The sequence below is a fragment of the Caretta caretta genome, chromosome 9, assembly GCF_965140235.1.
Source record: "Caretta caretta isolate rCarCar2 chromosome 9, rCarCar1.hap1, whole genome shotgun sequence".
Taxonomy (NCBI): Eukaryota; Metazoa; Chordata; order Testudines; family Cheloniidae; genus Caretta; species Caretta caretta.
In genome coordinates, this window is record NC_134214.1 from 53,507,184 (window position 1) to 53,766,529 (window position 259,346).

Genomic DNA, 259,346 nt, shown 5'->3' on the forward strand with positions numbered 1-259,346 from the left:
GGGGCTCTGCTGCTGGCCCCCCCATGCTCTGGTCCCCTGCATCCCAGGCTGCCAGCCTGCTGGCTTGGGGGGGATGGATGGACGGACAGGGGTAAGGCAAGGGGGCTGGCTTTCAGCACCCCCAGTATTCAAAGTGTTCCCATGCCACTGACAGCCCTTAGCATCTTTGAAAACTGTTTTCTGGTCCCAATCAACCTTCAGTCTTCTTTTCTCAAGACTAAACATGCCCAGGTTTTTTTTAACCTTCCCTCATAGGGCAGGTTTTCTAAACCTTTGATCACTTTTGTTGCCCTCCTCTGGGGTCTCTCCAGTTTGTACCATGTGTAAGATTTTGCTTTTATGGTCTAGCTTGTGATACCCTTACTCGTATTCAGTTCTTTACACCATGAGTAGACCTTCTGAACACAATGCGAGGAAGGGCAGCACAACTTGGCTCTGTTAGGAAATAGCAAAGTCTATTGGAATATGTCTGCTACTATTCACTTCCATTGTTAAGTATATTCACCTCTGCCTCCCTGGTGTCCCTTTTGTATTCCTTTTCCAGGAACACTCATGCAGTCACATGTTACTGGCATGTGCAATCGCAGAAGGCAAATTTCAGAATCTCCCCTGGTTGTATTTATGGAAACCAAATTTCAGATTCACACATGCAGCTATTTACACAAGCAGTGCCTGTGAGCTCAGCTAATCGGGGAACAGGCAGCAAGATCATGTGACTTACTTGACCAATCACACCCAGCACATGTGGCAATTAAAACAATGGTTGGTTAACTTTCAAACCCGCTCATGGACACTCCATGAGGAGAACAAGAGAGTGGATCCATCCCTTCTTGTGAATAACTCACTCAGTTGTAGGCAAGCGTCCGTAAGTTACGAACCGAATTCTATGGAAGTTGCATGACTGAGTCCGCTAGCTTCCATTGAAAATCTCAATCATGATGTCTATACCAGGCATGGCCAAACCCGTGTTCCTGAGCCACATGTGGCTTTTTTACAGTTAAAGTGCGGCTCACAGAGCCCCTCCCCTCCCATTTTCCACCTACCAGATGGGGTGGGGTGGGGGGAAGCTTGGGGCTTCTGCCCTGCGGTGGGGTGGTGGGGCTAGGGGATTCTGCTTTGCGAGGAGGGGAGTCTTGGGGCTTTAGGCCTGCCGAGGGGGGGCATCGGGGCAGAAAGCCCTGCACCCTGGCAGGCACAGCCCCATGGGGCAGATTGTGTGCATCTTGCGGCTCTCGAACTTCTGAAAATTATCGCATGCTAGCTCTGGATCCTGCATACATGTAACCTTTGCCCAGCTCCCTACATCCCCACAAGTCCCAGCCTTGAGACAAATGACCTCTGCCCACTGCACACATATTTTTTCTCCAGTAAATTAGTTCACATGGAAAATGAGTCAGTCCCCTCTTGACTGAGCAATGATATGTGGGTCACCCTGGGCCGAATCAGACATTCCTAATAGCTGGGAGTTATTAGTCAGCCCCTGCTGAGGTGGAGAGATCAGTTATAGAACTATCTCCACCTCATCGTCCCCATTTTCATTGATATGAAACAGGTTCCACCCCATGTGCCTAGGATGGCAAAGGCTGGCTCTGCTGTGTCTGATACATAACTAGGTACCGGCAGCTTGGCCTTGCTACCTAACTAACTGCAGTGGTGCTGCTTACTTAGCATTAATGTCAATATTCGCCTCGCCCTCATTCAGCTTCGTCATTAGCTGCTGCTGAATGTTTGACTCCCAATGCATGTCTGAATTAGTATGGAGAATTGCAGGAAGTAACATACTTCCCACCCCCACCCACTTGTGGGAAACTGAAAAGTAATATTCAAAACTATTTCTCAGAGGCACAGGCCACCATTGGATAGCTAGATTAGCTGGATAGCTCTTATATTTAAAACATATGTGGCAATAGCCATTCAAATGCTGGCAAATGTAGCCCAGGTTATGTTTAGTTCATTCTATGCTAAACACACAGTGGCCCACATCCTGAGCTGATGTAAATAGGGATAGCGTTGTTGAAATCAAGGGAGCTGTGCTGATGTACACTCGCTGAGAATCTGACGCGCTGTTCTTATATACATTTGTGATAAATGAAGGTGGGGAGGGGTAGCTTCCTTTTATGGACACCCAGCCAGCCAGTAGCTATAAAATCCCTCTTAGTAGCTGTTCTCTAATCGCTCTACCTGTAAAGGGTTAAAAAGTCTCACTGCCATGCATAGGTAAAAGGAAGGGAGTGGGCATCTGGCCAAAAGAGCCAATGGGAAGGCTAAAACTTTTAAAAATTGAAACAAGACTCCCCTTCTGTCTGTCTGTTGTTGTTCTCATAACAGGGAGCAGTTATGCTGTGAGAAGCTTGGGCCAGATATGAAAAATCATCAGTGTCATACCTAGAAACTACTCATCTAAAATGCCAGATATGTAAGTAGATCAGGAAATGTCTAGGAAGATGCAATTAGGTTTATCCCTTTTATTTTGTTAGGGTTGTGGATTCCTCTGTGCTAACTCCAGGTGCTTTTGTTTTGCTTGTTCCAGCTTGTTTAAGCTGGACCTCAAGAAAGCTATTCTTGGTGCTTAATCCTTGTAGTTTTTTCTTTTTTTTTTTTAAATCTAGCAAAAGCCTAAGTTCCCAGATGTATTTTCTTCTTTTTTTTTATTAATAAAATTTACCTTTTTTAAGAAGAGAATTGGATTTTTGTGTCTTAAGAGGTTTGTGCATGTTGTTGAATTAGCTGGTGGCAACAGCTAATTTCCTTTTTTTTTAATCTTTCTCAGCTCTTCCCCAGAGGGGGAGTGAAAGGGCTTGAGGGTACCGCACAGGAAGGAATTCCCAAGTGCGCCTTCCTGGGCTCTCAAAGGGGTTCTGCACTTGGGTGGTAGCAGCATCTACCCATCCAAGGTCAGAGAGAAGCTTATAACCTTGGGAGTTTAATACAAGCCTGGAGTGGCAAGTATTAATTTTTAGAATCCTTGCAGGCCCCCACCTTCTGCACTCAAAGTGCCAGAGTGGGGAATTAGCCTTGACAGCATTTTTCCTTATTACATTTAAAAAATGGGGAATCAGCCTTGACAATATTGGGCCTAATTCGTTCCTTGTGTCATTCCACTGTCTGCAGTGGAGTTCCATCAGGCATGGGTTTGGCCCATTAGGTTTTATTATTTATATAGTCCCAGATATATAGAATGTGCGATCTCTCTCTCTCTCTCAGAAATGGTTTAATATATTTTTCATAACATGTTCTCTATGCAGTGCTGTTTTTATAAGTACCAGTCTCAGTGTCTTCTGCTCTTCCTGTCTCCTGGAGAATGGGAAGCAAACTCCTCCACACCTGGTGCCAGGTTGGCAAACTGGAGCTGGGCTGTGATAATACTGTCAGGATTCTCTGCTCTTTTCTTTCTATTTTTTCAAGAGATGTTCTGAGAGGCTGGGTAGAGGTTCATCCCTTGGTTGTTTAACCCCTGGAAAATTGTGGGAATATTTTAAATGCTCTGGTAGCCATTGAGCAATATAAACTGCTGCCTCATTTTCTGTGGCCCCACCTAGTCCAGGGGGAAGATGAGCCAGTTTTACTTGGGTATTTTCACAGATGTGGAGGCTCATCTTGAAGGAACAGTTCAGACAGACATTTCTCAGCTATTTTTAGAGACCCTCTGGCTCTTCCCAAAGGTACCAAACCTCCCTCCTCATGCTGTAGAGGAGTCTGACACTTTCAGAGAATCGGCTGAACATTTTCCAACAGAGAGGATTTGGTCAAAAATGACATTTTTCTATGGGGAAAAAAATGTTCTTGACCAAATGTGTTGATTTTCTGAAAAGTTTTGTTTTCAAAAGTTTTTCGCTTTAAAAAAAAATCATTTCAAAATTGTGGTTTTTCTTCCTACTTGCTTTACAACTCTTTTCCAACTAACAAAAGTTGGAAATGGGCTAGAAAGCAGGGGGAGGGGGAAGTAGATTTTGCAAGTTGGAAAACAGTATGGAAGTGTTGGAAAGTGGAGGGGAAAGCTGCTTTTTCACACCTTTTCACTGTTTTAGCTACACATTGAGCAAGTGTGAAATGTGGGGCTTTCCTCACACTTTCCAACTGGCAAAAGCTGAGCAACAGTCCAAAAGTATGGGAAGTGGAGGGAGAAACTATGTGAAATTTCCCACTGGAAATCAAACTATTTAAATTGAAAAATGTTAGAGATTCTGTAGGGAAAATAATCCCATTGATCACCCAGCTCTGCTCATAATGCTCCAGGTATGTGAAACTCAGAGAGAAAGAGATGAATAACCCAAGGGACGAGGAAGGGGGAAATACTGGGGAAGTGAGGAGCATAGAAAGGAGTTGCAGGGGAAAGGAAGAGAGAGCCAGGCCAGGAAGAAAGAATGAGGAAAAGAAAGAAGAGACATGGCAAGAAGCCTTCTTGCAGCTCACTAACCTCCTTAGAGCTGTCTGCTCGAGGCTTTTGCATCCTTGCTACAAATGACAGAAATTGCATCAAAGAAAAAATATGGTACTGACTGACGTTTGGGAAGCTGAATCTAATGTGGGGCAATTCAAGCCCAAGAAATCCCTTATGGAACCCAGAGTGAGTGAATGAGGTCAGGATGCAGACATGTTGCCTTAGTAAATCACCCTTTGAGTGGAATTGAAGGCTGGAGGAGGGAAGCCAAATGAAGTGTGTACTTGTGTGTCCATCTACAGACCCTTTGGTCACTCCCAAGAGGCAGCATTGCATAGCAGTCTAAGCGTAGGACTCAATCCATACTATATGTGGCCTCTAAAAGTCAATTATTCATCCTGTACTTGTGTTCACACTGATAATGTTGAAGTAGAATGGGCCTGATTCTGATTTGATTTATCCTGGTGTCACTCAGGAGTGAATCCACAGAGCTAATGGAATCACCAGGGTAGAACATCAGTTACGCCTTAAAAAGGCCCCATATGTTTATTTCTAAGGAGCCACATGGTAATTTCTCTTTTACCATTTAGGCCTTAATTCAGGAAAGCGCTCATCACTCGTCACAATGGCACTTGAGCATGTCCTTAACTTTAAGCACATGCTCAAGGACTGTCCTGAATAGGGATACTTTCCTGAACTAGGCCCTGAAGTTTGAGCTCCTTGCTCACTATTAATTTCAGAAACATCAAGGTTTTAATTTCTCTGGGGGTTATGAAAGGATTCAAAGAGAAAGAGAGAGAACTATACTTTAATCTGAAACATTAATTGCAACTATAATTGAAGAAAAATCAATTGTAAGGGTTACAAATCATTACAGGATTTTTTTTTCAATTCACACTTCCTCAAAATTTTTCATTCCCAATTAATTTCACAGAAGCCAGAAGTAAACACTGACTCCTAGGGGACAAAACCAAAGCCATGTAGTGAAAGCTGTTCTCCAGCTCTGCCCCAAACCTGGAGTAGCTGATATGATAAGTAGTGAAATAATCGATGCAAAGATGTCCTGGGAGGAGTCACCAGGGTTTACAGACCCAGCAAAACATTTTTTGTAGCAATTGAGCCTGATCACTGAAGGATGCTGTTTAAGCTGCTGCTCTTAGGTTATGATACAGTGACGACTGCAGCCATATGCATGTTAAACATGGTGTGTACCATTGGCAGGGGTGCCAAGTCATCAGTGTTAGGCATCCTAATGGAGGAGTGAGGAAAAGCAGCACTGGCCACCCCACTGCCCATTCAGGTTGGGGCCCACATGCCCTCCCCCCTACCCATGACAGAGGGTCCATGGTGCCCAACCTGAGTGACGCTGCGATCCTGAGCACCAAGTTGCAATGCCACTTGCTCAATATCGGGCTTGCCACCCCATCATGATGCAGGAGCCGTGGGGCCAAACCTGAGCAGTGCTGCCACTCCTCACCACTGCTGTGGGGCCAGCTCCTGCACTAGTGCTCCCCCCATGGGGCCTGCTCGGCCTTGCCCGCTTCTAGCAGCTCATGTGCCCTCTGCCTGCAGGACTCGCACACGACACCCTCAAGAGCCATGGAGAGTGCCCGCATGGGGGAGCCAGCCAGGCCAGGGGTGGCTGGGAACCCTGGGGCATACTCTTGAAATAATTCCTCGGGGTGCCCTTTTTAGATCCTCACACTTTGTTCAGACCACAGGAGCCATTAGCAATAGGAGGTGATGTTCCAATTTAAACTGTCAGCATTACGCTTCAGAGTGAACTGTACCCTGGCTGCACAGATCTCTCAGAGCAATTTTCTCAGGCTGTCTCAGGGAAAAAATACTGCATGCATTCATGCTTGGGAGATGATTTTTTCCCTCAGTTAAAAGGGATAAAGCCTGACTAGGATTTTTTAAAATGGAAACTTAAACTCTGCAGAAACAAATGTGTCTGCCGGAAAAATGCTAATAATGCACATTCCTGTGAACAGCGTAACACTGTACCATCCCTGACTCCTTTCCTGAAAATAGTCTGGTTTAGCTTCCTGCCAGAAAACTCCCCCAACAGACCCAAAAGGAAAACCTTCCTTATGTAGAAATCTGGTTCTCTGCATGTGTATCACTGCACTAGGTCACCTCATTGTAGATATGAGAGAGCCAAATTCAGAATAGTTTAAAGTTTGATGCCTTTAGTCCAACCCAACCCACCAGCTGTAGACATGCTGTGGCAACAACAGCCAGGAACTGCCTAGGGTGACCATATTTCCCCAAAGAGAAAACAAGACACCACCTCAGGGCTAGCCAAAGGCCACCCTTTCCCCACCATGTGGAAAGGGCCTGTGCCGCTTGCGCCCCCCACCCCAGCCCATGCCATTCACCCCCCTGGCCCATGCCACTGCTCCCCGCCTCCCTGCGCCAGGCTGACCTGTGCTGCTTACCCCCCTTGGCCCATGCGCTGTCAGCCTGAGCTGCCCACCAACTCACCTGTGCAGGTCTGGCCTAGCCCGAGCCGTTCACCCGAGCCCTCCCTCCCCTCACACAGGGCTGGCGTTGTCCACTGCACATTGCTCCGTGCCCCACTAGAGGTCGCACCCCACTTTTTTTGGCAAAACTGGCCATTTGTCAAGAGCACACAGGACAAATGCCCAGTTTTGCCAAAAAAGTTGGGACGGCTGGGACAGGGCTTAAGAAAGGGATGGGCCTGGCCAAAACGGGTTGTATGGTCACCCTAGAACTGCTTCCCCTCTATTCTTCCTGAAATGCTTAAATATCTAAGCTAAGAACAATAACTAGGCTTGGCAGAATTTAGTTTTAATTTTTGTATAATATCAATGTTTATTTTTAGATTTGTATCAATTTAAATGTTCACAGGTGCCAAAATTATGGGGTTTAAGCATTTTTTAAAATTTTTATCAATTTATATTTTCACAGTTGTGGGAAATTATGGGGGAGTCAGGCAATAAGGGGGTTAGACAATCATTATTTGTTGACAGGAGACACAGAGATTCAAAAAGTTAAAGGTTTATAACCATTAAAACACAAATTGTCAACATCACATGTCAAAATATATAAAGTAAATATCCTTAAATCAAACCCTAATATGTGCTCAGGCTTCATTTTTGTTATTTTGCCTATCAGTACATTTCAATGATTATTGATGGACATGTTTTTGTTGGTTTGTGTGTGCAGGGTGAAATCTATGTTTACTGACACTAACCAGTAAAAGTCAAATCCATCCAAGCCTAACAATAACTAAATATCCCCTGCTGAGAACAAAGGTGTTAGGGCTAATGGCCGACTGTTACAAACTTGTATCATCAGAGAACAAGAATTTCAGGGAATTTTATCTGATGTAAAAGCCCCTCCTATAATAAATGCCCAGGCTACAGAGACAAAAAGAGGGATGTATCCAGAAAAATTACTAACTAACTAGCTAGTAGCAATTACAACAAAGGATGAATAATCATGAATGAACCATGGCAGGAGCCACAAAATAATGATAGCAGCATCAAGTTGTCAAATATGTATACAGAAAGCTAAGATCCCGCCTAAGCAAAGAGAAATAAGATACTTCTGAACAGACTACACATACTAAGATATATTGAAAAAAATAGAATCTAGAGGCTGGGAGAGTTGAGGAACTTGTGAGCGGGTTCTGTAAGAGGAATAGGCCAAGGCCTGTACCTATGGGCCCAAGGAGAAGAGATCTGGTTTTAGAGGGCTTGTTAATCTAGCAGAGTAGGGCATAACGAGACCCAGTAGCTGGAATTTGAAGTTGGAAAAGTTCAGACGGGTAATATGATGCAGCTTTTTAACTGTGAGGATAATGTGGGTGAAAGGTCATTCCGTTGAATAGCAGATTTTGATATTTGAAAAACTGGTTTTGTCCTGATTCAGAAAGAAAATCAACAGTTTCAAAATTCTCTACAATGGGGAATGGTGCCCTGGCTCCAGGGCAGTCTGCCTGTTGGGCATGCCTGGAACTGCGACCCTGGGCACCCAGGGGTCCGCAACTCAGAGGCAATCCAGCAGGCAGGCTCCTGAGGAGCTGGGTGGGTGAGCTGGTAGGAAACGAGGCAGGTTTGGAGTGAAAACCTGGCCACATTGCTGGGTCGCATTTCGGAGAGATGAGAGTTGGAGAAATGGGTACTTTTCACTTACTGAAAAGTCTTTTAACGTTTTTGGGGGAACATCGTATGTTTTATGAATTTGTCTTCAGTGAGGTCTAGTGTCTGTGGTTATATTTTGGGTGGCTGGATGATGCGGTATGGAGAAAATAACTATGGCCCTGATCCAGCAAAGCACTTACACGCATACTTAATTTTGAGTTTGTGAATAGTTCCATTGAAGCCCGAGGGTCTACTCATGTGCCTAAAGTTAAGCATGTGCTTAAGTGCTTTGCAGCTCAGAGCCTATGTCTGAGCCTGCGCACAGTCTAAAGGGTCTTTATAAAATCCTCATGGCCCTGGCTATTTTAAATTGTATCCATTGGATTCCAGTGTAATCTGCTGTGAGATTGAAGGCAGTAACCCAGCTGCTGATTAAATCCCACAGACACATGACACGTCTCTGGAATTGCAGGAACCCAGTTTTGATAGCGTCTCAGTTTCCAGCTGATCACGAATTTGGTGGCTCCTGAGCTGCGGTTCCTGACAGAGTCCTGCATTTCTGAAAAGAGTGTGTGCCACAATCTGGCTGTTTCTTCTCGTCTGTTGGATTTGTATTTAGCTACAAGTACGACAAGTATGTAGCTGTTGTCGCTTTGTGGAGTTCAAGTGCACACCCAAAATGAGCATCATCCTGCCATTAAAACGCTTAAGAATTGGAAGACATTCGCCATGTATGGGTTTTTTTGTAGCTATCCTACTATGGTTGTCACTTACATGAGGCAGAGAGGCGAGCAGTCACACTGAGCACTTCTGATTTCTCCCAAATCAAGAACTGCAGGCTTTTTGAAGGGCATGGATGCAAGGGACTGAGCCAGAAGGGGAATGCTAGGGTTCCTGACCTCAGGGAGTAGTTCCAGGGGCTGAAGGGAAGAGAGGAATTTCCTCTCTTACAGTCTCAAATAGAAATGTACTTTGGCAGGAGGCCTCTCCCAGAATCACTTTCAGGAGAGCCAAGAAAAAGGCTGTATGAGGAGGGAGAGACAATAACACTAATTGAATGTTAACAATGATAGTGCACCATAGCCAATGCCTAGTGGTTCCTAGTGGTGTTAAAAGACCAGGTACCCTAGGGCCTGGACCCCTTCCTGAAGGTGCTGGGAAGTTTCTTGAGGCTTGGGAGACCCACCAGGGGAACATAATGATGGATCCCTTTTCCCACAAGGAGCGTGAAGTTCCATGCAGCTGCAAAAGCGCAGTAGCTGATATCAGAGGATGTCTTTCAGCTGCTACCTATTCTCCCTTCTAGGTGAGAGGTGTCATTAGGCCACGGGCTCAGGAATGGACGTTGCTGCTGAATGGACACAGCAGAGCAAGCCCAGCAGAATGGGCAGCCCTGGCCTGGGAAGACCTTACTGCTGACAGAGATCTAAGGGCTCTGTGTGTCTCTCAAACTTTGGCAACCCTTATGGAGTTTATGTCCATAAAGTCTCCATGAATTGAACATAAGTGCATTTGAGACTAGTAGCCCAGAGCATTTGTGGGGTGTGCTTCTCAAGCCACTAGGCTGACAAATTCCCTCCATATCAAGAACGGAGCCGTTTTCAATGAGTGTTTCACAGCTGCATTTTAAGGCCAAACTCTAGCCCTGGAAACTTGCACGCAGCTCTCACATCTTAGCGTATGTGCAACGTGCCGCAGGTGACACATGACCAGGATTCATCACCCAATTTGGTCTGCTGTTTGGATCATTAGCTTCCCCAGGCTGGGTACTGCCGGGGAGAGCGACATGAACGCTGATCCATGCCCCGCAGCTCCCACTGGAATCCATGGAGGTATCATGGATGCATTTGAAGGCAGAAACTGCTTTTTAGAGCAAACACAAAATGAAGATGTTGGCAATACATTAAAAAGCACAGACCATTACTAAGGCCCCAGTCCAACAAAGCAATTAAGCACATGGTTATTTTTAAGCTTGTGTATGGTTCCAGTGACTTCCTGGCTTTATAACTGGTGACTGTATGAATCAACCATGGATTTGTTACCCTATGCACAGTAGCCTCGGTGCTTACCCTGCAAATCTCCTAGATGAGGTCAGATCTGAGGCTCGCAGTCCTTGCAGACTAGCATCAGACAGAATGTGTGTTAATGAGATCTTGGAACCACGGAATAGTTTGAGATTAGCTGTGGGACTACTCATGTGCTCCAAGTTAAGCATGTGCTTAGGTACTCTGTTGGACCAGGGCCTCAACCCTGAATGACATACAAATAATGAAAACCTCTCAAAACCAGGTACTGATTTAAACAACTCCAGCTCTTCTGTGGGCCGTCCAGTGCTATGCTCACACACCCCATCAGGTCATCCAGCAGCATTGCTGCCTGCTGCAATACAATACTGTGCAGAGCCAACCACCTCCAGCCATCTGAGAACGGATTACACATGGGTCAAATATTCCCGGAGGAAACCGTGTAAAAAGTAAGAGACAAACAAGACTACAACTCGGGGCCAAATCATGCTTCCCTTCCTCATGTGAGTTTCAGTGGGACTGCTCACATGGGTAGGGTTTATCTTTACTTTGGGCTCCACTTTCTGCATTTAACGTGCAACAGCAAAGCCTAGATACTTATCTCAGAACCCACAATGCTTCCTCCTTCACAGACCCCATTTGCCAACATCCCTTTTATACAGCACTTCACGTTTTTTCTTCTTAGTAAAACAACACAGATCTCTGTATTCTGGCCCTGATTCAGGAAAGCATCCCTATGCAGGACAGCACATGCTAAATCCATGGATTTACAGAAATTAAGCATGTGCTCAAAGCTAAGCACATGCCCCGGTGCTTTCCTGACTTGGGGCCTATATCCTCTGAGCCAGAACTGATACAGGTAAGCCTGATACCTCTCAGCTTTTCCCTTCCTTTTACTTTTCATGTTTTGCTAGCATTACAGATACCTTTACCTCTGGTTTCCAACGTTCAGAGATTTTTAAGGCCAGAAAGGACTATTGGATTATTAGGGCTGACTTCAAATGTCACTATTGTTATTAACTCTACTTCAAAATAAAAATAGTACTTTTCAATGTGTAATAACTGCTGAAGTCACAGGTCAGTGTGAAACTTTGATCCTATGTCAGTTAAAGGGAACGCTGGCCAGGAAAGCACTGCCCAGACCTTACTAAGGGCTGGATCTTACACTTATTGAAGTCAATGGCAATGCCACGTCCATTGATGTTAATTGTACAGAGTCAGGGCCAAAGACAGTGAACTGAAAACTTCTCAGGCAAATATGTTAAGATAGCTAAGGTTTGAAATTCAGCTCAATCAATTGAAAACATTATTATCAGCATGTCATGGTCATTAAAAAAACATTTGAAAGTAAGAGAATTCAGAGTTAGGATTCCTAAAAGAACTTCATCTCTGATCTTCAATGCCTGTCCACTGAATATGGATATCTGGATTTCATAAATATTACCACAACATTAGAAACCTGGCATGTTATAGACCAGTGGAAGAGTTCTGATTGGTTTGGATGGGCATTGGAATGGGCTCCAAAGCATGTGAGAAGCCTCGTAGAAGCCCAGCTGGTTGGGAAATGCCAATTGTTTTTTGTAGGACATTTCAAAAATAATTCTTTGCCCTTTAATTTCCCAGGGAGATAGTCAGTTTCTTGACCAAAAAAATCAAAACCTGACAACTTTTCTGTCTTTAAAAACCAAAAAGTGATTTTTTTTTCTAAATGGATATTTTCATGGAACATTTTGTTTCTTTCCAAATTTGTCCTTTTTTTTTTTTTGACAAAAAGCCCATTTAAAAAAATCAGTTTTTAAAAACTTAATTTTTTATCAGGATTGCCCCTTTTTCTCCATTATTTCCTTTTATTTCCTCCCTTTTCCATGGTAAAAAGGAAAATGGGGAGAAAAAATAAGAAAAAGGGACAAAAAATATGAAAAATTATTTGTTTTTTTTTCTTTTCTTTTTTTTTTCTTTTTTTTTGGTCAAAAAAGTGACAAATTTGAAAAGGAACAGCTTTTGGAAACAGGATATTTTCTGATGAAACAACATTTCAAATGGATCATTTTTTGGCCAGCTCTATACAGAATTCAGTGAAACTCCTCCATGTGCTTAAAGTTAAGCTCATTCTTAAGAGTTTGGACTACAGAGTAAAATGTAATACAGTCTACACACATGCCACAGTGTGATAAGGGGACCGTGCCCTTCTGACGTCTGCAGTCAATCAGTGTAGCGTGGATGGGGCAGGGATGTATATATGGGAAATTTCTGGAGAATCATGTTGCTGGGGAAGCCACTGGACCACAGAGCAAGGTTCCTTGAGGTAACGAATCCACCACAACATGTCCTTATGGTGTGTGTAGGTGAAGAGATCAGCTGCTAGGAGAACAAACTTGAGGTAGGAATTGTGGTGGCTGGTCACTGTTGTGTAGGAAGAGATGGGTAAAAAGAACAGGTCGGAAGGGGGTGCATGGGAGATTTGAATGAAAATTTTTGAGATACACTTTGAACCCCAGTGATCAGTTTACATTTTCAAGCCTGGCTTTGCACAAAAATGTCTAGAATCTGATTTTTCTAAAGAAAGAAAGATCAGATAAGTGTAAATCTCTAGAAGGTTAACTGCCTAAGTCTATATATTCTGCCAGGACAGGATGAACTAGTTTTTCAAAGGTTCATTGCAAAGAACTCTAAAATTAACCAAAGTTAATTAACTAAACTAAAAATATGCAAAGTTCACATTTAGGACAGCTGACTAAAACAAACCTGGAATTTTCAGCCAAAGATACTTGTGACATGGTGTTCCAAAATAAAATTCTAAGACTTTTCCAAAAGCAAAAGCCCCTCATATTTCACACTCTCCTGTCTCCAAGGGAACTTGATAATTCATACCAAACTTTACAAAACAAATTGTCCTCTGGACAGAGAAACGTTTTTCAAAGGTTCATTGCAGAGAACTCTAAAATTAACCAAAGTTAATTAACTAAACTAAAAATATGCAAAGTTCACATTTAGGACAGCTGACTAAAACAAACCTGGAATTTTCAGCCAAAGATACTTGTGACATGGTGTTCCAAAATAAAATTCTAAGACTTTTCCAAAAGCAAAAGGCCCTCATATTTCACACTCTCCTATCTCCAAGGGAACTTGGATAATTCATACCAAACTTTATGTAACCCTTCTGCCTGTCAGAGTTGGCAGCAACAAGGGCCGGGTTCAGTATCTAGGGGTTCCATTCCAATAACACAATGCAAAACCAGCTCAAGCCCCCACCCAGTGACCTGGGACAAATATATACCACCCCCGCTGGGCGCCTCCAAGAGGCAATACTTCCCCTCTCGCAAGCACAGAGTCTGAGTGTAGCAAAAAACGTTTTAATAACAGAGAGAAACAATGTGGCATTATGTTGGGGAAACACCACCAACAGGATTCATAACACAACCCACGAGCAAAACCCACACCAAGCAAATTGGGGCATGTCCTTTCCCTTTGGTTCTTGAGTCCAGCAACCCAAAATCACCCAAAGTCCCAAAAGTCCAACGACCCAAAAGTCTCTGTCCTTGGTCAGGGCAGCCCCAGAGTTCAAAAGTTTATCTGCAGAGTTTTACCTCCCAACCTGGGTGGAGATTGGGGGAGGGGGGTGTTAAGGGGCACCTTACATGGTCCAACACTGATGGCCCCACCTCTCCATGGGGCTCCGCTCCGCCAGCCGCTCTGCTCGCCGCCCTGCAAACTGAACTGCTCTTCTCCGCTCTCTGTCCCGCAAACTGCTCTGCTCCACCAGCCACTCCGCTCACTGTCCCGCAAACTGTTCCGCCAACCGCTCCACTCACCATGCTGCAAATGGCTCTACCATATAGCTTCAGGCTCCCCCACTACTTAACACAACACTCAGTGATTTCAGCTCTTTTGTGATTTCAGCTTGTAGTAGGGGAGCCACAGTGCTGGTGCACCATTAGCCCAAAGTGAATTCAGCTCAGCAGCCTGTAACTAGACTCCTAATAGAATCAAAATTAGCTCTGATATTCCACAGTGGAAAGAGGAGGAAGTGCAATTAGCATGTAAGGCCCTCACCAGGAGGCCCATGCCACCAGGCATTAATACCTGTTCCCAGCCTCTCTCCATTCACAGAGTTTTGGAACCCATGTCCCTTGCCTAGTGAGTGCTACTTAGTTGATGGCAAGTCCCTCCATCATAACAAAAGGCCAAGTACAGTTCCACTGTCCTTGATTCCCATAATCAGGGTAATAACAATTTATTCTTCCTGCCCCAATAACGGAGACACTGGGGATCCCACAGCAGCCAAAGTGACCATTTGGGCAGCTATGGCCTCATTCTAGGCGGGGTGGGTGTGCTAATGCAAATGAGATCAGTTCTTTTCCACAACTTGCCACACCTTACCACCAGATGTCAGGGTGGAGCTCATCCTGACTCTGCTTACATTTACAAAACAAATTGTCCTCTGGACAAAGAAATGCCTGAGAAATTCCAGGCAAAAAACCCAACTTCTTGAGTAAGCTCAGGGGTGAAGTAAGTCTCACACTTATATGACGGTCAGGCGGTTATAGCCTTAATAATGGAGTCTGTGGTATGGCTCCATGCTATGCATGAATTGTCCAGTCTGAAAGGGACAGAGAGCATCCAGGATGGGATTCGAATGAACGTGACTGTGTATTCTGAGACCAGGAGAAAGGGAATAGTTGTTGCAGTTATGTCTATTATTTAAAAAGTTTTTTAATCTAAAGAACATTTCATTAAAAATATGTTAAAACAACACTAGGCTCGAGTCATCAAGCATTAGGGCAGGTCAAGACATTCCAGATGAAACATTTTCCAGTCTGAAAGTGGGCTTTTTCAAAAATGAAATTTTCTGCCGGGAAAGATTGATTTTGGCTGAAATTTCCATTATGAAAATTGCAACATTTCATTTTGTCTTGTCAAACTAAACAGATCTTTTTAAGCCAGTTGACTTTAATCTCTAAGATGCAGATGCTCTGGGGGGGCCCTTAAATTCTGAAGGTTACATGCTGCAGACACTTCTGGAGCCACCAGCCTAGCATTAGTTGGGCATATCGCTGAGCAGTAGCTCATTGTATCTTTTGTTGCTAGCAGGCATGTGCTTCCCAGAGCTTTCTGAGCCAAAGCCTGATCTCAGTTACACTGATATAAATGCAGAATAACTCCACTTCAGTGGAATCCCACTTCAGCTTCAGTGCTGTTACCCTAGATGACACAGGTATTGCAGGGATGCAATGAGGGTAAAAAAAATATCCATTTTATCCTTAAATAAGGAACATGCTTTTAACTGGGGGTCAGTTAACAGGGGTCAGTTAGCTGGAAATAGAAATTATGACTGAAAACATTGTTGAGGTTTTCACAGTGTCATAGATTCCAATGCCAGAAGGGACCATTATGATCCTCTAGTCTGACCTGTCTAACACAGGCCATAGAACTTCCCCACAATAATTCCTAGAGCAGAGCTTTTAGAAAAACACCCCATCTTGATTTTAAAAACTGTCAGTGATGGAGGATCTACCATGACCCTTGATAAATTGTTCCAATGGTTAATTATTCTCACTGCTTAAAATTTATGCCTTATTTCCAGTCTGAATTTGTCTAGCTTCAACTTCCAGCCATTGGATCATCTTATACCTTTCTCTGCTAGACTGAAGAGCCCATCATTAAATATTTGTTCCCCATATGGGTATTTATAGACTTTAATCAAATTACCCCTTAACTTTCTCTTTGCTGAGCTAAATAGACTGAGCTCCTTGCATCAGTCACTATAAGGCATGCTGACAAGCTCCACTCTGGACTTGACATCCAATAAAGAAGGGAGGGCAAGCTCTTCAACCTCAGTCACCTCCAGTCCAAGAAGAAGATCACCCAGAAGAAGATATTAAAAAAATATTCACTGTTTTCTCTGAAAAAACTAAAGTATCCACCAACAGACTCCGATCACCAGGATCCTGCTCCCATAAGGCAGATCAATAAAGAGATCCTGGAGAATGTCAAGCATTTTCTTTACCATCAGCAGCTATTTGTCACAGAAAGCTGACATTGACGAGGAAATTCAACATCACCTTCAGTGCACCAATGCAGTTTTCAGATGCTTGAGAAAACGTGTCTTCAAAGATTGTGACATCAAGAATCAAACCAAGCTTCTTGTGTACCCAGCTGTTGTTGTTCCTGTTCTCTTGTATGGTGCAAAACCTGGGTCACGTACAGTAGCACCTCAAGATTCTTGAATGATACCATCAACGGTGCCTCTGTGAGATCTTCCAAAACAAGTGGGATGACTGATGCAACAACATCAGTGTTCTGTCCCAAGCCAAAACCTCTAGCATTGAAGCTACAATCACGCACCACCAACTTTGTTGGGCTAGTCATGTTCTTTGAATGCCAGAAAATTGAGTCCAGTAGCAGGTCATGTTCTCACAGCTGAGCCATGGCCCAACGGAAGAGAGGCAGGCAAAAAAAAGCACTTCAAAGTCATCCTCAAAACCAACATGAAGAAATGCAATATTGACATAAACTCATGGGAAACCCAAGCCCTCAACCAATCAAAATGGAAAGAGACCTTGTGGAAGGATCTCAGAATTTTGAGATCCAATGGAGAAATGGGAAAGGAGGACAAACGTGCCACAGCCCAATTGAACAATCCAGATCTGCCACTTCCAGTGGGAAATGTCTACCCCATCTGTGACAAGATCTGCAAATTCTGGATCAGTCTCATTAACCACCTGTAGATCCACCAGCGATAACTGGCTATCATTTTATGGAAGACAATCATCCTTGAATTCAGGGATCGCCAGCAATAAGGCAGGTTTTCTAATTCTCATAGTTCTTCTCGCCAATTTATCAACATCTTTCTTGAATACTGGGCACCAGAACTGGACACAGTATTCCAGCAGTGGTTGCACCAGTAACAAAAACAGAGGTAAAACTACCTCCCTACTCCTCCTCAAGATTCCCCTGTGTTTGCATCCCAGGATTACATTAACACTATTGGCCACAGCTTCCCACTGGGAGCTCATGTTCAGCTGATGTTCCACCATGACTCCCAAATCTTTTTCAGAGTCACTGCTTCCCAGGATAGAGTCCCCATCCTGTAAGTATGGTCTACATTCTTTGTTCCTAGCTATATAGACATTTACATGATTAGCTGCCTGCATTTGTTTTTTTTTCTTCTTAGCAGTGTATAAATATGGGTAGTCTGTTGGTTTCTGATTCTCCTGTCTCTCTATTTTCCATATGGAAGTTGTTGGCCTGATGGATTCTGTTGTGAATGATTTGTACAAGCATGATTGTTTCTGGAAAAAGCAGGGCTGTTTTTTTCAAGAAAACCCCCGCCAGGAATTGCCCAAAATACGATCTAGTTGCACAAGAGAATCGTGGGTGCTAGTTTGTTGTGCAGCTGAATATTTTGGACATTTTCTCATTCTATACACTTATAGGAGGGACACTTCTTTGGGCAGGATGGTTGAACAAAAACAAATAGTGGTAGTTGTCTAAAGCAGTTGTCTGATGCACCAGCGTGGACGCTGTAGATGTGCAGGAGAAGTGTCCACCTTTTAAATTTGTATATGTGTGTAAAAACTGGGGAATGAATAAGGAGGTGCACATGTAGATACTCATGCACAGACCGGACATACAAGGCATTTCAGAGGAAAATATGTACATCAGTCCAACTTCCTGCCAAATCCAAAAGAAGGAAGAGCTGAGATTCCAGGCAGACATTTGTCATTTTCAAAGGAAAGCTGTGTGTACAACTTCTGCTCAGCACAGTCCAGTTTAGACAGATCAGTGCATTCATTTAGTAATTTGTTTGCTTGATGGGTGAAAGCTTGGGTTCACTGAAGTCAATGGCAAAACTGTATAAAGATGACAGCAGGAAAGCCTCTGTTCAATTCTTGTAGCTCCGAAAATGCCCTGAGATCTTTAGGATTTGAAGCATGAGGAGCCTTAAAAACAGTAATTGCACGAGCAAAGTAGGAGATTTTCAAAGGCATAAAAGTCAAGGAGGCACGCAACTCCTCTCTGTGATCTTGAAGATCTCCCTGAAAATGAAAACTGACTTAAGCAAAGATGCTCGGCCTGGGAATTAGCTCCTCTTTGGTTACATCATAACGCGTCACAGTTTCAATGCTACCTTTCTAAAGGGAACTAAATGTCTCTTCTGCAGGACAGATTATGTTGCAGTAGAAATATTGTTTTATTTGCATGTGGTATCTTGTCTTAAACCATTAGGAAACGCTGCTGTGCCCTCTTTTAATCAGAGGCCAGATGGTGAGATCCTTACTCCAGGTGAGTACTACCTTACTTCTCCAATAGTCCCACTGATTTCAGGGAGACTCCTTGGGTATCACTGTTGACATCACAATGAACTCTGTGACGTTTATTTTCATTGGACTGTATTTTATTCCTCTCTCTGGATTTTGTAGCGAAACTCAAACTTGATTCTCCAGCTGGCTGTGTATAGGTAGACCCACCCCAGTGACTTCCATGGGGCGCTGCGTGGGTGCCAGGATTGCATCATTTGCAGGATTGGGCCCTCGAGTATAATTATTCTTCTTGGAGGAAAGTTGAGTGTTGACTCTCTAGCTCCAGGAATTACATGGGACGTGTGCCAACACCACCATCTGCACATTTCAAAAGTGTTTCAGGGATCGCAGATCAGTGGACAGTCCCTTTGTTTACTATTAAATGGTAGGTGGAAAACGAAATGGGAAATCCACCTAACATAGTACATGTTGGCAGGACCCGTTGGAGCAAGTCATTGGACTGATGCCTTTGAAGCTATTCAGCTGGATCCCATTAGTCTGTTGGTCCAAAAACCACAGAGGTAATGCATTGCAAGGGCTCTGAAGTTGTGTCAGTTCAGACTCTATTCCAATTCGCCAGAGTGCATTTAAAAACTAAGGGTGGTGACAAAGAGTTACACATTCCTAAGTCCGAGATGGGTGTCAGGGACAAACCCACAAACAGACGATGCAGAATGTGTGTATCAGATTTAACGGAAAGTGACACATGCTGGAAAATCTTCCCACCCACATTTTTATAGCCTTAAAGTGCAATATTTATTTATTATTCCTTTTGCGTAAGATTCAGTATGAAGAAATACCATGCTGATGAGCGCCTAGTCTTGTGATCCCATGGCATGCACAAGAAGAACAGTGGCCAATGCTCTGCAGTCAATGCCGTATTGTGCAGAGTAAATGTGGGTATGACACTAGCATCAGTGTCCAGTGTACAGAGCTACTCACATGCACGGTTAGGAATGGCCAGATTGTGCATGCTACTTTCTGGAAACTACATTAATTTCCCCTTGAACATTATTGGCTATCCTGGAGCTCTTGGCATTCCTTACAACCCATCTAAAGTTTGGAAGTCCATTGCCATGGCAACCAAAACATATTATTTTTGCCAGCTGTCAAAAAATGTTGATTTTTTTTTTCTTTTTTGAAAAAAAGAAGAAACCAAGAGAGGAAATTCTAAGAAAGTGAAATAATCTGGAAAAATAGCAGGCAGCTTCCTTCCCCCTGCTTCTGCTGCAACTTTCTCCTAACAAACATTGGTTGGGGGAAGACAGGAAACCTTTGAATGGGGTTAGAAGGAGCTTGTCTACAAGGGGCAAGTGACCAGAACAGCTCTTGCAGAATATGCTCACAAAGGGCCCCAATTATTCTGGAACAGAGTTACCACCTGGGGATCTATTCCACAATAGCTCTTCTGGTCAATTTTCCTGTGTGGACAATCTCTTAGTTAAACCCATACCTGTTGCTTCAATTCAGCACACCAAGAAGGATCTGACTTCTGGAACTCTATCTTCTCTCACTCCGTTTGTTGCATAATTTTGTGCATCTGTCTAGGTATTCCCTATAACTCTGACCATCTTTGTTTCTCCTCCCACTTGGCTTTATTTTGATCCCTTTAGAAACCTGAAACTGATGTTTTCCCCTGTTGTACATTGGCACCCACAAGTGTTTGTCATTTTAGGGTCACTTCAGGGACTGAGATGTGTGCATAGAATTTTTCCTTGGTAAGAAGGTCTTAAAGAATTGGTTTTGGAGGGGAGGAAGGTGCAGTGTACATCTAATATTGTGCTGACTTTGGGCTCAATTGCTTGAGTGGTGTCTCAGCCTGGTGTTGGCCTGAGGCACGGGGGACATTTCACCCATTACTTAGATTGGCAGCCCCTTGGGGCAGGGACTGTCTTTTTGGTTCTGTGTTTGTACAGCGCCTAATGCAATGGCATACTGGTCCATAACGAAGGCTCCTAGGCAAATAATACAGAATAATTGTGAATACTTATTTTACAACCGAGGGCAATGTATGAGTTTGCTAGCCTGGGGAAAAACAATATCAGCTCTGAACTACCTAGTGTTCATGGAGAAACACCACATCCCTTGGCTGGGCTCCTGCTTCCATGGAGTGGGTTTTGCTGCCCCTGGAGACAGGGCAGATGGCTCTAGCCCCTACAGAAACACCATAGCTCTCCAATGACTCTTCAGGCACCTGGCAGCAGCCTGTCAGGTCCCCAAACATGGGTTGCTCTTTACCTATTTAAACTCAACACTGGCTAATGGCTTTTTAGCTGAAGAAGCTCTTGGATCCCCATGGGGATGACTCAGGGAGTATCTGTCGTCCGGCTGAGCCCTCATCTCCCCAGGACAGAGCTTGGGCAAGAGTGGGAGGTGCAGGGCCCTCACCTACCCAGGCCATGGTTTAATCAATGAAGACCTGGTGCACCAGAATCTCCCGTCTCTATTATTCTGCACTGCACATATTTTCCCCACCAAAGCCTCAGTTCTTTGTAGCTGACTAGGAAATGCTACTAATACAATGCAAGGGCCACTGCAACCTATGGGAAGAGAGTAACCCCTGCCAGCCCTCCCATGCCCTTGTTTCTTGTACAGAGGCAACCAGAGCAAGAAGTGTTGCCCACTGTCATGATTTGATTCGGAGTCTTGCAAGAAATGGTGCTTTTCTTAAAGCTCCAGCTCTTGGAGTCAGGTGATTGCATCAGAAGTTCAGCCTTCATTTAAAAAAAAGTTAATTTCTAGCCTTCGTGACTGTGAGGGAAAGCATGAAAATGTGAACTTGAAAGGCTTGAAATCTCATTCTTTTTTTAACCAGTCTCACGTTTATGGGGGCCCAGCACTTGGGGTTGTCACTTCTGGGTAAGCTGCTGACTAGTCATATCCCAAGGTTTTGCTATTTTGATGTTGCTCACTTTTTCAGCTGTCGCTGAAAGCTGAATGTAAGTGGTGCTGCCCTTCTTTGTCTCCTGTACATGGCAGTTACCAGCAGCATTGCAGTGCAGATTGCAAACTGGTGACAGATCCTTGACCCTTGCCCACCCGCCAGAGTGATAAAACCAACCGACAGACACCTGGGTGGATCAGAGAGAAGTGCCAATCTTTATGTTGCCAAACCAGGCAGGTAGGGGAGAGGAATGGAGAACCTGGGACTGCGCTGCTGAAGCTGAGCTTAGGGAATGCAGGAGTCAGAAAAGGGCCTTTGGGATGTCTGTGCTGTCCTGCAGGGTACTGAGAAGGGGTCTCCCTGGTTCTAGAGAGCACCTGGACTCCATTCCGCAAAGGCATGGGGATAGTGAGCTGTCAGCATGACATCACTACCTCTCAGATGCTGAATCAGGAGGCTGATGGGACAGAAAACATGCTTTCTGGTAAAGAAATCAAACTCCCCAGATTTCCATTGCTATCCAGAGGCAAAGAACTCCATGGAGCAGGTGAGAAGGAAAGCCTTTAGCATCCAATCCAGGATCCTCTTCTGACACCAGAGCCTCCCCTCTGCCAAGTGATAGCAGATGTCTGGAGCCTTGTAGGTCAGCGTCCCAGGGAGGAGAAATGAATTTATTCTAAGCATCACTTACTTTATCTGCACATGCACACCAGTCATGGAAGAGCAGGGGTCTTCTGGGAATTTGAGCCCAGTGCCAAAGCATGGATCCTAGGGAGCAATTCTGCCTCGAGAGCTGACTCTGGTCAGAGTCCAAGGCAGACAGAAAACTCTCCTGCTGCTTCTGTACCCCCCTGTCTCCTGAAATGCCCCTACAAAAAATTACCACCACTGTCACATCTTCCCAATTATCAAAACGTGTTCTCACACTGTGATAAATGAAGGTGGGTGGGGGGTAGCTTCCTTTTCTGGACCCCCAGCCAGCCAGTTAGCTATAAAATCTTTGTTAGTAGCTGTTCTCTACTTGCTTTACCTGTAAAGGGTTAAAAAAGTCCACAGGTAAGGGAAGGGAGTGGGCACCTGACCAAAAGAGCCAATGGGAAGTCTAGAACTTTTTTAAATTGGAAAAAAACCTTTCCCTTTGTGTCTGTGGTTGTTCTCCTGGGAAGAAGGGAACAGGGCCGTAGTTATGCTGTGAGAAGGTGAAGGCCAAGTGTGAAAATCATCAGAATCATACCTAGAAATTGCTTATTTGGAAATCCAGATATTTAAGTAGATCAGAAATGTCTAGAAAGACGTGATTAGGTTTATTTCTTTTATTTTGTAAGGCTTGTGAACTCCTCTGTGCTAACCCCAAAAGCTTTTGTTTTGCTTGTAACCTTTAAGCTGGATCTCAAGAAGGTTATCCTTGATGTTTCATTTTGTAAGTGGGATTTTTTTAAAATCTAGTAAAAGCCTAAGAGTCAGATGTATTTTCTTTCTTTTTGTTTTTAATAAAATTTACCCTTTTTTAAGAACAGGATTTGGATTTTTGCATCTTAAGAGGTTTGTGCACAGTTTTTTTTTAATTAGCTGGTGACAACAGATGATTTTGTTGTTTCCTTTCTCAGCTCTTCCCCGGAGGGGGGTGAAAGGGCTTGAGGATACCTTACAGGAAGGAATTCCCAAGTGCATCTTCCTGGGTTTCAAGCTGTTTTGCATTGGGTGGTGGCACCATCTATCTAAGAAAAAGCACCCGGAAAATTATGTGTAACAGCACTGCCTGGTGCTGCCTGCCATTATAGTATAACCTAGAGTGCTCACCCCCTGTTTTCACCCAGTCAGAAGGGTCTGAACATTTTCCTTTTGGGCTGAAACTCACACACATGGCTCAGGCCAGGGGTGTTCTTTTCTGGAGAGTCTGGGGCCAATTCCTTTAGCATGGGTGAGTTTGGAGCGGATGGGCTCATTCTGGAGCCCGTTCGTTTCCTTTCTTTGTGACAGACCCAAGGCAGAGCAGTTTGGGTAATGGCTCTTCTTTCCCAACGGCTCTATTGTAGGTGTTAGCACTAGGTTCGCTCCTGTCATCCTCCTGCTCCAGGGGAATGGGAGGCCTTGGGCCGCCTGGGCTGGGAGCTCTCTAGCAGGCAGATGGTTCTCACTCTCTGTCTCTGTCACAAGATGGCACTGGCCTTTTAAGAAAGAAGAGGCCAGAGCACCTGTGATTCATCAGCTGCTTCCCAGTTGGGCTTTAGGAGAGGGCACCTGGGCCCTAAAAGGGGCATCCTGACAACAGACTGTGTCAGCCAAGGGAAGGGTAGGTAAGAACTGCCTAGGAGTGAGAAATCAGCAGGTGAGAGCTGCTAGGAGGTCCCCGAAGGAAGCTGCAGGTGGTCCCTGGGGGAAGAATGAAGGCAGGAGAACAGCAAGAGTGGTTTGCCAGCTGAGCACCCCCAGCCAGAGGGCTGCAGGCTGGGAGGAGAGAGGGATGTATTCCCCGCAGAGTGGTTGGGGGGTTCCTGCTGGGAAGAGCTGGGCTGGCAGATGGACATGAGAGGATCTACTAAGAGACCAGGTGTGGCAGAAATGTGGCATGCGGGGCATCGGGGGGGCCTAGATGTCCTGTGATTTGAAGGGCTACATGCACTGTGGATGATAACTGGGTTGTTTTGGGCGTTTTGTTATGGACTTTTTGCACTCTGCTTTTGTAATAAACCAGCCCCAAGGAGGGGATTACTGAGGTAAGTAAGCAAGTGTGGAATTACTGGGGCCTCTGAAAGAGGGAAACTGAGGCACATGTGACTGTTCTGCCACAGCCTTCCACAGGAGGGCACCCCTGGCAAGGCCACTCTATCACAGTCTCCATCTCCGCTGGCCCAATGGGTGGAGTGGAATGAAGGTCCTGCAGTTTGGCTGACAGAGTGCGGGCACCAGCTCAGTCAGAAAAGGCTTTGATTGGAGGCAGGCTGGGTTTTTATGAGCAGCCTGGAATGAAGGCATGTGGCAGCGTTCTGTAATGCAGGTTTGCACCACTGCAAGCTCTGTCTTTTTAGTTGGTGTCTGTACAGCACCTAGCACAATGGGGTCTGGCCCATGAGGGGGTGCCTAGTGCTGCTGTGGAAAGAAATAACAAGACAGTGTTTGTTTGCTTGCTAATTCCTAGGCTGCTCCTGGGTGCAGCGAAAGCAGCTGGAATCCAAAGCGGTGAAGGGTCCTGTCTAGGAACCTGAACAGACGAGCTGGAAAGAGCCACTATTGCTTGTGCCTGGCAAGCTTTTCCTTTTGGGAGCAGCCTTGCCACAGCTGCCCTTGCTTTGCTCCCTCACCCCAGCTAACGGCCATGCTGTTCTTGATGCTGTCTGGGTGGGACCTCCCAGGTGCGGGGCACAGTGCAGCTACCTGCTTGCTAAGGCGCATGAGTTGCCAGTTAGTGGAGCTAAAGGTGTTGCTTTAACCTATAAAATCTTGGTGGTTTGGGATCAAGTGGTTGGAGGGTGCCCCCCACCTCCCCGGTCCTGGTGTGACATCGTGGCAGGTGCAAAGAGCAGAGGCACATGAGCCACTGGGTTTAATGGCCAGGAGCTGTTGGCAAGATGCTGTCCATGAGGGGGCCCTTCTCTGCCCACACCTGGATTGGAAAAGGCTGCCTTGTCTCCTGGGCATTGGGGATGGAGGGAGAGGGCACTACTGAGGAAGGTCACACTTGGTGATGGGGTGACGAGAGGCCAGTGGCATGGGAGCGATTATTATTTGCAGATGGACTTGGAGGAGAGGGTCGAGCTGAATAAGGGTTGTAAAGTGCGGAGGCTGATTCAGGCCTTTTGCTTATTCCCATTGGCTAAGGGGGATGCAAAGAGAGAAGACGATTCCCTCTGGCCCCTTTGCAAGAGCCGGAGCAGAGTCAGAGATTCCAAGGCCAGAAGGGGCCATTGTGATCACCTAGTCTGACCCCCTGTATAGCACAGGCTGGAGAATGGCCCCAGAATAATTTACAGAGCAGATCTATAGGAATCAGTCTTGATTTAAAATGGTCACTGATGGAGAATCCACCATGACCCTCGGTAAATTGTTCTAATGGTTAATCACTCTCACTGTTAAAAAATTGCTTCTTATTTCCAATCCAAATTTATCTAGCTGCAACTTCCAGCCATTGGATTGTGTTATACTCTTTTCTGCTAGTCTGACAAGCCCGGTATTAAATATTTGTTCCACGTGTAGGTGCTTATAGACTGAGATCAAGTCACTCCTTAACCTTCTCTTGGTTAAACTAAACAGACTGAGCTCCTGGAGTCTATCACTACAAGGCAGGATTTCTAATCCTTTAATTGTTCTTCTGACTCTTCTCTGACCCTCTCCAGTTTACCATCATCCTTCTTGAACGGTGGGCACCAGAACTGGGCACAGGATTCCAGCAGCAGTCACACCAGTGCCAACTATACAGGTAAAATAACCTTTTTGCTCCTACTCGAGATTCCCCTGTTTATGCATCCCAGGATCGTGTTAGCCCTTTTGACCACAGCTCACATTGGGAGCTCATGTTCAGCCGATTCTCCATCACAACCCACAAATCTTTTTCCGAGTCACTGCTTCCCAGGATAGAGTCCCCCAACATGTAAGTTTGGCCTACATTCTTTGTTCCTAGCTCTGTACATTTATATGAGCTGTATTAAAATGCATATTGTTCACTTGTACCCATTTTACCAAGCAATGCAAATCGCTCTGACTCAGTGACCTTTCCTCTTCATTATATACCACTCCTCCAATCTTTGCATCATCTGCAAACTTAATCAGGGATGATTTTATGTCTTCATCCTGGTTATTGAGAACAATGTTAAATAGTGTAGGGCCAAGAACCCAGCCCTGCTGGACTTCACTGGAAACGCACCCACTTGCTTTTCGACCCCAGCGGTGGGAGAAAAAAGTAGCCACTCTAGGGCTGTGTTTCCCAAACATTGTCATTAGAGTGGGACATTTTTTCCTCAGAAATTGTTTTTCCAACTAAAAATGGCTTTTCGTGGGCAATAGTGGGTGCAAATCTCTGGCCGGTGTTCCACAGGAGGTTGTGCAGACAATATGATCACAGGGGTCCCTCTTCCCTTAAAATCTATTAATTAGGATGAACAAACCTCCAAACTTTCCCATGCTGATTTTACACCTCCCCTTTTGCCGTCTACATGAACTGGTTAAAAACAGGGTGAATATAAATATTATTGAATGTGATGGGTGCAGCTGTTTGATTACAATGTGTATCTCTCCTCTCATTTCCTCTCCCTGAGTGTAGGACTTTACACTGATCAGTGCTCAATCTCTTCTCATTGCCTTCTACACTCACTCTAATCTTTCCTGGTCACTTGACCAGTGGGTTCTGTCCCTTGAATATGCCCTCTCCAACTTTGGCATCTTCTGCAAATTTGATCACAATTTAAGTTTACACCAAAGTAACAGCCAATGAAGATAGCCACGAATCAACTGCACAGGGTGTCAACTGGTGCTTGTTTCCTGGGGAGTCAGTAAAAGAATATCTGGAAACCCTAGGAAAGTCCTGGACTGGGCTTCAACTAGCAGCAATTGTCAGGTCTTGAATACTGATCTAGACTATATGAAAGTGATCCATAGTCCAAAGTCTGAGAACCACTGCTGTATTAACATGTGATCCATGACATGCAAGACTTTGATGCCCACTGCTATGGCGTTCAATCTGAATATCAGGAAATACGCCCCAAACCCTATACTAAGTGTGGAATGAGTTTAAATCTCAAATACATGGGGCTTGCTTCTCCTCTCTGTTATGCTAGTTTAACAGCACTGACATTAATGGATTACCACTGGTATAGAATTGGTGTAATGGAGTGGTGAATCTGGTCAGGGATCTTTTTGCCCTAAATATGCTGTAGCATCAGAACCACCTGGTGGTGAAGTTTTGCTCTTTTAGGTTATGAAATCATATGATCCTGTCTGAGCAAATGGTTAGCCAGTGAATAATTCTCTAGTGTCAGTTTCCAAAAGCTATTCAGCAGCTATGAATGCATTAATGCAAAATTATTTTGATTCCCAAGCCCCGTCTCAACAAATTGGTGTGGTTTGGTAATCCAAGTTGTCTGGAATATGTATATAAAAATACTGGCCTGCCTTCCGATGGATGTGTTACAGGGATGGGGTAATTATTGAATGTTGGCACAGTGCCCTTGCAAAGGTATGCTACTATCTATGAGCTAAGTATTGGGGATGAGCTGAGGGTCTGCATTTGGCTCTGAATTTGGTTTAAACGAGGGTTCAAATGCCAAACCAACGCAAGACTTTGGCTGCGTAGAACCTTCATCATGAGACCTTTATCCCTGACTTGCCAGTTGCATGTCTCCATGTGGCACTCATTGGACTAGACAGCTGTGGTTCCCAAACTGTGGTCTCTGCTCCACAGAACTCTTGCTGCTCTACCGAGAGCTGGCTGATCATGTGCTGCCGACTTTTCTCCTCTGCACATCCAGCTGCTACATTGCATTAAAAGAAACAAAAACCCACTAATTTTTTTCCCAGTATTACAGTTCCATGAAAGCAATGGCTGTGGTTGCAATGGAGACATTATGTAACCATGGATGGAAGGGGAGGTAGTCAGGAAACCACCAATAGAAAGAGAGGTGGTTCCTGAGACAATCTCTCTGTTAAGATGAGCTCCATGCTACGAGATAGTTGAGAGCCCCTGTCCCTGGGGAAGCATCTCGCAGATGCTTGGTGAGTACTATACTAATACCTGAATTAAAGCAGGCATCTCTCTGAAGGTTTACAGCATTGTTTGGATTCTGACTGCCCATTTCCAGTGTAGTGAGGGTGAATGAACTCATGTGCCTGTCATTTGGAGTGAACAGTCTGTCCACATTCTTGAGCTTCGAACTGGAATGTCAGCTCCTGTCCCGCTGCCAGCGGCTGCATTCCTCCAAAAGGCTGCTCCCAAGAATGCCAGCCCAGAGCATTTTTAGGGAGAAGGCCAGGGTGTCACCTGGTTTTGGGATGGAGAACCAATTAAACCCTCAGGAGTGGTTTATTAACATATTTGTGTTTTCCTCCCATGCCTGGAAGTGGACTCATGGTTACTGTGTGTGTATATGTGTCTGTGTTTAATAAACACCGCTCGCCAGTGAGGGCAAATTGTTGGAATTCTCTCCTCCACTAGATCACCCCTCTTCTGCTCCCCTCCAAACCCCAAGGACACATCGTCTATAGCTTGGAATTCTCTCATCAATCCCTCTGGCACCATCGCATATTTCAGAAGGAAAATCAACCGTGAATCAATTAACAAAAGCCCCAAGCAGCAAAAAGATAAAAATTGGAAGGAGGAGAAGAAAAATAACAGGAGGAAAAGAAATAGAGAGGGTGAGAAAAAGGAGCAGCAAGTCTAAAATGTATCAGATAACCTTAAGAAACCAGTAACTGAGGAGTTCTTTCCTTTTTAAAAAATAGGGTCTTACACAGCACAACCATTACTCATTATTTTTATTATGTATTATTTGTACTGTGATAACAGCTACATAAGAACAGCCATATTGGGTCAGACCAATGGTCCATCTAACTCAGTATCCTGTCTTCTGACAGTGGCTAGTGCCAGATGCTTCAGAGGGAATGAACAGAACAGGGTAATTAACAAATGATCCATCCCTCTGTTGTTCAGTCCCAGCTTCTGAAATGTTGGGACACCCGGAGCATGGGGTTGCATCCCTGACCATCTTGGCTAATAGCCATTGATGGACCTATCCTCCAAGAGATGGATCCCAATCATAGACATGAGATCCAAATCATAGATCAGGGCCTCACTGTGCTAAGAGCTTACAGACACATCATAAAAAAGACACTCTGTCCCCAGGAACTTATAATCAAAACATGTGTCAGGACACTGGATGGACATCTATCTATTTCCCAGCGACACAGCAAGGGCTGCTTTGTTATAACAATGTGTAGGGTCACTGGACCCATTGTTACTTTCAGACTATTAGACTATCCTGTTTTCAGATATAAATGCCTCCCAGGGTACCTCCAACAAGGTTTGGTGACGAGGTCAGAAGATCTCACACTGTTCCTAGTATGAAGCACATCTTAAGAAACAGTCATCACCTTCCATTCAGGATTGTGCAGACCACCTCCCCTGCCACTGGGGTTCCAGTAACATCCCTTTGGCTACTATAGAGATTTCATATGTGAAAAACCAATATCAGGGTAGTAGTTAGTGTATTTGTAGTTTCTCTTAATTAGAGCTGGTCGAAACTTAGGATTTCCAGTTTGCAGGAAATTTCCATAGTTCAAAATTTGGTTTCGTTCTGATCCACATAGTCCCAGACATCTGGAAGGGTGGGGGGGGCCCCGACCCCAGGAGAGTCCGCATTGTGGGGATGCTTCAGAATGATGGATCCTGGAAGCCAGGCTGCTCAGCATCCTGCTAGGAGACCAAGTCAGTTTCCAACAGAACCCTGCCTGTGATTTGACAAATGTTTGCTGAACCCTCATGCACCAACTCTGCTGGGCTGGACATTGTGGTACGGACATTGTGGTACGGATGCCTCACAAAATAAGTCCTCTAGTCTCAGCTCACCCATGGTCAGAGATCCTGTGGTGGTCAGAGGAAATGCTACAAAGATAAAGTGAAAGCGAATCTCAAGAAAACTGATGTGGACATCGCAAGCTGGGAGGAGCAAGCCACCAACCAACCCCAATGGTGCCCCATCCTCCATCAGGCAGTGGTCCATTTTGAGGAGAAGCACCTTGCCTTCAGAGCTGAAAAGAGAGAGAGAAGGAAGGAAAAAGAATAAACTTTCTCCCAGCTGGCCTGCCAGGAAATGTCTGTAACTACTGCAGGCAGATCTGTGGTTCCAGGATCGGACTCCTGAGTCATCTCAGGACCCATATGTAAATCCGTGGTAGAGATCATCCTCGAATTTTGAGGGATCGCCGATGATGATACTGAACACAAGATGTTTTCATGGAATGGTTCAAGTTCGACAAACTGGCATTTTCTGATCAAACTGAGCCGTTCCTAACCAGTTCTTCTCTTTATCTGATCTAGCAGCTGGAAACAAGGAGAGTCAGCACCATGTGAGCATCCAGCACTTTGCAGACCACAGGTAAGTGTCCCGGGCACCATTGGTGGTGCATGGCCCACAATCCGAGAATCCCTGATCTCAGGCTATGTCTACACTTAAAATGCTACAGCAGCACAGCTGTAGTAGCGCTTCAGTGTGGGTGCCTACTGCGGAGAAAGGAGGGGTTCTCCCATTGCTGGAGTTAATACATCACCTGAAGAGGCGATAGCTAGGTTGATGGAAGAATTCTTTTGTCAAATGTGCTGTCTACACGGGACTTAGGTCAGCTTTGCTATGTCGCTTCATGATGTGGCTCTTTCACACCCCTGAACAACATATCTGGTCAATCTAATCAAAGTTATATCAAAGTGCCTTCAAGAGACGAAGACCATTCTCCTCCATGCGTCTGTTCTTTGAAGATGCTTATTTATAAACTTACATATTTGCAGCCAGCAAGTATTTCCAAACAAGTTAGCCCCTTTTTCTTTTCTCAGACTATGCATCAATGGATTTCAATTTTTTTTTCTTTACCAGTCCGTTGATTTGAAATCACTCAATGGATGCTTTATGTGAACAGATTTTGATGGGTGGATTGCTGGCAAACCATTGTTTTCAGTATTTGCTATTCATAACTCTTTTTGTGGGCAAAATCCATCTCTCTGCACAGAGGCAGCATTAGACTTAGGCAGCACTTAAGTCAGCGTAAAGCTGAACTAATTTAAGCATGGCTTAACTGATCCACATTAGGGGTGTGCGTTGGGCTAACCAGATCAATGTTAAGTTGTTTGAGTGACACCAATGCAATGTTTCTCATATTGGTGAGCCCTTTGCCCTGTCGAGAGATGCTAGAAAATTCTGGACCTGAAGCAATCTCTGTTATATCAGGGGTTTCCCCTTCCCTGTTGTTAATTATAAAACAGGGAGGAGTGGAATCAGTTGGCCAGAGTTTCCATTTAGAGCCAGATGGGAAATGATGGGGTCAGTTTATTAAATCTTTGTGACTTATGTGGGCACTGGCTAACCAGATAAGTATCCCTGGGAGAGATGCACTCAGATTAATGAATGGCTTTCCCAGATAAAGCTGAGGCTGTGCCACTTAAAACACTGTGGAGATTTAATTTAATCCCTAGGTACACGGGAAAACACACCCCATAATGCAAAGTCCTGCAACAGACTTCTCCAGAATTAATGGGTCGCCAGGTATATACATGGTCCTCTGCTTGCCAAGACTGTAATTCCTACACCAGGTACATCAAATACTTGGCTGCCTGACTCTCATTCACCCCAGTGTGGACCATGTAATGTCAACATTAACCATTGCCTTGCTGATTGTTTTCTCAGATGGATTGAGGAAGGGTATGGAGATGAAGCCCTCAGGGGAGGGGGAGACTGGGGATTTGCTGCAGCCAGTGAAAGCCTCACACATACATCCCAGGACAGAATATCACTCAAAAGCAATGGCACCACAGGAGGAATTCCTCTTAGAGTTTCAGGCCTGTGATTCCTCCCACATAACTGCATGCCAGCGGTGGATTACTTGATCCTTCCCCAGTCAGGAGTTATCGAATAAGCTCCTTCAGCCCTCCCTTTCAGATACACTGCTTTGGAAGGACCCACCAGTGTCACTGATAAACTAGAGCAGACGGCACAATTCTCAACATATGCCCTCACCCTCTTATCCTGGCACCTTCCATGGAAATAATTCCTCTGCAGGTTGGTTTTTCCCTTTCAAAATGTGGGAACAAAATGATACACTAGTTCATGCTACCATTCGCGTGGCTCTTTCAGGACACCCTTCTATTCTTAGATTTTATTGTCCCGTTTTCCTATGGACAAATGTACATGGCACATCTACCACTAATAAAATATTGGTAGAAAATACCTAATTCAGCCATAATGTAAGCCAAGTTCAAACATGCCCCTTGCCTTTGATGGGCATTGGATCAGGTCCTTAATGTGGCTACATGCCATTTGGTTCCTCACTCACTACCCAAACTGCCATCTATCCAAATCATACAGAGGAGTGTATGATATCTTAGGTGCACATGAAGCAAATAGATCCACTGACATTCTTTAGAGTGAAATGCCAGCTCTGAAAATATTCAGTAGGGTCTGAGAGAGATGGACAAACCAATGCTAACTTCAGGCTCTGCTTGCAGCATCTTCTCTTGAATCTTGGGGGACACTGACATCTAGTGGCACCAAAGCAAGACACTGTCCTGTTCTTTCATTCCTACCTTGCCATTAGGCACTCTGCCAGGGAAGGTTGAGAGCAGATTAGCTGGGATCACTTCCACAGCCAGTACTTCCACGCTGTTCTCTGTAGTGTCTCCTGCTGGATAGATCCAGCTTTAGAATAATATTTTATATTCATTCTCATTCTTGGAGTTGAGGGACTGGAGGTTCTGAGGGTTTGGTAAAGCTATTCCGAGTTGCAGGTGGGCTGAAAATGGTGGGGGGGGGGGGGGGGGAGGGGGAAGAAAATCTGTAAAAACAAAGAAAAAAAAAGAAAAGAAAAAAAGCTTATAATTTTTTGTGCTGGTCAAAATATTTCATGAAATTTTTTTATTCCAGTTGATATTGGGGCCTAACTTTTTCCATTTTGAAAATAAAAATATTCATAAATATGAACAAGGCAGCTTATTCACATTCCATTTTCATTAGACAATTCAATTTCAAAAATGTATTTCAAAGCAGAAAACAATAAGGAATAAATGTCATTTCTAAATAACCCCCACCCCAAAAGAACTCCCCCCCCCCCAAAATATGGCCCAACTTCATTGAGAGCATCTCATGTTCAGGGTGGTGTCCCCACTGGCAAAAATGTGATGTATGATTAAACACTGGTGCCCACTGGTGGTATCAATGGTAAAAGCTGTAGTGTAGCTGGGCCATAGGCATTGTTAGCACCGAGTCCTTTAACCCTGCTCCAAGCATGATCGAGACAACATGGTGGTAAAAGCATGGATGTCTTGTCTCTACTAGTGCTCCCATCATTGCTATCATCGGTGGAACTACACCAGATGTGACCTGTAGATCACACTCTTATCAGTGGACACAGGACTAATGGGCAGGAGCACAAGTAGGACAGTACCCTCCAGTATGCAGTACCGGCACGAGATTTTTAGCGGGTACGGGGTACTGGAAAGACTTGGGGCTATCCCCCCTCCCCTCTGTGGTGGGGCTCCACTCTGCTCCTTGAAGGAGCAAAACAGGTTAGTGAGGACATTCATTCTTTAAATGGCTTTAACAGCACAATACATATGCTAACAAATTTAAACAAAGGCTTTGTTTAAGTTTGTTAGCATATGTATTGTGCTGTGAGGTTGGTCAGGAGTCCTCCAGAGGGGAGGGGTGGCTGGGATGGAAGGTGTTTAAACCGTGTTTTTAATCTGTTTCTCCCCATTGTTCTGAATTATCCATGACATCCATATTGCATCACATCAAGTCCAAATCATTAAAGGAATCCCTCTGCTTGCACTGACCAGAGGATGTTTGGAATCTGATGTCAGCCCAATTCTGCATCAGGAATCAGATGTTGTCCCCAGTGTACGTAAAATTCCTCTTTGAAGCCAAACTAGTCTAACGTGCATTTTGTTAACTGGAACTGGAGCAGCAAAACAAAGAAAACAAATGCCTCATTTTCCAGCTTTGTGGGTGAGAGAATTATAAGTGAAGATTATAATGCTGGACACTGACGGCCTTAAACCAGCTGCCTCAGGAATCTGCCAAGAACTTTGCTGAAAATATGTTCCTCATTTTAGCAATGAAGCTAAGACTTATCACACATCTGCCCACCTTTATTCAAATGAAGCTCCTTCTGATCTGACAGCTCAGGCATTGTCAGTTTCATCTAGAACAATTTACAAAATTGGAACCTAATCCTATAAACCCTTAATCATTTGATCAATCCCACTGAAGACAATTGAACTATTTGCATGACTATGGACCACTTTTGTGGACTGGTAAGAGTTTCAGGAGTCTGTTCCTATAAATGACAGGTTTCAGAGTAACAGCCGTGTTAGTCTGTCTTTGCAAAAAGAAAAGGAGTACTTGTGGCACCTTAGAGACTAGCCAATTTATTTGAGCATGAGCTTTCGTGAGCTACAGCTCACTTCATCGGATGAGTTTCCACGGTATGCATCCGATGAAGTGAGCTGTAGCTCACGAAAGCTCATGCTCAAATAAACTGGTTAGTCTCTAAGGTGCCACAAGTACTCCTTTTCTTGTTCCTATAAAGGAAGTTGAATCCCCCATTGAAATGCAATGTTTGGGTACAATACCATAAAGCAGTTTAGGATACAGTTCTACTTAAAATTGGTCTTTTAATAAGTCATACATATGCTGAAATGGCTCCTCACCCAACTCCCATATTCCATATAAACAGACTGAATACTGTATATTTGGAGGGAAAGTGAGTAGTTAAGCATGTTGATGTTTGTATATTCAAAGGGGGGTGTTGAAGGGGACGGGAAGAGCGTGGGGGCCCTGGGTTGGGATCGGTGTGGGGAGGAGTCACATGAAGGATCATGGGGGGAGGTCACTTGCCCCCTCTTGTGTCCCTCCCATGAGTGCAGTACCAGCAAGAAATGATTTCTACTTGCACCACTGCTAAAAGGCAGAACTCTTTCTTGAATCCAGACTAAAAGTCCGTAAGTAGCCACAGCGCATTGTACGGCTTCAGAACACAGTCATTAAAAAGACACCATTGTAGGCTGGTCTGTGGGCTTGTAACAGGGTGGCTTGTGCCATGAGCTGGAGAGCCTTGGGCTGAGCTCCTTCCCTCTGCCTCCTACCCCCGAGAGATCAGAACAGCAGGAGGCTGCAATGAAGTGGGGGATGCTCAGGGAGAGCAGAGGCTTGGAGTGAGACAGCTCCAGCAGAGTCCTTGAATTTGGGACTCAGGGTACATCTACACTGCAAAAAACCCCGTGGTAGTGAGTCTCAGAGCCCAGGTCAACTGATGGCCTCATGGGGCTTGCACTACAGGGCTAAAACTAGCAGGGTCGATGACTAGAGCCCTGCAAAGCTGCAGATATCCACAGAGCATGGTTGTGGATTGGATGTGGATACAAGTTTTGTACCCATGCAGAGCTCTATCGATGTCCCCGCTTGGACTGGAGCCTGGCTCTGAGACCTGGAGAGGGGGGTGAAGCTCAGAGCCCAAGTGGGGACTTCAACAGGGCTATGTTTAGCTCCTCATTGTGAGCCCCGCGATGCCGAACCAGTCGATCTGGGCCCTGAGACTCACTGGGGCGGCAGGAGGGGGAGGAGTCAGCACCCCTGTACCCTGTAAGACTCCAGCCAGGAAGTGGGGAAACCAAGGAATGGGGAAACTGTAGTCTGGCCTTAGGCCAGGAGAAGGCACACAGGAGGCAGCTGCCCACGTTACAGGGCTAGGAGTTATGCTCCTTTGGCTGATGGCTGGTGGGCTCAGTCCAAATCCAGAGAACAGATGTCCAGAACCCACAGTCACAACTGCCACATTCTAATGCAGTCTTAGGCCAAGAACTGAATGAGCCCTGGAGACTGACGGACCCCCTCTCCTTCCTTTTGTGCTAGCTCTTGCAAATTGGGATACATAGAGAGAGAGAAACTGCACAGAGCCATGCGCCCCCAGCTCCAGGCCCTCATGCTACCTCTCCCTGAACCCCTGAAACCATGCCCCTTCCATGGTCTCCTATCCTTTGCTCCACTTTGCTATGCCACCTCCTCTAATGCTCAATCCCTGGACCAAAGCACTCTTACCAGCACAGCCTCTGGACCCGATAAAAAGGCTGCAATGCATAGGACAGAGTACTCTATGCTGTGGGGCCAGATCCAAAGCTCTCTGAAGCCAGAAGGTGTCGTTCCCGTGATGTCAATGGACTTTGGCTCAGCCCCTTACATCTTCTGGGCTCAATTGGTGAAAGTGCTTAGCTGCCTTTTAGGCACGGAAATATGTGGCCAGGGTTCCAAAGCACCCGCTGGGTGCGAAACACTTGAAAACTGAGCCTGGTATGAGTTAAAACGAAAGCTATTTCTGATTTGATGATGCATCTATGAATTCAGATGTTCTCATCGCTACAAACATTAGCTGGATGTTTAGAGTGCTCAAAAAATAGATAGCATCATCCATGATTTCCCATGTTCTAGTGTGACAGTGATCATTTCCAGCTGCAGGTAGCTCTGTGCTATTCATCAGTAGGTGTTTTCTTAATGTCTGGTTTCATTCTGAATAAGGAAACTTTTTTAAAAATGGAGTGCATCTGTTCCCTTCTGTGAAAACAGCTTTAAACCTCTTCAAACTAGGGACTAATGACCAGTGCTTAATTTGTAATGAAAGAGGTGCCAGGGCTCAAGCAATTAGGTGCAGGGGATTGTAGTGAGGTGGAGTAGCCCCCCACTGAGTCAGAGGTGAGGAACTACTCTCTGAACCCAGGACATGCTGACCCCTCCTACCAGCAGTCAGGAGGTGGGACAAGAAGTAAAAGGGCGGGCCCTGGGGCTCAGTTAGCTGCTAGAGGAGACAGATGTCTCCTGCCGGCTCCCAGGCTGGCAGACTGTAGCAGAACTCTGCTGAGCTGAGGATGTCTCCTGCCGGCTCCCAGGCTGGCAGACTGTAGCAGAACTCTGCCGAGCTGAGGATGTCTCCTGCCGGCTCCCAGGCTGGCAGACTGTAGCAGAACTCTGCCGAGCTGAGGATGTCTCCTGCCGGCTCCCAGGCTGGCAGACTGTAGCAGAACTCTGCCGAGCTGAGGGCGTCTCCTGCCGGCTCCCAGGCTGGCAGACTGTAGCAGAACTCTGCCGAGCTGAGGGTGTCTCCTGCCGGCTCCCAGGCTGGCAGACTGTAGCAGAACTCTGCCGAGCTGAGGGCGTCTCCTGCCGGCTCCCAGGCTGGCAGACTGTAGCAGAACTCTGCCGAGCTGAGGGTGTCTCCTGCCGGCTCCCAGGCTGGCAGACTGTAGCAGAACTCTGCCGAGCTGAGGGCGTCTCCTGCCGGCTCCCAGGCTGGCAGACTGTAGCAGAACTCTGCCGAGCTGAGGGTGTCTCCTGCCGGCTCCCAGGCTGGCAGACTGTAGCAGAACTCTGCCGAGCTGAGGGCTGGCCAGAGCTGTTGGAGCAACACGCTGACTCAGGCACTGAGGAGTCGCTGGGACTGCCACTGGCCGCCTATCCCAAGGAAACAGAGGCCCACCACAGATCCAGGTACACCCTGAGGAGAGGAAGTGGCCCAGTGACCCCAGTCTGGCTGCATTGTTGCCAGAGACCGGGTCAGTCTATTGTAGCTAGATTCCCTGCTGACCCAGTGGCAGAACATTCCACCTCTGTCAGAGTCCTGGGTTGGGACCTGGTGGAGTTGGGTGGGCCTGGGTCCCCCCTGTCACGGTGGCAGTCTCCCCTCTCTAGGCCAAGAGGCCTGCAGTTGTCGGCCATCTGCCAAAACTAGGAAGCCCAACTCTTGTGCAGCCCTGCCCTGATTGAGGGCCTGGGCTCAAAGACTCATTTGCAGCTCTGCTTGGACTGCAGGTTGGAGCCATCATCTGTGTAGTGCTCTGCTAATTTCCTGACTGTGAGTGATGCCCAGTGATGTAGTTAGGTACAGTGGCCTCCCACTGACCCAGAGGGGGAGGGACCACTGCTAACCCACTATAGGGCTCAAGCAATTTTTTTACATTCAGAAGTGATGCGGCAAGCCCAGAGGTGCTAGGGCTATGAACTGCCAAGCCTGAAAGTGCTAGGGATTAGCCCTGGCACAAATTAAGGACTGCGAGTGACCCTCTGTAGCAGGGTGGTCACCCCATTCCAGCCCTGAAGGGGTTAAAAGCAGCCCTGGAGAGGGCTGCAGCAAGGAAAGGGATTAAGAACAGCTGGGGGAAGCTGACTGTGTAGCTGACCACAGCTGTGGCCAGCTCAATCAGGCCACAGCTGGCCCTATAAGAGGGCTGTGGGCCAGAAGCTGGAGGAGTCTCATTCTAGCCCTAGAGTGGGAAGTGCTACCTCCCTGAGAGTGAGGTACCTTAAGTGGAGCAGTGCTGGGGAAGGGCAAAGGGAGTTTGGGAGCTCCAGCCTGGTAAAACCCCAGGCTGCAGGTCTTGGTAAAGGCCCAAAAAGTACTGGGGCTGCAGAAGGACAGCCTGAGGATAGGCAGAGGCACCTGGTCTAACCCCCTTGCCTGCGATGAGTGGCTATGACAGACTGTAGTCTGCCCTAGTGAGTGGGAGCTAGATAATGACTGACAGTAGCCACTGAGGCAAGGTGGCTTTAGAGGGTTGGGGGCTCCCCTGGGAGCAGAGACCTAGAGCATGGTGGGGTACTGCTGCGGCAGCACTTCAAGGTAAAGGGCACTGGGGTCTGGGAGGGACACAGATGCCAGCGGCAGGTGAGACACCGGCCTGCAGAGGGCGCTCCAATCCTGGAAATGAGCTAATTCCCAGATGACCCGCAGGAGGCGCTGCACCCGTGAGTCTTCTCATTGCTACATCCTTGTATAGCACAAAAAGGTGTTTCCAGGACTGAAGCTATACAACAGGAGGAGTTTTTAGCATATGATATTAGATGCCAAAAAGAACTAGGAAAATTTTGAAACCCTCCTAGCTGTAATATTGCTTTATGGATTTCACCCAAATTTATGAGGAAAAAAAATTCCCTGTAGAATTTCAGGAGGACTACTTTGGTTTTAGTGAATTTAGAGGGAGATGAAAAATTGGGCTCATCACAGAAAATTAGCTTCTAATGCAGGAGTGCTGGAACAATTTATATGGTGGGGGTGCTGAGAGCCATTGAACCAAACTGTAAACCTTGTATATAATGGAACCCCCCCCCCCTTCAAGCCTGGAGGTGCTGCAGCACCCCCCCACACACACACACCCCTAGTTCCAGAACCTATGTTCTAATGTAACTCTGGACAGACTAGTGCTACATTCCAGGGACATGTCCTATAGGAGTAGGGCAGTGGTATTATCTCTGTATACAGCACTGGTGACACCGTTACTGGATGCTGTATCCAGTTCTGGAGTCCACACTTCAAAAAGGATGTTGAAAACCTGGAAAATGTTCCAAAAGAACCACAAAAATGACTGACATTCGGGAAAACTGTCCTTACAGGGAAAGATTTACAAAGTTCTATCTACTTAGCTTATGTAAGAGAAGGTGAAGAGGTGACTGGTTCCAGTCAATAAATAAGAAGAGGGTTTTTGCTAGCAGTGAGTTCTTTAATATAGTAGAGAAAGACATAACAAAATCCAATGGCTAGAAGCTGAACCTAGATAAATTCTGGGTAGAAATAAGGCTCAAATTTGTAATACTGAGGGCAGTTAACCATTGGAACAAACTACATAGGATGTCTTGTGGATGTGGTGAAAAAATCTCTTAGAAAGAGATCCAATCTGGATTTTAAGACTTTGTCTTTGTTGGTCCTGCTTTGAGCAGGGGGTTGGACTAGATGACCTCCTGAGGTCTCTTCCAACCCTAATATTCTATGATTCTAAGTGATGAAGAATCCACCACTTCCTTTGGTAAGTTGGTCCTATGGTTAATTACCTTCACTGTTAAAAACAGTCTACCTTGAATATGCTCTAGCTCAACCCACAAGTTATGGGTTAATGCAGGAATTATTGGGTGAAATTCAATGGAGGTCAGACTAGCTGATCATAATCCCTTCTGGCCTTAAAAATCCATGACTCTGTGGATCTATAAAGTCTTGGAAGACACACACAGAGTAGCTGTGGGCAAAACAAGATTTGTTTTTTTTTCAGTAAGTCTTCTGACAATGACACCCGTTTAGCAAAGCCAATAACAGAGCCAGCCTCTTTAAACTGAAGTATATGCAGGCATAATAGAGCTGGTCAAAAGGTATTTTATTTTCCATGGAAAAAAACTGATTTAAATAAAGAGAACTTTTCTTTTGTGGGCATAGAAAGATTTCAGTATCTTCCGGGTGAGGCGGGGGTGTGTGTGAGAGAGAAACATGGGCAAAAATTCTATTTAGTCAAACAGCCACCTTTTAGTTTTTTTTTTAAAAAAAAAAAGCACTGACAAAGTTTTCAAGCAGCTCGAGGGAGTAAAGCAGAGATAATCAATAGGTGGACCGTGGACCAAATGTGGACCGCTAGATGCTTTTGAATGGACTCTGAAATCTTTTTATTATTATCATTGTTGTTTTTTGTATTTTCTCTGGAGTCTGGACCTTGACAAAAAATAATTGACTAACCCTGGAGTAAGGGTTTAGGCTCAACTCTTCCCTTTATTTCAGTGATACTCCAACCTCAATGCTTCAGGAGCAAATTAGCAATCAACTTCACCCAAAAGAGCTACAGTACAGTGAATTCATTGTTTCATTTACTACACTACTATACATTATATTTAAACAGTATGACAGGAGAAATATTTAGTTTTTATATATCTATTATTCCCACAGCAAATAAGTTAATAACTTAGCACAAGTTGATAACTTGTTTAATGACATAGTAAAAGCATCCTGATTGGTTAATAACTTAGACTGGGTAATTAAATCACAGTATTTTAATACCATGTGTAGCAAAGAGCTGCAGGAGACACGTTAAAGGGCCACTTGAGGCTCATGAGCCTCAATCTGAGGGTCTCACAGCTCTATTTCCTCTTCCTAAGGAGCCCCAGCAGACTTCTCCCCCTGCTGGAGTTCATTAGAAAATCTTCTTAAAGGCAGGAGAGTCAGGTTAGGGTCTCAGAATCAGGGCTGGCTCTAAGTTTTTTGCTGCCCCAAGTTCTGAGACCGCAACTGGCCAAAAAAAAAGATGGCCGGAATGCCGCCCCTGGAATTGGGCTGCCCCAAGCATGTGCTTGCTTTGCTGGTGCCTAGAGCCGGTCCTGCTCAGAATGTAGAAAACGGAGACCTTACTGGGGCTGTGGTGAGAACGGGAGTGATGGTTAGATGTAAGTAACTATAGGAGTCATGGAGTTCAGACGAGCACAATATTTTCCCAGATACTACAGCTCAATATCTTTCACTTCTCTTTTAAGACTCTTGTATGAATAGATGTTGCATCTTCTGCTAACATTTAATTACCACTTTCTAAAAGCAGGTGGCAACGGAGTAAAGTTATATATTTTCTAAGGCTGTCAATCTCGGTTAACACGCTATTAAATCAGAAAAATTAATCGTAATTAAAAAAATTAATTGTGATTAATCATACTTATAACAATAGAATACCAATTGAAATGTATTAAATTTATGGATGTTTTTCTACATTATCAATATTGATTTTAATTACAGCACAGAATACAAAGTGCACAGTGCTCACTTTATATTTTTGATTACAAATATATGCACTGAAAAATGATAAAAGAGCATTTTTCAATTCACCTCATACAAGTACTGAAGTGCAGTCTCTTTATGGTGAAATTGTACCTTACAAATGCAGAATTTTTTGGGGGGGGAGGGTTACATAACTGCACTCAAACAAAACAGTGTAAAACTTTAGAGCCTTCAAGTCCACTCAGTCCTATTTCTTAGTCTGCCAATTGCTAAGACAGATAAGTTTGTTTACATTGACAGGAGATACTGCTGCCTGCTTCTTATTTACAACCTGAAAGTGGGAACAGGTGTTCACATGGCACTGTTGTAGCTGGCATTGCAAGGTATTTACATGCCAGACATGCAAAACAGTCATATGCCCCTTCCATGCTTTGGCCACCATTGCAGAGATCATGCATTATTTTTTTAACAAGCATCATCAACATGGAAGCATCAATTAAATTTGTGACTGTACTCCTTGGGGGGGGGGGGGGGAGAATTGTATGTCTCCTGGTCTGTTTTACCCGCATTCTACATATATTTCATGTTATAGCAGTGTCGGATAATGACCTAGCACATGTTCATTTTAAGAACACTTTCACAGCAGATTTGACAAAACACAAAGAAGGTACCAATGTGAGATTTCTAAAAATAGCTACAGCATTCGACCCAACGTTTAAGAATCTGAAGTGCCGTCCAAAATCTGAGAGGGATGAGGTGTGGAGTAGGCTTTTAGAAGTCTTAAAAGAGCAACACTCTGATGCAGAAACTACAGAACCCAAACAAGAAAATAAATGTTCTGCTGGTGGCATCTGACTCGGATGATGAAAATGAACATGCATCAGTCCACACTGCTTTGGATTGTTATCAGGCAGAACCCATGATCAGCATGGAAGTGCATCCTCTGGAATGGTGGCCGAAGCGTGGAAGGGGCAGATGAATGTTTAGCATACCTGGCATGTAAATACCTTGCAATGCTGGCTACAACAGTGCCACTTGAACACCTGTTCTCACTTTCAGGTGACACCGTAAACAAGAAGCAGGTAGCATTACCTCCTGCAAATTGTAACCAACCTTGTTTAAGTGATTGGCTGACCAAGTAGTGGGACTGAGGGGACTTTGTTTTGTTTTTGAATGTAGTTTTTTTTGTACATAATTATACATTTGTAAGATCAACTTTCATGATAAAGAGATTGCACTGCAGTACTTGTACGAAGTGAATTAAAAAAGTTTGTTTTTTACAATGCACTGTATATTTTGCATTGTTATAATTCAGATCAATATTTGAAAATGTAGTAAACATCCAAAAATATTTGAAATAAATGGTATTCCATTGTTTAACAGTGCAATTAAATTTTTTAATCACTTGATAGTCCTAATATTTTCCAATTAATGCAATACTTGAGTTCTTTTAATGGACTAACTATAAAAATCAGGCTTGTGGTGATTCTTACAAGCTCCCTTTTTATTTTTCGTTCAACAAAAGGTATCACCGGAAAAGGAATCAGAGCTCTGAGTTCAGCAACAGAAAAACAATTAGACACACCTAGAAATTAACAACTAGATCAGGTTAATAGACAGGAGTTCTGTTTTTCCAAGAGCCTGATCAACATTAGGAATGCTGTGTACCTGGAGCTCCTGGAAGTATCCACAGTGCGAAGCTGACCAAAGGGTATTTCACACAAAAATGTCTGTGCATCCTCAAGCAGTTCCAAAACACTGTCACCTTTACACTACAGGCTGTTAAATACAACAGGGTCTGCTTTTCTGCCTCAGCAATGGCCCTCAGTGGTGGAGGTAGAGTATAGACTGGAAGTAGTGCAGGCACCATGTGGATTCTAAGATATGGTGGGGTGGTCCAGGGATTTTGACTCCCCCTCCCACAATTCCCCTGGCCTCTCAGAGGTATACACTGATCATCTGCAAAAATCCCCCCTGAATGCTGCGAGCTTGTGAGCAATGTAAGGCATCTGGGAATCCTTACCCACCCTATAATGCGCTCCCATTCATGCAGCACAGTGACACGTGGCTCAAAGGTGGTGTGGCTTACGCTGCTAGGAGTGCAGCCTGGCTGAATTTCTTCTGAAGTGCTAGCAGGAATAAAAACCAACAGTAAAAATAATAAAGGAGTAAAAAGTAGTAAACCTCAATTCACAGCTGCCCCGTATGTTGTGTGGTCATTTACCCCTGCACAATGACTGTAAGCTGCTGCCAAAGTAGCATGGTAGTATCTTATACTGTGATGGGGTATATACCCTGGTTTTAACTGGCATTAAAGGGTTAACTGGAGCTGGAATACTCAATTACTACCCCTGGTTGCACCTGCCAGGCCCAACTGAAGATGAAGCCTGGGTGGAGGGAAGATGAGGCAGCCCAGCTGAGAAGGGAAATGCAGGCAAAGAAGGAAGAGCTCTGCAGTCCTTCCCTGGTAGCTGGGGAGTGGTGGAAAGGCCTATAGAGAGGTGAGCCCAGGGAGGGGCTGTAGGAAGGCTAATGTATGAAGCCCAGGGAGGCACCAAGGGATCTGAGGGAGCAGAGGTTAGCTGCCTGTCACAGGGGCCCTGGACTGGAGCCCAGGAGAGAGAGAGAGAGTGTGGGTGGGTGGCTGCCTGGGTTCCCCTACCACTCACCAGAAAAAGTGGAGTAGAAACCCCTCAACACAGTGGAGAGAAGGACTGTTGAGTCTGGAGCTGGGCTTCCCGAGAGAAAGCTCAGGGAGGCATTGCTCTGCACAACAGCAGGAGGACAAACCTGTAGATCCTGGGAAGGAGGAGAAGGTCTGTGTGGGAGAGAGCCTAAGCAGGGACACTGAGTTATATTTCCTTTGGAAGGGGGATGGGGGCTAAATGTGACCTGCCGAGGGCTTAGCCTTGAGGCAGACTGCTCCAGGGCCAGCCTAGTTGTCAGCAGGAGATGCTGGAGAAGGAGAGGTTTCAGAGGAACAGCCGTGTTAGTCTGTATTCGCAAAAAGAAAAGGAGTACTTGTGGCACCTTAGAGACTAACCAATTTATTTGAGCATGAGCTTTCGTGAGAGACTGCTATGCAACTGCCAGCCATGAGGAGGCCTGTCAGTGGAGATCCCACTCCTCTACACACCCACTTCCCCCTCACCTGGCACAGATGGGAATAAGTGTGCATGCAGTAAGACAGTAGAGAATTCCTCCCCCCCCCCCTTCTGTTAGTAAATTCTGACTACACACAGCCAGCTGCTCTGGGGAGTGAGAGGGGGCTCTCTCTCCATAATTACTGCTCGGACTACAACCTTAATTTTAGAGGTCAAACTCTGAAGACACATCAGTGTAAGGAAAATAGAATAAAACCCAAGAGACACAGCATTTTAATGAGGTGAAACATCCTGTTAAATCTTTAGCTGTGTTGGTATTGAGCATGTTCAAAGCCCAAGAGAAAGCTATTGAAACAGTAAATTTACAGGGTCTCCAACGAAAGCATGCTTAAAATTGAATGGTGTAACTGAGGAATGGCATTTGACTGCATTTTCCCCTATATAATGGGAACATGTCTGCCATGCCTGTGTGGTAATGCACTTTTTCCTAATTAAAAGTGCCGAGCTGAATGGTCTATGTAGCAAAATTCTCATATGGTGGAGACCCTAGTTTTGCCACAGCAATGAGTTGGATCTGACCCAGCTGGAGAAGCCAATGCTAATAAACTACTCCTTACATATAAGCATTTTATAGTGAATTTTAGTGCTGTTTGGGCCTAATCCAAGGTCCACAGAAGTCCATGGAAAGACTCCCATTGACTATTTCTATAAGAAATAGAGAGCCATGGGGTAATGCAGGCACTGCCCAATTGTATAGGAATTTTGGAAGAAGGTTAGAAAGCTGAGCAAATATATTACCTCTCATCTTTGTCCCCAGTGTCTTTCCTTTTTGGCATCTCCCTATAACAGCAGAATTACGCTCTAATTGTCTGAATGCAAAGCAAAATGTAACAGCCTGTAATTGGGAACGTACTGTCTTCTCTCTGTCACTGAATGGTCAAAGATTCTGGCATACATTGACCATGTAAATGCTTCTGAAATTCAGAGCAATTAATAGCCAGACCCTATCATAGTCTGGCCAACTTTCCATGAGTGTATAGGAAAGGAAAGAGAGGTGATGGTTAGCCTCCAAACCTGAGCAATTTTTTTCACGTTCAGCATTATTACACCAGATGCCACGCCCCTTAGAAGGCAAACAAAAGAATGGTATGTATCCTACAGACCACAGCCTGTAATAATATTCAGATGCTCTGCTCCATTCCAACCTTGGCTTGTTTAATGCTCTCATAGCTATAGTTAGCTTATTAGGTTCATGTTCTCAGAATGCTTTTGCGTTTGCTGTTCCGGGCCAATGGGGGGCTGCGAGAAGTGACGGCCAGCACATCCCTCAGCCCGCGCTGCTTCAGCAGCCCCCATTGGCCTGGAACGGCGAACTGTGGTCAGTGGGAGCTGCGATCGGCCGAACCTGCAGATGCTGCAGGTAAACAAACCATCCTGGCCCGCCAGTGGATTTCCCTGATGGGCTGCATGCCAGAGGTTGCCAATCCCTGGTGTAGATGCAATACAAGCCAGCAGAAGGGGTTCTTCTGCTGACATAGCTACAGTACCTCCCCGAATGACATTAGCTATGTCAACAGACACACTCTACACTGGGGCAGGGCGGGTGTGTGTGTGTGTGTGTGTGAGGTGTTGCCTAAAATCCAGCAAAACTTTGTAGGGTAGACTAAACCTAAACCACATTCAAAGTGGCACCAGGCAGCCTTCTTGTGGCCAGGGTCTGTCAAGTGTGTGTGAACTTCTAGTAGACTGATCTGATAGCATTTTATACTTGCTCTGTACTGGCCTAAGTGACTGCACAATATGCAGGGCTACGAATAATCAGGCCCCACATTTGCAGATGCAAAGTGAAAAGGTAGCACTGCATGGTAATAAGTGCTGTGGAGGTGAAGCAGAAGGCCTAGGAACATCCCATAGCCGCGAAAGGAGGACCTCTGAGAGTGCCCCTCCCCACCGGATTGAAGCATGGGGATTAGGAAACCAAGCTCCTGCCTTAGCTCAGGTCCCTTGATCACCAAGCCAGCCCCTTACATGACTGAATAGAGTATGTTCCCAGAGCTCACTTGAAATCTCCTGTACTGACTCCTGTGCTCCTGGCAGACTTTACAACATCTGAACTTTCAGCAGGAAACCCTGGAGGTCTCTGACCTGGGACTGAGACAAGGTTTGTCACAGTCCTCCAAGTCTTCTGCATTCTCTGGCTCAGCATGTGTGGGATGATCCAAGCATTTGGCTGGTGAAAAGAGACTAGTTTCTCTCCAGTTCCCAACTTGTATCTCCAAAAATCACACCTTATGGAGAACTGAGCAGATCACACAGACTCACGAGCTGTTGCTGGGAGTCAAATGACACTGAAGGTTCTATTAGGTGGCATGGCAATGTGTGACCTCATCCTCGGTTTGTGTGACTTTACAGAAGTCAGCCTAAGCAGCTTGTTAAGCTAGTTCAGTACAGTCAGTGGAACCTTCATATTAAGATGAAGAATACTGTGTTTCTGTTGCAACCTGTTCCACTGATCTTTTGATCCCTTCTGCTGTACCGTGAACGGGTCTTCAGTTTCCGTTGCCACATACATACAAATGAATGTGTGCTAGGAACATCAAGTTGTTCTAGAGCTAGTTTCTTGGAGATGACAGTGATCTCCGTCTGCAATACAGGAATACCCAGAGCAAATTTAGAATCATAGAATATTAGGGTTGGAAGAGACCTCAGGAGGTCATCTAGTCCAATCCCCTGCTCAAAGCAGGACCAACACGAACTAAATCATCCCAGCCAAGGCTTTGTCAAGCCGAGCCTTAAAAACCTCTAAGGATGGAGATTCCACCACCTCCCTAGGTAACCCATTCAAGTGCTTCACCACCCTCCCAGTGAAACAGTGTTTCCGAATATCCAACCTCGACCTCTCCCACTGCACCTTAAGACCATTGCTTCTTATTCTGTCATTTGCCACCACTGGGAACAGCCTAGTTCCATCCTCTTTGGAACCCTGTGGTGGGGTGGTGCCCTACCCCCTGAGAAGAAGGGCTGAACCAGGCAGGAGAGGCTGTGCAGACCCACAGCAGCCAATCAGAGAAGGCCTGGGGAGAGCCAATCAGGGCCGCGTAGGCCCTATATAAAGGCTGCCTAGCAAAGAACAGAGTAGTTTTTCCCTGGTGGTCAAGGGAGGAGGACTAGCTCCTGAGCTGAAAGGTAGCACCTTGGACAGAGTAGTGCTGGGGAAGGGCAGAAGGAGCTGGGGAGCTCTGGCCAAGAAAACCCCAGGCTGCTGGCCTAGCTACGAAGGGCCAGGCAGGTGCATAGGGCAGAAGGGGAAGTGGCCCAGGGACAATAGCAGGGCAAGGGGAGAGAAGGAGGGCAGAGAGGCTGCTGCTAGAGGGTCCCTGGATCGGGACCCAGAGTAGCGCATGGGTCTGGGTCCCCCCCCTTGTACTACACGTGGCTGAAGAGGAGTGTGGCCTGATTCAGGCTGTGGCTGGCCCCCGCAACGAAGAGGCTAGACTCTAATGCTGCAGCCGGCCACTACAGCAGGTGCAGATGGTGGACTACTGATAACACCAAACCCCCGGAAGGGGGTGAGACCAGAGCAGTGGGTGCTGCCGGAGGGCAGTGTCCTGAAGCGGACGTCACCGAGCAGGGAGCAACACGAGTCTGGATGCCAACAGATCCCGAGAGACGGATGGGACACCACCGGCTGAGGGTGCTCTGCAATGGACAGAGCTAATTTCCAGATGTGCCAGTGGGAGGTGCAGTAGTGGTGAGTTCCAACCCCATCACAAGCCCCCTTTCAGGTAGCTGAAGGCTACTATCAAAGCCCCCCTCACTCTTCTCTTATGCAGACTAAATAACCTCAGTTTCCCTCAGCCTCTCCTTGTAAGTCATGTGTCCCAGCCCCCTAATCGTTTTCGTTGCCCTCCGCTGGACTCTCTACAATTTGTTCACATCCCTTCTATAGTGGGGGGACCAAAACTGAACGCAGTACTCCAGGTGTGGCCTCACCAGTGCCGAACAGAGGGGAATAATCACTTCCCTCAATCTGCTGCCAACGCTCCTACTAATACAGCCCAATATGCCATTGGTCTTCTTGGCAACAAGGGCACACTTCTGACTCATATCCATCTTCTTGTCCACTGTAATCCCCGGGTCCTTTTCTGCAGAACTGCTGCTTACCCTGTAGTGGTGCATGGGATTCTTCCTTCCTAAGTGCAGGACTCTGCAGTTGTCCAGTTGTCCTTGTTGAACCTCATCAGATTTCTTTTGGCCCAATCCTCCAATTTGTCTAGGTCACTCTGGACCCTATCCCTACCCTCAGGCTTATCTACCTCTCTCCCCAGTTTAGTGTAATCTGCAAACTTGCTGAGGGTGCAGTTCATCCCATCATCCTGATAACCAATAAAGATGTTGAACAAAACCAGCCCCAGGAGCGACCCTTGGGGCTCTCCGCTTGATACCGGCTGCCATCTAGACATGGAGCCGTTGATCACTACCTGTTGAGCCCAATGATCTAGCCAGCTTTCTATCCACCTAATAGTCCATTAATCCAATCCATACTTCTTTAACTTGCTGGCAAGAATACTGTGGGAGACCATATCAAAAGCTTTGCTAAAGTCAAGATATATCATGTCCACTGTTTTCCCCATATCCACAGAGCCAGTTATCTCATCATAGAAGGCAATCAGGTTGGTCAGGCATGACTTGCCCTTGGTGAATCCATGTTCACTGTTCCTGATCACCTTCCTCTCCTCCAAGTGCTTCAAAATGGATTCCTTGAGGACCTGCTCCATGATTTTGCCGGGGACTGAAGTGAGGCTGACCAGTCTGTAGTTCCCCCAACTTCTTTCTTCCCCCTTTTTAAATATGGGCACTATATTTGCCTTTTTCCAGTTGCCACGAATTTTCAAAGATAATGGCCAATGGCTGTGCAGTCACATCAGCCAACTCCCTCAGCACCCTTGGATGCATTAGATCTGGACCCATGGACTTGTGCATGTCCAGCTTTTCTAAATAGTCCATAACCTGTTCTTTCATCACTGAGGGCTGAATCTGGTGCTACTGGTGAACATTTGTTGTTGCAGTGTTGTAGCCAGGCTGGTCCCAGGATATTAGCGAGATGAGGTGAGTGAGATAATACATTTTGTTGGACCAGCTGCCATTGGTGAAATAGACAATCTGTAGAGCTACACAGAGCTCTTCTGTAGCTCTGTGTAGCTCAAAAGCCTGTCTCTTTAACAAAGAGAAGTTGGTCCAATAAAAGATATGAGCAAAAGCTATGAATCATGTAAGACTGCCCCATTTGTGCTGGCCCATTTGTAGTAGTAGGATTTATGTTTGTATTTTGTATAACTTAGAATGAAGGATAAAGAATAATAAGCTAATGTAGTATTTATTGTATGATTTGACCATATCCTGCCAGCCACCCTTTTTGAATAGCGAAAGGAATGGCCTGTTGGTAGAGATGCATCAGCCAGAATCTCTGTGTCTGGACTGATTGCAAGGCAGTGACAGACCTTTGAGGTCATCACTTTGTTATAGGTTTAGCATCTTAAAATAAGTAAAAGAATGCCATGATTGTCTTTCTTCTGCATTGCAATTTGATGTTCCTGTTCAAAATGTTCTGTGTAAATTAATTCTGTTTTGGGTGTGAATGAGGAATGGGTGTTAAGAGATAAATGCGAGGGCCATCACTGAACCAGATGTTCTAGGGAGCACCAGAGACAGACGCAAGGGAATCAGGAGGCTGCAACACACCCTGATTGAAATATCAGAGGAAGGCAGATTGATGACTTTAAAGATGAGACAGGCACCTATCAATGGGGACAAAATAGCTGTGATCAAACCCAGCACAGGATAACTCCCTGAGAGACTTGATGAAAGAACAAGATAAAGGATGAGAAGGACAACTTACGAAAATAAGCACTCGTCAAACAACAATTGATTACAGCGTGCCTTACCATGAAACTGGGGTTCGTTCTGCCAAGACTTTCCTGGAGCTTTGTGTTGTGACCCACGGAACCTGGGTCCTACCTACCTGTGATGAACTTAGCTGGCCACTAGATTGATCCAGACTCTGGACTGGTAACTATAACATTGACTGGTGGGACTCTGTGTGTGTCATGTGATTGAATGCATATGCTAATTGTTGTTGTATCTTCAAAAAACGCAGTGTATTGTTTTTTGCCCTGAAAAAGATCCTGTGTGCTTCTTATAAGCATACCACATTGTTCTCAGTACCTAGTTCCATCTGTGTCCAATGTGCTATCAAAGATACATGGAGACATGTTTTGCATTGGTGCTGATCCAAATAGCTCTGTGAAGCAAATCACACACAAGGCTTTGTTATATTTTGCTTGGCTAATAATTTGTTCTTTGCTACACTATGAAGAGATAGGAGTACTTGTGGCACCTTAGACTAACAAATGTATTTGAGCATATTTCTTTGATGCTCAAATAAATTTGTTAGTCTCTAAGGTGCCACAAGTCCTCCTTTTCTTTTTGCGAATACAGACTAACACTGCTGCTACTCTGAAACCTATGAAGGGATAGTACACCAGGACCAACAGAAGCTGTCAATGATGAAATTATAACAGATTCCAGGCATTGAAGCAGAAGTTCAAAGGACTGTATTTCATTAGAGAAAGTGGCAGAACTTCAAGAGATAATTTCATCCATTTTGTAGTGATCTCTTGCACAACAGAATGATGAGGCAGTGAAAATCTTTTATTTTCAGTAGCCTGAAAAATGGTCTGTAGCAATTTTGCTACTGTAAAATGATTCTAGGGTTCAGGAGAATAAGTAAGGGCCCGTATCAAGGCATGTTGATTTTGCATTATCTGACTTGCAGGTAATAGGGGGTTGCATGTTCAGTTGGAACCCAGTGCAATCCGTGATCATTTTGTGCATTAACTTCACAAATGCCTTTTTGTACAGTTTTTCAGAAGTCTTGAAGCTGATGGATGAAACTGAGACTCATCTTGGATAGGGTATTTGCAAGTCTAGAACTATCTGCCCATAGGTCTCCACGAAGGTGCATTAGAAAGTTTCTGGAGTCCAAGATTTCTTTTTTGACCATGTCTGAGCTGAAAATACAGATATACATCCAAGTCTCTGTTTAGAAGGGTGAGACAATTGTCTCTGTTGTGGGTGAACCTGTGGTATAGAGGGCTCTTTTGCAGACTGGCTGTGTTCTGTGTCTGAATGCATCACCAACCACCATTGCTCAGTCCTCCCCACATCCACCAAAGTGAAGTGTTACATGTAATTTTCCATTCCATTTCCAGCTTTCATCTGTTTTTGTTTTCCCCTATACCTCAAGCAGTTAAATAAATGATGTTTGTTTGTGGTGAGGGATGTGGGCAAGGCCTCCTTCACCATAGCAATTACAAGAGCAGAATTTGCTATATTCTGTAGATATGTTCGGGGCTAAAAAGATTTGCCACACTGTCTTGTACTGATTATAAATCCTCACCAGTCAATCAGTATCCACCATTACACAATAGTATGAAGGTCTCTTAGTTTGCCATGGTGCATAACTGAGAGAAAGCGACAGAATGCTTCTTGGCGGGTCAGAAATAAGCAGAAAATGTATTACTATTATAACTGCAATGTAGTAGATTGTTGTAACTTAATGATAAATGAATGTTGTGGTGAATTGGCTCAGTGGGCATAAATCTGCAGTGGGCCGAGCGATGGATCTGCTAGGGATGAATCTCTGGGTCCGGAGTGCCGGTGGTAAGGCAGCCAGGTTCCAAGGCAGTTGGATGGACAGTGTCTCGTGGCTGCCCTGGGTGACTAAGCAGGGGTTTCCAGAGTTGCCCGTGTGTGCTTGGGTCAATCTTGGTTTAAGAATAACAGGACTCCTGTACATTCTCTAAGAACAAATTACACCAGACCTGTGTGACCAATCAAAGAGCAGAGGGCAGCATGGTAAATGTGTTATTTCTCTCCAGCTGGTAAGAGTGAGAGGTTAGTGGGCCTTTGTGGTGCTTGGGAGGAGGGGTCATAGAGGCAGGGTATCTTGGGCCCAGGGAGGAGTGTGGTGTTAAAGACTGTGAGGGAATGTGTATTGGAACCTAGCCACTGTTAGGGCCCACAGAGCCTCAGCAGCTGGTGCTTATGTTTGTCTTGGATTTGGTAGCCAGAATTGATCCCTGGGATTATTCTAAGACACAGACTGGTGTACCACAGCACTCCAGAGCCTCATGAGGGTGTCCTTTACACCTGACTCCAAGACCTCTAATGGGGCCTCACACAAGTGACCACCATACAGCCAAGAGGCAATGCTGGTGTCAGCGGTAGGAGCAAGTTTCTAAGGACAGAAATAGCAATCTAATCCTGTTGAAGCAAGATGTAATAAATAGCTGAGGCACCTGAAGAAATCAAAGCTGCCTAAAATGCAATTAAAGCAGCCCAGAAGGGACTAAAACAGGATCTGGAGGTTTCTCAAAAAACAGAAATAGCCTGAAGGCAGAAATTCAATCTTCTAATTCTAAATATTCTATACCTAGTTCAGTTCTATATTCTGGCCTAAATCCAGACTGTAACTGCTCTAGTGGATGATCTCCTGTCAGGGAAGAGAGGGCAGACCTCCATTCTCATTTTCCTGGACCCCTCTGTAGCATTTCACACCATTGATAATGACATACTGCTATCATGCCTAAGAGAGGTGGCAGATCCTTCCTTCCTCAATGATGCACCCAGCGAGTAGTGATGAGAAACTGAACCTCCACCATCAGAGCCCTCATTTGGGGGTTCCATAATGATCAATTCTCTCTCCAGCCCTTTTCAACATCTACATGCAGCCACTAGTCAGATGACATGGACGTAAGTGCCATCAATATGCAGATGACACAGAGCTCTACCAATCTTTCACCATAATGCTACCATGATGGCCCAGTGCTTGGATGAGATCAGCTCCTGGATGAGGAACAGCTGGTTGAAACTGAACGGAGCAAGACAGAGGTGATGCTGGTGGGTAGTGGAAAGCATATTGAAAGAGTCTGAAGCCATAGGGGAGACTCCTTTGGTTGGAAGTACACCCCCACAATTGGTCAATTCAGTCCATAGGCTGAAGACCATGGTTGACATCTTCTCTCCTTTAGCTGACTGAAACTTTGTATCATAAGCGTAAAGCTCATGTGTGCAGAAGCCAGAACTTACTTGGGGGCTGGTCTGAGATGTGGAATGAAGTCATCCAGTGCCTAAGGGCTATCACAAACCTCATACTGTCATACCCAGCTCAAGGGTGGCCATGCCTCACACTTGGAGCCAAAGTCTGCAGGCATGAGATGGGAGTCAAAAGTTAGATGGGTCGGGATACCGGGATGGCAGAAGCAGGAGATCAGACCCACAAGGCGGGAACAAGAATGAGGCTGGGTCTGGTAGCAGGGAGTCAGGGTCAGGAGACAAACTGGAGAGCAGGAGCCATAAGTCAGGTGTCGGAGTCACGCCAGGTCAGAATGCCAGACAATCACGCTGGGGAGGCAAGAGTGCATAGTGGGTAGCAACAGCACAAGGCACACAGGCTGGAGCAGGGTAGAGCCCAGTTGTTCAGACAGCCTCCTGCTCCTAGCTTGAGTAGGGCCAGCAGGCCAATCAGACCTCAAGGGCACAGTGTCATACTGAGGCAGGGCTTTGTGGGTTTCAGGTAAGCTATTACCAGCAGGCTGCTAAGTGGAGGGTTGGAACGTGCCTGTTCTGATGAACCTTGCACATCTGGATTCGAGACCCCGTGGGTCAGGATGTATGAAAGAAACCAACAACTCTATCAACAAAGAGACTCCACTGTATGCACTTCTCCACCAGGGTGAGGGTGAGAGAACAAACAACATGTGATAGATGTTAGTCATCTTACTTAATGTATGACAGGCATGTGCTCAGAACCAATGGTGATGAATGTGGTGTAAGAACCCCTATAGAACTGATATGCAGGGGACATAAGCTCTTAAGAGGAAGGTTGGTACAAGTGTTTCAAGAATTGGATGTGCCAACCATTTCATGGAGGCTAGAGGTAGAGGAGGACTTGCCAACAGCAGTGCCCAAGGAAAAGAAAGGAAGAGGCAAAGCTGACCTAAGGCAAGGGGGAACTCATGGGCCTGGTCCTATGGTCTTACCCCCACACTGTGGCCATGTTCCTCATACATAGTGACAGTGATGGGAAGGCTCCCCTTCTTTCAGGAACAGTAGATGTGGTGTCCGTCTCCCCCCACCCCCTCCGAGCTGGTAGAAAAGGGAACTCCCCTAGTACTGACTCCAGCAGCCAGTGTGATCCACAGGGGTGGGTTGAGCTAAGCTAGCTGCATCCCTCCTCTCCCATACCATACTGAGTTCCCTGCCAGGCACCTCTGGAACAGTGGGTCTTGGAGTTAACACCCTAAGTGGATTATGTATGGGTCAGTTCCTCTCTCTAAGTTATTGTTCTACTCTCTTTGCAGAATCAAGCAGATATGTATGACTGCATCAGTTACACTTTGGTCCCATTTTAAAGCTTTTCTATCCACCCAGAAGGGCTAAAACTTTTTTTTTTTAAATGAAAGCTGAAATTCTGATATGACAATATGATGCTAAGAGCTGGGACCCTAGCCATGGGCCTATAGTGCCTATGCCTCAGCGTGGCCCTGGGAAAAGATAAAGGGAATTGAGCAGGAAGGGAAGATGGTATGCCAAGAAGAAAGATAGAGAGAAGCATTATGAAGGGAAGTGTGTGGAGAAGAGGTGAGGGGGACGGAATATGGGCTAATAGAGGTAGGGTGACCAGATAGCAAGTGTGAAAAATCAGGATGTGGGGATGGGGGTGGGAGTAGCCACCTGTATAAGACAAATTCCCAAATAGTGGGACTGTCCCTATAAAATCCAGACAGCTGATCACCCTAAATGGGGGAAAGCAAGAGGTGCAAGGGGGAATACGGATTGGGGCACAATTCTGGTAACTGATGTAATATATTAATGGATGATGGGGGGGTCATTTGAGGAGGGGCCAGGGGGCGGGGCCAAGAGGTGATAAAAGGGGCGGGGCCTGTGATAATAGAAGGGAGGGGCGTTTGGTGCTAGGACGGGGCGTGGCTAATGCGCCTGTCCCGCTCCGTGTGACGCATGCGCGGGATTCGCGAAGGGGGTGGGCAGTGCGTGCGGAGCGAAGCGGAGGAGGTGGCGCGCGCTCGGCTGCGTGAGGTGGTGGGCGGCAAGGCACGTCGATCGGAGCCCGGCCCGGGGGGCGGGGCCTGCGGCGGGAGCGGAGCGAGCGGCCCGGCGGGAGAGCGAGCATGAGCGGCGGGGCGGGCTGCGGCGTGTGAGGGGCCGGGCGGGGTCCGCTCCCCGGGGAGCGATGGGGCCGGGCAGTCGGGGCAGGGGCCGCGGGGCAGAGGCTGCGGGGCGGCCCTGGAGCGGCGGGGGCCGTGCGCTGCCCGGCGGCCCCGCGGCTCGGCGGCGGGCCCCGCGTCGCCATCTCCTGTCGCCGCTGTTGGTGCTGCTCCTGGTGGCGGGGGCCGAGAGCCAGGCGAGCCCCAGCTCCGACCCGCTCGGCGTTGGCTCCCCCGCCGGCCCCGGCCTTAGCCTCTACATGAGCGAGGAGGAGGTGCGCAGGCTGATTGGTGAGTGCCCCGGGGGCGGCCGGGTCGGGAGGCCCCGGTCTCGGGGAGGGCGAGTGGGGGATGGCCGGATGTCGAGGGGGAGGCAGGTGTCGAGGTCAGCGGTAGGGGCTCTCCCGGCCCCCGCCCTGTGTGTGGTTAGGTGCGTGCAGAGATAGGGTCTTGCTGGGGGGGGACTGTGTGTGTACGGGTGTGTAGCGAGGGCGGGGGGCTCCTGGGGCCCCTCTGTGTGGGGAGTCCGGCGAGAGGGGTTGCCGTAGGCTTAGCTGCCTAGGGTCTGTTGAGAGGGGCACAGGGTCCACTGTGGTGGTGGAAGGTTCCTAGCTTCAGCTGTGCGGGGTGTAATGTTGCTGGAGCAGGGTAAGCCCCAAAACAGGGAGTTGAGGCCTAAGGTTTAATTAGTGGGATGAGCGGCGTTCAGAGGGCACTGAGGAGACCTGACAGTAATTGGGAAAGTGTGTGAAAGGAATCTCAACTTCCAGGCAGTTTCATAATCACTACACAAATAAGTAGGAGGATTTCTGCACCATGATACAACTTGCTCTGCTCTGATAAGGCCACAAATTATTTTACCACTTTTTTGTGCTTGCAGTTCCTCTATGTGAGGTAGAGGTTTGGTTTTAGTAAGGGCTCCTCTTAAATTTTGGCATTTCAGACCTGGTTTGATTGATTTTATGGTTGGAGCCTAACAAAAGAAATGTATAAGCTTCTAAAATGGTTTGGGTTTTTTAGGAGGTGGCCTATCTGTGGCTTAGTGGAAAAAGAACACTTTACAGTGCAGGGTTTAAAATGGTGATTCTCAAACTTTTGTACTGGTGACCCCTTTCACATAGAGAGCCTCTGAGTGCGACCCTCCCTCCCCCCCCCATGAATTTAAAACACTTTTTAATATATTTAACACCATTATAAATGCTGGAGGCAAAGTGGGGTTTGGGGTGGAGGGTGACAGCTCGTGACCTCCCACATAACCTCGTGACCCCTTGAGGGATTCCAATTCCCAGTTTTAGAACCCCTGCTTTAAAACATTATTTGCATAGAAGGTATAAAACAGAAATGATTCCAACTAATCGAGCACTGGGAGTACATAGTTAATTTTGGAGCTGGTGGGCCCTGAGGGTGAATAGCTATGTAAACATTTTTATCCCTGCGGCTTGCTCCGCCAGTTAGTTTTTTGTTGTCTTAACATTTTTACATTGGTTGTACTTATTACTGTATGGCTGCTTTATTAAATATACAGGATTAAAAGGGTCAGATGACTTGTATATTTTATTTGTCAGCCTCTTTGTACAATTTTTCTTGCTTATAAGCCTTACTAATCATGGACATGTGAGTCTAGCATAAGGGTGGGCAAACTACGGCCCAGGGGCTGCATCTGGCCCTCCAGACATTTTAATCCAGCCCTCGAGCTCCCTCCGGGTACCGGGATTGGGGATTTGCCCCGTTCTGTGCAGCTCCCAGAAGCAGCAGCATGTCCCCCCTCTGGCTCCTACACGTAGGGGCAACCAGGGGTCTCCGCATACGGCTCCCGCAGCTCCCATTGGCCGGGAACTGTGGACAGGGCAGCGCACAGAGCTGCCTGGCTGCGCCTCCATTTAGGAGCCAGAGAGGGGGACGTACCGCTGCTTCTGGGAGTTGCTTGAGGTGAGTGCCGCCTGGAGCCTGCACCCCTGACCCCCTCCCATCCCCCGGCCCTGATCCCCCTCCCGCCCTCTGTTCCAGCCCAGAGCAACCTCCTGCACCCCCAATGCCTCATCCCCAGTCCACCCCAGAGCCCACACCCCCAGCCAGAGCACTCGCCCCTCCCCTGCACCCAAGCCCAGAGCCCCCTCCCACACCCTGAACTCCTCTTTTCTGGCCCCACCCCAGAGCCCGCACCCCAACCCCCAATTCTGTGTGCTCTTATGACCCGCCATACAACTTCTATACCCAGATGTAGCCCTCAGGCCAAAAAGGTTGCCCACCCCGGTCTAGCATTTTAAATGTGTATTAGGGCTTGTCTACACTGGCAGTTTACAGTGCTGCAACTTTCTCGCTCAGGGGATGTGAACCCCCCCCGCGCGCGCAGCAAGTTTCAGTGCTGTGAAGTACCAGTGTAGACCGTGCTCTGGCACTGGGAGCCACGTCCCTTGTGGTGGAGGTTTTTTTAGAGCGCTGGGAGAATGTTAAAGCGCTGCCAGTGTAGACTAGTCCTTAGAAACCTGCTCAAACTGTTATAGACTAAACACAATCATCCCCCCCCAAAATGAAACTACATGTAGGTGTTGTCTGTAGATAAATCAGAACTGGAAGTGTATCTTTTATGAGTGATATATTGCCAGTATGGCTAAGTAATTTATTATTCAAGGCCAGGGATTCTTAAACTTCATTGCTCTGCAACCCTCTTCTGACAACAAAAATTACTACATAACCCCCAGGAGGGGGGACCATAGCCTGAGCCCACCTGAGTCACACTGCCCCGGGTGTGGGGGCCAAAGCCTGAGCCCCACCACGCTGGGCTTCAACTCCCAAGCAGGGGGTTTGTAACCTGAGCCCCTCGCCCAATGCTGAAGTTCTTGAGCTTTGTCCCAGAGCGGTGAGGCTCTGTCTTCAGCCCTGCGCCCCAGCAAGCCTAAGCCAGCCCTGATGACCCCATTAAAATGGGGTTGTGACCCATGTTGGGGTCCCCACCCACAGTTTGAAAACCGCTGCTTAAGACAGTATGTCTAGCTGTTTTGCTTCTGTAACTTATATGATGAATCCAAAAGATCTGAACAGCTTCAATAAACTTGGAGACATGCTGACATCCATGGTAAGAAAGTAACACAACGCCACTAGCTGTCACCTTCAGCCCCCAACTAAAACCTCTCCAGTGCATCATCAAGGATCTACAACCTGTCCTGAAGTATGATCCCTCACTCTCACAGACCTTGGGAGACAGGCCAGTCCTTACTCACAGACAGCCCACCAACCTGAAGCAAATACCAGCAACCACACAACCAAAACACTAACCCAGGAACCTATCCTTGCAACAAAGCCCATTGCCAACTCTGTCCACATATCTATTCAGGGGACACCATCATAGGACCTAATCACATCAGCTACAGCATCAGAGGCTCATTTGCGTGCACATCTACCAGTGTGAGATATGCCAACATGTGCCAGCAATGCCTCTCTGCCATGTACATTGGACAAACTGGACAGTCGCTACGTAAAAGAATAAATGGACACAAATCAGACATCAACAATTATAACATTGAAAAACCAGTCGGAGAACACTTCAGTCTCCCTGGTCACTCGAGTACAGACCTAAAAGTAGCAATTCTTCAACTAAACAACTTCAAAAACAGACTCCAGAGAGAGACTGCTGAATTGGAATTAATTTGCAAACTGGACACCATTAAATTAGGCTTGAATAAAGACTGGGAGTGGATGGGTCATTATGCAAAGTAAAACTATTTCCCCGTGCTTATTTTTCCCCCTGCTGTTACTCACACCTTCTTGTCAACTGTTGGAAATGGGCCATCCTGATTATCACTACAAAAGGACAGAATTTTTTTTCTCCTGCTGATAATAGCTCACCTTAACTGATTACTCTCCTAATAGTGGGTATGGCAACACCCATTTTATCATGTTCTGTGTGTGTTTGTGTGTGTACACATACACCTATCTTCCTACTGTATTTTCCACTGCATGCATCCGATGAAGTGGGTTTTAGCCCATGAAAGCTTATGCTCAAATTTGTTAGTCTCTAAGGTGTCACAAGTACTCCTCATTCATTTTGCTCTCTGATAGTTTCCTCTAGTTCCAGAAAGCTTATTTTATGTGTTTGGAGTTAGATATTGTGTAAACAGTTTGTCATTTTAAAGAAGGTTACTAAGTGATGTAGTTATTTCTCTTGATGTTGCTTACTTCCAGAATGAAATTATGGCATGTACAGCTGAGATTTTGGCTAATGTAAAGCACGTAGTTTAGACGTACCTAAACCTGGCACAATAAGACTTTATCTACACTAGCACTTTTGTTAACTTTTGTTGCTCGGGGGTGTGAAAAAACACCCCCCTGAATGACAGAAGTTTTAACGACAAAAAGCACCAGTGTGGACAGGGCTTTGTCAGCGAGAGCCATGCTTCCAGCGACGAAGCTACCACCCCTTGTTGGAAGAGGTTTTGTTTTGTTGCCAGGACAGAGTGGCTACTCTGCTTACCTTACAACAGTGCAGCTGCAGCAGCACAGCCGTGTTGTTGTAAGGTGCACAGTGTAGACATAGCCTTAGTCATATCTTTCCTACAGAAGAATATTGGAAGGAACAGATGTATTTGTTTTTAAAATGTAAAGAATGTGAACAAAACTAGTGACTACTTAGATCTTCAGTTTTGCGGTGCCTGAATTGTCATATTAACCGACATTTATAGTTAAAATAAGAATTTTACATGACTGGTAGTGTGCATAAAGTATTAAAAAAAAAAAGGCACTCCAGTTTCCTTACATTTCTTGAAATTTCTACATTTGGAAAAAATGACTGTTGATCGTTAGAACTGTAATTCAATGTAGCTAAGGAAATTAACTCATTTGCTAGGGTAAGTAGATTTGCCATATATTGCTGAATCTGCCATTATAACCAAGGAATGCTGTCTTACTTTACCATTAGTTTCTAAAAACAATTGAGTAATAAGGCTATATTGTTATGAATAGATATGTTTCTCCTGATAACTTGAAGGACTTTAGGGAAATGTTACTAGCCTCAGATATAATACATGGCTCTTACAAACTGAGTTTTATCAATTTCAGGGTTCTTTGCAGAGGAAGGCAAGTATCATTATCCCCAATTTAAGAAGCGGGAAAAGTGAGGCCTAGAAATGAAGTGACTTGCCCAGGGTCACTTGTGTCTATCTACATTCTCTGACTATATGCTAGGTGGGGGCTAGTAGCACCACCTCTTAAACTTGCTTGACCCATTCCATTATAAAACCTGTTTTCAGTTGTTTATAACTTTGCCAAACTTTAACTGTTTATGCTGAAATTTTCCATGCGAGGTGTCTGCTTTAGGCTGAATTGTTTTAGAAAACTTCAGCTGAAGTGGTTTAGCCATTTCCGAGAATGAGACTAGGAAAAAATGTTGTTTGACTCTTTAAAAAAAATTTCTGATGACCTTTGACAAGCTTCAGAACCCTATGTGTTGGAGTGGGGACTTGAAATTGGGGGGTGGCCTTTGTATCATGATGTGGCAAAAAGCATCCCAATGAAAATCTCTTCAAAGTTTCTTAACTTGGCAAAATTTGGAGAATTCCCAGTTTCTACATGTTCAGTAGAGACTGAAGTAGCTAAATTCCCTGAAGATTCTGTCCACACTGGGCATGCTCCAGAGAAAGATTGGATGAAAGGAGAAATGAGATGGGCAAGGAGATGGGGTATTATAACCCCTCCTTTACACATGGGAAACTGAGACATAGCCTCGGTCTACACTAGGAGTTGAGGTCGAATTAGGAGCTTTAAATCGATTTAACCCTGCACCCGTCCACACGACGAAGCCTTTTTTCGACTTAAAGGGCTCTTAAAATCGATTTCTTTACTCCACCCCCGACAAGGGGATTAGCGCTGAAATCGGCTTTGCCGGGTCGAATTTGGGGTAGTGTGGATGCAATTCAACGGTATTGGCCTCCAGGAGCTATCCCAGAGTGCTCCATTGTGACCGCTCTGGACAGCACTCTCAACTCAGGCCAGGAAGACAGGAAAAGGCCTGCGAACTTTTGAATCTCATTTCCTGTTTGGCCAGCGTGGTGAGCTACAGGTGACCATGATGGAGTCCCAGAATCGCAAAAGAGCTCCAGCATGGACCAAACGGGAGGTATGGGATCTGATGGCTGTATGGGGAGAGGAATCTGTGCTGTCAGAAGTCCGTTCCAGTTTTCGAAATGCCAAAACATTTGTCAAAATCTCCCAGGGCGTGAAGGACAGAGGCCCTAACAGGGACCCAAAGCAGTGTCGCGTGAAACTTAAGGAGCTGAGGCAAGCCTACCAGAGAGGCAGAGCCCCAAACATGCTGCTTCTATGATGAGCTGCATGCCATTTTAGGGGGTTCAGCCACCACGACCCCAACCATGTGCATTGACTCCATCAGTGGAGAGGGAGGCAACACGGAAGCAGGTTTTTGGGGATGAGGAAGATAGCTCACAGCAAGCAAGTGGAGAAACCGGTTTTCCCGACAGCCAGGAACTGTTTCTCACCCTGGACCTGTAGCCAGTACCCCTGAACCCACCCAAGGCTGCCTCCCAGACCCGCCAGGCAGAGAAGGGACCTCTGGTGAGTGTACCTTTTAAAATAGTGTACATGATTTGAAAGCAAGCATGTTTAATGATTAATTTGCCCTGGCATTTGTGGCCAGTAGAGCTACTGGAAAAATCTGTTAACGTATCTCGGGATGGAGTGGAAATCCTCCAGGCACATCTCCATAAAGCTCTCCTGGATGTAGTCCCAAAGCCTTTGCAAAAGGTTTCTGGGGAGGGCAGCCTTATTCCGTCCACCATGGTAGGACAGTTTATCATGCCAGGCCAGTAGCACATAGTCGGGAATCATTGCAGAAAAAAGCTTTGCAGCGTATTTTTGCTGGCGTTCAAACAACATCCGTTCTTTATCTCTCTGTGTTTTCCTCAGGAGAGTGATGTCATTCATGGTCACCTGGTTGAAATAGGGTGCTTTTCTTAAGGGGACATTCAGAGGTGCCCGTTCCTGCTGGGCTGTTTGCCTGTGGCTGAACAGAAATGTTCCCAGCTGTTAGCCACGGAGAGGGGTTAGCCATGCGGTGGGGGGAGGCAAAATGCGACCTTGTAATGAAATCACATGTGCTATGTATGTAATGTTAACAGCAAGGTTTACCGTGAAAGAGTGTACCCATTGTTCTATAAAATGTCTTTTTAAATACCACTGTCCCTTTTTTCCTCTCCTCCATCTGCATGTATTTCAAGGACCACAGGATCTTCTTCCCAGAGGCTAGTGAAGATTAGAAGGCTAAAAAAACGCACTCGCAATGAAATGTTCTCTGAGCTCATGCTGTCCTCCCACACTGACAGAGCACAGACGAATGCTTGGAGGCAGACAATGTCAGAGTGCAGGAAAGCACAAAATGACCGGGAGGAGAGGTGGCGGGCTGAAGAGAGGGCTGAAGCTGATAGGTGGCGGCAGCGTCATGAGAGGAGGCAGGATTCAATGCTGAGGCTGCTGGAGGATCAAACTATAATGCTCCAGCGTATGGATGAGCTGCAGGAAAGGCAGCTGGAGCACAGACGGCTGCTATAGCCCCTGTGTAACCAACTGCCCTCCTCCCCAAGTTCCATAGCCTCCTCACCCAGATGCCCAAGAACGCGGTGGGGGGGCTTCCGACAACCCAGCCACTCCACCCCAGAGGATTGCCCAAGCAACAGAAGGCTGGCATTCAATAAGTGTTAAAGTGCAGTGTGGCCTTGTCCTTCCCTCTTCCACCACCCCTCCTGGGCTACCTTGGCAGTTATTCCCCTATTTGTGTGATGAATTAATAAAGAATGCATGAATGTGAAGCAACGATGACTTAATTGCCTCTGCAAGCGGTGATCGAATGGGTGAGGGGAGTGTGGTTAGCTTACAGGGAAGTAGAGTGAACCAAAGGGCGGGGGGGGGGGGGTTCATTAAGGAGAAACAAACAGAACGTCCACACCGTAGCCTGGCCAGGCATGAAACTGGTTTTCAAACTTCTCTGATGCGCACCGCACCCTCCTGTGCTCTTCTAACCGCCCTGGTGTCTAGCTGCGCGTAACCAGCGGCCAGGCGATTTGCCTCAACCTCCCATTCCACCATAAACATCTCCCCCCTTACTCTCTCAGATATTGTGGAGCACATAGCAAGCAGTAATAACAATGGGAATATTGGTTTCGCTGAGGTCTAAGTGAGTCAGTAAACTGTGCCAGCATGCTTTTAAAGGTCCAAATGCACATTCTACCACCATTCTGCACTTGCTCAGCCTATAGTTGAACAGCTCCTGACTTCTGTCTAGGGTGCCTGTGTATGGCTTCATGAGCCATGGCATTAAGGGGTAGGCTGGGTCCCCAAGGATAGGCATTTCAACATCCCCAACGGTTATTTTCTGGTCTGGGAAGAAAGTCTCTTTCTGTAGCCTTTGAAACAGACCAGAGTTCCTGAAGATGTGAGCGTCAAGTACCTTTCCCGGTCATCCCACATTGATGTTGGTGAAACGTCCCTTGTGATCCACCAGTGCTTGCAGCACTATTGAAAAATACCCCTTGCACTTTATGTACTTGCCGGCTTGGGGCTCCGGTGCCAAGATAGGGATATGGGTTCCGTCTGTGGCCCCACCACAGTCAGGGAATCCCATTGCAGCAAAGCCATCCACTATGACCTGCACATTTCCCAAGGTTACTACCCTTGATATCAGTAGATCTTTGACTGCGTTGGCTACTTGCATCACAGCAACCCTCACAGTAGATTTGCCCATTCCAAATTGATTCCTGACTGACCCGTAGCTGTCTGGCATTGCAAGCTTCCACAGGGCTATTGCCACTTGCTTCTCAACTGTGAGGGCTGGTCTCATCTTGGTGTTCTGGCACTTCAGGGCAGGGGAAAGTAAGTCATAAAGTTCCATGGAAGTGCCCTTACGTATGCAAAAGTATCGCAGCCACTGGGAATTGTCCCAGACCCGCAATACTATATGGTCCCACCAGTCTGTGTTTGTTTTCCAGGCCCAGAATCGGCGTTCCACGGCATGAGCCTGCCCCATTAGCACCATGATGCTCACGTTGCCAGGGCCCGTGTTTTGAGAGAAGTCTGTATCCATGTCCTCATCACTCTTGTCACTGCGCTTTGGCAGGTTCTGGTGCTGCATATACTGCTGGATAATGCGTGTGGTGTTTAATGTGCTCTTAATTGCCAAAGTGATCTGAGCGGGCTCCATGCTTGCCGTGGTATGGCGTTTGAACAGAAGAAAGGTGCGGAACGATTGTCTGCCGTTGCTCTGACAGAGGGATGGGTGACTGATGACATGGCTTACAGGATTGGTTTACAGGGAATTAAAATCAATAAAGGGGGTAGCTTTACATCAAGGAGAAACAAAAACAACTGTCACACAGAATGGCCTCCTCAAGGATTGAACTCAAAACCCTGGGTTTAGCAGGCCAATACTCAACCCACTGAGCTATCCGTCCCCCTGGTATTCCAGGCAGGACTGAATCTCCATTAAACTTTTCAAGGTGCCTATGACAGACCTCACCGAAACAATTGTCGGACGTTGATTTCATGGAGGGAGGGAGGAGGGAGCAAATGAATACAAAACAAATCTGGTCTATTCTTGTTTTGATCCACTCCATCTATCTTTTACACCTTTGGCTGGCAGCAGACTGTGCAATAGGACTACTAGCCATCCTCCTCTCCTGGCTGCTCGCCAGAAGACGGTGCAATACGATTGCTGCCAGGACTAAAGAGAATGACCTGGTCGCGTGACTCCTATTTTAGTCCCTGCGTCCATGTCTGCCCAGGCACTCCTGACCCACCTTACGGAGGCGGCCAAGAGCACCTCGGTCATGATGACGATGGTTATGAGGCCTATTGCACGGTCTGCTGCCACAAGGCAATGAGCTGCTGCTGTGTAGCAATGCAGTGCCGCGTCTGCCAGCACCCAGGAGACGTACGGTCACAGTGAGCTGAGCGGGCTCCATGCTTGTTGTGGTATGGCGGCTGCACAGGTAACTCAGGAAAAAAAGCGCGAAACAGTTGTCTGCTGTTGCTTTCACGGAGGGAGGGAGGGCCTGACAACATGTACCCAACCACCTGCGACAATGTTTTTTCCCCATTAGGCATTGGGATCTCAACCCAGAATTCCAATGGGTGGTGGAGACTGCAGAAACTGTGGGATAGCTACCCACAGTGCAACACTCCAGAAGTCGACGCTGGCCTCGGTACCGTGGAAGCACTCCGCCGAGTTAATTCACTTAATGCACTTAGAGCATTTTGTGTGGGGACACACACAATTGACTATATAAAAACAATTTCTAAATTCTAGAACTTCTATAAATTCTACCTAATTTCGTGGTGTAGACATACCCATAGAGTGATTAGGGCAAAAAAGAAGCCACTGATTTGGAGTACCGGAACTGAGATGCCTTGGACCTGATTTTCCAGAGTACTTAGCATTATATAACACTATATGTTCAAAGCACAGCTCCCAGTGACTTCAGTTGCAGATGTGAGTGTTTGGCATTTCTGCAAATCAGATGCAAGGTCTAAAATCAAGTACCCAAAAAAATGAGGAACACACAATTAATGACCACCTATGAAAAGTTTGGTTCAAGTGATTTGCCCAGCATATAGGAACCTTGTGGCAGAGGCAGGGATAGAATCCAAATTCCCAGGGCAGCATTTAATTGCATTAACCACCAGACCATCCTTTCTCCTCATGCGATCCCTTGCCTCATTTGCTCCACGCTCTCCAGTTTCTGTAACAAATTAAATGGGTCCTGCAGACAATACACCCCTACAATACAGTGAATTCAGTGAACCCTGATTCATCCCCAGAGCACAGGGTGCATTGGTTTAAATAATCAGTTTTAACTAAAAACTACACATGCAAAACCAAAATATTTTCTGAAAGAAAATGTGGTTCTCATTGGTTGGTAACCATTAGAACTTGTTGATTTGAGACTAAATATAGCATTTACACTAAACTGGTGCTGATTTTTGCTAATCAAGAGGCTACACTGTGTATGTATGTGTTTATATATACATACACATTTATTTGAGCAATTGTAAATATTAAATTTATTCAGGTTATTAATTTTTACATTTTTATTATGTTAGAAATGGTGAATGATGTGTGTGTTATTTACTAGATTAGTTTTTGTACTTGATGTTTGTGTCAATTGAATTCCATCCTGGAATAAAGCTTAATTGCATAAAAACATCATTTTAAAATTATCTCCGTTAAATAAAGTTCCCTTAAATGTGATGGATACATACAAAAGTTTATCAACATTTTATCAAAACATGTTTTGTATTTAAAACAGATTTATTTAACACAGATGCGGTAAGTGAGGTAATATATTTTATTGGAAATGTTATCTGTAGTTAGTGAATTGAAATGGTCGTTTCTGGTAACCTTGTTGTTTAAGATTTTAGAACTAGTGGATCTCATCTTCTAGTTCTTATTCATGGAATGAAAGAATAAAACTTTCTTGCTGTTTCAGCTCCGAATTGGTGTCTTAACTTTGAACTAGTTGAATAAAGCGAAATGAAGAAAATATTCTCTTTACCTACAGAAGAGGCTGCTGCTGTCAAGAGCTAGTTAGCACTTCAACAAAGGGCAGGTCTACACTTAAAATGCTCCATTGACACAGCTGCACCACTGTAGTGCTTTACTGTAGACACTCTGTGCCATTAATTCACCTCCCCAAGAGATGGTAGTTGTGTCTACGGGAGAAGCACTGTCTACATGGGGGTTAGGTTCGTATAACTGTGTTGATTAGGTGTGTAGATTTTTCATACCCCTGAACGACACAGTTATACTGACATAAGTCTGTACTGTAGAACAGCCCAAAGTCTGGTTCTAGGTGCGTAGCCAATCCTTTCCAAAAGTCCAGTAGTTTGGCTTTCTTTAGAACTTGACAGCAAGCATGTACTGCTTAATATTTTTAAAGGTTCTTTTAAAATGACTTTAATAGTTGTCAAGTTTCAGAGTAGCAGCGGTGTTAGTTTGTATCCGCAAAAAGAAAAGGAGTACTTGTGGCACCTTAGAGACTATCAAATTTATTTGAGCATAAGCTTTCTTTTTAATAGTTGTCGTAAGTGTAGGCCTTAACATAGGTTGTCACAATTTCAAATTTAAGTTTAAATAGTTTTTAAAATAAATTTATTTAATTTAAATAGAAAATGGACTTCTTAGTTAAAGCATTTTTTAATTAAAAAAAAAAATCATGTTTTTATGCACTCTGCCAAAACAGTCTTATCTTGTGCAGTGAATGAGGCTGGGGACCTGTTGAAAAATGTGTGATCATAGAATTAAAGACAATGTCATAATGCATATACTCAAGGGGGCAGAATTAAGGTTGCACAAACAGTCTTAAGTCTGGCATTTCTTAACTTTTGAGTGCTTGTCTTTGCAGCTTTAATAATTATTTAATTTAATTTGAATGTAACACTTATCTTGAGATTCTGGTCTCCTGTTTTTTATGTTTGCACATTTGCTTAATTGCGAAATTGGTGTTCTTAATAACTGTAATTTTGTTTAAAGAACAAGGAGTACTTGTGGCAACCTAGAGACTGACAAATTTATTTGAGCATAAGCTTTTGTGGGCTAAAACCCACTTCATCGGATGCATGCAGTGCCGATGAAGTGGGTTTTAGCCCATGAAAGCTTATGCTCAGATAAATTTGTTAGTCTCTAAGGTGCCACAAGTACTTCTCGTTCTTTTTGCTGGTATAGACTAACACGGCCACAACTCTGAAACCTGTAATTTTGTTTGTCATTTAAAATTTTTACGTATTTCTCTAAAACCAGTAAGCAGCTTACTGAAAAATAGATTTGTTGAGAGATTTGGAAATATTTGATTCCAGTCTAGAATGTTTTAAAATAGCCTTTTTTCATGTTACCTCTTTACGTCTCTCTCTTGCTCTTAACCTGTTTTGATTCTTTTAGTTAACCTTATGCTTTTTGGCATACAGTATTTCTGTTAGTCATGTGAAATTAGATGGTGGCTTGTTGGAGTATTTTTTTGAAAGGTCTGGCCTGTGATAGAAATTCTTTTAGAGCAGAAGTATGACCACTTCTGTCCTAAATTCAAGACGTATTCATGTTAAAATGCAGTGATTAGACTTAGAATCTACCATTAAAGGTCATAACTTTTACCTGATACATTTAATATGAAGTGCTTTCTTTACTACATTTAATTCAACCTCTGAGCTTCATGTTGCTGTCCTTTTGTTAGGAAAACTTCAGCAGTAAGTATGGGCCTATTCATATGAAGTGAGACTGCATACCAGTTTAATTTTGTGACTTTCTAGTTGAGACTGAGGCCAGGTCTGCACTGCAGACCTATATTGCTATAACTGTGTCACTCAGGGGTGTGGATTTTAGACCACCATGTAGACAGCGCTGTGTCAACATTAGGGTGGATTAAAAATCAATGATTTTTTAAAAAACAAAAAAATAGGATTTTTTTATTTAAATAGGTTTTTCCTCAAAAGCATTTTATAAAAAAAAAAATCCGATCTAAAGATAGTTTTAATTAAGATACATTATAGCTCAAAGATATCTCACCATGGAATAGGGATTATAAATTCTAATTCTATAGTATGAGACAATATATTCATGTAATGTTTAAGAAAAGTTTTGTAAATGAGTTCCAATAGTTCAAGGATTAGGGACCCAATTTTGTGGGATTCCAAGGGCTTCTGTGTAAATTATTTAGGTTAATCTTTCTGTCCACCCAATTGGACTCAGTGCTCAGTCTAGAAGATACCATCAGAGATGCATAGTTTTGCAGTTCTCAAATTGTGGATTCATGTTTCCAGAGATAACATGCTTCTTAACAGCAAAAATGTTTTAAAATAAATAATAGAGGTGAGACATAAGACCTCTACTCCATTGTCCCTCTGCAAATTTGTGTACACAGAGTCAATCCCTTACCTCTCTCTAAAAGTACAAAGTTTCAAAAAGTTCAGTGAATAGAAGACTGTTGGGGGAGAATAGATCTGGACAAGAAGTCTGGAGATAAATGTGAGAAGGGAGGGATAAGCAGTAGAAATAAAAGTGAAACTGTTTGACCAACATATTCCAGAAGTCTTGAGGTCTTGAAGTGTAACCTTCATTGATTTGAGATCTACCATATCATTCTCTCACTAGAAGGGAAAACCTATAATGGCAGCAGGCTGTAAGAGAGACCCACAGGTAGAGGAACTTCATTTAAAATATTCCCAAACTGGGTAAGACAGGCATGCATGTAAAATGCAAACACTGCAACAAAGAAATGCAAGGCCTGGTTGCCCGAATGAAACCACATGATGAGAAGTGTTCCTTCTCAGTAGGAAGCTGCGTTGAAGATGATGAAAGTAACATGTCTGAACATGCAAGATCTTCAGGTTCGTCAACTTCTTTATTTCATACTTCTTTCTTAAGGACTGCCTCTCTTCCTTCTGGACTATTCTTGAATTCTCATGTTTGATCAAAAAATATAGTTGTTACTCTATGGTTCTATCGTTTTAGGTGCGGTTGTGATGAAAAAAAATAAATAGCTGAAATAGGCAGATCTTCCTTTTACAATTTCACCTTTAAAGTAGTACTGAGTGTCAGGGAATGCAATGAGTAATACGAAATGAGCAGAATAGTGATAATAATTAAATGACTGCGTTGACTTATTTTGTTCAAGAGAATCCATCCTCAACATACAGGATTCTGAAGACTATCCACCTTCAAGATCACCATCATTTTCTATAGTTTCAGAGTTATCTCCCAATGATAGTGTTTCAGTCACATTATGTTTGTCATATAGCCACAGTATATCACCTGTAGCAGAAAGAAAAAAAAATCTCCATCATCCAGAAACAACCATCGATAAGTTTGCGATAAGAACCAGCAGATTACAAAAAGAGGTAACTGATGAAAAAATTGCCCAGTTTGTTTATGCAACAAACTCTCCTTTCCATATGATTGAGAACCCACACTTCATTAACATGGTTCAGTCATTGAGACCAGGATACAGTCCACCCAACAAAGCAGATGTCGCAGGCAAATTGCTGGCTAAATTATATGAAAGAGAAATTGAGCAGTGTGCAAAAGCTCTAGAGGGTGAAAATGTTAACCTGAGTCTTGATGGGCGGAGCAATGTCCACAATGATCCTGTTGTATATGCTTCTGTGACAACTAAAGAAGGGAATGTCTTCCTTACAGAAACAATTGATACATCAGGAAATGCATACACAGCAGAATACTTACAAGAGGTAGCAGTAAAAGATATAACAAACTGTGTGTGAGGGGAAATTCAAATGTCTAGTGTGCAGCTTGGTCACAGACAATGCTGCAAATGTATCCAAGATAAGAAGAAAGTATTTAGCAGAAGGTGAAGAGAGTCCCAAGCTAATAACATGGTTGCAGTGCTCATTTGTTGCACCTCCTAGCCAAAGACTTCAGTGTTCCAGAAATAAAGGATAATGTTGAAATTGCAAAGTACTTCCGTAACAACCACTTTATAGCAGCTGTTCTGAAAAAAGTGTGAGGAACCAAGCTAACTCTCCCACAAGATGTGCGATGGAACTCAGTAGTGGACTGTTTTGAGCACTATATCAAGAACTGGCCTAATCTGATAACCGTTTGTGCACAAAATTGTGAAAAAATAGATGGCACTGTCACAAAGTTCTCAACATTGGGCTTAAGAGAAATGTTGGACACATGCTGAGTACCCTGAAGCCTATTTCTGTAGCCTTGAACAAAATGCAGGGAAATCACTGTTTTATTGCTGACGCTGTTGATGTTTGGAAGGAACTGAGTGAGATCTTAAAAAGAGAAATATGCAATGGCAAAGTTTAATGCTTGTGATTTAAAAAATGAATGGGACAAGCACTGTCTCCAGCTCATTTTCGTGCAAGTATTCTCAATACTCAGTACCAGGGTCAAACCTTAACTGCTAAAGAAGAGGAGTTGGTTATGACATGGACATCCAGCAATCATCCCTCCATAATGACAACTATAATAAACTTCAGAGCTAAGGGTGAACCATTCAAGAAATATGGTTTGCTGATGATGATTTAAAGAAAGTCATAAACAGTGAACTGGTGGAAGTCACTTAAGCACTTGGATTCAGAGACTGTTGAAGTGATAATCTCACTTTTCACAGCAGTAGCTTCTTCTGCCTGTGTAGAAAGAATATTTTCTTCCTTTGGAGTAATTCATTCCAAACTGAGAAATAGTTTGGGACCTGAAAAGGCGGGAAAGCTTGTATTTTTCTTTTTCTTTTTCAGATTATGAACAAACAGGAAAATGAAGGTGAAGACGACTGAGTTAGCTACAGAAGCCAATATTTTACGTTTCTCATGTTGACCTGGTTGACATAGTGGATTTAATTTAAAAAAAAAATGTCATTCAATGATTTTATTTAAAAACAATTTTAACAAAAACAAACCCGATTTTAAAAAAAATGAATGTTTAACTAAATTAAAAAATTCATATGCTTGTTTTGTTAAAATAGTATGTGTTTGCTTTTGAAGAAAAAAATCCAGAATACATCATGTCCTTGTTTTAGTTAAATAAAACCATTTAAATGTCTGTCTGGTGATGTTCTCCTAATACAGCATACAAGAAAATCCTCCAAATATTAATGATTAACCTGTTGAACTGGAGATAGTTCATCTCCTAGTGACTTCATAAATATCTGCTTCAGTTATCTTTGGTAAATGAAATAACCAAACAATCCATTCATTTTCTGATATAGCTGTAAAACTAATCTGAAAAGTTTTCAGAATAAATCATTTAAAAATGTATAGTGTGTACCTTCTAAAAATGAAACCTACATCTATCTGAGTTGTGAAGAATAACTATTAAGGTTATAACAACCAACAAGAATGCACTTTTATGTAGAAATCCATGATTAAATCGAGTCTTCCTGACTAGTGATTTAAATCAAATCCACCCTGATTAAGACTGGATGTTCAGTTTCTACCAGAACAAACTGTAATGACCATGGATTTGACCTTCTTGGGATAGAAAGCCCGTGCAGAAGGCACTTCATGTAAGTACATTAGGATCAACTGTATACATCTTCTGGAGAAGAAGGTGTTTGAGGTATACCAAGTACCTTCAGGAACCTTGGATCTCTGTGTGTTCTTAAGCATTGTGTTCACAACATGTTCATGTCCATGGACAGTATTAATCATGCATTTTCTAATTTATGATAGCAAAATCAAGCATTCAAAACATAACATTTTTTGAGTGCAATATGTGTATGTTCTTTTGTTATGATCCACATACTTTGCAGAGGTGGAAAGATGTTGGCATGGGTTATTTTAAAGGAAGAGGTGCCAGGTAAGTACTACCTGGTGATACAAGGAGACTAATCCTCAAAATATCTTAACAGTTTCTATCCTGTGCTGAAAGTTTGAAACTCAAGAGTGAGAATTTTTTGGTGGTGACCTTAAATAAAATATTACAGTATAATGTACTTAATTGGATATGCTAATTAGAGTAATTGTCTTGTTGGGACATGGCCCAGGAATCTGATTAGCCTAATGATGCTAAATAATGACTGTTTAATAAACAGTTTAATAGTATTGTGGGCTAATTATATTTGTGTAAATTTGCTTTTAAAATTTAAAAGACTTCAGAATAGGTCATGTGAAGACACAAATCCATGTTTTCACAGTCTTGCAACAGGTTGCAACAAGTTACTTGAATCATACAGTTAAGCAATCTGTTTTCTTTTTAGAATCTTTTTCACTGAGCTTGGGTGTTCTGATTTACTACTACTGTAGCTAGCATCAAAATTATGTAGAAGTTTGCAGGAATAATTTTACATTGTGATAAAACTTGATTTGGTGTTTTTCCTTTTTCCAGAGCTACTTTAAAACATTCTATGCCTTATATTACACTTATAAAGTTTGAATAGTGTGTGGATACACAGTTTTCCTAGGAAATATCTACAGCTGTGTAACCAATTACCACTGTTATGTCTATAAGATTTATAGACCAACAGAATTCATATACTCTTGAAAGCATTGAAGTTTAAATAGTTTGTGGAACAGCATGTGAAATGTAGATTGTTTCCACTGGCAACAACTTGAAGTATGATTTATTTGAAAGACTCTCTTTGGCTAATATGACTACAGCCAGAAGGGCTGATGAGATGGGGGAATTGGAACATTCCTTTATCATCAGGTCTTTCTGGATCAGGCATTTTCTATTAGCTCTTTGATATTTCTAAAGTGAAATGGCCAGTCTCTGCTGCCTGGTTTGTGCCCTAATCCAACTTGTGTGGTATTGAAATCTGAAATTGCTAGACATTCACTCTAGGCTTTTTTTAGTGTATTTTCCTAGTGAAAGCTACCTGATCTGAAGATTGACAGCCCTGGAGTCCATCACTATGGGCAGCAGCAGGTTAGGTTGCCTTGCAAATACGCTTTAACGTTAATATTGAAGGATCCATTTTAGGTGAGATGCAGTCTTTGCAGAGGTGAAAAACTGCACAGTGACAATGCCATTTGCGGTTCTTCTAATGTGGATATACCTGGGGCTTGAAAAACCTGAGATCTATATGATTGAGGACTAAGCCAGCTAGCTGAATAAAAACAAAAACCTGCGCCCCTCAACTCCCTGCAGAAGAATGTATTGTCTCACATCTGGTTTTGCTTGGCAGTATCCCCTTTACTGCCATGGATCAAGTTTGTCATGAGCCAGCTACCAAGGAGCTTAGTGTCTTACCCCTGAGATGGATAATTTTGATGTTGCAGTGCAACATAGTGACCACGAACGTCATGGTGGCAGAGACTGTCCCTCAAGTTCCTTGGAAGAATTTGAATATCAAAATTGGAACTTTAAGTCTTGATTTTGTATTCAGTTGTAATGAATGGAGTATCAGGGTGATGTGCTCACAGTGGCCTGTGTTGCTAAGAAAGTGGATTATTGTATTTTTAATCAACTAGTGCCACCTTGTGTTTGGTGATTTCATCATTAGTCACTATGAACTACAATAATAAAACCAGCAGGTTAGGCACATGTAAATATGCATGCAAGTGCTGTTTCTTGTTGATTCTTGGCTTTGAAGTAGTGGGTGAGGTGATGGAAACCTCCAAATACTGTATCCCTTTCTAGCCTCAAATTCTCTGTCATGTTCTTTTGTGAATAACTCCAGTGCCTGTGTTTGCTGTTGGCCATAGATTTCCCAAACAGTAACCGTCTAAAACTGACTTGATCCTTTACAATTTCTCTGCTGCTTATGCAGTACTGAACAGTAATAGCAAAACTAACCAGAGTATTAATTCCCCTTTGTTGCTTGGAACAGTTGAGAGCAGCAGCAGAGGCGCTGGGTTTGATGTGTGTAGGCTCAGAAAGATGACACTGACAGGTTCACTGCTGCCCTTGGAATTCTGAAGAGCAGTAGTGAAATTTGCCAGAATGTTGGTAACTAAAAGCAATTACAGTAGAACCTCAGAGTTATGAGCACCAGAGTTACACACTGACCAGTCAGCCACAAACCTCATTTGGAACCGGAAGTACACAATTCAGGCAACAGGAGACACCAAAAAAAAAAAAGGGAAATAAGTACAGTACTGAGCTAAATATAAATGAATACAAAAATAAAAGGAAAGCAGCATTTTTTTTCTGCATAGTAGTTTCAAAGCTGTATTAAGTCAATGTTTAGTTGTAAACTTTTTAAAGGACAGCCATAACATTTCAGAGGTGTTGGTACAGTAGAACCTCAGAGTTCCGATCTGACATTTGTTTTGTGGCTTATATCAAATAGGTTGGTGGTATCTTAAAATACGTCTACACTGCAGTTAAAAACCCTTGGCTGGCTTGTGCTTGCTGACTGGGGCTTGGACTTGGGGCTATTTAATTGTGGTGTATACATTTGGGCTTGGGCTGGAGCCTGAGCCCTGGGACCCTCTGCTTTTGTGAGGTCTCAGGCTCCAGCCCGAGCCCAAATGTCTACACAATTAAACAGCCACTTAGCTGGAGTCATCTGGCACAGGCCAGCTGCAGGTGTCTGATTGCACTGTAGACATACCCATAGTATGGTTCCTAATGAAAAGGAACCACAGAGCTTGAAAAATCTCCTTCCCAGTGTAAGTAAGAAGCTTGCCCAAGCAAGTAAACAGACCTGTGTCAGTTCTGCAGATTTTAATTTATAATTTTAAACGTTATTAGTACTTATGGTTATAAAGAATCTTCCAAAACCAGCTACGGAGGTGTGAAAGGTATCCTGTTTTATCACATTAACAATTCTGTGAGTTGAAGGTGAAATTTTTAAGAACCTAAGCCATAGGTGCCGACTCTGTGGCACCTATGGAAAAAAATTATCAGGTGCTTAGTACTCACTGGCAGCCAGCTCCCTCCTCTCCGCAGCGCCTCCTGTCTACCGGGGGCCCTGCCAATCAACTCACCCTCCCTCCCAGTGCCTCCTGCCCACCGCAATCAGCTGTTTCATGGCGTGCAGGAGGTTCTGGGAGGAAGGGGAGGAGTTGATTGGCGGGGCTCCCGGTGGACTATTATGACAGTGAGGTGATTGTGCTGATGTTTAAGATGTGCAATAAGACACTTGTACTGACACACCAACATTGGACGAAGTGAAGCGAACCATTTGCAAATTGAAAAACGGATGTGCAGCCGGCACTGATGACATACCCCTGGAGCTGCTGAAATGCACTATTGAGTAGTGAAATCACTTTTGGGCATTTTTTTGCCTGGTGTGGAGAACTGGAACCTTGCAAACCAAGAGTGGTATTGTGATCTCACTTTATAAGGGTTAGGGACCCCGCAGCAAATGTAAGAGCTACAGGTCAATCATCTTGTTGTTTCTGCCAGGGAAGGTGTTTGTGTATGTTCTGTTGGTGCATTTGGAGCCCCTGCTACAGCAGAAGCATCGCCCACCAACAGTCAGGCTTTACGAGGAACAGGTCCTGATTAGATGCCATTTTGGAACTCCACTTGTTGATGGAGATACACGGCAAGTTCAAGAAGCCCCTGTATATAAAGTATGTCTATCTTAAGGCTGCGTTTGATTCAGTTGACCAAGTCACGCTATGGAAGGCCTTAAAGGGCGCATGTCCCAACCACTCTGTTGGACTCTATTAGCGAGCTGTATTATGGAACCACTGCCCTTGTACATCTTAAGAATCGGATGTTGGCACCTTTTAAATCCATATCTGGTGTCAGGTAGGACTGTGTCTTGGCCTCTGCACTCTTTTTTTGGGCAATGGATTTCATAAAGCAGCATTCCCTCAGGTCCGTAGGCATTAAAGTCAGTGGTCTCTCTCTCAGATCTTGACTATGCTGATGACATTGTTCTTCTAGTACAGAGCCATAACAGGTTTTGCGAGGCAATCCACCAAATGGAGAGGAGGAGTCAGTCAAGGTTGGTCTCCATGTTCTGTGATCAAAGACAAAGCTGCAAAACCTAGAATCCGGTCCACCTGTGACTCCAATCTCTTTGAATAATGAAATTGTCTAAGCGGTCTCCAGCTTTTGCTATTTGGGTTCTGTACTCACCAGTTTCTCCAATTCTCATATGGGGGTTCTTCTCCGGATTGGCATCAAAGAGTCTGCCGTGGGTTGTTTATAGTGAATATGGAGTCAGCATCATCTTGGCATGACAACTAAGTTCTGGATCTGTTCAAGCTGTATTCTCTCTGTACTGCTGTACAATTGTGAAAGATGGACACAACGCCACTTAGACTGGGCAAAGCTGGAGGCTTTCCAAACAAAATGCCAACTTTATATATTGAGCATAAAGTGAAAAGACGTTGTTTGTAACGCAGATGTTTATGATTGCTCTAGTCTAAAGACTACTGGGGCCACTGCCTGCAGACGGTGTCTTACACTTTTCAGACATGTTGCTAGAATGCCGCAAGACGTTCTGGTGAACGCCATTCTCTGGGTGGCTTGTAACATCCGGGATAAAATTCCACCAACTGAGGGGGTGGAGGCGGCCCAGAGGCAGATTCCCATACATGAGTGCATCTAGTCCTTTCCAATGTTGAGCTTTTGGCATGTCAAGCCTTTGCAGCTGCACAGGAGTGGACCAGATGCCGAACAATCATTATGACTGACCTTTCGGCTAAATGTTGAAGAAGGTGTATCTGTTTCTTGGTCCTGAGGCAGGAAAGAAAGGGGCCAGGAAGATAGAATGAATCCTATCTTCATTTTTCAGTACCTTTCCGGAATCATGACACTTGTAGAGTAAAGCAGCAGAGTAGCCTGAGGCATTGTTAGCCCTGCTCTTTTTTGTGAAATCCTATTAAATTTATATTTTAGTCTTAAATAAAATCTTTTAATTTGAAAATTGTTCTCAGGAGCAGAGTTGACTTTCATCTTACAGTGAGATGAAAAGATTCCTTACGTTTTCTAAATGGGAATTATCTTCTAACCATCTTGTCAGCCAGCCATGCACCCTCCTAACTTGAAAGATCTTCACTCACCCTGTAGACTCAGGGAAGGAGAATTAGCAAGTAGGCTGGGGAAGCGGCCGTTCACTCCCATTTATTTCAGAGCCAAGAAAAAGGGGAAGAAATTGGAAACTGGGGAATGACTAGTCTTCATTTCTGTGAGGGTTGGGAGGCCTTTTGGATCCCTGCAGCTCTGCTCTGTGACTGTAGCAAACACTTGCCAGTGTGGAAAATCCCATTTCCAGTGGTGAGTGGAACTTTCGAGCTCTGTTTAGTAGACACTGTTGATGAAGGGGAGAAGTCTATTAGTGAGAAGTCATGACCAGCTCCCTGCTGAGAATCCCCTTCTCAGGCTGCTGGGAAGCTGGGTTTCCTACCAGAGCATATTATTTGATCTTTGAGGTTGTGTTCCATAGGAAACGAAAATTTATCCAACATTTAATCCAGAAGCTAAAAGCATAAATCCATCAATTTGCACATTTGGATTCCTTTGTCCTGATGTTGATATTAAGGATTATTATCTAATTTAAACATCTTGCACGTTGTTCACAGTAAACCTATTTTTAGATGTAGAGCAAATCTTCTACACCGACTCTCAGTATTACTTATATAGGACGAAACACTTAGGCTTTTAACACCAAACTTATTATGAATCTATTCACCACTTGCATTAGGGTACATTCCACCAAATCTGTGGCAGCATCCTTGCATGTTTTAATAACTCTATCTTGGTGATATATAAAGCGGTACCTGGCACGCTGTTCTCATTCTTATCTGATGCTGTTTCCTTATCTGACTGGGAGAATTGTGTTACTATTTGGCTGAGATTTTTCAGATCCATCCCTCTCTTTGGCAAGGTTAGGGAAGAAGTTGTTGGCAAGAGCCAAGGATAAAACATATAGGCTAGCGATTCTCAAACTGTGGGTGAGGACCCCAAAGTGGGTCTTGACCCTGTTTTAATGGGGTTGCGAGGGCTGGCTTAGACTTGCTGGGGTCTGGGGCCAAAGCTGGAGCCCGAGAGCTTCAGCCCTCGGTGACGGGGCTCAGGTTACAAGCCTCCTGCCTGGGGCTGAAGCCCTTGGGCTTAGGCTTTGGCCCTCCCCGCCCAGGGCTGTTGGGCTCAGGCTTCGGTCCCCCCTCCTGGGGCCATGTAGTAATTTTTGTTGTCAGAAGGTGGTCGCGGTGCAATGAAGTTTGAGAACCGCTGATATAGGCAGATAGGGGAAAAAGAAACTTCAGGAAGGTGTAAGATTCCTTACATTTTTGGATAAAGGACTGTAAGCCCTGGAGTTGGTGACTGTCAGTGTGGGAGATTTCCACTGAGGAGGGAAGACCTTGAACTGATTTGGTGAAAGCAGTTCAAAAAGCTGCCTAGTAAAAATGAAAGTGTGGGCTTGAAGCCTGGCTTATTGTTTATTTGTCCAAAACTAGGTCTTCCGTAGAGGATAAGAGGAAGCCCCCCCACTCCTCTCCTTTGCATCTAAGGGAGGAGGTTGCATAGAGCTGGGAAGAAGATTGTGGTCCGGGGAGATCAAGGCCTTGGGTTCTCTTTTTTTCATTTGAACATTTTACCCTGGAGAAGGTATTTTAAGATTTGGCCACAGTGCCAACGCAAACTAACTACCCAAATGTTGAAGGGAAGCTGAGATATGGCCACCAGGGAACCTGTGACATGATTCTCTTGACCAGGTAAAACACTGACAAAGGTCAGCATATTTGTTAGTCATTATTGTAATATTTATAGTTGGTACTGTCACTGAGATGTAAAATTTCATCTTACACATTTCACAGACAGCATTAACTCTGCCTGAACAAGAATTCATAAGGATATCTTGTGGGGGTCAAAATCGAAGTTGTTGAAATGTGTAAGGTTAAGTTTTAAAGCTGAATGTACATTATCTTAATGTGCAAACTGTATTATATTCCTGATTTTGAAATATTACCAGTTTGCTTTGAAAGTGAATATTGAAACCATACTTTAATTATTGCAATATAAATAGTTTCTATGACAGGAACATGAAACCCTCATCTGAACTGATCCATTCTATTTAAATTTAAGTAAAATATGAAGGTAAAAATAGCGTCTTCTGATAATTGCCCTGCAATGATTTGAAGCCTGTTATTTGTTTAGGGAATGAAATTCACCTATTGTTTATCAGTTTTTCTTTTAAAGCAGGTTTTTTATTCATGTTGCAGAACAAGAGTGCCGCCTTTAATGACTAAACAAGTCTCATTTTCCCATGCTAACTGAAGCGTGTTTCTTTTTTTTATTTGTTTTTTTAAAACTTTTTAAGGAGTTGAAGCTAGACTGCATTTACACAAGAGGCCCTTGAAAAGAGGTGTTTTGTTAGACTTCTGGAGTAACAGGATCCAGTTTTGTAGTGAACACAAGGCTCTCCAGCATCCTCCGTGATTGGGAATGAAAACCTTGTCTCCCCTTCTTGTCAGAGCTTCTTCAGAATGTTTTGTTATGTTAAAAGTTTTGAAGAATGATCTTGTTTCTATGGTGCTGCCTAAATTTACCTTTTTGTTTGCTCTTGATTTAATTTATTCTTACTAGTGTACGTCCAACAGTGGGGCACACAGATATGTAAGTTAATAATGTGATTTGGAGGTTGCCTGGGCAAGGGAGAGGTTTCTTTTGCTTAAAATGAAAAGCAAAAAAAAAAAAAAAAAAATAGGCCTTATTGCTTTAGTGTGGGTCGGTTTAGATTAGTCAGGTCCAAGTAATGAGAAACTAGATCCTGCAGCCTTGAGCACTCTCTGCATATGGACCTGTTTAAGGATCCTTGCCAAAGCAAAACTACAGCTTAATTTTTAGAATTGGCTTGTTTTAGTTGATGTCTAATATACCGTTTAAAACAGTTGAAACATTTCCACAAGCCTTCTTGCATTTGCTCATCTGACTTTTCTGCACTGTAACATTTTTTTGGATATTGCATTTATGTTTTGCTGCTTTGCATACAGAATTCAGTGCTGGACTTCTCATGTTCCCATGTTCTTTTTAAATGCTGCCTTGTCCACCTATCTCACCTAAAACCATCTGTTTCCTTTCTTCATTCCACATATAATATACACCGTTATTTACTGACTTAGGGCCTGATTATTGAAGTTCTAAGCATCCTCACATTCCCTTGACTTAAAGGTGAGTTTCAGTGCTCAGCATATTAGGAGGAACTTGGCACCTTGCAGAATCAGGTTTCCAAATGACTTTTGTAATGTTGGTTAGCATCACCTACTGTAGCAGTGCTTATCTGGTAAGTTTTGAGATTGAAAATTGAATAAAACCATATTTAAGTTTAAAACTTGGTTATGCCTGTTAGTATTATTGAAAAACCTTAATGTTTGTTTCCAGTTGTCTCCTCAATCTGCTTTGCTTGATTTGGTTTATTACCTTAGCTGGAGTTATGTTTGAACAAAGATCTGTAAATTTAAGAAATTCTGCAGTTTGACATTTAGAGGGTAGATTGGGCAAGTTTGCTGTAGTTTGCTTAAACTGGAAGCTGCATCTACTTGAGGTCTAGTCTCCACATGGAAATTGTACTGATTTGACTAAATTGTTTTCTTTTAAACCAATTTGTGCTCACAATAGAGGGAGTTACTGAAGTAACAAAATCACTTTGGAAACTGAGGTAGTTATACTGGTGTGTGGACATAAGCTCTCTGTCTACATACAACTCCAAAAAATATATGAGACATGAATTGTTCCCATTCAGTTAGATATTAACATTGAAGTCAAATGACATATTAAGCCTCAAGAATTGTTAACCTCATTGTCTATCAAAGCTCGCAAGAAAAGAAGGGCAATTATGTTAAAATTTGCGCAATTTACGATGTCACAAGTAGACAGAGCTTGGGTTGTGGGTGGAGCTTGGGAGAGTGCCATCTCTTTTTTTTTTCCCCCCAATCTCATCCCTGTCTAGAATATCTTGCTTAACCCATGTAGAAAAAGTAAGAAGATCATTCAGTATACAACTTTAAATTTATTCTTTTGCTGATCCTGGTTGTATTGTATTAAACACAGAAGTCTTCTGGAGGATGGACTTAACAAATGGGAGATAAAGTGTGCTCTTTGTTTTGGTATAGTTTGTGGCTTATTTTCTACCCTGTATAATAGAAAACTATTTTAAGCAAGTTGCAAATGTGCAATAATGTTGTATAGCTAAAATATCACTCGGCCATGATGATCCAGTGGCATCTTCGAAAAAACTTACCTCATTAAAGCAATATAACATTGCATTAAAGGATTATGATCAACGGGAAATTGGTCAATTTATAAAGAGTTAAAAGTAAATTCAGGGTATGTCATTTGCTCCCGTGTTTCCCTACAATTTCTGTGGGCATGTCATTCTCATTTTCTTTTAAATGAAACACCCACAAAAGAGGAAGCCAGATGCTGTGGTGATAAGAGCCTACATAGACAAAACATTGACATTGACAATATGCAAATTAGTGCTAAATACACAAAGTAAATAGAAAAAAATAGATTTTCCCCATAACGCTTAAGTGTTACAAATGATTATATTCAGAAAAGATTTTTCAGAGGTATTTTGTTGACTGTGTCCTTTTAAATATTTGGGGCATAATTCTGATCTTACATTTTAAGTGCCTCAAATTGTTTAAATTTTTCCATAATTCCCATTCATATCTACAAAATAAATTAGAAATTGGCTGTCATGTAGCTTTATATGGGTAGTTAACACAAGTTACAAATGCTGAATTCTGTCCTTGAAATGGAGAAGAGGAAGAGGCAAACTGACCAACTGTTCAATCTAATGTGACTTCAGCTGTTTGATCTGTTAGATATATCTCTGTATTTTGACTTGTCTTTAAATATGCTGGTGCTGAGTTCACAATAGTGGATTTGGAAGAAAATGGGAGAGACTGAATTGTGTAAAGATCCTCTTTACGTTGTTGAGAGGAGATAACTAGTAAGCAGATTAATGTCAAACACATTCCAGAGGCAGAATGTTAAAAATATACTTCAGAAAGCTTAACTGATTAAAGGGAAGAGCCTTTAAATGTGCTTTTAAAAATTGTTTTTAATGGTTTTGTTGTGTCTTTAATATGCACCAGCTCCTGAGATAGAAGTAAAGAGATTCATATAAACCAAATTATCTGTATTCCTATTTGGGGAATAATTTCCTCAATTTTGGGGGTCTTAAGAACACAAGAACATAACAGCTATGCTGGGCTCAAACCAATGGTCCATTTAGCTCAGTATCCTGTCTTCTGACAGTGGCCAATGCCAGGTTTTTCAGTGGGAATGAACAGAACAGGCAATCATCAAGTGATCCATCCCCTGTCCTCCACTTCCAGCTTCTGGCAATCAGACTGGGGACATCCAGATCATGGGGTTACATCCCTGATAGTCTTGGCCAATCGCCATTGATGAACCTCTTTCATTAACTTATCTAGTTCTTTTTTGAACCCCCGTTATAGTTTTGGCCTTCACAACATCCCCTGGCAATGAGTTCCACAGGTTGACTGTGAATTGTGTGAGGTATTACTTTCTTTTGTTTTAAACCTGCTGCCTGTTAATTTCATTTGGTGATCCCTGGTTCTTGTGTTATGTGAAGGAGTATGTAGCCCTTCCTTATTCACTTTCTCCACACCAGTCATGATATTCTAGACCTCTGTCATATCCCCTCTTACTTGTCTCTTTTCCAAGCTGAACGACCCCAAACTGGTACCATCGGACAAATCTCTATCACTAGTACCCACCTTGGCGGGTCCCTCAGTAACAAATCTTAGCATCCGCGTCTGTTGGTGCCCTTATTGGAGCATTCTACATCCTTGGTTCTGTCCACTTCTAGAGAGACCATGATGATGCCAACACTGCACTTGGTACTTCAAGAATTCAGGTACTTAAGACTTAACTGTGTCAGAGGAATCAGAGTCTTTGCTGATTCTGGTGAAAGAATCCGTAGTCTGGTGGAAAGATCACCACAACATCGGCGCAGATGTTCCATTTTTCTGACCAATGCCAACGGTCAATGCGATGACAGATGCATCACTGTTGGGATGGAGGCACATCTTGATGTTTATATAATCCAGGGCAGAGGATCATCTTGAGACCAGTCTCTTCATCAGCCTACTCGAACTAAGGGTAATCAGGAATGCTTGTCTCCATTTTCTACCTCTCAGCAAAGGACAGTGTACTAAGATCATGACTGACAGTGTAGCCTGCATGTTTTATATCAACCGACAATGCAAAGTAAGATCCATCTCTCTGCTTGCTGAAGCAATACAGTTATGGAGTTGGTGCATAGTCCATCACATTCGCATTTGGGCAGTGTACCTTCCTGGTGTACAAAACACCATGGCTGATGTCAGCAGCAGGCACTTTTCCCAGGCAATGAATGGAGATTGGACCCACGAATCCTAAATGACATATTTTGAAAGTGGCAATGTCTGGAAGTAGACCTCTTCACAACTGCCACAAACAAGAAGTATCTTCTTTTCTGTTCAAGTGAGTGTCTAGGCATCCATTTCCTGGGAGATGCCTTCCTCCTGTCTTGGACAAAGGGCCTGTATTATACATTTTCCCCAGTGCTTCTAATTCTAAAGGTGATGAACAAGATCAAGTAGAACAAAGCCAGGGCTATCCTAATAGTCCCAGTGTGGCCAAGACAAGCATGGTACTCTTACCTGTTTGATTGTCTCCTTGTCTAGTTATCAGTCTTCTGTGCACCCCTCATCTCTCCCAAGATGTGGGGAGAATGCTTTATCCCAACCTCGAAGTTCACTGTCTCAAGGGGCGTGGCTCCTTGATGGTTGGCAGAGATAAAGTCTATCTCAGTAGAGGTATAGTAGGTATTACTAAACAGCAGGACAGAATCTACCCATAGTACTTATCTTCAGAAATGGAAAAGATGAGCTATTGGTGTAACACCAGTGACTCCCACCTCAGTCTTCCTCACTTTCACTTATCATGGATTACCTGCTACAACTGAAGGAAAATGGGTTTATCTCAGGTAGCTTGATCAAGGTTCATTTGGCTGCAGTAACAGATTTAATTCTCTGTGGGAAGGGTTCTCAGTGTTTCACACCCTACAACTGTAAGGTTCATTAAAGGGCTGGGGAATCTCTCCCTCAAATAAAATCCCCCACTTGGGTTTGGAATCTTAATCTAGTTGAGACGTCTCTCAAGACATTTGTTATGAATCAAGAATTTGTTATGGCAATCTGTTCCTTATTGAACCTGTCTATAAAGATGACCTTTTTAATAGCCATTACATTGACTCAAAGAGTTGTAGAGATCAGGACCTTGATGGCAGATCTTTCTCTTACAGTTTTCTTGAAGGGCAAGGTTTGTCTATGTCCACACCTTAAATTCCTGCCTCAGGTGTCAAAGTTTCATCTGAACCAGACTATCCATTTACGAGTTTTTCCCCCCCAAAACAACATTGCTCAAGACAGGAAGCTTCTTTCTGTACCTTAGACATCAGAAGAGCATTGGCCTTCTATCTAGATAGGATCAAACCATTTTGGAAACTTCCTAGACTTTTGTTTCTCAATGACTGGTCTGTGGACTGGCATCAGTCCCTGATATCTCTCTCTCACAGTTTAGGAAGGCAGCAAGCTGGTCCCAGGTAAAGTCAAGAAACATTGTCTTAGAATGGACTATTCACTTTAATTGCAGACAGATCTAAGGGATCCACTATTTTTATCACGGCACTGTCAAGGTGGATTTCAGGGTGTATTATTGCTTGCTATAATGCTGCCAGTATTCTGCCTCCTGCTTGGGTTCTGGCTTACTTTACAAGGTCAAAGTCGACGTCTGTGGCCCTCTTTAAGGATGTTTCAGTACTTGCATTCTGGAGGATGTATGTACTGTAGTGGCTCTGCAAAACACCATGCCTTGGTCCAGGCCTCTAGATTTGATGTGACAATTGGCAGTGGAGTTCTGTCTTCTCTACTGGACTCTCTCTTCTGAAATTCCCTACTCCATCTGGGGGTACCAGAAGTGGAGTCCCCACTGGGATGCACATCTTGAAGAACTGCAGTTACTTCACAGGGTAAGTAATCTTTCCTTTCGCCGTGTGCAATAGGGACGCCTAGTATGCCACTTTATTGGGTTGGCCAGCAGTTCTTAAAACAATGTAGCAGAGTGGTTGTGTAGCTCATGTCATCTGCCCGCAAGCTCCTGGTACCGTCCTGGTACTTGAAAGGTCACATCTAGAGCATGGGTATTCCTAAGAGCTAGTGGATTTCCTTTTTGAAGTTGAAGTCTTTGCACAGCCAGGCAGGAATATCAGAGAAATGACAAATTTATTGAATCTGTCAAATCAGAATATCTTGGAATTTCATTTAGATGGTTTTTACAAATGCCAATTTCTAAGCTCTGCCCTGTTTTTAAAAGTAGTATTCCTACAAAGATTTTCAACTTGGCAGCCCTTCAAGCAATGGAATCTGTCTGATGCCACAGGTTTCTTTTGAACCTTGAGTTCCTTTTGAATTCTGGTGGGGACAATATTGTTTGTTTGCTTTCTTATCAGCACGAAAAGTTAGCAGACTGGTTAAAGGAGAAAGCTTCCAGCCTTATCTGCTATAAAAGTGATTCAGACAAACTCCTCCTAACTTTGTTCCAAAGAGGAATTCAGCTTTTCACAGAGTAAGTCAACTTCTTTACTCTCATGCTGCTCAAACCAACGTTGTTTAGAAAACAGTTGTGTTCATTAGATTGGTATAGCCCAAAATTTTTTCTTTACAGTTTGAGAATGTTTGATTTTTTTTTTTATATATATGAGGGACGCAAAAACTGGTTGGAAAAGCATCTAAATGAGAGATTCTTAGGTGAATAAAGTTGACTATTTTTAAGCTTGTGAATCAGCCAATATAGGAACTTATGTTTGATGTCATTGTGGGACATAAACAACACATCTTATAATATTTGCCAGGGCACTGTCTTCTGTTCCATATCTTTTTTCACCAAACATTATCAAATAGACAGATTTTACTTCATCTCCTGTAGATCTGATTTGTAGTGTTCTCCAGTTATTCCCCCATCCTGCTTCAGTGAAATCCATAAGCTCTATCCTAAAGAGAGATTTCATACATACAATCTGCAGTGAACATTTTGAAAGTGTTCTATTGATGTATGGCTTGAATGTAGTAATCTGGTTTAAGCAATTTTCTAATCACTGTTTTGTTTTTCCCTCTCTTCTGCTTGCTACTTTCCATCATGTCTAGAATGGAGTAGCAGACACCACATTGCTGAAAAGTTCATTAGTTTTCTTACCTGTATTTTTTCTTCTCTTAAGTGGGGGCCTACTACTGTCCATCAGATTCTTCCCCATGATTAACTTTGTGATATTTAAAATATGTCTGTTCCCTACAAAAGTGAGATATTTTAGTTAAGGGATCTGGTTTGAAAGAGAATTTCTCGTCCGGGCTAGTCTGAATTAGTCTCAATGCTTCACGTAGTTCCTTGCATAAATTTAATCCAGTCTCCAGTTTTTCTCTACAGCAGTGACAATATACCTTGCGGTTTCAACTTGGGTGCAGTATCCTAATAAGCCAGCAGGGGATTTAGTGAGAATCAACAAAAATATCTAGAGGAATATCATTACCTTCATGTGGTGTGGGAATAAGGTGCATATATCTATTATGCCTAGAATGACAGCGCTGCATTCACCTACTTAAGAATGGTCTATGCTCAGTTTTTGCGCTGGTTTAACTAAATCACTAGAAAAGTTGATTTAACTAAATACGGTTTTCTACTGATTTTGCATAAGTTTAACTAAAACTGTGTAGGCAAGTCTTTAGAGGGAAAAATTAAAGATATGAACTAATATTACCATGCTTCCTTGTAGTGTTGGAGTAACTTTCATATTAATATATATCAAATTCTATCCCTCCCTTCTTTCTATAAACTTAAAATAATCCTAGTTTGTCACTTTCCAGCTATAAGCATACCTCATCCTGAGTGTTCTCTAGTGTACTGTAAAGATTTGAACGAAAATGTATACCTTCTTACCATAGGGTTCAGGGTGCACTTCAGACCAGTGAGGGGTTGAATCACCGTCTGCCTTGTAACCCTGGGTGCTTCACATGCTTTGCTATTGTAACTCCCTGTCTGGGATGTTCACAGTCAGCAACAAGCATACAGGTCACACTGAGAGTCTGTATAACTTCAGCCCTGGTGCAGCAACTCTGACCCCAGCAGCTTGCCTTCAGCACACCAGTCATGCTCCCTGTTCTCTACCAGCTTTGATTACTGCTTGCAGGGTGACCCCAACACCCTCCCAGTCCTCAATTTTCCCAGAACCATATGCTATGTAATGTTTAGCCCTTTCCTAGACAGTTCAGAGAGAGAGAGAATAAAGTTTGTTTGTTCCTCTAAAGAAGCGAAAGCACATCACAGCTTATTAACTTAACTGATGCAAATACACCCTTCCATTTAAACACAGCACTGGGTTGGTTTATAGTAAAAAAACCCAAACAAATCAACAATATAACATAGGTTAAATGATACCAAGTAAAAGGAGTAAAGTTAGAACGGGTGACAAGCCAAAAAAAAAAAAAGTGAAAATATGCATATAAGTCTAAACAGAGATACTCAAACAGACTTTGCGAGTTGCAAAGTGGCTCTTTAATGTGTCTCCTGCAGCTCTTTGCAGCGCATGATATTAAAACACGGTGTGATTTTAATTATTAACCAGTCAGGATGCATTTACTATGTTAACCAGTTGTAGCTGATAGAATAGTAATACTTTGTCAGTCATTTCGCTGGGAGAATAATATACGGGTATATATAAAAACTAAATATTTTCCCTGCCATGCTGTTTAAATATGGATGTATAGTACTGAAGTAAATGAGATAATGAATTCACGCTACTGTGGCTCTTTTGGCTCATGTTGATTGCTAATTGGCTCCTGAACCACGGAGATCTCAGTATCACTGGTCTAAAACTTAATCTAGCGAGGTACTGAATTTGTTCAGGATGATTTCTCTCACCTATAACTCACTTTCCCTCAGTCAGGACCTTCCACAGAAGTACAAAATGCTGGCTTCCTTTGTCTTTCTAGGCAAAAGATCTTTTCCGAAGGAGGTTTTTACTTGTATTTAGTTGCCAAAGACTTCAATGCCTCTCCCTCCAGCTTTGGTTGAAGGATCCATATTCCTCAGCTTGGAAGAGCTCTGTTCACTTGTGTGTCTTCTAATGATGGATGCCAAAGATGGCTTCTGTCTTTGCTTATATCTTCCAAAGTTCAATGACTTTGGGCCTGTCTACACTGGCAAGTTTCTGTGCAGTAAAGCAGTTTTCTGCTCTGTAATTCCCGAGGTGTACACACTGCCAAGCCACTTAGTGTGCAGAAACTGCACAGTTGTAACACTTTAAAAAAACCACCCCAATGAGAGGCATACAGCTTTCTGCGTTGGGGCTACAGCACTGCGGTTCCAGTGCAGACACTGTGGCGATTACAGCACTGTGGCCTCTGGGAGGTGTCCCACAATGCCTGTTCTTTCGTTTCTGGTCATCTGTTTGAACTCTACTACCCTGCCTTCAGGTGACCAACTGTCAGCCCCACCCCGTACAGTCCTTTGGAATTTTGAAAGTCCCTTTTCTGTTCGCTCGGTGATGCGTGCAGTGGTCTCAGTCCATCTTTCCAGGTGGCCATGCCTGCTCCACACACCAGGTGATTCCCTCGCCTGGAGTAGTGCCAAGCTGCTGGACCTCATCAGCATTTGGAGAGGAGTGCAGTCCCAGCTGTGCTCCAGCTGTAGGAATTATATCTACAGACCGCTTTCACGATGCATGACAGAAAGGGGCCATGACCGGGACACATTGCAGTGGGGGGTCAAAGTGAAGGAGCTGCGGAGTGCCTACCACAAGGCTCAGGAGGCAAACTGCCGCTCTGGTTCTGCGCTCACAAGCTGCCAGTTCTACAATGAGCTGGACATGATACTTGACGGCGACCCCACCTCCACTGCAAAGACTGCTGTGGATACTTTGGTGGTTCACGTGCCAGTCGAGAGTGGACAGAGCCAAGAGGAGGAAATCTGGAGGGGGAGGGGGACCCAGAGGCAGAGGATGACTCGGAGGTCAGAGATGCATGCAGCCAGGAGCTCTTTTCTACCCTGGAGGAGGCTAGCGAGTCACAGCAGTCGGATCTTGGCAAAGTGCAAATAGGAGAGGAGACCCCTGGTAAGTGGATCTGATTTTGGGAATCGCTGATAGTCTGAGTGGCGGAACAGGCTGTTGATTGACTCCCTCACTTCATGGGAATCTCCCTCAGAGATCTCCAGGAAACTCTCGTGGAAATACTGGGCAATCCGCTGCCCCAGGCTCTTCGGCAGAGCCACTTTGTTTCTTGCCCCATTAACGGTAACTTTCCTGTGCCACTGTGCCATCATGGGCTAGGTGAGGGGAGGGGGAACCATTGCTGCACACAGGCAAGCCACACAGAGGCCAGGGCAGAAGCCACAGTCTTGGAGAAGCAGTCATAGAATATCAGAGTTGGAAGGGACCTCAGGAGGTCATCTAGTCCAACCCCCTGCTCAAAGCAGGACCAGTCCCCAGTGTTTGCCCCAGATCCCTAAATGGCCCCCTCAAGGATTGAAAACACAACCCTGGGTTTAGCAGGCCAATGCTCAAACCACTGAGCTATCCCTCCCCCCCAGTCTTGGAGAAGACCCTCCCTTGATTCCCTGCTCACCCTCAGCAGCAAGATATCTTCCATAATGATCACCTCCTGTGGAAAGTGTGGGGACAGGAATGATTATCAGGCCCCACCTACAGTGCTGGCTCTCCCAAAGAGCCACATCCCAGTGTACAGCAAGGTCTGGGAATAGTGATTTACCCTGCCCCTTTGGCTACTCATTTTGGGGGTCTTGTGGCTCGTGTGCTTGCCTAGGGTCAGCCAGTTAGTGACCGGTGTATGAGTACTGGCTGTGTTTTAAATCATCGAATCAGTGTTGTGTGTTGCAAACATTACTGCTTCTGTAAAATGTTGCGTTTAAACTTCCCAGAGAGAACCTTGGGAGCCCAGCCTCCCTCTTTTTGTTGTCGGTGGCTGAATGGCTACGCAGAATTAAAAAGCGGCTAAGAAGAACAAAGGAGGACTTTGTGTGATGTTATGATGCACTCCACCACTGAGAAACAGGAATTGAAGAAGTGGCGGGACAGCGAGAAGAGGGACCAAAAGGAGAATGCAGCATGCCAAAATGAAGACACGGAGCGGCTCTTAAAGGTTATGGAGCGTCAAGCAGAGCACGCTCCAGGCAATACTAGCTCTTCAAATCGAGCAGTTCCATGCCCGCCCTCCCCTGCAGCTCCTGTCGCAAAACTCTTTCCTATGCGCTCCCCAGACACTGCCAACAGACTTATTAACCTCCTGGCTCCAGTCTATACCCACGGCATTCCACTCCTCCCCCTCACAGTCCAGCACTGCGGACTCCCACTACCCACTGCACTCAATGCCCATCCCCCTGCAGTTTGGCTCTGCTGAAGTACAGTACCTGCTGCATTGTACTACAAAGGAGAAGGTTGGATATGATCTCTGGACCCCTCCTCCTGGGACCATCCCTACCCCCATCTCTCTCACTGCTGCTGGGTTTTTTTGTTTGACTCTCTCCTTTGGTTGTTGTCTTTTTAATAAAAGAATTGTGTTGGTTTGAGAGCAATCTTTATTCTATTAACTGAAAGCAAAAAGAGCCCTGCAAAGCAACATACGATAATGTTAAATCCACATATTGCATCATGTGTACCTATCACCTTCTAGCATTACAAGCACTGCACTCCTTAGCATATCAACAAATATTAGTGGCTTTCAGCTTCAGATTGCTGCCTCAAGGCATCCCTGATCCTTACGGTCCTGCGCTGTGCCCCTCTAATAGCCCTAGTCTCTGGCTGTTCGAACGCAGCCTCCAGGCACTGAGCCTTTGCAGTCCAGCCCTGAATGAAGCTTTCACCCTTCCCTTCACAAATATTATGGAGTGTACAGCACTTGGGTATAATCATAGGAATATTGTCATCGGCCAGGTCCAGCTTCCTACAGAGTCAGCACCAGCGGGCTTTTAAACAGCCAAAAGCACTCTCTGCAATCATTCTGCACTTCCTCAGCCTGTTGAACTGCTCCTTGCTGCTATCAAATTGCCATGTATATGACTTCATAAGCCGCGGTATTAAGGGGGTAAGCGGGGTCTCCCAGGATCACAATGGGCATTTTGACTTCCTTTATGGTGGTCATCTTATCCGGGAAGAAAGTCCCTGCTTGCAGCTTCTTGACCAGGCCAGTGTTCCGAAAGATGCATGCGTCATGCACCTTTCTGGATCAGCCTGTGTTAATGTCTGTGAAATGCCCACGGTGATCCACAAGCACCAGGAGAACCATGGAGAAATACCCTTTGCATTTAATGTACTAGGTGGTCTGGTGCCAGAATTGGAATATGCGTGCCATCTGTTGTCCCTCCGCAGTTAGGGAAGCCCATTTGTGCAAAGCCATTTACAATGTCACGCACATTGCCCAGAGTTGCGGTCTTTCGGAACGGGATGTGATTCATGGCCCTGCATGCTTCCATAAACACGAATCTAACTGTAGACTTTCCCATTCCAAACTGATTAGCGGCCGATTGGTAGCAGTCTGGAGTAGCCAGCTTTCACAGTGCAATCGCCACACACTTCTCCAACGGCAGGGCAGCTCTTATTCTCGTGTCCTTGTGCCACAGGGTTGGGGCGAGCTCCTCACACAGTTCCATGAATGCGGCTTTCTTCATCCGAAAGTTCTGCAGCCACTGCTCGTTACCCCAGATGTGCATCACGATGTGATTCCACCATTTAGTGCTTGTTTCCCAAGCCCAAAAGCGGTGTCCCACTGTGGTCAGCACCTCCATGAATGCCACAAGCAATCTCGTGTCATAGCTACTACGTGTGGCAAGATCAGCGTTGCACTCCTCTTGACTTCGTAGTTTTAGGAATAACTCCACTGTCGCTTGTGACGTGTTGTTCAGAGCGAGCACATACTGGTCAACAGATCAGGATCCATTCTTGCAGCCCGGAGAGGCAGGGAGCGTGATATACAAACTGTTGATAGATGGCGCCAAATGCGGACGGAAGCACAGGGATTTCTGGGATGTGAAGCAATGCATCACTGGTCATTGGGACAGGACCCAGGATGCCCTGTGACCCCCTCCGCCTTCCCACAAGTCTTAGTGGCAGAAGAGAAGGAGGTGCTCTGTGGGATAGCAGCCCAGAGTGCACAGCTCTGAATATTGCTGCAAGTGCCACTAGTGTGAACACGCTATTGCGCAGGCAGCTGACAGTGTGAACACAGAATAGCGGTTTCCCTTCATTTCTCTCTGAGCGGCGCTGTAACTCTGCCAGTGTAGACATGCCCTTTGTTTCAAGATGCAGGATGCCTCATGCTGTTTTTCCCTTCCTGTGGGCTTCCCCACCCCTCTGCTGATTTCTGTGTAAATAGGGCTTCTGTTGCTTTTGATCACACCTTGCTTAATTGGATTGGAGACAGGTAGACAGCTGCCTTCTCTCCTGTCTGGGATAGAACCTGTTTCTTCCTGTTTGGCCACAGACTTTAAAGCATAATATCTTTATAAATCTATATTTTTGTACGCAGTGTTAATATAATTCACGATATTAATCACCAGTGTGCCATTAGCTTTCAGAAAAGACCTTAATCTGTATACCTTTATAAATACAGTTATATTGTATACAGTCAGTTGGTTCAGTTGCTCGTCACAGGTTCAGCTCCCTTGTCTTTGTGGAAAAGTAAAAAACAGACCAAGTTTCTCTCTCCTGCTGGGTGTAGATACTATGCTGTCTCCTCCCCTACTTGTTTCATAGTTTTGTTTACCTGATATATAAAAATGGACCTTCATTGTCTCTGCCTGATGACTGAGCTGGTCAGAGAAGCAAATACACATTCCTTTGTCTATGGCAGACCTGTTTACCAACTCCCCCTGACATGCCTGGTTTCAACACACTTTAATTCCAGCATGCATCCATAACTCTTAATACATATCACATATATCATGTAAGAATCTGACTTATTAGCTTCCAAATCATACCTCACAAGGTATATTTTGGACCATTATTATTACAATAGAGTGTAGGGTGGGAACACAGAGCTGCTTGGGGTCAAATCTCCCCCTTTACAAAACTGCAGGAGGTTTAGACACTGACTAACCCAGAGGCAGCAGGTCAGTCATCTTTCCTGCCCTGTGCATTTGCTAACATATTTTCTTTCGCCTTGATATTGGAGAAATCTTTTTTGTCACCTTTTGTCTGTGTACAGCCTCCGGGGCATATCATCAGAGGGTACCCGTAATTTCACCTACAGGGTTGGCTACACTTGTGAGTTAGAGCACATTAAAGCAGCCCCGGGTGCCCTAACTCATGAGGCTTCCACACTGGCAAGGCACGTACAGCACTCTGACTCCATGGCTGGAGTGCTCCTGGTAATCCACCTCCACGTGAAGCGTAACATTTGCTGAGCCCCGGCTGCAGCACCGTGGCGCCAGTGTGGGCACCCTGGTCTCTTATGCGCTCTGATCGGTCTCCAGCAGTGTCCCACAATGCCTGTTCTAGCCACTTTGGTCATCACTTTGAACTCTACTGCCCTGCCCTCAGGTGACTAACTGTCAGACCTTCCCTTTAAATTATCCGGGAATTTTGAAAATCCCCTTCCTGTTTGGTCAGCAAGGTGTGGAGAGCTCTCGGCAAATCTTTCCAGGTGACCATGCCTCCACGTGCCAGGCGATCCCCAGTATGGAGCAATGGCGAGGTGCTGGACCACATCAGTGTTTGGGGGGGAGGAAGCTATCCAGTCCCAGCTGCGCTCTAGCCATAGGAATTACGATACCTTCGGGCAGATATCAGACATGATGGAAAGGGACCATGACTGGGATGCGCTGCAGTGTAGGTTAAAGTGAAGGAGCTGCGGAATGCCTACAGCAAAGCTCGTGAGGCAAACCACCGCTCTGGTGCTGCCCCCGCTACCTGCCGTTTCTACAAAGAGCTGGACGCAATACTTTGGGGTGACCCCACCACCGAAGATCACCATGGACACTTCAGAGCCCAGTTCAACAAGGCAGGAGGAGGAGGAAAGCGGGAGTGAGGGTGCTGAGGAGGAGGAGGACAGCCCGGCATCCCTAGATGCATACCGCCAGGAGCTGTTTTCAAGTCAGGAGGAAGGTAGCCAGTCACAGCGGACGGTGATTGGGGAAGAACAAACACCAGAGGAGGTGCCCGGTAAATGGCTTTTATTTTGGGAAGGATTTCCTTCTCGACCCCAAATATGGCGATCAGCTAAACCCTGAGCATATGGGCAAGATTCATCAGCCAGATACTACAGAAAATTCTTTCCTGGGTAACTCAGATCCCACCCCATCTAATATCCCATCACAGGCCATTGGGCCTATTTACCATGAATATTTAATTACCAAAACCATGTTATCTCATCATACCATCTCCTCCATAAACTTATCGAGTTTAATCTTAAAGCCAGATAGATCTTTTGCCCCCACTGCTTCCCTTGGAAGGCTATTCCAAAACTTCACTCCTCTGATGGTAAGGCTAACATGTCCGTGCTACTGTGCCGCGATGAGCATGGGGACCATTGCTGCACACAGGCAAGCTGCATATGGACCAGGGCAGAAGCTGCATTGTAGTAGAAGACCCTTCCTTGCTTCCAAGGTGACCCTCAGCAGCGAGATATCTTCCAGGACAAACTCATCCTGTGGAAAATGTGGGGACAGTGTTCAGTATAGGAGCCCCCTGCAGCCCTTGGCTCTCCCCAAGGCACAGAACCCCAGAGGCCAGTATGGCTGTGAAACAATCAGTCATGCTTGACCCTGTGTTTACTCACCATTTTGGGGCTCCTGTGAGTTATGTTTGCTCGCTTTGGGACAGGCAATTTCTGCTATTGTGTACACTGTGCTCCTCTTTAAGTACGGGCAAATCATTGCTCTGTCTGGTGTGAACAATGCTGCCTCTGTTAAGTGTTGCATTTTGCCAGATGCAACCTTGAGATCTCAGCAGTCCTTGTTATCACCTGCTGAAAGACTCCAGAGAATCAGGAAGTGGCCACATAGAAGCAAAGAGGACATGCTGCATGAAATAATGCAGCAGTCTCTTAATGAAAATCAAAAAGTGCAGGAGTGGTGGGAGAGTGAAAGGTGGGTCCACCAGCAGAATGCGGATTGCCAGCACCAAAGCACGGAGTGGCTGCTAAGCAGCATGGAGCACCAAGCGGACTTGATACAAGTGCTCGTAGTAGTGCAGGCAGAGCGCTTCCACACCCGTCTCCCCCCCCCCCCCCAGCCCTTGTCCCAAAATTTTCCCTTGTGTCCCCACGTCACCACCAACCCACTTTCCACAACATCTGGGTTCTTACCACCACCAGCTGCCTCCAGCACCTGTAGCTTCACCACCCAACCCCGCAAACTACGACCCTTACCCACTGCATTCAACCCCCATCACCATGCTTTTTAGCTAGCCTGAAGTACAGCACTCATTGCACAGCACTCCAGACAGGAAGGCTGAGTATGATAACGGGACATACGCAAATCTGTGATTGTCTTGTTCCCCACCCCACACCCTTCCCTCGTCCCAAACAGCACAGATGTGTCATGTCCTTTTTGTTTCCCAAACAGTTGTTTCTTTTCAATAAATGAATTTTATTTTCAATAAACAAATTTTTTGGCTTTGAAAACGTTCTTTAATATTGCGTTAAGTAAAAGATACCATAGCCCAGGAAAGCAACAGGCACTGCAAGTCAGTGCATCATATGTAGCAAACACAGATGCCTGCTAACGTTGGAACTACTGCACTTCACCCCTGTGCAGGGCATCAAACATTACTGGTGGCTTTCAGCCTCAAATTGCTCCCTCAGGGCATCCCTAATCCTTGCAGCCCTGCGCTGGGCTCCTCTAATAGCCCTGCTCTCTGGCTGTTCAAATTCAGCCTCCTGGTGTTGAACCTCCGAGTTACATGCCTCAGTGAATCATTCACCCTTCCCTTTACAAATGTTATGGAGGGTACAGCACGTGGATATAACCATGGGATGTTGTCATCGGCCAGGTCCAGCTTCCCATACAGACAGCACCAGCAGCCCTTTAAATGGCCAAAAGCACACTCCACAGTCATTCTGCACCGACTCAGCCTGTTGTTGAACCGCTCCTTGCTGCTGTCAAGACTCCTGTCTAGGGTTTCATGAGCCACAGCATTAAAGGGTAAGCGGGGTCTCCAAGATCACAATGGGCATTTCGACTTCCCCTACGGGGTGATCTTCTGGTCTGGGAAGAAAGTTCCGGCTTGCAGTTTCCTGAACAGGCCAGTGTTCCAAAAAATACATGCATCATGCACCTTTCCAGACCAGCCTGCGTTAATGTCAATGAAACGCCCACGGTGGTTCACAAGCACCTGGAGAACCATAGAGAAATACCCCTTCCGATTAACGTACTTGGAGGCTAGGTAGGCTGGTGCCAGAATTGGAATACACATCCCATCTGTCGCCCCTCCGCAGTTAGGGAAACCCATTTGTGCAAAGCCAGCCACAATGTCATGCATGTTACCCAGAGTCACAGTTCTTCTGAGCAGGATGTAATTAATGGCCTTGCAAACTTGCATCAACACGATTCCAACGGTCGACTTTCCCACTCCAAACTGATTATCAGCCGATCGGTAGCTGTCTGGAGTCGCCAGCTTCCGAATTGCAATAGCGACCCGCTTCTCCACCGGCAGGGCAGCTCTCAATCTTGTGTCCTTGCGCCCCAGGGTGGGGGTGAGCTCAGCACACAGTCCCATGAAAGTGGCTTTTCTCATCCGAAAGTTCTGCAGCCACTGCTAGTCATCCCAGACTTGCATGACGATGTGATCCCACCACTCAGTGCTTGTTTCCCGAGCCCAGAAGCGGCGTTTCACTGTGGTGAGTATGTCTGTGAATGCCACTAGCAATTTCGTGTCATATGCGTTATGCGTTATGCGAGCTGACATCATTGTTGGACTCCTCACTTCAGTTTGTAGCTTAAGGAGTAACTCGACTGCAATTTGTGACGTGCTAGCGAGACCCATCAGCATATTCCTCAGCACTTCAGGATCCATTCCCACAGAATGAAAGTGAAGACGGAGCGCTCAGTACAAAAAACATTAAAATTTGGCACCAAATGTGGACAGAAGGACAGGGATTGCTGGGATGCGAAGCGATGCATCACAGGGTGTTGTGACAGGACCTAGAATGCCCCACACCCTCCCTTCCTCCTCTCCCACCTTCCCACAAGCCACAGCACCAGAATGGGAAGAGGTGCTCTGTGGGATAGCTGCCCATAATGCACTGCTCCCAGTGCCACAAATGTGGCCACACCAGTGCACTTGCAGCTGACAGTGTGAACACACTGCAGCACTTTCCCTGCTGCGGTCTCTGAGGGTTGGTTTAACGCACAGCGCTCTACATCTGCAAGTGTAGCCATGCCTTTACTCTGTCTCTCTCGCTTGCTGTTGCTGCATCCCGAACTTGGTTGTGTGAAGTATGCTCTGTCCCTGGGGGAGAGCAGAAATGCAACAACTAAGTAGGCAGGCAGGCTGCTAATGTTCCCATTGTTAGTTAATTGTTCCCATTCTTAGTCAATTAAGGCTCCTTTACCTTGCCAGAGTGTTGTAAAGGAGCCTTGTTGTAAATCAGAGTAATCCTCAGCTAGGAAGGATCTTTCTTGCTTTTTTCCCTGTGCCAGAGAGGCACAATGGGGTTAGATTACAGGTCAGGATCTATTGTACTTATCCATTTAAAAAAAATGTAGGACAGTGATTAGCAAAACTGTCTGACTTCCATGGGTAAAAAAAGTCTGAGCAATTTAAAGCAACATTCTACTTTATAGAACATCAAACACCAAAATAAAAGTAATGTAATTTAAATGAAAATCCAGGATTATAACTGGAATGCAGGGTATTGGTTACCAAGTATTTGTAACTTAACTTTCATGTGTTTAGGAAATGCAGAACAGTTGTGATATTTTTTTTCAGTATGGTAGTTTAAATAAATTTCCAAAATAAGTGAAACCGGTGTGATTATATTGCATTATTTTGACAAATAAAATATGCAGACATGCGTGGGTTTTTTGGTGCAGAATTCCCCCAGGAGTACACTGTCACCTTTTAAATAAATATCATGACATTAGTATGTGCGGTGTAATGAATATGTCAGGCCTGAGAAGAGTTGCTGATACAGAGTAGTGAACTACAAATGGGCATCCATCACACTTCTACCTTCAGACTGAGGTCCTTAGAGCACTGGTTCTCAACCTTTCCAGACTACTGTACCCCTTTTAGGAGTCTGATTTGTCTTGCATACCAAGTTTTACCTTGCTTAAAAACTATTTGCTTACAAAATCAGACATAAAAATACAAAAGTCACAGCACTGAAAAATTGCTTACTTTCTCATTTTTACCATATAATTATAACATAAATCAATTGGAATATATATTGTACTTACATTTCAGTGTGATACTTGAGCCTGTTTTTCACTTGAGCTTTGTCTGAAGCCCAAGCCCTGCTGCCCAGGGCTAAAGCCCTGCTTGCCATCCCCTAATGCTGGCCCTTCACTTGCAGCCTCCTAAACCTATCCTGTGACACCCCCACCCCTAGGGTTGCAGCCACCAAGTTGAGAGAAACTGATCTAGAGGAGTTGAGTATTTCCTGGAAGATCTTTGAGTACCCCCAGGGGTACACATACCCCTGGTTGAGAACCACTGCCTTAGAACAGGCATCTGTGGGGTTTTTTGTTTGGTATTGGAGTTTTCTTGCTTACGTGTACTGTTAGTACTGCAGACAGAGTTGATCAAGTCAGCCCTTGATCCAGAGACATGAAAGGAAAACCTAGTTGGTTGAGATGCATATGGTCTCATAGTATGAGTGTTGAGCTGGGATTTGCTTTTTACACTTGTGGGGGAGTGAAATGGATTCTCTTTTGCCATGCATATCAATAGTTTTACCTAAATAGTGTTAGTGCTATCTCTGCCACCAATGCTTCTGGGGCCTTTGACCAGTCATACAGAGCTCATGCCTCATCCGCTTTATTTAGAACAGGGGTTCCCAAACTCGGTTTATGGCTTGTTCAGGCTAAGCCCCTGGCGGGCTGTGAGATGTTTTGTTTACCTGAGCGTCTGCAGGTACGGCTGCTCACAGCTCCCAGTGGCCGTGGTTCGCTGTTCCTGGCCAATGGGAGCTGCGGGAAGCCGTGGCCCTCACGAGGCAGGCATCTGCAGTATCCATTGCATCAGAATATGCATCTTGGATGGGAAACTGCAATCCGGTGTTCTTTAGCAAATAATTTTAATGTTATGGATTTTTCTGTTTTTTTAAGAAAAAAACTAGGAAATTCCCTTTAAAAATTTTTTTATAAAGTATATCAGAGAGGAAATGCTAACCTTAAGGTTGCCTGTGAAATCTTAACTCTCTCCTCTTGTGCATATACAATACTATGGTCTAATTATATGCTCTAAATACTAGAGCTGGGAGAATAATGGGTTTTTTGGTTTGCTGACAATTCCAAAAAAACCCCCAAAATTGGTTTGGGTTGAAATGATACTATTAAAAATTAAAATAAAACTTTGTTGGTTCGGGTCCAATGAAATGATTTGTTTTCCCAAAACATTTTTGATTGAGTCCTTTTTTAACGTTTTTAATTCTTTTAAATAAAATTAAAGGAAGGTTTGAAATGAAGATATGTCAAATCAAAACATTAGGTTCTGAAAATGTCAAATTGAAATGTTTGTTTTTGTTTTTAATCGAACCATTTTGTGAAATTGATAAGAGTTTGTGAAATCTGCATTTTTGGATAAAATTTCACATACCTCTACTTAATTCCTCAGAGCCTTTGCCTCACTCATTAAATAGTTTTGAACTGTGCTCAAAAAATGAGATGGCCTGGGCCAAATTGTTTGCAGTCACAACACTGGAAATGCATTACAGTGAATTCTGAATTTATTTTGTCAAGCTGTCTGGAGTGGCTCACGAACATGTGAATCAACCTCAGGGCAGACTGTTACAAACCAAGGCACAAGTCCCAAACTGGTTGTGTTTTATAATTAGATTGCACCAATAAAGTATCAAGTGTGAACTCCTCAAGCACTATAACAGCCTTAACGTGGAGTCACAGCCAGTCCCCTCGGGCATCTGTCTTGTCACCCAGGCAAGCTTGCATTTGAAAAATCATAACAATATTCAGGTTACTCCCAGTCCCAAAGGACCAGTCGCTTACCCCAAGTCACTTGTATCTTCGATCTCTCACTAAAGACAATGCCAGTCCTGTAGCCAGTCCTGTATTAAACTAACTAAAGTTTAATGTCATTTAGGGCTAAGCAACTTGGGGAGCCCTTTTGCTTAACCCTAACCCTTGCTTATGCTTAGAAATATTGCCCTCTCCAAATTCCAGGCAGCATAGTGATACAAATCCTTCTGGTCAGGAATTTTTATTCCCTTCCCTCAGTGTTCAAGCTGTGGTGGGATGAGGGCTTGTGTATGTACCCTCTCCATAGGTGCGGGGGAATCAATCAGCAAAGTATTTTGTCCACTGATGTTCCAGTGGTTTGTCTGGTGTCTGTAGGCTGCCTTTTGTTTGGGAGGAAATGACATCTTTTCTGGTAAACTAGTATTTCCCTCCTGGTAATGCTTTTCTCCTGACTGCTGGGGTTTGTAAGTCTTAGCAAACATTTTTATAGTTACAGAGCAAACACTTAAATATTACCTTGTAACATAGGATACAGATATTAGTAAGATTAATACAAGCAGCATCCTACATACATTTCATAAAAACTAAACACATTCTTATAACTCTATTTAACAATACTAACACACAGGTGACCCAAACTGGTTTCCAGCTATGCATTTTTCAATATTCAGTGAGGACCAGAGCTCTTGGCCTGAGCTGGCACCTGGTCTGCCAGCACTGCATATATCATTGTAAACATGAGCAGAATTGAGCCCTTAATGCACAGGAATAGACAATATGTGGTCCATGAGATGAGGGATCCCTTCATTACTGCCTGTAGTGATTCTTGTTAGTTTGTATAGAAAATCCCCTTTGTTTCCCCTTCCTTGACCTGGTCCATCTTTCTGTCCTTAAGGTGTGAGCTCCTCTTATGAACTAATACTTTGTCAGGAATTTGCAGTACTTCTCAACACTTCTCTTTATATATATGTAAAAAGCAGAGCTTCTAGTACAAAGAGTCAAGAATAATAAATGATCTGGAGGATGGTGTGGATTGCACTCTCAGCAAATTTGCAGATGATACTAAACTAGGAGGAGTGGTAGATACGCTGGAGGGCAGGGATAGGATACAGAGGGACCTAGACAAATTGGAGGACTGGGCCAAAAGAAATCTGATGAGGTTCAATAAGGATAAGTGCAGGGTCCTGCACTTAAGACGGAAGAACCCAATACACAGCTACAGACTAGGGACCTAATGGCTAGGCAGCAGTTCTGCGGAAAAGGACCTGGGGGTGACAGTGGACGAGAAGCTGGATATGAGTCAGCAGTGTGCCCTTGTTGCCAAGAAGACCGATGGCATTTTGGAATGTATAAGTAGGGGCATAGTGAGCAGATCGAGGGACGTGATCGTTCCCCTCTATTCGACATTGGTGAGGCCTCATCTGGAGTACTGTGTCCAGTTTTGGGCCCCACACTACAAGAAGGATGTGGATAAATTGGAGAGAGTCCAGCGAAGGGCAACAAAAATGATTAGGGGTCTGGAACACATGAGTTATGAGGAGAGGCTGAGGGAGCTGGGATTGTTTAGCCTGCAGAAGAGAAGAATGAGGGGGGATTTGATAGCTGCTTTCAACTACCTGAGAGGTGGTTCCAGAGAGGATAGTTCTAGACTATTCTCAGTGGTAGAAGAGGACAGGACAAGGAGTAATGGTCTCAAGTTGCAGTGGGGGAGGTTTAGGTTGGATATTAGGAAAAACTTTTTCACTAAGAGGGTGGTGAAACACTGGAATGCGTTACCTAGAGAGGTGGTAGAATCTCCTTCCTTAGAAGTTTTTAAGGTCAGGCTTGACAAAGCCGTGGCTGGGATGATTTAATTGGGGATCGGTCCTGCTTTGAGCAGGGGGTTGGACTAGATGACCTCCTGAGGTCCCTTCCAACCCTGATATTCTATGATTCTGTGAATACTTCAAATAAAAGAGAGACTGTAGCTGTGCGTCAGTTACTAGTGGCTTTTGCTTTCCTTACCTTATATTTTTCTAAATACTCTGATTTCTAGGTCTTGATGCAGAGCTATATTATGTGAGGAATGATCTTATTAATCACTATGCATTGTCCTTCAATCTGTTAATACCCAGCGAGACCAACAGTCTTCATTTCAGTTGGCATGCTAAATCCAAGGTAAGCATAAATAGAGTTTGCATTACATACCTTAATATGTGAATATGTCTTGCCTAGATTTTAACAAAAGGTCAATGTCAGTAGTCGGACCACTTTTTTGCTCTTTTCTTTGCACAAATTAGAAGATGCTAGCGCATAAAAGGATATGCTGTTTAGTTTTTTTTATTTATACAGCCAGAGTGAACCAACTAATTGTGCTCAAGAAGAAATTAAAGACTGAGAAGAAAAGGGCGTGGCTTGTTGGATACATTTCTAAAGTGTTCCGAGTATTTTTAAATAAGTGTTCTTTGGGGCATCATCCTTTTTACTTCAAAATTGATACATTTATAGGTAACCTGACAGTTGGTATACTGGCAGTGAATTAAACATGAAACAGGCAGCTGTGAATTAAGGCCTTTGAAAACTTTGAATCTTGTGTTCTGTGGATTCCTAGAAAAGACGTTGCTTGAGGGAAGAGAGGGATCTATTTGCGTGGTATTTAGAGATCATTAAATCCCAATAAGATGGAAAGGAAGTCATCTTTTATTTCATGTATCCATTATAATTGGAGTGCGCAGCAACACCTGTAGTAAAGTTTGCCTATGCATTTCCATTTTAAAGCATTTTGATTTACTTATTACTTCAACTTTGTGGCTGAAGTTTTTGCAGCTGAAATTATCTGTCTAGTCTCCGTGAGGGTAAATGTTTTTGTAAAACTTGAACCACAGTTGTTTTGCTGGGTTTGAGTAAATTAATACAAATGCTTGACATATATAAATAAAATCTAAAGCAGCGGTTCTCAAACTTCAGCAACCAGTTTTGGGCCCCCATTTTGATTTGAAAATTTTTGGGCCCCCCCAATCCTGCCTGTTTGGACCCAGACCCCCCCCCACCCCACCTCTTTCCCCCCTGCCCCTCACTCAATTCCCCCTCCCTCTGCTGCTGGCTTTCCCCCACCCTCACTCACTTTCACCATGCTGGTGCAAGGGGTTGGGGTGAAGGAGAGTGCGGGCTCTGGGAGGGAGTTTGGGTTGGGGGGTGGGCTCCTGAAAGCGACGGCACATCTCTCTGGCAGGGGCTCCTAGGCAGGGGGGTCAGGGGTCTCCATGCGCTGCTTCTGCCCACAGACACTATCCCTGCAGCTCCCATTGGCCGCAAACTGGACACAGTACTCCAAATGAGGCCTCACCAAGGTCGAATAGAGGGGAACGATCACGTCCCTTGATCTGCTGGCAGTGCCCCTACTTATACAGCCCAGAATGCTGTTAGTCTTCTTGGCAACAAGGGCACACTGTTGACTCATATCCAGCTTCTCGTCCCCTGTAACCCCTATGTCCTTTTCTGCAGAACTGCTGCCTAGCCATTAGGTCCCTAGTCTGTAGCGGTGCATGGGATTCTTCCATCCTAAGTGCAGGACACTGCACTTGTCCTTGTTGAACCTCATCAGATTTCTTTTGATCAAATCATCTGATTTTTCAGGTCCCTCTGTATCCTATCCCTACCGTCCAGCTTATCTACCACTCCTCTCAGTTTAGTGTCATCTGCAAACTTGCTGAGGGTGCAGTCCACACCATCCTCCAGATCGTTAATGAAGATATTGAACAAAACCGGCCCCAGGACTGACCTTTGGGGCACTCTGCTTGATACCAGTTGCCAACTAGACATGGAGCCATTGATCACTACCCATTGAGCCCGACGATCTAGCCAGCTTTCTATCCATCTTATGGTCCATTCATCCAGCCCATACTGCTTTAACTTGCTGGCAAGAATACTGTGGGAGACCGTGTCAAAAGCTTTGCTAAAGTCAAGAAATAACATGTCCATTGCTTTCCCCTCATCCACAGATCCAGTTATCTCATCATAGAAGGCAATTAGATTAGTCAGGTATGACTTGCCCTTGGTGAATCCATGCTGATTGTTCCTGATCACTTTCCTCTCCTCTAAGTGCTTCAGAATTGATTCCTTGAGGACCTGCTCCATGATTTTTCCAGGGACTGAGGTGAGGCTGACTGACCTGTAGTTCTCAGGATCCTCCTCCTTCCCTTTTTTAAAGATGGGCACTACATTAGCCTTTTTCGAGTTGTCCGGGACCTCCCCCAATCGCCATGAGTTTTCAAAGATAATGGCCAATGGCTCTGCAGTCACATCCGCCAACTCCTTTAGCACCTTCGGATGCAGTGCATCCGGCCCCATGGACTTGTGCTCGTCCAGCTTTTCTAAATAGTCCTGAACCACTTCTTTCTCCACAGAGGGCTGGTCACCTCCTCTCCATGCTGTGCTGCCCAGTGCAGCAGTCTGGGAGCTGACCTTGTTCGTGAAGACAGAGGCAAAAAAAGCATTGAGTACATTAGCTTTTTCCACATCCTGTGTCACTAGGTTGCCTCCCTCATTCAGTAAGGGGCCCACGCTTTCCGTGACTTTTTTCTTGTTGCTAACATAGCTGAAGAAACCCTTCTTGTTACTCTTAACATCTCTTGCTAGCTGCAGCTCCAGGTGTGATTTGGTCTTCCTGATTTCACTCCTGCAAGCCCGAGCAATATTTTTATACTCTTCCCTGGTAATTTGTCCAATCTTCCACTTCTTGTAAGCTTCTTTTTTTGTGTTTAAGATGAGCAAGGATTTCAATGTTAAGCCAGGCTGTTCGCCTGCCATATTTACTATTCTTAATACACATTGGGATGATTTGTTCCTCTAACCTCAATAAGAATTCTTTAAAATACAGCTAGCTCTCCTGGACAGTAGTTGAACAAGTTTTTAAGATTCAGGGTCTTAAAATGGAAACAGACCTTAACTGTAGTTGAGCCTGTAGTTTATAGCCTTCTTATACTGAAACTTACTAGGTGAGTGGTAATGTCCTTTTTGATTTCTTAATTCCCATAGATTGAATTAGTTAGCTTTTGAACAAATAAACTTAATATATTGGAGTTAGCCATATTTTAAGTATTTTTAAAGGATTATTTAAAAAAAACAAACACAATTCTGGCCTAAATTTTCAAACATGATTAGTGATTTAGAGTGCTTTTGGATGTCCAATTTGAAATACTATAACAGAGCCTGATATTCAGAGTACTGAGCAGCATGCCTTGTGAAAATCAGGTGAGGATGAACTTCAGGTACTTTAAACTCAAAAATTTTGATTAGTGATTTTAATTTTATGTATCAAATAAAAATTGCTTGAAAAGGTGTTAATATTAATTGTTTTATCATTGGAGTTTTTTAACCTTCTCCCACATACTGTTACAGGTTGAATATAAACTGGGATTTCAGGTAGATAATGCTATGGCTATAGATATGCCTCAGGCGAACATTTCTGTACAAGGAGAAGTCCCTCGTGCATTATCAGGTAAGTAAACAGGCTTTCTGCTTTGAAGGCACATGCACAGTACTACCATGAATACTGTTTTTCTGGCACTCAGTAACATTTCCTAGTTTCCCCAGAAATGCATACAGTAAAATTTTGTGTAACTTTAGTTGTACGTAACATATAAGATACAACAGTTATGACACATCTAGATAATTCTGTATATTAGAAAATCTTAACGTTTGTATCTCATTTGATTTAGATGCACTGAGATACGCGATAAATTTTATTTTTTGAAACATGCTAAACAAAGGAAAATCAAATAGTGAGAATTCCAAGCTCTTCTGATTGTATGCATTTTTTTTTCCTGTTCGCTAGTAGTTTAGCAGTATGTTTCTATCAAACAAATATTTTCTCAGTGATTGTTGTTCACAGGTCTAGCATATGCATAAGTATTCAGAGTGAATGATGATGGCTCCTTTTTAGAAGGCAATTATAAGTTGATGTGCTCAAGAATAAATCTCCTCCTTCCCCCCTTTTTGGGGAAAAAGGATACAAATTTTCCTGAAAAGGGAAGCATCGCATTCCAAGAATATATAGAAGGTTCTTATTCCAGTTTGGCCAACAGTTGTGCAGATTTTAATCCCACTTCTCTAGTTTATAGATACGTAACTTAATGATTGCCTTTTTAAAAGAAAAGTAGTAGAAATAAGTTTAACATGTTAAGGACATTGATGCGTTGTAAAAAATCAAATAAAAACAACTATTTGGTGTATATTCATTCTTCTCTAGAACATGTTTTAGAAATAAAACTGCATTGTGTGGGATTTTCACAAACGCACTCATCTGCTGCTGCAGAAGCAAAGTAACAGTTACTGTGCTTAATTCTGCACTGTCTTGTACCCTTTGGAGTTGCTTGAACCTGTGCGCAATGGATGTAAAATGCTGCTATTTTGCATTTTATATCTTTTTTATCCTTTTTGTACAGGTAAGCAGTAGAGTCAAGCCTATTATTTCTGCAGTTGCTCTGATATCACCGATGCTGGTACATAGCCTTGAAAACAAACCTAGTCATGTTAATTTAAGCTAGATTCCCAGACAGATTTGCTCAGGCCAGTTTGGGTGCTGTCAAAAAGGCCACCTTGATGGTTTTAAAAAATAAGAGGAAATTAAGGGGGGAGGGATATCTCAGTGGTTTGAGCATTGGCCTGCTAAGCCCAGGGTTGTGAGTTCAATCCTTGAGGGGACCATTTAGGGATCTGGGGCAAAAATTGGGGATTGGTCCTGCTTTGAGTAGATGACCTCCTAAGGTCCCTTCCAACCCTGATATTCTATGATTCTAAGCAGTTCTGTGTGTGTTCCTCACTATCCTTGGACCACACTGAGCCTCTGCATGTGATTCATTAATATTTGGTAACTGCAATGCAGAGTGACTAACCATTGTTTACCCACAGATACTGTTGGGTTTTTGAGATCTGCAAACTTCAATTTCAGTTGTTTAAATGTATTTGACAGCTGCTACCTAAAATGCCATGTGTTCCCAGAAATTACCCAGTTTGAACAGCAAAGTGAAATTCTAGGAAAATGCTTGAGTTTAAAAAAAAGGCAGCAGAATCCTGCATCACTTGAAGATTGTATTAAAAAATGGTTGAAATGTAGTGTAAACAAATGTCTGACTCTAATTTTCTATTTGCAGTGTTTCGTGTTGAACTCTCCTGCACGGGCAGACTAGACTCTGAGGTTACAATATTAATGCAGCTCAACTTGACAATAAATTCCTCAAAAAATATCACAGTCTTAAATTTCAAACGAAGGAAAATGTGCTACAAAAGTAAGACATCAAGCTTCCAAGATTTAGCAACTTTTAGTGTTAAAGGAGAGGAAAAAGGAGTGAGGGGGGAGAGATTACGGTGATGGGTATGGAATAAGAATCTCTCAGAATGAAATAAAATGTTTCCCAGGAACTTGAGAATAGAGGAAGGGATTGGTAAGATCTCTTGCCTTCCAGAGAAATAAGGGAAATTTGGATGAAGGAGGATGATGGGGGAACAAATAAATATTCTAAATTTACACAGAATTGGGAAGGCAGGGCAGCTGATGGGCTTTAATTGAATAACTGGCTTTGTATTATGACAGCGGTTCCCAAACTTGTTCTGCTGCTTGTGCAGGGAAAGCCGCTGGCGGGCCGGGCTGTTTACCTGCTGCATCTGCAGGTTCGGCCGATCGTGGGTCCCAGTGGCCGCGGTTCGCTGCTCCAGGCCAGTGGGAGCCGCTGGAAGCGGTGCGGGCTGAGGGACGTGCTGGCCGCTGCTTCCAGCATTTCCCATTGGCCTGGAGCAGCGAACCGCGGCCACTGGCAGGTGCAATCGGCCAAACCTGCGGACACGGCAGGTAAACAACCCGGCCTGGCCCGTCAGGGGCTTTCCCTGCACAAGCAGCGGAACAAGTTTGGGAATTACTGTATTATGGAGATAGTGACTGCAGTTTCTTAGTTATGACTAAGTTTTGCATTTAAAGCAGGGATACCACCACTTATGTCAGGAAAAAATAGTCTCCCCAAAATTACAGCATTTTAAATATAGAAAGGCTTTTCTGAGAATTTAAAAGTAAATCTTATAAAGTAAGTTAAAATGATCTTAAAATGGGTCACTTAAAGTTGGCACCCTGAGAATCTTTTTTGTCCTTTATGATCTCACTAAAAAAAAAAAAGATGCAGACTTTTCAAACTCCCCATATAGTTAAAACACTGAAACTTGGAGAGCAAAGCTACATTGGAATATTTTTTTGTGCGGATTAATGCTTTCCTTTTTTGGGGGGGGGGCACTTTTCATAGCTGAAGACTTTTTTCTTGAGTCTGCAGCCATTTTGAAAGAGGGTAGGCTTTGGAGTACTGTAAAGAATGTTTTTCTTTAATCTCCTATTCTCAGTAGACTGCTCTTAGCAAAGATGATCACTATTTTGGTTCGCTTGCTCCTCATAATTCTTCAGTCTCATGATAGCATTTGGTGGGGTGTGTGTGTGTCTCAGTCACCGTCTACCCTGAGGGCAGACTGACTTCACTTCCATTTGGTTATGAATTTCCAAATGGAAGTTCTTAGAAAATGTGAGCAGAAAGCAGTTAAGCCGCTTCTCGTACAATAAAATTAGTGCAAGGAGAGTGAAAGCTGACATTTTGCAGGAAAGTAGTTCTTACTGAAAAATGCTTTTCTGATGAAAATAGGTTTTGATGACTTAGGATAGTTTGAAAAATAGCCATTTGTGTATCAGTAGTCCTTAGATTTTGAGAATTTGTGGACAAAGGATGTCCAGTATCATTTTCCCTACCCATAGTAGTTAAGTACTGGATTGGGAGACTCAGCTGAGACCAGACATGGCAAATTCAGTTGTGAAGGAGAATTTTTGAGAGTTAGGAGCATGACAAAACATGATTATAGTGAAAATCTGAAATTAACATTAACAATAGGTTTTAATTCAGTCTGACGAGTTAGGAAAACACTTTTTTATAGAAATGGACAAGGTGATTCAGTGTAAAGGAATTACAATACAAAATGTGTACTAGAACTTCACATTTTTCTCTTGTCGATTTAGAATTTGAACAAGAAGTAAAAACTCCAACATCTGACAAAAACAGCAGCAAAGCTATTTGTAAGTAATATTAAGGGCACTTATTCGTTTTGGTGTAACTTAACAGGAACCTTGTGATATATCTTCTTTATAAAGAGAATGATGTGAAAACAGTAACTTCCATGAAATTCAGATTTTAGAGACAGGCTTTTCGCAGTTTTCTTAACTCCATTCTTCTGTTCAGTCAGCAATATATAATGAGGGTGAGAAGGTGTTGTTCTGGGGTAATCACAATTTTTGCCCGATACATGACTCCAGAGGTTTTGGGCTATCAAAGCCAATCTGTTTCTGACCTTTAGATTTAGAATCTGTTGTGTGTGCCATTTAACTTGCTGATGTAAATGTGCAGTGTGAAGTGGCTTCGGCCCTTATTATCTCCCTCACCGTGTCCCAAGTTGGAAATGCCAACCACAGCGTGCTAGCACCTGTTGTGGTACCCAAAACATAAGCATTTCGTAAAAATTCTTGTGGAACTCAATGGGCAGCTTTATTCAGTTTCCTGTGGTGCTAATTTTTTACTTACTTATCCCTTGCACTTTTTTTTGCCTAATATGAGTGTTGTTTAAAAATGATGGGGGGTGGGTAGGGCCCTCTTCCTAAAATAGGAGTAGGTCTTGCCTTCTTTTGGTGCACACACATGGCAGCTTCTTAGCACCGTAGAGGGCAGGCATGACAGGCAGCCCAGTGGTTGCTAATTTGTGCTGGTCTCCAGGAATCAGTGCAGTTGGTTGAAAAGGCTTAATCACCTGCAAGTGCTGCTGCATTAAACAAGGAGTAGGACAGGTACCAGGGATCCCACCCATGAGGCTTGTTAAAGGCAGAGAGTAAGATACCCTTGAGCTACAGGCTAGGGAGCCTTTAAGTTGCAGATCAGTTCACGGCTGGGGGACGGGGGAAGGCGCACAACTTCTGTGCACTAACTCCATACTTCCCTCAAATATGAGGTCTTAAGTGTGATTCTCCATGGCTGAATTGGATTTCTCCTTGCTGCAAAGTTATGCCTCTTTACAATTCCACTTGCTCTAGTGCAGTTTCTACCTAAGTCTGCAAGAATGAGTGCAGAGGGTCAGAAGCAGGTGGCTGGTTTGATTGCAGCTCTCCCACTTCCCCCATGTATACTTTGGTAGCGATAGCATTTTTTGTGGGGAAGGGATTGTTAGTTTCCAGTAAGCAGACTCCCAAGACCAGCGGTTTGGAGGCCCACTTCTCCCTTTGCATGTAGCCTGGAGAGCACCAGGGTGTCCTTGGTGAGTATATGATGGCACTGATTGGGTTGCTGGTCCATGGGCTTGTCTACACTGGCAGGTTTTTTCGATGAAACTAATGTTGACAGGAAAAAATCGACAAAAGCAAAGTTGCCAAAGTGAGTCTGCATTTGCTCCCTCTGTCGCCAGATGGTGTCCACGTTCGGGGCACCATTGTTGACAGCATGAGCAATGCACTGAGGGTATGTATCTCACAGTGCCTGGTGACACCATCTGTCGCTAGATGTTGTGGGAAGGAGGAAACGGAGCGCGGCAAATCCTGGGACATTCAAAATGTCCTGTCTTGCACCGCTTTGTGTCCCAGCCCTCCAATGGTTTCTGGCTTTCCTTTTGCGCCATTTTTCCAACTGTCAGTCTTTGTAGTAGTCACCAGCATCTGAAGTGAGAGAGGATGGATCCTGCACTTCTCTCCTATGCACTGTTAACTGTTGGGAGGACATCGCACATGGCAGCAGAGTTACTCGCAAAGTTACTGACAGAGGATGAATCACAGGCACCCAAGTGTGATATGGACAGCAGCAACTTATCAGTGCTTTTGGCATTCACAGAGCAGCTGCATACGGTAGACCGTCACTTTTGGGCTAGGAAAAAAAGCACAGATTGGTGGGATTGCATTGTCATGCAGGTGTAGGATGAAGACCAGTGGGTACAGAACCTTAGAATGCATAAAGTAACCTTCCTGGAGGTATGTGCTGAGCTGGCCCTTGACCTATGGTGCAAGGACACCAGAATGAGAGCTGCCCTTTCCAGACTGCTACTGGTCAGTTGCAAATCAATTTGGAGTAGGGAAGTCCACTGTTGGGGCTGTATTACTCCAGGTGTGCAGAGCAATAAATCTCATCCTGCTGCGGAGGACCATGACTCTGGGAAATGTGCATGAAATAGTGGATGGCTTTGCAGAGATGGGTTTCCCTAATGCTGGCGGGGTGATTGATGGCATACACATTCCAATTTTAGCGCCAGACCATCATGACTCAGAATACATCAATAGGAAGGGATACTTCTCCATGGTGTTGCAGACGCTTGTGGATCACCAGGGGTGTTTCATGGACATCAATGCAGGCAGGTCTGGAAAGGTGCATGACGCACTGATCTTCAGGAACAGTGGCTTGTACAGAAAGCTGCAGGTAGGGACTTTCTTTCCAGACCACAAGATCACAGTGGGGAATGTGGAAATGCCAGTAGTACTCCTGGGAGACCCAGTTTACCCCTTACAGCCCTAGCTCATGAAATCTTACACAGGGCCCCTGGATAGCAGCAAGGAGCATTTTAACAACAGGCTGAGCAGGTGCCGCATGGTAGTCGAATGTGCTTTTGGCTGTTTGAAAGCTCGCTGGAGGTGTCTCAGTGGCAGGCTAAACCTTACTGAGGAAAATATTCCCGTGGTCATAGCCACATGCTGCATTTGCATAATCTGTGCACAGATTTGCTCAGTCTGCAGCTGTATCAAAGACTTGAGTATCTCTGTCTGATCCTCCATAACGTTTATCATCCGCTCTGTCGCTTGCCTAGCAAATGCTGCATTCTCTTTTCTGTCCTGACTTCGGCTTCCCAGCACTTTTGTGTTCCCTGGTCTCTCTCTCATCACGCTGCAGCACCTCGCGGAACATGTCTTTTTTGCTGCGTCTCGGCTTCTTCCTTATCTGCCAAAGCCGGTCAGCAGGAGTGTGTGGTGTGTTCCTCAAGGTCTCAGCTGCTGTGGACAATGCACAGAAGAGGGATTGTTACATTCCAGCAAATGATTGAAACATTTCAGTAACAAGGGCCTTTTGCAACTGGTAGCAATCACTTTCACTAGGCAGGCACAGAGCTCCACGAGCACCCCAATCATGGTGAGTGTCGGGAGTGGGGGGGAAGGTGGTTGTGGGTACGAACAAAACGGACACCGTTTGCAGGGAACTTATTCTCAAATTATCACACACTTTTTCACAGGCGGCCAACCTGCTGGCTGACATCTCACTGCTGTGGGTAAGCAGGGAAACCAGGGCACAACTACTGCATGCTTGCGGTTTTCACCCCGGTCTATATGCAGATCAGCTATGTGCCACTTTGGTCCCAGCTCCAGTGATTACAAAATGGCATGGTACAGTTTCCTACAATGGGGGAACTAACAAGGCTGCAATCCCTTGGAATCTGCAGCAGAGGATTAACAAGTACTGCTTGAAAACTTTCCAGAGCTCCTCTCTGGGGGATTCTCTGCAGGTCTCAATGTCCATCGACACCCTGCTTGGCCATGCAGATTAGCTACCCAGGGCAATGTCCAGCTTACATAAAACACTACCTACCTCCCACTTGTTGATTCCCTACACAAGCCATAGCAACTTACCCAGCATCTCATCTGCTTCCTGCTCCCCGTAGAGCACTTCTGGAGTGGAGAAAAGTTCCTGGCTGTCTGCCCCACTGGGTGACCCCGCTGGGAGCTTCACATTCTCTTCTAGCTCCACTTCTTCATCCAGAATGTCAGCCTCCGGGTTACCCCCTCTTTCTGCTGCCTCCAAGGTATCCACGGGGCTGTCGACGATGGAGGTGGTGTCACCACTGAGGATAGCATTCAGCTCCTTATAGAAGCGGCAGGTCTTAGGTGCACCATTGGAGTGATGGTTTGCCTCCCGCTCCTTATGGTACGCCTGCCTCATCTCCTTTATCTCCACTCTGCACTGCTGCATGTCCCGATCATAGCCCTTTTCGCACAAGCCTAGAGAAATTTGCCCATATGTGTCCCGATTCCTACGGATCAATCTCAGCTGCTACTGAACAGACTCCTCTCCCCATATACTGATCAGATCCAACAGCTCAGCGGTGGTCCAAGTGGGAGCGCGTTTGGTGCGATAGCCAGCCATGCTCACCTGGAAAGCCAGCAAGCAGGAAATGAGATTTAAAATTCCTGGGGCTTGCAAGGGGGAGGGGCGGGTTGGCTGCAGGGCAGCAGAGTTCAAACCGCTGACCAGAGAGGCAGCATGGGAATTGTGGGACACTTTCTGGAGGCCAATAAATGGGGGGGGAAGGGGGGGAAGGCGTGGTGTCTACACTGGCTGTTTGTCGACAAAGGAAGTGGAAAAGACAAAAGTCTCTTGCAGGGGTGGAAGTTTTTTGTCGCCAAAATTGTCCATTTTTTTCCAACAAAAGTCCCATTGCAGTGTGTACAAGGCAGTTTTTGGTGACATAACTTGTCAGTGTAGACAAGCCCTCTGTCTTGGACTTGGCTTAATGCAGGAAGGTTCTGGGAGATTTTTCTTGTTAGAATGTTGTGATCTTTTCCTGAGTCTGCTTACTCTGTCTTGTACTGACCCCTACTGGGAAAACAGTCTTTAAATCTTTGCTTAATGGAAAGCTTAAACACTAAGACACATCAGGGCTGCCTTTCTTTGGTCCTGTTCTTTTAGACTGGTGTAAAACAAATGCTAGTATTAGACTGAATTAAAAACACAAACACATTCCTTGCACAATCATATATGAACTAATTTGAAATTGATAAATGTAATTTCTCTCTTTTTTGGAGAAAAGTACATTTCAATGACCTGTTTTACCCTTCCATTTCAGTTGATCCTGTAAATGCTGCTCCCACCACTTCTACCCGTGTGTTTTATATCAGCGTAGGAGTTTGCTGTGCTGTTATATTCCTGGTGGCTATAATATTAGCTGTCTTGCATCTTCATAGTATGAAAAGAATAGAGTTGGATGACAGGTAAAGTACACAATCTTCTTTTCATATACAATTGTTTGACATTTGTGAAGGTATCTGTGTGTTATGTGCAAAAAGAGACACATACACTGATAATCACTTTTAAAAACTGAGAAATTAATTGTCACTGTTTGCTTGTCATAATACTTTCCTTCCTTTCTTGTACTTAGACAATTTTGTCTTCTGACCTCTGATCTGCATAACTGGGTTTCTTGATGTAAGCTAGCTAAGGTGGCAACAGCAACAGTCCATAGCACTGGATAAGTAAAAGGAAATAACCTGGAATGCTGGCAGTTTGGGTGTCCTCCAGTTAGTCAGAATGCAGTGGTAGCTCCTCTCTGGCTTCTGTTTTTTTGCAAAAGCTGATCATGCTTTGGCACGTCTCTTCAGACTTGTTTAATTTGAAGCTGTCAGTATTTTCTCCATATGGTCAAAACAGAAATGCTGGGCGCAGCTACATAAAGTGACTGCAATGGTGGTGCACCCATTTGTTAGAGTGCTAGTCAGAATCTGGGAATCTCCAGGGCACGAAACGTGGTATAGGAGATTGATAAAGAAAAGAACCATGCACTGCCCCCACGATCTTGAAACAGCCAGTAATTGAGGTAGGAGGGACTTTTAATACTTATGATTATATTCAAGTCCTTTGCTCTGTCTTGGCTTCAGGCCTTATTGGAATACTTAAACTTCATTGTGACCAGGAAGTTTCTTATCTCTTAAGAACTCCTTATGACTCTTAACAGGTAGAAAAGGACGAGGAAGGGAATGAGCCTCAAAGTGAACTCAAAACTAGGAAAAAGCAACTATTTTCAGTGTACTCAGATATACTAAAGCCTCTTTCTTCAGCCATGACAGCCTGAGTAGCTCTGAATTTTTGGCTCCCCAAAGCCCTGTCAGAGGCAGCAGTTGCGGACATGGTTCAAAATCCCAGAACCTCTTGTGCAATACAGTTGACTGGGGGCAATGGGATAGGAGCTTTGGGGAGCCAAAAATTCAGAGCTACTCAGGCTGTCATGGCTGAAGAAAGGAGGCTTTAGTATATCTGAGTACACTGAAAATAGTTGCTTTTTCCTAGTTTTGAGAGAACTTGGATGCTGAAAAATTGTCTTCATTGTGGTCAGTTATTTGGTGCATCGCTGGTATTATACTATGGCCTTGGGACCCCACCTGAGATCACAGTCTCTTTGTGGAGGCTCTGTACAAACTGCAAGTTCCTTTGTGGAAGATCTTACAATCTAAATAAATAAGACAAGCACAGACTCAGGGGAAGGGTTATAACAGTGAACAATATGTTGGTCTGTAAATGTCCACTTTTTCTTTAGTTTTTTTTTAAAGTCTTGGTAGGGGGTTAACTAACCTAAGTGGTGGTGGGGATAGAGGGGATAGAAGGCTGGTGACCTGAGCAAACATTATTGCTAACCTGGGTATGATCTCTGTAATAGTTTACCACTGTAGATATTAACTTTTGAAAGCCAGTTTGGCAGTCTCATAAGAGAATCACAATGGCTGGTATACTGGCATTCTTCAAGTACATGCATGTGTTCATTCCACTTTCTGTGTGTGTGTCAGTGCACTGAAGCCACAGAACTTTTTTCCATAGAGGTAATTTGTAGGGGCAGCACCTGCATCCTCCGCAAATGATACAGAGGGGTGAGGCTGCCCCAACCCTCCTCAGTTCCTTCTCACTGCCTGTGATTGGTAGTCAAAGCATGTGTGTGCTTGTCATGCTTTCCCTTTATTTTCTTAGAGAAAGTTATTTCCATTGTGTACATAGTAGTTTATACTGATGGCTAGTGGTATGTGTTTTAGTAACCTGTTTAGTTTCTTACATCTCTGAGCTTTAAACTCAGTAGCAGGGCATGCCTAGGTCTGTGGAATTTAAGTGCTGTTCTGGCTGTTAAAAATCCATGCCAGTCAATGACCCTTATTCTAGTTGTTTAAAGTGTTTAGGAGATGGTCGTGTATGACGTATGTCCCCTATGTGTATGGGTTTTAAGACCAGGACTAAAGTTGAGGGGAGTTAGACTTCGACATATATCTTAATGGAAACAGCTTTGCCCTTCCTTCCCCCCCTCGCCCCCCCCAGTAAGAACCCAGTTGCTTAGTACGTAGGGGTTTGGTCTCAACTCCATCTTGGAGTGCACTGCTAGACTTGACAGGTTCCCCTTGTCATATGGAAGGTGTTCTCCTTCCCTGGTACCATGTAAACACCAGAAGGAGTTGGGTGCTTTCAGTTCCTCTAGCAAGAAGAAGTTCTCTTCCACTTTGAGAGCCAAGCCCCACATGGAGACTCATAAGAAGTAGTCTGGTACCAAGGTTAGAGCTCAGCCTGGTCCACTTGGGTATACCACATTCATCATCTAGCAATATATCTGTTGACTCTTGCACCACTTTTGGTGCCATCAAGACAGACTCCATTGCTGGTACCTTCTACATCAACTTCGTTGGTGGTACACCCCTAAGATTTCGTAACTGACAATACCTGAGGCTTATGCAGTGCTCAGGGACCTTCTTTGCCCCAACCCTATGTTTCATGACCCTAGTGACACATGCTTAACTTCTCCATTGGGGAGCTCATTTAGGGGACTTCCAGGCTCAGAGTCTCTGGTCAAATCAGGATCTCTCCCTCGATATCAGTATTTGGGAGCTTTGAGCTATCTGTTTGGTTTGTCAAGTGTTTCTTCCCCACATCAAAGGTTGTTTGGTGCAAGTGCTCAGACAACAGTGCTGCAATATCCTACCTAAATAAGCAGGGAAGTGCCAGGTCAAAGCCACCTTTGCCAAGAGGCAATGAACCTCTGGCCTTTGTGCATCAGGAAGGAGATTATGTTCAAAGCATCTCACCTTCCCAGGTCTTAAAACTATCCAGTAATTTCAGTAGATTGTTAGCAGAGATCATGAATGGTTCCTCCTACCTGACAAAACGAAGTCTATTTTTCAAATTTGGGGAATACCAGAAATAGATCTATTCACCACCTGGCAGAATAGGAAGTGTCACTATTTCTGTTTGAGGGCAGGTCACAGCCTAGAGTCTGTGTCAGACTCCTTCCTACTATCCTGGAAGGGGAAATCTCTATACATTCTCCACCCCCCATATCCTAATGGCTGCAAGAGTTTTGAGCAAGCTCAGACAGGATCATGCCCATCCAATTTTGATAGCACCAGCCTGGCCCCATCAGTATTGATTCTTGGATCTGTTGAGCCTTTCAGTTTGGTATCCTATAATGTTCCCTCAAGTCTTGATAATAGGTTTGCAGCACTCTGTATCCTGGCCCTTTCGGCATATGCTGGTGTCTTGGATGCCCAGTGGTTTACTCCTCTGAAAGCATTCTGTTCACTTGGAGTTCAAAATGTTCATTTAAATAGCAGGAAACCTTCCACCAGAATACATGTCTCAAGAAATAGAAGAGATTTTCAGGGTGATCCCAGCAGAAAGATCTCGCCCCTTCATGTGCTCCCATTCACTTAACTGGCTGTGACAGGTTTCAGTCGGTCCTCTGAGCCCCTAGGGGCAATGGAGAGCTATGATCCCACTGGCAGGCCTCGGTCACACCTTTCGGGCTCTGGGGAATTAGCGGGAAAGGTGTGCCGGCACGAGTCTGCAGCGCGCCCCTCCCCACCCCCCCCAGGCAGGGGAGCGCTGGCACGAGTCTGCAGCACGCCCCCCCCCCCAGGCAGGGGAGCGCCGGCACGAGTCTGTAGCGCGCCCCCCCCCCCCCTCCTCGGCAGGGGAGTGCCTGGGTAGGGGAACTCAGGCCCTCCCGACTCCACTGTGTTCCAGCCCCTGGGCCCGGTCAGTGGCGGGAGGCGAAGGTCCTGCCGCTGGGTCAGCGGGGCCGTCCGCGCCCGCTGACCAAACACACCCACCCCACGGTGGAATTCTGCCCCTGGGCTACTTCCTACCCGGTCTCTCCGGTCCCTCCGGCTCGTCTGGGTATTCCGCGACTGGCAGCTTCAGCTCCCCCTCTGTGTCAGACTCACGCCAGCCCGGGCTGCAGCCAGGCCCCTCCAGGTCCTCCGGGTATTCAGCGGCTGGCAGTCCTGGTTGCCACAGACCTTCCTCCCGGTCCGGTTCCTCCTTGCCCAGGGCCTCACCTGGGTCAGCAGCAGGATCGTGAGGGAGTAGCCTGCGTCTCCCTCCCTCCCTGGTGCTCTCCTCACTGGGCAAAGGGCCCTGCCCTTTGTACTTCCTGTCCCACCCCTCCCCTTCCGGGGATTGTCAGAAGCTTGGCCTGGCCCCGCCCACTCAGGCTCAGCGGGTGGCTCTTTACCCTCTGGTTCGGAGGGGAGCCACCCTGGCTCCCTACACTGGCTTATCTGCTTCACCTAAAAGAAAGGACTGTCTGTCAGTTCTGAGAGTTCATCTGGCAGTTATCTCTTCATTCCATCCTCCCATAGAAGGAAAGATCTGTTTCCCCCCCAATCCTCTGAGTGTTAGGTTCTTGAAAGATTTTGACAGGCTCGTCCCACCTGTTAAAGATCCTGCACAATCCTTGGATCTCAATTTGGTTCTTTCGGTTTTAATGGGGCCCCCTTTTGAATCTATGGCTACACATTCCTTTTCTCATCTCTTTCTGAAGGTAGCATTCCTGGTAGCTATCACTTTCGCAAGGCGGGTAGCAGAACTTGAGACTTTAGTGGCCTGAATATGAAGCAAGTTATTTTAATAAAAATAAATCTCAAATTTCTTACCAAAGTGGTATTGGATTTTAATCTCAGAATGTATACTCGCCAATCTGTTTTCTGAAACCTCACTCTCAAAGATAAGGAAAACCTTCAGACTGTGTATGTTGGTAGTATGCTAGCCATTTACCTGAACAAGATTAAAGAGTTTAGAATGTCTCCAGTTGTTTATCTCCTTTGAAAGGAAGAAAGGGCAACCTGTCACTTTGCAGAAGATTTCTTCTTGGATCTCCTCCTGTATTTGTCTGTGCTATGTTACTAATATTCCAGTACTTCAAAGAGTTGAGCACACTCTACAAGAGCACAAAACGGTATCAGCTTCTTTTCTTAAGTCACGTTCCCATCAGTGACATTTGGCAGGCTGAGATCTGGTCATTGGCTAATACCTTCACCACTCATGCTCTTTCCAAGGCCTCAACAAAGGTAGATTTAGGAGAGTGGTATTGCAGCCTTTGTTTAGGTAGACTCTGTTACCCTCTTCCATCTAGAATTTCCAGTGCGTCACCGAAAGAGGAATGGACATGTGCAAGCACTCGAGGAATTAAAAACTGTTGCATACCTGTTTGGTAACTGTTTGAGATGTCCATTCCATGACCCAGCCTCCTTCCCCTCTTCGTTGGAATCACAACTGATGTTCACTTTCGGTTTGAAGGAACTGGGGGATCAGGGCAACTCTGCCCCTTTATATCCTAGCTAGCAACATGAGCATGCGGAGTACCTGATACGGTACTGCTTTGAAAAAAAGTTCTCTGTCTTCGGTGCACTGTTGTGCACACATCTAAAATGGAATGGATATGTGCAACACACCTGGAAGAACAAAAGTTACCAAACAGGTATGTAACCATCTTTACAGGTCTGAACCAAGGTGCATATGTGTGTATGGAAGCATGAACTATACCTCTCAGCTGTATGCTTGGCTCAGACTGGTGCTGTGGGTCTATTTCATGAATGGTATTCAACCACAATAGAAGACTAGTATCAATAAAATAAGGAAGGTATATGAAACTTACTGGAGATAAGTAATGCTTTTTGTCTGTCATGTCTTATCTGTACACGTATCTTAACATTTCAACAAGGATTGAGAAAACTTAATAGAAAATAGATCAGTATGCAAATCAATTAATGAAAAGCATTAAATGTTAAAGGAAAGTGGTGATAGGATTGTGGAGAATCAAACGGTGCACTATGAAAAATCACCCTGCTTTCCTTAGTCTCAGTACTGTGGATAATCGTCTAAATTTAATTTTGATATGCTGGAATTTCTCTGACAGGATCTTAAGAATTTTATGTTACAGAAGCAAGTTTGATGTTTTGTCAATTTTTTTGGTTTAAAACAGCATTAGTGACAGCAGCAGCTCACAAGGTTTATCCCAGCCCTCTACACAGACGACACAGTACCTGAGAGCTGACACCCCTAACAATGCTACACCAGTAACCAGTAAGTATTAATCTAATTACAAAAACATACAACAGGTGACTCTGGGCTGGCCTAGTGTCCCAATGATTAGATTTGCCCTATTGATGACATTCATATTGACCAAGAAGGAGGAGCATGAACAAGATCTGGGCTTGGCATCTGTTTAGTCTGTGCTTCCTAGGCCTCTGATACCAGTTTACCTCAAAGAAGAATTTCAGCTAGCCACAAGCATGGGTCAGTACTGGGTCCAGTACTAGTCAATATTTTCATTAAAGACTTGGATAATGGACTGGAGAGTATGCTTAGAAAATTTGCAGATGACACCAAGCTGGGAGCGGTTGCAAGCGCTTTGAAGGACAGGATTAGAATTCAAAATAGCCTTGACAAGTTAGAGAAGTGATCTGAAATCAACAAGATGAAGATAAATAAAGATGTGCAAAGTACTTCACTTAGGAAGGGAAAATCAAATACACACTACAGAATGGGGACTAACTGTACTGCTGAATGGGGTGGTGGTAGTACTGTGGAAAAGGAGCAAGGGGTTATAGTGGATCCCAAATTGAATGAGTCAACAATGTGATGCAGCTGTAAAAAGGGCTAAAATCATTTTGGGGTGTATTAACAGGAGTGTTGTGTGTAGGAAATGGGAGTGCTCTACAGGGTAGTGATGAGGCCTCAGCTCTAGTACTGTGTCCAGTTCTGGGCACCACATTTTAGGAAGGATGTGGAGGAATTGCAGAGATTCCAGAGGAGAGCATCAGATTTTCTGAACTTTATACTATTTTTGATCTATGAGGAAAGGTTTAATCATTTTTCTTCTTGAGAAAAGAAGACTGAGGGGCAACCTGATAAGTCTTCAAATATGTTAAGGGCTGTTATTAAGAAGGGCAGTGATCAGTTGTTCTCCATGTACGCCAAAAGTAGGACAAGAAGTAATTGGCTTAATCTGCAGCAAGGGAGATGTAGGTTATATATTAGGAAAATGTTTCCTAACTACAAGGGTAGTTAAGGTCTGGAATTAGTGTCTACTGGAGGTTGTGGAATCCCCATCAATGGAGATATTTAAGAATAGGTTGGGGTTCTCAAACTTAATTGCACTGCGACCCCTTTCTGAAAAAAAAATTACTACATGACCCAGGAGGGGGGCATCAAAGCCTGAGCCCGCCCAAGCCCTGCCACCCTGAGTAGGCGGGCCAAAGTCCCAGGTGGGGGGCATGTAGTCGGAGCCCTGCCACTCATGGCTGAAGTCCTCGGACTTCAGCCCCAGCAAGTCTAACACCAGCCCTGGTGACCCTATTAAAATGGGGTCCCGACCCACAGTTTGAGAACCACTGGATTAGACAAACACCTATCAGGGATGGTCTAGGTTTACTTGGTCCTACCCCAGTGCTGGGGGCTGGATTTGCTGACTTGTTGAGGTCCCTTCCAGCCCTGCATTGCTATGATTCTATGATAAGCTCTGCTATGTTATTTTGCTGGTTTAGGCAAACTACATGTTGCTATTCTGTCCAAGGCATTATCACACCAGTATGAATCTGTGGTTTTGCTGCTTATCCTTCAATTAGATATTTTTGTGTTTGGGGTGAAATCTCTCTACTCCTCTGCTTTATCAGATGTATCTTTTCCAGCTGTCTCTGGCCATGTCTATGCTACAAACTTTAGTCGACGCCAGAACTGACTGGACTGCAGTGGAGTCTCAAATAGGTTCTAGCTTGTGGCATCGCTTGCCTGTGGCCAGCCCCCCCACTCCCCCACAGTTGCATGTCCCCCATCCTCCTCACCCTTGGTGTTCACGCTGGGGGCCTGTGACTCAGGCTCCTCGGAGGTATCCACAGTGGTCTGTGGGGTAACAGTAAGGTGTCTGCCAAGTATGGCATGCAGCTCTTCGTAAAAGAGACTGTTGGCCCCCCAGCCTTCTGATATGCCTGATGCTGTTCCTTCGCTTTCACGCAGCACTACTCCTGATCCCTTTCATACACCTTTTCCTGCATCCCCTGTGTTATCTGCTTATAGATGTTGATGCTCCTAGGGCTGCAAAGCCTCTTCTCCCCATAGGCCCAGGAGATCCAATATCTCCTGTCTGTTCCGGGACAGAGTGCATCTGGACGTGTAGATGCCATGGTCAGCTGGGCAAGAGGCAGTGGAAAGCTGCTAGGTGTGCTCGCTGAGCTGGACGTCCAAGAAAAGGCATTTCAGAAATTTGCAGGGCTTTAAAGGGGTGGGAGGCCTTCTGGTTTCCATAACCCCTGGGCAGTGGAGTTCACAATTATGACCATCAGTGTTGGGCATTGTGGGACAGCTGCTGAAGGACTGTTAGGGTCAAAATAAGTAACCCAGTGTCTGCACTTGTGCTGCATCGACTTCAATACCTGGACGATGGCTCAGCGTCGCTCGGGGAAGTGGTGGCACTGCTTTGCTGTATTTGGATGCTTATATTCGTGGGAAATAAATGTAAGTGTAGACACTTGGATAGGTAGGTCCACGCAAGGCAGCTTACTTCTGTCTAACTCTGTAGTGTAGACCAGGCCTCTGTGTATCCACCAATGTCTTGCCTAATCCTTGTGAGGAGCTTACTTATGCAGTGCTTTAGGATTCCTTGAAAACAGCAAATAGCGGCATGTAGGAGAAAATGATCTGCAGGAAATGGATGAGACAGGGTCAAGCATCTTCATTTAGGGCTCAGGCTTGGACATCAGTATGAAGTACTAATGCTTATTTCTGGGTGCTGTTTCTCTGCATGTTGCTGCTCCAGGCAGAGCAGAAAATCAATTTAAAAGCTCTGCAACTGTGGTGATGCTTCAGCATTTAATTATCTTCTGCTTTATCTGGACCAACATAGTGCAGCTAAAGATGACGAAGTAGAGTTGTGAAGCATATGAGGGAAAATACAAGAACAGCAATGCTTTGTCAGATCAATAGTCCAGCTAGCCCAGTATCCTATTCAGTATCCAGTGTCTATTCGACACTGGTGAGGCCTCATCTGGAGTACTGTGTCCAGTTTTGGGCCCCACACTACAAGAAGGATGTGGATAAATTGGAGAGAGTCCAGCGAAGGGCAACAAAAATGATTAGGGGTCTAGAACACATGACTTATGAGGAGAGGCTGAGGGAGCTGGGATTGTTTAGCCTGCAGAAGAGAAGAATGAGGGGGGATTTGATAGCTGCTTTCAACTACCTGAAAGGGGGTTCCAAAGAGGATGGCTCTAGACTGTTCTCAATGGTAGCAGATGACAGAACGAGGAGTAATGGTCTCAAGTTGCAGTGGGGGAGGTTTAGATTGGATATTAGGAAAAACTTTTTCACTAAGAGGGTGGTGAAACACTGGAATGCGTTACCTAGGGAGGTGGTAGAATCTCCTTCCTTAGAGGTTTTTAAGGTCAGGCTTGACAAAGCCCTGGCTGGGATGATTTAACTGGGAATTGGTCCTGCTTTGAGCAGGGGGTTGGACTAGATGACCTTCAGGGGTCCCTTCCAACCCTGATATTCTATGATTCTATGATCATCTAGAAGGTAGACGCACATAAAAACAAGAGGATGAGGGAGAATTCAGGGATGGTGGTAATGTACTAGTTTATAATTAATTTGTTGTTTGTATGGTAGACATCAGAGTTAGGTTTTAAATGGGGATTTGAATGAGGAGGGATAGTGGTTTGAATGGGAACAGCTGGTATAAAAAAATCCTGTAGAAAATGTGTTTTTGGTGGAAATTGAAAACCCAAAAACTTGGGCTGAAAATTTCAGTTTTTGCTGAAAAATCAAAATTTAGCATGCAATGCGCACACATCTCACAAAAAAGTTATTTTATTCAAAAACATTTTTTTGTCTCAGAAGTTTTGACTGATTTCACTGTCTCTAGAATGGGTATCAGCAGTGTTATTCCAGACATGCAGCAGTGTGGGAGAAAAAGCATGGAGTCAGGAGTATTGAGAGTATAAAGGAAATAAAGGGTCTCTAGGGCTGGAGATAATGTGCTAAGGCATGAGGTCAGAGATGTAGGGTAGGTCTGTGAAGGCTTTCCAAGCCGATTATGAGGAATGTGAACTTGATGTTGTGTTTCAGAGAGAGCCTGTTTTGTGAGCTCCAAAGAGGAGGTGACATGACTGGGCTAGCAGGTGAGGAATATGCCTTTACAGCTGCCTATCACATTCACAGGGAGGGTGTCAACTATCAGTGGAGCCAGAGAGGAAGAACTAACTTCATCTTCCTGTTAACCCCAGCTGCATATTTCTCTCAATATCTCCAGTGGCCAGTTTAGAAAGAATAAAACTGTAAATCAAATCACATTTTGTTCTTTCTTGACAATGCTCAGCTGTTTGCCTTGGCACTTGGCAGTTCGGTGTACATTGGCTGAGAAGTTTTGTTTAGCAGTGGGATAAGTTGAGGTTTTAATCATATTTCACTATTCTGTTACCTAGATTAGGGTGAATGTGTTAAAGTAAAAATATTAAAACATTCATTTTTTAAAAATGCTCATATAACCAAAAACTTTTCCCTGTTTGTTCTTCTCGCTGTGATGTTACTTACGCCACCAGTACAGAATATCAGGAGAAATTTCAGCGAACCACCTTCACCTTCAGAAATAGTCTTAATCTCAAATAAAATTTCCTGATGCCTCCAACTGGAGGAAGTTGTGCACCTATGATCTCAAATAACAGTCCTCAGAATTGCATACACTTGTTTTCCCTAACAAAATGAATTCTGAAGTCTGTGAGTTCACTCTCCTCTAACAAAAAAGCTCCTGAAAAGGTGATCTACAAATAGAATTAAGAAACTCTTAATTAAGAAACTATTTCCAAATTATGATGATTGCCCACAAGAGGTCAGAAAAGGAAATTAGCATACAGTGATTTTAGATTTGCCTTTTTCCCAAGTCATCCTCTTCCCCCTTCTTATGCACTATGCTAGTGATGTCATATCAAATATAGGAACAACCCTGTGGGGTTTCAGATAAGTTACACTTCAGTTATTTTGGCAGGATCTTGAGCTCCTGGAAACCTATTAATGAGCCTAAAAAAGACACTCTCGTAATCTTCTTTAGGCAGAGTCATACTCCAGCAGGCTCCCTTGATTGATGGAATGTGGTTTGTGCCACCTGTGAATACGTATTGCAATAGTTAACTCTCCTATGAGGTGGGTTTGAGGCTTAACATTTGTTTTGCTGTCTTTGGATGAAAGATGCCATGTAAATTAAATGATTGCACTGCACTGGTGATGTCACATAATCCAGATTCCTTTAGGTCTTACAAAGGATCCTAGTCTCAGCACACATATTGTTTGTATGAAGCCAGCTTTACTTTTGTGCTTTGTTATGACAATAAATATCAAACCAGATTTACAGTGACAACTCTGCATCAGCATTACCATGGTGAGACTTCTTGCTAAATGGAGTTCAGTCTACATTTTTCTATTTCTAAGGATCTTTTACCTGTTGTCTGAGACCCATACTGATGGGGAAACAGTAGAAATGACTTAACAGAAAATATATGCACAAAGTAAACTGAAAAAATATTAATTTTTCTCTCTAACCTACTTTGGTTTTAGTAATCTTAAGTGTTAACGTGTAACAATTTTTGGATAAATATGACTTTCAAGTTGTCCCTTTAAACATTTATCCATGGACTCCATTACTATAATATCATTAAAACGTTCCTGAATATAGTCACCCCTTTAGAAGTCTCAGACGTCCAGAAGAGGGCACTGATATGTCTGTGCTTTTCAGATTGCTGTTGTAATCCACAGTAAGAAGTTGGCTTCATTGTAGCCATGTACTGCACAGTTCTGAGCATGATTATTTGTTTAGTTGCCCACCAATCTGTGTATTTGGTTAAGGCAATAACTGTCTTAAGTGTATAACAAGGTAAACAAATACAAACTGAATGAGTTGGTTATATAGAATGACTGACTGAGCATGTGCTCACTTCAGAGGCATTTATATTCATGTTGCCTTTCTCAGTGTATTTTGCTACTTGTATTTTATGCTGAAACCTAATCTTGATTACTTATAACTAGGCATTAATTTTGTGTCCTTTCCATATGTAGGTGGTATTGAGGGAAGTGATGTACTTGGATTCTCATTATAAGGGTATTTATATTGGTTTGTTTGGCTCTGCTGGCTCCTCAGGTTATCCTACGTTACGGATAGAGAAGAATGATCTTAAAAGCGTCACCTTGTTGGAGGCAAAAGCTAAAGTGAAGGACGTAGCAATCTCCAGAGAGAGGATAACTCTAAAAGATGTACTCCAAGAAGGTATTTACAAGACTTTCCTTAAACACTTGTTAGGTACCATGGGTGATATATTCATTTGTCCTCACATGATTTTCTCCCCAAGAATGTTACACATGGACAATAGATGTTACTTCTGATCCTTATGTGACTTTAGTTGAAGATGTAAGGAAATGATTAGAAACTTGAAATACGCATATCATTTGTCCAACAATTCACTTCTTTAAAAATGCTTTTCTCTTATTTTCTGGTCTCCTGAATTCCACAAACTAAATTATTGTGAAAGATGGCATTTCAATTTGAGTCTGTCTTGATAATATATCGTATTTAAATAAGTCTTAGCATTTGTTCAGGCTCTCCCATAAAGTGTGGGCTAACTAACTGCAACTCAAAGTGATGGCAAAATAACTCATTTTCTACTGGTAGAGAAAACGCTTCACTGAAAAATTCAGTCATCCTTTAAATTTATTTTAGCAGTCTCCCTTTCAACTCGGCCAAATTAGAGGATGCTAAATGAAGACTCCAGTGACTACCACAATATGAGTAATGAGTGCAGAATAAACAGATTGTGGATGTGAAAGTTCACAAGAGGAGAGATCACTTGATTCTTTTCTGTCTGGCTCAGTGTTTTTCGTTTTGAAAGTACGCTTGTAGATTTATGTTGACCTCAGTTTTGTATCTGGTAGTCAAGAAGTCAAGAAATTGATTTTAAAAATAGCTGTTTTATGTTCTCTCAGTAATCTGTACAATTACAGTAGATCTACGCTCTTGTGTGTCTTCTCCAAAGCATGCCCAGATTTAGAGCACTCAACTCTGATATCTGAGCTATTAAATCACCTTGTGAGAGCTTATGCTGAATCTCTTTGCAAAGAGATATAAACTAATTGCCTCTGTTCCTTTTTTGAAGTGAACAAAGCCACTTCAGTGTTCACATTACACTTACCCAAAACTTTTTAAACCTTAGTGAACTTTGTTCTTCTGTCTCAACTAGTTGATTCCACAAAAAAGAGCTGTTTTTAAGGGCTCTTGGACCATTAATTTGTTTCCTTTGTGTGTAGGGGAAAATCCTTTAATTTTCTACTTCCAGCCATTGACTCTAATGCAGAGAGACTTCTAAAGAATTGAAACAGCAAGCATTCTCAAATGCCACCCCAGGTATGCTTATAATGTCCACGACAAAGAGAAATAGGGTTGCTTGTCTTGTCTTGGAAAGGATCCAAGTGCTTCTGAAGGCAGGATATGCACAAATAATACTGCCTTGTAGCTTGGATCGTAAGAGACACTTCGGATTTATATTTGGCATGCCTGAAGCTTTCTGACTTGATTTGGAGTGTGTCATAAGCTTCAAATTTTAGCAGTGCTTTGGCTGGAACACAGCAGCACAATTGTCATTGTTTTGACAGTGTCATGACACCCAAACACGTGGCACAGTGCTAGGTTACTGCATTGCAACATGACAAGGTTCTGAGGAATCCTGAAAAACTAACTGCTGTTAGTCCCCAAAAGTTAGTTCTAACAAAGCTTTTAATTTGGCTAAATTTAAATGGGACAGATGTTAATGGTGGGTAGACGTGCCAGTTTCTGGTAAGCTAGATTAATGGCTCAGAGCTTCAATTTTGGAGCGCTGCAAATTTTGGAGTTTTCAAGGAGTACGGGCTGAAGAGCGTGGAGCAATTGTAATTATTACTTCAGGAAACAAGAATGATGACTATATAGTTTCTATATATTTTAATAAGGATTTTATATTACTATTGTGACTGTTCTAATGTATTCTAAAAGTCCTACATGAAATTGTATGTAAAATGAGACACAGTACATCACATTAAATACTGGAGTATATGAAAGATTAATTTGTTATAACTGCCTTCATCCCAACATTTCATGATTACTAGCTAGGTAGATACCAGCTACAGTACTGAAGATGGGAAGAAAAATGCTAAAGTCATAGTATAAAATATCCTTCCTTTTGTGGGATTCTTCAAGTCTTTGTAGAATTGTAACCTAGATCTAAAGTACCTTCAGCAGTGCTGTTTTCAAGTCTGGAATGGAAGGAGGAAGGCTGGCTTGCTTTGCTTTTTGAAGCAATCCAGGCTGTGTATTTATGATTGATTGCATGTGTCAGGGCTAATTCACCACTCTGGCACTTTGAGTGCAGAAGGTGGGGGCCCACAAGGATTCTAAAAAATAATACTGGCCGCTCCAGGCTGGTATTAAACTCCCGAGGTTACAGCTTTTCGCTGACCTTGGATGGGTAGATGCTGCCACCACCCAAGTGCATAAAAAAACCCTGAGACACCCCAAGAAAGCGCACTACGGAATTCCTTCCTGTGGCGTACCCTCAAGCCCTTTCACCTCCCCCCTGGGGAAGAGCTGAGAAAGAAAACAAAGGAAATCAGCTGTAGCCACCAGCTAAACAAACAACATAAGCACAAACCTCTTAGGACACACAAATCCAATCCTGTTCTTAATAAAATAAAATTAAAAAAGGTAAATTTTATTAAAAAGAAAGGAAATATATTGAAATACATTTGGAACTTGGGCTTTTTGCTAGATTAAAAAAAAAAACAATTACAAAAATTAAGCATCAAGATAGCTCTCTTGAGGTTCAACTTAAAGGTTACAAGTAAAACAAAGCACCTAAAGTTAGCACAGAGGAGTCCACAAGACATAAAGAAATAATAGAGATAAACCTAATCGCGTCTTCCTAGACGTTTCCTGATCTACTTACGTATCTGGGGTTTCAAATAAGTAGTTTCTACATACGATCTAGTAATTTTCATATCTGACCCACAGGTTTTTACAGCATAGCTGTTCTGTTTCCCCACTCCGGAGAAAACAACGACAGACAAACGGAAAGTTTTTTCCCAATTTTAAAAAGTTCTAGGCCTTCCGTTGGCTCTTTTGGTCAGATGCCCACTCCCTTCCTTTTACTTATGGGCTATTTTAACCCTTTACAGGTAAAGCAAGTAGAGAACAGCTACTAACAGGGATTTTATAGATAACTGGCTGGTTGGGGGTCCATAAAAGGGAGCTCACCCCATGCCCTTCATTTGTCACAGCATGTTAGCTCTCTTTAAAGCTAACTGCTTTTTACGTGGACTACAAGAACGAGTCTGTGGAGGTAATCTGTTTTTCCTGTAGTTAGTGTATAGAAATTTGCATCTTATTATTGTAGCACATTGTGCTAGGCACTGTACAATCACAGTTCCTACTCTGAAGAGTGTACAATCTAAGGGTATGTCTACACTACAAAGTTAAGTCTATTTTATGTAAGTTGACATCGTGCCTCCAATTTAAGCAAGTCGATCTTGTGCATCCCAGCTATGCTCATTGTGTCGTTGGAGCGCATCGTCACTAGCAGGGCTTGCATCAATGCACAGAGCGCTGCACTGTGGGTAGCTATCCCACAGTGCATGTAGCCAAGTGGAATTTTGGTTTGGGCTCGCAGTGCCTTATGGGACCAAAACATTGCGCGGGTGGTTATGGGAACATGGTGTTCTTTTTCGAGTGCTGCTCATATTGATTCCAATTTAGGTGTGCGGGGCCATCGGAGAATTTTTACCCTAGCAACACCTGGTGGGTTGGCTGTGGAGCCGTCTGGAGTGGCGCCTTCATGGCTCTTGATATATATCCCAGCCGACCCAGCCCTCAGTTCCTTGTTACTGCCCATGACTGTCATTGGAACTGTGGAGTTCTGCTTCACTGGTCTCCGCTCTCCCTAGCACTTGCAGTTTCTAGTTTATAATAGTTCATAGTTGATAGTTTATAGTAGTTCATAGTTATAGTTGTAGTTAGAATTAGTGTTAGTGGGTTGGAGAGTTTCCCTTCCTTCCTGATTTTCTATTTGGCTCATGCCCAAAGTTCCGGGATTCAAGCCCTGCGGTTCCTGCTCTAAGTCCATGCCAACGGGTGACCCCCATGACTCTTGCCTAAAGTGTCTGGGGGAGTCTCATCTAGCAAACAAGTGCAGGATCTGCAAGGGTTTTCGTCCCCGGACCAAGAAGGAACAGGACTTTCGTCTCAAACAGCTCCTTATGGAGGCGGCTCTTAGCCCTCAACCTCCTGCGGCATGCCAAGATCTGGCACCGAGTGCCTCGGTGCACAGCGCCCCGGCGGCAGCAGTAGGAGCTGCACCGCGGTTGGACTCTGACTGAGATCCACGGCACCGACGCTCTCCGGCACCGCAGCCGACAGCATCGGCCTGGCACTGCTCCCACTCCCCTGCCTGGAAGTGGCACCGAAAGCTGGAAAAGGCTGGCCCACCTCCACAGAGGCCAGCCCCCTTGGAACCGCCTCTGGAGGCGCATCCTGCAGGGGAGCACCTAGGGGCACAGTCTACGGCCTCGGCACCGTTGACTCCGGCCCCGGGAGGAGAGCCGTTGAGTCCGGAGCCCCTGGACTCCCCGGTACACAGCGTGGTCGAGGTCCAGTTGCTGTCCACCCTGGATACTTTTATGGTTGCGAGGGACTTTATTGCCATGACGGCATCGGCATCCCCTCAGCCTCATGCCAAGACACCGGTACCTGCATGTTCAGCACCGTCCCGAGGCAAGCTGGCCCTGATCTACCTGTTAGCACCGTCGGTCAAGCCACAGCTCCGGTCTCGTTCTCGGTACCGTTCCTGCTCCGACACCGCTCACAGTCCCAGCGCTGGTCCTGGTCACGGCACCACTCAAGTAGCAGATACCAGACCTGATGCTCATCATCTAGACCCTGGTCCAGATCCAGGCACCGTTCCAGGTCCCGGTACCGCTCCCCAGTCTCATGGCACCGTTCACCATCACCCCGTCGGCGTGACCTGGGGAAGATCCACTTGACACCACGATGGCCTTCCTGTTCCATTTCCCATTCTTCGGGATCGGAGGCAGGGTTGCGCTTCTCAGACTGCCACCAGGTGGACCATAGCTGCCTGGAGTCGGGGTTGGGCATTGGCAGGCGCAGGAGCAGCGTCCTTCTCAAGGACCCACCCAATGGCCGTTCTGGACACCCTGGGCGTACCACCAGGCCCAGGGTGCTCTGTCTGGGACTTCTCGCTCAGCCCCATCGGACCCATGAGTGCCAGAGGCTGCTGCCACTTGGCCCACCCCGGGAAGCATGGAGATGGTGGTGGCTCCTCTTCCGGCTACAGGACCTCCTCCAATATCAGTTCTTGCTCTGGGCCCTGAGGTCACTGCACAGGACAGCTTAGCCCAGTTCCGCAAGAGGCCTTAGATGACCCGCTCCCCCCTGTGGCCTCCTCCTCCTCACCCAACGAGGAGATGGCAGGCACTGCAGTATTGGGTCTCCTTCTCACAGACCTCTCTGCCCACCAGGACCTCCTGCACAGGGTGGTCCGCAATATGAACTTGCAAGCGGAGGAGGTGGTAGAGGTGGAGGACCCAGTGGTGGATATTCTGTCAGCAGAAGCTCCGTCAAGGGTAGCCCTACCCCTTATTCGGACTATCCAATCTACCACAAGAACAATCTGGCAAACACCTGCATCCATCCCACCGACTGCTCAGGGAGCGGAGCGCAAATACTTTGTCTCCTCAAAGGGCTATGATTATTTGTTCACCCACCCACAGCCTTGTTCACTAGTGATAGCATCGGTAAATGAGAGAGAAGGGCATGGCCAGCAGGCCCCAGCTCCCAAATTAAAGGGCGCCAAGCACCTTGATCTGTTTGGGCGTAAAGTTTATTTCTCGGGGGATCTTCAGCTCAGGATCGCTAATCAGGAGGCACTCCTGAGCCACTACACATTTAACTCCTGGAACTCCATGCTGAAATTTAAGGAGTTAGTACCTCCTGAGTTCAGAGAGGAGTTTGGGGCCTTGGTTGATGAGGGCAAAGCAGTGGCACAGACCTCATTGCAGGCCTCGCTAGACGCTGCAGATTCTGCCGCACGTACTTTGTCCTCAGGGATAACAATGAGGCGTATCTCCTGGCTGCAAACCTACAACCTGCCACCAGAGCTTCAACAAACACTGCAGGACTTCCTCTTTGATGGAGAGGGCCTGTTTTCAGACAAGACTAATTCCAGGCTACAAAGCGCTAAGGACTCAAGGGCAATGATGAAGTCCCTGGGGATGCACACTCCAGCTATCCAGCGGAAACCCTTCAAACCCCAGCAGCCACAACAATGCTCCTATCCTCCTCTTCAACCGAGGCAGAATTTTTATAGGAGACGGGGGTGTAATGGCAGGAGGAAGCCCTCCAACCCCCAGTCTGGGCAAGGCCAGGGACTGTCCAAGCCTTCATCGGGCTCAAAACAGGCCTTTTGAAGGGACACTTGAGGACGATGTACCAGACCTCATTCAGGATCTTACCCCACCCTTCTTGAATCGTTTATCCCGCTTCCACCTTGCCTTATCCCACATAACTATGGACTGCTGGGTCCTCTGCATGGTGGAAGTGGGATACTCTCTCCAATTTTCTTCCTCCCACCCTCCTTCCCCATCCCTCTTCAGGGACCCTACTCACGAGCAACTCCTTATTCAGGAGGTTCAGATGCTCCTCGCAATGGGGGCGATCAAGGAGGTTCTGAGGGAGCTAAGGGGAAAGGGGTTTTACTCCCGTTATTTCCTAATCCCCAAGGCAAAGTGAGGGCTTCAGTCCATTCTGAACCTGTATGGTCTCAAGTTCATGGTAAAGTTGAAATTCCGCATGGTCTCCTTGGGCACCATCATACCTTTCCTGGAGACTGGTATGATGTCCTCGACATGAAGGACACACATTTCCACATAGCAATTCATCCGGCGCACAGACACTTCCTCCACTTTGTGGTCAACCGTGAACATTATCAGTTCACGGCCCTGCCCTTCAGTCTTTCCATGGCCCCCCGAGTGTTTACCAAATGGTGGTTGTGGCAGCCTTCCTTCATCGGTGGCGGATGGAGGTATACCCTTACCTCGACGACTGGCTTATCCGGGGACGCACCAAAGGACAGGTGCAGTCCCACCTCCGCTTGGTCATGAACACGTTTCTTCGGTTAGGCCTTGTCATAAATATAAAGGGAAGGGTAAACACCGTTAAATCCCTCCTCCAGAGGAAAAAACCCTTTCACCTGTAAAGGGTAAAGAAGCTAAGACAACCTCGCTGGCACCTGACCGAAATGACCAATGAGGAGACAAGATACTTTCAAAACTGGAGGGGTGGGGGGAAACAAAGGGTTCTCTGTGTGTGTATGTGTGTGTTGGTTTTTGCCTGGACCAGAGCAGGAATGCAGATCAGAACTCCTGTAAAGAGTCAGTAAGCAATCTAGTTAGATATGTGTTAGATTCTGTTTTGTTTAAATGGCTGATAAAATAAGTTGTGCTGAATGGAATGTATATTCCTGTTTTTGTGTCTTTTTGTAACTTAAGGGTTTGCCTAGAGGGATTCTCTATGCTTTGAATCTGATTACCCTCTTCCAGATCTGATTACTCAGGATCATGGTTGTCTCTGCCATCCCGATGTACGATCTCTCCACCTTACGGCATGGATGCTGCGTGGCTGAACCCTGCAGAACTTTGCTGTTCAGAATCTGTGCAACAAGTACTGATGGGCAGCAGGAAGCCCTCTACTAGGGCCACATATACGGCTAAGTGGAAGCGGTTCTCATGCTGGTGCACTCAGCACAACACGACCCTCTCCAGGTGTCCATGCCCCTCGTTTTGGAATACCTGCTGGGCCTAAAACAGCAGGGCCTGGCGACATCCTCCATCAGAGTTCACTTTGCGGCCATCTTGGCCTTTCACCTGGGTGCGAATGGCCGCTCTATCTTTGCCAATCCCATGGTTGGCAGGTTCCTTAAGGGCCTGGACCTTCTCTACCCACAAGTTTGACAACCAGTCCCCACATGGGACCTTAACCTGCTACTCTCCCAGACTCACAGGGCCCCCATTTGAGCTGCTGGCCACCTGCTCCCTCCTCTACCTCTCCTGGAAAACAGCTTTCCTTGTCTCTATCATGTCAGCGTGGTGTGTCTTCAAGCTCAGAGCCCTTACCTCTGAACCACCCTACATTATCTTTCATAAAGATAAAGTGCAGCTTCGGCCTCATCCGACCTTTCTTCCGAAGGTTGTATCAGCCTTCAATCTTAGCCAGGACATATTTGTTCCAGTTTTTTATCCAAAACCGCACACCAGTCGCCAGGAACAATGACTGCACTCCCTTGATGTCTGTAGGGCCCTTGCTTTCTACATTGAGAGTACGAAACCGTTCAGGAAGACGACCCCGCTCTTCGTTGTGGTGGCGGACCAGATGAAAGGCCTCCTGGTTTCATCTCAGTGGATCTCCTCGTAGATCAAGTCCTGTATCCATGCCTGCTATGATCTGGCCGGTGTATCAACCCCGCCCTTCACTGCTCACTCCACAAGGGCCCAGGCCTCATCAGCGGCTTTTCTGGCCCAGGTGCCGATCCAGGAGATCTGTAGAGCTGCAACTTGGTCCGTGGTACACACTTTTGCTTGGCACTATGCCATCATCCTGCACGCCAGAGACAACGCAGCGTTTGGTAGAGCGGTGCTACAATTAGCGTTGCTTCACTCCGACCCCACCGCCTAGGTAAGGCTTGGGAGTCACCTAAATTGGAATCGATATGAGCAAGCACTCAAAGAAGAAAAAATGGTTACTCACCTTTGTAACTGTTGTTCTTCGAGATGTGTTGCTCATATCCATTCCAAACCTGCCACCCTTCCTGTCTGTTGGAGTAGCTGGCAAGAAGGAACTGAGGGGGCACAGGATCGGCTGGTGTATATATCGAGAGCCATGAAGGCGCCACTTCAGGGGGCTCCACAGCCAACCCACCAGGTGTTGCTAGGGTAAAAATTTTCCGACGGCCGTGCACACAGCACGCGCACATCTAAATTGAGCAACACATCTCAAAGAACAAAGGTGAGTAACCATTTTTTAGCCTCCCATGATGCACTTACCTTCCTCCCTGAAATCAGCGGCAAAGAAACCAAGCCTTTTTTGCACCTTGTTTTGTAAACCTGGGTTACCTGCACAGACGCCATAGTATGGTAAGCATGGACCCCGCTCAGCTGTACAGTGTTGTTGTGAGCATTACAAACGCTTCGTACCTTATCCTGCAGTATTTACTCATCTGAAGGAGGAGTCGCCGCATGGAACAGTGTGATACCACGCAAGCAGCCCTGCTGGAAGCCATGGAGTGGAGCAATTTGCAGTTGCTGGTGACAGTCACAACACGGTGGCGCGCTGCTTCTGGGCCCAGGAAACAAGCAGTGACTGGTGGAACCACATCATTGTATGATGAGCCGTGGCTGCAGAACTTCTGAATGTGTACGGCCACTTTCATGGAACTATGTGAAGAGCTTTCCCCAGCCCTGAAGTGCAGCAGTACTAAAATGAGAGCTGCTCAGACAGTTGAGAAGTGAGTGGCGATAGCTCTGTGGAAGCTTGAACACCAGACTGCTACCAGTCAGTGGCGAATCAATTCGGAGAGGGTAAATCTACCTTGGGGCTTCAACCATAGGCTGAGCAAGCACAGAATGGGGGTGGAATGTGCCTTTGGGCATTTAAAAGACTGTTGACATTGTTTGCTTACTAGGTTAGACCTCAGTGAAAGCAATATCTCCATTATTGTTGTTCCTGCTGTGTGCTCCATAATATCTGTGAAACAAAGGGAGAAAAGTTTCTGGTGAGGTGGGGGTTTGAAGCAGATCGCCTGGCAGCCAGTTTTGAGCAGTTAGACACCAGGGCAATAAGAAGAGCACATTAAGGGGCTCTGCATCTCTGAGGCTTTGAAAACCAGTTTCAGCAATGACCCTCAGTAATGTGACACTTGTGTGTGGTTCCTTACCAACCTGTCCCCTTCATTGCATTTTCTCCCCTGTAAACTTCACCCCCACTAACCACAGTCTGCTGAATAAATAAAGAGCCCTTTCTCCTCAATCTATTATTTTTTATGCTCACAAACACGCAGAGACAGCAAAGGAAAGTAAATTAACGTGGGGCAAAAGGGCTGATAACACGGAGGGGGAGGGAGGGGAAAGAAGGACAGCTTGCTTACAGTTGCACTGCAGTAACAATCAAAAGTGTGGGATTGGGTGCCTTCTGGTCCTTGTACCTCCCCTGGAACTGAGTGCAAGGGATACCAAACCCGCCCCCGCCTCATAGGACAGCTGGGAGAGGAGGATGTGGAACTTGGCGACGATGGCAGCAGGTTCAGCATAGGCTGCAGAGGGACTCTAGCATCCAGCTGCCTTTCTTAAACCTCAACCAGATGCCTCAACATGTTTGATTGCTCCTTCATAATCCACAGCATCTCATCCTGTGCGGCACGCTCTTTTTCCCTGCATGCTGTCCTGTCCTCCCTATCCTTGTGCAGGTTGTCGGATGGTGTAATCCTCCGTGCACTGAGCTCCGTCTTGTCCCTCTTGGAGTTACACATTAACTCATTGAACATGTCTTCCTGAGTCGTCTTTTTCAACCTTCTAATCTGGGAAAGTCTCTGTCCTGGTGTGCGAGATGCGCCGACGAACAAGGTTTCAGCTGCAAGGAATGCAAAGTACAAGGATAGCATTGACAGTGCATACATTGTTTCTGGTGCAAGGTTAATTCTTTTTATAAACGAAATACCCCCTCCATGCACTTTCCTGCAAGCCACAACGTAATCACAACTGCTGGCTATTGCAAGAGTCGGTTTGCTGCTATGGCTTTGGTGAGTAAGGCCACGAGGCATGGGCGAGAGGTCTTGTGCTGCAGCTTTTGCGAAGACATCCTTGGAATCAGTGGTTCCAACTTCAGAAAAGCCCCCTTTCCTCTAGCAACCTGGATGGTGCTTGAGAACAGGCACCAGTAATAAGCTCCCCCAAATAGTCTGATTTTTACAAAAGCTGCACTTGGTTGGGGAGGAAGGGAGACAAACAGGAAGCCACCCTTTAAATGCTGGTTGCAATACACAGTGATCCCTTCCAACCACACCAACGGCATGCTGGGGAAAGCGTGGTTTTATGACCCAGATTTCACCAAAGAGGCCGATTACTTGTTGAATTGTTTGCAGTTTAAGGGCTTGCGTTTAAAACTTCCCCCGTTTTCCGATGTAATATCACTCTCCTGAGGGTAACAGAGGCAGAAAGGGAGCAGATGCTGCATGTGTCTGAGTACAGACCTGGTCCTTCTGCTGCAATGATGCCAGAAGAGTTAATACTGGAGTGGTGTGGGAAAGTGTCTTACCATTGTGGACAAAATAAAGCAGCCCTTTCCGGAAACCTTCAGCAAAAGTTTGCAGAGTACCACAATGAAAGCTTCCTAGAGATCTCCATGGAGGATTCCAGGGTCATCCCTGTGCACATAAACAGTCTTTTTCTGAGAGCACCCTCTGCGTAGCTGCAGTGGCTACTGATAACCACTACATCTACTACTTTGTTCAGATTAAACATTAAAAATAATAGCATGTAACCCTACAGTTTGATTGGAAATGTGTACTCTCCAGAGGTGCTTTCCCTGGCATCACGCTCTGCCGACAATTGGTCCTGTGAGGGGATGGGCTCCAGGATGAAAAACAGTTCTTGGTTGTCTGGGAGAATGGATCCTCCGCTTGCCTGCCTCGCATTCTTCTCCTCCTCCTTTCCCTCATCAACAATGTCCTCCTCGTTGTTGCTCGAGGTCACCCGGGGCTCCTAGGAGGTATCCACAGAGCATTTTGGGGTAGTGGTGGGGTTACCACTGGGAATCGCATGCAGCTCCTCATAGAAGGCGCATGTCTGTGGTGCAGAACCAGAATGACTGTTCACCTGCCTTGTCTTCTGGTACGCTTGCCAAAGCGCTCTTATTTTCACATGGCACTGCTCCGTGTCCCTGGTGTAGCCCTTCTCCCCTATGCTCCGTGCGATTTTGGCACAGATGTCAGAGTTTTTTCTGCTGGTTTGGAGCTCTGCCTGCACCGACTCCTCTTCTTCGAGTGATTGCTCATGTGCATTCATAGAATCATAGAATATAAGGGTTGGAAGGGACCCCAGAAGGTCATCTAGTCCAACCCCCTGCTCGAAGCAGGACCAATTCCCAGTTAAATCATCCCAGCCAGGGCTTTGTCAAGCCTGACCTTAAAAACCTCTAAGGAAGGAGATTCTACCACCTCCCTAGGTAACGCATTCCAGTGTTTCACCACCCTCTTAGTGAAAAAGTTTTTCCTAATATCCAATCTAAACCTCCCCCACTGCAGCTTGAGACCATTACTCTTCGTTCTGTCATCTGCTACCATTGAGAACAGTCTAGAGCCATCCTCTTTGGAACCCCCTTTCAGGTAGTTGAAAGCAGCTATCAAATCCCCCCTCATTCTTCTCTTCTGCAGGCTAAACAATCCCAGCTCCCTCAGCCTCTCCTCATAACTCATGTGTTCCAGTCCCCTAATCATTTTTGTTGCCCTTCGCTGGACTCTCTCCAATTTATCCACATCCTTCTTGAAGTGTGGGGCCCAAAACTGGACACAGTACTCCAGATGAGGCCTCACTAATGTTGAATAGAGGGGAACGATCACGTCCCTCGATCTGCTCGCTATGCCCCTACTTATACATCCCAAAATGCCATTGGCCTTCTTGGCAACAAGGGCACACTGCTGACTCATATCCAGCTTCTCGTCCACTGTCACCCCTAGGTCCTTTTCCGCAGAACTGCTGCCTAGCCATTCGGTCCCTAGTCTGTAGCGGTGCATTGGATTCTTCCATCCTAAGTGCAGGACCCTGCACTTATCCTTATTGAACCTCATCAGATTTCTTTTGGCCCAATCCTCCAATTTGTCTAGGTATGCGTGCTCGCCTCATGCACCGGTGCCGGAAGTTTTCCCCCTAGCAGTACCCATAGGGGAGCGCGTCAAGCGACCCCTGGAGTGGCGCCACTATGGCACAGTATAAGGGGTGTTGTACGCTCCCCCCCACCCTCAATTTGTTCGTGCCGCCAGTGAAGATGCGTCGGTACTGCTCTGCTCCAGGTTTGCTATAGCTTCCCTCTTGAACTCAGTTAGTTCATAGTTGATAGTACCTGTAGTCAAAAGTAGTTTAGTTAGAGTTAGTTTAGTGTGCCCGGGTCGGGGCATGCCCCATGCCCCAGGCTTTAAATCGTGCGACACTTGCAAGCGGCTGATGCCTGAGAGTGATCCCGCACGCGAACTGTTTACGCTGTCTGGGGGAAAGCCACCTCAGCAATCACTGCAAGATTTGCAGATCCTTTAAACCTCAGACCAAGAAGGAGCAGGACATTCGGCTCCGAGCCATTTTGATGGAGTCGGTCCTGACCCTGACACCGCTGCACCGCTCCGAGTCGGCACCGAGCACCGCGGCATCGGTGCTCAGCGACCCTTCAGTGCCTTCCACCAGCCAGCACCATTCCCCATCACTCCAAAAAGACAAAAAAGAGGTTTTCTTCAACAAGGCACCAGAGCAAAACCAGGGTAGAAACTAGACCTGTGTTGGGCAGCTCTTGGTTCCCATTGGCCTTCCGGCTGCCGACTCAGGTTGAGTGGAGTAGCCCGGCCCACTCCGAGCGAACCTCGGAGTGATGTGATTGGTGGATGTGATTGCAGCGCCGTTGGCCATTATCTTTGAAAACTCATGGCAATCGGGGGAACTCCCGGAAGGCTGGAAAAAGGCTAATGTAGTGCCAATCTTTAAAAAAGGGAAGGAGGAGGATCCTGGGAACTACAGGCCGGTCAGCCTCACCTCAGTCCCCGGAAAAATCATGGAGCATGTCCTCAAGGAATCAATTCTGAAGCATTTAGAGGAGAGGAAAGTGATCAGGAACAGTCAGCATGGATTCACCAAGGGAAAATCATGCCTGACTAATCTAATTGCCTTCTGTGATGAGATAACTGGTTCTATGGATGAAGGGAAAGCAGTGGACGTGTTATTCCTCGACTTTAGCAAAGCTTTTGACACTGTCTCCCACAGTATTCTTGTCAGCAAGTTAAAGTAGTATGGGCTGGATGGATGCACTACAAGGTGGGTAGAAAGTTGGCTAGATTGTTGGGCTCAACGGGTAGTGATCAATGGCTCCATGTCTAGTTGGCAGCCGGTGCCCCAAGGGTCGGTCCTGGGGCCAGTTTTGTTCCATATCTTCATAAATGATCTGGAGGATGGTGTGGATTGTACCCTCAACAAGTTTGCAGATGACACTAAACTGAGAGGAGAGGTAGATACGCTGGAGGGTAGGGGTAGGATTCAGAGGGACCTAGACAAATTGGAGGATTGGGCCAAACGAAATCTGATGAGGTTCAACAAGGACAAGTGTAGAGTCCTGCACTTAGGACAGAAGAATCCCATGCACCGCTACAGACTAGGGACCGAGTGGCTAGGCAGCAGTTCTGCAGAGAATGACCTAGGGGTTACAGTGGACGAGAAGCTGGATATGAGTCAGCAGTGTGCCCTTGTTGCCAAGAAGGCCAATGGCATTTTGGGATGTATAGGTAGGGGCATTGCCAGGAGGTCGAGGGACGTGATCGTTCCCCTCTATCCGACACTGGTGAGGCCTCATCTGGAGTACTGTGTCCAGTTTTGGGCCCCACACTACAAGAAGGATGTGGATAAATTGGAGAGAGTTCAGCGAAGGGCAACAAAAATGATTAGGGGACTGGAACACATGAGTTATGAGGAGAGGCTGAGGGAACTGGGATTGTTTAGTCTACGGAAGAGAAGAATGAGGGGGGATTTGATAGCTGCTTTTAACTACCTGAAAGGTGGATCCAAAGAGGATGGATCTAGACTATTCTCAGTGATAGCAGATGACAGGACAAGGAGTAATGGTCTCAAGTTGCAGTGGGGAGGTTTAGGTTGGATATTAGGAAAAACTTTTTCACTAGGAGGGTGGTGAAACATTGGAATGCATTACCTAGTGAGGTGGTGGAATCCCCTTCCTTAGAAGTTTTTAAGTGAGGCTTGACAAAGCCCTGGCTGGGATGATTTAGTTGGGATTGGTCCTGCTCTGGGCAGGGGGTTGGACTAGATGGCCTCCAGAGGTCCCTTCCAACTCTGTTATTCTGTGATTCTATGAACTTCCAAGGGACGTTCGGGTGCCCTCCACGCCACATGCCGGGCCTTGCAGGTGGCCCAAAACATTATGTCTCTGCCAGTATTGGGGGCACTGCTACCATTGGCTCTCCCCAGTCCAGAGGAAAGCTGCCTGCAGTTGCCACCTGGACGGTACCGTTCACGGTCTAGGGAAGAAAGAAAAGGAGTACTTGTGGCACCTTAGAGACTAACCAATTTATTTGAGCATGAGCTTTCGTGAGCTACAGCTCACTTCATCAGATGTATACCGTGGAAACTGCAGCAGACTTTATATACACACAGAGAATATGAAACAATACCTCCTCCCACCCCACTGTCCTGCTGGTAATAGCTTATCTAAAGTGATCAACAGGTGGGCCATTTCCAGCACAAATCCAGGTTTTCTCACCCTCCACCCCCCCACACACAAATTCACTCTCCTGCTGGTGCCGTCAAGAACACTATCCCCGATAATGTCACGGCTAACCTGGTGGCTGAACTTTGTGACTTTGTCCTTACCCATAACTATTTCACATTTGGGGACAATGTATACCTTCAGATCAGCGGCACTGCTATGGGTACCCGCATGGCCCCACAGTATGCCAACATTTTTATGGCTGATTTAGAACAACGCTTCCTCAGCTCTCGTCCCCTAAAGCCCCTACTCTACTTGTGCTATATTGATGACATCTTCATCATCTGGACCCATGGAAAAGAAGCCCTTGAGGAATTCCACCATGATTTCAACAATTTCCATCCCACCACCAACCTCAGCCTGGTCCAGTCCACACAAGAGATCCACTTCCTGGACACTACAGTGCTAATAAACAATGGCCACATAAACACCACCCTATACCGGAAACCTACTGACCGCTATTCCTACCTGCATGCCTCCAGCTTTCACCCTGACCACACCACACAATCCATCGTCTACAGCCAAGCTCTGCGATACAACCGCATTTGCTCCAACCCCTCAGACAGAGACAAACACCTACAAGATCTCTATCAAGCTTTCTTACAACTACAATACCCACCTGCAGAAGTAAAGAAACAGATTGATAGAGCCAGAAGAGTTCCCAGAAGTTACCTACTACAGGACAGGCCTAACAAAGAAAATAACAGAACGCCACTAGCGGTCACCTTCAGCTCCCAACTAAAACCCCTCCAACACATTATTAAGGATCTACAACCTATCCTAAAGGATGACCCAACACTCTCACAAGTCTTGGGAGACAGGCCAGTCCTTGCCTACAGACAGCCCCGCAACCTGAAGCAAATACTCACCAACAACCACATACCACACAACAGAACCACTAACCCAGGAACTTATCCTTGCAACAAAGCCCGTTGCCAATTGTGCCCACATATCTATTCAGGGGACACCATCACAGGGCCTAATAACATCAGCCACACTATCAGAGGCTCGTTCACCTGCACATCCACCAATGTGATATATGCCATCATGTGCCAGCAATGCCCCTCTGCCATGTACATTGGTCAAAGTGGACAGTCTCTACGTAAAAGAATAAATGGACACAAATCAGATGTCAAGAATTATAACATTCATAAACCAGTCGGAGAACACTTCAATCTCTCTGGTCACGCAATCACAGACATGAAGGTCGCTATCTTAAAACAAAAAAACTTCAAATCCAGACTCCAGCGAGAAACTGCTGAATTGGAATTCATTTGCAAATTGGATACTATTAATTTAGGCTTAAATAGAGACTGGGAGTGGCTAAGTCATTATGCAAGGTAGCCTGTTTCCTCTTGTTTTTTCCTCCCCCCCCCCCCCCCCAGATGTTCTGGTTTAACTTGGATTTAAACTTGGAGAGTGGTCAGTTTAGATGAGCTATTACCAGCAGGAGAGTGAGTTTGTGTGTGTATGGGGGTGGGGGGGATGTGAGAAAACCTGGATTTATGCAGGAAATAGCCCGACTTGATTATGTAAAGAGTTGTCACTTTGGATGGGCTAGCACCAGCAGGAGAGTGAATTTGTGTGGGGGGGTGGAGGGTGAGAAAACCTGGATTTGTGCTGGAAATGGCCCACCTGTTGATCACTTTAGATAAGCTATTACCAGCAGGACAGTGGGGTGGGAGGAGGTATTGTTTCATATTCTCTGTGTGTATATAAAGTCTGCTGCAGTTTCCACGGTATGCATCCGATGAAGTGAGCTGTAGCTCACGAAAGCTCATGCTCAAATAAATTGGTTAGTCTCTAAGGTGCCACAAGTACTCCTTTTCTTTTTGCGAATACAGACTAACACGGCTGTTCCTCTGAAACCGGTCTAGGGAAGATTCCTGACGCTGTTCACCGCTCAGTGACTGCCCCATGCACAGTCTGTGCAGGTCCCTGTTGACCCCCACTGGGTTTTCTGGCTGGGTACTGGCGGGCAGGAGTTCCAGGCACCGCTGCGCCTTGAGGGAACGTAGACCTCGCAAGGAGAGCGTGCCCCTTCAAGACCAGGACAGACGGCACCAGAGCTTCTTGTCTCCAAGGACTACAATAGCCATTCGTGGTATGGACATCGCTCCCTTTCTTTGTCTTGTTTTGGGGTCCTGGCCACGGCAGCACTTCCGCAGCCCCAGGCATCAGTCACCGGCACCTCGCCATCACAGATCTGCCTGTTGGAGCCAGTCACGGAGCAGGTGCTACCGGCAGTACTTCCGCTCCTCCACACCAGGATCATGGTCTCGCAGTCGGCATCGCTGCCGACATCGCCGATCTTCCCAGGCCTGGGATAGCAGTAGATCGTATGCCAGCCCGGGTTCCCTTGTAGTCGTCAGTCGATGGGCCAGGCTCGTCAGGCTAAGCAGCCTGTTCCACCGGTGGCACCGGGCTCCTTGACCGGCACCATGGTACCAGTGGGCCCCATGGCCCCCGACGCAGCCCCTGGTTGTGGCTCACTCGGTGGCGGGAGCCTCGGAGAGACTGTCAGTCTCCTTTTCTCAACCCCCCAGAAAGGAGTCGGTGGAGCATTCATCCCTGGCCCCGCGTCCAGAAGGGGATGGGGTGGTGTGACCTGCGGCACCGGTGCGGTTGCAGAGTACCATACCCCCATCCTCCTCCTCCCTTGACAAGGTGATCACGGCCCCTCCTCCGCCTGTCCTGCAGGAGGACTCTAAAGCCCACCCAGAGTTGTTGAAAAGGGTGGCATCAAGCCTCAACCTTCAAGCTGAGGAGGTGGAGGAACCCTCAGACTCCCTCTTCAGTGTCCTCTCTGCTTCAGCACTGGCCAGGGTGGCCCTTCCACTCCATGAAGGAGTGGCAAAGATCTTGAACGCCTTGTGGCAAACCCTGGCTTCCTTGCCCCCCATCTCTAAGAGGACAGAACAGAAGTACTTGTTGCCCGCTAAGGGGCATGAATCCCTGTATATCCACACTGCCCCCTACTCCCTAGTGGTCGAGTCGGTCAACCATCGGGAGAGACAAGACCAACCAGCCCCTACCCCTAAGAATAAGGACTCAAAGAGACTAGATCTATTCAGTAGAAAGGTGTGGTCATACTCGAGTTTCCAACTGAGAGTGGCGAACCACCAAGCCATGCTGGGCAGATACGAGTTCAGTTTGTGGAGTTTGCCAACATTTGAGGACTCCCTCCAAGAGCGTGACAAAAAAGAGTTCAAGACTCTGGTGGAGGAGGGTACGGCTGCCGCCAGGGCAGACCTTCAGGCTGCCTTGGATGCCGCAGATATGGCTCCACGGGCTATGGTCTCCGCAGTGTTCATGAGGAGGGCGTCATGTCTCCTGCTGTCTGGGTTGAACAGTGAGGCACAGAACTCCTTACAGAACCTTCTGTTCGATGGCAATGCCCTGTTTGCGGAACAGACGGACATGAAATTGCATGTCCTGAAAGATTCCTGCACAACGCTAAAGACCCTTGGCCTCTGTGTCCTGGCCCCGGCCAGGACCAAGTTTAAACTGCTGCAGGCTCCTGCCCAGGCCACCCACTCTATATATGAGACCCCTTATGAAAAAATCAAAGGACTATAAAAAGTGCTCGCAACGGCAATCCCGGTCTGCACCCCAACCTGGGCCCTCCAAGGGTAAACAGGTGGGGAAGTGTCAGTTTTGATGGGACGCCCCGGGGTGACTTACCAGCTCATACGAGAAATCCATCTGCAATAAAACTCCCCTTCTCCAACCGGTTGTGTGCTTTTCTCCCAGAGAGGTCGTGGCTGATCTCAGACGGATGGGTCCTCAACACCGTTTTCCGAGGCTACACCCTCCAGTTTACCTCACCCCCCTACCCCCCGCAACCTACCCACCCTCCATATCCGTCCCTCCTCAGGGACCTGTGTCACGAGACCCTGCTCGAGCAGGTGGTGAGGCAGCTCCTTGGCATGGGAGCGATGGAGGTGGTGCCAGCGGAGTTCAGACGCAAGGGGTTCTACTCCCGCTATTTCCTTATCCCAAAGGCCAAAGCGGGGCTCAGGCCCATCTTGGACCTGTGAGGCCTGAACCAGTACATGGTAAAGCTCAAGTTTTGCATGGTCTCTCTGGCCTCCATCATCCCCTCCCTGGATCCTAGGGACTGGTACGCCAACTTCGATCTGCAGGACGTGTACTTCCACATTCATATATTCGAGGGACACAGGCGTTTCCTCCGTTTCGTGGTTGGGCAGGAGCACTACCAATTTACTGTCCTCCCGTTCGACCTATCCACTACCTCCAGGGTATTCACAAAGTGTATGTCTGTGGTGGCGGCCTACCTCAGACATCGAGGGGTCCAGAAGTTCCCCTATCTCGATGACTGGCTGGTTAAGGGCAGCTCCAGGTCTCAGGTGCAAGATCACGTATCACTCTTCCTGTCCCGATGTGCCACTCTGGGCCTGTTGGTAAACGACACCAAGTCCATATTAGTCCCAGTGTAGCGCATAGAGTTCATTGGGGCAATTCTGGATGTGGCCAGGGCCTCCTGTGGCTAGGGACCGAATGGCTAGGCAGCAGTTCTGCGGAAAAGGACCTAGGGGTGACAGTGGACGAGAAGCTGGATATGAGTCAGCAGTGTGCCCTTGTTGCCAAGAAGGCCAATGGCATTTTGGGATGTATAAGTAGGGGCATAGCGAGCAGATCGAGGGACGTGATCGTTCCCCTCTATTCAACATTGGTGAGGCCTCATCTGGAGTACTGTGTCCAGTTTTGGGCCCCACACTTCAAGAAGGATGTGGATAAATTGGAGAGAGTCCAGCGAAGGGCAACAAAAATGATTAGGGGTCTGGAACACATGAGTTATGAGGAGAGGCTGAGGGAGCTGGGATTGTTTAGCCTGCAGAAGAGAAGAATGAGGGGGGATTTGATAGCTGCTTTCAACTACCTGAAAGGGGGTTCCAAAGAGGATGGCTCTAGACTGTTCTCAATGGTATCAGATGACAGAACGAGGAGTAATGGTCTCAAGCTGCAGTGGGGGAGGTTTAGATTGGATATTAGGAAAAACTTTTTCACTAAGAGGGTGGTGAAACACTGGAATGCGTTACCTAGGGAGGTGGTAGAATCTCCTTCCTTAGAGGTTTTTAAGGTCAGGCTTGACAAAGCCCTGGCTGGGATGATTTAACTGGGAATTGGTCCTGCTTTGAGCAGGGGGTTGGACTAGATGACCTTCTGGGGTCCCTTCCAACCCTTATATTCTATGATTCTATGATTCCCACCCACCGGACAGATTCGAGACCCTAAGGGAGCTCATCGGCACAATCACAAAGTTCCCCATGACACAGCCAGAGTGTGCCTCCAACTCCTGAGTCATATGTTAGCATCACGTACGTGGTTCGTCACGCCAGACTCAAGATACAGCTCCTCCAGCTCTGGTTGGCCTCGATATTCTCCCAGTCCAGAGAAAGGATGGAAAAAGTCCTCACTTTGCACGCACCGGTGATCGCCTCTCTGCAGTGCTGGTCCTCCCTGGGGAATATGTTCCACAGGGTCCCATTCAGGGGGCGGCCCCCATCCGTTGAGCTGGTGTCCGATGTGTCGGACCTGGGGTGGGGAGCCCATGTGAGGAACATTCAGACCCAAGGTCTGTGGTCCGCGCAGGAATGTGCCCTACATATAAAGGTTAAGGAGCTCAGGGTGGTCTGTCTGGCATGCATGGCCTTCTACTCACACCTAGAGGGCAGAGTGGTCAGAGTTCTCACGAACAACCTGGCCTCAATGTTCTACATCAACAGGCATGGCGGGGACTGTTCCTCAGCCCTCTACCAGGAAGCCCTCAGGCTGTGGGACTCCTGTATAGCCCACAATACTTATTTGGAAGCCCACCACTTACCGGGCTCCCGGAATTCTCGAGCGGTTTGCCTGAGCTGAGACTTCTTCTCTCCGCACGAGTGATCACTACACCCAGAGGTGGTTCACAGGATTTTCCAAATGTGGGGCACTCCCCAGGTGGACCTATTTGTGACACAGCAGAACCGCCGGTGTGTCCGCTTCTGCTCTGGGGCGGATTGGGCATGGGCGCCATCTCCGATGCCTTCCTTCTGCCTTAGTTGGACCAGCCTTTCTATGCTTTTCTCCTGTTCCTGCTGATTGGCAAGATCTTAGAAAAGACAAAAATGGACAGGGCCAGGGTCCTCCTGATCGCCCCAGCATGGCCCAGGCAATATTGGTACGGGACTCTCACGAGCCCCTCGGTGGCTGCTGCCATCCCGCCTGGACCTGCTATCCCAGGGCCAGGGCTGCCTCCTCCACCCCAGCCTAGCGGCACTCCACCTCATGGCATGGCTGCTCAATGGTTAAGCTGGGAGGAGAGGACTTGCTCAGAAGGGGTTCAGCGTGTCCTCTTGGAAAGCAGGCAGAGCCTCCACTCATCGGGCCTACCTGGTGAAATGGTCTCAGTTTTCCCGGTAGGCAGCTGATCGGGGCGTTTTGCCTGTGGCTGCTCCAATTCAGCTCATATTAGACTACCTCCTTCATCTGAGATCCCAAGGCCTAGCGCCCTCGTCCATCAAGGTGCACTTGGCGGCCATATTGGCCTTCCACCCACCAGTGCAGGGTCACACGGTATTCTCCCATGCCATGACTGGCCAATCACCTTTTCCTGTATGTTAGGCCCCCAGTCCCGCAGTGGGGCCTGAACTTGGTGCTGACCAGGTTGACGGGTCCCCCATTTGAACCGCTAGCTACATGCTCCTGGTTGCAGCTCTCGTGGAAGGTGGCCTTCCTGGTAGCGATCACGTCTGCTACATGGGTCTTGGAGCTCCGGGCCCTGACCTGTGAACCTCCGTACACAGTGTTCCATAAGGATAAGGTCCAGCTATGACCGCATCCTTTGTTTCTCCCCAAGGTGGTCTCTGCCTACCATATGGGTCAGGACATTTTCCTGCCAGTGCTCTGTCCCAAATCCCATATATCCAGTGGGGAGTGTCGCCTCCACATGCTGGATGTGAGGCGGGCTCTGGCGTTTTACTTGGAACGTTCAAAACCGTTCAGAAAGTCTTCACTGTTCATTGTCTCAGCCGAGTGCATGAGAGGCCGGCCAGTCTCCACTCAGCAGCTCTCCAACTGGATTATCTCGTGTATTTGTACCCATTATGACCTGGTGGGAGTCCCCCTGCCGCAGGTTGTGAGGGTGCACTTGACTAGGGCGCAAGCCACATCGGTTGCCTTTCTGGCCCATATCCTCATCCAGGACATCTGTAGGGCTGCCACATGGTCATCAGTTCACATGTTCACATCGCATTACATGATCATCTCCCAAACCAGGGATGACGCTGGGTTCGGCAGGGCGGTACTCCATCCCAAGTGTCTGTGAACTCCTACCCATCTCCAACAGATATAGCTTGGAATCCCCTATTGTGGAATGCACATGAGCAATCACTCGAAGGAGAAAAGACAGTTACTGTTTCCGTAACTGGTGTTCTTCGAGATGTGTTGCTCATGTCCCTTCCACATCCTGCCCTCCTTTCCCTCTGTCGAAGTTGTCTGCAAGAAGGAACTGAGGGTGAGGAAAATGTGCAGCGCCCCTTATACTGCGCCATAGCGGCACCACTCCAGGGGTCGCTTGGGGCGCTCCCCTGTGGGTACTGCTTCGGGAAAAACTTCTGGCACCGGTGCACATGGCGAGCACACACACCTATTGTGGAATGGACCTGAACAACACATCTCTAAGAACACCAGTTTTGGAAAAGGTAACTGTCTTTTCTCCCCACACAGTAATAAGATCCAGCACCTCTTGTGTACTCCATGCTGGACCACATTTGCGGGCTTGAGTCTTCGTGATCAGCTGTGCTGGCGAGCTCTCCACACTGATCAAACAGGAAATGAAAATTCAAAAGTTCCCAGGGCTTTAACAGGGGAGCGGCTGTTTCCTGTGTACCTCACTGCTGTGCAGTGGAGTTGAAAGTGCTCTCCAGAGCGGTCACAGCGGAGCACTGTGGGATACCTCCTGGAGGCCAATTCATTTAAATTATACAACGCAATGTCTACACTATCCCCATGTCGATCCATGGAAGTCGAATCAAATGCTAAGCCTCTTGCGGAGGTGGAGTTCAAAATTCTACTTTACAGGCCACTTATGTTGGCGGAAGGAACTGGGAAGTGTAGACACATAAATTATTAAATCAACCTAATGCGTCTTATGTCGACCTAACTTTGTAGTGTAGACCAGGCCTAAATAGATGAGACAGACAAAGGGTAGGAAAAGGGATAACACAAGTAGAGTGAGCAATACAATGGTGACAAAAGTCCTGTTCTGTGAATTTTGTTTAAATCCTTTCAATGGGGTTATGTTAAGTGGAATTGGAGATTAGCTCGATACAAGACAAAGGAAGGGGGGGGGTGAGTGTTGGGGGGTATTGGAGCAAACAGTCAGCATAGGAGAGAATGGTCACAGTGCAAACTTCAGAAAGCAGTCTGCTGTGAGTATGTTGGTCCTTGCTTTAAATGCTGTCTGAAGCTGCTGTACTGTTTCACTCTGTCTTGGTTGATCCCTACACTTTGTCCCAAAGGTTATATGACTTGGGGAGGAGGGGATGATGCCACAAAAGTCCTCGTGCCTCTCACAGGGGTCATGGGGGTGTCTTCTACGCAATTCTGAGTCTGGTAGCTTATGGGGGCATGGATTGACAGTTTTGTTTTAATGAGGTATTCAAAGTCAGTCTTAAATATATTTCTGCCTTCCAAATCTCACTGCAAAAGCATCCAAACTTCCTTCTGCATCCTACAAGAACATACTTTAAAATAACCGATCACAGTGTGTTTAAATTAAAAGGTTTTTCTAATCTCATTGTAATATATTAACTATACAATACAATAATTTTGTGTGGTCTTTCCCTAGGCACCTTTGGACGCATTTTCCATGGAATTTTAATAGAGGAAAAAGACCCCAGTAAAGAGAAACAAGTTTTTGTCAAAACAGTCAAAGGTAGGTTTTATTGTTGTGTTTCTCCCTCATGTTATTCAAGTAGACTGTGGCATGTTCATTGCATCAAATCTGCCTTTTGAAACGGTACGTAAAATACACAGGTATATGTACACTCTTTTCCCAGTGTTGATAATGCTGCAATCAGAAAAGGTCAGGAATAGAAATCTACTGCACAAGAAAGATTGGATGTACCCTCCACCAGAGATGCCAGTTACTGCACCCTTAATCTCCTTGTTTTCCAGGGTTTTAGTCTATGCTAGTTAGAAATGTCAGTTAAAGTTTTTGTTTTTCAGATGTTGATACTACAGAAAAATAATTGAAATATGAGCTCTTTAACCTGTTCTGTGCCCCCTCTATAAACTCAATTTTAGAAAGAATGGGTAAATTACACACGCTGTAATCCTTAAAACATTTTATTTATTAAGCAACATGAGTGCACAGGTGTCCGTATTAAACATAGAGGAAAAAGAAATGGCTGCTGCCCAAGATGCTTCCATCTTAAATTAGACAGTGGTTCAGATATACAAAGCATTAGCTGGTCTGATTTTAAAATCATGCAAACTTGTTTAACCCATTTTCCCTTTTGTTTTAAGGTTAATAGGTTTTTGTAGACGCGTACTTTTAAGGAGTCCTTAGATGCTGATGGATAGGCACACCAATGGAGCTGCACTATGGAGGTATGATTCCTAAAGCGCACAATGTATCACGCACCAGTTGGTCTATGTAGACCCTGCTGGTGCGGACTAAGAGTTCCTTAGTGCATTTTAACACAGTATCATTTCAAACAGTAATACATTAATACAATACATTAAATTGCACTAGGGAACTCTTAATGTTCACCAGCAGCAAATCAGTTAGTGCACTTTAGAAATCACACACTGGCAGTGTCCATTGCTGCACCACGTAGACGTAACCTAACCGTATTCTTGGATGTCAGTATCTTAAACGAAAAACACTCATCCAGACCTTCCCTCCACAACTCTTAGTTATCATTATTCGTTTTGATAACATACTCAGCACAATGAGACAAATTAAGTATTACATTGTAAAGGTTTGTGTATTTGATCAAATTTTTGTGCCATTTTTACTTTAATTATGACATTCTTACATCGTTTTGATAGCGTTAACTGGTGTTTTTATAGTTTGTTGTTTTCCATTTTGCAAATTTGAGCTTCATTAGAACAGTGAAAAGGTTTTCTTTTCCATCTTGTCTTATATAGCAAATTAAACCTTTCCTGGACTAATTTTTGACTGATGGTCAGCAAGATTTTAAAGTTTAAGCAACCAGTTTTCCTGTAGCCTGTTAATGTATTTTTCACATTACTATTTATAGAGGATGATTCTTCCTTTAAAAAAAATATATATATATGGAAAACTTCTCTAGCCAAACCTTCCAGGCTGGTCATTTCTTCCCTTTGAATATAAAAAAGGAATTAACAAGGTTGGTAGGTGCAGAACATAAATGGATTTTCATCAGGTCAGAGGATGGTCTTTGTTTTTTCCAAACAAATGCTTCAGGACTTGTTTGAGAAAAGAAATCATCACCAGTCATCAATGTGCAGCTACAGTCAAAACTAACAATGTTAGGAACCATTAGGAAAAGGATAGATAATAAGACCGTAAATATCATAATGCCACTATATAAATTGATGGTATACCCACACCTTGAATACTGCATGCAGTTCTGGGCTCCCCCCCCCCCCCCCCATCTCAAAAATGATATATTAGAAATGGAAAAGGAATGGGGAAGGGCAGCAAAAAAGGGTCGGAACAGCTTCCATATGAGGACAGATTAAAAAGACAGGGACCATTTAGCTAGGAAAAGTGATGACAAAGGGGGGATATGATAGAGGTCTATACAATCATGAATGGTTGAAGAAAGTGAATAAGGAAGTGATATTTACTCCTTCAAATAACACTAGAACCCCAAGCCACCCAATGAAATTAATAGGCAGGAAGTTTAAAATAAACAAAAGGAAGTACTTCACATAACGCATGGTCAAGCTGAGGAACTCATTGTCAGGGGATATTCTGAAGGCCAAAAGTGTAACTGGGTTGAAAAAAGAACTAGATAAGTTCATGAAGGATAGGTCCATCAGTGGCTGTTTAGGGATGAAACCCTGTGCTCTGGGAGTCCCCATGCCTCACTGCCAGATGCTGGGACTAGATGACGGGATGGATCAGTTGATTGCAGCCCTGTTCTGTTAATTCCCTGTGAAGCATCTGGCACAGGCCCCTGTCAGAAGACAAGATACTGAGCTAGATAGACCAATGGTCTGACCCAATATTGCCATTCTTATGTTATGTTCAGGCATGAGTAATCCAACAATAACAACCTAGTGTGTGCATGTGGTAGTGGAAGAAATATCTTGGTAGATTTCAAAATGAACATACAATCTGATGCAAAAGTAGAGACTGACAATAGAACTTTTTTAAAAGGGGGCCTGCATGGATAAAAGTGATTTATTTTAAAAAAAACACCCATTAGATAAGAAATCTCACTTGCACTATCAGCAAAGGGCAGTGGAGGGGGGAGAATACCAGTGAAATTTTTTGAGAATCCCAAGGCAGATCTGATTGAGAGGGATGCTGTTCCAATCCCTAGCCACTTTGCCTCTTGATGAAATAGGCCTAGAGGTGGTGAGCCAGGAGAAGAATTGAATGGATCAATGCTAAACATAATACCTTTTCAGAGGTTGACTGGGGCTTTCCTGTCCCAAAAGTAGGCTTGGACCCCTCCCCATATAACCTATGACCTATTGAGTCATGAATGTGACAAGTTAATTGTTCCCTCTACAAAGACTGTAAAATCATAGCCCTGTCCTTTATCACTATTCATTTCTCTTTTCAGTTAGTTTTGGGAATATTGTGCATTGTGCAAAGACCATATGGCCCTTCATAGAATCATAGAATATCAGGGTTGGAAGGGACCTCAGGAGGTCATCTAGTCCAACCCCCTGCTCAAAGCAGGACTAATCCCCAACTAAATAATCCCAGCCAGGGCTTTGTCAAGCCTGACCTTAAAAACTTCAAAGGAAGGAGATTCCACCACCTCCCTAGGTAACGCATTCCAGTGCTTCACCACCCTCCTAGTGAAAAAGTTTTTCCTAATATCCAACCTAAACCTCCCCACTGCAACTTGAGACCATTACTCCTTGTTCTGTCATCTGCTACCACTGAGAACAGTCTAGATCCATCCTCTTTGGAACCCCCTTTCAGGTAGTTGAAAGCAGCTAACAAATCCCCCCTCATTCTTCTCTTTCACAGACTAAACAATCCCAGTTCCCTCAGCCTCTCCTCATAAGTCATGTGTTCCAGTCCCCTAATCATTTTTGTTGCCTTCCACTAGACGTTTTCCAACGTTTCCACATCCTTCTTGTAGTGTGGGGCCCAAAACTGGACACAGTACTCCAGATGAGGCCTCACCAATGTCGAATAGAGGGGAACGATCACGTCCCTCGATCTGCTGGCAATGCCCCTACTTATACATCCCAAAATGCCATTGGCCTTCTTGGCAACTAGGCACATTGTTGACTCATATCCAGCTTCTCGTCCACTGTAACCCCTCGGTCCTTTTCTGCAGAACTGCTGTCTAGCCATTCGGTCCTTAGTCTGTAAGCGGTACGTGGGATTCTTCCATCCTAAGTGCAGGACTCTGCACTTACCCTTGTTGAACCTCATCAGGTTTCTTTTGGCCCAATCCTCTAATTTGTCTAGGTCCCTCTGTATCCTATCCCTACCCTCCAGCATATCTACCTCTCCTCCCAGTTTAGTGTCATCTGCAAACTTGCTGAGGGTGCAATCCACACCATCCTCCAGATCATTAATGAAGATATGGAACAAAACCGGCCCCAGGACCGACCCTTGGGGCACTCCACTTGATACTGGCTGCCAACTAGACATGGAGCCATTGATCACTACCCGTTGAGCCCGACAATCTAGCCAACTTTCTATCCACCTTATAGTCCATTCATCCAGGCCATACTTCTTTAACTTGCTGGCAAGAGTACTGTGGGAGACAGTGTCAAAAGCTTTGCTAAAGTCAAGGAACAAGATGTCCACTGCTTTCCCCTCATCCACAGAGCCAGTTATCTCATCATAGAAGGCAATTAGATTAGTCAGGCATGACTTGCCCTTGGTGAATCCATGCTGACTGTTCCTGATCATTTTCCTCTCCTCTAAGTACTTCAGATTTGATTTATTGAGGACCTGCTCCATGATTTTTCCAGGGACTGAGGTGAGGCTGACTGGCCTGTAGTTCCCAGGATCCTCCTCCTTCCCTTTTTTAAAGATGGGCACTACATTAGCCTTTTTCCAGTCGTCCGGGACCTCCCCCGATCGCCATGAGTTTTCAAAGATAATGGCCAATGGCTCTGCAATCACATCCGCCAACTCCTTTAGCACTCTCAGATGTAGCGCATCCGGTCCCATGGACTTGTGCTCATCCAGCTTTTCTAAATAATCCCGAACCATTTCTTTTTCCACAGAGGGCTGGTCACCTCCTTCCCATGCTGTGCTGCCCAGTGCAGTAGTCTGGGAGCTGACCTTGTTTGTGAAGACAGAGGCAAAAAAGCATTGAGTACATTAGCTTTTTCCGCATCCTCTGTCACTAGATTGCCTCCCTCATTCAGTAAGGGGCCCACACTTTCCTTGACTTTCTTCTTGTTGCGAACATAGCTGAAGAAACCCTTCTTGTTACTCTTAACATCTGTTGCTAGCTGCAACTCCGGGTGTGATTTGGCCTTCCTGATTTCACTCCTGCATGCCCAAGCAATATCTTTATACTCTTCCCTGGTCATTTGTCCAATCTTCCACTTCTTGTAAGCTTCTTTTTTTGAGTTTAAGATCAGCAAGGATTTCACTATTAAGCCAAGTTGGTCGCCCTTCAGCAATTGGTGATGATCTCAGAGGTTGCAGCTTTTAGTGTGACATGAATAGACAAAGGTATGACTACTTCTAATTTTTCTATTTTTATTCTTGGAATAAAAGAGGCCAGCTATAGAATTTAGGCTAGTTGTAGAATCTCCTGTTTAAAAAAGGGGGCGTGGGGAGGAATTGTTTGGGGTGGGTCTCCACAATAAAGAGGAATTTTCTGCATCCAATTCTCTTTATCCCAAATCCTGCTCCTTTCTGCTTCACTCTTTCAGACCCAGTTCCTCCTCACGAGCAGCCCTTCTGAAAGAGTTCCAGCCCTCCCTTTGCTTCTCTGATACCAGTTGGAAGAAGATTTATCCCACTTCATGAAGCTTAAATCCAGATCTATGGATGGCCCAGTTCATAGAATTAGTTCAAGGGATGAGCATTCACAGTAGTTTTACCTTGGCCTGACTGCCCTGTTTCAGGTTCACTCAGTATTATCCAGCTAGCAAAAAGGCTGCAAACTCTATATCTTTTGTGTGTTTTCAAGATTGTTACACCTACTTACTTTAGGGAACGGCAGCATCTATTCAGCAATATTCAAAGATATTCACTCAGAGTAGCACAGGCTGCTTCGGTCGGAAATGCTGTTCTCAAGATTGCATCTGCAAAACCACAATGGGGTCATCATTGTCTCCCATCACCAGTCATTCCTGATTAGTAGACGTATTCTAATCTTCTTAATTTAAACCCACCTTCTCCATTGACAGTTTGTATTTTCAGTATGTCCGTTTTCTTCTCTTAGGCATCCTAGTTCCTGTTATCTTTTCCACTTGCAACATGGTTCCTTGGGAAGTTTTGCTGACTGAGGTGGGAAAGGAGCATAGTCTTCTATAGGAAGTGATTGGCATTTTGTCACCTCCTTCTTTTTGTTGAGTGGAGTTGTATTTCAGGAGGAAGAAAAGACTGGCAAGTCAATTCACCAGTAAGGGGGGGTGTCCTTAGTTAACTGCCCCTTATTTGCTTTCTGCTTTTTTGTAATGTGACTCAGGTTTCTTCAGTTGCTTTAGGGGTTTGCAGCTTAGATGCAGAAATTAACTGTTGTCACTTTGAGTATCTGCCAGCTTGAAATCAGTCCTGGGGATGCACATAGATTGTTTAACATCACAGAAACAACACCTATTGTGTCCATTACAATAAGCCATGGCTTGGGTTCTGGGTACTTAAAATTTCATCTCAATGGAAACCTTTCTTGGATTTTTTTTTCCCCTCATTTGTTCTGGGCTTCACTACTGAAGCTAATTCTTAATATCAGTTATCATAGTTTGTCTCACCTTTTTAATAACAATGATAGAGTATTGACAAGAGTCTAAAGGATTTTCTCTGCAATAGTTGGAAATTTATTTTTTGGTGCAGATTCTGGGGCCCCCTAAAAATTAACTTGTTTGCAAAGAAGGGGGCACATAAAACAGTTCTATTCTGCCATGATATAAATAACGAAAGTGCCCAGAGATTTCGGTCAAGATCAAGGCCCTTTTGTGTTCGATGCCATATAAACAGAGAGAGAGATGTGCCTGCTCCAATGGTCTGTCCTCTTAAAATCTTTAGGGAAGAAGACTTGTGTTTGAAATAGAGAAAAATTGAAGAGAACTTTGTGGGGTTTTTTTACTTATTATAGTAGGCTGGTGGAATTGCTGGGAACGGAAGCCTGGTCTCTGAAGTGGGTGGTAGATCTGTATCCTATGCCTCTCATACAGTTGGTTGAAATCTCTGTAGTTAGGCCTGTGAGGTGGTTTTACGATTGCCCCAAAGTTAATCCATACTGCGCGCGTTTAAGTGATTAACATTGCTACAATCCTGGAATCTTAAAATTCTACCTGCCGCAAAAAAGGGATATTCTTATTCATAACAAGGTCCAGAGGTCCATCTCTTCTCAACGCATCTTGCCCCTCTGAGAAACTTACTAGTTTTTCATGTGCCTCTTAAGACAGGCAGACCAGCTCTTCCCTGCTGCAAAGCAAATAAAATAAACTACAGTCGGCTTAATATCTCCAGTCTCCTGGGTCTGCCATTATTGGCAGGGGGGATTCCTCTCCTCTCTGTAGTTACTACGACTCTGCTCCCCTACTTACACATCATGAAGTTGCACCATGGTAGAGAACTGTAAGAGAGGGAAAGCCAAAAGCTGGCTCATTCACCTCCCTGCTGACTTAGTGCCTGGATGGAGATCTGTGCCTGTTCTATGGAGACCCAGAAGCCTTGCAACTGCTCAGGCTGGGGCAGGGTTTCCTGCAGCTTCCTTCCCAATAGCTCTCCTGCTTGAGGGAAGAGGTGGCAGCAGCAGCACTTGAGCAGTAAAATCCTTCAGGCCCAGCCAGTTGCTTTCCCCACCATGCCATGGATGGTGGCAGAGACTGAAGGAAACCTTCAAAGGCCCAGGGAAGCTCTCTGCTCATGCAACCCTGACTGACCACAGCTGCTGCAGTAGCAGGGTAATACTGACAGGAGTCCAGAGCAGACAGAGCAAGGAGATTCTAGTATGGAGCCCTTCCTTCACTGTGTAGTATCTCCCTCTGCCCACTGTAGCACTGACCCAGAAGTGTCAACAAAGGAGACTTCATGACATCAGGAGACCTTGAAGAATGCCTATCTCCATATCCCCATTCAGTAGTCTCTCAGATGCTTCCTTCACTTTGCTTTTGGAGTACAACATAACCAGTACAGGTCCTTGTACTTTGATTTAGCAACAGTACCACTAGTGTTTACAAAAATGCTTTTGCGTAAATAGTACCTCTCAGGCAGGACAGGGTCTATATCTTCCCTTTCCTGGGTGACAACTTCATCCAGAGTCAGCATCATAGATGATGATACTCAGATGACAAGGATACTGCAGAACCATCGTTTTGTGATAAATTGAGAAATCAGTTACCACCACCTCAGCAGATTCTCCATCTCAGAGTGGAGATAGAGACAGTCCTGTAGACAGTTTTCTTATTACAAGGAAGAGAAGAAAAGCTGAGGAATCCTATCAAAACAATCAACCTCTCAAGGGAAGTTACCCCATTTATATGCTTCAGTCTCTTCTGGGATCAGTTTTCTCCTATGTAGATATTCTGAGTGGACCTGTGCTCACATGAGGTTGATACAAAGCTTCCTCTTATCCTTCCCTCCACTAGCTCTGATCCACTGCTCAATGAAGGTCTTTCTCCCAGGAGGTTTCTGAGGCATTGAGATGATGGATGAGTCCAAGCAGATTCAAAGCTGGCTTCCCAACAGGCAAACCTGTCTGGACAGTTATCTCCACATATGTCAGGCTGGAAGGATGTGGTACTCTCCCGGGATCAAGGATTGTCCAACACATCTTGTCCAAATATAAACTGGCGAGAGCTCAGGGCACTCGATGATATGGTTTCAAGGTTCTGCTCCCTTATCTGGACTCCCCTCAAGCTGTTCATAACAGACAACACCTAAACCAAGTCATATGTCAACAGGCAAGGGCTACTGTACTCTAAAGAGCTCATCTCCTGATGACTTTGGCAGAGGTGAATCTGTGGTCAATCTATGAATATGACTGACTGGCTCAGCTGCAAAAAGTGAGGTCATTCAGAATGGAAACTGGACCAGAGGCATTTCATCTCCTGGTAAAGGAATTTGGTCTCCCAGTGTTGTATCTGTTTGCCTCCAGTGTGAATTACCAGGTTTCAGTGGTGGTCTCTCACCAGTAGGATCATAAAGTCAAGGCAAAAGATGCCCCATTGCAAAGATGGCCAAAGAGACACTTACGTCTTCCTCTTGTCCCCAGAATGATACTGAAGATGAGTGCTCCTTCTTGCCTGGTATTTCTTGTAACACTGTTCTGGCTAAGGAGGTCTTGCTTCTCTGGCCTTGACATGACACAAAGATCTTTCTTGTGCTTTTCCTCTAGAAGGGATATTATAAGGGCCAGTTATGCATTATATTCCAGATGTTCTGCGTCTAGCTACTGTGCTCTTGAACAGAGAGCCTGTTAAAATAGAGGTAATCTACACTTTTAGCTCCCAGAATTACATCTACTTACTCAGCATATTCAAGGGCCTAATTGAGATTTACCCAATGGTTCCAGGACAAGGGTCTCACCCCTCACATTTGTATTGGTGTCACAGATTCTCAAATTTCTTCAAGATGGATATAGGCTAGGCCTGGTGATTTGGAGGCTCAAAAGTTACATTGCTGCTTTATCTGTTATCCTTGGTGCACCAAGTAAGAGGTGAATTTAATCTTAACCCAGAAATCCGGCGTTTTTTGAGAGCAATGTTTTTTTCTTCCTCCTCCTGAAGTGCACAGAATTCCTCCATGGGAACTTATTCTCCATTGGTTTTCAATATCATTACTGGCTCATCATTTTGACCCATTCATGACAGTATTTCATTACTTTCCAGTCTTTAAAGTGGCCTATTTCATTGATCTATATGTTCATAGAATCATAGAACATCAGGGTTGGAAGGGACCTCAGGAGGTCATCTAGTCCAACCCCCTGCTCAAAGCAGGACCAATCCCCAATTAAATCATCCCAGCCAGGGCTTTGTCAAGCCTGACCTTAAAAACTTTCAAGGAAGGAGATTCTACCACCTCCCTAGGTAACGCATTCCAGTGTTTCACCACCCTCCTAGTGAAAAAGTTTTTCCTAATATCCAACCTAAACCTCCCCCACTGCAACTTGAGACCATTACTCCTTGTCCTGTCCTCTTCTACCACTGAGAATAGTCTGGAACCACCTCTCAGGTAGTTGAAAGCAGCTATCAAATCCCCCCTCATTCTTCTCTTCCGCAGACTAAACAATCCCACTTCCCTCAGCCTCTCCTCATAAGTCATGTGTTCCAGACCCCTAATCATTTTTGTTGCCCTTCGCTGGACTCTCTCCAATTTATCCACATCCTTCTTGTAGTGTGGGGCCCAAAACTGGACACACTACTCCAGATGAGGCCTCACCAATGTCGAAAAGAGGGGAACGATCACGTCCCTCAATCTGCTCGCTATGCCCCTACTTATACATCCCAAAATGCCATTGGCCTTCTTGGCAACAAGGGCACACTGCTGACTCATATCCAGCTTCTCGTCCACTGTCACCCTAGGTCCTTTTCCGCAGAACTGCTGCCTAGCCATTTGGTCCCTAGTCTGTAGCGGTGCATTGGGTTCTTCCGTCCTAAGTGCAGGACCCTGCACTTATCCTTATTGAACCTCATCAGATTTCTTTTGGCCCAATCCTCCAAATTGTCTAGGTCCCTCTGTATCCTATCTCTGCCCTCCAGCGTATCTACCACTCCTCCTAGTTAAGTATCATCCGCAAATTTGCTGAGAGTGCAATCCACACCATCCTCCAGATCATTTATGAAGATATTGAACAAAACCGGCCCCAGGACCGACCCCTGGGGCACCCCACTTGACACCGGCTGCCAACTAGACATGGAGCCATTGATCGCTACCCGTTGAACCAGACAATCTAGCCAACTTTCTACCCACCTTATAGTGCATTCATCCAGCCCATACTTCTTTAACTTGCTGACAAGAATACTGTGGGAGACCGTGTCAAAAGCTTTGCTAAAGTCAAGAATCATGTTGTTCATGATTTTAACAACTCTTTTTTATAAAAGACATATCTGAATATTTAAATTACCTCTTCTACTACTCTAAGTTGCTAGAAGCATACGTTAAGTATTTCTCACCATTCTTTAAGTAATATACAGACATCCATGGAAAGCTTTTAGCAGACCCAGAAGTATTCATAAACATCCTTAAAACTAAACCCCCTACTGGGCACTTGGTTTCCTGCGGGAAACGTCGGTTAAAAATACAGTTCAATAAAATGTTACTCAATTTATTATGAAGTATATAATATGAGATTTAAATTAATTAAGAAAAACACTAATTGAGTAAGCCTGGAAAGGTGCAAGCAATAATAAATACACTTACTGCTGGTGTTCCTGAAGCGAAACCATCTTTTTCTGGAGCGGAGAGACACTCTGCGAGCTGAAGTGATTTGGGAGCTCTTTCCCTAGAACCTCACTACTGCACCTTCCATAAAGATAAAGTGGTACTCAGAACCAACCTTGTCTTAATACCAGAGATTAACTCCAGGTTCCATAGAGCACAGGAAATTATCCTTTCCTCCTCCTGCCTGGCTCAGTTTCTCTCCAGTGTGGCAAATTGCCAGTACGATTATGATGAGTCCAGCACTTCCTCTTCTTGTGGGGGGGGAGGGGGGGTTCCTGCCCCTGAACTAAGGTATTTACTGTCCCACTAGTAACCCAGAGAAGGGTAGTGGAGAGGGAGGGACCCCAGTGGCCCTAGGGATAGTGGTAAACCACTTGAACTAGTGGTTCCTTCCCCTGGGCTACTTCCCTCTCCTGCTCTTCAGCTTGTGGGGCTTTCTGCCCTCTCTCTCTGCACAAGCCAGGTGTCTCTTTACCTAGGGTCTTGGTCTTCTAGCCAGCCACAGCACTTCTCCAAACTACTCTCTGCTCCAATTCCTCCAAACTACTCTCTGCTCCAACTCCTTCCAACTACTCTCTGCTCCAACTCCGTCCCCTGGCTGATTGAAGCAGGGATTTTTTTATCAGGTGACTATCTTCAGATGCTCTAATTGGCTTCAGGTGCTTTTAATTAATCTATAGAAACCTTTCTTCCCTCTACGGGGAATAAGGCTTCTCCTCATCCTGGGACTTACATATTCTTCCTATATCACTCTCCTGCTGCCTTCTGGCCATGCTGTATCACATATCCTCCCCTCCCCCCCCCCCCCCCCCCCCACTCAACACCATGGGGTTGGGCTACTTGGGACAAGAGGCAACACTTTCGTGACAAGGCATCTGCGTTGCTGTGTTGGCTTCTGGCCCTATGCTGTACTCGGAAATGAAAGGGTTGCAGAGATAGGAACCATCTAGTCGCTCTTGCATTCTTCTCCTTGTTTCTGTGCATCCACTGGAGCGGGACGTGGTCTGTCACCAGGGTAAATCGCCGCCCCAGTAGGGAGTAGCGGAGAGTTTCCATGGCCCATTTTATCACCAGACATTCCTTTTCAACAACGGCGTACTTTTGTTCCCTGGGGAGGAGCTTCCAGCTGAGGTACAGGATCGGGTGTTCCTCCTCCCCTAACATTTGCGAAAGGACGGCTCCTAGCCCTACTTCCGAGGCATCTGTTTGTAGGACAAATTCTCCCTTGAAGTCTGGGGCTATGAGTACTGGATGGCAGCAAAGGGCTGTCCTTAAACCTGCGAATGCTCCTTCTGCTGCATCAGACCATTTTACTATCTCGGGGCCCCGAGCCTTTATCAGGTCCGTCAGTGGCCCTGCTCTTGTGGCGAAAAGAGGGATAAATTTCCAATAGTACCCTACTAACCCGAAAAATGCTCTGACCTGCTTTTTACGGACTGGTCGAGGTCAATCTTGTATTGCCTCCACTTTGTTCCAGAGGGCTTTTACCAAGCCTCTCCCTACTACATACCTGAGGTATCTCCCCTCAGCTAGTCCTATCACGCACTTCAGAGGGTTGGCAGTGAGGCCGGCCTTCCGCAGGGCATCTAGTACCGCTTCTACTTTCCCTAGGTGCGTTTCCCAGTCAGGGCTATGGATGACTATATCGTCTAAATAGGCGGAGGCATACCTGGCATGGGGTCGCAGCAATTTATCCATAAGTCGTTGGAATGTTGCAGGGGCCCCATGGAGTCCGAAAGGGAGGACAGTGTATTGGAACAGGCCATCAGGTGTAGAGAAAGCAGTCTTCTCCTTGGCGTTCTTGGCCAGGGGAATTTGCCAATATCCTGTGGTTAGGTATCGGGCCTTGCCTAACTGATCAACTAGCTCGTCGTCACGTGGTATCGGATAGGCATCAAATTGAGATACTTCATTCAACTTCCGGAAGTCGTTGCAAAATCTCAGGGTGCCATCAGGCTTGGGTACTAGGACGATAGGGCTGGATCACTGGCTGTGGGATTCTTCAGTAACCCCAAGTTCCATCATCATCTTCACTTCTGTCTTAATTTCCCCTCTTTTAGCTTCCGATATCCGGTACGGTCTTATCGTCACCCTTGTCTTGTCCTCTGTATACTGCCATTCATGAAACCTCTGGGCTCGCAACGCTGTGGTTACTCCGGATCTGGCCACAATCTCTGCCTTCAGCTGAGGGTAATCCTCCGCAGTCTCTGCAGCCATATCGTAGTAGATCTTCTGGGCCTCTCCACACAGGAATGGGGCGAGGATACCAGACCACTGATCTCGGGGCCAGGCCTCCCACAGGGCTGTTCTCTCAAATGCCAGGAGGTACGCCTCTACATCATCCTCCCGTGTCATTTTCTGTAGGCAGTGGCTGGCCCGTATAGTCCGGGTTCCGTTGCAATTGTGGTTCTGCTCCATAAGGGCCTTCATCTGGTTTGCCAGCTCCTGTAGCAGAGCTCAGTCCTGGGCAGCCTGATTCATCAACAGCGGATTAGTCTCCTGCCGCACCCGAGTCGCCTCCTGTTGGGCGGTTGCTTAGATTCAGGTAGCCTCCTGTTGGGCCGCAGTGGCTTGTATTAGAGCCTTGACCACGTCGTCCATCTTCGGGACGGGATGGTTTTGATTAACCCTGGTTTAAGTCCCCAGCTCAGAGATCCCACCTTTGACATCACCAGAGAGAGTGTGGCACTTTGGATGTCTGCAGAGCTCTCAAAGTATGTATTCGCTGCACAGCTCAGTTCAAAAAGACAAACGACAAAGAAAGCATTTATCACCTAGTGTCATAGGGAAATAAGTCCTCAATCTCCCATTTTCAGATGGCTAAGATTGTATCCCAGGAAGTATATGAGTCAAAAGTGTACGAGTAACTCCATCTCCAAAAATGAGAGCTCCTTCCTTCAGAACTGTGCCAGCTTCATGAGCAGAAAGATCATGTGCCTTTATAAGACAAATCTGTAAAGCAATCACCTGTTCATACCATATCCAAATTCTACAAGCTGAACATCCAGTCATCATCTGATGCTGCCTTCAGTAGACAGATGCCTACACGCTGTAGTGTCCCTGTAACTATTAGGAAAGAGGACCTATACGTGAAAGATTTCCAGCATGATGCAAACAGGCCATGTTGGACAGCTGACAAGTTACAAACATATAAACTATGATTGACTTCCTTCTTAACTTATCTGTTTGGCTTGGACAAGTACTACCTGTGTTCATTTGACATCTATTTCAGCCTGCGACAAACCAGTTGAAGGCAGTCTCGTGTCTTGGCTCTTCTCAGGTTCATGCAGGGCTTGTTAGAGGGGAGAACATGTTGAGAAAAGTTAAGGGCTTGTGGCACATGAAGTAGCAAGAGGGCAGGAGCTTGATTGTGTGGAGTTTTGTTAAAGGTTATAAGGTTTCAGTGCACGTGGTGCTCTGCAACTGTTAGTTCCCAGTGTGCCACTAAAATGATTTGAGTTTATAGGGTAGTACTTTTAAAAGTGAATGGGTTTTTTTTTTAATGCAAAAATGTTTGAGCTTAAGTCAGTATCTTTGTAGTCTTAAAGGTACACAGAGCTACATTATAAAAAGTAAACTGAAAGGTGTTCTTACCCTCCCAGGATCCTGTTTCTTCACTAGTGTTCATGACGTTTCCCAGTTGAGCACCCCGTCTGGTATATTCACTAGTCTGCTATGAAGGAAACCAGCTGCTGATCCTCAAGTGTTTTAAGTCTTGAGCCTGAATGGAGCTCATCCACTTGCCCCAGTTTGGGGCATCCTAGACACATTCTTGAAATACAGATCCACTTTGTAGCACCCCCTCCTTGGAGCTGGAACTACTGTCCAGCTGCCTGGCCCCTGGGATCAGTGCTGACTCCTCAGGCTACCCCGTAGCGTAAACACCCCCTCTCCCAGAACTCCACCCCAAGGTGTGAACCTTCTGGGTTGCCATTTAACTCTCTCAGGAGACTTGTGGTAAGTGCAAAGCATAAATCACAGACATTTAGCACAAGATTCTAACACCATTGCTTTTTTACTTAACAGATAAAGCACAAGATAGTACAGATCACACAGCACACAACAAACATCTTAAACACAATGCCCCTCACTAGCTCACCCTTCCCTTGGAAGTCATCGGAGGACCATCTGTGTTCAGGTAGGTATGCAGAGTCCCCTTATCAGGCTGCTACATGTTCGGTTGCTTCTCCTTTGTCCTCAGCTGGAGAAAAATGGCCGAGTACCCCAGATTGATCCCCTTTCATAACTTTCCAGTTTTCTCTGTCAGTTGACTCTCTCGTCAGCCTTGAAAGGTGACCAGAGACCCTACTGGTTGACCTCGTTGCCAAGGCGACCAATCCCCTGAGAAACCAGTTCTTCTGGGTAGGAGCTATCTTATTGTCTCAGTTATTTCTTTTCAGTGGGAGAGCCCTTTAAGCAATGAACCTCTTGTTATTCCTTTGCCACTAGCCTTTGGAATTTCAGTCTAACATGGAGGCAAGCTGATAATGGAGAAGGCAAAGGGGCTGCACTTTGAAAATGGAGTTTTCAGCTTGGTAAAAATACATAAAATTCATGAATTCTGTGAGAGATCATAAATTGATCAGACAGATTCCCTAAACCAGGGGCAGGCAAACTTTTTGGCCTGAGGGCCACATCAGGTTTCGGAAATTGTATGGCTGTGCCTCCCCAAACAGCCAGGCGTGGCCCTCCCCCCCGGACTTCTGCCCCCCCAACCCCCCCCCATTTTCTGATGTCCGTTGTCCCCCCCCCCCCCCGGACCCTTGCCCCATCCAACCACCCCTTCTCCCTGTCCCCTGACTGTCCCCGGAACCCCTGCCCCTGACTGCCCCCCCCACCCCATCTAACACCCCCTTCTTGCTGACTGCCTTCCCCCCGGGACCCCTGCCCCCATTCAACCCCCCATTCCCTGCCCTCTGACCGCCCGACCCCTATCCACACCCGTGCCCCCTGAACTCCCCTGCCTTCTATCCAGCCGCCCTCCTACGGTGCTGCTACAGCCGTGCCGCCGTGCAGCACAGAGCACTGGGTCAGGCCGGGCTCTGCAGCTGCACTGCCCCAGGAGCTCACAGCCCTGCCGCCTAGAGTACTGCGCCAGTGGCACAGTGAGCTGAGGCTGTGGGGGAGGGGGAACGGCAGGGGAGGGGCTGGGGGCTAGCCTCACAGCAGCGGAGATTCACAGTTCCCTGCAGGAACCCCCGTACCCTCTCCGTCTCACAAAATGTGCGGCGCTGGTGTATTCAGCTCTGTGAATACGGCCCCTGCCTAAGGACACTGCAGCACATGCTGCATGTGCAGGAGCTGACCCGCTCTTACCTGCTGTCATGGGCAGTGGGTGAAGCTGCCACTTGGGAAGGCTAGCTCCCCAGCTCGCCTCTTCTGCCTTTTGCTCCACCCTCTCCCCACTGTCTACCTCCTCTCGTCCCTCCCCCACCCTGCTCACCCCCTTCCAGCCAAGTCCCTGAACCCAAATGAAGCAAATGACATTTGTAAAAAACACTCTTCTGCAATTTCTTTCTAAAGAAAATGAAGCATGTTTTCCACTGCATGCCAGACGGTGAAGACTGGACATGTAGAAGGTACCTAATTAAAAGCTCTAAATTTGGGAATAAAAAATGTCAGTCACAGGTTTTTTTTATGCCCTGAAGTTTGTCCAAGATTTATTTGCAAAAACTGTGTAGGAAGGGTGAGTCAGCTGTCTTGCTGAATACAACATCAAATATTATGGAATACATGTTGTAGCTCTTCTGTTTTACATTTTCTTAATCAGGGTTTCTAAGCTGATTTTATATTTTAAATGTACTCTTAAACCTTCATAAAGTAATCATTCCAGATTACTACATATTTAACTCACTGAAACAAAGACATTATTTTGAATTAATCAGTCACAGAGGTTTAGCGTGTTTATAACAATGTTCATTGCTTTTAGAAAAAGGGAACACTAATTTACTTTGTGTGATCTCCATAACAATAGACATGTTTATGAAATTTCACCAACTTTAAAAAATATGTTTCCAAAGATTTTAGGCATAACAAAGGATTTTGTATCTTACTAGTTACTGATTTTGCTGGAGGGTTCTCTTAAAACTAGTTCATCAGATAGTCAGAAGTAAAGAAAGGGAAACTTTGTCCAGCTATCTGGAAGGAAAGGGGTGTTGTCCCTTTAACGGCTCTCTTCAATGGGGGCGGGGCGTGTGAAGGGAGAAAGGGATAGACCGAAAGGACAGGAAGACTTTGAAAGCAGGGGTTTTTTTACTATAGTAATTAAAATATCTATTTTAGATAAGGGTGGTCTTTTGAAGGATTTGTTTGAAAACCTATGTCTGAGATCCAACCATTTAAGGCTTACAATGATTGTGCATTTAAAAATCTATGCAAGGATTTTTTAGAGATGTGATTTTATAATCTTCACAAACTCACTAATGAAATATTTTTAAAGCAAATTTTAAACTAAAGTCCTGTAGACTGACATGTTCTGAGTAAATATTACAGTAATGCACAACTGTTTTTGTCAGTAAATTCAGAAACTGACAGTATATGCCTGGGACTTGGCAAAAGCCTGTTAAATGGCTTCATTACCACTTGAATGGTTCTTTAACAGTTTAAATGTTGTGCTAATAGGTCCAGCAGGCTGGAAGGCTTTTTCACTTTTAAGTTACTAGGGGTATGTCTTCACTACCCGCCACATCGGCGGGCAGCGATTGATCCAGTGGGGATCGATTTATCGCTTCTAGTCTAGATGCGATAGATCGACCCCCGAGCACTCTCCCGTCGACTCCTGTACTCCGGCGAGAGGCACAGGCAGAGTCGACGGGGGAGCGGCAGCAGTCGACTCACCACGGTGAGGACACCACAGTAAGTCGATCTAAGCACGTCGGCCCGTGGCTCTGCACAGCACAGCAGTCTCTCTCCTTCCCCCCCCGCCTAGACCCCTGCAGCAGAAGCCGGCTTTGCTTGCCTACCAATTCCACATTGATGGTTCTGTGATTCCCTCAGAGTTCTCCCACATCCTCCTCAGCTACCTCAGCAGCATCTTCAGTAGCTCTGTGAGCTCTCCATGCTGAGAAATGTCATAGGTTTCTGGAGCTGGTGTGCTGTCTACACTGGCACTTTACAACACTGAAACTTGCAGTGCTCAGGGGGGTGTTTTTTCACACCCCTGAGCAAGAAAGTTTCAGCACTGTAAAGTGCCAGTGTAGACCAGCTCCTAAATTCAAAGTTGCAACTTGACACATGAATTCAGTGTCATAGTCTTGGAGAATGTGGTCTCTTAATAGCACTGCCCATAAACAAGAGGCTTTGATACAAGAGATTTGACATATGATTTCAATCACAGAATTGCCCTATGTCTCAAGTAGAGGAAGTTAAGATCACTCTAAGGAGTTACCATAGTTCAGCCTCAGTGTAAAGATTCCCCACAATGCTAGCACTACAGGTGCTGGGCGGCATCCTGCCAAATGTTATAAGAACATAACAACCCTATGCCAAAGGAAGTAGACGCTGAAGAGCTTTGTGTGTGCTGTTGTGAGTTCTATCCAAAGTACAGCACAATTGATTCAGGACAATTGTAGAACTTCACTATATATAATTCTAGATCCTCCAGGGGCCCAAATAGACACTGTCAAAATTGTTCTTTATTACATGAATGTCAGGACATTCAAAGCAGGATAGCTGTGGGAGCTTCTAGGTGCTTGGAATTCTTGAAAATCAAGCTACTTATTTTGGTTCCTAAATATGGACTTATGACCCCAATTATATCACCATTTTTTAATGTCTTGGCCAGTATAACTAATGGAAAAAATAGCGATTAAAATGAATTATAATAACTGCAACAGGGTAATTGCATTATTTCTATCCATTTATCCTTTTGGCCATGAGTCATTCTTCCAAAGAAACTTTGGAAGTCGTGGACCAGATTCTTTTGAACTACAACTGGTGTAAATCCAGAATAATTACATTGACTCGCATGTGGTTCTTTACATTTTCGTTGGTGTAACTCAGAGCAGGATTTGGCTTTGTGCTCCTATTGTTTGTCCTGAATGTGTTCCATTTATATAATTTTGTTTTCCTGCAGAAACAGGTTGACTTATAGAAAACAAGGAAATAATATTAATAAGAATACACAATACGGATGCTGGAACTGTTTCACAAGATAAGATTTGGATTTCCGTATATACTTGAATGGGAGTCAATCATTCTTGGGGAGCCCTACCCCAAAAATACAATGTTCTTTCTGAGCTGAAAGGAAACAGTGGAACATACCGTAGTTTTTCAGTGAGCCATTGTTGGATTTAATGATGGAGAGAGGAAGGGCATTGACAAAGCAATATACTGTGCAACAGTATTACTGTGAAGAGATGGATGAATTCACTGTCACTGTAGGAGTTTTTTCTAAACTAGCTTAACTTGTTCTGTAGACTTTACAGCCAATTTAAACTTCTTTCTGACCTGGAACACTAGATTATTGCAACGTAACTTCTAATTTTAAAATACCCAAAAACTAGTTATGTGAGTGCAGGGTCAATTCCTCTTTCTGTGAAGGTATAAAAGCCAAGCTTACAGGTTTTAAAATAAAACATAAAATTCCATAATCTCTTTCCTCACAATGTAGTAGTTCTGGGCTCAACTGTAGCGGGAGTGAAATTGGTAATTAAAGTTGCCTATGCATTATTCTGAGATCTCATTTCCAGTGGCCTATAACTTCTTGTAACTTAAGTTTTGGCCTGGAATTTTCTAAGCATAGTCTTTCCTGGAGGGTGCATTTTTCTGGAAAGTGTGAGCAAAAAGAATGGTTCAGCTATTCATAAGAACAAATTTTAACAGTCTCAGTCTGGTAAATGAGAGTGCTGTATTGCTTCGGTAACTCCGGCCATGTCTATGCTACAGACTTTAGTCAACTTAAGCTGTTTTAATTGTATCGGTTGTGCGTGTCCACCCAACTCCTTGTGTCGGCAGAGTGTCCACAGTCTGTGCCCTTGCATCGACAAAGAGAGTATAGCATTGTGGGTAGCTATCTCACTGTGCAACTCACCACCTTCTGCCAGTGGGAGATCTGGGAACAGATTGCAGTGCACCATGGGGGCATGCTCACTGTCTCATGATGCAGTTCTTTCTGTCCCATCATTCCATGGACTTCTGACCTTGTTTTGTGCTGTTTTTGAACAGCTCCTGTAAACTGTACTCCCTCCATCTCTGCCTGAAAGCATGGATCCTGAACTGCTGGCCAGTCTGGTGATCAGCGTTAGGGACACAATGCAGCTGGTCCTGCAGTGTTTCATGAGCTGTGGAACAAAGTAAATATGTGGTGCCTGCCCCGCTATGGGCAATGGAAAGAAATAATTCAAAATTGTTGCTGGCATTCACAGAGCAGCTGCACACAGTGAACTGTCAGTATTTGGCTCAGGAAATGAGCACTGAGTGGTGGGATCAGATCTTGATGCAGGTTTGAGATGACGAGCGATGACTGCAGAAGTTTTGGATATGTAAAGCCATCTTCCTGGAATTGTGTGCGCCGCTTACCTCAGCAAAGCAGCACAAGGACACCAGAATGAGGGCTGCCCTCACAGTGGAAAAGCGAGTGGCAATCGCTGTGTGGAAGCTGGCAACTCCAGACTGCTACTGATCAGTCGCGAATCCGTTTGGAATTGGAAAGTCCACCATAGGGGTTGTCAGATTTCAGAGTAGCAGCTGTGTTAGTCTGTATCTGCAAAAAGAAAAGGAGGACTTGTGGTACCTTAGAGACTAACCAATTTATTTGAGCATAAGCTTTCGTGAGCTACAGCTCACTTCATCGGATGCATGCAGTGGAAAATACAGTGGGGAGATTTATATACACAGAGAACATGAAACAATAGGTGTTTCCATACACACTGTAATGAGAGTGATCACTTAAGGTGAGCTATTACCAGCAGGAGAGTGTGGGGGGGACCTTTTGTAGTGATAATGAAGGTAGGCCATTTCCAGCAATTGACAAGAACGTCTGAGGAACAGTGGCGGGTGGGAGGGGGGAATAAACATGGGGAAATAGTTTTACTTTGTGTAATGACCCATCCACTCCCAGTCTTTATTCAAGCCTAAGTTAGTTGTATCCAGTTTGCAAATTAATTCCAATTCAGCAGTCTCTCTCTGGAGTCTGTTTTTGAAGTTTTTTTGTTGAAGAATTGCCACTTTTAGGTCTAATTGAGTGACCAAAGAGATTGAAGTGTTCTCCGACTGGTTTTTGAATGTTATAATTCTTGACATCTGATTTGTGTCCATTTATTCTTTTACGTAGAGACTGTCCAGTTTGGCCAATGTACGTGGCAGAGGGGCATTGCTGGCACATAATGCTGTATATCACATTGGTAGATGTGCAGGTGAACGAGCCTCTGATAGTGTGGCTGATGTGATTAGGCCTTATGATGGTGTCCCCTGAATAGATATGTGGACAGAGTTGGCAACGGGTTTTGTTGCAAGGATAGGTTCCTGGGTTAGTGGTTCTGTTGTGTGGTTGCTGGTGAGTATTTGCTTCAGGTTGGGGGCTGTCTGTAAGCAAGGACTGGCCTGTCTCCCAAGATCTGTGAGAGTGATGGGTCATCCTTCAGGATAGGTTGTAGATCCTTGATGCGTTGGAGAGGTTTTAGTTGGGGGCTGAAGGTGACGGCTAGTGGTGGTCTGTTATTTTCTTTGTTGGGCCTGTCCTGTAGTAGGTGACTTCTGGGTACTCTTCTGGCTCTGTCAATCTGTTTCTTCACTTCAGCAGGTGGGTATTGTAGTTGTAAGAACGCTTGATAGAGATCTTGTAGGTGTTTGTCTCTGTCTGAGGGGTTGGAGCAAATGCGATTGTATCATAGAGCTTGGTTGTAGACAATGGATCGTGTGGTGTGGTCTGGATGAAAACTGGAGGCATGTAGGTAAGCATAGCGGTCAGCAGGTTTCCGGTGTAGGGTGGTGTTTATGTGACCATCGCTTATTAGCACCGTAGTGTCCAGGAAGTGGATCTCTTGTGTGGACTGATCCAGGCTGAGGTTGATGGTGGGATGGAAATTGTTGAAATCATGGTGGAATTCCTTAAGGGCTTCTTTTCTATGGGTCCAGATGATGAAGATGTCATCGGTGTAGCATAAGTAGAGTAGGGGCATTAGGGGACGAGAGCTGAGGAAGCGTTGTTCTCAGTCAGCCATAAAAATGTTGGCATACTGTGGGGCCATGCGGGTATCCAGAGCAGTGCTGCTGATTTGAAGGTATACATTGTCCCCAAATGTGAAATAGTTATGTGTGTAGAGCCATTAATTGCCTCCTGCTATGAAGGACTGAGACTTTGACTAATGTGCAGGAAATACTTTATAGCTTTGCAGCACTGGGATTCCCTAACTGTAGCGGGGCGATAGATGGCACACATATCCCAATTTTGTCCCCAGACCATCTTGCGATGGCATAAATCAATCATAAGAGCTACTTCTCCATGGTTTTGCAGGCGCTGGTGGATCATTGGGGTGTTTCACTGACATCAATGTGAATTGGTCAGGGAAGATTCATGATGCATGCATCTTTAGGAACATTGGACTGTATAGAAAGCTGCATGCTGAGACTTTCTTTCAAGACCAGAAGATTCCAATGGGGGATGTGGAAATGCCATAGTGATCCTGGGAGACCTCACCTACACCTTGCTGCCCTGGCTCACAAAGCCTTACACAGGAAACCTAGATAACAGCAAGAAGCACTTCAACAGCAGGCTCAGCTGGTGCCAAATGACTGCTGAATGTGCCTTTGGCAGATTAAAAAGTCATTGGTGGTGCCTTTTTGGCAGATCAGATCTCAATGAGGACAATATTCTGATGGTCGTAGCAGCCTGCTGTGCTCTGCATAATATTTGCGGAGCAAAGGGGGAAAAGCTTCCCCAGGCATGGAGCGCTGAGGTGGATCACCTGGTTGCTGATTTTGGGCAGCCAGATACTAGGGCAATTAGAGGGGCTCAGTGGGGGGCTATTCAAATCAAGGAGGCTTTGAAGGAGCATTTTGACAATGAGCCCCAGCAATGTTCCCTCTAATTTTTTCCATCCATGTGTGGAATACATTTTATGTGCACCGAGGTATATGTCTGTGTGTTCCACCAGTAGAAACAAAAAACCTAGATATAATATATATTTTTAAAAAGTTATCGTAGGGATAATTACTCCAGCTAGGACAAGTTAGGCATTTTAGTACTCAGTACTCTAAGAATTAAATTTTAAGTGTTAGAGAAGTAAAAATTATGAAATGCATAGACCAGTCAAAACATTAAAATAACACTTTGAAAGAATAAAATTACAGAGAATATATGTATATGCAGGAAGTTCCAAGAAGTAACAACAATAATAATACAAGTATGTTTTGGGAGGTGAGTGTGAAAGTGTGTGTGTGAGAGAGAGAGAGAGAGAGAGAGACAGTGTGTGTGGGGGGCGGGGGGAGGCTGCTGGGGAAAGCCTTGCACTGTCTCTCTAAGATGCTCACTGAAAGTCTCCTGCTCTGTTCTGAGCCCTGTTGTCTCCCCTCCCCTGCTCTGTGAAGTTGGGGTACATGGAGTGGGGGAGAGAGAGTGAGTGTGTGTTTGAGAGAGAGAGAGACACTGAGCTGGCTGCTGGGGAAATCTCAGAAAAAGTGCACTGTCTCTTTAAGAAAGGCACACTCTCAAACCGCAACAGCTCCAAGTTCTCCTGAGCCAGGCTGTCCCGTCTGCCATGCTCTGCGGAGAAGGGGTACAGTGGAGGGGGACACCCTAACATCAGCACCCTCCCCGCCCCCTTGGCTCTGCACAGCCAGCAAGAGGGTCCCGAGAGCAGCTGCAGGATGGAGCAATGTGGGGGAAAGGCACCTGAACACATGCTGCTGGCTGTGTGTGCTCTGCTATCAGCTGGGCAGCACTTACAGCTCTCCTGCGTGGCTTCCCGAGTGCACAGCTTACAGGGAACACAGAGCCCCAGTAATGTGTCTTTGTGATGCATTTGGCCAGGCAATGTTTACTTGCAGCCTTGAATGACCCCCATAATGCTTTCTTCCTGAGCTTTAATTGTAGTGAGCTAATGTTCCTGCCTATAGCCACTGTTTGAATTTTAGCAGCAAATACCGTGTGCATGACACACAGACTCATTTTGTTTCAAAGACTACACTTTAATTAAAGGATAAAATGCCTTTTTGTTTGTTTGCTTGCTTGCTTGCAAACAGGACATACCAGTGAGGGACAGTCTCTCAGTTAAGACTCTCACAGCTGTAACTCCAGCTTTCATCGTGAAACCAGTCTCTAGGGAGGGTGTGCAAAGGGTACTGCAAAGGAACAGGAACATGTGAGGAATGTGTTGAGGGAGTTTGGGGAGGGCATGGAATAGCGTTCTGTATTGGCTGCAGGGGGAGTCGTGTACAGATGTGCTCAGACTGCAGCGCTGTAAGAGATTTGAGTATCTCTGTCTGGCTCTCCAGTAGCTTTATCATCCTCTCCTGCTTCTGTGTCCTTTCAAGGCTATCCAATCTGAATTTGTCTTCCTCCACACTCTTGTTTTGCTATCTGCTGTATCTGTTGACTGCAGCACTTCATGAAACATATCGTCCTTACTCCTGCTGGTTCAACTCCTTATCAGATGGAGGTGCTCCGCCGCTGTGTAGGAGTTGGTCCTCAAGGACACATCTGCAGGAAACAATAAACAGAGACAGTATTGTGAGTGCACACACTGTGAATCACAAAAGTCTCACACACCTCTTTCTCATTGTTCCTTGGCTTGCACACAGCTCAGCGAGAGTCCCAAATATGGTGAGTTCAGTGCGGGAAGGGGGGATGGGCAAAAAGGGACAAAAGGTCTGGAGTTTTGTGAAGAGGGTCACTACATGTACTTAGGGAGAGTATTCTAAATATTGCACTCTTTTCCATAAGCTGGGGTAATTGAATCCGATATCTCACTCCTGAGAGTAACCTAGGATGCAAAGGTACTGCTCCTGGATGTGTGCGGCTTCAGACAGGGTCCACATGTTCACCTGTATGCCACTTTGGTCCCTGCAGAAATAATTGCCAGTTAGCATGGCAAAGTTTCCTACAGCATGGGGAAGGAACAAGGCAGCTCTGCCAAGGAACCTTGTGGGGAGGATTACAGAGTACCTACAGGAAAGCTTCCTAGAGATCATGATGGAGGATTCCTGGGACAAACTTCTCCACTGGTCGCCCACTGCACAGCTGTGTAGGCTCTGTTAATTTCTATCCCTTATCTCTCCTCGGTCATATAACAAAGTAAATGAGACCTCAGTCTCCTATCATTGTGCATATCAAAGTAAAAGGCATGCTTACCAGAGCTTGTCTCTTCTGCTTCATGCACACCAGAGCCAGCGTGCTGGGACTGGCTAGACCCCTCCAGAGTCAAAAGTAGGTCCTGGCTTGCCATGTCACCAGACAACCCTATCACATGTCCCATGTCCCCCTCCAACTCCACTTCCTCATCCATCACTTGGTCTTTGGGATTGACTCTGCTGGCTATTGCCTCCAGTCCCCCTGAAGTATCCACGGGGCTCTCGGCAGTGGCACTGAGGTCACCACTGAGTATGGCTTGCAGCTTCTCATAAAAGCAGCATGTCTTTGGTGCCACACCAGAGCGATGGTTGGCCTTCCTTGCCTTCTGGTATGCTTGCCTCAGCTCCTTGATCTTAACATAGCATTGCTGCGTGTCCCTTTTGTGTCCCGTGTCCTGCATGCCACAAGCAATCTGCCCGTAGATATCAAAATTCCTACAGCTTGAGCGAAGCTGCAACGGCACAGCCTCCTCTCCCTACAGATCCAACAGCTCTGGTGTACTCCAAGCAGGACCATGTCTGTTGCGGAAAGCCAGCATGGTCAGCTGGGAACATGCTGTGTGAACAGTCCAGGCTGAGCAAACAGGAAGAGGAATTTCAGAAATTCCTGGGCCTTTAAATGGGGGTGGGCACATGCCTGTGTAACTGCAGGGCAGCGGAGTTCAAACTGCTGACCAGAGTGGTCATGATGGGCATTGTGGGGCACCTTCTGGAGGCCAGTTAGGGCGATATAAGTAAGCTCAGTGTCTCCACGGATGCTGTGTCACTCTGCGCCACAAAAAGCTCTGTGTTGCTTGTTGACGTGGTTTTATTTTGTTGATGTAGCAAAGGAGTTATATTGGTGAGAGGAGTGTTTCAGGGTGTACACTCCCACTGTTTTGTCGATGAAAGCTAACTTTTGTCAACAAAATTCTGTAGTGTAGACAAGCCTCCATCTTAATAAAATGTTGAGGTTTCTCTCATTTGGTGCACAAGACTACATAGGAATTTTTGTCTCCTTCACTGCATATTTAAATCGCTTATCAGAAAGCTCACCATACCCTTTCATAACATGAGACTTATAAAGCCTTATAAAACTAGGAAATGCTCAATTAAGGCCTCAGCAGCATATACCCCCCCAAAAGCCTCCTGTTGCAAGAAATACTACACAGATTTCTATATTCTGCAAAATGCAGTTAAGGTGCAGCTTCTCCCACAAGATAACCTTAATTCTGCCCTGTGGGAGTGGGAGTACCTTACTCCTCCCCATTTCCTCTCTGCTACCAATGCTCCAAATTAGGACTCCTGTTCAAACAGTCCAGTGCGATCTTCAGTGTGGTCTGTGTACCAGCACTGATATGGGGAGAAATCATACTGAGCACACTAAGCTGCTTCAGGTCTTTGCTTCCAGCAGCATAACCACAAATAGAGGCTAACAGTCCACTAGAGGATTTTGTACAGTGACTGTCCTGTTGTAAAGGGTGCCAGGTAGGGAGAAAATGATATATATTCCTGAAGAAGAGCTCTGTGTAGCTCAAAAGCTTGTCTTTCACCAATAGAAGTTGATCCAAGAAAAGATATCCCCTTGCCCACCTTCTCTCTAATATCCTGGGACGAGCACAGCAAAATTTATCCCTGTGATACTTGTCCCAAGCACCTTCCTTTCCCTCTTCCCCTCCCCCTCCAACCTCTTTACCTACATACACATTCACCAACTGACTCTACTCCCTTTTTCACTTAACCAAACCAATTCTCATTGCTCCCTCCCAGCTCAGAAGGTTTTCAAACACCTGTCTCTCTGCTCAGAAACACCCACTCCTGCCTCACTGGGAAACTGTAACGTTTCCGGGCAGGAAGTGCTACAGGTGAGGGTGTGTAGTAATCAAACATAGGATTGCTATTAAAAAAAATTGTCATATCAGATTAAACCAGTGATTCACTATCCTTGTCAAAAGTTAATCAATACCAGATATTGCAGATTAAGGTATGGCCCCCTCATAATGGACATTAATAAAGTAACATGCCCTTACAGGAAACTCTGCTCACACCAACCAGTTGACTTACCTCCTGGGTACAAGGGTTTACATTTTACATTTGTATCTTATCTAATCTAACTGAATTTTAGGCACCCATGTGAACAAGATGACAATTTGAACCCTACCAAGCTCGGACTCAGTATCTTGTGGAAGTGAATTCCATAGGTTGGCTATGCATATGTGAGGGTAGGAAGGATTCTGGAGCAGTTGTAAGAAAGCTTCAGTAAGGGATTTCCCACAATATGTTTGTGGAATCCTTGTTTTGTTTTTAAAAGGACATTTAAAAAAATTAGGAGAGGAAATATATAAACTTCAAAATGAGGGTTTTTTTTTTGTTTTTTTTTAAATTGGTCAGTTTTTTCTTCGCTGTAATATGTGATTGTTGTAGAGTTCTCGCTGTAAGTGCATGAGTTATTTTTTGTGAGTGGTGGTGAAAGAAGGGAGGAGTGTTATAAAAATAGCCGTCAAAACTCACCTACCTTACTTGATATTTAGTTAAAATTAATAAATCTAATAATAAATCAAATTAGGTATTCTTTAGCATGCAGTTGAAGCATGAAAAAATATCTAGTATATCCACAGCTGGCTACAAGCTGAAAATAAAGACAATATTTAATGCTGATAACTACTTTTGCATTCACTTTAGAAGGATCTTGGGTCTGTCTATTCGCTTGATTTATTTAAACTGGCCTATTGAAAATCAGTTTTGGTCACTTGTGCACGTGCCTATTTAACCAGTTTTGTAAAAAATTACACTTTAGTTTGTTTCCAGAACGAGTAACAGTCACAGTTCCTTCTTGTCTTGTCTTTTTTAGATCAAGCCTCAGAAGTGCAAGTGACAATGATGCTGACAGAAAGCTGTAAACTCCGAGGCCTTCATCACAGGTCAGTACTGCTATTTTAAAGCCTCTTATGGTGAGAGTGAAATTAAATTTATATCCATGTGTATTGAAGATAATATTTAAGCGGCTTTTCAGTGCTAAAAATTTCAGAAACAAATCACTTCCAAACTTAAATGTACAGTACTTCAGCCAAAAAATGTTTGGCAAAGTTATAAAAAGCTGAAAAGGCTCTTTAAGAATGAACACTAAAGTAAAGAGCATTTAGCATGCACCTTTTAGCACCTCACAATCCCATGAAGTGCTACAGGCACTTGCTCCAGAGACTATATAAATTAACAGGTTTGTTACATGTGCTGTCTTGCTGATGCTGAAGAAGGCAGCATATGTGCTGTCAGACTTACATCCCATCCACACCCCTGTTATCTTCCAGCCATAGCCAGTAGCACACAGTCATCACAATATCCTGCCAATAATTCCTGTACACCACTGTGACATACACACTCCAGACTATCTGTATCACCCCTGCCCTCTAGCCTGGGGTGCCCTTTACACTGCTTTGCTACTCTAGCTTCCAGCATGGGCTGCTCACAAACAGCCTCCAGAATGCAGGTCAAACCCAGCTACGTCTGTGTGCTGCAGCTAACCAGCCATGCTTTGGCTCTTGCTAGCCTTGATTATATTGTGGGGTGTCCCCAAGACACCCCCAGGCCTAATTTCTTGCCAGAAATGTGTGTTCTGTACTGCCCAGCTCTCTTCTGGACAGTACAAGCTTATTTAAAGACTGTCATTTTATTAATAGAAATTATATGCACACATCTTGTTATCCCAAAGGGAGTTTCCCAGGCACTTCAGTTTAAACACACTGGGTTAGATAAAACAAGTTTATTAACTACAGAGAGAGAGATTTTAAATGTGTACAAGTAATGAATCCTAAAAGTCAGAAATGATTACGAGAAAAATAAAGATAAAATGCAACTAGTGCCTAACTTAACAAACTATATTAAATTCAAAGCACAGTTTCTCACCACATGATCTCAACAGTCTTACTGGACAAACTTCTTAGGCCGGGACCATTTCTGTTTAATGGCTGCTTCCTTTGTCCGTACTCACGCAATGAATAAATTAATGGTGGGGAAGTGGGGGTGCCTTGGGATGTCTGCATCTTCTTATAGTCCTGTCCTTCCTGTGGGAAGCATTTCCACCTGGGAGCAAGGAGAACAGGCAGTCTGTGTGGAAGGGGACTTTCTGTGCTGTTTCTTTACTAAGATGTAGATTTATTTTTTTTTGCGCCCCTTTCCTGCCAAAGAATGGCTGCTTAGCAAGTAGTTGGTCCATCAGCCTTGTTTACACCTGTCTGAGGCATCAGCTTGACTTTGTCTCTGAGAAACTGGTTTGGCTGTTCCCTAGACATCTCCGGAAAACTTACTGGCCACGTCTACACTGCAAAATTAAGTCAATCTGACTTGCGTCAACATACAACTGCCACAGTAATTACACCACTTGTGCACTCTTTACGCTTTACTCCTGGTATTGGCGGTGCACATCCTCACCAGGAGCACTTGTATCAATTGTACTGTCAGTGTAGGGCATTTGTAGGACAGCTCCTGAAAGCCAGTAACTGTCAATGTAAATAACACCAGACTACATCGACCTTGACTACACTGCTCATGGAGATAAGTCAATGTAGTCGGGCAGTTACGTTGGTGAGAATGAAATTAAATGTAGACACTTCACAGGTCGACATAAGTAGCCTTGCATTGACCAAACTCTGTAGAGTAGACCAAACCTTAGGGCTGGTCTACATTACCATGGTAAATAAATCTAAGTTACGTGAATAATGTAACTGAAGTCGATGTAGCTACATCCACTTACCCCGGTGTCTACACTCCACTGTGTCGATGGGAGATGCTCTCCAATTGATTTAGCATATCTTCACCAGACCTGTTAAATTGACACAACTGCATCGATCGCAGCAGTGCCAGTTTAGCCTTAGTCATGATCTCAGCTTACGTTTATAACTTCACATATAATGCTGCTGCATACATATTGCCATGATGTTATTGATCAGAAAATTGAGTTTTTAAATGATATCTCAGAACGCATGCTTGGTACAAAGATTATTACAGTAGTGTATATAGCAGGGGTCTCTCACACTCGGCCCACAGGCTGCATGCAGCCCGCGGGGTTATTTCTTGGGGCCCACCTGCTGCCCGCGGCCCCCCCCAGCATTTACCTAGAGTGGCTCCGGCCCGGTGTGCACCGGGGGCAGGGCAGGCTCCCTGCCTGCTTGCCTTGCCCCCGTGCCGCTCCAGGAAGCGGCCAGGACCTGGAGGAGAGGGGGCACAGCAGTCTGTGTGTTGCCTTGGCCGTGCCTCCAGGCACCGCCCCCAACAACTCCCATTGGCTGCGGTTCCCCGTTCCCAGAGTCCGCCCCCTGAATCCCTCCTGCAGCCAAACCCCCTGCCGCACCCCGGACCCCTCCTGCACCCCACCCCCGTTCCGCACCCCGACCCCCTGCCCTGAGCCCTCTGCCGCACCCCATACCCCTCCCGCAGCCCGCATGCCTCCTGCCCCCCTTCCCTGAGCCCCCTGCCCCACCCCTCCTGCACCCCGACCCCTGGCCACATCCCGCACCCCTCCTGCACCCGAGCCCCCTGCCACACCCTGCACCCCTCGGGGGCAGGGAAGGGACGGAGTTGGGGTGGGGATTTCGGGGAAGGGGTTGCAATGGGAGCAGGGAAGAGGTGGGGCAGGGGTGGGGCCTCATGGAAGGGGTGGAGTGAGGGCGGGGCCAGGGGGTCAGTGATGCAGCCCTCGGGCCAATGTACTAGTCCTCATGTAGCCCTTGTGGTCATTTGAGTTTGAGACCCCTGGTATATAGGGTGTGGAGTTGGGTACATTCTGTCGCCTACATTCTATCACTACCTATACATCACGCTATTAAGTATTCTTACATATCAAGAGATAAATCCTCCCAGTAGTGTTATGACAATGATCTACAAGGAGTGCAATGGATGCAAAAAAAGGATAAGCCTCCAGGCAGTACTATGTGTTGCTAAATAGGAAGAATCTAGGATGTAAGTATGCTTAATAGCATGAGTGTAGTGTACATGAATTATTGTCATGATTTTGTGGGGTCTGTATTTTAGGGAATTATGTACGTCATCCAAGACGATCTTCATTCACTGGGGTTTGAGATGTCACTGAGTGCTTCAATTGGTCTTCAGAATCCTTTACTGGTAATGGCATGTGAGCAGGAAGGAATCCAGTTAGACGTTCAAATCCAGCTTAACATTCAAGTCTCACGTATTAGCAATTGAACAATCTTGTAATCTGAAGGAGTTTGATATGGAAATCATTGAAACACAAAGAAGATCCACCCTGCCTTTTTAAGTCACTTTTCTTTGCAGAGTCATGCTTAATTTAAAATTCTAGTTTATGGCTAAAAAGAGATTGGATTAAAGGAAATAAACAAAATAATGCTTCCCATGAAAATGCTCAAATGTATCAGTGTAAAAGTATATTTCCTTTTTTCTCCCTTCTCCCCCAATCTGATTTCTGTGTTTAGATTGTAAACTTTTTCTGGGGAGGGGCTCTTACTGTATATATATGTATATTTGTATGTATGTATTGTGACAAAGTTCCTCCTCTGCCCTGGTGGGTCCTGTGCTTATTGGCGGATTTGCTCGTCTCAGAGGTTCACGGCAGCCCTCAGTTTGGCCACTTTCATGGCTCAAATCTGCCATTCACTCAGTTAGCCTCATCACTGGCCAGCATGGGGAAAAGGAAGAACAATCCCCGCAATCTCTGCTGATCCACCTAGTGGATCAGGGAACAGGCCAGAGACCTTCCCCTCTGGTGGAACCCACAATCCAGGTCAACTCCTCCGGTATCAAGTAGGGAGTTGGAGGGATGGGGAGAAACCCCGGCCTGCCCTCTACTCCGGGTTCCAGCCCAGGGCCCTGTGGATTGCAGCTGTCTACAGTGGCTCCTGTAACAGCTGCGTGACAGCTACAACTCCCTGGGCTATTTCCCCATGGCCTCCTCCCAACACCTTCTTTATTCTCGCCACAGTACCTTCATCCTGATGTCTGATAATGCTTGTACTTCTCAGTATTCCAGTAGTATGCCTTCTCACTCCCAGCTTCTTGTGCCTCTTGCTCCCAGCTCCTCACACACACACACCACAAACTGAAGTGAGCTTCTTTTTAAACCCAGATGCCCTGATTAGCCTGCCTGTTTTAATTGATTCTAACAGCTTCTTGATTGGCAGCAGGTGTTCTAATCAGCCTGTCTGCATTAATTGTTTCCAGAGAGTTCCTGATTGTTCTGGAGCCTTCCCTGTTACCTTACCCAGGGAAAAGGGACCTACTTAACCTGGGGCTAATATATCTGCCTTCTGTCACTCTCCTATAGCCATCTGGCCTGACCCTGTCACAGTATGTATGTATGTATGCAGTGCCTAGGAAACTGGGACAGCAATCCTGGTTAGAGTCCAAAGGCATAACTAAAATACAAACACTGATGTAGTGAAGATCTGGAATGCTGAAACAGATTTTAAAAAGAAGGCTTTGGAATTTGCATCAGAAGTACTATATAAAGAAATTACTAGCGCTGGTTGAGAATTTTGTAAAAGACTTTTCCATAGTCAATTGGGGAAAACTGAAACAAAATATTATGTGGGTAGCTTTGACCCAGATCAGAATTGTTGAACAGAACCAAAACACTTCATTTTTAAATTGGATCTGCTGTTTTGCGTGGTGAATCTTAGGAGATTCAGCCAGCCAGTAATGACACAGTAGCTTCAGCACCCATAAATCCTTGCAGCATCACAGGCAGATGAGTTTAAAATTAAGCTGACTCAGAATGACACATTTTGATTTGGCACTTCCAACTCAGTATTTTTCAGACTTTTGTTCCATGAAAATATTCAAATGTTGACTTTTCTTCCTTGTGTAGGACAAATGTCAAAATATCATTTTCCAGCAAAATGGAAATGCCACATTTTTGCTCAGTTCTATAAACTATGCTTATTGTAATATAATGGAATCTGTAACATGTATAGGTGCATTTTAAAGAGATGGATACATTTCCAAACTGAAGATACACTCATAGTTTGTGTAAAGAATAATCTTCAGTGGGATTTTATCTTTAATCAGCTTTGGATCATGCAAAAGTCTTTTTCTTGATGGAAAGCTACTCAGATGTTTGCACGCATTCCTAAACATCAGCTTCAAGTTATTTGGAGATCTTGTTACTTTGTTTTGTTAAATAATCAACTGCCTTTTCTACTGTCCTTCTATTTATCATTTATAGTGTGTTCTTTTGTTTAGATGACTTGCTAACTTTGATCAGATATCACCTTTCTAAAATTAGGAGTGTCTGCTCTCATGTTTCAGGAACCTGCTCCCTATCACCCATGTCTGTATAGAAGATGGGGAGAAACCCATGGTGCTGCTGCCTTTCATGAACTGGGGGAACCTTAAGCTGTTCCTGCGCCAGTGCAAGTTAGTAGAGGCCAACAATCCTCAGGTAAGAAACGGCTAATTTAAAACTTCAATGTTTTAGTTGGTAGAACTTTGTTCAGACTTTGAGATCCAGCTGTGGAGACAGTACAGGGATGACTTTTCCAGAGCTGAATGAATTGGAAAGCCTGTTACATAGTTGAAACTTAAAAGCAGACATGGGAAGTGTATGTTTTGTGGTTCACAAGAAAAAGTAATTTTTTTGTGCATTTATCACAGGCAGTTGTTTACTCCAGTGTCTTATTAATTACAGCAACTCCCTATTTTTACTGTAAGTTGGGAGTGTTACATTAATCATTTGTTTCACTTTGCATTCTATCTGTTTTCAGACTAATATTTTACAGCTGAACATCACAGGTTCTTTTAAAATATTATGATAATTTACTTGCCTCATTTGTAGAGCAAGAACAAGAATTTCAAATATCGGAATCTAAAGTGAGGTTCTGATATCAGTAGTTAAATATCTGCCTTGTTTTCAAAAATTCTGAGCACCAAACCGCTTCCTTCCATTGCCTTGTGCATTTTCTTGCCTACATGATAACCTCAGGTCATGTGCATCTTGGAAGTGAGGCAGCACTGTGTTGTAACTCAGTCTGTCAATGTGGCCCCATCTCCTAAGGTGTGCCTTGAAAGCAGCAGTTCTTTGTAGGATCCTTGCCTCATTCACTGTGCTCGGTGAGGTGACTCCATAGGCACCCTTTACCTCCCTGAGTGCACTCCTTACATGCTGTATGCATTTTGGTTATCTAGCCAAATAGTTTGAGTATGGGGTATGTCCTTCTTTTTCTCAGAAAAACTTTAAGAAAATATTAATGTTGCAATTTCTCATTCCACCCAGAAATGCCAAAGTTAAGACTCTACTGCAACCTGAACTCCACTTCCGAGTGTGAGCACTGCTGTAATCTTTGATTACGCAGCTGTCTACTATTTCTGACATATAATTCAGTATCACACTTCTTTTCATGCATATATAGTACATTAATAATTGTAATAGGCTTTGTATCGAACATTCACAGAACTGCACAGTGGAAGATGCTACAGAGGTACATCGTTCTAACTTTAAAAAAAAAATTTGAGAAACAAAATAGACGGTAGAATTAAATTATAATGCACGCACAAGAGGGGTTAGTTTTGCACAACTTTAACTTTTGACATTTCTTGAATTTTGGTTACTTAACTATGCATGCTTAATGTTTTATTTATATTTAATGCACTTGTTATAAATTAATCATAACACTTCCATTAATAGTCTTAATTTTGAAGTTCTCTGTTAATGTTTTTTAAAAGAAAATCTTGAGGAAACTTCAGCAAATTGGAAGTGACTTAATCCTTTTATCTCTATTTCCTTTGACCTATATCATATAGGTCGGGGGAGGGGGGTGGAGAGGGGAGGTGTGTGTCTGGAACTTGAACAATTTACCAAAAGTGCTTGCTTAATGTTACTAAATTAAATATAATGATGTATTAGCAATTGCTTCATGTTTTTTGAGATGGGCAGTGGGAACTGATAGTATTAAGAGAAACGCAAATGAGAAGTATACAAGCTAATTTGGGCATGGGGCCCTTTTCATAGATATTAAGGTCAGAAGGGACCATTATGATCATCTAGTCCGACCTCCTGCACAACGCAGCCCACAGAATCTCATCCACCCACTCCTGCGAAAAACCTCTCACCTATCTCTGAGCTATTAAAGTCCTCGAATCATAGTTTAAAGACTTCAAAGAGCAGAGAATCCTCCAGCAAGTGACCCGTGCCCCATGTTACAGAGGAAGGCGAAAAACCTCCAGGGCCTCTTCCAATCTGCCCTGGAGGAAAATTCCTTCCCCACCCCAAATATGGCGATCAGCTAAACCCTGAGCATATGGGCAAGATTCACCAGCCAGATACCCAGGAAAGAATTTTCTATAGTAACTCAGATCCCACCCCATCTAACATCCCATCACAGGCCATTGGGCCTATTTACCATGAATATTTAAAGATCAATTAATTGCCAAAATCATATTATCCCATCATACCATCTCCTCCATAAACTTATTGAGTTTAATCTTAAAGCCAGATAGGTCTTTTCCCCCACTGCTTCCCTTGGAAGGCTATTCCAAAACTTCACTCCTCTGATGGTTAGAAACCTTCATCTAATTTCAAACCCAATGACCAGTTTATATCCATTTGTTCTTGTGTCCACGTTGGTACTGATCTTAAATAATTCCTCTCCCTCTCCGGTATTTATCCCTCTGATATATTTATAGAGAGCAATCATATCTCCCCTCAACCTTCTATTAGTTAGGCTAAACAAGCCAAGCTCCTTGAGTCTCCTTTCATAAGACAGGTTTTCCATTCCTCGGATCACCTTGTAGCCCTTCTCTGTACCTGTTCCACTTTGAATTCATCCTTCTTAAACATGGGAGACCAGAACTGCACACAGTATTCCAGGTGAGGTCTCACCAGTGCCTTGTATAACGGTACTAAAACCTCCTTATCTCTACTGGAAATACCTCACCTGATGCATCCCAAGACCACATTAGCTTTTTTTACGGCCATATCACGTTGGCGGCTCATAGTCATCCTATGATCAACCAATACTCCAAGGTCCTTCTCCTCCTCCGTTACTTCTAATTGATGTGTCCGCAGCTTATAACTAAAATTCTTGTTATTAATCCCTAAGTGCATAACCTTACACTTCTCACTATTAAATTTCATCCTGTTACTATTATTCCAGTTTACAAGGTCATCCAAATCTTTCTGTATGATTTCCCGGTCCTTCTCTAAATTGGCAATACCTCCCAGCTTTGTATTATCCGCACTTTATTAGCACACTCCCACTTTTTGTGCCGAGGTCAGTAATAAAAAGATTAAATAAGATTGGTCCTAAAACCGATCCCTGAGGAACTCCACTGGTAACCTCCCTCCAGCCTGACAGTTCACCTTTCAGTACGACCCGCTGTAGTCTCCCTGTTAACCAATTCCTTATCCACCTTTCAGTTTTCCTATTGATCCCCATCTTTTCCAATTTAACTAATAATTCCCCATGTGGCACGGTATCAAATGCCTGACTGAAATTTAGGTAAATTAGATCCACTGCATTTCCTTTGTCTAAAAATCTGTTACTTTCTCAAAGAAGGAGATCAGGTTGGTTTGGCATGATCTACCTTTTGTAAAACCATGTTGTATTTTGTCCCACTTACCACTGACTTCAATGTCCTTAACTACTTTCTCCTTCAGAATTTTTTCCAAGACCTTGCATACTACAGATGTCAAACTAACAGGCCTGTAGTTACCCGGATCACTTTTTTCCCCTTTCTTAAAAATAGGAACTATGTTAGCAATTCTCCAATCATATGGTTCAACCCCTGAGTTTACAGATTCATTAAAAATTCTTGCTAATGGGCTTGCAATTTCGTGTGCCAATTCCGTCAATATTCTTGGATGAAGATTATCTGGGCCCCCCGATTTAGTCCCATTAAGCTGTTAGAGTTTCGCTTCTACCTCAGATATGGTAATATCTACCTCCATATCCTCATTCCCATTTGTCATGCTACCATTATCCCTAAGGTCCTCTTTAGCCTTATTAGAGACTGAGGCAAAGTATTTGTTTAGATATTGGGCCATGCCTAGATTATCCTTGATCTCCACTCCATCCTCAGTTTTTAGCGGTCCTACTTCTTCTTTCTTTGTTTTCTTCTTATTTATATGGCTATAGAACCTTTACTATTGGTTTTAATTCCCTTTGCAAGGTCCAACTCTACTTGACTTTTAGCCTGTCTCACTTTATCTCTACATGTTCTGACCTCAATAAGCTAGCTTTCCTTGCTGATCCCTCCCATCTTCCACTCCCTGTATGCTTTCTGCTTTTTCTTAATCACCTTTCTGAGATGCTTGCTCATCCATCTTGGTCTACAACTCCTGCCTATGAATTATTTCCCCTTTCTTGGGATGCAGGTTTCCGATAGCTTCTGCAGCTTTGATTTAAAGTAATCCCAGGCCTCCTCTGCCTTTAGATCCACAAGTTCTTCAGTCCAATCCACTTCCCTAACTAATTTCCTTAATTTTTGAAAGTCAGCCCTTTTGAAATCAAAAACCCTAGTTGCAGATTTATTTTTGTTAATCCTTCCGTTCAGTTTGAACTGAATTAGGTCATGATCACTTGAACCAAGATTATCCCCTACAACCATTTCTTCTGTGAGATCCTCACTACTCACCAAAACCAAATCTAAAATGGCATCCCCGCTAGTTGGTTCAGCAGCTATTCGATGAAGGAATCCATCAGCTATCGCATCTAGGAAAATCTGAGCCCTATTATTATTACTAGCGCTTGTCCTCCAGTCTATATCTGGGAAGTTAAAGTCTCCCATAATCACGCAGTTTCCATTAGTAATTACTTCATTAAAAACATTTAAAAAGGGCTCTATCCATATCCAAATTAGATCCCAGCGGTCTATAGCACACCCCAAGCACTATGCCAGGGGAGGCTCTAATAGTTTTCTTCCCCAACGTAATTTTTGCCCAAACGGACTCTGTCTTATCCATTCCATCGCTTATTTCTTTACATTCTACCTCATCATTGATATACAATTCTACTCCACCACCTTTACCTTTATTTCTGTCTTTCCTAAACAGCACATACCCTTCAATACCTGTAGTCCAGTCATGCCTACTATTCCACCATGTTTCTGTTATCCCTATAATATCTGGTTTCACTTCCTGCACCAGTAGCTCTAGTTCCTCCATTTTGTTTTCTACACAAGAGAACTTACTGTCATCCAAGATGGAACATTTTAATAGTGTTTGTGCTAATGACATTTATAGTAAATGTTAAACCTGTCGATTAATCGTGGTTAACTCATGCGATTAACTAAAAAAAATTAATCGCGATTAATTGTAGTTTTTATCGCACTGTGAAACAATAGAATACCGAGTGAAATTTATTAAATATTTTGGATGTTTTCCTACATTTTCATGTATATTGTATTCTGTGTTGTTGTTGAAATCAAAGTGTATATTATTTTTATTACAAATATTTGCAGTGTAAAAGATAAAGAAATAGTATTTTTCAATTCACCTTATGCAAGAACTGTAGTGGAATCTCTTTGTTGTGAAAGTACAACTTACAAATGTAGATTTTTTTTTTGTTTTTTACATAACTACACTCAAAAACAAAACAATATAAAACTTCAGAGCCTACAGATCCTCTCAGTTCTACTTCTTTTTCAGCCAGTCGCTAAGACAAACAAGTTTGTTTACATTTATGGGAGATAATGCTGCCCTCTTCTTATTTACACTGTCACCAGAAAGTGAGAACAGGCATTTGCATGGCACTTTTGTAGCTGGCATTGCAAGGTATTTATGTGTCAGATATGCTAAACAAGTGGTCCTCAATCTTCCTGTGGCCAAGAGAACATTCATGCCTTCAGAAGAGTGTGGCAGGCAGCAACGCTTCTCGGCGACATTTTGGTGATGATGCTTCTCCAGTGGCCGCACTCCTCGGTGGCATTTAAGCGGCAGCTTCTCCGCCGGAAGCATTCAGCGGTGGCATTTTGGCAGCAGCTTCTCCGCCAGAAGCGCTGATCGGCGGCATTTCGGTGGCAGGTTCTTCAGTGGATGCGCTCCTCTCCTCTTCGTCCCTTGGCACCGGCCCTTACAGTGAGTGCACATAAATGCCCCAGGGGGTGCCGTGTTGGGGACCACTGTGCTAAACATTCAGATGCCCCTTCATGCTCCGGCCACCATTCCAGAGGACATGCTTCCATGCTGATGAAGCTCGTTTAAAAAAAAAAAAAAAAAGCATTAATTAAATTTGTGACTGAACTCCTTGGGAGAGAATTGTATGTCTCCTGCTCTGCCATATATTTCATGTTATAGCAGTCTCAGATGATAACCCAGCACATGTTGTTCATTTTAAGAACACTTTCACTGCAGATTTCACAAAACACAAAGAAGGTACCAATGTGAGATTTCTAAAGATAGCTACAGCACTCAACCCAAGGTTTAAGAATTTGAAGTGCCTTCCAAAATCTGAAAGGGACGAGGTGTGGAGCATGCTTCAGAAATCATAAATAAATCATAAATAAAGCAACACTCCGATGTGGAAACTACAGAACCCGAACCACCGAAAAAAAAAATCAACTGTCTTGTCGGTGGCATCTGAGTTAGATAATGAAAACGAACGTGCGTTGGTCCACACTGTTTGGGATTGTTACCAAGCTGAACACATCATCAGCATGGACGCATGTCTGCTGGAATGGTGGTTGAAGCATGAAGGGACATATGAATCTTTAGCACATCTGGTGTGTAAATATCTTGAAACACTGGCTACAACAGTGCCATGAGAACACCTGTTCTCACTTTCAGGTGACATTGTAAACAAGAAGCAGGCAGCATTATCTCCTGCAGATGTAAACAAACTTTTTTTGTCTGAGTGGTTGGCTGAACAAGAAATAGGACTGAGTGGACTTGCAGGCTCTAAAATTTTATATTGTTTTATTTTTGAATGCAGTTTTCTTTGTGTATAATTCTATCTTTGTGAGTTCAATTTTCATGTTTGAGATTGCACTACAGTACTTGTATTAGGTGAATTGAAAAATACTATTTATTTTGGGGGGTTTTTTACATTGCAGATACAGGTATCAAAAATAAATATAAAGTGAGCACTGTACACTTTGTGTTTTAACTGTAATCAATATATTTTAAAATGTAGAAAACATCCAAAATATTTAAATAAATGGTATTGTGTTGTTGTTTAACAGTGCGATTAATTTTTTTAATCGCTTGACAGCCCTAGTAAATGTTAATTGTCTAAAACAGAAATGAAATGGAACAAAACACTTGTAAGCGGAAAATCTGAATGAAAAAGGATTTTATCAACCATAACAGACACATGCTTCTGTATTTTGTTAAGATAATTTTCCATCATACTCCTCTTAATCTTTCTCTCACAACACTGCCTGGCTTTCTCTAGATAATTGACTTGTCACTTACTTTATTTTTATGGGCTATCTGGCTCACTGAGGTCAATAAGTCATCCTTGCTTTGTACACTAAGTACCAAGCAGTCAAGGACTTTCTTCCTGTTAATTTGCAGAGGTACTGTACTGTGAGCAACTGTGGGACTATGATTGTGTCTGCTTTTGCTTTGTGGCTTGATCTCTAAATTGCAAATGTCTACAGACTGACACTGTCTCCTTCCCAGGCATCCAGATATTAGCCCGTCTGATGGAGTTTGTGTTCTGAATTTTCACATCGGACTCACTGCTCATGTGCCAAAGAAAGTCTGCAGTAAAACACTAATCCAGTTTACAGATTTCAGAGTAACAGCCGTGTTAGTCTGTATTCGCAAAAAGAAAAGGAGTACTTGTGGCACCTTAGAGACTAACCAATTTATTTGAGCATGAGCTTTCGTGAGCTACAGCTCACTTCATCGGATGCATACTGTTTTAATCCAGTTTAATAACAGTTTATGTACTATTGCTTTAAGGCCCTGTTAATCCAAACAGACTGTTTTCACAACTGACTTGTATTAACTAGCTCTGACAATATTTTCTTTTAATGTAAAATAAAGTAAGAAAGTGGGAAATGCTTAACACCATAAAACCTGAGTCCTCCTTTGAGAGTGCCATTCCTCCTTCACTCTTTATTCTGTCTCAGATTTTTAATGTTGCCTCAGAACTTTGCATAGAAATGGCATAACTGTTGCAGAAGTTTTGAGCTGGGCACTTGAAGCACACATCTGTGGGAAGCGGTGAATTCTGCAGTATACATAGGGCCCTGGCAATGATACAATGCTAAATCAGTGTCAGTATCCCAAAGCAGGCCAGCGGAAGTAGTAAATGTCTCAAAGCGCAGACAACATGCAGTAACATAATGTTTGCACATTATATATTACATTTTAAAATTAAACACTCCCACTACAAAGCTCCCCGTTAATTAACACTGTCAAAATTACAAAGGGATATGGAGCAAAGATGTTGAGACCTGCTGTCTTCATCAGTGGATAGGAATGATAAGTTAGAGGCTGCTGCTCCTTTTATATATTTGGTTGCGGTCTGTTCCTTGAAAACGAGTGCTACTTTTGTGAGTAATATGCAGAGAAGTGTGTAGCAGGGTGGCTGAAATTTTGATGGATCCACATACCATTTTGTCTCAGTCCATCCTTGATTTATGTGAAAAACTGGTGACAAGGAAAATGAAAGCTAGGAAATATTTCAAAGCCAATTTAGAGCTGAAAACAAGGCATTTTCAGAAATTAAGAGTTAAGTATTTGAAATAAGTATCAAGAAATACCAGGGAGCAATGATGTTGTGTCCTGGAGAACCAGTGGTTGCAGATAGTTTTTTGTAAATAAGATAAAATATGGAAATGAATGAATATTGAAATTTAGAAAAAATACCCAACATGGCAGACATTGAACTCTCTATTTGTAGGATTTTGTGATGTTAATAATTTTTCTGTGCTGTTGCAGGCAATTTCCCAGCAGGATCTTGTTCATATGGCTATTCAGATTGCCTGTGGAATGAGCTATTTAGCCAGAAGGGAGGTTATTCACAAAGACCTGGCTGCTAGAAACTGTGTGTAAGTACTGTGTCTTAAAGGACTATTACGGAGCCAGATTGTACCCTGTCTATGGTTATGGCTGAGATGTGCTTTCCATTACAAATTTGATCTTTCCCATCTCAAACCATATCCTCAGATGTTTCAAATGCTGCACATGTGGTCTGTGTCTAGCAGATAGGTTTTTGTTCAGATATGAAGTGAATCAGATGAACTGTTTTTGAGATAGGATGCAGAAAAATAAGTTTTAGTTGTGTTTTAAAACTCTTAATGCTTTTTTTTTCTGATCATGTCTCAAAATGTTTCTTAGACTTCAAGTTTAAAAGGACTTAGTGAGTTCTAGTGCGCTGTTTAGATGGAGCATATGAGAAGATTTTCTCTGTCACATCAGGAATATCAGAATGGTTTGTTGTTCCCTGGTAGACTTCTTAAAATGGCCAAATGATTAATGAAAATGTCAGCTTTCGTTTAAAGGAAGAGAAAAACAGGTCTCGAAGCAGTTTCCCTGTGGGAAGAGCCCTCAAAATGTAAAAGTCATGACAGAAGTTGGTGATTTTTTTTTCAAATAAACAAAATGTCACAGCCTGCCCTGCTCCCCTCTACATTCCCCAAAAAGTCTGATCTGATTTCCTCTTGATTAGAAACTCAGAAAATTCAGAGTTGAGATTAAATTTAAATAAGTATTTGAAGGTATAGAAAGGGACAGTTAAGGCCCCCCCCCCACCCCCCCAGCAGCATTTGTAACTCTTGGAGGATTGCTACAAGGGCAATTAAAAAAATGAGGCAACTTTGTCCATCCATAACTGACAGCTTCGCCCCTCACAGACCACAAAACCTTATGCCTTAGTCTTAACTGTATGGTGTTTGCACTGACTCCAGTTTTCTTTATGGCCATCCATACATGGTTCACCGAGAGCTACTTCAAAAATTCCTGATAAAGCAGTCATTCCTCGATCTTCATTGAAATTCCAGTTTCTATAAATAAGTAGCTTTAGATACAGAGCTAGTATAAGCGTGGATTATGAAATTATATCACTTGGGTAAAAAGATGTCAGTGTAGTAACTAAGCACCATGCCAAGACTCCAAGACGTGTGTGAAAGCGATTATGAAACTAATGCTTTGTGGTTCACATTTTTTATACTCTACCCACAGGCTATATAAACACATATCCAGACTTGAAATGTTTGAAATCTATCTGCAGAAACCTCAAGAGCTCTTATGAGTAAAAGTTGGAGAAGATGGTAGCCTGTGGTCACTATTATACAGTGTTTTTCCAGATTCAAGATGTCTAAGCCTTTTAAAAAATTGAAAGAATAACACTGGACTACCAGAAAGATCTATTAACGTTAGAAAAAATACAGGGAAGGGCAACCAAAATTAATAGGGGTATGGAACAGTTTCCATATGAGGCGAGATTAAAAAGACAATGTGTTCATCTTGGAAAAGAGACAACTAAGGGAAGATGTGATAGAGGTCTATAAAATCATGAATGGTGTGGAGAAAGTGAATAGGGAAGTGCTATTTACCTCTTCACATAACACAAGAATCAGGGGTCACTCAATGAAATTAATAGGCAGCAGGTTTAAAATAAACATAAGGAAGTACTACTTCACACAACATGCAGTCACCATGTGAAACTTGTTGTCAGGAGATGTTGTGAAGACCAAAAGTATAGGTGAGTTCAAAAAAGAACGTTAAATTCATGGAGGATAAGTTCATCAATGGCTATTAGCGAAGATGGTCAGGGATGCAACCCCGTGCCCTAGGTGTCCCTAAATAACTGACTGCTAGAAGCTGGGACTGGATGATGGGGCGGATCACTTGATAAAGTTATTTGTTCTGTTCATTCTCTTTGAAGCATCTGGCACTATCTGCTGTCAGAAAAGAGGATACTGGGCTTTGGGGACCATTGGTCTGACCTAGTATGGCCATTCTTATGTTCTTATGAAAGTAAAGCAAGTCATTAAGGAAGATAAATAACACTGTAGAGAAAATACATGATTTCTTTGCATTGATCTCAACCAGAGGATATTGAAAAGAGTAGGCATCTCCTCTGGTACTATCAGTGTGAGATGCAAAAAAAGGAGGAGCTGTAGTAACTTTAGAATGAGGTGGCTCAAACGTTAACAAATATGTACAATCTTGACTTAATATAATCTGTTATATTGGAGATATATTGGAGGGTAGCAAATGTTGCAATATCTTTAGATAGGCATAAAAGGTGATCCTCATAGTGCCTCACTTAATTACCAATATAATTGGTTGACACAAGAATTAAAAATAGAATTATAAAACAGAAACATTATGAAGTCACCTGTTTGCAACTCCATAGTCAGTGTTATGTTCTAAAGTGTATTTAATTCCTGATTTTTCTCTAAAAGCAGGTTGCCAACCTGTGTGAAGTTTAGTTTTTTGTTCTTTGAATTGAGGTGCCAAAAATCAAGTCACTTCTGAAAATTTAGGTCGCTGTGTTCAATTCTGGTCACTATATCTCAAAAGGATAAAACAGAAATAGATGTAGTTCAGAGGCATGTGACGTGATATTAAAGGCATTGAATATCTCCCATATGAAGAGATATTGAAAAGTTTGGGACTGCTTATGTTAAGTGGAGATGGATAAGAGGCTATGTGACAGGTATGCTCAGTAATAAATGGTGTAGAGAAGATAAATCAAGAATTTTTACTTATCCTTCCTCATAAGAATAATAGGATATTCAATTAAATTGAAAGGCAAATTTAAAATTGATAAAAGGAAATTTAAACAAAGCATAGTTAGTTTGTGGATCTCATTTCCATAAGACACTGGTTCTCAAATGATTTTACTGGTGACTCCTTTCACAAAGCAAGCCTCTGAGTGCGGACCCCCCCCCTTTATAAATTAAAAACACTTTTTATATATTTAACACCATTATAAAAGCTGTAGGCAAAGTGGGGTTTGGGATGGAGGCTGTTAGCTCGCACCCCCCCAGGTAATAACCTTGTGACCCCCTGAGGGGTCCCGACCCCCAGTTTGAGAACCACTACCATAAAATGTCGAGCGTAGCAGGATTTGCAAAAGGATTAGACGCGTAGGTGGATTATCAGAATATCCACAGTTAAAGGATTTTTAAAAAAGTTTGGAAGGAATACAAATCCTCATGTTAAAGAGTGTAAATTAGCCTGCAAGTGAAGAAACTTTGCCTCTGTAAGGAGGTTATTCCATAAATGTCTGCTTCAGGCTTTCTTGCATTTTTTCTGAAGCATCTCATACAGACAATGGTCAGAGGCACAATACCTATTAGATGGAACCTTTGTTTCATCAGATATGAGAAATCCTAAATTACTATCCTGTAAAATCGGTCTGCAAGGAAGCAAGAAGGGAATTGGGAAAGTTGGTTGTTACAGGGACAGAGAAAGTTGTTTGAGTATTTTAACTGGACATTTCCCCATTTTAAAACAATTGGTTTTATTTTATGTCTGAGACTTCTGACTTTCTATTGCTCATCTTTTCGTAGCCAAAAAAAATTTTGAAATCTCTTTATCCTGAAGTTAACTGATACGTACTTAGTGGTAACTGCAGCATAGCAGTATCGTGATCTGGGAAAATGTTAGGCTTTAAAACATTGATAACAAATGATCAAGCTCATCTGTGAAATCCTATATATACAATATTTTTTAAGATGCACTAACATAACTATAAATAGTTCATATGTTGCATAACTAAATGCTCTTATTATCTTTTAATCAGCATTGATGATGCACTTCAGGTCAAGATTACAGACAATGCACTATCCCGAGACCTATTCCCCATGGATTATCATTGTCTGGGAGATAATGAAAACAGGCCAGTGCGGTGGATGGCTCTTGAAAGCTTGGTTAACAATGAATTTTCCAGCGCTAGTGATGTGGTAAGTTATAATTTACGTTCTCTAAAACAATATATAGTTCTACAGGTTCCTTCCTTTAAATGCCTTTTTCACACAGTGTATTCATGGAAAAAAGGAGTTGAATTGACAGTGCTGATGACTGAAGTTTTCTGTGCATAACATTCATACCCAGAACAGCAGCTGTACCTGCTTCCACCACGCACTGCCATGCCTATGGTATCCAGCCCTAACATAGAGGGATCACCTTTTGGGCGACAGGATTGTTCACTCCTTTTCCATTGTGTTTTGGCACCTTTGAGATTGCCAGCAAAAGTATCAAGTGTAGTAGTGTGTTTGACGCAGACACCTGTCCCCTAAAATAGGAGAGGGAATACATTCTGTATACCACTAAACAATTATGAAATGTTACTGACATTTGGTCACTGCTACCCTTTAATAGCCTGGCTTCTATCTAGAGACCTACAGATGAGCAGAGGACTTGCTGATTAAATCCTGAAACTTTCTGAACAGTTCACCTGATTTCAAGAACTGGCGTTTTCATGAATTCTATGTTTTCTGTGAATGTAAGATGTACTGTCCCTTCCAGCCCTGATTGTAGTGTCCAGTGGTAATTATGACACTGCTTTTCTTGGCTTGTCTTCTCAGAATGGAAGTGTGTGACACCTACAACAGAATAATTTTAGCACACAGGAGCAGTACTGAAAAGTAAGCTTGAATGTTTCTTGAGCACATTACCCTGATGGCCTTCAGCTTGTCATACAGCTGTTTGTAATCTTAATGGTTCAGAATTTATATTCTGTACAAACCCTTGCATTTCACATTCCCACTTCCTTGAGACACATTACTTGTGAATTTAATGCATAGGGCATTTAGTGTATATTAGTATTCTTTTTACACTAAACATCTTCAATACATTCATCACATAGAGCAAGCTATTAAATTGTTGCTCTTATCCCCCAACACAACTGTCCAGTCTGTAAATCCTTGGCATATAGACCATACCATGTATTAAAGAAATTCTCCTTACCAGTTTGAGATCAAATTGCTCTTTTCAGTCTGCTCTGGGTTTCTTATTGAATGTCCTATTCTGAGAAGTGAAAAGGAGCTCTTATGCAATGCTAAGTAACATTCACTCCTATTGATACTGGTGGTTGCCGAGTGCTGATCAGCTTGCAGGATCAATGCCTTACACATTTTCCTTCATTAAGACTTTCAACAACCAGAGATATTGGAAAGAACTGTTTTTTCAACAACCAATAGTAAGAGCGACTGTGGAGAATCTTAGTTAAGATTGGGTGCAGTAGTTTGAGCACTAGCCAGTGATAAAGGACACAGCCATGTGATCTGGTTTTCCTGCCATAGAGTAATTTCCATTTAATGATGTCACCTTTACAGTTTTGATGCAGTGAGGTGTTGTGCATTTTTTGAAACCTCATGTCCCATCTATTTTAGAAGTCTTCTCAAATTTTCTAACTGCGTGTGTACATAACTCGTATTCCATTGAAGTTTCCCATTCTCTTGCATATTGCCATAGTTCCTATGTTAGTAAACAAGACTTTGAAAAAGGGTCAGCTCCACTTCAGGGTTATTTCTATATTAGCATAAAAATATAGTTCTTCTAAAGTCTTCTTGTTTTGTAATTTGAGTAGATTATCATCTGAAATAGCCTGCATTGGCTGGAGTTGCTGTATTCAGTGGAATCAGTACAATGTATCCATTTCATCTTCAATATTAAACCTTCACTAGTGTGAACGTGTTCTGTGAAGATCAGACTAGAGGTAAAATTTTCAAGTGTAAGTGACTTTAGTATCTGTGTCCTAAACTTTCTATGGGACTTGGGCACTTAAATCACTTAAGCAATCTTGAAATTTTACCCTGGACTAGTGAAGTGCTCTCGGTTAGGAGATACCATGAGCCATGGTGAACATAAAATAGTGCATGTCTTGCCACTTTTGTTGTCATGGATGTGTACATGTGTATCATTTCTAATATATAAAAAAGCGCATTGAAGCTACATGGTTTATACTCACCCCTAGCCACTTGAACACTGTACTTATCAGCTCCACCACTTCTGTTGAGCCCCTTCCCTGGAACTCCCCAGTCTACAAACACTCCTTTTTATCACTGCTGAAAAATAACAGGGTAGTTAATGAATTTCCTGGCATTGACAGAATTAGAGGCTTATTCTCAGGGGGTGTGAAGAATAATTATAACGGCGCCTTCGAGGCTGAAGTCTGTCCAACAAAATCTGTAATAGAGCAAGGAGATCAGAGTGTAGTAGGGTCTCTCTCAGAGCTCCTACAGATTTAAATGTGCCCCTTTAACATCCAATACATAAATGTTTTGCACTATACAGAATAAATGCAGATACATTTTAACATATGGTAGATCATGTTAATAATAAATTGATAGTACTATAGCTAACTACTAGAATACTATAATACTATAATATACTATGTACTATAATATAATCAACATTCCTTCATCATTTTAGGAACATGAAAAGAAATGCCTATTCACCCTAACTAACTTCCCTCTTAATGTTTACCTTAGTCCTGTTTTACAGATCTATACCCTTCTGTCTGCTCCTCCAAAAACAAATGTTGGGTATCAACTGCATGTAATACATTATACATAGTGGTGTCTGTTGTACACTTTTAGGTTTTGTCTGCACTGAGAAAAAGGAATCAGTGCTTTAACAGTTTAAATATAGTTCAGACACGTTATGCTGAACATGCTTTAGCAGTTTTTCTTTCCCATGGCTTAGCTGATTTTTTTAAATGGTTCCTACAAGGTTTTTTCTCATCCACAGCAGTCAGCCAAAGAGTTTAAAAAATATAGTTCATCAGGAGCCATGTATTTATACTGTTTTCTTTCCAAGATAGATGGGGTCTTTTTCCTTTTATGTGAATTTTCTGAAACAATATAGTTATAAAATGGGAAACAACTACGTTGTCACTGTATAAAGTAGTTCTACTTAAATTACCTGTTTACGCAGTTTCCTAAATTTTCTGCTTATTTCAAAACTCTCAACAGCATCCATTGACTATCAATCCTTTTGTATTTTTTAAAACCCTGGGTTTACATCCCTTGGCAGTTTTTTGGGCTCCCAGGTCTCAAGCTGCAGAACTGTTTCATTGCTGTTTAGACTTCTGGGCTAAGGCTGGAGCCCTGGGCTCTAGGACCCTCTGAGGTGGGAGGATCCCAGAACTCAGGCTCCAGTCTGAGCCCAGAAGTCTACATGGCAGTGAAACAGCCCCATGAGTCCAAGTTGCTGAAGGCTGAGCTGTGTGAACCCCTGAGAGAGAGAGAACCTGGTGAGAGAAAATTGAGGCAGAGAGTGCCTACAGTGCCATGTATGGTCAGAAGGGGGCACTTCAGGGCTGGCATGCCCTGTGATACGTCCGCTGAGGAACATACAAAGTTAGTAACTAAGGGTATGTCTACCCTACGAAATGAGGTTGATTTTATAGAAGTCGATCTTTAGAAAGCGATTTTATGCAGTCGATTGTGTATGTCCCCACTAAGCGCATTAAGTTGGCGGAGTGCGTCCTTGATACCATGGCTAGCATTGACTCGTGGAGCGGTGCACTGTTGGTAGCTATCCCGCAATCTCTGCTGCCCATTGGAATTCTGGGTTAAGGTCCCAATGTCTGATGGGGCAAAAACATTGTCATGGGTGGTTTTGGGTACATGTCGTCAGTCTCCCCTCCCTCCGTGAAAGCAACGGCAAACAATTCTTTCGCACCTTTTTTCCTGGGTTACCCGTGCAGATGCCATAGCACGGCAAGCATGGAGCCTGTTCAGCTCAGCGCTGCTGTTGTGAGCATTGTAAACACCTTCCGCATTATCCTGCAATATGTGCAGAACCTGGATAGGAGCCACCAGCACGAGGACAATTGTGAGGAGGACATGTACACAGACGTTCCTGAAAGCACGGGATGTGGCAGTTGGGACATCATGGTGGCCGTGGGCAGGTTGATACAGTAGGACGCTGATTCTGGGCCCAGAAAACAAGCACAGGCTCGTGGGACCACATAGTGTTCCCAGTGGCTGCGAAACTTTCACGTGCGTAAGGCCACTTTCCTGGAACTTTGTGACTTGCTTTCCCCCGCCCTGAAGTGCAGGAATACCAAGATGAGAGCTGTCCTGACAGTTGAGAAGCAAGTGGCAATAGCCCTGTGGAAGTTTGCAACGCCTGACTGCTACCAGTCAGTCGGGAATCAATTTGTAGTGGGCAAATCTGCTATGGGAGCTGCTGTGATTTAAGTAGCCAATGCAATCATTGAGCTGCTGCTATCAAGGGTAGTGACTCTGGGAAATGTGCAGGTCATAGTGGATGGCTTTGCTGCAATGGGCTTCCCTAACTGTTGTGGGGCAATAGAGGGAACACATATCCCTATCTTGGCACCTGACCACCTTGCCAACCAGTACATAAACCGCAAGGGGTACTTCTCAATCGTGCTTCAAGCACTGGTGGATTACAAGGGACATTTCACTGACATCAGCGTGGGATGGCCAGGAAAGGTGCATGACACTCGCATGTTTAGGAACTCCGCGCTGTTTGAACAGCTGCAAGAAGGGACTTACTTCCCAGACCAGAAAATTACTGTTGGGGATGTTGAAATGCCAATATTCAGAGTAGCAGCCGTGTTAGTCTGTATTCGCAAAAAGAAAAGGAGTACTTGTGGCACCTTAGAGACTAACCAATTTATTTGAGCATAAGCTTTCGTGAGCTACAGCTCACTTCATCGGATGCAGTTAGTGGAAAATACAGTGAGGAGATTTATATGCACACAGAACATGAAAAAATGGGTGTTTATCATGCACACTGTAAGGAGAGTTTCAGAGGAACAGCCGTGTTAGTCTGTATTCGCAAAAAGAAAAGGAGTACTTGTGGCACCTTAGAGACTAACGAATTTATTTGAGCATGAGCTTTCGTGAGCTACAGCTCACTTCATCAGATGAAGTGAGCTGTAGCTCACGAAAGCTCATGCTCAAATAAATTCGTTAGTCTCTAAGGTGCCACAAGTACTCCTTTTCTCTTTGTAAGGAGAGTGATCACTTAAGATGAGCTATTACAGCAGGAGAATGGGGGGGCGGGGAGAAAACCCTTCGTAGTTATAATCAAGGAGGGCCATTTCCAGCAGTTAACAAGAAAGTCTGAGGAAGGGGGGGAGGGAGGAATAAACAAGGGGAAATAGTTTTACTTTGTGTAATGACTGAGTCATTACACAAAGTAAAACTATTTCCCCTTGTTTATTCCCCCCCCCCCTCAGACGTTCTTCATTACACAAAGTAAAACTATTTCCCCTTGTTTATTCCCCCCCCCCCCCCACGTTCTTGTTAACGGCTGGAAATGGCCCACCTTGATTATCACTACAAAGGGTTTTCTCCCCCCCCCACCCCACTCTCCTGCTGGTAATAGCTCATCTTAAGTGATCACTCTCCTTACAGTGTGCATGATAAACACACATTTTTCATGTTCTGTGTGTATATAAATCTCCTCACTGTATTTTCCACTGACTGCATCCGATGAAGTGAGCTGTAAAAAGCTTATGCTCAAATAAATTGGTTAGTCTCTAAGGTGCCACAAGTACTCCTTTTCTTTTTGAAATGCCAATAGTTATCCTTGGGGACCCAGCCTACCCCTTGCTCCCATGGCTCATGAAGCCATACATAGGCAGCCTGTACAGTAGTCAGGAGCTGTTCAACTATAGGCTGAGCAAGTGCAGAATGGTGGTAGAATGTGCCTTTGGACGTTTAAAAGCTCGCTGGCACTGTTTGCTGACTAGGTCAAACCTCAGCGCAACCAACATTCCCATTGTTATTGCTGCTTGCTGTGTGCTCCATAATATTTGTGAGAGTAAGGAGGAGACGTTTATGGCGGGGTGGGAAATTGAGGCTGGCGGCTGATTTTGAGCAGCCAGACAACAGGGCGATTAGAAGAGCACAGCTAGGCGCGCTGCGCATCAGAAAGGCTTTGAAAACCAGTTTCATGACTGGCCAGGCTACGGTGTGACAGTTGTGTGTGTTTCTCTGTGATGCAAACCTGCCCCTTGGTTGATTTTAATTCTTTGTAAGCCAACCACCCTTTCGATCACAGCTGGCGAAGGAAATAAAGTCACTATTGTTTTGAAACGATGCATTCTTTCTTTATTAATTATAAAAAAGTGAGATAACTGACAAGGTAGCCCGGGTGAGGTAGGGGAGGAAGAAAGAAGAAGGCCACGTTGCTTATTATAGCCACACTACAAATCAAAACTGTTTGAATGACAGCCTTCTGTTGCTTGGGCCATTCTCTGGAGTGGAGTGGAGTGTCTGGGTGCCCAGAGCCTCCCGCTCCACGTTCTTGGGCGTCTGGGTGAGGAGGATATGGAACTTGGGGAGGAGGGCGGGCAGTTACATAGTGGATGCAGCGGCGGTCTGTGCTCTCGTTGCCTTTCCACCAGCTCCACCAGACATCATGTCCGTTTGCTCCCCCATTAGCCTCAGCATCGCCTCCTGCGTCATCTGATGGCACTCACTTACTGCTTTCCTGGCCTCTGCCACTGAATACCTCCATACATTCAGCTGTGCCCTGTCAGTGCGGGAGGACTGCATGAGCTCGGAAAATATGTCATTGCGAGTGTGGTTTTTTTGCCTTCTAATCTGCGATAACCTCAGGGATGGAGATGATAGGGGGAGCATAGAAACATTTGCACCTGCGGAGGGATAAAAAGGGAGAATAAAATTTAAGATGATACATTTCTGAGAAGAAAAGGGAGAACCTTTCACAGTGAATCAAGCAATTCACAACAGACAGTGCATGTGCTTTAGGTACAAGGTCGCATTTTGCCTTTTATATTGAGCGCCTCCTGGTATGGTGACACATCACACATGGCTGGGCAACAGAATTCGGTTTCCAGGAAGCCATGGTAAGCCAAAGGTACGTAGGGTTGGCTTCTTCCGCCTTCATATCATGTGGGAATGGTTTCAAACTGCAGCACCCTCCTTTCCCATAACCAGCAATGCTGGTTGGGTTTGCCATTTAAATGGAGGGGGTGAGGTTTTGGGGTGGATGTGCAGCACACCCCTCCGCCCACCCCACCGCGTGGCTATTCTCTGGGATGACCCCTTTTACCCAAGCGCAAACAGCCCAGCATGAATGGGGTCCTTTTACTGTTCCCTTACAAAAATTCCCCTATTTCAACCAGGTGACCATGAATGATATCACTCTCCTGAGGCTAACACAGAAAGATATAGACTGAATGTTGCTTGAATACGACCAAAACCCAGGACCATTCGCTGCCATATTTTGTGCTGCAATGATTCCAGAATACTTCCTACTGGCTTGGCGTGGTAAAGTGTCCTGCCGTGGAGGATGAAATAAGGCAGCCCTCCTCAGAAACCTTCTGCAAAGGCTTTCAGAGTAGCTCCAGAAGAGCTTCATGAAGATGTCCCTGGAGGATTCCCACTCCATCCCCAGACACATTAACAGACTTTTCCAGTAGCTGTACTGGCCACGAATGCATCCCAATTCTTCAGGGCAAATCAAACATTAAACACAATTGCTTTTAAACCCTGTAGTATAGTTACAAATGTACACTCACCAGAGGTGTCTTCTCTGGCTTCAGGGTCCTGGAACCCATCTTGGGAGGGTATTGGCTCCAGGGTGATGAAAAGGTCCTGGCTGTCAGGGAGAACAGATTCTCCGCTTATTTGCTGCGCATTCTCCTTCTCCTCATCCACAAAATCCTCCTCCCTGTTGCGTGAGACTCCCCCCTTGCAGGTATCCACGAACAGTGGTGGGGTAGTGGTAGGGTCCCGTCCCCCCCCAGAATGCCATGCAGCTGATCATAGAAGCGGCATGTATGGGGCTCTGACACAGAGAGACCATTTGCCTCCTTTGTCTTTTGGTAGGCTTGCCTGTGCTCCTTAACTTTCACGCAGTACTGCTGTGTGTCCCTGTTGCAGCCTCTCTCCACCATGCCCTGTGCGATTTTGGCATATATAATTGCATTTCTTCTTTTTGATCGGAGTTCGGCCTGCACAGATTCTTCTCCCCATACAGTAATTGGATGCAGTGTCTTCCATTCAGTCCATGCTGGAGCTTCTTTGTGATTCTGGGACTGCATGGTCACCTGTGCTGCTGAGCTTGCCACGCTGACCAAACAGGAAAGGAAATTCAAAATTTCCCCGGGGCTTTTCCTGTGTACCTGGCTAGTGCATCGGAGTTGAAAGTGCTGTCCAGAGCAGTCACATTGGAGCACTCTGGGATAGCTCCTGGAGGCCAATTCTGTCGAATTGTGTCTGCACTACCCCGAATTCGACCCAGCAAGGTCGATTTTAGCGCTACTCTCCTCTCCGGGGAGGCGTACAGCAGTCGATTTTAAGAGCCCTTTAGGTCAGCGGAACGGTGTTGGTTGTGTAGACGCATTGCTTATAAAATCGACCTAAAGCGGCTGAATGCGACCTAACCTCATAGTGTAGACCAGGGCTAACTCACCAAACCTGTTGTGAGGATTGGTTTGCACAGTGTTGTGAAGATCTAAAGTCCTGTATAAATGTAATTGTTTGTTGCATTCTCTACAAAGTAAACTCTACTGTACATTGTTACTTAAACTTAGTGTTTTTAAGGGTTGTAAAATCTTCAGATCAAATACTTTATAGAAAAGCAGCATTTTATTATCCTATATACATTTTGTGATTTTGTATTTGTGTGTTTAAAAGCTTGGTGCTGTCAGAGCTATCTGTTACTGTTGAAAATTAGAACCAGTTCTTTTTTCTAAGGTTGTTATTCCTGTTTAAATGTTCAGTGATGTAAATGAGAAAAGTCACTTTCCTATCTTGGGAGAAAAATTATAGTAGCACCGCATTTAACATGGAAGGACAGGAGTTGCCCATTTATAAAGCTCTCTTATCTTCCTTATCAAAAATATGAGGAACACACACTAAGTTTAAATAGTTGTTTAGTGTGCATGACAAATTTTGTGAGGGAACTGAAGCTGGCAGACTCCCCAAACCCTACTGTACTGCTAACTTGCTGCTGCATAAAACACTTTTTTTTCTAGTGGGCATTTGGAGTAACACTGTGGGAGCTGATGACTTTGGGGCAGACTCCATATGTGGATATTGACCCTTTTGAGATGGCTGCATATCTAAAGGATGGATACAGAATAGCTCAACCAATCAACTGCCCTGATGAACTGTAAGTGCGGACTTATTAGGAGAGGGGAGGGAGAGTGGTTTTTATTCCACTTTTCAGGAAACCTTTTTTAAATTCAGAGCAAGCAGAGAATGCTACTTCTATAGATAGAGGAAGTCTCAATTCAGTCATCCTGACCTGGTTGTGTTAAATGTTCATTTGAAAAAAGAAAAAAAAAGCATAATTTAAAGGGCATACTCAGAAATTTTTCAAGTGGAATAAGTAAAGGGAACCAGTATTTTTCTTCCAGGCTACCTTCCTTTTCTCAGCCTGCCTTCTTCTGTCTTCCCAAAATTCCATTTCTCTGTAGCCTCCTACAGAAATTCTTTAAATAGTGTTTTTAAAGCGTTTTAATTGCCATTATCAGATTATCCTAATACTGCTCTTGGCTGCCTTTGACTTGTCTGTCTCTTGACAAACCAGATCAGCACCTCCACTAGTAGTACCTTTGCTGGTCACTCCAGATATGCTACTTCTGGAAAAACAATAGGGAAAAAGAATCCTTGCTGGTGGTCGGATCTCTCTTTACTCAAGTTCATGACACTTGTGTGTGTCATGATTAGCTGTCGTCTTCTGATGTCTCCCCTTTGTTTTTTGTCTTCAGGTTTGCTGTGATGGCCTGTTGTTGGGCCCTAGATCCTGAGGAAAGACCCAAGTTCCAGCAGCTAGTGCAGTGTCTAACGGAATTCCATGCAGCTCTGGGAGCCTATGTCTGAAGCTTCAGGCATGGATTCCATATGCTACTTGAGAAGGGACAGTGCATACACTTCCAGCGCCATGCATCACTTGGACGTACTCTCACACTACGTGTATAAAGCAACGCCAGTGGGAGAAAGCACTTCTTCCAAAACACTGTGCCTTAGAATACTTTCATAGTCTGACTTTTTTGTAAGATCTCTTGATGTTGAATATTTTCTAGATATCACTTTTGCTAAGTTAAATTGAGACTGTTTTATTTGCCAGCAGATTTTCTAAAATATAGCGATAGTGAACTTGAACAGAAGAGTTGGATGGACTTCCGCACTGTTACAACAGACACAAAGTTGGTTTTTTAAAGGTTGTTTTAGAGCTGGTAGGAAAAGGGGGAAATTATGCAAACAACATTGCAGAAACTTTTCCCATTTAGAAACTGAAGTTTTCTGACCAGCTCTAGTGCTTGATCTTGTATGTATCTGGAATAGCTTTTTAGTATCAGCTGCTTTTCTTTTGAGACGATGGCACAAAAACGTTGGGTCCATAAGTGGCATCTTATTTTTTAACCCATTGATCATCAACAATTCTTGAAAAAGCTGGTCTTCCAGATGCAATATCCCTTTTCTAAGACAATAAGCAATTATGTAAAAGTGATTCCAGTTTACCTCATACAGAGAGTGGTAAGGATGGGACTGAATGGAGCCTGTTCTTTTAAATGAAAGCCTGACATGATTTGAGATAGTTCAAAATGCTAAGTAGAGGCCTTCAGAGAAGCGCCAAAGCAGCCCTTATTTGGGTGCCTTTCACCTCAGATTTCTAGATTGCAGTTTCTCTTGCTGAAAAGGTACTGGTTGTTTTTAGGGTTTTTATGGCCTGAAATGGGCTTAAATACATAAATATATATTTGTAAAGACACACACTTGCAGAGTAAAGAATGTTTTTCTATTATAATGATTGTGAAAATTTAATCCCTAACACTGGCTAGTGTATCAAGTTTGCAGGTTTTGAAATATATCTTTATTAGGACCAGTTGAAGTAGTTCTGTGGCCCACTGTGAAGGCATTAGATGGCACCTCCCTTGACTGCAAAGCCCAAAGATTCAACATGTATTTTTATCTTACCCATCCCCATCTTCCATAGACTTCTATGCCACCTCACAGGGGGAGGGGATGGGGATGGGGGTGTTCCATCCTGTCAGTGATTTGAAAGTAACATCCAGAATATAAGTCTGGCTTATAGGGAAATGGAGGGTGGAGGTTTCCATTGATTCAGCTTGAGGCTAACAGAGGAGAATTTTTACTTTTTCATGAGATTCAAGTTGCCTCCATTAGACTGCTCAGGTAGCATGAAGCAGCCTATACTTCAGATCATACAGCACATAAGCACAACCAGCAAAGCATCCCATTAGTTTCACTCAATCTTTAGGATGAGAGCCCCACACCCTGAGGTTCCCTGTAGCTGCGTGGCCATTGCTGTCAGAACAGGCCATTGCTATCAGAATGGTACCTGATGGTTATTGACACGAAGGTTTAGAAGTCTTTGACTTATAAGGACAAGACATTAGACTTGGCTATTATATGTGCAAATTAAAAATTAGAGCAGCCTTTCTCAAACTTCTGAAATCTGAGTCCCCTTTCAGGAAAATAAAACCTGTCTCTCCCCTGCCGCATTAGGGCAGTATTGGGGAAGAGTTTGCGATGCCACTGTATGTATACCCCTTTCCTCCCCCAGCTGTGCCTTCATACTTTCTACAGCATGCACCCTGTAATTTGGGAAACAAGGAACTAGAAAATTGTAAGTCCCTCAAATAGAAAAGCTGTCTTTATCCTTATGTGATTGGAGAAACAAGCCATGTTTCATTCCAAACAACTTTTCCTGATCATTGTAATGGGCTGTAATAATAAATGCTGGGACACCCATTGAGCATTCTGTCTAAGAGATGCTGTAAAAGGGTGTTTGGGTTTGAATTGGTTGGAACTCATTTTGTATGACTGACTTTGCAGTCATATATTTAATTGCTTGGGGGTGACTTTAAAAACCTTGCCATCCGGACACTTTTGGCCCTTTCAATAGCTGAGATTTAAAAAAAAAAAAATCGATATTTGTTTTATGCTGGCTCACTTGGTAAAATTATCCAGGGCTGGGCCATTTTTCCACCAATTTTTTTATGAAGAGTTCCACAAAGACACTGCAGTTGTAATGCTCATCTGAGAATACTAAGGAGAGAAAACAGTATTATTTGAAAATGATATACTACTTGGAGTATTGTTTAAAAACAAAACACATTCTAGCTTCACTTTCTGCAGTTGTGATTGCTGAGGAATCATTTTATGGATCACTATTTTGAAACAGGTTCTAGCACAGACTACATTTCTGGATTTTCATAATATATTTCAGAAAGTTACTTCATTGAGTGCACTGCTCTGATCATTTACTTCTTGGTGTGCTTCTTTGTACACACAAAATCCATTCACTTGCAGCAGTTAGACATTTAGTTGGATGAGAGCCATCAACTCTCTGATGTCATTTAAAAATAAAAGAAATCTGGCTGCACAGATGAAGTAAACCTTTCAAAAGGAACCAGAGTTAATTGATGGCAGAGCTGTTGTCTTGAGTCTGCAAACAGCTCTTCTGCCTAAGCTCTAGCAGAGTGAAAGCTGACTAGTCTTCGCCTTCTTCATTGCTACTGTTGGGAACTCGTGAATGGCAGTAAGACTGCCAATTATCGGGTCAGTTTCACTCCACTACATCTTGGGAAAGCTCTGAGCAATAGTAAAGGCTGGCACTGAAACAGAAGGTCCAAAATATGCTCAAGAAGAGGTAAATGATGGAGGGTAGGGATAGGGTCCAGAGTGACCTAGACAAATCAGAGGATTGGACCAAAACAAATCTGATGAGGTTCAACAAGGACAAGTGCAGAGGTCTGCACTTAGGAAGGAAGAATCCGATGCACTGCTACAGGCTGGGGACTGACTGGCTAAGCAGCAGTTCTGCAGAAAAGGACCCAGGGATTACAGTGGAAGAGAAGCTGGATATGAGTCAGCAGTGTGCCGTTGTTGCCAAGAAGGCCAAAGGCATATTTGTCTGTATTAGTAGGAGTATTCCCAGCAGATCGAGGGAAGTGATTATTCCCCTCTATTCAGCACTGGTGAGGCCACACCTGGAATATTGTTGTCCAGTTTTGGTCTCTTCCCTCCCCCCATCTCCACTAAGAAAGGGATGTGGACAAATTGGAGAGTCCAGTGGCAGCCAACTAAAATGATTAGGGGGCTGGGACACATGACTTACGAGGAGAGGCTGAGGGAACTGGGATTATTTAGTCTGCAGAAGAGAAGAGTGAAGTGGAATTTGATAGCAGCCTTCAATTACCTGAAGGGGGTTTCCAAAGAGGATGGAGTTCAGCTGTTCTCAGTGGTGGCAGATGACAGAACAAGGAGCAGTGGTCTCAAGTTGCAGTGGAGGAGGTTTAGGTTGGATATTAGGAAACACTATTTCACTAGGAGGGTGGTGAAGCACTGGAATGGGTTACCTAGGTAGGTGATGGAATCTTCATCCTGAGAGGTTTTGAAGGCCCGGCTTGACAAAGCCTTGGCTGGGATGAATTAATTGGTGTTGGTCCTGCTTTGAGCAGGGGATTGGACTAGATGACCTCCTGAGGTCTCTTCGAACCCTAAAATTCTGTGATTCTATGAAATGATCAGAAGACCTATACCCACATAGCATCCTGGACTTGGGTGTTAGACCAGAGACAAAAATGTTCCTTCTCCCTTTCAGCTACAAGAGCAGAGCTTGTAGCGCTTTGGGTATATCACATTGCCATTATTACAAATAATGGAGCCCTGAACAAGGTCGAGGGACAAAACTCTGGTAGGTATGCCATCATGCTCATCTTCCCAGCAGGGAAGTGGGTCTGGCTTGATCCCAGACAAATTCTGCTCCAGTTCTACAACTAATTGATCATTTTCAGACTGCCTTACTTGACTTGATAATCCGTCTGGCGGTGCCTCCAATGATTGCAAACCTGAGTGGCTTCTAAAGACTGCCATGTTTCCTTCCAGTTGTACAGTTTTCGTTCCCAGCCAAAGACAAGGACAGGTAGTTTATTCAATCCTCTACCACTGAGATGCTGAAGATCTGATCTGCAGAGGTTTATGCTATTGATAAGGGACCTGATGGGGCCTACCACTTGCTTCTAGCCTCTGAACTGGACCCTAAAATCATGAATGTGTAGGTCACTTTGAGTTTTTGCTATTACATACGTGGCCTCTATATGCTGGTGTGGTATAGAGGTTTTATCAGCACTTGTTTGGGAAAAGCTGCATGTCCCACTCATGAATAAGGCTAAGATTTTGTCAGGGATGTTTTTAGTGAAAGTCACGGACAGGTCACGGGCAATAAAGAAAAGTTCATGGAAGCCCGTGACCTGTCCCTGACTTTTACTAAAAATATCCCCCTAACAAAATGGGGAGCTCAGCTGTGGGGTCCCCATGTCGCCTGCAGAGGTTGGGTAGCTGTGGGGGCTGCTCTGGGGGCCCCCACCACCTGCTGGGAGCTTTGAAGGACCCCTGGTCCCGCAGTGGCCCTGCCACCCTCTGGAGGCCCTGCTACCCTCAGGGGCTCAGAGCTCCCAGTCCCCAACCCCCATGGCAGCCAAGAGCTCCAGGGGGCCCCACAGTCTGCATCAGCCAGGAGCTGCTGGGGGCTCCCACAGCAACTCAGAGCTCTGAGGGGGCCATCACCACCTGCGGCAGCTGGGAGCTACAGGGAGGCCCTGGCTCCCACAGCCACTGGGAGCTGCGAGGTCCCCCCTACCACCTGCAACTCCCAGCTGACAGGGCTGAATTCACAGAGGTTGCTAGAAGTCACGGATTCCGTGATTTCCATGACTTCCATGAAAAAATCTTAACCTTACTCATGAATAATGTGACAGCTCAAATCTTTATACCCCAGATCATCACATCTGTATAACATTTTTTTTGTTCCTGTTCAGCACCACCATTTGAGCCCCTCCACTGGCTCCCTCCATATCAGCATCAAGTGTTAAGGTGAGGTAAAGCAGCTGAAAGGCCCATTGCAAACTCTCTCTCCACTATCCGTTCCTCACTTTCACCATCTGGCTTTTCCTGCTTCTTTTCATTTCTTAACTTCATGTACAAACATGAAACAAACTCTTTTCTGTGCTGCTTCTTATGCATCAATTCCCTCTGAACTGATCCACAAAGCCACTACCTTCAAATCTCTCCATGAGACTCATGTCTGCTATGATACCTATAAACCAGTGGTGGCATAAATAGCAGATGGGGTTGATAAATACTCATAGCTCTTCTTAAAATGCAAATCTTTCTAAAAATTTTATATATTTGACTTTCCTTTCTCACACTTTGTGTCATGTTATGTCATGAGCACACTGTTATCAGGGAAAATTCTATGTTTGCGGGAAAGAAATATTTCCCTAGCAGGTTGTTTCAATTATTTTATGTTTGAAGCTGCTCAGAAATTGGGAATATTGGGAGTTGTGCCAAAGCCTCATGGTGCTTTTCCGACTACTCAGCCAAAAGGAATATGAATGAGAACATGCTGCATAGACACTCTTGTCTTGTCTTCCTTTCTCACACATCCAGTTTACTGAGAGTTGTTCTTACCTCTGCTCATTAGAAGGGAGCATATCAGCTTTAATGCCTTTTCTGTATTACTGTATTGCCTAGGAGCCCTAGTCATAGCTCAGGACCCCGTTGAGTACAAGCACAGAACAAAAAGATGGTGTGTGCCCCAGAGAGCATCCAATCGGGGGATATGATGAGATGGCAGATGAGGGAGCATAAGGAAACAATGAGACAATATTGGTCAGGAGGATGGGCAGTGGTCTCAGCTCACCAGTAGCCTAACCCTCAAGTTTTTTGTAAGCATCACGGCAAAGGAGAATATTGAGGGTTTCTGAAGGAGGATAATTAAAGTAGCTTCACAGTTGTTTACAGTCAGCTTCTCTTAAGTATGAGGACAAAATGTGAAGGTTACTTTTCGAAAATTTAACAAGTGGACAGTGGAAGCAGGAGTAGACATCTCAATATTGAATGAGATATGATAGGTCCAGATAGCCCCTGAACAGCCTTGAAAGTGAAGACAAGTTGCTTATGTTTAATGCAATAGAGAAGGGGGGAATCAATGGAATAATGTGAAAGAGGGGTGACATGGTCAAAGCAATGGGTTAGGAAAATTATCTGAACAGATACGAGTGGCGCAAGATTACATTTGTCAAGGCCAAAGAGACGAAAGTTGAAGTAACCAAGAGGATGAGAGCCTGGACAAGTTTTAGCTATGTAAGTGGTTAGGAAAGTGATGTTCTGCAGAAAGAATCAACAAGGTTTGTACATAGCCTGGATGTGAGGACCTAGAGAGGTCCAAGTTGAAGTGACGTCCAGGTTACGGGCCTGAGTGACAGGTAGAATTTTGGTGTTAGCCATAGGGATCGAGAGGCTGGGGAGAAAGATTAAGAACTCTGTTTTAGCCATGCAGAGCTGGAGCCAAGGACCAAACATCCAAAAGGTGTCAGAGACAGGCTGAGATTTTAGCTTGGACAGGAGGAGACAGGTCTGGAGTAGAGGTATATTTGTGAGTTGCCAGCCTAGAGAATGGTAGTTTGTGTTTGCAGATGAGATTACCCTAAGAGACGATATAGAGGGAGAAGAGAAAGGGAGCCCTATCAGAAAGTTGGAGGGGCCTCCAAAGGACATGCTGGAAAACCAGGTCACAGAAATCAAGGGAGGGAAAAATTTCAGTAAATGTGACCAACAATGTCAAATGTACCTGGCGGGTCAAGGGGAATGAGGGCAAAGTACTAGTTCTGAGCTTTGGCTAGGAAGAGGTCATTAGAGACATTGGTAGAGCAGTTTCAGTGGAGAGTAGGAGGTGGAAGCTGGATTGGAGAGGGCACAGAAGAATTGGAGCAAAGAAATTCCAGACAGCAATTGTAAACGGTGTACTTGAGTTTAGGGCTATAAGTGCGCTATGTGCTTTCCTTTCTATTCCCTGTCCAACAATAGTGGTTCAGAAGGATCTTAGCACTCTTTTGGCCTGGGACAGCCCCGTTTTTATTGTTCACATGTCTAGTGACTTTTTGTTCTCTAACTTCCGTTGTGACTTTTTGAGGTGACTGGGAAAGAAGGGGGCTGATGCATGGAAGAGGGAGGTACGAGTGCAGAAAATTCCTCACATGGATACTTGGGAAAGCTAAGTCCCCTGTCAGTTTCCAGATAACCAATGTTAAAGGTTGACTATGCAACCTAACTCTTCTGCTGTTTATTTCTTTTCTATTTCTTTTCTTAAATTCCTCCACTAACTGACATTTCCATCCTTCCCCACCCAGAGTTTGCTTGCTTGACTGAAAGATTGTTAAATACTGCAATAGGAGTTTGTCATTTGCCTTCTGCTCTGGAAAGTAGTACACCATGGAGTGTGTGGCAAACTAAAGTGCATGCTGGGGCTTTCACAGGCTGAGACAGCACCTTTTAGAACAGTTAAACATTGAGAGAATCTGAGTTGGGGTATTAATTAACATTTCTGCAATATCAGGTGTGCATGACACTTTAGACACAAGACTGGATTTTTTCAAAAATGCATGTAAGGTCCAATGGGCATGCAACAACCCAGAGCTGTGCAAACATGTATATACAAATCCCAGTTTGGATACATGCATCAAAGTCCAGGCATTGCAAATTTGGCTCACACCTTTCTGAAAATCTGCCCCTAAAATGTTTACATTCTAATTTAGGTAATGATACAGGCAAACGGGAGTGGGTGTTTGTTCTAATTGACCCCATTCAAAAGTTAGTGATGAAACTCCTGTTTGACTTAGATGGGGCAAAGCTAGGCCAATGCTGAGCGCTTTCTAAATCCTAGGGCATTTTGTGTTCTCTCTGATCAAACTAGAATACTTTTCCAGCTTTGGAACACATCACATACACATGACTTCTCAGTCATGGATTGTGAAAGATGGCAGCAAGTCAATTTAGCAAAAAAGCCAGTCTGCATTAGGTAAACTCTCATTGTTGATTGAGGTTCTTAATTCCAGGACCTGAAGCGAATTGGCTGGCACACTGAACATCATGCAGGTGCTTATTCCAATTTTAATAAAACATCCAGTGAAAGAAAAATGAGGTGGAAGAAATCTGACATGAAAAATGAGCAAAAAGTTAAATCTAACTGCGGAGGCTGGAATGCACTGAGAAGGTAGGTTTTTAGTGTGGGCTTAAGTCCATGTCAAACCCTAAATAATTGGAATACCTCAGCCATGGAATACAACATAAGCAGGAGCTATGGCGCCTGCGATCTCTCAATGCTATTGTGGGTAAGACTGCTCCACGCTGGCTGCTCCAGATTCTGAAAACAAGGCCGAGTATCAGGAAGACTCCAGGAGCATAGTGCTGCTGCTGCTCTGCCCTCACAGCATGAGATGCAAAAATAATTCCATGGGTTTCCTCTTCTGAGAGGTGGAGTGGGACAGGACGGCTCAGGAGGAGAAGAGATGCATCAATGCAGTTCTACACCAGTTACTGTGTGAAAGGTGCAGTTACATCCCCCTCGGGACCGAAGGCTGCCCCTCCGGGCCACAGAACTACACCATATGTGCTAGCAAAGCCTAGTTCTCTGTTGGATGCTAGAATTGAATCCTATTCTGGTGTTGGGTAGATGCTCAGAGAAGAGAAAGGGGGGCATCTTCCTTCTCCCCCACCCTCCCAGTAACTGCACAGCACAGGGCAAGATTTGCTCCTGGTATTTCCATTTTGGTGTTTGTTCATTTTTGGCCTGACTAGCTCTTCATTTAATGGAGGTAGTGTGGTCTAGTGCAGAGGTTCCCAAACTTTTTTTTCCTGCACCCCACTTCTCTATGGGAGTCACGTAACTGCCCACCAACTCCTGCCGTCTGGGGCAAAAAATGACTCACTGAGGCAAGCCAGCAACTCATGCCTGGCATGGCAGCAGGACCCAGCTGGTTCCATCCCCGAGGAATCCATGGCAGAGCATAGAGGGACTCCTGGCACTCCCTCTCCCCAGTCCAAAGCCTAATGCCCCCACAGGCTTTGGTGCGTTTAAATATGGGGTGGGGTGGTAGGAAGAGGGGCAGCAGTCAGGGAGTTGAGAAGGGATAGGGGCAGCAGGATGGGCCTGAGCAGGGCCGTGGTCCTCACCCACCCTGATCACCGAGGACTCCCTGCTGCTGCCCTGCCCACTGGCTGGCTATAGCACCTTACCTCTGATAACCTTTTGGGCCCCCTAAAAAGTAGGGGGGCATGTGCAGTTTGAAAATCCAGTGGCCTAGTGAATAGAACACTGGAGCGGTACACAGCAGAGCTGGGTTCTGTTTGCAGCTTGGCCAGTGGCCTGCTGGGTGACTGTAGGTCAATCATGTCACTACCCCGTGCCTCAGTTTCCCCACTGTAAAATTGGAGTAATGCTACTGATCTGTGTAAATTGCTTTTAGGCCTAGGAGTGAAAAGCACATGGTATTATCAGAGCTAAACTATTTCTTTGTTTTTAAAGGCAGTTACAATACGGTCCTATCCTCAGACTTGTGTCCAGTAAGTAGCTCTGTGCCACTTCTATGTCCCTCTCCCCACAATGTGATAAGTAGGAAAGCAGAGTGCTGGCACCACCCTACATGCTGCTAGCCAAGGTGCCCATTGCCACATTCAGGGAGCGTGCCCCCTTGTGCTGTCTCCAGAAATGTACCAGCCCTGCTGCCTATGGAGACCCTCTGTGGTTACTGAGACAAGAGTGGCATTTCTCCTAAATGCATAGGATCAACAGCCATGGGCACACTTTAAAAATGCAAGGGGCTCTTTATGTCTTTAAGGTTGTGCTCCTCCACCTGTTCAGCGCAGAGAGACGAAGTGGGAAGGAGTGGTCAGAGTTGCACCGTACAAATAGCTGTCAGAGAGCATTACAAAGGGTGCTCTGCAGAGCTGGCAGTGATGAGATAGAGCTGTCATCTCCGTGTGCAGCATAATGGAGCTCTTTACGCTCCTGCTGAATGTCAATAGGAAAGCCAGGGGCTCCCAGCCATGTGTATCTGTGCATAACTGTCCCCAGAAGCAGCTGCTTCCATTCTCCCATCACCGACCTCCTTATCTATCTATCTATGCCCTATCCTTAGCTGAGGTCAAGTCCTCAACCGCAGAGAATGCTCTTGAACTGTGCCAGTTTCTGTTTGGGGAGAGAAGTGGGGAATAGGTGAGACCTCTTCCATAGCTCAAATGGGGACTTGCCCATCAAGGGCTTACAATTTGCAGAGTGAGCTGAAAGCATCGTGGGCTAATAAACCCATCTTCCAAAGACCATTGCACCATGTGCATTCAGCCAGTTGGTGCCCACTTGAGTCCAGAAAGTTCTGAACCTGGCCACCAACCTCTTGTGGGCAGGGGGGAGGAAAGCAGCCGACATCCATGCTGGTTAGCTGTCCAAGGAGTATGGGGAGCAGTAGGAAAGGAAAGGATTGTGATGAATAAATGAGAAATTGAGATTGCATGGGCTGCCTATACAGTCATGTTTTCAGCAAAGTACAGAACAGGGGCATGTAACAACCAATGATATTCAGGCGGCCTACGTAAAATGAATGAGACTTGGAGACTGCAGCTTTGGTGATGGAGCAATTTGTGCTGTATGGTCCAAAAATGCCTAACAGACAGAGTAGAGTTTTGCCTCGGTAAAACTTCACCCAGAATAAAGCAATAAGGCCTGTGTGAGCAGGCCAGGAGAAGAAAATCTGCTGGGATTGCTCTGTGCAAAACTCAGGTGCTAGACTGGGACTCAGGAGAACAGGGTTCGGTTCTCTGCTTCTGCGAACTGCCTGTGCAATGTAGGTAACTCAGTCTCCAGGAACGTTAGTTCCCCCTCTGTCCCATCCCACAGGCGAGGAAATTTATGAGGAAAATTGCATTAGGATTGTGAGGCGCTCAGATGCTATGGAAGGGGGGGCCTCTGGAAGTATCGTGGACAAAATTGATCCAGAACTGGGAAAGGGAGACAGGGCTGTGTCCCCCTCCCCAGTCTCCCTGCCTTGGAGAAGGAACTGTGGGTCAAGCCCCCGCATTGCATCCTACAACCTCTGGAGTCTCAGCACATGCTCACACCCAGCTCCCCTGCTAAATAGAGTGACATTTCCAGGGTCACTCCGAACCATGGCTGCCCACTGCAGCAGTGGGGCTGGGGAAGGGAGGATGCAGCCACTGGATTGCTTTTTCTGCGGCTTGGGGAGTGTGGGAGGAGAATGTGTGTCCCTCCAGCCCTCTCCTAGGCTCATCCCTCTTTTCATGGCAATCCCGACCCCACAGAGCCCCAGGCAGGGTTGGGCGATGCTGCCCCTGGAGGTGACTGTATGCACAGGGGAAGCCCTCTGCGGTTCTCCCTGTATAGAGCAGTACAGGGTAGGAGTTGGCCCAGTGCTGACGTCACTCACATTCAGCAGCGCCTTGCTCCGTGAGCAGTCCTGGTGCCAGAAATGTGAGCTAAGCTGGCAGAGCCCTGAGTTCCCAGAACATGCTGAGGCTGCAAATTCTGCTGCTGGAAAAGGAGAAGTTCCTTTGAAAAGCAAAACCGCCTACCTGCATGCATGCTTATGAAATGCAGCAGCTTTTGTGGGGCAGAGTCAGTGCCTGGAGGTAAGTGGCTCTGCAGCAGGGGAGAGCTACATTTCTGGGCATTTGGCTCAACAAAAATATTCCAGAAACCCTCTGGGAAATGTCAAGGTGCCTGTGAGGGGCCTTGTACGACCCCGCTCACATATTATCCTCCTGGGCACCGTGCACAGCATGGCACGACCTCCTGCTGCATGACCTCCTCTGCCTTGTGGGGCTGTCCAGATGCTGGGCAGGCTAGAGTGCCAATGTGGAGGAACAGACAGGTAGGGGGAGTGCTCCCACAGCTATGCCCCTACATGGGTGCAGTATATGCTCCCCTGCGTAGCCCTGCGCGGGGATGGCGGGGAGAGTTGTGGCCCTGCATCCCCACTGCTCCCTTTAGGATGATTCTTACCTAGGGGGACCATTCTGGGAGCAGTAGACCAGGCCATGTGGTGGGTGAGGTCTCGGGGGAAGAGAAAGGCTCCTTGTACCTTCCCCTGGCTTCGTACTGCCAGTGCTGTGGCCCATCACGCAGACATCAAAGGCCTGGCTGTTTCTCTTCAACCTTTATCTCAGGAAGAACTTCCAGACAGAGGCAGCTCTCAGAAGCCAGATTCATGTGCAAGGCAGCGTATTTTGCCAGTCGCTTCCTTGATGCTCTTGCTAATTATTGACAGGATCTGTTTGAGGGAGAGCTGCCATCTAGCTTTTCACTCAGCAGTAAAGCGACAGCCTTGTGTTTGACAAAGGGCCAGCCCTAAAGGTTCTAAAACGCTGGATCAGGTCTGATAAAATCACGAGATTAAAAATCACAAAGCTTTTTTAATTGATTCTTTTTCTCTGCCTTCAGGTTCCTGGGACTTTAGGATCAACTCGAGTCACATCTTCAAGCTTTTCTCTCCAGCCAGTGGAAGCTGGGATTCCCACAATCACATGAGTCCAGGAGCTGGGGTTTTAAAAAAAACACCAAAAATTGCAAGAATTGGCAGCACTGCCCAGGGCTTGTTTGACCACAAATTCAGTATTATGGCTGCATGGCAGGATAATGGTCTGTATGAAGAGGACCGGATGGATGAAGGGATTGGGAATGCAATACATACACTGTCAACATTTTTCTAGCTTTGCATTTAGCCCAGGTAATCGGTGTTGCCAACTCATCTTGCAAATCTCGTGATATTTGTTGGGTTGGGGAAATGGAGTCAGGTGGTTCTAGGAAAATCCCAATTTGCTTTTTCTGTTTCTTTTTTTAATAATAAAAGCAAGTTTCCCGCCCTTATGTCTGCAGATAAAAAGTGACCCCCGAAAGGCTCAAACGAGAAGGCAAATGAAAAGAATCCCAAAGCTTTCCTTTTCCAATTGCACGATGTTTAAGCCAGTCTTATGTCTGTTGGTGCCCTGACTCTTCATGGTCACGAGTATGACTGGTGTACCTGGAACCCCATTCATGGAAGAGGACCCCAGTGCGCTCATGGCTTCTTGAAGGCTTGAATTTGATGACACTAATTTCCAGCAAAGACCCTGCCTGCAGTTCCGGGGGGGAGGCGGTTGCGGTTGTGCTTCTTGCATGTTCTTGGGGTCTGCACAAATGATTTTACCTGGGTGTGAAAGGCCTTTAGCTTCTTCCAGTCAGCGAAACAACAGGGGTTTTTAGAGGAAGGGTAGGTATGATGACGATGATGTGGATACCAGTAAAACACGAATCCTTTAGCAGTGTCAGAGATTTCTGGTCAGCACTAGCACAGGGAATGGTTACCGCTTGGTGCTCCACTGAACAAATATTTGAATCTTTTAGGCCATTCAATGAGAGGAAACATTTGGAACTGTCGAGTCATTGCTTGAAATTCCTGTACATCTTCAGCCTCCCGACCTCATTTTTCACTTTGTTCTGGTGAGTCTGTTGAGAAATTGAATCGTCAGAGTTGTTGGGCTTGGCTACTCTGCATGTGCCCGGTGTGGGTATAGAGATGTGTGTATATATAGATAGATATATTTTACTAGTTGCAGTCGGATCTGTAACTTCTCTGGGAATGATCAAATATGATTTTAAACGTCCTCTTTCAAAGATTAATTTCACTATCTCCTTGCCTTTTTCACGGTGCTGCTGCAGTGAGTGCAGATGGCCCTTCACTAGGAATTTTCCTTCTTTGTAAAAATCAAGCGACACGATTTAGGGAGAATTTCCACTTTGAGGAGAAGGAATTGCTGCTCTAGATGGCTTATAGGCTTGTGAAGGGGCATACAGATCCTGTGGTGCACCTTGCGGAGAACCTGCAGCCATAACTTCCCTTCCCCACCATACCCCAGTGCTGTGCTTTGGGGGTTAAGCCCCAGCTTCTGGCCTACACTAGGTTAGGCACTGAGCCGGGGAGAGTGAATTCTTTTAGCAGATAAAAACGGTGGAGGGCTCTGATGAGCAGAAGCCTGGATTGGGAGACAGGATAGTGATTTGCTCTGTTTGGACTTGTGCTGCACCCCCAGAAGGGATGTGGCTAGTGCCTCTGCTGCCATGTCACTGTGACTGCACCTGAAGTCCCAGAGCGGATTTTGGTTGCATAAACCCAGCCTCCTGCTGAGTCTCCGTTTAGCTTTGCGGGCCTAGGCCATGCCTGGGTTCAGCTGGGAAGAGTGGAGAGCACAATGCATTGCTGTATAGCATAGATTAGCTATGAGAGCAGTCAGGGAGAGACAGCTCCCTGGATACTGGCACCTGGGCATTTCCTAACCCCAGGCTAGAGGAACTCTTGCAGTATTAACATGCTTGCAGGGATAGAGGGACTGGCTGCCTTGGGAGATTGGGAACAGGAAACAGAGCATTTACTGTCAAGTCTTTCATTTGTTTTCAGTCCCAAGCTCCTTACCGCTGGCTGCTATCAGGTCAGTTGTGAAATAGGTAGCCCCCTCCCAAAGCCCCTCCCAAACCCCCAGGCAGGCATTCTGTGGGCTGCCGCCCTAGCCAAAGAAGGTCTCCTGGCTGGGCCCAACGGAGTGCTGCTGCTCACTGGAGTAGAGGAGGAGACTTGAACAGGCTGGTCCTGACCCTGAGCTCCCACTACTTAGTGGGAACTGGTGGTGGCTAGAGGCAGTTGCTATGTATGTGGCTATGCTACACCACTCTTCCTGTCCCCACTGGGTTGCTTCTGGCCAGAATTCTGGGCACAGTCCATGGGGCAGGGGAGGAGGGTTTTTGGGATGGGATTACAGGTCTGCCAGCTAAGAGGCTGAGCGCCTTGGGTGCCCACTGTTAGCATCAGAGGGGCTGCCTGGCCCCTGCAGCTCATCATGTCTGTAAATCAGGCCTCTTAAACAGGTGCCTAAATACAGAGTTAAGTGCCTGCTACGGGGCACCCCAGATCAGTTCATCACATGTGTAACTCATGCTATGTCCGTGTCTCGTGCTGAGAGGCTGGTGCATCTAAACCCCATGACTTGCCAAACACAGGGCAACAGAAACCTCCACGATCTCCGTGGCTTCAGAGACTAATTCGATGAGCCAAGAGGAGGTCAGACAAGTGAAAGAAGGCCTTGCTGAGGGGGTTCACTCGGGGGGAGAGGTGTCTGTGGGATCTCCTTGCTAAAAGTCTGGCCCTCAAGCCTTTAGTGCTCAGTCTCTCCCACACGAGGCTCCAAACACCCTGAGCAGGAAGCCTGCACGGGACACCCAGCATGAGTGGGGATCTTGTGCTTGGGCCCCTTTTAGGGAAGGACAGAATTTTTTATACAGCAAGCATGCTGGGCAAGGCTGACCTAGCAAGGATCCAGGCTGGTTTTTATCCTGGCTTCAGCTTTCCGGGGCACAAAGCCGTCTCAGACCTCAAATGGAAATTAAAGGTTAGCCTATAGTGGTTGTGGGGGGACAGGGACTGTGTGTGCATGGGGAAGGGGTGAAGCCTTTCCTTGCTGACCTAGCAAATTGACCCAAAGCTTCCCCCTCCCTTAACTGCCATGAGCCTCTCCCTAGGATTCCCTCATGTTCTCTGAGGGTCACAAGAGGCATTTCACATATGGCAGCCACTGCTGCAAAGGCTCCTGGCATCTTGGGCCCCCAGGACCTGAGAAGGTGGGGAGTGAAAGTTGCCCCTAAAAAGCACCAGTCGTTGCCATCTGGTCACCTAACAAAGCTTCCCCTACAGTGCTAGGGCAAGGCCAGGAGTCTCCTATCTTGGCGTCTGTGCCCCCTCCACATTAACTGATAGGCCGGACAAATGAACAAAGGAAACCATTTCCTCATTGTGTTTCATTCCGGACAAAGGATTCCGGGTTTCCTTGTTTACAAAGCGGAATCTCCTCACTAATGATTCCTAGTGAATTATTTAATCCAATCAACTGATGCAAATGTGAAGAGAGATTCTCAGTTAGGTTTTAGAGTTTTGGGGTTTTTTTACTTACAAATCTACCTGGCTGATTTTTGGGGGGGCTGAGCTCAGAGCAGTGTCAGCCTCCCACTGAATTCCAGGGACAGGCCACCAGAGGCCTAGGAGTCCTGCCAGCCCTAGGTCAGTGCAGGTTGGCCTGAGGCAGGAATTGCTTCAGTACCTGTGATCCAGCTACCCACACACCTGCCAGTAACACGTGAAAGAGGGAGCTGTATTTTGGGGCTGCTGTCAGACAGAGCCTAGCCACACCTTCCCCAACCTCATGTAACCTATGTATTTCTCTGACCTTCGTCACCATACTGTCTGAGCACCTCTGAATAATTCATGGATTTCATCCTCACACTCCCCTGTGAGATGGGGAAGCATTATCCCCTGTTCTACTGAGCGGGAACTGAGCCAGAGGGCCATTTGCCCAAGCTCACCCAGGGAGTGTATGTGGCTGAATGGGAACACAACAGAGATCTTAGGCAACCAGCTGCGTGACCAGGGATGCTCCATGCATGCATCCCTCCATGCATGCTCTCATATACATCCTCTTCTGGCTAGTTTTATGTTCCTTGGCACTTCTAAAAGGGCCACCTAGTATAATGAACTAACTCAGAGCTGCTCATTGATGCTGGGATTCTGGAGTTTGGCATCTAAATCCTGTTTGAATTAGACACCTAGTTCTTTAGCCTCCTTTGAAAATTCCAGCCGTACACGCACTGTAACATGCAAGGCTGTTGTGGATGGAGCTTACCAATCCATTTAAAACAAAATCTGTCACCTTCTGATCTATGGGGTCCTTGACCCATCAGTGACATAACTGAGAGCAGGTGGCCGATTTGGTTGGTAAAGGAAATATTAAGAAATGCTTAAGAATCAGTCTAAAGATGATAAACAGATAACAGTGACAGTGTTTACCGTCAAAGATTGCAGTGACCCATAAACAAAAAGCTAGCATTACAAATCCAAGATCATACAGCTCTACAAGACTGGACATAGGGTCCGAGACACGTTGGGGGAACCAAAGGATGCCTCTTCCCCGCTCCATCTGGTAACTGCATACATAGGATGCGAGGTGCTCTGGCCAAACAAAGCAGGAATTATATGGAAGAATTTTTTTAAAAGATCCTTGTAGGTGGCAAACAAATGGTAATGTGCCAGTAAAGAGGAACTTATAAACAGGGCACAGCACCGAGAAGAAAAAGCAAACCCAATTGTAGTGTTATTGGGGGGGAATTGAAAGGCAAGCTTAAGTCATTTTTTAATATATAAGCTTATGCACCCGATCGCACCACCCAAGCATGGCCAGCACTGGTGGAACAGAAGGCTGGCCCAGTGGCTGGGGGACTAGCTGGAGATGTGGGCTCGGTTGCCTGCACAGCCAGAGACTTCTGGAGGGAGTCAGGGCGGGTCAAGGCTGCGGTCGGGAGGCGTGATGGCAGCGTGTGTCGACGTCCCTGGCCTAGCTCAAGGAACAGCAGCGGTGGAGCTGCGGCAGTGCAGGCAGTGGCCACTCCTGCATACGCCCAGGGTCCCCTTGGGGGTGGGGCTAGCCTGGGTGGCCTTGGCTTCCTGCTATCGTTACTCCAGCTAGCTTTGATTTAGGGTTCATGCCTCCTGATTGCTGCGTGGAAATACCCCCGTCTCTCTCTACCTTGGTTCTCCCTGTGTACAATGGGGATAGCAGCACTGCCCTGCCTCACAATGGTGTTGCAAGGAAAAATGAATGAAAGATTGGGAGGTACTCAGCTATCATGGTATACTGGGGCCTGGACAAGTATCTTAGACTGTCGGAAGAGAACACTCACCCATTCTCCCCTCTTGAAAAGCAAGTCACTAGCGTGGAACGACTAGCAGAAATACACAAACAGGAGCTTGGAACATCAAAGCCCGTGCTTGCCCACTTTCCCCAGCCTCCTCATTCCTCCTGGCAACAAAACAAGGTTGTCGCTGGTGAGATGTTGTCATCACCTCTAAACCCCAACTGAGTGCAAATATTAACGTGGCAGATGCTGCAGTCACAAGACATAAGCCTCTAATCATAGTTCAGACCCTGTGTTAATGCAACATGAAAGCCCAGCTCTGCTCTGAAACGTGGCTCTGATTATATGGCGTTATGGGCTTCCATTTCTAGTGTATCTCCGATCATTTTCTTGTCAAATGGAATCAGGTTACAAGGGAAAAGAGGTGGGATTTTTGGCTTCTCAGTGGGCTAAAAGCTGTGATGTGGCCACCTTACTTTCCCAGGAAAAACTGCCAATAAAAGCTGCCTCATTTTCAGAGGTTCTGAGCCCACAACTCCTGCTGAACCACGGGTGTTGGAGGCCTCCACCAGTCGCCCAACCCCTATGGGTCCCGAGGAGGCGCCGTGCCCCTGCCCACCCATGGAACCAACTCCAACTCCGGTTCCTGAGCCTGATCCAGCCAGCGAGACAGGACGAGAGGTTCGTGATGAGCAGGAGGGACAGGAGGACCCTGTTCCCCCCATTAGCCTCTTCATTTCCCTCCCCAGACAAGGCTGTTGCGGGCACTTCTGTCTCCGGACTGCCCCACATAGACAGACGCACCCACCAGGACCTCCTTCGCCAGGTGGTTCACAATATTGGTCTGCAGGCCGAGGAGGTAGAGTCAGAGGACCCGGTGGTTGACGTTTTGGCCCCAGAAGGTCCATCGAGGGTGGCTCTGCCCCACATCAAAACCATACAAGCCAATGCCAAGACCGTCTGGCAGACCCTGGCGTCCATCCCTCCCATCACCAACAGCATTGAGAGGAAATATTTCATGTCATCAAAGGGGGAGAATACCTCTTTACGCATCCACAGCCTTGTTCATTGGTGGTTGTAGCTGTAAATGAGAAGGAGAGGCAGAGGCAACAAGCCCCAGTGCCTAAGTCCAAGGACGCCAAACGCCTGGATTTGTTTGGATGTAAGGTGTACTCGATGGGGGCAGGAAGGCGGGGCTCTAGCTCAGGATTGCCAGTCAGCAGGCAATTCTGAGCTGGTATAACTTCAACTCCTGGAACTTGATGCTCAAGGTCAAGGAGCTGTTGCCTACAGAGTACAGGGAGGAGTTTGGGGCCAAAGTAGAGGAGGGCAAGGCAGTGGCATGGACCTCTTTACAGGCCTCACTGGATGCTGTGGCCTCGGCAGTGCGCAGCACAAGCTCATTCATTCATGAGATGCATCTCATGGTTGCGGGCCTCGGGCCTTCAGATGATGCAGGACCTGCCTTTTGATGGGGCAGGCCTGTTCGTGGAGCAGACTGACTCTCTGCTGCATAGTCTAAAAAATTCAAGGGTTACTACGAAATCCTTGGGTATGCACACCCCAGCAACCCAACAGAAACATTTCAAGCCCCAACAGCAGCAGCATTCCTACCACTCACTCGAAGAAGAAAAAACAATTACTCACCTCTTGTAACTGTTGTTCTTCGAGATGTGTTGCTCATATCCATTCCAAACCCGCCGGCCTTCCACTCTGTCGGAGTAACCATCAAGAAGGAACTGAGGAGGCAGGGTCATATATTGAGTGCCATGAAGGCGTCACTCCAAGGGGCTCCACAGATGACCTGATGGGTGCTGGTAGGGGAAAAACTTCCCAACGACTGTGCACGCAGTGCGCGCACACCTAATTGGAATGGATGTGAGCAACGCATCTCGAAGAACAACCGTTACGAGAAGTGAGTAACTGGTTTTTGCAGCAAGTTCAGGGTTGGCAATAGCAGGTGCTGCCCAAGTTTGACTTTCACATGCAGGCAAATTCCTCCCCCAGGCTGGGAAAGGCATGTCAGACCATCACCGTCCCATGTGGCTTGGACACGTTGGATGAGACAGCAAGTATCTATGAGCAAGGGCCTGTTTAGTCATTTTTGGTTTCCCTGCATAAATTCTGTTCTTGCTGGAGATTATAAATCACAGATGCCAAGAGGGTAGTTTCACTATTGTATGTTGAGCAAGGACAAGTCTGAACCGTAGTAAATACCTGGTAATTTTATTGTTTGTTTGAATATTTATTTGTTTGCCCATCAAGATAACGCCAGTAGTGACTTTTCCTATTGGAAAAGGCATTGCTGGGTGTTTTCATTATGAACATGCAAGATACATTGGCCAGACGTGCAATCCTGAGTGAAAGGAAAAGAAGCCAGTTTTTTCTGATAAGATATTTTGCTCTTATCTGAGATAGTGAAAACACTAGTTTTGGCCTTGGCCAATCCTTACAGCAAAATGAACAGCTAATCTTTTCCTCTGCTGAACTGTAACCTGTGGCATAGTTTGGGGGGTTGACTCTGATATCTCCTGGATGGTGATATCCATTCATGAAGGCTGAGATTTGCCCAGCTCCCCTCGGTGGTTTCAGAATGCCCAGCCTAAAGCATAAAGAATAACAGAGCAGTATCCCACCTTGTGTGTCTCTTACATGGATTCATTTTTCAAAGGCAATGAACCAGTCATGGAGAAGCAGGGTATGCTCTGACACCAAATTTGGGTGGACTGGTATGAAGAAGAGCCTCAGACGCAAAGCAGGAGAGTTTGCAGGGCCCATTTGAGCAAGCTGAGGTTCATTGTAACTAATGAAACTCACTGTATGTTGCTACACAAAACTGGAATCCATTTTTGGGTCCCACTGCAGATTTCTGCTTCTTTTGGCTAACCCTGAAGTCGTAAGGGTCTTGCTATTACGGAACAGCATCCTCTGATATCAGCCCCCAGCCATTAACCTTGTCACACCCCACTGCATTTCCCCGTGTGGGGCAGCTTTTTTGTTACTCTGAAATGCTTGTTGTAGCATCACCAAGCTTCAGGCAGCATGAGCCCAGGGCTCGGGCACTGGACTGGAACTCAGGAGATCAACATTCTGTTCTCAGCTCTGCCACTCAGCTGTCTTTGTGACCTTGGCAAGTCATTTGCTTATGGGCACACATCACATCAGTAGCAATTGAGACTAGAATCCATGGGTCCTGACTCCCAGTCCCCTGAGCATCATACGTTGCTTGTTACTGAGCCACTGCTACTGACTGAACCTGGGAGCCCCAGCTCCAAACTGAAACTTCAGCAAAAAGAGTCACTCCATTACCTGGGAGAAGTTATAAGCTCTTATCTCCTTATGTGTGCCAGCCAGTATAGGGGAGACATGAAGCACACTGACCCCATGCGTTATGCTTCCTCTAAGGCCTGTTCTATATGTAACCATTAGATCAACCTATGCTGTGTAAAATTTTGCACCCTGAGCACTGTAGATAGATCAAACTAACCCCTGGTGTCGATTCAGCTAGGCTGTCGGAAGGATTCTTTCATTGATGTAGCTGCTGCCTTTTGGAGAGGTAAATTACCTACATCAACAGAAAAGCCCCTTCCATCTGTGGAGCCACCATCTATGCTATGACACTACACCGGTGGAGCTGCAGACGAGGCCGAAGCAATATATCCTGCTTGCTTCAGTAAATGTTGGCAGGATATTTACACACCTGCTGCAGAGTTGCCTTGGGCTGACTGAGTCTTTTGTTTACTGAACAGTGAGGTGAGGTCATCACCATTGCAAGACAGGTTCCTTCCCTAATTTCCCTGCAATTTACCTCTATTGAATGGACTTACGTGGATACACACTCAGAAGAAAGATTTAAGAGGGGGGGTTGAATTGATAGATCCTATCAACGCCAAAGGAAATGCTCCCGGCTGAGCACAAAAGATAAAACTGCAGGGAGCTGAAAAGAACCGTTCAGACAAGGCGGGAAATGGAGTGAGGGGAGGGGTCTCGGTATGGGGAACAATAGCTGTTGAATGGGCTTCCAGGTACCCACACTCATGAATGGACTGGAAGACATCTTGCCTGAAACAATACCAGGCAATGTGGAGCCAGCTTGCCCTGTTTCTCTCTCTCCCTGCTATCCTGGCTGCCGAAGCCAGGAGAAGAATATCACTGAAAGAGGATGGGAGCCTGAGGCTGGGATATATAACTGCCGCCTAGAACCTGTCCTGGGCAGTTGCTGGCTTTCGCAGGGCAGCCCCAGAATGCAAAAGGGCTGGCTGGGCAGCTGGGGCCGAAGCAAGGGAAACAAGATGGCAGAGCCACTCCAAGGCCGTGAGCCTTTGCGGAGAGCATGCTGGGTGCCACATGCAGTGCTGCCGCTGAGCTGGGAAATGATAGGTGCACATCTCGTTCCCTACCAGCATCAGCTGTGCTCCAGCCTCAGCCAGGGTCTGTGCTCCTAGGCTGTGTGATGGGCCAGAACGCCTGCCGCTCTGCACTGGGATGCTCCAAGGGGATTATTGTATTTCTCTGGGATTTGGGCACCTAAAGCCTTTCAAGGCCCTTTGAAAACTCAGCCTCAGAATTTTGGTGGCAGCTTCTCCTTCTGCTCTCCGCACCAGAGGTGAAATGTTCTGCCCCTTGATGGGTTGGGGTGTGGGGAGCCCCATTGCCTCACCGCGCAGCCTGTCTTCATGGCTTGTGTCTGAGCTGGTCTCCATCAGCCAGTGAACCCACCTTAAAGCCTTGTGTGGTGTCTTCCCCTTTCAGGGGCAGCTCTTCCCTGGCTGGTGGGTGACACACGCCAAAGGTACCTCTCTGTTTCCTGCAGTGCATCCATGCTTGGAGCAAGCACCAGGAGGGCCGGATGCATTTTTGGCAAGCACACCCCTTTCTCTGGCAGAGGGGCTTCCTATTCCCACATAAAGCTCTATCAGAGGCTGGTGGCTGAGACTCCCTCATTCCTCAGTGCTGTTTGTGCACAGAGAAGGTGCTGGTCAGACCTAGAGCTGAAGCAGCCGGCCCTTCCTATCTCCATCCACCCTGCCCCATCCGCTCACAGGAGGCCAAGGGCCAGCACGGAGAATCAAGGCCGAGGGAGTTGCCAGGGCCCAGAAGTCTCAGCGCACGCAGGAAGTACCGGGAAAGCTGAGGTCACCCATGCTCCTTCAGTAGCCTGCCTGCTTGCTAGCCTGCCAGACAGCATTTCCCTTAGGACAGAGTTCCCCATTACCCAGCTCCAGCCCATGCTACCCAAGGATGAGCCTATCATGCTTTGAGCCCTAGGCTGAATACTGGTCCTGGCGAGAGCTGGGCGGATACCTCAGAGACAGTCCTGGGAACATTGGTTTGAGTAATGATAGGATTTGCTTTCCTGCGCTCATCCCCCTTTTGTTAGTACTTTGCACACCCATCTCGCCTGCAATCGGCCAGCTCGGTATCAGCAAGCAGGGGGCACACTCGCCGCAATGGCAGGGAGGGCTGCAGATGTTGGACTTGCCAAGCATCCTCCTTAAATGCCACAGGAGCAGCACAACCCAGGTGCACATAAACCAGTGCTTGTAACCCTTGCCATTTTGTCATTGTCTTGGGATATATGATCATTTCCCTCAAGCCCCAGCTCCCAGAATCAGGTGATTACTTGACTTGCATTATTTTAAAAGAATTAAGCTTCTAGCCTTCACAGGGTGGAATAAAAGCTTGAGAGCCTGATTCCTAAGGGCTCTAAAAGCAAATAAAAAGGTTCCCAGATGTGTGTGTTTTTTTAAAACAATCATTTTTTAAAAATGTGATGATTTTTGGAGCCTTACTCATGATTAGTGAGCATTTTGAGTTGAGCAACAGCCTGTCCAGAAGGAGATGTGTTTCAGAGCTCGTTAATGTCACATTAGCCTCTAAAGTGGGCACACTTGACATCAGACTTGACTTTCTCCTCCCTCAGGGCAGAGCATGTTGGCTCCCTAGCACGGCTAATGCAGGCTAACCCAGGGATTAGGAAAGAAGGCTGGGAATCGAATGTGGCACTACAAAGTACTACCTACTGCTAGTATATAGGTGTGTGTGTTAGCCTGGGATAGAATTTTGGGTTTGATTTTTTTGATACTCTTATACTAAAATGTGTAAACAAGGGACAAAGACACTGTGATGTTGCTTTTGCCTAGTCAGCTGGATTTGTTAATATAATGGGAACAGATAAGAGCAGTTAAAGCGTTACTGGAGAGCACACTTTAAGATGGCCTCAACCCCTATCTCAATGCAAAATCAAGCAACCAGTTGGGAGGGGCAAAGGGTTGGGGGGGAGGGTATAAAACATGAAAAGACCAAAGAAATACCCATCCCTGACCTCTCCCATGGGGTTCAAAAGGGGTGGGATGAAGACGCCAGACCCAAAATGGAACATGACCCTAAATTGTGAGGGGTGGGACTGTGGGCATACACTGAAGGCATATTTGGGCATGCTAAGGAGGAGGAGGAGGGAATAGGGGGAATAGGAAATGAGAATGGGGAATAGGGAGACAGGCAAGGCTCTGTGGCATCAGAGCTGGGAACAGAACACTGGGAAACCGACTCTGCTGGCGTGTAGAGCTATGCACATGGTTGCTTGGAACGAACCCCAATAACCATTGCATTGTCTGCACTTCGGACTTCTGGTCGTCTGCTTTCTGCCCGCGTGACAAGGGGAGAGGGTGAAGGGAAAGCCCTTTAACACCGACCCCTAGCCTAGGGCTTGTCGGCGCTGCAGTGGCAGAGCTCTGGTGCTTCGCAGCAATGCTACAGCCACAGAAAGGGTTTCTCCATCACTGTAGCTAAGCTAACCCCTCTCACGGTGGGAGCTAGGTCAACAGAAGAATTCTTCCATCAACCTAGCCGTGTCTGCACTGGGGCTTAGCTCAGCTTATCTACATCTCTCATGGAGAAGGGAGGAATTTTTCATACCCCTGAGCCATGCAGCCTGGTCAACCTAAGTTCTAGGTGTAGACCAGGCCTTGGTGATCTAGCCTTTTATCTAATAATCATTCACTTCAGATCATTTGGCAATCACTATGTGCCAAAAGCAAAGCCTGGCTCTTCCTATTAACTTGGTCCAAGTCACCGATGTGTGTCAGATGGGCTCTGCCGGAAGGGGGAGAATTTACGTGAAATTACTATGCAGGGTCCAAAAGCTGTCCCTCTCTAGGCTATATTGGGCCAGGTTTGCAAGAGCTCAGCACCCACAGCAAGGGCTGGAGTTCCAAGAGCCCACGGCGGGTTAGCTGCAGCCATCACACATTTGTAAACTACACTAGGAGCAAAGTCATGGTTAAACCCCTGGTGGTGACATGTTTTCAAACACAGCTTATTTACACAGTCTGTCTAAACAAGCCCAGGTGCAGCCCAAGACAGGAGGGTGCTGTCTGCATTTTTTGAGTCCACCTGGAAGCTGTGGATCTGTGGCTTTATTATTGTTCTTAATTATATCTACTTACATAGAAGCCCTAGTTGTGGAGCGGGATCCATTGTGCTAAAACCACTGATCAACCACCTGCTGCTCCCCAGAGCTTGCAATCTAAGTATAAGACAAGTTGAGACGGACGGACGGGGGAGTACAAGGAAACAATAAGACAGTACTGGTAAGCAGGATAGGCAGTGGTCTCAGCATACCAGCAGCCTGAACACTATCAAGTGTTTTGAAGGCCTGATGGCAATAGAGAGTTTTCAGGAGGGATTTGATGGTGGATAATGAGGTAGCTTTGTGGAAGCTTACGGGGAGCTTGTCCCAAGCACGTGGGGCAGGACAGAAGAGAGCAGAAGGTGCTTGTTTGAAAATTTAACAAGTGGGCAGTAGAAGCCGGCGTCATGGGCTGATGGGAGGTGGAGAGGCAGGGTGGGATTGACCTGGAAAGTGAGGACAAGCAGCGTATGTTTGACGTGACAGAGAAGCGGGAGTTAGTGGAGGGATGCAAAGAGGGGTGATGTGGTCAAAGCAACGGGCTAGAGAACGGTCTTTGCAGCAGCATTTGGAATAGGTATGGGTGGGACAAGATTTCTGCACCTCTGTCAAGGGCAGAGCAAAGGCGGTTGCAGTACCTGAGAGGTGAGATGATGAGTTGTAGCCGTATCTCAGATGTTGTACAGAGAGAATTGGCAATGTTTAGTCATGGTCTGGATATGAGGACCTAGAGAGAGATTGAATCAAAGATGGCACCCAGGTCACAGACCTGAGTGACAGGCAGTCTGGGGGTGTTATCCACTGGGAGTGAGAAGGGACCTAGCAGGGGATGTAGCTCAACATTCAACCCTCACACCCAGGAGCTGTTTGTGCAGTTGCTGGGGGAAAAGCTTTCGCAGACTGGAACTGCCTCAAGCAGCTACTAGCTGGAGAAGTTGCAGAAATACTTGAAAACAGGGTGCTGGAACAGTGTGTACAGTGGGGGTGCTGAGAGCCATTGAACCAAACTGTAAACCTTGGATATAATGGAAACCACTTCAAGCCAGGGAGTGCGGCAGCCTTCCCAGCACCCCTAGTTCCAGCACCTATGCTTGAAAATGTTTTCCATAAATGAGTGCAAAGAAAGAGAGCCGCTGAGCTGGGGGTTATTGTTCATGGGAGGCAGAGGGGCAATGCTCTAAGAATTGTGCCTAGAAATTTTCATAAGGGGCTGATGGAGTTGAGCACCAGAGGCTCTTCTGAAATCCCAGCCCGTGTAGCTGTGTAGGGTCAGAATCGGGTTGTGTGCCATGCACAGCTGGATCAGTCCAGATACCAAAGAGTTAACCCTCGTCCAGACAGGCTTGGCGGAGGTTGTGGGAGCCTGGGGCGTGATGTGCTTGTGATCTAGCCTGTTTGCTCCTGAGCTCCTGTGGCCTGTAGAATGCCTTCTTCAATGAGCTGTGCCCTGCATGGGGCTAGTCCATGTGGAGCCTCAACTGACTGAGCTTCTTTGCTGTGAGTAACCATGCCACTGTTGAAGGAAATCCAGGGGATGGGGGGAGGAGGGGGGTGTTTGTTAATCTCATACACTCGCCATGTTCACTGCTGGCCAGGCCAGAGGGTCCAGATTGGCCCAATCCATCAGTGGTTTTAATCCATCCTCCTGTGTATTTGCCATCTTGCTCTCTTAGCTTGGCACCACCCACATTTTGATTATGGTTAAATCCTTTAGGCCAGTTAGGACCATTGAAGCCAACGGGAATATTTCCATGCAATGGAATGTGAGAGCATAAGTTGACTGCTCCTGGTCCCAGCACTGATGCTAAGAGACCCTGAAGGATCTTCCCTCCCACTCCCCCACCTGTGCTCTGATGTAACTCTGTAGAAAATGACTGGTTGCTTCTGCTCTGTCAGCCCATCTTTGTTTTCAACCGGCCTGATTGTGCACTGCAGGGGGCTCCGGGCCACACTGTCAGAGGTCCTGCTGGGATCCAGATGAATGAATCCACATTTCTCTTACCCACCCCACCTGCGCTGTAAGGAGGTGGCTCTTGAGTGTGTCTGACACAGCCTGTGTGTGACATCCTCCTGGTGGCTGAAACACCATCAGCTCCCCTGTGCCATGTGTCTATGAATGGAGAGACTCTGGGCTAGTCTATGTGGCCAATTAGACCAACCACAGCAAGGTGGGGAGGGAATCTGCCCTGCACTAGCCTGCCACAGGCAAAATCGTCATGTGCACCCTGCTGACATGCGTTAACAGGTGGTTTTAGAGCACTTTGATCTAGTCCTCTTTGAAACCAGACTAGCGCCAAGCTCCCTAGTGGGCTGTGAATGCACATTAGTAGGGTACCCAGGGGCAGTTAGCCTGTGGCAAGCTAGCATGGGGTAGAGTCACACCCCAGCTTGCAGCAGTCTAGTTGGTCATGTAGAAAAGCCCTCCGGGGTTGTCCCTTCGTGCCCAAGGAAGGGGGTACTGCTAGCCACACAAAGCCTGGTCCCATGGCAATCCCTGGACTCAGGGGAGCATGGGGACACTACCACACCGTGGTGGGAGAAGCAAGGCTTTGCCCCAACTCCTCCTGCACAAAGGCTAAAGGATAGGTCCACTGTGCACTGCCAAGCTCTCCCTGGGTCAGACAGCTCCACACCAGTCCCACTGCAGGGCTGTGGATGAGGCACAGATAATCCATCCTGGGGTGTCCCCCTGGAGAGGCCGGTGGGCTGGGATAAAACTCTAGGGCTCCATATTCCCCTCGGTGCCCAGTGGAACTCTCACCCTTGGCAAAGGCAGAGACTGGAGTATGGTCTGCCCTTGACGCAGTGACTGAACGCTTAGTTGTCAGCATCATTATTCTTGTCCGTGTAGCATCACCCTGTGGGAAAATTTGCTCCTCTTTAGGGCCCTTGCTTCCCCTGGCTTCTCTCCCTTCCATTCTCCTTCCTTCCCTCCCCCTCCCTGTTTGTCTCCTCCTGTCTTCCCCTCACACACCCCAAATCTCTCCTCAACCCCCTGCTCCATTCCAGCTGCTACAATAGTCAGCAAGGAAATCGTTAATGCTGACATATAAAGGGGCATCATTAGGCTCAGTGAAATTGATGGTGGCTGGAGCCGTTGTTCCAGTCTGGCTGCAGCCTCGTTAGATAGTGGTCACAGCTGGGAAGTTTTCCTTCACATCCCTTAGAGGCAGACTTTTTTTTTTTTTTTTTAAATAGAACCTGAGATTATGCGGAATCTGAACACGCCCCACAGCCCACAAATGCACCAAGGGAGACAGATCTGGCCTGTGGTGTGCCTGGCATCCCGCTGTAGCCCTGTGTTCCCACTGCAGCCAGCGCTGCAGTGTTGGGGGTCTGGTTTGGAGTCCCCTCTAGCTCCAGACTCACTCCCAACATTGTAAGGAGAATTAGGAGGGTGTAGGGATATTGTTCCAGAGACCTGCAAAGAAATTGAGCAAGCACTTTGTGATTAAAAACCTGATAAGTCGGAAGCGACTCCTCTCGGATGTTCCTTGGCAGCATCTAGCATTTCTCTGTGTCCCTCTGTCAGGCCAGTTGAATCCTGCAGCACAAGGACATTTGGGCGGAGGGACAGTTAGATGAAGGCTTATGCTGCAGGCAGTGCTGCTGGGAAGAAGTTGCAGAATGTTTACCAAACCTCCATCCCTTCCTTTCCCCCTGGAACTAGGTACTGTGCTCCTCACTGCATAGGGAGACATGATTGCACAGGCTCCCAGCCACGTGAGAGTCCTGGTATTGCACTGCAGCCCCTGGGGCGAGTGTTCTGGGGGGCAAACCCTGACTTCCACCCTCCTCACCCGGTGCAGTGGAATTGGTCCAGGGAGGGCTGGGCACTACGGAGCATTCTGTCTGTGCAGCCTGGAGCACAGTTCCAGGGGACTCCGACCTGGGCAGGAGAAGCAGAGTGGGGCTAATAGAGCTGCTTCTAGTGGAGCCATCAGTGACTGCAGCCACAGAGGACCTCCATGTGCTGCCCAGCGCCTAGGGGTTAAGATCCCTTCACCAGCTCCAGCTGCTGCACAGGTCAGTGCAGGCTGATTCAGGCCATGGGGCGTCAGCCACAGAGCTGTGCAGCGTGGCCTTCGGATCAAAGCACCGGACTAGGATTTAGGAGATTGATTCTAGAAATCGGCCAGGGTTGCATGTGCAGAACTTAGCTTGCGTTACCATCGGGTCACTCAGCGGAGGAAGCCGAAGAGGCAGCATGGGGGAGTGCATGTGATGGGGGGGCTGCTGCAGGAGAAACTGGCTGTGACTCCTAGCTGGCTTCGCTGAGGGCTTAGAGGTGCTGAACACTGTAATGTCCCCTCCCAGCCTCCCATTAAAGAGTCATGTTGCTAAGGGCCAAGAGAGGAAGAGAGAAATTCCCTTCACTTCCCCCCCCCCCCTCCGCCCCCAGCTCGTCTGCTCCGTCTCCCAGTACCACTTCCCCTGTATGGTCTCTCTCGTGTGGGGTTTACCCCGGGTAACTTGGGAGCTGCTCCCGACTTGCCTGGGCTGTGGGAAGTCAGAATCAGGCCCTCCAGCTCTTCCCCTCTGCACTGCATGCTCTTGGCTGTTGCTCAGGGCCGGCCCTAGGGGTCAGCAAGCAGCATGGCCCTGCTCAGGGGTGCACCAAAAACATTAAAACACGGAGAGCTAGCCCTGCTGCTGACTGTCCCTGTTTGGCATCCCAAAGCCTCAGACGCGCTGCATACGATGCCACTGGGATTCTGCTGGGTCCCTGCTGTGCTCCGTCCGTGGGCCCAGCAACCATGTTCTCCTCAGCCATCCCTCCTGTCTGGCAGGGAGACTCCATTGTCACCATGGCAGCCACTACCTCCTGCCAGAGCCCAGCAGGGACAGGATGGGCAGTGGAGGGGCAGGGCAGGACTCGGGGGACGCTCATCCCCCTTCACCCACACACGCACCCTAGCCAAGCTAGGCTGGATTGTGTTTCTGTACCCCACTCCATGGGGGGGGGGGGCGGGAACCGTCCTTGAAGGAAGTTTCCCCTAGGGCAGCCACTGGCTTGGGGAGCCTGGAATGGGAGTGTGCAGCTGGCCTTGGCTTTCTCCTGACTCCCTGGCAGCTGTGGGGTGCACACAAAGCCCCCATGCCCTGGTCTATGGGGGAAGGGGCAGCAAACCTTGCCCTCAGTGGAATGACTCGGGGTATAAATCCCTGGTGGAGATGTCGTCCTCCCCAGGAGCTCCCCCATGGCGGGTTTGACCAGTGGAGGGGTGATCAGGGCTGTAGGTGCTCACGCGTACGTTATTAAAACTATCCCCTACTTTGACCTGCCACGTCTGGACACCCAGAAGGCCAGATTCTGCCAGGTGCTCAGCACGCTGGGCACTGAACTCTGTGGAGAACCTGGGCAATTGGGCCACACAGCTCTGCCCCGCGGGGTGAACAATCCTGCCTTTCCCTTGCACCCTTTGTTGCTTTAGATTGGCAGCTCTGGGGCCGGAGCTGGCTGGCTGTGCCTAGCACAGTGGGCTCTCAGAGCTGGAGCTTCTTTCACAGGAGCAAACTGGAGACAGTACCAGCAATGCTGTAAATCCCAAGGTAGACCCTACCCACTGAAGACCCTGTCTGGTTTGTGAAGTCAGTGAGCTGGTAGTCCCCAGGTAGCCAACTCTCACAGTGTTTGGTGCTTTTCTGGAGTCATGGTAAAATGGGAGAATCTCAGCTTTTACTGAAAAAAAGAGAAACTTCGAGCCCTCGTGGCTCTGGCGGAAAGCTTGAACACGTGGCGTCTAAAGACTCAAAATCCAGCTGGCAAATAAAAAACCCAACTTTTTTTTTTAAAATCTCATGATTTTTTAAGCCAAATCTCTTCTGCGGTCTGGCTGGTGGTTTTTATATGCTTGCGGTTGGCAGCACTAGCCAAATTATCGGATTCACTGGCAACAGTTAGGGGTGGAGAGGCAGTCCAATGTCAACTGTGACTGCGCTGAGATATCCCTCTCAGAGGCACTGAGCAGGATCTTCTCAGAATCAGGCAGAAGGTAGGGGCTGAGCTCTGGGCCAGATCCTAGCTGGTGTACATGGGTGCAGCACCAGTGAAGCCAACAGGGCCAGATCATAGCTGGTGTAAATCAATATTCTATATTTATAGCAGCTGGAGAAATAGGGCATTTGTTTGCCCTGTCCCCTTGTTGGTGACCTCCCCTGCTATAGATCCCAGTAAAACTCAGAAGCAGGACCTTCCACTGACACAGAAATATTGATGTGGCTTCCTTGCAAGTGAGATATTAAGCCTAGAAATATCTCCACATCACTAGGAGGCAAAGGCAGCTGCAGCTTGCTCAGTCAAATACATATAGATTTCATCTTTGTTCAGAGCTCGGAAACCCGCCTTCTGACCTCAGGTGCCCCTGACTGGATTGCTTACTTGTATATCAATTACAGGGGGAAAGATTTGTAATGAAGCCCCAAACCACCTGGAAACGTAAAGCTCAGCCCTGGATTCATTGGCAAGTTTGCCAAGTTTCATTGGCCTGGGTACCATCCTGGCAGCGTGTTGAGCTGGGAAGATTGGTCCTACCCAAAATGCAAAGCAGTGTGGACTAAACCGAGAAATTGGTTGTGCAAATCCTCATCAGCTGAAATCCCTGAATCAAAAAGATCTCAGATCTCACCTCCTTCTCCAGGGACAGAATGGTGACAGTCCCAGATGGGGATATGTAAGGAAACGCCCCTGCTTGGCCTTTGTTTGTGTTTCTACCCTTCTGCTTGTTCTGCCTCATTAGCTGGAAGGCAGGAAGGACACTCAAAGAGCCTTCTGTTCACAGCTGCCTTTCCTAGCCCACTGTCCACAGTCCCCAGGAAGGCAGAGCGTACACGTCCAGTCAGGAGCAAGGGAGAGGGGAGGGCTGTGTGCAATCAGATGTGCAAGAGCATTCTAAGTCCATGCTGGCTTTGATGGCTGGATATTGCCATGCAAAGGGGGCGTGTGGGCTACAGATCAACACGTGCCTTCCTGCTGCTTTGTGTTTAGCTAGAGTCTAGTCCAATGTTCCCTGTGTTTCTGCCACCCTGCGGTGGTAGCAGAGATGCCCTTGGTAAGGAGCACAAAGTTGGGTTGGCATCAATGACCGTGTTCCTATCCCTTTTGCTGTCATGGTTTTAAAGCTCTATGCAGAAGGAGCTGCCCTGGGCCAAGCTAACCCCATAGGCCTCTCTCATACTGTCTGGGCCAGACCCTTTAGGACCTGGCCCCTCACAAGTGACTTTGGGCTCGATTGTAGATTTGCCACAAGTCTTCACAAGAGGCAGCATGTTGTTGCACCAACCAGGGGCAGACCAGGAGCCAGATGACGCCTCTCAGGTCACATGCTGCCTCTTGGTTTTCACCATGCTCTGGTGGGACAGAGAAGGTAAAAATTGTGTCCTAGGACAGTTCTTGGTGCAGTGGATAGCCCTGGGGGTGCCGGCACAGCTTATGTGAGCTGGAGCCATGGGGGGGCAGTGCCAAGGGTCCACCTAGTCCCCATGCCTTCTGACCCCCATGCACAACAGGAAGAGACAGTGTCCAAGCAGGGGCTGCTCTCCTCCCAGCACAGCTACCTCTAGTATGGGTAGGCCATGCAGGGCTGTCCACAGGACCTTACAGCCAGCTCTGCACTGCAGGGCTGGATCTGGCCCTGGCGAAGTGTCCCTGAGCGGCACAGCCCATTGAGGCAATGTGTCTGTTCCTGTTCAGTGGGAGAATGTTGTTCACCTTCCTAACAGGTGTGAATGCTTGCTGGGCTTGGTCTGCCAAGCTTTAATCTCCATTGTCTGACAGCTGGTTACCTTCTGACGTCAACCCCATGGCTCAGGGGGCTTTCCAGGGACGAGTGGGCAAGTCTCCACACAAGCCTACTTGTAGAGCTAGCAGAGAAACAAAACAAAAAGCTGCACTTCAAAACCCCCGGAGCACAACGTTCTGAGAACGAGCGAGCGAGCTGCTACCCGAGAGCGGAGCCAGCTGCACCTCCTTCAATGGGGCGGGGGGGAAGGGGGTGCGCAGACCCTGGAGTCCTGCTCGACTCATCACCAGGCTAGCTAATCAGGTGATGTTACTGATGAGAAAGCACCTGCTCCCATCTTCGCCTTGCTGGGATGGACTTGGTTCCAGGTACCCATGTATTCAGCACTCCAGCCGCAATTCACTGCCTCCTGGGCTAAACGTCAAAGGAACCGACATGTGAGGCTGACACCAGTACATCACCCCCCTGCTCTGACTCCCACTTCCTGTCAAGTCCTTGGGTTTGATCTTCAAGGCCAGTAATATAAGCAGGGTCCACCTATGTGAGTGGCTGCATCTCCATCCATGAGTCTCCAAGGCAGTTGCACTATCTGGGACAAGGCAGACCACCTGGCCCAAGACAAAGAAAGCATTCTTTGTACCATGAATCCCTTCATCTGGCATACATCTTTACAGGGACCACAACTCCTGTCCATGTTGTCCCTCCCCAGGATAGCTAGCCTGGGTGAAACGCTGTTCCATGGCTTTACATGAAAGCAGTGTTCAGATTGCTTTGTTCAGGATTTCCAGAGTCCACCCAGCTGCTTTGTTTCTTCTTATAAGACAACAGACACTGCTGCTGTCAAAAGAGCTGTGATTTTCATTCCTGTTTGCTTGTCTCATTCACCCAGCTATCAGGACACACACAGTGAGAGGAACAATTTCAGCTTATTGTACCAATCAAGGCAGAACAGCTTTGGTTGCCATCTGCAGTTCTGTTCAGCGTTGCAGGGCATTGTTTTCAGATTGCTTTCAGCTTTGAGAAAAGATCCCTTTTCAGACTCTAGAAGTCGTCACCTTTCCATAGCCCAAATGGCTTTGATTGGTGTAGGTGTCTGCAGTTTTTACCATAGTGACACATCCCTCAACGTACTTACTCCCCTCGAATGGGAATTTCACTTGTGCTCCTAAGTCATTTAGGCTCTTTTGAAAATCCCAACTAACATGGTCATCTGGTGAACCGGCAGTTGGGGGAGGAGAGCCCCACCACAGCTGCTGGCCGCCCTGCCCCAGGCCCCACCAACCCCAGCCCCAGAGTGTGGAGCGGGTTGCACAGCCACAGTGTCCCTGACCCCAGCCCCGGAGCACTGGGTGGGCACCAGCCCTAGCCTCCCCACTCCTGGCAGCAGACAGTCCAGCCCCAGCCTGGGCCATGAAAGGGTGGGAACTCACAGGCACTCCTGGGGGAAGAGCGTGGGTGGGGCCATGCCAGGCTGTTTGGGGAGGCTCAGCCTCCCCCAGTCTCCGATACTGGTTGGTATGGGCAGTGGGTGTCTTTCAAGAAGGAGAAATGACTAAACTTGTGTAACCCTTCTGCCTGTCAGAGTTGGCAGCAACAAGGGCCGGGTTCAGTATCTAGGGGATCCATTCCAATAACACAATGCAAAACCAGCTCGAGCCCCCACCCAGTGACCTGGGACAAATATATACCACCCCCGCTGGCGCCTCCAAGAGGCAATACTTCCCCTCTCGCAAGCACAGAGTCTGAGTGTAGCAAAAAGCCTTTTAATAACAGAGAGAAACAATGTGGCATTATGGTGGGGAAACACCACCAACAGGATTCATAACACAGCCCATGAGCAAAAAAACCACCCCAATTGGGGCGTGTCCGTTCCCTTTGGTTCTTGAGTCCAGCAATCCAAAAATCACCCGAAGTCCCAAAAGTCCAACGACCCAAAAGTCTCTGTCCCTGGTCAGGGAGCCCCAGAGTTCAAAAGTTTATCTACAGAGTTTTACCTCCCAACCTGGGTGGAGATTGGGGAGGGGGTTAAGGGGCATGTTACTGGGTCCAAAGCTGATGACCCCACCTCTCCACAGGGCTCTACTCTGCCAGCCACCCCATGAGCTGCTCCAGGCATCCAACAAACTGCTCTACTCCACAAGCTGCTCTGCTTGCCATCCTGCAAACTGCAATGTTCTGCTCTGCCAGCCATCCCGCAAATGGCTCTGCTCCACCTATCTTCAGGCTTCCCCCACTACTTAACACAACACTCAGTGATTTTAGCTCTTTTGTGATTTCAGCTTGTAGTAGGGGAGTCTCAGTGCTGGTGCACCATTAGCCCAAAGTGAATTCAGCTCAGCAGCCTGTAACTAGACTCCTAATAGAATCAAAATTAGCTCTGATATTCCACAGTGGAAAGAGGAGGAAGAGCAATTAGCACGTAAAGCCCTTACTAGAGGCCCCATACCATCAAGTATTCATACCTATCCCCAAACTCTCTCAATTCATAGAGAATTGGAACCCATGTCCCTTGCCTAGCAAGTGCTACTTAGTTGATGGCGAGTTCCTCCATCATAACAAAAGACCAAGTACAGTTCCACTGTCCTTGATTCCCATAATCAGGGTAATAACAATTTATTCTTCCTGCCCCAATAACAGAGACACTGGGGATCCCACAGCAGCCAAAGTGACCATTTGGGCAGCTATGGCCCCATTCTAGGCGGGGTGGGTGTGCCTATGCAAATGAGATTGGCCCCTAAAGTTCTTTTCCACAACTTGCCTCACCTCACCACCAGATGTCAGGGTGGAGCTCATCCTGACTCTGCTTACACTTGTAATTCTGCTTCTTTGAAGAAACAGTCAAAGGATTCTTAGCCCCCAGCCCGTCATTTCAAAACATAATGACAGAAAGAAGTGAGAAAGGAAGTTTTAAACGTTCTTGTGACGAATGTTGCCATGTTTCTAGTAAATAGCTTTTAGGGGAGCTCTTTCTTCCTGTCCTTGCAAGGGACTTGCTACAATGATCTACAGGCCCCGATGTAGCTGGGGTTGGATGATGCTCAGTCAGCAAATCCCTTAAGCCAACTGATGAGAGTTTCCCACGTGACTGGAGCTGGAAGCACAAGACCCAGGCGTGGCAATGCTGTGTGATAACTTCACAGAAAGATGTATAAGCTAAGCAATTGCCCCTTCTTTCTGCAAGGCAGTAAAATTATAATAAAAATCAAACTGGTGTTGATATGGGCAATTAAATCAGCTACTGGAGCTAATTATTTCTCCATTTTGCTATTTAGGTTGTCTGCCATATGTTTATGCTCCTTCCTGACTATTTTTATAGGTCTTGGACACTGACATCTGGACAGGATCCTGAGGTCAAGATTAGCAGTTAAGTCTGTGACTTTCAGAACGTCTGGAAATAGGTAGATTGGTTTGTGAATGTCACCGATGGGGAGAAATTTCACCCCAATGCAGAGGGCAGTACTGTCAACTCTGGGCATTCCAAAATCATGAGTCAGGCAGCCAAAATCATGAGATTTAAAAAATAATTGGCAGGGGGCGGCTTTCTCTTTGCCTTCTGGTCTCTGAACCTTTAGGTCACATTTCAAGTTTTTCTCTGGAACCATGAAGTCTAGAAACATATGTTTTTTCAAAATAAGATGAGATTCTCACAATCACTTGACTCCTGAACTGGGGTTTTAAGAGAAAACCAAAAACCTCTCCAATCTCAGGGGACTCCCAATGAGACCAGGAGAGTGGGCAGCTCTGAATGAGTGTAGCACAAGGCCTCAGCACCCTGTAGGCTGAAGCAGGTATTAAGTGGCTCACAGTCCCCTTTCTGGCTCTCTGCCTAGGGTGAATTTCACCCTGGGGCAAGTACAGAAAAATATTTCCTGCAAATATTTGTCTGAATTTTTAAATAAATTTGCCCAAGCCAGGTGTACACCCCTTCAATGCTAACTTTCAACAAACAAGTGACCGAGATTTGCTGGCACAAACTTTGTTATGTGTGTATAAGTTGCCTTGCACTCTTAGGCCTGATTCCCCGACTCTAACTGCTACCAAATAAGAATAATGGCCCCAGGAAACACATTTGAAAGCCACCTGCACAGACACCAAATTTTCAATTTGCATATCCACCTACAGGTACAGGAAGAGCATTCATGCTTCTACTCAAGGAACAGAAAAACTGATATGTATCCTCCTCCTCAAGGCAAATCCCCAAAGGGCATCTCCTCCTTGCAGACTGAGTGTCACCCAGATTGCTGTCTAGCTAGGTCCTTAAGACAGCCTGGCTGGATGGCCAGTCTATGTCCATCAGTGGAGAGCACATCCAATACAATGTGGCTTGCCTGACCAGTCATAACTGAAATCCAAGCTTCAGTGCCTAGTTATTTATGATCAATCCAGAGAGTGAAAAATTCAACCAGAATTTTGGAATATAATAATATTTTGGAATATATTAGAATAATTAATCAAGCTGAAGACACTGGCATCTGTTCATGCACACTCCCTGAGCTCCCACTGCATAAATTATTTCTGGTGAACAAGTCACACAGCTCTGATGGCGCGGCGTTGCCAGTCACGATTTTATCAGAAGACTTGTGATATTGGCTGTTGTATTGGGGTCACATGAGGGGAGAATCTCACCTTGTATTTTGTAAAGTGTAAACTGAGGAGAAAAGCTTGAGAACGTGACGTGTGGGGCCCTAAAGGCTCAGAAACACATCGGAATAAAAAAAAATCCAACATTTACTCACTTATTTTAAATCTCATGATTTTGAAGCCAATCTTGTGATTTTGGGTGCCTGGCTCATGATTTTAGAATGTTTGGGATTGACAAGCCTACGGCAGCTCGTCTCTCCTTTCCTGGCCACAGAGTCAGCAAGGAGGATCCATTTATAGTATGGGAGTAATGCTGCTAACACTTGGCAAGTCTCTGAGCCTGCCCAGTGTGAACAAAATGCTTTTGAAGCTGGAATAGTCTCACATTAAGCTGTGTGCTTGTGCAGGTCACAAAAGTCTAGTGCCTGCTTGCCTGACAAACTTGTTTCCCCGAGTGCTTGCCTTAGCCACCTACTTCCATTCATACAGAAAGGGGCACGGTTTGTGTCTTCTTAGCCTTTCCTCTCAAATAGGCTCTGAACATAGCCGTGGCTGAATCTCTCTTGCAGTGCCATGGATTTGAAGGCACCATTAGATCATCTCATCCAACCTCCTGTATACCCAGGCCACATTAATTCACCCCATTACCCCTGGATTGAGTGCAGGGATAATGGGATGCACTTGCGATTCACCAACATGTCACCCAAACAGGCCTCCGGTCTTGATTTGAAGACAGCAAGAGATGGAGAATTCACCATTTCCCTTGATTAATCACCCTCACAGTTAAAAATGGGAGCCTTATTTCTAATTTGAATGGGTCTGGCTTTAATTTCCAGCCAATAGTTCTCGCTGGGGTATTAGGGACTGAGTTTCCCAGATAGAGTCTGGGTGGGCATGCATGGTCAGTTGGAACCAGCCACAGACTAAAGCAGAGAGTCTTGTAAACACCTTAAGCCCTTAATGATCACTGAACATCACATGGTACTGGGAGTAAAAAGAAATTAACAAAATACCCTTAGCACCTCAAAGTCCCACCGTAGTGGGATCTCCCTGGAGATGGGGAAGACCACTGGAGGATGTTCAAAGCATGCTTCACGCTGAATCTGCAAGAAATGGGTGCCAGGAAAAAGGTAGCATTCAGAAGGTAGCCTTACTCCTGACAATGGCTGGGTCTGAAGCACGTGATGTTTTAACAGTTTGTGCTGTGAACTCAGGAAGAGGAGGCTAGCTATAAAACCATAGGACAAACGTGTGGGGTGCTGCGCTCCATGAAAAAATGAGCATGATGAATGATATGTTTATAATCCCAAGGTACAAAAGGCTGGTGAAACTATGGAGGAATTTGTGACCAATCTGAGGCTGAAGATCCAATTTTGCAATCATGGGAAGCTAACAGTGTACCTAATAGGAGACAGAAAAGGAGGACTTGTGTCACCTTAGAGACTAACAAATTTATTTGAGCATAAGCTTTTGTGAGCTAAAGCTCACTTCATCAGATGAATTCAGTGGAAAATACAGTGGGGAGATTTATATACACAGAGAACATGAAACAATGGGTGTTACCATACACACTGTAACAAGAGTGATCAGGTAAGGTGAGCTATTACCAGCAGGAGAGCGGGGTGGGACGGGGGATGGGGAGGAACCTTTTGTAGTGATAATTAAGGTTTCTTTGTTGGGCCTTCCTGTAGTAGGTAACTTCTGGGTACTCTTCTGGCTCTGTCAATCTACAACCTATCCTGAAGGATGACCCATCACACTCACAGATCCTGGAAGACAGGCCAGTCCTTGCTTACAGACAGCTCCCCAACCTGAAGCAAATACTCACCAGCAACCACACACCACACAACAGAACCACTAACCCAGGAACCTATCCTTGCAAAGCCCGTTGCCAACTCTGTCCACATATCTATTCAGGGGAGACCATCATAGGGCCTAATCACATCAGCCACACTATCAGAGGCTTGTTCACCTGCACATCTACCAATGTGATATATGCCATCATGTGCCAGCAATGCCCCTCTGCCATGTACATTGGTCAAACTAGACAGTCTCTACATAAAGGAATAAATGGACACAAATTGACGTCAAGAATTATAACATTCAAAAACCAGTCGGGGAAAGGAGTCCAGGAGAGCTGACTGTATTTTAAAGAATCCTTATTGAGGTTACAGGGACAAACCATCCCGATGTGTAGAAAGAATAGTAAATATGGCAGGCGACCAGCTTGGCTTAACAGTGAAATCCTTGCTGATCTTAAATACAAAAAAGAAGCTTACAAGAAGTGGAAGATTGGACAAATGACCAGGGATGGGTATAAAAATATTGCTCGGGCATGCAGGAGTGAAATCAGGAAGGCCAAATCACACCTGGAGTTGCAGCTAGCAAGAGATGTTAAGAGTAACAAGAAGGGTTTCTTCAGGTATGTTAGCAACAAGAAGAAAGTCAAGGAAAGTGTGGGCCCCTTACTGAATGAGGGAGGCAACCTAGTGACAGAGGATGTGGAAAAAGCTAATGTACTCAATGCTTTTTTTGCCTCTGTCTTCATGAACAAGGTCAGCTCCCAGACTACTGCACTGGACAGCACAGCGTGGGGAGGAGGTGACCAGCCCTCTGTGGAGAAAGAAGTGGTTTGGGACTATTTAGAAAAGCCAGATGCGTTGCATCCGAGAGTGCTAAAGGAGTTGGCGGATGTGATTGCAGAGCCATTGGCCATTATCTTTGAAAACTCATGGCGACCGGGGGAGGTCCCGGACGACTGGAAAAAGGCTAATGTAGTGCCCATCTTTAAAAAAGGGAAGAAGGAGGATCCTGGGAACTACAGGCCAGTCAGCCTCACCTCAGTCCCTGGAAAAATCATGGAGCAGGTCCTCAAGGAATCAATTCTGAAGCACTTAGAGGAGAGGAAAGTGATCAGGAACAGTCAGCATGGATTCACCAAGGGCAAGTCATGCCTGACTACTCTAATTGCCTTCTATGATGAGATAACTGGTTCTGTGAATGAAGGGAAAGCAGTGGATGTGTTGTTCCTTGACTTTAGCAAAGCTTTTGACACTGTCTCCCACAGTATTCTTTTCAGCAAGTTAAAGAAGTATGGGCTGGATGAATGGACTATAAGGTGGATAGAAAGCTGGCTAGATTGTCGGGCTCAATGGGTAGTGATCAATGGCTCCATGTCTAGTTGGCAGCAGGTATCAAGGGTCGGTCCTGGGGCTGGTTTTGTTCAATATCTTCAGAAATGATCTGGAGGATGGTGTGGATTGCACCCTCAGCAAGTTTGCAGATGACACTAAACTGGGTGGAGAGGTAGATATGCTGGAGGGTAGGGATAGGATACAGAGGGACCTAGACAAATTGGAGGATTGGGCCAAAAGAAATCTGATGAGGTTCAACAAGGACAAGTGCAGAGTACTGCACTTAGTACGGAAGAATCCAATGCACCGTTACAGACTAGGGACCGAATGGCTCGGCAGCAGTTCTGCAGAAAAGGACCGAGGGGTTACAGTGGATGAGAAGCTGGATATGAGTCAACAGTGTGCCCTTGTTGCCAAGAAGGCCAATGGGATTTTGGGATGTATAAGTACGGGCATTGCCAGCAGATCGAGGGACGTGATCGTTCCCCTCTATTCGACACTGGTGAGGCCTTATCTGGAGTACTGTGTCCAGTTTTGGGCCCCACACTACAAGAAGGATGTGGAAAAATTGGAGAGAGTCCAGCGGAGGGCAACAAAAATGATTAGGGGACTGGAACACAAGAGCTATCAGGAGAGGCTGAGGGAACTGGGGATGTTTAGTCTGTGGAAGAGAAGAATGAGGGGGGATTTGATAGCTGCTTTCAACTACCTGAAAGGGGGTTCCAAAGAGGATGGATCTAGACTGTTCTCAGTGGTAGCTGATGACAGAACAAGGAGTAATGGTCTCAAGTTGCAGTGGGGGAGATTTAGGTTGGATATTAGGAAAAACTTTTTCAATAGGAGGGTGGTGAAACACTGGAATGTGTTATCTAGGGAGGTGGTGGTGGAATCTCCTTCCTTAGAAGTTTAAGGTCAGGCTTGACAAAGTCCTGGCTGGGATGATTTAATTGGGGATCGGTCCTGCTTTGAGCAGGGGGTTGGACTAGATGACCTCCTGAGGTCCCTTCCAACCCTGATATTCTATGAACACTTCAATCTCTTTGGTCACTTGATTACAGACCTAATCAGTGCTCTCATACTGCAGCTGTGAAAGAGAATCCACAACACTACAAGAAAAGAGGCCTGAGGCAGTGAGTCTACTTCTACTTTATTCTGCTTTTTTTGTGCGAGCTGAGGCTCTGTTGTCCCTGTCTGGGATCCTGCTGGGCAAAATGGTCAACCCAGTGCTTGCAATGCCAGCTACAAAAGTGCCATGCAAATGCCTGTTCTCACTTTCAGGTGACATTGTCAACAAGAAGCCAGCAGCATTATCTCTTGTAAAGGTAAACAAACGTGGTGTTCAGCCAGTTGCTAAGACAAAGAAGTAGGACTGAGTGGACTTGTAGCTTCTAAAGTTTTACATTGTATTGTTTTTGAGTGCAGTTACATAACAACAACAACAAAAATCTACCTTTGTAAATTGCACTTTCACAATAAAGAGATTGCATTACAGTACTCCTAGGAGGTTGTAGTAGAGGGCTGACTCACCAGTGCGGCGCCTCCTGCTGCTCATCTGGGAATTAGCTCTCTCAGCCCTGGAACGCCCTCTATGGGCCGGTGTCTCACCCTCTGCTACCTACCCCTCTCTAGTCCCTTTATCTCCGCCACCTATAGGCGTCACATGCCTCCCAGACCAGTGCCCCTTACCTTGGCGTCCTGCCCCTCACCCAGGGAACCCTACTCCCCTGAGTCCACCTCACCTCAGTGACTCACTGCCAGTCCTCATCTAGCCCCTTTACTCAGGGGCAAACTGCAGTCTGCAATGGCCACTCATCATTGGCTAGGGGGTTGGATCTGCTGCCTTTCCCTGCAGCCCCAGTACCTCATTAGGCTTCCTGTCAGGCCTCAGCCTGGGAGTTCGCCAGGCCTGAGCTCCCCAGCTCAGCCTGCCCCTTCCCCAGCACTGCTCTGCTGAAGGTACCCTGTACTCCTAGGCAGCCTGGTCCTTTCTACCCCAAAGCTGGAGTGAGACTGCCTGCCTCCTAGCTCACAGCCCTCTTTATACCAGCCCTACCAGGCCTGGATTGGCTGCTACCTGCCTTCCCCTGATAGACTGCTCAGGGAAGCCCTTTCCCAGAGCTGGTTTTAACCCGTTTCTTTCCGGAGCGGGGTGCTTGCCCCACTACAGATAAATTTAAAAATACATTCATTTTTATCACTTTTACAGTGCAAATATGTGTAATAAAAATATAAAGTGAGCACTGTACACTTTGTATTCTGTGTTGTAATTGAAATCAATATATTTGAAAATGTAGAAAAACAATTGGCATTGTATTGTTTAACAGTGCGATTAAAACTGTGATTAATTTTTTAAATCACAATTAATTTTTTTGAGTTAATCTGCGATTAATTGATAGCTCTCGTTGGGAGCATTGTTCAAACCTCCAAAACCTGTTTTAGTTGGTTTGCTTTTGAAATCCCAAGTCTTCTATTCATAGTCAGCAGCTTTTTAAATTTAACACAGCAAACTTTAAATTGTGAGCCAAAACTACTTCTCATGTGTCTTTAGAGCACACACAAAAGCCAGCCATTGCATCAATGGAACTGGAAAGATTTACTGCAAAAATCTTGATATAAAAAACTCAAGAAAACATTTTTTTCCAGTAAAATTTATCCTGGATTAAGCCTTAATCCAGGTGATGAGAAGAACATTTGTTGTGAGTATTCTACATCTATAGCATAAAAAACTAAACTGTTTGCACACAAAAAAGAGCATGGTTAAAGAACAATTCCATTTAATATAGAACATGAATGAATGATGCAGTGTGTATGGTACAACAAAAACGCTCCTGTGTATTAATGGTGAAGTGCTAGTCACTTTTCCTCTGTCTCAGCAATCATTCTAGAGACATGGTACGGTGCCTGGGCCATGGTAGCACCCTGGCTTGATAAATATCACAAGAAGTCAAAAAATGAACATTTCTTCAGACATGGGGAGCAACGAGCGCCCCTAAGAGAGTTTATATAACTTGGCACTTCGCTCTGTTCACGCCATGAAGTTAAAATTAGCTCATAAAGTGAAGTCCTGGCCTCAATGAAGTCAATAGGAAAACACCCATTGACTTCAATGGAAGCAGAATTTCAACTATAGGGCTCTTGGTCCTCCGGTTCCTAGAGAGGACCAGGCAGGAATTCCTGCGATAAAATACACCTGTACCAAAAAAACCTGATTTATGAGAGATGTCTTTTCTTCCTAGACCCAGCTTTTATATAGAGCCTTCACTGTCGTAAGGGTACAGGCAACTACAAACTGGGGGGGAGGGAGTATATATTCCTCCCTAATATATATATATATATATATGCCCTAGATTGTTCTGAATGTCTTCCTCACCCTTTTCCCCAAATACACAGTTGGGATACAACCAGTGATTGTCCTGCCCATGCGTGGTTTGAGTGCTCTGGTGAAATTAGCCCCTGTGTAGAGTGCCTGCCATGCACCACTGAAGTCCCATTTAAGCCTTCAGCAGAGGGGACCATTTGAGATAAGGGGGACCGGTGTGATAAGTAGGAGCAGAGCCAGGATCTGAAGGAAGCGAGAATAGCTGCAGACCAGAGCAGTGTCTAATGCTTCCCTGAAGTCAAGAAGGCCACAAAAAGAAAAGAAGCTGTCATCAGTTTTCATTCATTTCATTTCATACTTTTAAATACATCGGAGGGACTCAGTTACCGGGTTGGTCACCGACATCGTTTGTGGACAGCTGGAATATGTTGTGTCCTTCATATCTACCTCAGCTACACATCTAGATTGAACAAACATGCTTCTTTTCGCCCATCAATATGTGAAGGAGCTGAGGCTAATAATGATCAGTTCCACAATCATCACTGCAGGCCGGCTCCTCCATCTGTCTTCATCTTCTCTAGCACACCAGGAAATTGGAGGTAAAGATCATTCTAAGAGAGTCTTTCTCCAAGAACAAGAAGAAGTCCTTGTGGCACCTTAGAGACTAACACATTTATTCGGGCATAAGCTTTCGTGGGCTAAAACCCACTTCATCAGATGCATGGAGTGAAAAATACAGTAAGCAGTATATATTTGAAAAGATGGGAGTTGCCTTACCAAGTGGGGTGTCAGTGCTAACGAGGCCAATTCAGTTAAGGTGGAAGTGGCCTATTCTCAACAGTTGATTACTTTTGTAGTGCTAATGAGGCCAATACAATCAAGGTGGACGTCGTCTATTTCCAACAGTTGACAAGAAAGTGTGAGTATCAGGAGAGGGAAAATTACTTTTTGTAGTGACCCATCCACTCCCAGTCTTTATTCAGGCCTAATTTGTCCAGTTTGCAAATTAATTCCAGTTCTGCAGTTTCTCGCTGAAGTTTGTTTTTGAAGTTTTTTTGTTGAAGAATTGCCACTTTTAAGTCTGTTACCGAGTGTCCAGGGAGACTGAAGTGTTCTCCGACTGGTTTTTGAATGTTACAATTCTTGATGTCTGATTTTCATCTATTTATTCTTTTGCGTAGAGACTGTTTGGTTTGGCCAATGTACCTGGCAGAGGGCCAGCAATGCCACTTCCACCTTAATTGAATTGGCCTCATTAGCACTGACCCCCAACTTGGTAAGGCAACGCCCATCTTTTCATATATATATACTGCTTACTGTATTTTTCACTCCGTGCATCTGATGAAGTGGGTTTTAGCCCTCAAAAGCTTATGCCCAAATAAATTTGTTAGTCTCTAAGGTGCCACAAGGACTCCTCGTTGTTTTTGCTCATACAGACTAACACGGCTACCACTCTGAAATCTTTCTCCAATGTTTCAGTGTTCAGATGTCCCCATGACACTGCTGGCAGAACACTAGGGGTCCCCCCTTCTGCACAAATTCCATTGAAAGGATCTGAAGCTGCTCAGGCCGCATTTTTTCCTGGAAAGTGAGATCATCTGAGTTGTTAAGAGCCACTAAAGCTGGACAAAAAATTTCCATCACAGTGTTGTTGGGTTTTCTAATGAAAAATGGCTTTTTTGATTAAACAGACATTTTGGGGGGCAAAAAAATAATCAGTTCTTGGGAAAACTCTGTGTTTTTATAAAAGAACTGGAACTCCAAAAGCTTTTGCTCTATTGAAAAAAAAATTGGGTTTGTTTAGACAACAAGTATAAAAAATTTGCCTTGGTTGAAATGTTTGGCAGCAAAAGCAGTCATTTGCCCACCAGCTCTAATACCAGCCCCCAAAGAGGGGCTGGCCGTGTGACCCCTTTTGTACCAGGCCCTATGGAGACTGGAGAGCAACAGAGATATTCTGACCGGTGGCTTTCTGGGAACAGCTTGCCTGTTTATCAACCAGCATGGGGCCCTGCTGTGCTAGGTAAATGACCGTCCCTGTTCCCAAAGAGCTTGTGATCTAAGAGACAGGTCAGAACAGGCAGATGAAACAAGCAAGTGGGCGGCATGTGGATGGGGAGGGGGGTAATAAAAATAAGTTAATGATTTAGCACAGGCTGGCCATGTGTGCACTTCCCAGCCAGTCAATAGCAGTGGTCACAACTCAGCCCCAGCCGCACTGTTATGTCCTGGCAGTTTTCTATAGGGATCATGGGAGGGGTGAGCATTAGCGGGAGGAGAAGGAATGGTGGCTGTCCAGCTTCTGAAGGGGTGTTTTTGCCCCGTGTAATGGAAGGTGAGGGAGAAAGTGCACAACAGCTCCTGGAGAGCAGACGAGCAGGTGGTGTTCTCCATGTGGACTCTGCCTCCCAGAATACAGGAACCAGTCATCAGCGGGGTTTACCCCTGGACAGGGAAAAGAATGCTTAATGAACAGCCTTGCTCTCTGGGGAGGATGGTCCCGCATAGCTATCTCTGGCCTGGGAGTCAGGAGAGCTGGGTTCTTTCCCCAGCATGGTCATTGATCTGCTGTCACCTCACTGAGCCTCCGGGTCCCTTCCCACCCTAGCTCTTTAGTTTGTAAGATGGTTGGGACAGGGACCATCCCTTGCTCTGTGGCTCTAGAGCCCTGTGCATAGTGGAGCCAGATCTTGGTGAGAACCTCTAGGCACTGATGTAAAATAAATAATTAATCACCCTTGGAAAAGACACATTTGGTCCTCCACCCTCAGAGGTTACTCACTTTAATAACATTCTTCACTGTGATGCCTAAAAAGCATTGTGCATTGCTCTGCGTAGCTGAAATTGTTTGAAAACAAAACAGGAAAAATGCTCCCGTCACATCATGCTGTTTCCATCCCGTATAGAAAACCAGTGGGCTGCCCAGGGGACGCAATGACTTTTTAACCTTGGCAGCGGTGGGTGAAACAAGTTATTTCAAAATAACAGACCCGAGAAATGCTGACATTGTTCCATACTCTCACTTTGCAGCGCCGGTGTGCTGCCTCTGCATGCCCCTAGAACAGCACAAGCCACAACTCACAGCTGCAAATGACCTGGGGGCATGGGGCTTGGAACAGAGAAAGAAGCAAGGCAAGGAATCATAGAATCATAGAATATCAGGGTTGGAAGGGACCCCAGAAGGTCATCTAGTCCAACCCCCTGCTCAAAGCAGGACCAATTCCCAGTTAAATCATCCCAGCCAGGGCTTTGTCAAGCTTGACCTTAAAAACCTCTAAGCCTACAGCACCTAGTATTCCCAGGAGGTCTCCCATCCAAGTACTAACCAGGCCCGACCCTGCAAGGAGTTGCATGCTGGTCAGGGAACCAGAGGGTCCATTTAGTTATTGCATGAATGAATGTCAGGAATCAGGGCCTGCAGCAGAGCCAGTCTCTGGGCTACTTAACAAGCAAAGCAGCCTATAGTGAGCTGCCTGTTCAGCTCCACCGCCTGAGCCATGGGAAGAGTCAGCAGACTGACTCAAAGCATTTCCCCACAGCTGCGAAAGCTCCTGTGCCTGCCTGTTCCCAGCCCTGCACCTGTCTCAGACCCAGCCTTGCCTCGCCAGGTAAGCTGGGTCTGACCCTCAGCTCTGATTCCTGACTGACGCTGGCCTCTGGCCTTTGACTCCAGCTCTGACCCTGGGCTCCTATTCCTGGCTACCGACTCCTGGTCTAACCACTAGGCCTGGGTCACGCTTTCACCGCTAGGCACAGCCACCCCTGTCCCAGTCTCTGATACGTTAACCCTAAGGTGTTGTTGCTATGGAGTTTCAAGGCTTCCATCTATTTAGCTACTAGTTAAGAGGCAACTTGAGAGTAGTCTATAGGTGCCAACACAGGGAGGAAAGCTCTCATGCTCGAAGGCTTTTTACTTTAGCAGGCAGAATGGTTCCAAGAGCCAGTGAAATCAGTTGAAATCAGCAAAGTTCAACCTGGAAATGAAATGCCAGTTTTTGGCAGGGAGGGTAATTGAGCAGTTTACAGGGGATGGCATCCTTCTCTCTGGATTTGGACAACTTTCTGAAAACATGCTCTGGCTCAACCCGTCTTTGAGTCTGTCTTGCTGGGTGAAGCCCTCTGGCCTATGTGACGCAGAGGGTTGGATCAGATCCTTCAGAGGAAGGTGTAAGACACCTCCAGCAGCAGATGTGGGGCAATCTGTCCCCTGCATAAGTCTCATCCTGAACTCTAACAGTGCGGAAGTGGCTTAGGAGTCCTAACTGGTGTCCAGGTCTCTGGATCTAGGCTGGATAACTTTCTAAAACATGGGCACTCTGCAGAGGTTGCTGCACGCTGGCTGCTATTGCCACTTCTGACCGTTTAGCAGAGAGCACCTGCTCTGCCGCACACACCTTCCCAAGCTGACTGTAAGAACAGTCTTCTCTAGAGCACAGCGGTGCTTGCACGTTCACTTTCCCAGTTTGCACCATTCATGGTTCAGTAACCTTGTATTTCCTCCTCTCCCTGTTGCTCTGAGATCCAGGTTAGTTGCCTTCCACTCTGCCTTTCTCCTTTTTTTCATTTGCAGTAATTTTCCATTCAGCTCTAGCACATGCTGCTGGAGGTAATCGTAATGCGCCATGCATCACTTGAGCAGACCCAGAGCTTGCAGCCTGGCTTTTAGCCAGGCATATTATTTGTTTTCAGTCACTTCTTTCCTGTTCCTGCAGTTGACTTCAGCATAAGGCAGCGGTGCTGAAGCCTTACCAAACAGTGCTTTTCTCCCAACTTTCAGAGTAGCAGCCGTGTTAGTCTGTATTCGCAAAAAGAAAAGGAGGACTTGTGGCACCTCAGAGACTAACCAATTTATTAGTCTCTAAAGTGCCAAAAGTACTCCTTTTCTTTTTCTCTCAACTGTTTATTTTAAGTCAGTGTTAAGAAATGCCAAACAGGCCTACCCTCAGAATATACCCCTCCTCCATCTGAGCCAGGTTCAAAGAGCGGGGAGTCTTTGCTCTGCTTGTGATGGAAGCTAGAGGAGACTCTACACCAGGTTTCACTTTGTTGGTCCTTGTAGGATTGTACTCCTGCCAGTTCCCCAGGGACCTGTCTGATGGGCTGGCAAGACCCACCTTTCTAATGTAAAAAAACAAGCAGAAAAATTCTTAACCTCTCTCTCGCAACCTCTCAGACCTCCAAAAAAGGCTGCAAACCCCAGGTTAGTCCCCTTTGTCCGGTCCATGGAAGCTCCTGGTTGCAGTCCATGTACTTTGTCGTAACCAGGCCGGAGTTCCAGAGCTGCCTCCTCTAGGACAGTGAATTCCTTCGCTACGGAGCACAGAAAAACACACAGCACAGCCCTCTGGACCTTGGTCAACCCTGGAAGGAGACTGGGAAATTGCAGAGGGTAACACAGGATGGCACGGAGAATTGATGAGATGTTCAGGATAATTGATTCTAAAGACAGGGAAAAGGATTGGAAATTTTCTGGGTCTAGTTCCAACGGCCTGGGATCACTACAAAACACTGCTCTTGTGAATGACAGAGAGAGAGCCGATAACACTAGAAATGTGTGTTTTCTGCTCAGTGTCACCATCATATGAGCCTGAAATAAGCCAGTTGCTAAACCCTTCGTGGGCGCTCGGTGCTTGGTTGTGTTCCCTGGTGAGTTCAATGGTGGCAGGGCTCTTTTTTTGTGTTTGCGTGGGTATTGTCCTACGTCTCTGCAGTGTTGACTTAACCCTGCCTGTTTGATAACAGGATGTCCCTGTGAATGAGATGTTGCATCTCAGTGGACCTTATCCTGTATAAATATTAATTGAATAAATCAAATCAAACCAAACCTTGGCTTGGAGTTGCACCATCTAAAGGCACCCAGAGACTCAGCAGGGTGGGACTCTACCAGCCCCTGAGAAATAGCAACTCCTGCTTTCCTGCAGGCAGAAGGGGATGTCTCAAAATCCCAAACCAGGGGCCTGATGCTCAGCTGCTCTCTTCCTGCGCCTGGGGCAGGTTGGGGAGAAGATGACTGTAAACTGCCTTTGTAGTCCCTGCAGTCGGGGGCAGTGCAGGGTCCTGCCCTGCCCACTGGGCCCTGGGAATCAGACTGTAGCCACAGGGCAGTGTGCTCCTCCCAGAGAGGTGGAAGTTAGCTTCTGCATAAGGAGGTGTGACGGTTTATGCCCCTAGGGTCAGGGCAGCACAGCCTAGCGGCCAGAGTCTATAGAGCTGCCCTCAGGTGCAGGGCAGCATGGCCTTGCAGCCAGAGTTTATAGGGGTGGGGCAGCCCCGGTAGGGAGGCCCAGGCCCTCCCTGCTCCACCAGGCCGTGACCCAGGGCCCTAACAGAGGCGTAGCAACTTGCCACTGACTCAGCGGGCAGGTCCTACCGAAACACGCTGAGGTTTCCTGGGTGGGAGGTACCACTCTGTCACCCTCCCTGGGTCACTTCCTACCAGAGTCTGCACTGAGGTCTTCCATGAGACTTCAGATTCTCCGTGGTCAGCTGGGTTGGTCGCCTCCTGTGGCTCCTCCAGTCGCTGGAGTTCAAGTGGGCCCAGTGAGGCTCTGATTCCTGGCGCCATCAGCGGCTGTGGCTGGCCCTCCACAGGAGCTTCCCAGACAGGCCCTTCCCCTGCAGCCTCCAGCCCAGAATAAGCTGGGCTACTTCCCTTTGTACTGCTAGAGCATCTGGAGCGTACCTAGTCCTGCCGGGGAGGCAGGACTTCCGCTGTCAATAAAATGGGCTAGTCACATTAGTCACTGTCTGGGCTAGTGAGGGCTAAGCAGACCCCGTCACAGGGGGCTATCTAGTGGGAGTCAGGCAGGGATGCCTTAGTTTTTAGTCCGTTTGCAGCAGAGTTGTTTATTCAGCCTTGCTTCCAGTTCTCTGTTTTCACTTTCTTCATTCAAACAAAGCCATTCAAGGCTGGCTGCTTTTCTTCTGGGCCTTAACTGGCCACCTTATTGGCTCAGTGAATTGAAAGCGTACCAGTCAGAGTGGCCATAGAGGCCTCTGTGGCTGATCCCCCAGGGGCAGATGCCAGCTGCTACTCCCAGCCAGCGGATTTGATCTGT

At 45.5% G+C, this 259,346-nt stretch overlaps 1 protein-coding gene across 3 annotated transcripts; it reads left to right on the forward strand.

The window, feature by feature from the left end:
- The first annotated feature begins 56,235 nt into the window (after positions 1–56,235).
- RYK (receptor like tyrosine kinase) lies at positions 56,236–222,048 on the forward strand. 3 transcript variants are annotated; one of them, XM_048863647.2, is made up of 15 exons: positions 56,251–56,643; positions 103,968–104,089; positions 107,312–107,411; positions 109,066–109,200; positions 110,958–111,014; positions 115,799–115,943; positions 121,961–122,061; positions 128,153–128,287; positions 152,493–152,579; positions 180,526–180,595; positions 185,952–186,084; positions 194,530–194,639; positions 198,347–198,506; positions 207,539–207,675; positions 208,277–209,316. In XM_048863647.2, exons 1-15 carry the CDS (start codon positions 56,379–56,381, stop codon positions 208,386–208,388), a joined length of 1,869 nt encoding a protein of 622 aa, XP_048719604.1. In that variant the 5' UTR covers positions 56,251–56,378; the 3' UTR covers positions 208,389–209,316. The 3 variants fall into 3 exon arrangements, with proteins under 3 accessions (XP_048719607.2, XP_048719604.1, XP_048719605.1); XM_048863648.2 differs by having other exon boundaries at positions 56,252–56,643; positions 128,162–128,287; XM_048863650.2 differs by lacking the exons at positions 207,539–207,675; positions 208,277–209,316 and adding an exon at positions 220,831–222,048 and having other exon boundaries at positions 56,236–56,643.
- The last annotated feature ends 37,298 nt before the right edge of the window (positions 222,049–259,346 follow it).

What these genes read in the sequence shown, in the direction of transcription:
- RYK (XM_048863647.2), top strand. Translation starts at nt 56,379, where the DNA reads ATGGGGCCGGGCAGTCGGGGCAGGGGCCGCGGGGCAGAGGCTGCGGGG. An exon ending in GTTGGCATGCTAAATCCAAG is followed by an intron (nt 104,090 to 107,311) that starts GTAAGCATAAAT and finishes ATACTGTTACAG; the next exon opens with GTTGAATATAAACTGGGATT. An exon ending in TAGAGGCCAACAATCCTCAG is followed by an intron (nt 186,085 to 194,529) that starts GTAAGAAACGGC and finishes GTGCTGTTGCAG; the next exon opens with GCAATTTCCCAGCAGGATCT.